Consider the following 243,793-nt stretch of genomic DNA (forward strand, 5'->3'; position numbering starts at 1 on the left):
CCCACTAATGGTATCTTTCACTAAATATATAGCATCTATTTTATTTTAAAATCTACTCAACAAAAATGGTTTCTGGTTTCTTACCAAAGAAGATGACCACATGATTTTTATTTTTTTTAATATAAACAAAATAGTCAATTCTTATTCTTGCATGAAATTTAACAGGACAATGTCATAACTTCCTAAAGGGAATGGTCTCTGTTACAACAGGCACCAAAAATACTTTTGCCTTTAAATTCTATTTTAAGTGCCACAAAAGAAAGCAGAAACTCACACACAGCAACATAGAATGAACATTTACTTACAGGAAAAATTTTTTCACAAAAATTCAGTTAGAGAAATATTGTTTATAAAAGAATATTCTTTTACCACAAGAACAAACTGTACAAAACTAGAATCTATCCTAAACTACAAAGAGAGAAACAACAATACTTATTAAGTACAGCAAACATCTGCCCACTAGAAAACAATTTATTACAAAAAGCTAAAGAAACAAAAATACTGTGATAAGAATTAAAGTCCCTTTATAGTAGATAAGATTAAGTGGAGGATAAGGTTTGTCCAGTAGAGGAGAGCATGACACCTTGGGTGTTTCTTTTCAAAAAGCAACACTTCCTTAAAGGGGGAAAAGGAGCCTTTCTTCACCAGTAAAGGTAGCTCCTGTTCCATTTGGGAGAGCATTCCAGGGGAAAAGCTAGTGGCATGGTCAGGCTTTCCAGCTCTAATCAGTTTGCCTGACATTTAAAAGTGTTTTACTTAAACACAGTGATGTAAGGAATCTTGTCCAAAAGACACTGCAGTGGAATATCAATTATAATGCTGCTAACACTGAAAATCCATGTTTAACTGCTCCAAAATTTTGAAAGAAGGCAACCCATAGTAAATAACTGACACAGAGAATGTGGGTTTTTTTCAAAGATGTCTTTAACCATGGTGTTAGAACAGGATTTAAGCTCATGCAGTGTAAACAGCATGAAGCAATAAGCAAACAAGGCTTTTACTTTCCTCTCCTGGCAACAGGATTATGAATGTATTTTATCTTCAGCCTTAGCTCAGAGAATTCTTTCCAAAAAGAGAAAAAAATCATAATTTAGTCTGTACAGAAAATATTCCAGTTCTTGAAAAAGAAGATGAGATGCTGAAATCACACCTGGAGTTCAAATGAAAATACTGATTAACAGTTCAGCATCACTGTATGGTATACTCCACAATATTTGTTAAGAAATGGTCATGAATAATTCAAGTCTCTGTTTTAGCCCTTTCATGTTCTCAAAGCTGGTATTAGACAGAATAAATAATAATACAAATAACTCCACAAAATAAAAGCTGGCTTGTCTAAAGAAAAGGCCTAATGGTGTTAGACTTATCACAAATTACTTGCCCTGTTCCTATGAAGAAAACACACATGTGTGTCCTGTACTGGACGACTTTGTCTGTCCTCCAGGTATGCCCAGAGGGCAGTGTAGGCTCTAATGACCCATCTGTTCACTACTGGCAAGTGGCAAACTTCTAATGAAGACAGATGTGGGTCACCCTGTACAAGAAGGCTGCAGGGTGCTAATGAATCCACCTAATGGTCACTACCTGCCTCTGCTGACTGATGGATCAGCAAAAGGGTTAAGCTTCAAAAGCACAGACAAGTATTTCAGGTAGTCATCACTCTTACTAGGAGATCTCAGTCACACTGCCTAATACACACACAGATTTACTTTAATGTTGTCTTCTCCCATTAAAAAAAAAAATATTTTATTATTTTACTTTAGACAATGTGAAGCAACCTGAAAAGCTCAGCAAAAGATCCCATGAAAGATTCACTGCTGTTATTACCCAGAGAAATAAAAGTTTCCAATATTCATAAGAATTTGTAAACATGACCTCTGACAGTAAGAGTAAAACCAAAAACCTTAAAGGAAATTGCTACTAGTTGCAAAACCCTACACCTATTCATCCTTTCTAAACACTACAATCCAACAGTAGCATATGGAAAAACTTCTTACAGTGAGCTCTGCTCACACAGACCTCAAGTTAATGGATTTTTATTTTTTTTAAATAACAGTTACTACAGAAGCAAGTGAGGATTTGACTCATTCTGTCAATTTCTACATGAAGGTTACGGCACCACAAAAGCCAGATAACTTGTGACAAAATATTGCTAGAGATCCAACCATTCATCAATTCAAGCAGTGAGCAAATGTCAGGAAGAGTTACAATGGGGAAACTCCTGAGAGTGAAGTTCTCTAGAGATAAAGGAAAGGGGGGTGGGAGAAGGAAAAAAACCCCACAACCAAAACAAACAAAAAATGCTCAACAAACTAAAATCAGCCTGGAGTGAAAAATGTTATGACTTTGAGCTAGTGTGGGGTGAAACCTGCAGAGCACATTGCCATCTGCCAGGATTCACCAGGATTTTGTTAATAACCAGCTGAAACAAAGCAAAGTCACAGCACTAACCAGAAGTCCAGAGAAGTAATAAAATGATTCCTGAAGCTAAAACCAGAAGGGAGTATTTTTATGTAAGAGCTTTTGGGAAGAAGTGGCTGCCTTGCCTTCAGAATCAATTAATTTCTATTCAAAACACCACACAAAACTCTACTCATTTAATTTTGCATGCAGCTCTTCTAACAGTAGATAGGAAATACAAATTTACCAGGGGCTGCAAATCATCCAGAAAGGTGGGATGACTGGGAAAGCTATACCAGGTAATTGTATATTAAAATACAATCCCATAGTAACAGTAAACCAAATTGCATCAAGAGCTGCTCTTATCAAAAGGCAGAAGTCATCCTTACTAGAAAACATTTTATGTCCTGCCAAGCTCATCTGCTGAACACTCTTTAATAGACCCAGTAACCTCATTAGACACCCACACTCTTAACTGTAAATTGAACATCAAGATCCCAGCACTTTTATTTCACATGGCTCAATACATTCTTAAGAGGAGGGGAGACTCTGGCATTTTAGGAAAAAAAAATTTCAGAAGCAAAGAGAATTGTTACATCCTTATCCTAGGCCAAAAATAAAAGTCAAGTTATGGCTTGACAGAAGTCATGTAAGATTTATCTAGGTCATAACCTAGTAGAAATTCTAAAAGTTTCAATAAACAAAACCTAGCACTGAACAACCTTTAACTCCCAGAATAAAAACAAAAAACAGCCATTTCAAATTTTTTAACAGAATTGGACATAGTTGTAAATCTGATCTGTGTGTTGAACTTGTTTTTACATCCATATAAAACTAATGAGCTGGTGACACTCAAAAACTTACCTTGCACATAAGCAATGATTTCTAGTAAATGTAAGGAAATTTATGCCTACTCTGTGATGGTATAAATTACAGTTTTGCCTAATATATGCCAAGAGTGACTTCAGTGTAAGTTACCTTTTCAAACAGATTTAAATTCACAGATGATTTACTGTTGTTCCCAGAAGATAAATGATTAAGCAGCCTCAGAATTTTGCCTGAGGCAACAGAAACTCTTCAAGATCCAGTAACTCCAATATACATGAACCTGAGAATTCTGCTTTGCAAGAAGCTACTAATGTTGCATACAAGATAAAACTAACTCTATATGATGAATTCATTTATGATGGGTCATTTCACTGGTTTATCCTATGAAAGAAAATTAAAAGTAGTCAGATAAAGGGGAAAAAAAAAATCAAAACAAGAGAAACCTCTGGGAGCAAGGGGCATCAAACATAGGTGAAGTATCACAAAAACAGCAATTATGTATTCATGGTCTTATTCACAATTTCACAGGCTGATAAAAGCTACCACAGTCTAGAAAAATGTCCTTTAACATTTAAAAAGAAACCCAAGCACTAATATCATCACAATAGCATGTGTGCAGAATATTCTGAAGAGAATGGCTATGCTTGTCACTTAGCTCACTTGCCATATGAAGACCTGTAATTTATTAATAAAAAAACCTTGCAATTCCAGTAAAACCTGGCTGTTAGGCACACATTAGGCTGTGGTCTATTTTTCTCCCTTATATCCACTTTGTCAATTGTAATTATACATCTAAAGGAAAGTTTACAATAGCTTTAAAAATGTACAGTCCACACGGAGAAGACATTCCTACATGAATGAACATGCTTGAAACACAGGAATCAAACTGCAACTAAACTGACAAATTTTTATTATATCCCACCTGCCTTTTCTCAAAGAATAAAATAATCTATTTCAAAACCTTTCATAAATTTGAGTCAAAAAAAAAAAAAAATCCAGCCAAAATCTGCCTTGAGAAAGGAAGTTGATTAAATATTCAAGTCTTCAATGAGAGCTCTTTCAAAAGGTACATGAATCTGTGCTAGGCCAAAGCTTTTTTTCTTCCAATCCTGATTATAGATGGATTTAGAAATCACATCATTATTTTCTGCCTCTTTTCAGAAAACTTTTGTATAGGTGAAGATGACTAGTAGTAAGATTACTACTAAGAAGTTCCCCTTTATTCTTTACAGTAATGAATGCAGCTCGTTCATCTTTTCTGTCAGGGAACCTTCTCTAAGTGTCTCATTACTCTCATAATTCTCCTCTAAACTGGCCCTGATTGGCCTCCACATTTTACACTTGAAATATACTATATAGGTGATATATATATAGGTGAATATATATATTCACCTATATACTATATAGGTGAATATAATATAATAGGTGACACCACACTACAGGTGAAGTTTGCTCTTTTTAGCCCAGCTCACAAGAATTATTCCACGTTCATGGCAGGCCAAACTTCTCTGTACACATCCTAGCACAGCATCTGGCCCCTTTTTCACAACACCACCACAATTTTTACTCACAGACAGAACATTGTGGTTCCTTGGCATTTTTCAAGGTATTTGGAGCAAAGCTGCCTATAAGGTCATCTGTATTAAGGAAGAAATGAGAAACTGGCAGCATTTGTCCAAGCTGCTTTGTCTTTTTACTGTACCAGTTTCACTATCAAATGAAATCTGGTAGTGAAAATCAGTCCTTTCTCTGAAATTATTCAAGAAAAGATTATTTTGCGTTTGCTCAGCAAATTTATTACATGAAGTGTTTTTAAAAGCCTAATTTCCTTAAGATAAAGCATCATGCTGATACTATTATAGATGAAAAAAGAACCCAGTTCTATGAACTTTTCACCGCAAATTGGTATGGAATCAATTTTAAGTATCCAGGTGAATGCTTCACATTTTTTAGTTCAACTCCTCATTTTCTGAGATGGTATAAGCCCCTTTCTTTTCTACTTCTTAGTAGGGAAACATCCTATACCTGTTTTTTAATTTATAAGCCATTTCATTAATTCCAAGGTGATAGTACTTTATATTAAGCACATATTTAACAACACAAAAATTGGCTATAAATACTTTAGGACCAACAAACTATTTACAGACTGATTTACAATAACAACTTTCTCATTGCATAATGATTAGTTTCTTGTAATGGAATGTAATTATACCTCAGAAAATGCCAGCATTAGTTATCTCTAGAAGTTTGATTTAGATTCTGGGGGTGTGTGTATATATGTACACAGATTTATATATATAAACATTTATTTTGCCAAACTCTACATGGAAATTCTCTGGCATGGCCAGGTTGGATGCCTCTGTTCTCTCAAGCCTTTGCAGTAGATATTTTTAAAACTGCAAAATACACTAATGCACATGCATAAACCATTCTCTAAAAATTCAAAATATTTTTACTTCTTAAAAAAGTGGGGTTTTGTATCGTAGATATGTTAGAGAAAGTATCTCTTGTCTGCTCTTTTTAAATAGATCTGCCTTTCAGGATGTTATTGTGAGCACAGAGGCAAAGTAAGAAAACGAATGGACAGAAGTCACTGTAAGGTGTTCTTTAGTTTTTGTTTGCCTGATTTTATTATCCTTTCACTTTAAATATAAGCAAAATGAAATTTGCAAGTCTGTCCATAGTTTGAGAAATTTTTTTTCCAGCACTTTTAGCAAGACCTCCCCAACTGTACTACTATATTTTTCATCTGCATTATCTAAAAGATACAGTTTCTTATAGAATTTTATCCTTTTTTTCTCTTCAGAAACCTTCTAGACCAGGAGAACAGGGGGGAGCAGCAGTTCACAATGAAACAGAGTTAGCATGTAAAGTTACAGCTGGCAGAAATCAGGGAAATCCTGTAAACTGCACTGCCTCCTTTTGGTTTTGTGTCATTAAGATACTTTTAGAAATCAACACATCAAAAAAATAAGGGGAAATTTTATATTGAGCATATGAAAAAAAAAATAGCACCTAAAACTCTTCATACAGACACTACAGCAAAACTAAACACTGCAACCTCTGGAAATCCTAATTCAAGCCCAGTTTAAAGAAAAAAAAAAAGCAAATCCAAATATTCTAAGACATCAAAACCTCAATAAGGTAATTTGGGAAATCCTTGTCTTCTCCAGATGGGACACTATGACAAATAGACAGTTACAGCTGCACATTTAAACATTTGTGAAGCCAAATTAGAATGAACTGATGATTAAAACACTGCAATTTGCAGCCTGGTCTTTAGAGAAAAAAATGAATACGCTTTCAGGTTCAGGAGTCAATTCATCCTTCCTTGATAATTTTTAACCCATTAGTCAGTCTTAACCAATTTTGACTGAGAACTTGCAGACTTGTTGACATTAAATTAAAGTTTTGAGAAAAGAGAGACTGTGAAAAGATACTGCTCTGATTAATGGGCTGCACTGTAAGCTCAAGTCTTAGCATAAATCTGTGGATCTGCAGCAAAGTGCTGTGGATGCCTCTAGAATACAAAAAGCCTACATTAGCATGCTGCCTTTCCTGGGCACCAGCAAACCCAATCCCAAAGCTCAGGGTGAAGTTTTGTTCCAAGAATGAGGTTTCCAGTTCCTGCCTTCAATCCCAGAGCACAAGGCTGATTTCAGCTAAGTGTTCCCATGACTATTTCCCACACACTCCTTTGAACTGTGGGTCTCATTCCAGCTGAGGACAAGAGCTGGTCTTTACCTGGGCAGTTGTGCTTCCCATTACATGAAGAACTGAGATCTCCAAGCTGATTACAGCACCTTGATCATCAGCTTCAATTACTGGGATGCACTCTTGGCTTGAATTCTCCCTTAACATGTCTTTTCCTCATAATTTTTTTATAATAAATGTGTATGCCTTGGCACATAGCAGAAACCTGGAAAGAATATTGCAATCAGACATTTTGTGTAATATGAAAACGTGAGGCAACACTAATTCATCAATTCTTTATTGAACTTTAAAGCAAGATAGGGGAAAAAACCCACATTCTCTTCCTCTCCTAACATGCAGCAACAGACACCCGGCTTTTTATAAATTCCTGCCTACAAAGACCAGTTTTCCCTTCCCTCCCATATTTATCTAGTTTCCTGCTTTGCTTCTTCCTTAGTAAGGGGAGTTCTGGGCTATCTCATCTCTCTGTGTGTTCCTTTACATCATTCCTTGTTTTCCTCTTATGTCACAGGCAGATTTACACACCCAAGAAAGATGGAGCTACTTTACCAGGAGCTAAAGAATGCAGCATGAAAGAGCCAAGAGGGTAAAATCTTACACTTAAATCCCTTAAAGCCCCTAGCATGGCACACATCTGATCACATGCCAAGGGAGCAGCTGCCTCCCACCAGAGCAGTTCCCCCCATTTACTTCAGTGTTCAGCCCTTCAGTCTCTTTTCAGTGAGACAAGGTAAATTCCTCATTAATTATCAGCTGAGAATAGGCCAAATAAGAAACTGTGGTTCACGTTGTATATTTGAAAGACATCCTTGTTGTTTCAAGAGATCTCTGACAGCTTTTGCAAGTTTATTCCATATTAATACAAGTACTTTCAGGGTTCTCTGTATAACAATATAATAATCTTAGTTGTATTGATGCCTTGTGCAGGCTGACCTAGAGCAGAGGCTAGATGGAGTTCAAGAATAAAGCAGGTGTTTATTAAAAGGCCTCAATGGACACACCTTGGGCAGCACAAGAGCCCAGCCAGGGCTGCACCCAAGATGGACCCAAAATGGTCACAAAATGGATGACTGATCACAAAGTCTCACACTTTTATAAGTTCTGGTCCATTTGCATATTGGAGTTAATTGTCCAGTTCTAGCTTTAGGTTATGGAGTCCCATCCTTCTTGTTTTTCGCTCTTCAGTCCACCGTTGTTCATGCTCTTGGACCTGAATTTTGGATCACTGGTCCTTAGTTCCCAGCTAGAGAAGGAATTGTTTTGTCAACCTACTCTGTGAAGAGAGCTTACCATCCCCTAATATGAAGCTCAGAACTACACACTAAAGCAGCACAGAACCTGAAAAATATAAAAGCTAAAACCTGAGGCATCAATATTGGCCTTCAGTTGCAAGGTTTGAGTGCCAGAAACAGTGATCTTTCCTGAGTTTTGTGTCCATATACACAGGTTTTCAAAACTCACAAGTCCCATAGATAAAGTTAATTGAATTTTGAGAAAACTTTATGCATGTGAAAAGTCATTTTCAGGCTTTTCTCAAAACTGTCAACATTTCTGTCCTTTGCACCAGTATTACCTGTTATTGTTCAATGAAACCCTGTTAGTTACTTTAGCACTCAACTTTCAAAACCACTGCTTGGTGTTCTATCACCTCTCACTGTAAGTTGGCAGTATCTGTCCAGTTTACCTTGCAATTCTCTACTGTCACACTAGGTGAAGGCAAAAAACTAAATGTACAACAAGTTTTACCCCCAAAACACATTCTGCTGGAGACATGGAAAACTCAGTCAAAAGAGAAAATACAGGTGGATGTAGTGAAGTATTGATTTTTTAAGTTTTTCTAACTGCAGTCTCCTAAACTATAACTACATAAAGAAAATTTTATAACTAAGTATTTTTACATAAGAAAAAGAGTAAAGAGAAGATAAAGCAGTTGTCTGTAGCTCAAGTCTTCTCCCTGCATGCATGCCTAAAGGCTCCAACATTCTGCCAAACAAGGTAAATCCACTCAAATATTTCATTTGTTCAGTAAAAACAAAGCAAAACAACAGCACAGGCCATTTATTCTGAATACATTTTTCATGTCCATTCAGCAAACCTTGATGGACTCTGATGGAAGTCAGGAGTCATTTGATTAGAATTTTGAGAAATTCCAGAAGAGTGTGAAAATACAGAATCACACACTGGGTGGGGTTAGAAGGGACCACAGTGAGTGGGTGATGTTGGGTCACCTGGTCCAACCTCCCTGCTCAAGCAGAGTCACCCCAGAGCACATTGCACAGGACTGCATCCAGACAGATCTTGGACATCCTGGAGGCTTCACTACCTCTCTGAACAGTCTGTTCCAGCCTCACCATTCCTAAATATGACAAGCTTATGCTCTTAAATTATTTCACAGGATTTATACCAAAGCAGGAAAGAAGAGGGGGAAAAAAGCTTATGGATTTTCATTCTTAACCAGTTTTTTCCATTTTCAATATAAATTGCAGGGTTTTTTCATCCTCTTATAAAAGCCTTACACCTGAAATCTGGGTATAAATTGGTTTTTAAATAGTAGGAAAAAGCTGAAGTGCCATTGCCTCCTTTTCTTCCTGTAATTCTATTACAGTGGGATGAAGAGGTCACATTTTCTCTTGCCTCATTTTTTCTTGCTGTTGACTTTCTCATAATGCAGTGTAGCTTCCCTTTAGAAAGTTAAAGGAAAGATTTATGGGTCTTCATTTTTAAATGCTTATCTAAATACATTTAGTGGGAGCCTATTCTATTACAAACAGCTGCTCTTTGCAATTACTAATGAAAGCCAAGATTACTCACTGGAGGGAGGGGCCCACAATATTGTTCTACAAATATGCAGTAAACCCAAAGAAGCGACACAAGCCTTGTTCCAAAAATGGCAAAATCATGTCGTTATTATCACAGGATGATTCTAACAACCACTCAATGGAGAAAAATAAAGCTTAAAGAAAAGAAAGCATGCAATTTTTCAGTTGTTACTCTAATACGTGTCAAACAAAGCTTTCAGTTATGATTCTCTAACTCTAAATATGAGATTTAGCTCTGTATTAGCTAAAACAGGTCCAACTACAGCACATTTTTAAAACTCTCCTGATAGAAGCAATTCTCTAGAGAGCCCTTCTATCACTAATTTTAGGGAAAAAATCTTCAAAGGAAATCACTTTAAATACTCAAGTAATTTTTATGACCACTTCAAATGACATTCAAATAAATCTGGCCAAGACACTGGAAAGGATTTAAACCATGACAGATGCTTGCACAGCAAATTAAGGCCAACCAGCCTACAGATAATGCAAACTGAAGTTTATTTTTAAAATTTCTCTTTCCAACTTCTAATGAATTCTGAGTTGCAGCCTGAAAATTTATGCCAAATCAGCTGCTTGGTGATTAAATACACAGATATAATTAATCCTTCTTTTTAATTTTATTTAAAAGTTCCACAGACCCAGGCCTCCGAAATATGTGTAGAAAGTACTTAGGCAAACATCATTATTTAATTAACATTACATTTTTAAACAGCATCAACACTGTGTAAGACCCTTCTAGAAGAATAGAAAATTTAGGCATTAAAGGTCAGAATCACACAAATGAAATCTGGCAAGCCTTGGAATTTATGCCAAAGTGCCATTTATAATAAACATGAGGGCATTGCTTACCTGCAAACACAACCAATACCAGGCAGCATATTGATCATCGTGCTGCTTAATCCAACCAGCCGAGTCACTGAATGAGATTCTGCAATCTTGTTTGTCCCAAACTTTTCACACTAACTTCCTTTTTTACTTCTAGTTTGGGAGTGGGATGAACAATCTGAAACTTTTTCTATCGTTGCTTTAAAAAGGAGTCTGAGCTGGTCGTTTATACTTGCAGGACACACAGAGGAGGAAGCAATGGTCATACACACATTTTTTAGTTTCTTAATGACCACTCATACAGCAGTAGAAATATCTATAGTCTGAGGTATCTTAACAAGCACCTCCACAGGAAGTTACAGACATAAATGAGGTGCCTTCCTCTTAACACAAGGCTATAAGCTCAAAAAGGAAAAATACTTCCTTACATCCTATTTAACAATGACCCATTTGGCAGCCAAGAGAAGGGCCTAAATTAAGGATTAGTAAAATGAGAATTAATTTTACTATTTGCCTTCCCCACTTCTCTCAGGATCTTAAATTCCACCATAATTTTGACCTTCACATCCCTTAAGAACTTGTTCCTTTTCCACCAGTAACAAGCCCAGCAGGGAGTCCCTCCCAGCTCTGGCTCACTCAGGGATCTGTTTGACTCTGTCCCACAGGGCTGAATGGAGAGCTGAGCTGATTGGTATTCAGGAACACTCTCCCCAGAGCACATTCCAACCTGCAAAAAGGCTATCAAGTGTGGCAGAAGACCAACCTAGATGAGTCCAAAGCTCAACTAAGTTACTGAAAGATGGTTTTTTTTACAAGCTGTCAAGTATAAAGTAAATGGGCTTTCAGTAAAGGAAACCTTTAAAAATGTGTTCACTGCTCTGAAACCACAGCAAAATTAATAACTAAGGATTAGATTTCCAGTGAAATAAGGAGAAATGTCTGCACATATGAAAAGAAGGTCTTCATGAAGTATAAGAGCTCAGAAGCAGCAAATGAGCCTAACTGCTGCAAACCCAAAGGCGAAAAAGCAGAAGACAATCAACATATATAAGTCCAACACAAATACAGCCAAAAAAATAACAAATTGATTCTAAAGAATAAATACCTGCTTTTTGAATAAAAATGTTTTTAAAAAATAACTACCCTGGCTTATTTTTATTTATTAAGTTACATTATATTGCCCAGACCTGGTCCACCTTGAGGTTTAAATACACACATTTTTCCAGTTAAATGATCGGAATACATCCCTTATATTGAAGAGCAGAATAAGTAACAGAGAGAAATAGGAATTAAAAACTTAATTCATCAAAGAATCTTGCAGTTTTTCAGCCTTGTTTGGGCCATCTCAGACATTTCTTGGCCATCTACAAAGAACAGCTAAAATACATAATAGCTGCCAGCCACAATTATTGTATAAATATCACTTTGATGCTTGTAGTGGATCTTATATAGAGAGCTGTTTGTTAGGGCATTTCTTTGCTAGTTATACCATAATTACAACATAAACCACCCTGTAGTTTAATTTTATTCCCTTCTGAAGGTCTTCTAGCAGGTTTTCTCCCAATTTTCTCACTCACATATCTCTACCCTTAATCCATCCTCAGTCTCCCTTCTCTCTGCAAACAAATAGCAACTGTTGAGCTAATAATTCTCTAATACTAACAAATTCATTTCACTAACAGCATTGTGATGGGTAATGCTGAAATCACAGAGAACAGTAACTTCAGTTATTAGCTAAGTGAGCTTTGAGGATTTACAGCTACAGTGGCTGTCCAGCAGGGAAGTGGCTTGTGATTCCAGACAGCACACTTCACTTTAGAAACAAAACTTTTTAAAAAAACGGTCTTCTTATTTAATCACGTTAGAGTTCTCATCTCAATTCTTATTCAGAGCTGCTTCTTAAGTCATACACAACGCATCAAGGGCAGCACAGATATCTCTCCCAGAGATGCAGTGGTGATTGTCATAGAAAAGTCAGTACTGATTAACAATTTAGCTTCAAATTAAATGGATCAGAATGCATAAAGATGGCAAGAGTAACAAAATTCAGGTTGTCACTGTTCACATCAAGCAGTCAAACCTCAGCACTGCAAACCTGCTCAATGAATGGACCGCTCATTAATCCAATTACACTTTCTGCACACATCTGCACTGCAGCATTTCCAGCTGTCAACCACACATCCAGCTGTGGTCCATTCAACAGATGTTATGGACGTTGGAGCAGCAGAAACAGTTCTTTGTAGTGTGAGGTATATGAAAAAATGCATAAATTCTATGTTCATGTAGCATCGTTTTGTTCTGGTGTGCTTGTGTCATAGTTTCCCCTCCCCAAGCGGGAGCCTAAATTTCTGATTTCCACATGAATACATTTAAAAGCAGTCATGGGTTGGAAGTAGCTGGATAGAACATATCTACCTTGAACCCATCACCAAGATCTATAAAAATATTTCCCTTCTCTTCATTAAAATCCATTTTCAACTCAACAGACACATTTGAAATTCAGTGGCCTGTAGACAGAGTGTGTCTTTAAACACCAGAAAAAACAGCTATTTCAGTAAATTCAATATGTATCTAAAATTTCACTCACTAATTCTAAATACATCAACATGATTCACAGCAAGTTTTACATGATTTCTAAAGAAATATGATATATTGACTACAGTGAGAACCTTCTCAGTTACACGCTGGGAATGACTGGCTATCAAAGAATATTATCTTCCTGGTGTTTTTCAGGGGGGATCCAAAAACACTTTGCTACCAGTAACAGAATTTGCACCCAGGATCAGCATGTACATTTCTATAATTCAATAATTTTAGCATTGAAGTCGCCCCACTTCAGAAGTGCAACTCAGTCCTATTTTTCCTTCATTATGCATAAATGACTACAGGATCCTGAAAAATCCAGCTAGCTTCTTCCTCAGTTTAGGTTCTTTTTTATTGATATGTAGCATCTGTATTTCCAGTGTATGCATTCTCACAACAACACAAAAAAAAAAAACCCCACAGGCTTAAATATTGCTTTCTTAATATGTCACCTTTTCCTAGTAAGAAAGAAAGAAGTGAAAAAGAAAGAAAACCAAAAATCATTTCCTTGCTTATACAATTCCTCCTCCTTCACCATTTAAAGAAATTTAAGATGATTGTTAATACAAAGGAAACATGAGAGGTAAACTGAATTTTCAGAGTAAAAGGGTGACAGCACCATCAAGTGGTTCTATAAGGCACTATTTATTACTGGTTTAAATGCATGGTAGAACAAAAAATATTATTGTTGTTCAGCTATGGAGAAAAGGCTCTTTTTTAAAGTAGCTTTAATTGTGACAGATTAGATCCTGTAGAAATATAATTTATTTTGAAGTCTATAATGAGGATAAGTGTATTGAATTTTTTATATGGTTAATTGTGTGGAATTACTTACATTTGATTACAATACTAATAAAGGAAGAGCACAATATTATTATTAATGGAACAGAACCTTTCCCATGGCAGGAAAAGCCTTGTACATTCTAACCACACTGGTGGGGGTCTCCAAGGGTTGAAGGACCCTGATCTCCAGCACCTCCTCTATGACCAGGGAAGATGCTGGGCAGAGCAGCCTCACATCAGTTTGACCTAATTGCGCTGGCAACTAAAAAAGTGAAAGGAAACCAACCTGACTCCCACCCAGAGGGGCATCAGCTCTGCAAAGAGAGAGGTCATTGGTGTGTCTAAGGGAATGAGATCAAATTACTAAAAATTAACTGTCAAAATACACAGCCCTGCTATGGGGATTAAAATGTGCAGATTGCCATTTTAGTATGAGATTTGTCTATACACCAGCCGTATCTGAACTTTCTGCTTCTCTCTTCTGGGGGCAGTGCCTGAAAAGTAAATGAACTTTACACAGAACAAAAGTAGTACATTTAGAAATATATACTAAATATATTAAACATTTCTAACACCACAGTATTTGCTTCCATAATAATGAAAAGTATGTATTCCCACAAGGTAAAAAGCCTTCTATGTTTTGCAAATCTAAATTTAAAAAATTAGGAAAAAAAAGCAGTCATTCTCTCATTTTATGACTATGCTGCTTTTTTTGTATATGTACCCTATTACAGAGCAGTAAGCCTTAGATGACTGAAAAAAGAATTGGAAATTATAAGCAATTTCAAATATCACAGCTGACTGCACTGAAGAATAAGGATTTTTCTTATTAAAAACTGAAATGCTGAACATCAGAAGTCATGTCTGCTTTTTAAACACTAGTCACACTATGAATTCTTAACAAAATTTATTTGAAACCCTTGCTAATTCAAATGAGCACGTTTCCAAATAGAAATATTTTGAAAGAAAACCTTACCATATAAATACATCGTCCAGTCAGGTGACAGACATGTTCTAACAACCACAGAAGAATGCTCAGCACTTTCTCACTCCACATTTACTCTACTGTATAGTTGAAAAAATTTTAAAAGGCATTTTTAACAGAAAGAGATAATCATCATAAACATACTTAAGTTTATGTGTATAATTGAGTGACTTAAACTGAAATCTGTGCTTGCTACTCCCTAGGAAGCCATATATAAATACATACATACACATGTACACTCCATTATTTAACATCTAAACACTCAAAAGCTCCTAGACACCTCACAATCTCTAGATTGAGCAGTCCAAAGCCTCTATGATATTTTATTAGGCCTGATGCAGAAACTGAGAGCAGTTTCAGAGTTCAGAAAGAAACAGGTTGCAATTAAATCATGTGATTTCTCAGTTACAGTTTTGCACACAATGATGACTCCATTAAAGTAAAATATTATGGGGTAGTAACTCAATTCTTGAAAGTAAACCAAAAAGCATATTCTTAAAATATCTGCTTGAAGTAAGACGGAAGTTTGATCACTTCTTTTTAAATGGCACACAGTAAATCATATTTTTGCATATGAAATAATGTTCTTAACAAGTAAAATGTCATCCAACTTAAATGCATCAAAGGAGAACACAAAATTTATGATAGAGTGTTTTTTAAAGTAATGACAACAAATTCTTCCTAAACTCAGCCAGGTTCTTTCCTCCCTCTGCCTGGAATACAGATATGATGTAACATGAAAATGTGATAGTTCCCTGCAAATAATGTTCATTAATGGATAGAGAGATTATGTATGCATCTGGGTTAAGAGAATATGAAACATCAGCTTCCAGAAGGACAAACACGACAAAACCCAGGAAAGTGGCAAGTTCAGTGATAAAACAGTGATAAAACAATTAAAGCACTCATTTGTACAAAATTCTATTTGTTCTAAAATGTTCAAGCTAGTCCACTGTAAATCCCTTCTAAAGGCACGCACATTACTAAATTGTAACTATGATGCTCTAAGCATTTCTCAACTATATAAATGTAATTTTACTAGTCACCTTCATTTTAAACTACCAAGAAGCAGTCACAAAAAATATCTGACTCTGTTCAATGACAGAGTGAAATCCTAGCAGTGAAATCCTAGGGGTGATACTGCAGTGATACAGTACTACTGATGGTACGACCACTACAAGGATACCACACTGAAATAAATTTGACCATGAGGAAGTATACCTTCTGAAACCATGAAATTCAGTAGCTAAGTATCTGTAAATTTATTTATATAAGTGAGTTATGGCCAACAGAAATGTGACAGAGATAAATTGTATTTCTAGTTATTAAAGCTACTCGGCTTTAAAGTACGCTTTTGCAAACTCTAAAACAATAGAAGTCTTGTTTTAAAATCTTCAGTAAAAACAATATAAATTGACTATTACTTAACTTACTAACCTGTACATTATTCAGGTAAAGTATCCTATCTGTAATGGAATTAAAAATCTTTCTAAAAATACCGACAAAGACTGAAGAATATATTGATGCACTTTTAATAACTGTAAATCATCCAGCTCTTTATGCCAAGAAGTGTTGACAATACCAACTTCAAGGTCATTGTCAACTTGGTAAGTCATTAGCAAATAAAATATGGTTTAATTGGAGCAAACTCAGCAAGGAGCTGCATTATTTTAAGTGAACCCTGCAATATAACTTGAAGAAGAATTACTAATCGCCACTCCCGTTGACAATGAAATGGATGAAGAAGGTGCTTTGTAACTTTTTTCTCTGACTTTCCCGTAATTAAATATGGAAATAGATTCTGTGAAGAATGAAAAGTCCCTGAGTGCATTAATTCAGGCACTAATGGACTGCCTTCCAGTGTTACAGCACACAGGTAGTTCCCAGCGTGTTGCCAGCATTCACCGATGTATCAGTGTCAGACTCCAGCAGCACCTTTAAGTTTCAATACCCAGCCTTGGAAAGTAGATTTAGGCTGTTTTAAAACATGCTGTTTTAAAAGGATGTATTTTTCAGAGTCTCAAATACTACCTGGAACTTTAGGTTTATTGATGAAACAGCTGGAATAAGATCCCATTGCCTGAAGATGTGTGCAGCAGTTTTACCAATACACAGTGATTGTGTAGCCTTTACAGCCACCTCAATAACCTCTAGCATAACAATTGTCACTGGTTTGGGTTTCAATACTTCTTTTAATAAAACACCAAGCAAAACAACCTCATTTGCATGTTGTTCATCTTTCCCAGCACAATATATCACAAACTCCATAAGACAATCATGCCATTGAAGGTTATAACACTCAAACTAAGGCAGTTCCTCTCAGCAAAGACCTCTTAATGCCACTGCTTTGCTCACACATTCTATTTTCTCACATTATGCCACAGAATTATTCACTCTCTCCAGCTCTCCTTCCAAACCATCTTTTATGGGCAAGTAGCCCTAGATCTGCAGAGCTCCCTGGTCCCAGCCTGATACATCAGTCCTTCCACATTTTCAAAGCGACTGCCAATCTTATCAAAGCACAGTAATATTCCCATAACAGCAAGTGAAAATGAACAGCTGTTTTGTTGACTTTTTTAAGCTAATTCTGTGATATTTATAGAGTGCATATGTTGTAAAGCAAATATTTTACCTATTTAAAAATAAGAGTTTAGTTGTTTTTTTTTTTTTTTTACATGAAGGCTTTGCAGATATTTCTCTGTACCAGAGTGCCTAGCTCAGTAACAAAACACAAATTTTTGCTCTTCCTTGGCATTGCATGTGGGCACCAATCCACTAAAGCACTTCTGTATGTCTAAAGCTTAAAATATGCAGGCAGTCCAAGGGCAGTCAAATGCACCAGCTAACTGTGTATTTAACTATTAACATCTGAGTGCTTTGCTGGACCTAGGCCTCCATTTGTTTGGCAGTAAAAACGTGCTTTGGGTATTCGTGACTTATCAAAAAGTCTTCACAGTAAGAAAAAAAGCAGCAACATTTTTAAGGGGACACTTAGGTTTGAAGGCACAAAGAAGGAGCTCTGGCCTAAAAGCAATAGTTATGTAAAATAAAAGTAAGGATTCAACCCAATAGTATGTGCTGTCACTTCTCCAGGGAGAAGATAAGGCCAAACCAGCTGTTGCAAGTGCTATAAAAACACTCATCATAGTTTATGAGCCACTTATGAGCTTATTTATTGCTTCTTCTTTTCATGTTGTTTCTTGTAGTCCTATTAGATTTTAACTGTGAAAATTCCTTAAGTTATTAAAGTTTACTTGCTGCTTTTATTTAAGCAAATTTATAGTAAACAAAAATATGAAATGGGGTATTTTGCTTACAAGAAAGCACTGTCAAAACCCCTAGAAAACAGAACTGATTGCAGACTGTTGGAAAGCTCTTTCTCTCCTTGGGGTCATAACACTTTTCTTCTGTGTGTCCTGATGCTCTTGATGGCTATTATTGCTCATAAACAGTTTCACAAGAAGTATTACCTGAGCCCATTGATTCTGTAATAATTTCTAAGAAAAACATGCATCTGCAGCATGCTTTCTGCTGATAAACATAACTTTGCAAATAGGTCCTTGAAAATAATGAAAAATTGTCTAATTCTAAGAGAAACAGGAAGATGACAAGACTCAGGCATGATTACCTCTACCCACAGTAGAATCAGAAACATATGAAGAAAAATAAAATATCTTATTAAGACCAACAGATACAGAAAAAAAGGTTTAATAGACTCCAATTAATCATTTAAATGCTTTCCCTTCTACCCTTAGTTATGCCTCTTTAAATTAAAATCTAGAACTAGACAAGCATTTCTATCTGAAAACTGACTAAAACAGGGCAATGAATCTGAAACACCAAAAAAAAAAAAATAAAACACACAAACAGGAAAAAAAAAAAAGGAACTGAACAAGAAACACAGGCGAATCAAAACTGTGCTGTAAAATTTCTATAACTTATTCATGAGAAAGAACAGTAGTTAGAGAAAGGCTGACATAATCTACAGTAAGGACTTAATTTAGAAAAGTAGTGACCCACTTAAACACTTTGGTCTGGTTATGAGTCAGTTCCATAAATAGAAACTAATAATTAGAGTCTTGAAAGATGACCATCTTTTCCCATAAAGGTGTTCATTATTTCCCTAGAGAGACAGAAAAAGAACTACTTTTTGTCCTCAAAAGGCTTATTTAAAAAAAAAATCAAGATATAAATATTGTAGAGAAACTAAGATCCAAATCCTTAAAAAATTTTCTTTTTCCTTTCATGGAGAATAACTACCTCAGAAGTACCACCATTCTAGAAAATAAATTACCTGAAAGCTGTCATGTTGAAAGATCAAGACTGAGATACCTTACAGTCTCCAGGACCACAGATAGAACCTTCCTGCTCCTACAGTTTTTTTAAGCTCCACGGTCCCAGTGTTGGGCAGTGTTTCTTCTCTAACAACAATAACATGTACAAAGTAATTTGCATTCATACAGGACTCTCCACCAAAGAGTTCTGAAATTATTGTGCACGCACATACGCCAGAATACAGAAGAAAATTTTCCAGTTCTTAGATTTTCAACAGTGATGGAATGATCAACATTGCTGTTTTAATTCTCGTGCCAAGCTGCCTTTCAACATCATCAGTTAAATCTAGATTTCAAAAAACTTTTTTGAATAAATTATGCAAAAGAAACACAATTTTGCAATAAAAAAAAATCGGTTGCATATTCTATGAGTTTACATTTCATTTCTCCCTTTACATTTCATATCTCCTTCCCTAAGAGATGAAGCATACAGGTAGCTAAAATACCACCTGAAAGCATCCTAATCTAGAAATGGAAACTTTACTGCAGATGGAAATTCGCACACTCTCATCCACATTTTCAGTATTCCATTGTTTTAATCCCCCTCGGCAAGCTGTCCCAGCTGTGTGACCCCTCCCAATCCCTTGTGCCCCCCCAGCCTTCTCTCTAACAGAGTGATAAAGAGTGATAAGTGAATCAAAAAAGGCCTTGACACTGTGCAAGCTCTGCTCAGCAATCATGAGAATTGCTCTGATTACACTATTCCTTTTGCTTATTTAGTATTGAGAAAAAACAATGCCTTGTATGCAGGCAACAACATCCACAAAAACCACAATTCGTAACAAAACTGTGGAATAGAGTTCTGACTTTGGTCTCCATATGGCTCTGCTGCCCCCTAATGCATTTCTTGGAAGAATAATAACAGGAGAAAAAAGTTACCAAAAAGAAGGATTTATTTATTCTCTACTATATTTTATGTTGTAAATGATCAGATGGGTAGCCAAATTTATAAAAAAAAATTTATAAAAATTTTTTAGATTGACAACAAAAATAGAATTGCGAAAAACCACCACAGCTAAGATGGTGTCAACCCCTGGAGTCGGCGCTGGGTGAGCCCTGGATTCATCTGACAGTGTCAGCGTCCCCGAGGCGGTTCACCCCGACTCCCTCTCGCAGCTGGCATATGTACCATTTATTCTGCCTGAGGCAGAGATGACAGCAGACTACTCTATGTCCCTTCATATGTATAACTGGGGCTATACAGATTCAAACATATACAAAAGTTAGTCCAGAAGTCCAAATGGCTCGTCTGAGCTTTCCGGGGTAGCCTTCTTTCACATGTAGCAGGGATGTCACAGGTTTTGATGCAATCTATCTAGGTGCAGGTTCTCATGGGTGTCTGACATTCCTGGGAAATTGGTACTCATTGCCCAGGAAGGTTTCATTCACACGTTAACGGACTCGATGCTATCTGAATGATGTCCGGGAAATACGTGCATGGACTTTGCTCCCAGCCAGAGCAGTAGAAAACCTGGTTTTATCTGGACGATGTCCAGGAACTCTGCCTTCGGCTTATGGTAGTCAGAAGCATATGTTGGATCTTTACAATATTTTATACACCTATATAGTATGAACGATCTATATTATATACTACAATCCCCCCCCATTTATTTTACCAATTTAATTTATGCTTAAAATTTCTATTTCTACCCTTCACCATTGAGGGTCCTTCACAAACGGAGTACTTTTATACTATTCGGTACTCCCCTTGTGGGATGCCCTGATATACTACATTACCCATTTCTTCAGTGTTTTGTTTCTCAAACCTTGTCAATGCCTCTGCAGCATTGCTGGCATACTTTCTTTCTCCCAACCTCATGATCTTGGATGTGTCACCTCCGGAAGCTCCCTCCGAGTCTATGGGAACTATTGCAATCTGCATTCCCCAGACCACGGAGTGGATCAGTCTGATAAAACATGGAATCAGACAGGGTAGGAATAGGATCCTGTCTACTGAACAGAGCACAAGAAATATCACTTTGTTCCACCATGCTCCATCAAATAGCTTGTCCCACCATGAGGACTGTAAAATAGAATTCCATTTTTGGACCAGGACATGGGCCACCATTTTTATTTCAGCTGCAAAACCTCTTATGGTTTCCACATATCCATCAATCTCAATAAAACATTCTGACTCATCAAATTTTTCACACACTTCCCCTCCCTCTTCAGCCAGCAAATAGTCTAATGCTATTCGATTCTGGTACACAAAGGCTCTCAGCTGAGTGTGCTGCCGACTTAGTAAATCCAGGGCTTCTGAGGTGTGGTTTGATACAATTTCCATAACTGCTTGCAGTCTAATCAGCCTGTTCAGTAGGTAGATCGGAGTCCTATACCCGTAGCTTCCATCTTGTGCCCACGTGGCCGGCCCGTAATAATCGATTATTCCTGCCACTGGCCACTCTTCCTCCCCCAAAGCTTGTTTACCGCTTATCACCGGTATCATCTTCTTCAGACTCCTCCTCTCCCTTTTCGAGGTCTCGTATAACGGAGCCCCTAACAGATTGCTTTTTGTTCTTGGGAGAGTAAAGAAACCTGGTCTGATCATCCCTAAAGTGCAAGACCCTTTCCACCCTGGGGGTAATTCACTGTATGCCTTCTCTTCACAGATCCAATAAACTCCATCCGGGGCTTTCCATTTAAAAGCCCCGGGTCTCCCCATTATTCCCTCACACTTTCCAAGGATTGTAAAGGGTTGGCTCCTGGACTTTGGACCCAGCATAACCCTATTCTTTCGTCCCACTCACAATTTGTATCATTTTTCAGGCTCCAATACCCCAGAGGAGGGGCAGGGAGCCATACCTTGCTTTTTGAATCAGAATTCCCTGTCAGAGTAGACACACACGGAGTATATCCCACCATTTTGGCATACTCGCTTCCCTCCCAACTGACACAGATTGTGCTAATGACCCTTTGATCCAAAACCCACCCCTCGGGTCTCTGTACCAATTTTGAGACCCTCAGACTGTCCCATTCAAGACTTGTTCTGGAGCCGAACCTTACCCTTTCCAAGGCCATTTTTCAGCAGATTTCAGCCCCCCACAAATCCAACAGTTCGACAAACCCAATTCCGTTGTGATTTCTTGTATTAAACGAATGAACAGGTTCCTGTCTGGGGAAGGTAACTCCCCATCAGCATATTGTTTTTCCAATACTTCGTACTGTTCGCCTAATGTTTTTAATTGTTCCTCTGTCTCCTCGATTCTGACCCCCTTCATTTCATTTCCTGAGTTATTTCTTTCATTTTTCCCTCAGGATCCTCGTTATCTTTGTCATTCACAAAACAAACCACCCTAGCATATTGTAGGCACACCCTGTCATCGTTTGCCAGTGCCAGGTCCAGTATGAGCGGGTCTTTGTTCCGGGTAATCTTACTGTCAAATTTCGTATTCTTGGTCACCCAGTACATTTTCCCATTCATCGTGCATTTTTCCAGCCTTGCGTTATCATAACACAGTGGGTTCACCTGGTGATATGCAATGAAAATAGATTCTGTCTTCCCCCCGACCCACATGGTTCAATTACACTGGTTACAAATGGGGATTGACATCTGTTCCATGTTTCATTTTCTCCTTTGAGATCTGTGACCATTTGACTGTCCGTTCCTTAACCCAGCCTTGGGATTGATACGCCAAGTCCCGATCTCCAATTCATATAATTTTGAGTGCCATTCCTCCAACAGCACCTGCCAGTTCCCATGAGACAGTCCTCTGGGGCTTGGTATGCCGAGTGTCCCCCGTCCCCTGCGACTGGGACCACTTGAGTGCACTTTCTGCACTCATCCACGGAGCTCTCGCTTCCGTTGTTCCTCAGGATCTCAGTGCTCAGACTCTGCATCCCACACATGACTAGGCTCAGGCCAATCAGGATTCCCACTAGGCGTACTCCTCTGCCTTTGCCTCCGCCCCCTGGGGTGCCACCAGCGGAGAGGAAGACCATCTTTGCAGCAGCAGGAGTACTCTTCAGGGAAGACGCCCTTGGACCTAGCCGCATACCGCCTCTTAAAGGCGCCCCACCGAGACACCCTGATTGCATCAGAACTGCAAGGCACCCTGATGGATTTCCGGCACTCCACATCCAAGATTTCTGCTTGAGATCTAAGCTTCCCACGCACCCCATTTTGAAAAATGCGAAACCACTCCTGAGAATCTAATTCAATGATACCCAGAGTGGTGGCTAAGGTCAGGATATGGTCAGTCAATTCAAGCTCTTCCTCGAAACACTGGGTGCACAGTCCTTTCGGCCTCTGCCCCCTTCTGCAATGGATCACAAAAACCCCTTGACAATATTCACACTTAAAGTGCACGAACAGATAGCATACACAATCTGACAGTATACAACTGATCCGCTCCTTGTTGGTCATTTATGAGGACGTTGGAGTCGGATCTTTAAGTTGCCGGTGGAAGAAGTGACCCTCCTGTCAGGGGTTTCCTCCTGCTGCTTGGCTTTCTTCACCCTAGACGCGTGCATCCAGCCCTTCTCCGCTGTCCGAATGGCCGTGTCTGTTGTCAGGAGGACAAGAAAAGGGCCTTCCCAGTGAGGAGAGAGCGGTGCCTCTTTCCACACTTTTACAAACACCTTGTCCCCTGGTTGGCTTTTGTGAATAGCGAACTCCAGAGGAGCACTCTGTGTCACTATTCCCTGCTTTCAGAGTTCCTGTAAGTTTCTGTTGATTGCAACCAAGTAGGGTTGAATCTGACCATCCTCAGATCTGGGGTGTCCCACCGGCATTCCATGTTTGTATGGCATTCCATATAGCATTTCGAACGGTGAGAGCCCTGTCTCTGAATGAGGCATGGTTCGGATATTAAGCAATGCCAAGGGTAGACACTTCAACCAGGACATCTTTGTTTCCAAAATCAATTTAGATAACTGTGCCTTCAAAGTCTGATTCATTCTTTCCACTTGTCCTAAACTCTGGGGGTGCCATGGAGTGTGGTATTCCCATCAAATGCCCAAAGCCTCAGCCATTTGTTTAATAACCTTCGATGTAAAATGTGTTCCCTGATCCGAATCAATGTAATTCACTACCCCATATCGGGGCACAATCTCCTCTAGCAATTTTCTGGCCACGGTCTGGGCCGTTGCTTGGGAGCTGGGGAAGGTTTCTACCCAATGAGTCAATTTGTCCACAATTACCAATACAAATTTGAACCTTCCCACTTTTGGCAATTCTGTAAAATCAACTTGAATTCTTTCAAATGGCCGGTACGCAATGGGGCGACTCCCCAGGGCAGCCTTCCTGGCTCTTGATTTGTTTACCTTTTGACAAATCAAACACCCTTGTACCTCCTGTCTCGCCAATTCATAAATTCACTTGCACCCAAAAAATTTCAGAAATTGCTCTGCCAGGGCCTGTGCCCCCCAGTGCATTTTCTGGTGCAATTTTCGTAAAATCCTTCTGGTAAATCCTCTGGAAACTAATTCCCTTCCATCAGGTAACCTCCACTTACCTTCTTTCAATTCACCTCTGATCTTTTCATAACATTCAATTTCTTTTTGGGAGAGCTGAGGGGAATCGTCAGGGGTTTCTTCCCTTTTGACCTCTGGGGTACTTACCACCATCAACACTGCAGTTTTGGCCTCCTGATCTGCCAAATTGTTCCCTCTGGTTCAGAACTGAATTCCTGTCTGATGCCCCTTCACATGGACAACTGCAATTTCCTCCAGCCCTCTCAAAGCTTCTAGAATTTGTCGTATCAACTCCCCATGCATCAGTTCCTTTCCCCTCATGTTGATCAGCCCCCTTTCCTCCCAAATTTTCCCAAATGTATGAACCACCCCAAAGGCATATCTTGAATCTGTGAAAATTGTTCCCTTTTTCTCTTCCAGTCTCTTCAATGCCCTCAAAACCGCATACAATTCGCATGCTTGTGCAGACCAGCTTGCATTCAGGGGACCTGCCTCTATCACCTTTCCTGTTATCCTGTCCACGACCACGTATCCTGATTTTCTTTTCCCTTCGATCACTCTGCTTGACCCATCTACAAACCACTTTTCCCCTTCATCTAATTCTTCTTCTTCTAAATCCTCCCTGGTCTTGGTTTGCAGCTTGACTGTTTCCACGCAGTCATGAAATAATTTCTCTGCCGCCTCTCCAAACAGAAACTGTGCAGGGTTCTGCCCAGTCGTCGTTCTTAATTCCAAGTCCTGTGAGGGGATCAAAATGGCCTCATACTTCAGCAACCTTGCATCCGTGAGCCATTTGTCCGCTTTCTGCTGTAGTATGCCCCACACATTGTGCGGTACAAAAACTACCAGAGGGGCTCCAAAAGTCACCTTTTTCACTTCCTCCACTAGCAAAGCCACAGCCACAATCGCCTGCAAACACATGGGCCAGCCTCTGCTGACCGGGTCCAAAAGCCGGGACAAGTACCCTACAGGCTTCCTGATCCCCGCCCAGTCCTGCATCAGCACCCCATGTGCTGTGTGGTTACTAGCATCCACAAACAACTGAAAAGGTTTCCTGACATCAGGGAGGCTCAACACTGGCGCTGCTGTGAGAGCCTCCTTGACCCCCTTAAACTCTTCTTCATCCTTTTGTGTCCACTTGATCCTGTCTGTGGTGAGTTTCTCATAGAGAAATTTCAGCTTTTCGCTGTAACTTTCAATCCACTGCCAACAATACCCCAACAACCCCAAAAGCTGCCGGACCTCCCGTTTCGTCTGCGGGGGTGGTAAGGCAATAATCCCTGCCACCCTCTCTGGGTCTAATTTCTTTTTGCCCTTTGTTAACCAATGTCCCAGATATCTGACCTCCGGCTCTGTGAACTGCAATTTCAATTTTGAAAATTTCAATCCCCTTTCTCCTAAAAAATTCAAAAGCCCAATTGTGCTCATCCTTACCTGCCCCTCCCCTTTGCCTGTAACCAACAATTCATCTACATACTGTAGAAGCTTTGTCCCTCCGGTTGGTACAAACTCACTCAAAACCTGTTCAAGTGCCTGTCCAAATAAGTTTGGAGAATCCACGAAGCCCTGAGGCAACGAAGTCCACCTGAGCTGTTGCTTTCTATTCATCTCCGGCTCTTCCCATTGAAATGTGAAATAATCGTGGCTGCCCGCATCAAGAGGGCACGTCCAGAAAGCATCCTTCAAATCAATCACACTGTACCATGTATCTTCAGGGGAGAGATTGTTTAACAAAGTGTAAGGATTCGACACAGTGGGAAACAGAGTCTTAGTTCTCTGATTCACAGCCTGTAAATCTTGCACTAGTCTAAAGCTGCCGCCCGGTTTTCTCACTGCCAGAATTGGGGTGTTATGCCTTGACCTGCACGGTTCCAGTGTGCCTTTCTTTATTAATTCATCAATCACTGGTTTCAAGCCCCTCCTGCCTTCCATGGAGAGGGGATACTGTTTGACCCCTATAGGATCTTCAGGTCTTTCAATTTCCACCCTGTCACGAGCCGTCCCTACGGACGGGTTTCGTGGTGGTTCGTAAGGGATCTCAGGGTGCATAAAAAACTGACACGGTACAAGAGGGTTTTGCAGCAATAATCAAAACAAATGCACCTTTACTGAATAACCACGCCAAAATGCAATAGAGGGATTAAGGGAGAGAAAGATAGAGAAAGAGAGAGAGAAAGAAAATGGGGAATATAGCTACCAAATGTAGAGACGAAGTCCTTAGGTCCAGTCCAGTCGAGGATCCGCCTGTTACGTTGGGGAGATCTCAGAGATGCAGTCCATCTGGACTCCAATTATACATTTTTCGATGGGGGGAAGGGATTATTTCGAAACTGAATTTATTGTAAAGAGAATGGTATTTGGAAAAAGGGTTCACTCAGTCCATATCTCAGTGGGCGAGAGCCATTGTTTTCATGGTCCAATGCCCGCACCTGAAACATCCATCTTGGTTTGGTCAGCTCACCTCCCACCCGCACTTCCCCGGGCTGGGGGCTTAAGTCCCAGTCCTTGGGGAGTGTGAGGGAGGCCTTTTCACATGGTGATTTCTCGGGTTTTTCTCTGGTGGAGAGGCTTCTGTCATCTCAGCTTGTCTGTCACGGTGGCTGTAGATGAACGAGAGGGGTCTTCTGTGGGGGACCACCCAAAACTCAGAAGTCCAGCCAGGCCAAGAGGTGGGACAGCTTCCAAGGCTATTGTTGCAAAAAGGGCACAGTGCCCCCTTCTTCTCATTGGGCTCAGTGTAGCAAGCAGCATGCACCTGTGAGAACAATAACTTAGCAATGCTCTCAGGTCTCAGGGCCTTTGTGTAACTTTCTCCTACAAAGCCAGAGATCTTAGACAGGGGAGTCTTTTCCTCAGGGGTCCCCCAATGTGAGACAGATGGGGGATATTTCGGACAGACTCTCACACACCCGAATTGGTTCTATGTCCAGCCTCCCAGCCTCTCCAGAGACATACCACACCCTCGGGTCTATCTTTTCCTCATCGGGAGCAGTGAGGCTATAAAGCTTTACTTTGAGCTGAGCTCTTTCCACTGATAGCCCCACCCCTAAAGCGACCATCATGTCTCACCCCAGCAAGTTAAAGGCTGCGTCCTTTGCTAATAAGATAGTACCAATGTGCCTTCTGTTCCCCATATTTATTTCCACATTTTTTATGATTGGGATCTCAAAAGGATCCCCCTTTGCCCCAGTTACCATCATGGAGTCATTGCTCAGAGAGCACCCCTTCGGTAGCTGTAACACTGTTGTCCATTCCGCCCCCGAATCCACTATAAACCATATTTCTTCCTTGCAGGGTCCTACTCTTAATTTTATCAAGGGCTCCCTAGATGTTCCGGACCCCAAACTGAAAAGCCCCTGACACCCCTGATCTTCCTGAATCATTGCCTGATCCTTGGCTCTGTTGGGACAATTCTGTTTAACGTGCCCTTTTTGTTTACAATAATAACACTCAAAATCCCGCTTTTGTTCACCCAAGCCCTTATCCTGAGACAGACTCGTTTTCTTTGCCGGCGCCTTTTTTGCTGTGTCCTTCCCCCATTCCTGCTTCTCTCACTGCTGCCACCAGGACTTTAGCTTGTATTTTCTATTTTTCCTCATCCTGGCACATTTACACTTTCTGGGCTTCCCACAACAATTCCTGCAGTCCCTGCTCCTGTCTACCGTCTATTTTTTCCAACTTCTTTCGAATATCTTCCCAAGATTTTGCCACAAACTGTGTCTTTAACAACACCATCCCCACGGGGGAATCAGGGTCCATTCCTGAGTACATCCTCAGACCCTTTCAGAGTCTTTCTAACCACTCCGTAGGGGTTTCGTCTTTTCCCTGACATTGCCTGAGCACTTTGCTCATGTTCTGCCCCTTCAGTACCCCCTCCCTGTTACCTTGAATAACCGTATTCCTTAGATTTATCATCTTCTGCCTCCCCTCCTCCATCTGGGTTTCCCAAGTCGGCTTCTGGTTTGGCCACTGCTCCTCCCCAGACCCCCTGTTCAGATTCCACCTTTCCCAATCTCCGATCGTGGCTGACCGGATCATGTCTCTCTCCTCGTTATTAAACAGCAATCTTAGGATTGCTTGGAGATCCTCATAAGTGTAAATGCTTGTTCCCAAAAATTCTTCCAACCTCTCCGCCACCCCTAAAGGGTCATCCATTAATTTTCCCATTTCCTTTTTTGAACGCCCTTACATCACTGGTGTCAATCGGGGTATGGACGTATCCAATCACCCCTGGAGCTGTCAGTACTTCCCGCAAGGGACAGATACAGGGTTTTTCCTCCTCGTCCCCACTTTCCCCCATGATCGACCTCCTCGTTCTCCGCCTTGTTCGGCGTGCTGGGGGAGAGTCATCCCTGGTGACATCCGCCCCCTTCTCCTCGATTTTCGGAGATGTTTGCAGCGGCAGCTGCTCTGCAGCCACATGGCCATGTGGGGAATCAGATGCAGCCACCTGCTCTGGTGGCGGCAGTGGTGCAGTCGCTTGAGCTTGTGGCACCCCCACTTCGGGAGGCATTCCTGGCGCCGCTTGTGCCAGAGGGGGACCTGGCTGCTGTGGAGCCACAAGGTAAGGGTGTGAAAGGTTTTCCAACAGTTCCCACTCCCTCCCCGCTTTCGCCACGTGCAGGTGAGTTCACACTGGGTATAGACCCGAGCAAGCATGCCTCCACATGTCCGCGTACTCGATTTCCTCAGGATCCCGTGGACTGCGGCTGGCCACGTGGTCAAACAAAGACTCACAAGTCCAAGTTTGAAACGTGCCGAATATTGGCCAGACCACGTACTGTCTGATCTCCCTCCTTCCCCATTTTACCATGCAAAAATGGATCATCTTTTCCTTGGACTTCCCCACTCTCCGCAGGTTCTTATCCCAATGTTCCAGCATCCACCCCAGAGGACTGTCTCGGGGTATTTCTGGTAACATTCTTTCGGGGATCTGGGAGGGTTTCTCCTGAGTTTTCTTTTGGTGTTTGCTCTTTTCCAACCCCATTTTTTTCAAGGAAAGTTACGATTTTTCTTACCTTCTCTCGTCTCACTGGGACGTTCTTCTCAAATCCCATTTTTCTCTCCAATGTCGGATTTTCTGGCTCGCAAGGAGCCGCCAACCTGACCCAGTCAGACAACAAACTGCTTTGTCAACTTCGAGCTGTTTTCCTTACCTGTTTCCTCCAGTTTCAGAAGGTGGACGGGTTCCTGGAATTTTCCAGGCTCATCTCTCCCTTTCTGATCCCAAATGTGACCGGTTTTCCCCCTAGACTCCCCTGGGCCCCGGGTCTCGTGCATTCCCTCGTGGTATTGACAACACTGCAAGCAGATTTCTTTGCAAGATGCTTTGGATTTGGAACTTGTATTTTTAATATTAAACTAATGCACAGAAACTTTAATGTCTGACATTTTTGAGAATAATAAGAATTACTACAATATATTAACATCCTGAAAACCCAACAGAACTATTAAAGCTCATTACTTTATAAGTCATTACTTTCTTGAATTATTTAAATAAATTTTTTCATAATTTGATTATTTTAGGAATGCCTATGATTTAACAGGTCTCACATATTGAAATCTTACATAAAATGCTAGAACTTCAAGAGTTTTCTGCAACAGTCCTTCTGTAGCTTAGAAAGCACCATCAAAATCAATGTACTGCACGACTTTATTACAGACATGAAACTCAAAATCTTTTACATACATATTTATCTGTTACTCCCTTTCTTGTGGAGGGATTAAAGGGAGGAAAAAATCTCACTAATTAATTGTTCTTTTTCCATTGTAATTTAAGGCTGAGGAGAATTCAGGAAAAAAAGATAAAATATCTTCATTGCTCATCATTGTTTATCATATGTTATGACTGATTCTATCATTCTAGCACAAAATTTAATGCAAACAGCTTTATCAACTTTTCCCTCTTGGGAATGTGGATAGCAGTCAGCTTGTCTTAAATTATTGTACAGTAAGAAAATACATGAGATACACAACATGGATTTTTCACTGTCACTTAGCTCCATGCTTTAGACAGTCTAATTCTTTCTGTAGTTGCATTGTTTTATGCATTTTACAGCTGTGGGCACTGCTTTTACTTCAGAGTCATGCTATGCTCTTGTTCTGTAATGTTTACCCTACATATTAAAGTTCCAAAAGCTGAATTTACAATTTTCTTCTTGTCAGAAGAACATAATTATACATCTAAAATAGGTTCCACTTCAAGTTATAAGCATCACTCTTCTTTGAGAAAAATAAGATGTACTGCCTGAGGCAAAGAGCATCCCTGCTCAGCTCCCGGTAGCAAGAGACACTGTTCCCATACATTTATCTTTGCTAGCAGCTAGGGGGAAAAAAAAAATTCCAAAAACCTCTACAAAATGCTTAGAAATACTCAAGAAAGCATGAGGAAGATCAGACTTCTGCACCATCCCTAAAGATTCTTAAAAGACATGTAGGTGTGGCACTTAGGAACATGGTTTAGTGGTGGACTTGGCAGTGTGGGGTTAGGGGTTGGACTCTGTGACCTTATAGCTCTATTCCAACATAAATGATTCTGGTTTTCCAGGAACAGGACTGCAATTGCAGCATTTTGTGATGCAAGGATGAAGGAGGGAAAAGAACTTAAAATGGATCTCTTCCCACAGATTGCACAAGAGTTACATCCTGTTCTGATTTTTTTTCACCTGATCCCACTTCACAATTCCCAGCCAAAATACCCACAGTCCATGTGGCACCAGCCTGGGACCTTCAGCCTTGAGACCTCCCAAAATGGCCTTGGGCAGGTCAGGCTCCAAGGCAGGAGAGAGGAAAACATCACGCAGCTGCCAGAATTTCTGCTTTAGCCACTCTCTCTGATCTTTGATCACATAACTGTGCACCCTTCTGGTCTGAAGATTCCATTGGATTTCCTGACAGCCCTTGCGTTTTGCATTGAGAAGAAAAAAAAATCAGTCATGAACAGTGACTTCCATTCATCTGTTCTATGAAATCCAACACTAGATAAACTTCCATCTTGGTTGTAACTTTTTCAAGATGAGTAAACCTAACCTATCTAATGAATCCTTAAAAAAAGTCCTTTCAGAACTGTGATCATCCTTGACGTCCTTCTTTGTACATATTTAAATTTTAAAATACACTTTCAGGATACAGGGTAACCAGAACTTCAGGAAACAATGAATCTGCAAGCAAATTATGGCATTTATGCAAAGGCATAAGTTTTTCTGGTTTGTTTTCCCTTCCTTTTTAATGCTTTTTAATAGTCTACTTGGCTTTTTTTTTTTCTTTTTTTTTTCGGATTGCTACTGTGCTTTGAGCTGGCATTTGTTCAGAACAGCGTTAAAATTTTAAATTCTTGAGCAAAATTAAATTCAGTGTCACTGGTTTTAATGCAGAAAATTAAGATTGGATCCCAAGTGCATTTATCTGCACTAAATCTCACATGCTATTTATCACTCCATGCATTATCATGAAGTCTTTCTACAGCTCTTTGCAACTACATCACATTTTTGCTACCTTGAATGAAGCAGTGCAGAGCTCAGACTTTACAATCTTGGTCACACCCTTTTTCCAGATCACTTATGGGAATATTAAATATCAGTAAACCAAGAGTAAATTCCTTGAGATTCCCTTAGACAGTAAAGTCAGGAAGGTTTTTTCATATAGTTTTCTATTTCTGTTGACAATTACTAAACCTCAATATATAGAACTTCCATTTCTTTAAACTCATTTGATGACACCAAAATCTTTCTCAAAATGTTTATAGAATAGATGAATTAAATGAAAATTTCTTCTTGTTTCTGTCAGAAAAATCTTCCAAAATGTGTGTTATGCATTTCCTCATCTCATCTCTTACTAACCAAATTGTAATAATTTGCATACCTTAGTTACTCAGTAGTTTTAATGAAACTTACTTATGAAACTATTAGGTTATAAGTTCTTTGTTATATTGTTAATATTATTTTTTAAGAGATATGTGTAAAATAAAGTGGTAAAAACCTGTGTACTTTGGAAAGGTGTCTCAGCATCACTTGAATTCACTTCTCTTTCGGGGACAAGGATTTACCAAAACTAATGCACAACTTCTCTTTCTTTAAAAACTGTTCTCTTGTTACTTTATTGGGCTACAAGAACATTTTTAGCTACAGCAAAATCCATAACTTCAGATAAGCAGCAAAAAATCATTTGGGAAATATGATAGCCATCAAAAACAACAAATGCAAAACTGATTTTTAAACATCAGATAACATTCACCTTCAGAGGGCTGCATTATAAGAATCTTATTAGAGAAAAATAAAAGAAGAAACTAAGGGAAACCAGATACATCAGATAAATAATTGTAACAAATTGTTCCTTCCTACATTCCATCCATTGTTGGCCAAATTACTTGAAAGTAGAGGATATTCTAATCAAATCTGTTATAAGAGTGCTGATGACTGTTGCCATCCTAAGTACAAGGATGTACTCTCCAACTCCCCACTGTTGTTTACCCCTGAAGTTACAAGAGAACTTCAACAGGTTAAACTGGAATCACTATGATCACATATAGTATCATAAGTAGAAAGTGTCAGATCAAGGAAAATTCTGTGATTGAACCTGTTTCCCTGTGAGTAAAGCAATGCCTAATTGAAAATTTGTTTTCAGCTGAGATTTGGTTGTGCTCATGTTACTGTCTGGGGTAACACTGAGAACTGCTGCTGCAGTTTCAATTTATTGTCACTTTATTTCTAAACAGCAGTAAAAGTGAAAGATCAAGAAAAGAAGATATCATTATAATAATTTTCACAATACAACAAGGCTCTAAAGAGGCTGAACTATCACCTGGAATAATTATTGCTAATGGTTATAATTTATTATTATTATTACATGTGCTGTTTCCCTCTTTGTTTCCCAACAAGTCTGAAGTGACAAATGCTGACCCCTGCTCCCCCACCACAGTGGCTGAGCTGCATGGACACTTCCAGGCCTGCCCAGCACTGATCCCCAGGCTGCTGACAACTGCCTCAGTGCTTGCTCTCAAAATGCAGTGCCCTATTCAGACATGCCCTCTTCCTGCTTGCACCCCAGGGACAGCTGGAGGAGTTGGTTCTTTGCACAAGGTCTGCCATTAAAGAGTACAGATTATTTCCTAAAGAACCCTGAAACCACATCCAGGGAGATCTTTTCAAGCCACAGGGAAATAAGGGAAGATAAAGGAACACATTTTCTCCTTTGACACTCAAACTCGGAGGGATTTCATTCTCCATAGAATTATTTTTCCTTACCATTAGTCTGGAGAGTTTTTGGAAAAAAAGAAGAAAAAAGCAAGATACAAAGGTCAAAAATATTCACTGCCTTTCATTGGTACTTAGAGGTAGAATTTCTTGCCAAAGTTTTCAACAACGGATTTGCAGAGAGGACTGAAAAAGCAGCACACAACGGCAGGAAAAGAAGTGCTACAGAGGTGGCTATAGATGGCGCATTTCCCCAATTTTTCTCAGGCTAGGTGGGTAAACTGAATTCTGCCCACTCCACCATTGCAAACATGATGCAGCAGAAAGCTTTGCCTTTTCCAGTGCCTCCAGGGGAAAAAAAAAAAAAAGGAAAAAAGGGTTTATAAATAGTATCTTCAGGCTACTGCAACGCCAAGAATAAACAAAAGCACTTAAAGAAATATACTGCACCCACATGAAGAAATCACACTGTCAACATCTGTTCCAGAATTACACTCAGTAAGGATGACTCTAGAAAGCTGCTGCAAGTGGAATCCAATAATGAAGCTCTTCCCTTATAAGTGATATTCTTCCCGTTTATGTGAAGCATTCATGATTTTTATTTGGGTTACATATGTGAAATGCTGATGGAGCTCTCACATGACAAATGTCTCAAAAGTGGATCAGAGTTCACCCAGCGTGGGCCCCTGATCCAGGGCAGCCAATAAGTGCATTCAGGGTATGGAAATCCCTGCTCTCTAATCATTTCTGGAGAAGGCTTTGTGCAACAGAAACTGCAGACTTCTGCTCCTCTCTTTTTCTGCTGTCACCCTTATTTGAGTTGGATGTACCCAGATATATCTACCTGAGGCTGGAAAGAAACTGCTGAGATATAAAAATCTCATGAGCACAGTAAGCCAGTAAAAATAGAAGCTTTTTTTTTTTCTCTGGTGAAAATTTTACACAATTCACACAGACATCCCCACAGAAAGCCAGTTTCACGGCATGAAACTAGCTGATATAAAGTCTGTCAATATATCAGAATAACAAAATAAAAAATACTTGTATTTTGTCTGGTTTACATGAGAAGTCCCAGGCTTCAAATTCAGTATCAGAGACAGAGCCATTAGACATGAAGTTTCTTAGTTGAGTGTTTTATGAAACTTGCAGAAATAAAATCATGTAAATAAATACTTAAAAAAAAAAAATTTAAAAAATAAAGCACTAAATATATTTTAAAGGGTACCCAAGCAGTGTGAAAAGGTGCATTACTATTTCTGATGACCTAAGATCATGTAGACTTTGAATTTAATCTACTCTAAATTGCACTACACAAAGATGCTGATTAAAGAATGCAGCAGTGAGACATGAGTGCATTTAAAGTTTAAAAAAAAAACAGGGAGGAGGGAGACAGGAACAACGGTTTATTACAAAAAGAACAGTGATCAGGGAAGTTGAAAATCATCAAATCACTGTGAGAATAAATTATAAATGTTTTAAGACACTGCAGATGAAATAGTCCAGATTTCTAATCCTGGGCCAGATGTTTTTTTATTGTTGGGAATATTCCCAAGGGATGATTCTCCTTACCCTAGCATTTCTTTCTACATCCTGCTGCAAATTCAGCATCTGTTTCATTTTTCAACCTTGTCATGTGAAAATATCTAGCCATAGCTTTCCATCAGAGTTCTTCCTGCAGCTCAGACCTCACACTGGTTACATTATCTTCTTCCAATCTGCTGTGAGATTTTTGGATTCATTTTCTTTTCCTATTGCAGCTGAAACCAATGTTATCACTTGGGTTAGTGAATGGATAAATTGCACACAAAGTGTTTGCCTGGAGAAAAGGAGATCCTGGTCTGTTTGAGGACAGGTCTGGTACAAAGACATACTTGTTCCAGTTTCTTCCCTAGTTCCCATACTGTCTTCTAATTTTTTTCATGCAGCTTTTCTATTTATCATTTTTTATATATTTTTTTTCAGTTGCATCCAAAACATCAAACTCAGGATTAAATTCTCCATTCAGTTAAGTACAGTTCATACACATGAAAAATACAAAGATTTCTGCGGGTGGAGAAATGCCAATGCCACCACCAGAACAATTTTTAAAATAAGCAAGTTGCTTTGATGAGTGCAGTCCCAGATTTACAGTTCATGCTGCCACAATATGTCAATGACAATTGCACATCTAAGACATGCTGTGGAGGGTGTGAAAGGTCCCATGTTGTGCTACTTGCTGAAGCTGAATATTAAATTCCTAGAGTGGGGGAAAAAAGCTAAAGAAGTGGGGTTTGAGTTTTCATTGTTTGCTTGATTTAAAGGTTGTTTTCCCAATCAATGATTCTGTGAAAGAAAAAATATTATAAACAAAAAGGAATATATTATATTACAGCTGTGGTTCAGGAGATGTTCTCAGCTTTCACACAATGCAATACAAACACATTACACGTTGTAATTCTCTCCAAAGGGGTGCTTATTACATATAAAATGCTTTGGAGGTTGCCTTTGACTTCTCAGTATTTTCCATTAAGACATGTAATGAGTGCATCTATGCCCTTTGCATTCAACCATGCATGTCAAAAACAATTGCAGGGGGTTGCTCTTATCACATGAGCATTCCTAGAAATAAAATCTATTACTATAAATCATGAAGTGTCCCATAAGGAATACTGAAAATGGACTCATATTAGGAAGAAAAAATATATGCTTGGCATCCAAGACTGTCACGTACCCACTCTTTTTAACTGAAGCTGCTTAGACAGTATCATCTACAGAGCTAGTTGAATTTAGTACATTCTTTTGTTTTCATTGGAACCAGACACTGACAATACTGACAATATAGATGAGTCACCAGAGTAATCTCATCTCACCTGTAAACTGTCCTTTGTTAATAAATTGGTGGCTTTTTCTAACTTGAAAGAGAAGTTTCTTAGCTATCAGGTGAAGTTCCATAGTCTTACAAAACAGATAAAATATATTTAAATGGTGGGGTTTAATAATCACTGTATCCAGGACGCTGGAATTTTTCTTTATTATGTTAGAACCATAGTAATTCCAAAAGAAAAATAAAACTATTCTGGAAAATACAACTACTAATGAGTTTTATTAGGTTGAGTAAGACCCAGGAAAGTATAGCATGGAGGCTACACAAATATGATGTTGAAGACTTTAGGAAAGTTGAATAGGACAGGGAGGAGGGGGAAGTCAGTCTTGTCTCATTCATAATGCCACAAGGTGAAAAGCAAGCATGATGGAACCAATGCACAATTTCAGACTCCTAACTATGAATGAGACCAGGAACCAGCACAAAGAGCAGGTCATGGGATCCAAAGCCACTCCTGACTCCGCTGCACTCCCAAATCTCAGTAGAAGCCAGCTGCCCTTGACAGCTGCTCAGCAGCTGCTGGGAACTGAGAGCACAGTGTTCTTACTCCAGTTGCCAGTGAACAGCTGCCTGGCTTGGAAAAAAGCAGCATCACACACTGTCAGCAAGACAAAGCAGCAGACTCAGCAGTTCTGGCCTTATTTTGCAGTGGCCAAAGCCATGTGGCTGCAGTAAGCCTCACAACAGCCCTGAACTAGCTAGCCCTCCTCAAGTCTCAGCGTCAGCCTCAGCTCAGGACCATAGAGGTACTGTCTCATCACTTCTTGTTGGCTTCAAGAGCAAGCTGTGCTGCCTGTAACACACCTCGTGGGTGTACATGGTGCAGGACACCCTTCATCACCTTCCATCAAGAAATCAGTCAAGTCAGTAGAGCATTTTATTCATTAAACCTTCTGCTAAACGGGCATCCACAAAATCCTGGACTAAATAAGGTAAATAACCAACTAAATCTGTCTCCTGCTAAATTCTGAAGTTACCAAACTGAGCCTTTAATAAATCCAAAGTAGGCCTTCTCCCAGTAACTTCCTACTACTGGAGAAACAGGAACCCAAGAGCAAGACAAGAGACAGAAGGAAAATGACTCAAGCTCCCAGCTCCTCAGAGTTCTGGGCACGCAGAACCATCGCTTCAGAGCCACCCAAGATCCCACCCACATTCAGAAGCAGCACGGATTGCTGAGCCTGAGCTTGGATGTCTGAGTTGCTGTTACATTACCCAGCTGCAGGTTTGCCAGGCTGCAGCTTTCCTCAGCCTGTGTCTTCCACTCACACATTATGTGATCACTCACACCACCTCTATAAATTGCCACCAGTGCAAAATACCTGTGCTCAACATTCACATCACCCAGCTGAAAAGAATCAGCCACACCCTAAAGCTGCAGGACACTGAGGATCACTCACCTTCACAGGAAAAATTGGATTTTGTCTCAGAACTGAAGCAAGCTGAATTCAATCTTGTTCACCGAGTCAAAAGAGACCCTTGCAGAAGCCTGCACAAATGCAAAAGAGACCAAGACTTTCCTCTATTAAAACACCATCAAACTCGACAGCACCACCAGAATTCATGCTTGGCTCTCCATGTGTCCTTAACAATTAGAATGATATTTGTTCTCAATCCTACACTTATTATTCTATTTTAGGAGCTAAAAGGCTTCTCCCTTCCTCCTTGTCTCATCAGCGGCTTTATGCAGCCTGTGGCCTGTTTCCATGGTAACCACAAAGCCAGGTGGAATGCACAGATGCCATGTGGAAGTGCACTTCCAGCAGCAGGCAGCAAGGGGTCAAGGTGAAAGGACTTCATGGATATATATTTCTCAAAGCCTTTAGAAGTTAGATCAACATGTCAGGGGTGAAGGGAAAAGGGAGAGTCCAAAGCTAAGCAAAAAGTGATTACAAGGTGAAAAAGAAGAAAAAAAAAATCAAAAATTAAAACTACAAAAGTGAAAAACTAATTGGAGTATAAGGTGGAGAGCTGTGACCCATCTCCAGAGGCAACATTTGCATCAGCAAAACCCAATATTTGTTCTTTGTTCTGCAAAGACAAGGACATTACTGAAATAGGACTCGCACAACTGGGGTTTTGTTAGGTTCTTCCCCTCTACTTAGTGTTGGACACATTTTTATTTTCAAAAGAGCACTAGTTATTTTACAGAGAGGCTTTTACTAAAATCCCACTGCTAATCCCCTTTGGGATATTTGATAGCATGCCAGCTGTATTGTGAGCTCAGAGGCATGCAATGTAGGCATTTTACACAGCAAGCACTGCAGGCTCTACAGCTGCACTCCATAACTCCCCCCTCTCTCCCCACTAATACCCAAACAGCACTTTAGGAGACTCCTTTTGCTGTGCATGAGCCCCCCTCCACCTGACGAGTTTCTCACTCCCATTTGTGAATGCATAGCACCATTTAGTAATTGAGCCCTTAAGTACAGGCAAAAGTTACATTAGAAATTACTTTTCTGGAAAGGTAACAGGAAAGAAACAGCAGGTCAGCACAATTTGCCTGGTCACTGTGGACCAGGGCTTGTGAGGCTCAAAAATCTTTGAGCGTGCTCCAGCTAGCAGCCACATGCACATCTAATGGCAAAAGAGTCTGTTGGAGCTGGCAGCAAAGGAGAAACAACATTAGGGTGAATGCAGTGGGATGGCAAAAGGCTGACTTCGTCCTTCTGAGCTCCTAGGTTTTGCCCTACCTGCACTTATTTACTTCCATCCTTTTCCTTCCCCTGGAAAATTAAGTGTACATCCTCCTTTTGTCTTTCAATTTAAGTCAGATCTCTCCCAAGCAAATATCAGTCCAATATTAATAAATATGGAAATAAAAGTAATGCACTGTAGATCTAACAGACCACTTGCCAAATAATATACACTGTTATTCCACTAAAGTGTGTACAAAAAATATGTGGAAAAGGAGGACACACCATATTAACCCCTCTAAAAATATAAATTCTTCAGGGAATGAAAGACCTTAGCTGAGGTCTATATGTGCTGCTAAAATACCTACTTTGTAAACAAAGATAAAGACACAGCAGTGGCACAGAATTTAAGATCCAGCCTACACACCTGAAGGTTACTGTTGAGATGGGAAATAAGTATTTCTTTTGTTTTAAACACACTTCTAAAGACAGTTCAAGTATAAAATCTGAGTAGTGACTGATAAGTCCAATCAGCACTTTACAGAAGCAAAGATCATTCCCAAAATACTAAGCAACATTATGCCCTTCTACTGTTACGCCTGGAAAAAGATATTATGGAAATGTTTCTTCTGACATGAGATCAAACTTGTACAACTATTTTTTGAATTATTGATGTTTTTTACAAAATACAAATGTTTTGCTAGGTGGCTGACTTCATATGATAAAAGCTTTTCTGGATACTTCCAATTTTGATCTCAAATCCTACCTTCAGCAGTTGGATTTGTTTCAGTTGTTTAGTTTTTTGCAAAATATATGGAATTCTCTTCAGAAACATATCCAACTTAGTTCCACTTTATTATATATATTTTAAAAACCCCAAAGTTATAAAAATTTTTCAAATTCAAGCATAAAATAAAGCAATTTTAAACCTGGGAAGTAGATGAGTGTCCCAGTGATTAAGTATGCACTGATGTTTAGTTGTTCTCTACTTCCCATTCACTTTTTCTGCTTTCTGGTTACCTTCTGTGCCTAACTTACCATGGACAAGTACAGCTGCAGCTAGCCTGTCCTGGAGTCTGTTTTCTTCTTCTCAAACTATGTTTCCATTCCTCTCACATAAGTATTCATGACAGAGGATCCCAGGCAAAGACTTTTGAGGTTTTAGCAATCTTATTCAATAATGTGGACTGTCTCTTCCATTTAGCTTTTAGGGAGGATGTCCATGCACTTGAATTCATCTTAAATGAAGTCCACAATTGCTTCCTAGTGCCTTTTCCCACATAATGCAGTTTCCTCCCCTGCTTTGTAATCCTAGCTCACAGCTAACTCAGTTAGCAAAGTACATTCTGCTTAGATTCACTGGGCCTTTGCAAGGCCCCTGGAAATGGAAAGGTTGGTGTATTAACCATGCATGTTGTGTCACAATTCATCAAATGTTACTTACTGTGTGCCCTAAAACCACAGAAGCACCTATCAGCAGTGTACAATGATATCAACCCAGAACTCGCATGGGCAGCTTTAGCTGCTGAATTGTCTCAAGCACCCAAAGGCTGTTTTGCCTTTGACATCACACACAATGAATCAGGGAGTCCTCACACTCTGCAACACCTTCCAGCTTCCTCCCCCACACCGTTCCTTCCTTCTCCAAATCACCAGAACAGACCAAGCTTCCAGCACTTCCTTGTGCAAGCTACCATCTCTGCAGAGAACAGAAAGCAGCCTTCAGCCCGCTCCCAAATGGAAACTGAACTCTAGAGAAGGTGTTTGCTGGCTTGGCAAGCATTCAGCAGGACAATTACAGAATGGAAGCTCTTTCCACACTAATATCTTCCCATATGTTTAACTGTCTCATTCCTTAGGGCTCCATCCTGTATCAAATGCTTCACACATCAGGTGCAGTACAAATGCCTGCAGTCACCTTAGATCCATTGCTGCAACCAAGCTAATCAGGTCTTTTTAAAAACCTGATTAATAGGAAAGTCATATTCATGCACCTCAGCTGCCTGGTGAGAAACCAGAGGAAACCTGGGCAAGGTTTCAAGCTTTGGCTCTTGGCCAACTCTGCAACATTCTTCAGTCTTTGTGTTTGAACTCCCAACACCTGAATTAGCCAAGGCTTTCTTTATTTGCAAAGTTACACTATTTCTTTGCTACTCTCAGAAGTTGAGAGCAGACTGTGCAAGAGATTATGGTCTGCCACACTGCTGACAGTTGAGCATGTCATCAATAGAAACAGTAGTTAACAGATTCACATCCTTTTATTTCTCTGCTGACTTGAGGAAAGAGCTAGGATGACTGATATTTCAATCCTTTTTTTATGTCTACTTGGAATTAAATATTTGTATATCAGAATCTCAAGTGCAGTGAAAAACACCTGAGGTAGTGTTACAATATTTTTGACTCCTTATGGCAGAATTTCCAACTGTTTTATAAAATACTCTTCTAGCCCAGATAATAGAGAACACTGACTTTCAGACTTTCTCAAGCAAGACCATATCACATCAGTATTCATACAGACAAAACACTCTTTAGTATTCTCACTAGCATTTACTTTGTCTTATGCTGGGGCTTTTCATCTTTAGCCTTAAATTCCAATGAACAAGAAATTGGCCTGCTACCAATTTACTCTAGAATGCCTCATGGGGTTTTGGCTAGGTAAGGAGCAAATACCATTTCATACCTTGAACAGTTCAAATGAAATTTCTTTTTTCTTTCTTTCTAGTTCTCAGCTGTCTCTTGGCCAACAGTGATGGATGAGTAGTTCTAAGGCACATATTACAGACTTGTTTGAGCTTTGGATAATGAGGTTTCTTTTCCTGCGGGTAAACTCTGCAGCATCCTCAGAGGTGAGCCACTTCAGCTGTCTACCAAAATTCCTCTTTTCGTCCATTACAGTAAAATAATCATCACAAAGAGTTCTCTCTTTAAAGATGAAGTCATTTAAACTGAAGCCATCCAATTTCTTGGCTCTGCCTTCTGCACATAGGATATTTTCCCAGCCTGCTCTTATTTTACACCCTTGCTTACCTAAGACCTTTGGATGTTCAGCACATCTTATGCAGAAGGCAGTCCAAAACCTTTTTCTTTGTTTGCAAGCTTATTATTTAGTTCCTGCACTACTTACAGCATCTTATCTCAGCATTTTCCAAGCTGACCAGCAGCTTCCATGTCTCCTTCATTTCCTGGAAAACTTTCTGGGCCATGACAGCCAGGTCACTGAGCACCTCATCAATCTGTCTTGCTCTTACAGACAGAGAACTCTGTGATTTGGCTTCCACATTCACTCAGACACTTAAAAATTCTGTTGACCCTGTAATTTAATCTCCCCTGACAAAGCATTGGAAGTACCCCAGAAGAGACTGGGAAAGAATATTTTAATTCATTTTTCAAAATTTCTAGTTTCCTAGCTGATTTCATGAACTCCTTTTAGTGTTTTCGGTTTTGGGGTTGGTTTTTTGGTTGTTGTTGGGTTTTTTGGTTTTGGGTTTTTTTTTTTGTTTGTTTGTTTGGTTTTTTGGGTGGTTTGCATTTGGGGTTTTTTTTGGTGCCTTTAGGAGCTTTAAGCATCTCTAACAGTTCTGTATGGGCTTACTGGCAATACCACCTCAGTAACTTTCTTCCTGGAAACTCTTACTTTGACAACAGCACACCAAAATTAAGCTTTCATCTAATGGAGAAAATTATAGGGTCTCTGTGTAGGTTGAACACCTTGGCTAAGATTTTCATTGTTTCATATGAAATGGCCCTTATAAGTTACTGAAGAACAGGGACAGGGTGAGCAAGGCCCACTACTGTCCAAGTGGACAAGTCCATCTGCCTGTCCAAATACCTTCCCTCTGTCTGTCACCACTGCAGCACCCGAGCAGCAGGCTGGCTGTGGAGGGCACCACCATGCAAAGCCAGCAGCCCAAAGTTTCTGGGATACATCCACACCTTCTCTACCTGCCAATTCCCTCTCTGCTGGTAGCTGCAGAATGTGGAGGTCATTCCATAAGCTCTGCATCCTGCCTGAGCTGTGATGCTGCTGCTAAGGCACCTGTAGGGCTGCCTCCTGTCTGGCACAGAGCAGAGACTTCTCATCTGCAGGGCAGCATTTCTGTTTGGGGTCAGATAAATCTTAAAACAAACAATAACAAAACCCCACACACCACAACCCCACAACATCAAACTAAGCATGCCCAGGCAGAAAGAAACACTGCACTAGTCTAAGAACTAGCTCTTGTCTGGATCAGTGCCACAAGGTATCAGACATTGGAAGGAACTAATTAAAGTCTAATTGCTTCTCATTCCTAAAATGCTACAAACTCCAAATCAGTCAAAAACTGAGTACCTCACCTTCCTGATGTTGTTAAATTAAGAGACGTGTTGGCCAATTGCCATCTACTTGCAACTGTGCAGGTTATATTCCACTTTTAATACAGAGACCCCCATCTTCCTGTAAAGCAAATTTGAATTTGCCTTTCCTGAACATGGGCAACCATAGTTATGTAGAGATCCTAAATAAGATCTAACCACTAAGAGACAACTTACAGCTTGAATTTTCATGCTGGAAACAGATCAAGACATGAGTGAGATGCTAAAGAGGAGGTATTATTAAGGATCTGTGTATTTGACAACCTAAGAGGAGATAAAGCCCTGGATTAATGCACATGTCCCTCTTAACTGAAGTCTCTTAAGCCCCAAGTTATCCATTGCAAAAGAAAAAAGCAGATCCTTGATTAGAGGCTAGACTGAAAGAAGTGCAAAACACAGCCCATATCTATTCCCTTGTTTCACTAAAGTAGAAAGAGTGAAAAGACTGAAATAATTGGTTTTGCCACTTTCTGCGTGTTTAACCCTTTGCTGCCCATGGATCAGGTTAATGTGAGTAGGCTCAGGAACAATACCAAGTTACATTTTGAGTTAATTTTTTTGTTGATGTTTATTTATTACCTTAATTTTCATTTCTGGCTTGTCCACACAGATTTTCGTGCTGCTTTAACTAAGGACCAGATGCAGCAAAAGAGATACAAAAACACACATACAGAAGGAGTCTATCTAGGCCAACATAGCATCCAGTTCTAATGCCTGTAATCAAAATTAAATGTTTGCAGAAAATTTACCCTGAACTAGTAAATATTCAACTGTACTTGGTAACTGACACAACTGAACTGTTACACAGCTCTTTAGCTTGCAACCATTGTTCCTACCAAAATACTCAATTTCAGCAATTTCTCTCCACGTGCTATGAAAATTGCCTGCATTACCATCAGTACCAGGGTGCTTCATATCTTTTAGATCCCTTTCCTTCTCAGCCCAAGGTGCAGTAGTCAAAGCATTTCCTCAGTGCTGTCTGAGAGCTGTAATTAGGCTCAGCCCCTACATAAAACCTCATGCCCAGTCCATTTAATTCCCCTGACAACCTCTCATGAGGCACAAGTCTCTTTCTCTCACCAAGCTCATTAGTATCTATTCCCACTCCACCAGGTAGATCTCAGACTTCCAGGGTCGTTTACTTGAAAAGCTATTTTATTGACAACTGTATCCAAAGAAAAAGATTATTATTAATAAAAGATTAAAGGAAATCAGTGGCTATTCACCATTCAACAAAGGTAACAAGAGCTATGCCAGCAAAACTTTGTAGTGCAAATCTGACCTAAATGACTGCTTGAACCAAGTTTAAGAAAGAAAAGTGGGTTTACATCCTAACATGAAACTGATATACCTGTTTCACTGACACATTGATGTCTGCATAAAGGTGACAGCTACTTCTAGTTATATATGTTTAAGGCATCTTTCTTATAAAATTGCTTCCACACTCTGGATTTTATAAGTGTGTTTTATATTTGAAGAGAAAAAAATCGTATCTTTATTTACTAAACTCATAGCACCACAAAATATTTGGATCTGCTCTTTAAAGTTTTGGATAAGATATAACTTAAATGAACTAATTAGAAAGACAAGGATAAACACCCTTTCCATCGGCTACAGAACACTTAACATTTTCCAAGGTTTAGTCATGCTTTGATAGTTACTCTCTCTCTGCCCAGAAAAATAACAGATTTTCTTCCACTAGATATACTTGCATCTCAATATATGTCCTTAGTAACACTTTAAGACTTGAGTGGGTTTTTCTAAATAAAAAAATTCTCTGTGTGTCTTAAAAGTATGGCATTTAAGTGTTTGTTAGGTAGTATAAAATATACAGCTCCATCTCTGAACTGTAAATAATTTTTAAAAAATCATCTCACAGAGGAATGGTAAACTCAGATTCTGGAAGAGGTACTAATTCATATAGGAAGAAGAATGACTCATCTTTTGTGAAAAATTGTCTCAATGTATTCAGCCAACACCAGCCTCATATCTGTCAGGCTTAGAGAATTTCTGGGAATCTAAAGAGCCTGACATTCCTGTCAGCTCCAACAACGTGTACCCTTAATCAAGATCCGCACACGTACATTGATGAGACATCATTCCTGTCAACTGATCTGAGGGTTTGCCTGCCAAGAGCAGCTACCCCAGAACTCACAAGGGTGTGAATGCAGCCTGTCCACACCAGGAGCTTGCATTGAACTGCTATCCCATGGTAGCTCTTTTATCCTTTTTCCTCTTTAACAAAGGACAAATATGAAAGCCATCAGTATTTTTCTGGTTTTTATCAACTTGAAGTCATATTTGATGTCTTATTTATGTCCAGCCCTAGATTTTAATAGGGTACTTCATGGGGTACATTGGGGAAAAACACAGCACTTGCATAAAAAGAAAAAAAAAATAATGTGTTCAGATTAAGACTCAATAGATTCAGAACACCAAAAGAAGTGAGAACACAGCTACATTTAATTGAAAGATATTACCTCTGGTGTTAAAGATGCTTGCAGCAGTACAGAAATCTCCTATTAAAATGAAAGACTGAAGTTTTACTGGGGATTACATGCAAAACATTTGCTGCATCTGTTTCTGGATATATAGGATAGCTCACAGGCAGTAAATATTTGCAAGGAGGCCACCCTTAGAGCAGCTAGAGGACTAACTTCCTGTATATCTTTTGCAACAATTTATTTTAGATTGTTTCAAATACAAATCATGTACAGAAAAAAACAACAGCAAAACCACAACAATTCTTTGTGCTTGCTTTCTGGAGTATTTCTTTTTCAAAAGCTCTGAGAAGTGGAACATGAAAGATGATAATTTGATAACCTAAATCTATAAGCCTGGATTTTTTCCTCCAAAGAAAATTAAAAGGAGACAGGGCATTGCATACATCCCTCCCAGTCTGGATACTTCTATCTGTGGTGCACGTTCACCCTAAAATAGAGACAGACAGCACAAAATGCCTGGAACGCAGTCTGTCTGCTCTTTTCCCTTCCTAATTATTTTCTTGCACTATCTGTGATGAGACGCAAGTGACAGTCTCAGTTTCAGTCTGGAATTTCACTTTAGAAAGCCCAAGCATGACAAGTTAATTCTGCTCTAGAGAGTGTCTGCTGAAAGATATGCAAAGCCCTCAAAAATAACATCTTTGATGCGTGCCTTGGCAGGGCAGCAGGCAGCACCCCCACCTTGCTGGCAGAACACAACCAAGAGCACCAAGAGCCCTACAACTGACCAAATACATACACAGGAATTACTTTGGAAAGTTTTAGAAGGCAAAAATTAGAATAATAAACATTGGACATCCTTCTTATCTTAATTTAGCTCTACACTACACATTGAGATAGCATAAGTTCCCTACATATTTCAGGAGTTAAGAATAAGTTTTTTCCTCAGACTTCTTCATCACCATTTGCTCATTTAATGTGCCTTATGGAAACTTAAGCCTACATGATGAAAGATTATCACAGCTCCTACCCAACTGAACAAAACTACTATAATTCAGCAACTGCACTGAAGAGTAGGAAGATTAACTATTATTTTTAATACCAAAACAACTCCAAAGGCATAGTACTCACAAAAAAACCAAGACAGCAGGTGTACCACAATGCACATAGCCACTTGTGTCATCATAACGTTCCTCTCACTTAGCAATTACAAGTTTCAGTCTGCAGTAACTCCATTTAAAGAACTGCTGCAAGATCCAACAGCAAATCTATGCATTCAGCCTTCCCTGAGTACATTGGTTAAACCCCTTAGGATCACATAGAGCAGCTATACCTGAAATTTATTCTTTAAAAAGTCATATATATATATATATATATATATATATATATATATATATATATATATATATATATTATATATATATATATATCCAAGCATATTTCTGGTACATGGTTTAAGTTCAGAGTGGAGAAAGTGTGGGAAGAAAAAGAAAAGCTGGAGCTAATAATGCTGAACAGCATGGCAGCCAAGTAAATTGCCATCTTTTCCTCAATCTCAAGATAACACCCCCACACCTACAAGGCAGAAATAAGTTCCTCTTAAATAGGACTCGAAGGACGTGTGCAACCTCTGGCTGCAGGGCTTGGCAAATGTGAAGAGAGTAAAATGTCACAGGCAAGGATTTTGCAGTGGGGCAAGACAAAAGAGAAGGTAGAGGAACCTACAAGTGTTGATAAAGCTGATAGAAGATACAGTCCGCAGTTCAATGTATTTCAGTAGCAAATGTCAAGTTGAATTTATACACTTCTAGTTTTCTCCTAAGATTCTAAAAAATCAACAAGCAATTTTAAGATGCCATGAATGCTAACAAAAATATCTTAATAAAGCCTCTTCTTCTTTAAGACCAGTCATGGAGGCTTTATACACTACAGGTTAGACTACTGCATTCAGGCTTTTCAAAGAATAAAAAGTGATTTTTTTTTTTCTTCTTGTCCAAAAGCACCATATAAAATATAGTCTCAGTGTAAATAAAAGGCAAACTCTTAAAAATTACAATATGAACCAGCATGAAAGAAAGCTTAAAAAGCAAACCCCATTTTCTTCTTAGGCACATCATATCTTTTCAGATTATCTCCTTTGATTTAATTAGAATTGTATTTTTTGCACTGAAATAAGAACACTGGAAAGCATGTTTAATTATTTTTTGATTTTTCTATATTTTTATGGTGGTGCCTTGTAAACCCAAAAATCATGGCTGCAAACACGAAAAAGATTAGAAGAGTTCATTCTCCTTCCAAACAAGAGAAATCTGAGTCAGCAAAAATGCATGGAAAGTTACAGTAGGTTATAAGGACTCCTTGAAGGGGTTATTTGAGCTCATTTTCAATACAGAAAACAATCATTTTTCACATCACTGGCCAATTAAAGGAGTTCAAACAAACCTCTCATATCCTGGGGCAATGCAGATTTGCAAGTAAAAAAATAGCACTCAATCTTAGAAATCCAAAGTAGGAGATCAAAGGAAAACACATAACAATACCATAATGCAAATGAGTTTTTGCCTGGGAAATAAAAAGCTCTGCTAAAAAGTCCACGACAGCAGAATTCCTAGAGCTCAGAGTTCTGTAAAGCCAGTTAGCAGGGTTTGACTCATCTTCTTTGAGAACAAAAGCCTGACCCTGTGGAAAAGAGCTGGGCTGTTGGAAAGGCAGTTTCAGCTCCCCAAGTCTGAAGCTTTGGAAATACTTAACTTCCACTAAAACATTAATCTTTGTTTTTATTTATTATTATTTTTTGTTCATATTGAAGTGCTTGTATCCTATCTGCGCTGCACAACAACAACAAAAAAATCCATCAAAATGAACAACCTCAGGAACAGCAGAATTTTTCAGTCAGGATAAAGACCTAGGGGTCCAAAAGCCTACAAGGAACCACAGTACATTATTCCTTTATTTTAGACTCTGACAACCATCTTAATAAATAATGCTTCTAATTTGGTAGAGTAAGATATCAGGGGAGAGCAGATGAAATATTCCATTGAAACTCCGAGGCAGAAGTTACAGTTATTGAAGGCTCCAGTTATTTACGTTTGTTCCCTCCTGTAAAATTACCCAAGGACTTTTTACTTGCAAGCCTTCCAATTTATCAGGGTAATAAGCTATCGCTACCCCATTCACTGGTTATTGTTTGCTCTCACTTCCAGGTCCTTTATGCAGATAAACCATTTGTGATGCTGAATTTTGATTGCCTTGGATCCCACAGGAGTCTGAGTATGAGCCCATGTGGGCTCTAGGAGGCTCAGCTCGGACTTGGGTGAGCATTGATGCTGTCAGAACCCACAGCTGCTTCCATTAAGGCTCAGGTCTCACTGTTACTCCTAGAGGAGACACAGAGGTCACCTGGAGGCAGGCAAGCACAAAGAAGAGAAGAGGCTTCTCTGCACAGCACACAGCCCCCTACAGTCTCTGCAGAGGAGGTGAACTAGCAAAACTGCAATGTCTACAAGACATTACAAGGCACCAGGTGGGCAGGAGAAAAAAGGGAACAAAAAGATGAGGTTGTCTCTCTACACAATGAGGAAGGCACAGCTCTCCAACTACACAATTTTAAGCATTTTGCAACAGAGGAGATTTCAGTGTTTGCAGACCTACATTGCCATTAATTTGCAGGTGAGATTTGAACATTTCCTCATACTTCACTTGAATGTACTTGTACATCCAAGTCCACTCTTTTCACAACAGTACCATAACACCCAGGTGTACCCAGCTCCAGCTAATCCCTGAACTATTCCTGGCACATCAGCAAGCAGCAGCGCCTATAATGAATGACAACAGCAAAGACATGATAGCCTTATCTGTCTGGCAAGAGCTCTGAAAGCTCCAGAAACTCATCATCACTAATGCAAACCCAAGAAAGGAGGGAAATATGCTTCCACTAAGCAGCAGTCTCACTGGGGCCTCCACTTACGATAACATTCACAAGAGCTTAGAAAACTTCCTCTAATAAAGCAGTCAGTAAAGACTCATACAGGACAAATGCCTCCAGAGAAGCAAATAACCATTTTAGCTACACTGGTTCATGGGAGTTTTTTCCTGCTATTTTTTCATTTATTATCTAGGTCTGTTGAAAAAAAATTGTTTTAAGGGCTGTTAATTAAGAGCCCCTAAGGCAAATTTAAAATTTAAAGCTTGGGTAGTTACCAGCTTCATATGCAAAGAAAAAGGACATAAGATCAAAAATTCCAAAATCCAGCAATACAAAGCAGATATACAGATACAAAACATTACTTGAAACCCCTTCTTTGACTTAGACATTCTTGTAGTTCTTGCCATCAAGAAGTGCAGGAAGTGCAGCTGTAGTCAGCCCTGCAGGAAGAAGTTTAAGACTTCAAAACTAATTTTTCAAAGGCCTCTGAGTTTGTTGTTGACAACAGTGTTTTTGTTTCAACTCCAGAGGTCCTTATAACTAAAAATACTAAGATATAGGTACATAGAGGGTTGTCTCTGAATGCAGACTAGGATCAAATAAGACTCTTTTATACCGTAACAAACAACAGGCAAACCACAGTACCATTTGAGGTGATTGGAAGCTCAGGGCTGTAACACAGAGCTAAGAAAGGCAATAGTAAATAACACTGGGAAACTGTCATTTAAATTAAAATTTTCTTTGTATGGCTAAAATAAAACACACCTCTTACAAAACTTTCATTTTTAAATCTCCTTCTTTATAGGCTCTCCCTGCCATCCCCTCCCCTGCAGCATCAGTGTGGCCCCCCCAGTTGCTGACAGGCTCTGTCCTCTCGCAGATGGCAGCTCGAGTGCTGCTGCAGCTCTCCTCACCATGCCAAAAACCACTGAGAGTGCACCGAGTCAGCACTGCTGACTCCTACCTCCCCCTTCTCCCCGAGGGAAACCCCTCCTAACCACAATCTCCACTGCCTGAAGATGAAGATATGTGGTAATTACCTTTGCTGCAACTTCCACCCCCACCTGCAGTGTTCAGGATAATGTTTTCAGGCATGACAAGTACCTGCACGGTCTTGCAGTGTGTCACAATGCCTGACAGGCTAAATTAACGCTGGTGGTGGGAAAAATATGCTATCAGAGATACATAGCACTAAAATAGGGCAGCTTCAAATCAGCTCCAAGCTTCAAAATTAGAAAGCCTGATGAGTAAAACCAGTACATTAATACCTGTTATTAGGAAAAGGATGTATCTGGCAGATTTCAGAAATAAAGCTGTGACTATGAAGACAAATGTACTTGTACAATACATAGCCTCCAACAACACTGTTAAAGGGTCATGCTCAGCATTGCCTAGGAGTGGTCCCAAGCACACTCACACAGTTCCTGGAAAACAAGGTCCAAGTTTCTTCACATGGAGTCAGAATACAAATCTGGCACAGTCCCACAATATTCTCCTCAGTAACAACAAGAACAATGAAACTTTCTATTCTTGCACCTTCTTATATTATGTCAATTTTAAGGCTTCCACATGAGTAACCCAGACTTTGGTCTACAACACTGATGAAAATAATATTTAAATGATTCAACAGTATGGATTTGACTAAATTGTAGTTTATTTCTTTTCTATTTTGTTTGAGTAGTTTGTCCAAGAGACAATGCAGCAATGAATGGAAATATTGAAGAGTCTCTGCACTTCTAATTGCACTGGCATCCACTTCTGCCTATAATCTGATCTTCTCTTGATGCTGCTATAGCCTGGGTGTCTTCTAGACTAGCAGCTTTCCTTACATGTCAGAACACTACTGCTGACCAAAAATCCTTTTCCATCTTGCTTTGTGTCAGGTTCTTTTAGTCTCTCTATTGCATTCTTTTCTCCTGATGCACCAGATCAGCTTTCTTGCACAAATTGAAGTATAATAGATAATAATCTTTTTTCTTGATCTCAGGTCTAAGTTTACACTACAATTGTGAACTCTTCACAGTATGTCTTACTCTCTAGTCCCTTCATAGTCCAGCTGCTGCATCAGCTGTCCAGCCACTGTCATATACTTGGAATCATCATCCATCAAGCCCAACCATCCTCACAGCCCTTTCAAGTATCATCTTAAAGATTCTAGACTAAGCAACACCTCTTTCACACTCATCAGCAATCCTGATGCCCTGTATTATTCTTCAGCGGTTGTATTGAAATCTCCATCTTTCCTAAGACAAAAACCTTATGTACAACCCAAGGAACTTAGAGGCAACTGAACCTGTTCCCATAGGCACGACTTTTAATAATACTGGTTTTGTATTTCCACTTCCACTGGGGAAAGTAAGAATATTTTTTGACACTGGAATATCCTTATGTTTAGCTTTTAACATGGATCAAACCTTAGAAAGGCAAACAAGAAGTGATAAACCTGGCTCAGCAAAGTTGGTTGAGCACATTTGAAAGCTTTTGAGAGGTCCTACTACTACATAGGTATATGTAGATTAATGTCCTTTTTGAGGAAAAGCAAAGGGCATTAAGGAAGGAGAAACTGATACCAACATTTTGAGATATAAAGCCCTTTGTGGAAGCAAATCCCAAGAAATCCACAGAATCAAATATCCAGATTTAACTTTTCAAGCAGCAACAAAGTGAAATGCTTTAACATCTTGAGAGTAGCTCTTGTGGCCATTTGAGTGTCTCAGAATTGCCCTTCCGAAATTCTCAGCCTCAGTGAACAGGCAAGCTTGCTAAGCACTTGCTAAAATATTCAGAGGAAATAATGGCCTCACTGCTGGTGCCTAGGTGCAGATTTTCCCTAATTCTAGTTTTGGAAAACACTGTCTTTCTTTAGAAACGCTAGTTTATTCTTAATGCTATAATGGTTGTGGGTTTATCAGTATTATTGTTGGTACCTAGATTTCAACACGAAAAAACAAATTCAAAATTTGCAATCTGAGGCACTTGCCCCACCCTTCATGAAGACCAGCATCTTCATTGCCTAATGCAGCACTTTACAGCTATAGCTCCATCATGCACATTTTACACAGACACGTCCCCTGCCTTTGCTGATACACATTAATCACTTGCACAGCATAATGTGCTTTCCCACCCCAAATTCTTCAGCTATATGGTCTAAGGAAATAAAAATATATTAAAAAAAAAAAAAAAAAACACCACTTGAAAGCAAGCAGCTCAGATCAGAACTCAACATCTATCTGAAAATTCAGTCTTCTCAGATTTGCCCAACTGCACAATTTCAGCTAGAGATATGACAGATGTTATTACAATCTTTGTTTCTTGCAGTATCTCAAATACATTATGAATTTTTTGAGAGCTTTCCCAGGAAAACTGACAACTCAAAAAGTTACTTCAATCACCAGGTTGTACCCAGTTGTCTGGTGGTAAAGGGGGCTCCACCTCCAAGACCCAGAACAAACAAGATGTAACTAATTACTTACATTCTGGAATTCAGTCAGAGAAATATGATTTGCAGCAGCTTAAGGCACAGAAAGACAAAAAAAAAAAGCCCACAAAACCCAGAAAGGACGAAGGCATGCAGCTGCAGCAAAATGCTGTCTTCAACAGGAATGTGAAGACTGTAACTACTTTGGGAAAATGACTAATTCTGTAGCATAGAAAAATGTAAGCCTAAGGATTTTGTCTGTGGTATTCAAAGTTTTTATTTCAGGCTCTCACAAGTGAAAAAAACCGCTTTTTTTCCCTTCATATGCAATTCATACTTTAAAGATATCCCAGAAATAACTATATATGAACACATATTTGTGTGTATGTAGATAGACATATACATTAAATATTTGTGAAGATTGGTAGATAAGATGTGTGGGAATCCATAAAATCAGAGGGTTTTGGGAAAGCTGCAAAAGGCAGGCCTCAGAGACAGCAGAACTGTGATTAGAGCTAAGCAGTAGCCATGAGACAGGTCAGCAGAAAAATTATTTTAAAAATAGAAAAGCAAGGACAAACAGAACAATGGTCTGTGTATTAACGCTTGTCTAGGATAACTTCCTAAGCTGCAGAAAAGTTTATCTAGCAAGATATTAGGAAGTTTGAAGTTTCATAATGGAGCTCTGTGCATTGTGTTTTAAGGCTTACAAGCAGGCATTGTATTAGAAATATGCAAGCATTGTTTTAACCACAGGTACATGTGCTTATAGCGGTTGGATGGAACCACTGTCAATATGCTTCTGCTTTGTGTGATTGGTCAAAAAAGTTATAAAGTAAGTTGTAACATTAAGTTCTTTGTCTGTTGCTTGGGATGTGAGCTGCTGGCATCTTCCCCTTGTCGTAACCATGTAGTGAGACTGATGCTGAAAAGTAAAACAGCTCAAGGCACGTTCCACAGCAGTCCCGTCCCGTTCGTGGTTTGTACATAGCCCCCGGCCGGCGATAAGATGCATATGTTGAAAGTTAGTTTTAAGAAATTCAATGAAATTTATTGCCATTTTTATAGTTTAGGAACCACTGAACATACAGGGTCCTTCACACATAAATATACGAAACAACTTTTGCTACCTTAAGATACAGGAACCAAAAATGAAATGAACTACAGAATTTATACTTCATCTGCCTCAACAGAAGACAGGCTTTAAAAGGACACAGTCCAGGCAGAAGAAGATTGGTAGTGTTAATCTGGAGAAAGGAAAAATCCAGATTAACACTACCAATAATGTTGTGGGCAATAACAAGGCAAGTCACTGCCTCAGAGTTGCAAATTCCTCTGAAGAGACTCCTCTGACAAATACACTATTCATTTCCAACTTCAATCAGAATTAAATCAGTTATCACATGGGGCAAAATTATTTCCTGACAGGGACAAAGCAGATGGAGCCAAAATAAAGAAAGAGCACCAAGGAAGCCCAAGCTCACTGAATTGCAGTGCTGAAAAATGGCAGAAAGATTTAAATAAAAAAGGCTATTAAAAAAAATCTGTGTTATTTAAATTCTGAAAGCTTTGTGATGTTTTTAAAGCACTGCAGTATTTTGTCTGGCACAGAGGAATAGTGGGATTTTTCTTGGACTTGTGGGGGTTTTGGCTTTTTGGTTCTAGCAAAATACAGGCAGTTGAAAACAGATCACTTGTAACCCATCAATTGTTGAATGGGCATGCTCATGACCACACAATCACAGATCAAAGTAACTTGCCTGTACCACCTAGGAAGTATAAAGGTGATGTTTCAAACCAGATTTTTGTAACTCCGCTTTAAAATGTGATTTTCCTTGTATTGCAATCTTATGGTTTAGGCCTTACTAAGGGTTGAACACAGTGGCATTACCTAACAACAGCTTTGCTATTATAATTATTATTGCTCAGGTAGATTTCAAATTATTTCCACTGGTATTATCATGTCTAAAGTAGCCTTCACAAATTAGAAGTTACTTACAGAGCTTACTTTTAATTGCCTTAAATTAGAGAAATTAATGGAAGCAGAGAAACAAATAGGCATAATTACCCTGACAGAGGAGCATTATTTGTGCTGTACTAAATAATATTTAAGTATAAAATGCTTCATACTACTAAAATAAAATCCAGCATAGCAAACTTTGTTGCAGATGTATTCCCTTGACTAGGTTAAGCCTAAAAACATTTATCTGCAAATGCAGAACTACTAAAGGTATACAATTAAAAATAAAGAGCAGTGTATAATTGCTTTGTACATCTCACAATCCCAAACAAGCCTTTACACAAGAGCACGATTGTGTATTAGCTCTTACTCATAAAGAGCACTGTGAATCAATAAAAGGGGTTTTTACAATGTATCTCACACACCTCTGATTAAATAAGGAGAAATATTAAAATTAGGAGATGATAGTCAGCCCATACAGGGAAGAATATACTTACAGAAAAGTTGGAGATATCTGCAGACAAACTTGATTTTTGGTGAATATTTTAACCCCTCTCATTTTATGGTATTTAAATTTGCTGAGGGAAGTTTAGCTCTCACCAACCTTGAGAGGGAATATAAACTCTCCAGAACTCTCCTTTATCCTTTTCAACTTTTTGTCTCACAGCTGTTGTGAATAACTTCCATAAGCACAATGCCAGCAGAGACCACTGGGCCAACAATTTAACCTGGATGTTTCATAATCAGACTTGACTCACCTGAACCCTACTGGGATTTAGTCAGATCCAGCTATGTGCCATCACTGAGGAACAGCAATCACCTACCCAAATTCTCCCACCCAAGACAGCTGCACACCTTGATGATAGTTAGGTAAGATCTACAGAGAGAAGTCCAGCTGGCAAGTCACTTCCATAGTGAAGGGAAAGGCAAATACTGGCAAGGCCCCTACCAATCTCACCTGGAAGCAAAGTCCTTCCCTAGCCCAGATCTTATGACTAGGTCATTGAAAGAGATTTCAAACAGACAAAATAATCTTAGAGCAATTTTCCCCTCCAGTTGCTCTCCTAACTCTTCTTGAGGTTTGTAGAAAAAGCCATAAGAAATACAAAACCCTAACAAAATAACTAAACACAACTACCCAGTTAAATTTAGTAACAAGAAGGAAGAAAGCCCTTTTTGACTATGCAGGAAATTTCTTTCAGCTCTAAAGTGTGACTCAAACCTACACCTACTGTAACTTCACAAATTATGAATGGCATCATGCCATTTTTACTGTCCCCAATACACATGGAAACAAAGTCATTGAAAAAAGCCCCAAATTTTTAGGCCAGAAAGGGTTGCTGCAGTCTTGCAGCATAACACACAGCGCATACAAACTCACATACAGATTTTTTTTTTTCAGACAGATTTAAGCATTGTTTTTTGAAAGTTTGTGATTAAAAAAACAATTAGTTTCTCAGATTGCATTTTCCAAGGTCAGCCACTCTTGCATTTAAATTGCTCTCAGAGATAGAAAAGGTACATGTCACAGCATCTGGTGCAGTGGAGACAGCCACGATACACAGAGCATCACCATACAACTTCAGAACGCTTCAACCCATAGAGAGCAACATCAGACCACTGCAGAAGGCTGCAAGCAGCTGCCCTTCTTGTTCCTTAGCCCAACCTTTTATATTCTTCATCTTCTATGCTTTACACTTGTGTGCCCTTTGGTGTTGGTCAGTGCCCTGGGCACTCCATGGCTCATTGCTGTCAGTGCTGCTCACCTGCTGCTCACAGCTGCAGCCCACTGGGGATGAGGCTGGACACAGCCCCACCCCAATTACACAAACTGTGTAGCTACAGCTACGTTTTTCAAAATTCAACTTACCAGAAAGGCTTTCTCATGAATACTCACACAGTAGATATGGGAACACAAACAAGTTATCATAGAAATAGTTAAGGTGTTCACTTCTCAATCAATAACTGCTCTTATACCATGCACCATGTGAGTCAGCTTACCTTCAGGGAGAAGGTTGCCAGCCACTTGCCAGTCATCCCTTGGGAGTACTCTTCCCTCTCCATACTTTTACTGTCTCCCCATTCACACACCACAGGAAGCTCTCATGAAGTAGTTTGTCCTGTTTTCCATATGCAAGCTCACAGATAGCCCTGCACCATTTTGACCCCGAGTTTTACAAAAATTGAGATTTCTCAGGGTGCCAGGATTCAAAAGGTTGCCTGTGTCTCTAACAGGGGTAAAGTGCTACCCACACTTGTGCCTTCATTACTGAACAAGCTGTGACAGCCCATTCCCATCAGGTGATGGTACTTCCACTAAACTACAGCAGCATAACATATTTTCTTATGTATTTGAGTATCCCAGCATGCTCCTGTTGCTAATGTAGCCTTCTGGCATCCATACAGAGGCAATTTAAAATATATTCCTTACATGCACCCTTGTGCCAAGTTAAATGGTATAACGTATGCAAGAAGATTTTCAAGGAGTTGTGCTGAGAATTTGAAATTAATGCAAGATCTGAGAAAGAACATTCATGAAGTGGTAAGCACTGGAAGGTCACTTGGTCAAAGAAAATTTTCCATTTCCTTGCAGGACATCAGACACAGTCAATGTTTGGGAGTGCAGAGAAAGCACTTACTAATAATTTCCTTATTTCTGTAGTCTACAACTCAATTTTCACAGCTGCGTTAGAAGCACAGAAAGAAAAGCAGTGATAAGCTGTTCTAAAGGATATTTTTATGAACAAATTTTTCAGTCTTTTCCCCCACTGCTGAAATTAAACAACTTCCGAAATCCACAGAATACATTTGTACAGGTTCCTTCTCAATTTCTACTGCAAACCTCACCAGTAACACAATACATTGTTCCTAGTTGCCTGTTTTTCTCAAAAATGTGGGTTTTAATTAATTTTTTTCCTTCATGAATACATCAGAAGAATCCTAATTTCACTGTTTTTAATGAGATATTCTCACAGGTATCACTGGACCATACTTTGCAGGTGCTGATCACTTTTAAAAAAAATCAGTACACTGATTTTGTGTATTATCTTCTATGCATTGGTTATCTAAGCCTAAGGGCCCAAAACTCTTCTATATAGTCTTTTGGGGATGGATATTCCTCTCGTGAGGATTCCTCTCCCTTTTGAACTATTCCATGTGTAACCATACATGCAGGATCTTGCATTCAACTGTAGGAATGGCAGGACTTGGAGTTTTTTTTTTTTTAACAACACCCCTTTTTTCCTGTTGTAATCTTGTACCTAATTAAGGGATTGACAAAAATCGAGTCATCAGCTTGTATGGAGCTTTCTCCTTCTGTTCTAGAATTAGTAAGTATTCAGTCAAAAGAACAAAAGGTCTCCCTAGTTTTGCATGGTTCTTTTCGAGCCACTGAAATTAATTAAAATCAAAGACATTCTATAGTTTCTTTCTGGCAGTTTTTGAAAGCAGAATTCTTTAGGAGTCACTGCCCTTAAAATCATCTCTTGAAGCAGGCAATGGTGCTACCTTTCTGGGTCTTGCAAAGGTATACATGTGCATTTCAGGTAGGACATATAAGTAAACTAGAGAAACCTGAGCATTTTAGTGTTTCTCCAATTTAGCCTACATGGGATTTATCCCACATGAAATAATATGTGGAATATGTCTTCCATGACCCCTCAAAGACAGATCATTAAGAAGAGAATTTCACTGCCTTTTTCCCCAGACAAGTAGAGGAGACACTTGGGACACAGTTATAAAGTCAAAGCAAAATCTATTGTTGAGTGAAAGAAATAAGGAGGTAAAAACATAGGACAAAGATGAATTTCAAACAGGGTTTGAAAATAGTGGAAAGCAGAGAAAAAAATACAGCTTTTCACCACTTGGACTCATTTAAGAAACCTGTGGTTTTTTAAAGTAGTGAATTAGATAAACCCAGCAGTTAAAAATCCAGCATGTTCTGGTTTGAATTTCCTTCAGTCTCAGTGCAATGAAAACAGTAACAAAACTGGTTGTGTTGTCTAGCATTATAAAACATACTAATTTTCAGCATCAGTTGATCATAAATTTGCAAATCTTCAGCATCAAGTTCTGCATACTGGGACAGTGGTTAACCCTGCTGAAGTCAACTACAAAATTCCGTCCTAAGGAAAGAGGCGGGGAATCATAGGGCTGCAGCAAAGTAAATGGATAAACCCCAACATGTTCAGTCTGGACTCTGCAGAAAGACTGATGAATTATTCTTTGCTTGTCACATCACACTGCCCTTTTACAGGCATGAAAGCTCCTGGGATGTGTTCCAGAGAGGAAATCCCTGGCAGCTGCTGACTGCTGGTGAGAGGGACTACTGGTGTCACTTGTGAAGCCACTGTGGGGGATGATTCAACTAAAACTTTTTTTTTGCATCACTCATCAGAATTGTCCCTGGCCTATCCATTTCGACACAGCAAGCAAACCCCTATTATCACACTCTGCGGTCCTACTCTATTTAACCATACTTTAGGATTTACTCAGGTAAAACCTGAGTCATGAATACATAACCGTGAGAAGATCTGGAAAATGCCACAAAAGCTACTCAATTCAACATCTCCTTCCCCCTCAAATGTTTCCCATGAAAATGCGATGAGAACTGTAACAGCAAACAGTTCCTTTTGTTCCTTATTTTACAGATACTGAACTCGAGGGCAGAAAGGAATTGGGACCACTGAACACAGACATTCGTTTTCTCGGTAAAAATGCCTTCCACACAGATCTACCTCGTGCCTTTCAGTTTCGGGGGTAAAACCTGTCATGTTGGTTCAGCAAAACGTGCAGCACTTGGACATCACCTGCAGCTTCCTCTATTGATCCTTTTCCTCATACAAACCACCTCAAAAAAATCCCCTTATCCATCCAGTGTGACCCCTCCTTCTTGGAAAACGCTCCTCCTTTGAGTCCATACCATTAAACCTGAACTTTAAAGCGGCGAGCGCCGTGTTTAAACCAGCCCACGTTGCTCGCGGACCGAGGAACTGCGCACAGCGGCGGTGCTGCGGGGTGCTGCGGAGATGTGCTGGGCGCACCACGCCGCGCCCGCTCTCCCTCCGTCCCCAGCAGCCGCCCCCGGGGCCCGGCGGGCGGCCCCACCCCAGCCCCGGTAACAAAGGAGGCCCGAGGGGCGGCAGCCGCCGCTGGGAGCGGACCCGCCCCGCCGCCGCCTCCTCCCCAGCCGGGGGCGCTGCCGCCGGCCCCGCGCCGCCTCCTCTCTCCCTGCGCGGCTCCCGCCCTTCCCCGGCGGCGGCGGCGGCGGCGGCTCGGTGCGGCCGGGCTGTCGGGCGGGGTGTCTGCCGGCCGTGCCCGGATGTGCTGCCCTGACTCATAGCCCGCCGCACGCAGGCTCCGCGCCGCGCCTCGCTCCGCGCACACGCCTCCCGCGCCTCCCTCCGCGCCGGCGGAGAGGCGGCGGCTGCAGGAGCGGCAGCAGCAGCAGCAGCAGGAGGCGGAGGAGGCCGCGGCGGCACCATGGGTAAGTCGCCCCAGCCCCGCGCTGCGCGCTGTGCAGCCCCTGCCACCGCCCCTCTGCCCCCGGAGGCCGCCGCCCTCTCGGCTCCGGCGGGCGGGAAGAGGTGGCCGGTGCAACTTTCCCATCGGCCGCCTCCCTCGCAGCGCCAGGAAGGAGGCTCGGGGCTCCGCCGAGCCCCCCCGGCTCCCCCGGCGCTGCCGCGGCCGCTGCCCGGCCCCTGCGGCGCAAAGTTTCCGTGGCTGCCGCTGCGCTGCCGCCGCCCGCCGGCTGCGCCCAGCCCGGGGAGCTCCCGCACGGCACTCGCGGAGCCGCGGCTGCGTTCGGGATTAGGGGAAAAGATAAACTCCTCTGCTGCCACGGGGGGCTCAGAGCAAGGAGTTATGTAAGGCACCCCCAGGACGCTTTCCCAGTTACTGTTTGCGTAATGGAGATAAGTTGGGGTAGTACGTTTAGATTGTTTTATAATCTCTGCTCATTGTTTGAGGAAGACAAGGGTCCTCGTATTTCTCCGTCTTTTAGAGCGTTAATCGTGCCTAGAAATGCAGCCATGTTACCTCTCCCTTTTTTATCTCAAGATTATAAATTAAGTAGTTTCATGTTGATTGACACTTGTATGGAGTGGCCAACAAATGCCACACGAGACCAGGAAGCATAGTATTTGGGTTTTCGTAACAGAGCTGCTGGTGAATTTCTCTTGCCTTCTCCACCTCATCCTCTTGCACAAAGCTACAGCTCTCCCGGTATGAAACAGCCTCCCTAAAACAGATTTTCCAGAAATCTGGCTGTAATGTAGATCCTAGGGGTGGGTAGGAGGTGCCCACGTTGAGCTGCCAAAGACCAAGCCAGTCTGCCAGACGTGATGGTGGGATCAAGGTTGCAGGTCCAGAGGGCAAGGAATTATGGTTCACAAACAGGCTAAGGAGGTGGCAGCTCCCAAACTCGACTCGGGGTTTTGACATCAGCACTTCCTGTGGCCTTAGGTATATCAGTAGTTTCTTTGCAGATCACATGCATCTTTCACTTTTAACTAGAAGTTTCCATGGAAGGAAGCTGTTGCTGTGTCTCAGTTTTTCTGGTTTCGAAATGAGGTTAAATACTTATTTAACTCCTGTAAAGCAGTAGAAAACCTTTGGAGAATTGCTCAAACTAAAGCTGCCAGGGTCAGACGTGAGGAATAACTGTCAGATTTCATCAGAGTTAGGTTAAACTCTAACAATGTAGTGAAGATCTCCTTTTCATCAGGGTTGAAAAGGCAAAACACCAAAATTTAGTTTGCCTATGCTTCCGGTCTCCATTCACAAAATAAGACTATTAGTCTCATCATTCTGGTCAAAGTCTAGCTATTTCAGCTTCCAAAAATAGTAACTTCAGGGCACCAGCTAAAACCTGTTCAGAAAAGCTGGTGCAGAATGAGCACATCACTCCTTTTTGGAGGAAACTACACTTCAGTTGCAGGCACATTTGTAAACAGCTTGAGAATCTGCTACTAAATCTTGCTGCAAAAGTAAGAGTAGTTATAATTATTTTCAGGAAGACTGAAATAACTTGCCTATAGACTCTGTCAGGACCTGTCCATAACTGCCCAGAGAGATTGCTTGTGAAAACACCAAGAAACGGTTTTTTGGGGCTTTTTCTATTCTTCAGATATCAGGGTCTGATTCCCCTGTCTCTAAAATCAAAGCAAACTGTGAGTAGCCTCGGCAGCAGCTCTTGTGAGCAGAAAAGATTGAAATCAGTTTCACCTTGGCTGACAACTGTAGTGACTTTAAATGTCTAGGATCTATGTTTAAGCTTACACAGTCAATGCAGAAGATTCCCTCCTTCAGGTTATAACTTTCTTTTTGGTAACAGGTAGCATAAAAGCTGAAAATCCTTAGAATTAAATCAAGGATGAATTTTTTCTTCCAATGGCTTTTATATCCTTCCAGAAATCATGCTGAAGAAACAAGTGTTTGTGGCAAAGAGCACAGTGATATCTTACATTTAAACATGTAGTCTTTTCAGTATGTATGCAGGTTGGCATAGTATTAACTGGTTTCTGTACTATAGATATAACATGGAAGCCCGAGCAGATATGTTCTAAGTCAAATCAGAAGATTTCTGTAATTAAAAATACTTGTTATGCATACATGGATCTGCCTTTTCTTTACTGCATAGAAATAAGTCTTCTGCTACACTGTTTCCATGTGTATGTTCCTCTGAAGACATTACCATGGCAGTTGTTTCGTTCTGGAGGTTGCCCTTTCCTCTCAGTAACCCGGGTTCTTTCCAAAATTGCAACTTCTGTTGCTTGCATTCATAGTTTATAAAGCTGTATCAGAGTAGAGTTTGAGCACTGTTCAACTTCTGACTTTGAGAGGTAGGTGGCCTTAATTAGAGCTTGCCGTAGAGAACTTATAATGCTTTTAAGTGACATGTGCACCCCTGCTACTTTATTTCTGTTGTTACAAAAACACAAGGCTTTTACTTTTCAGTTACTAATGTAATGCTGCAGTTCACCATGAACGGTCGCTTTCCTCAGTCAATTCTTATTTTTAACCTCGAAAAACACAACTGGTAAACTTGTACAATCACACTGTATCCAAGAAAATCTTTGCATTTTAGAGCAGGGACCTATGGTGGTTATTGTAAACAGGCTGCAATTATTCCTTGGATGTAAATTAATGAAATAAAAATTGGGAACTCTGTTACGATTTAACCACTCAGCAGTAATCCATTGAGCCCAGAAGATTGAAAAACACCACACATGAGAGTTTGTATGCAGAATACAAGTACAGGATACAATTATTTCATGTCCCTTATCACTTTGTGTCAGTTACAGTCTGTAATAGTGAAAGCTCATAAAAATATTCTTCCATTTTGAGAGCCCTGGTCTTGTTAGCAGGAAATGGAAGGCAGCCTGTGCTCAGACATAGGTGTGTGTTCACTTGGGCAACAAACCGCATAAGCAGCCTGCTGGGCTTTCTTTACAATAGCTAGCATTAAAGGCTCAGTGACAAAATATGTAAGATTCCCAGTCTATAGTGTAGATGGATTTGTTTTAGTACTGTCCACTTAGTTATCAGAACAAAGATTTATATTACTGCTCTCCTCCCAGATACACTCATTTTTCCCTCCCACTTTCCCTGAAGAATTAGCATGTGCAACCAGCCTCGTGGTTGTGAAACACTACATTGAAACTGAGCCACAGAGCAGGGTGTAGCAAACCATTGCCTATCTTCAGGATAATGGTTCATGAAATAGAGGAGGCAGGAGGATGTAAAGCTTCAGGTGTGGCTGTGTCCAGTATTGCGTTTGGGAAAATAGAGTAGACCAACCTGCTTTTGATCAAAAAAATGTAATCAGTAGCTTCAGATGAGACAAATGAAAATTAATGGGGAAAAGTCTTCCAACTAGGGCTCTTTTGTTAGTTTTCTTTCATGATATGCAAATCTGACAAGAGTTATGTCAATTGCACAAAAAGATAATTTGTAATTCTTCTGAAGTTTTTGCTAAAACAATGAGACTTCTAACACTACCACCAGCATATTAGTTCTAGCCAGCCAGAATACACCAGATAAAGCCAGTATAAAGGGTTGTTAGCATTTTTGAAAAAAATGAGGCTGCTTTTGGTAAAAGTCTTCTCTTTAAAACACAAACAGAGAAGAAGCTGCTTTTAGACTGCATCTCTTGCTTCAGTAATGTTCCTTGAAGTGTACTTTTAAAGCAGCCAGAAAGGTTAGGTTACTTCTGACTGACCTTCCTCAATGAATAACTGTTCTTGTGATCAGGCCAGTATTTGTGTTCTTCTGTTACTGTGTGAGATTGAAACCAACCGATTTTGTCTTTAGCTTTAGGTTAAAGGCTTCATTCACAAGTATGTTTCCTGAGAACAGAAGTTTCAGAAGCCTGTGAGGAACGTCTGGCTTTCTGTAGCATCAAACTGAAAGAGGAAAGGGCAGAAGAACAGCTGAAACCTGAAGGAAACAAAAGCTGTAATAATGGAAATGAGAAAGCTACCAAGACAAGAATAGAAGAGAACAGAAATCCCTTAAGGGAAATGCATGAAGGGAGAGAAATACTAGAACTAAAGATGGATGAATAGAGCAACAGAGGACAGAAATAGGAGGAAGAAAGAAGGAGGTCTACTCTATGTCCTTCCCCACAATATAAAGACAATAGCTAGGATAATGTAAATAAAATCAGATCATTATTACTTTCTTTAATTTTTTTAATAGTACCAACTGTATGCTGCTGACAGTGCTTGAGAAGAGCCATTATAGTTTTCCATCATTCTCAAGTAAAGCTGAATTATTTCTGCAAGTTCTCAGAATTTAATTATATATAAATATGTAAAACAAAAAGAAGAGATCAGCATAAACAAGTATTTGTTCAAAGGAAAGGGAAAATAACGTCATTACTGTTTGACAGGAGAGAAGGCTATGGAGATTGTTCTGTGGCATCTGTCAAGGAGGTTGGTTGTTATCCGTTCTTAACGCTGTCACAGGATGAAGTTCATCTTTTAGGATAACAAAGGGACATTAGATGGTGACCTAGTTCCTTATGTAAGAGAAAACCCACTTTTCACTGCTGGCTGGTCCACCTGGGTCTGTTTGCATGCTGTGCTCGAGAAAATGAGAGTTCCTGCTGTCTTCATACTGTTGAAGGCATTAAGTTTTAGATGCTAACTTGTTTCCAGATTAAAATAGATTAGGAACTACATCTAAGCTTCTGGAAATTAGGTGTCTTGAAATGTTAATATGTGTTCTTCAGCTAATGAAGAAGTTTTTCTAATGGCGGTGTGAATTTTAATTAGACAAGGAGCTTTTCCTACTAAAGGATTTTATAAGTAGCAGCTTTCACTGCAAGGACAATCTCCCAAGGCCACTTTTTGTTAAATATGGTATAGAAAATTTTTTCTATTTACGTATTTTATTATAATGGCAACCAAATGAAATTTGTTTTGCTAGAGTAAAATGGTAGTTAAAAGCTATGTATTTCTGAATAACTAAAAGTTCCTTTTAGTGCAAAAACATAGCTGATGTGTATTAGAATTTATGTGCTCCAGATATGCCTAATGGAATTTGTAAACCCTCTGGAACAAGTGGCTGTGGTTCAAGGAGCCTCAAAGCTGTGCACAGAACCTGGCGACGTTCGTTCAGCCTGAGAACTGCACAGCTCTGGCTTAGGGAGCTTTGAAGCTGTGCAGAAACCCTGGTGATCTCACATGGTGCTTAAGCTATAGTTCAAGTAGATTACAAAGTTGGCAGATACCCAGAAGAATTTGACAAATCTATAAACCAGATAACTGCTGTTCATTTTATCTCCAGGTAGAGGACAGAATTTAATGCATGAAGCTTTGGGACTTGCAAATAATTACAGCATGCCTTAACTGTACAAGTGTAAGTGTGCACAGGCAAGGCTTGTGTCTGAGAAATATCTCTGAGCTGAAGCACTTTCAGATACAGCTCCACAAATTATGATAAGAAATGTCAGGGAAAAAAATGTATCTATGTCTGAAGTAGTTGAAGTTAACAGTATGCATAAACTGACAGCATGGATAAATGTATAAAGTTGTGTTAAACTTTGCAGTTTAAAATAAATTAAATGCTTTCATGATTTCTATTTCTAGGTCAGACAAATGAATTATAAAAATTACACATTTAAAAATCAGGGGAAATAATTTTTTTTTAAAATCACACTCTTGCAAAGGAAATTTTTTAGTGATCCACTTCAACAGTAGGTTCCATTTCCTTCACATTTAACAGCTCGTACAAACTTACTGCCTCCTAGTTGTGTATTATGGGAACATCTGAGGCATTTGTCAGTTCTGAGCTTTTATCAAAACACTGTGTTAGCAGTCAAAACATTGTGTTAGCAATAACTCAGGGAGGTTCACAGAAGTTAATCAGTGTTTGAATTCATCAGTCGGTTCCATCCACTGATACTTACCAGTCTGATGGACTCAGTGGTTTTGAAGACAAATACAAAATTTATGTATAATTTAAATTTTTTGTTGACCCTTCCTACCAGTTGATTTAGGTTTGACAAGTCTTTTCAGGATTAAATCCAGTTAATCAAGTACTTAAATTCACATGGTTAACAACAGCCTTTCTTTCAGTTTTCCTGTCAATCTTCTGCAAATGTATTTGGGAGTAAGACTGGACAGAGAGATGGAGTCTGAGAAGACTGGAATTGAAGGAGGAAAGCAGCTAAGCATTATAGGATGGATGATGTGATGAAGATTGAACAAAATCCTTTAGAAGTTTGTCAGGGCTGCCAGTGAGCCTGTGGGAAACAGACCTGTGCTTGGGAGACCTGGGAAGGTGACAGCTCAGCATCTCGTGGTAGTCTTGAGTTCTTATTTCCATTGTCAGCTGCCTGTACATTTATGGTCTTCATGATGTACTAGCATGGAGCATCAAGGCACAAAACCTGCAGTTGAAAACCCTGTCCTTACTGCCTTCTTTATCTTTCAGTAATTGTCTTTACCTCTAGAATACATCTGTGCAGAAAGAACACCATGTACAACAGAGTACTCACCTTTCTCTCATCCTCTCTTCTGTACATTAGAGGATGACACTTGGAAGAGAGCTCTCATACTCAGCACTTGACAATCTCTGTTTTACCCCTTTTGCCCTTCATTATACCCCGGCTGGGAACTAAAATTGTACCATCTGGATTAATTCTGTGAATGCGAACTGCAGATGCTGCCAGCCTAGATCTTTTACATAAATATCAGAATCAGACAAACATGAACATCTGCAAGTCTTGGTAATCTCTAGGGTGAGTGAAATGTTTGGCTGGGGAGCTCTGCCTATTGCTGAGGGTGCCTTGTTCTCCAGCAGCTGGGACCTCCTCTTGGGAGCATATTTAGAAATGCTTCCTGTGTTTGATGTTGGATATGACAGTCCAGTGACTTTATTTAGACTATTTTAACTTTCCTAGCCTTAAATGCAACCTTACAAGTACATGCCACTATTTGCAGGACCAGTAGCTTGCCTTCTCCTTGCTTTAGCCTTGCTAAGTGTGTTCCCATATCCCTTTCCTGTGGAGAAATTCCATCATGTTCACTGTCAGTAGCACCCAGTACCCTGCAGGCAAAGCTTGAGTTCAGTACTGCCAAATAGCTGCTTTTGCTACATGAAGGCTTTGGAATGATTTCTTAAATCAAAATGCTCTTTTATCTTGACAGCAGGAACAAAGCATGGGAAGAGAAAAGGGTTTTAAAACCAAAGCAGGATTGTACACATCTTTCTTATCTAAATCTTCCCTGTCCACAGAATGTTTAACTTACCCCTCCTGGGCCTTTGGAGGAACTGACGGAAGTCAGTTTTCTGAGCCTGCTCTATTGGTGATAGCATCTTCTGTATCTGACCACTTCCTTCTGCAGTCCTTTGTGTGCACTCTGGGCATCACTGGATCTCTGGCCATGCTGGAACTCTGTTGTTTAAATACCTGAGACACCCTGCCTGAGCTGCCTGAGCAAGTTAAGAGGAAATGCAGTGTGTGACCCTCAAGAGGAGTGGCAGCAGCAGTGTAACAGTTATGAGGCACTTTCATACTTACTGTTCTCTCTTTTTTTCCTTCTCCCTCAAGTGACTGGGAGCCACAATTTTTCCTCCTTCCTCTTCCTTGCTTGTGTTGAATGATTTTAGGATCAGGGTGTTGTTCTGTGGGAGGAAAAAAAGGACAACCAGAACAGAAAACCGATCTGTGAACACATTTGTTGTAAAAATGTCTGGTACAATCAAATGAATTTAGAAATCCACTAATACCCATTATACAAATACAAGTTTGCCCTCATCCTGCAAAGCTTGTCAGGCTTTCTTACCCGTTTCTCTGCAAAGCTCAGGGAGAACATATAGACAGGCTGGCTCCTGCCATATGGAGTTACAGGAAAAGCAGGGAAGCATTGGTGATTGAGAGAAAGAGGAGGAATGTGTATGTAAGGAGATGCTGGCAGAAATCAAGAAGGTTTTGGGGGCAAGAGGGTTTTTTTTTTAGCTTTTGCAGTGAAAATCCCGTCACCCATTTACAGCAAGATAGTGCCTCAGGTGAATCAAAGATAGTAATCAATTTATGTGCAGTAGTGCCCAAAATACAGTGTACACTTTTCAGGCAAAGCCCACATATCTCTCTCTGATGTTACAATGTACTTATTCAGTTCTTTTCTAGTTTGCCTAATACTCTTTTGTTCCTCTTTGTACTCCATTTTCACAGCTTTCCTGTTCTTTCAGATTTCTTTATTTCATTGCCCAGTTTTCTATATCGTCTGCTTCCGGTTAGCTATTCTTTTCCATCTTCCATCTCACATTCTCTCCTCAACAGGTTCTTTCTTTATTAGTTAAAAACATGACAACTTCTTTTACCATATACCCTTTTCACCCTCTTTGTTAGGGAAAGAATTGAAAATTGGTGCTCAGCTTTGTAATTTCAAGAGTTTTGAAGTGGTTTGGGTTTGGTTTTTAAAATATTCTTTTCTTTGGTTAAATATCAAGTTATTTACAACCAGCTTAAAATCATGCTTCAGTTCTGCCTAATGTACAATAGGTACATTATATAAAAGAATGTATCTTGTAGGAAAGAAATTGTACAGAATTGAGCCCTATTTGTGTAAGTGCTATTTGTACAGCGTTCTTGTACCCCCACAAAGGCCACAATGAGCACCACTGAAGTCATTGGGCTCCTTCTTTTTTTACTTGGCCAGGCTACAGCTTCAACTGTCCTGTTTTGGTGAAAGTATGTAAAATGGCATGGGTCACTCCACCCTTTCATGGCATGGTAATATTGGATCCCCAATTGATGCAGCTGGGGGAGGAATGCAGACATTGGACTGATTTTGACCATCAGAAGCACTTTTTCTAGGAACTTTTAGTTCCTAGAAATGGTGCTATACTAATACATAGCCTCTGAAGGAACTTGCTAAATGAAGAAAGAGCTATATTTGGTGATAGAGAAAACAATTTGGGAAACTGATTTTTCTTTCAAATTGATGGAATTATGTAGTTTATATAATTTGTTATATCAAAGAAGAAACCAATTTAACATGGAGATCATCATGTTAGAACATCCTCCTGTAAAAGGAACAGTAAGCACAGTGCCCTAAGCTATTAATTTACATACAGTGACCTTTGTTCTATCTTGTAGCAGCATAGAGAAAATACTGCACTTTCAGAATGAAATTCACTTTGTAGCCATTAGGTGATGGCTTTTGATGTTTTCTGATATTCCCAGAAAATGTTAGGAGTTTCCCTTTGCAAGACTTTTACACGTTATGCTTCTAAACACACATACATTAGTCTGGACACTTACTTCTCCAAAAGCAAGAATGGTGGAAACAAGCAAAAAGCAATTCAGTAGATTTTTTGGAATGCAACTTCATCCCAGACATCATCTGAAGTGTCTGCTTACCTTTATGAAGGTCATACCTTCTCCCTGTACAAGGTATCACAGTTCTTTTTTCTGCTGTTGAGAACAAGGTAGAATTTGAGACTTCTCACACGGTCTCTGGAAGAAACTGGTAGAGTTCTCTTGTGAACATAAAATTTGAGTTCAGTGAATGCACCCAGCTCAAAACAGATGGCTGGAGAGAGAAATGCCCTAGATAATGCAGCACTTCAGTTAAGCAAGGGGTGGCCTGTTTTATGTTTTCTTTTTTTTCTTTAAATTGATATTAAATAGGCTTTAAAAAGCAACAGCTGTGGACTACTGGATTGTTTTTAGCCTACTTTTAGCTCTTCCACTTCTGAACAGTTTTCTGTACCTCAGCAATCACAACAGTGAGGTATCTCTTGGAAGTGAGCATACCTAGCAACTACTTAAACTACTTTATTTCTAAAATCAGAAGTTGTTATCAACAAAACAGCATCTTTGGCTGTACATAAAGAACTTGCTGGATTTTTGAAAGCTGGTCAATAGGCACATTTAAAAAATTACTTCGTTTTGGCAGGTTTTTTGAAACACAAGGCTTTTCTGTTTGACCCTTTCTATTTTTTTAAAAATATGTAGATGAGCCTATTGGTTTTTTCCCATCACCAGAAGTTTTGTTTTTACAATCCAAAATAAGCTGAGGAGCCTGCTTCCAGGGTAGGATTAGACTGTCTTTGGGCAGAGATGTAAATCTGAGATCAAGGAGTAGATATCAAAATTGAAAACTCAGAAATTTTTGCAAGCCCCTGATTTTTGAATTTCTTTTAGCTCTCTGACTTGTGGCAAAGGCAGCTTTATAACAAAAAGGCCTCTTCTGAGCTGGGTCACAATTTGGAATGAAAATATTTATGTTTTAACAATATTTGTTTTAACACTCAGTTGTCAGCGTCTCCAAGAACAACCAGAATGGGGCTTTAATGTCCACTGTGGTGTTGTGTTTATGTTACAGATTCTGTACCACTCAGGCTTTGGTCATGTAGCACATGTTGGTGTTGGACTTTGGTTAAGTTCTAACTTTCCAAGGGTCTGTTCGACTTTGAAGCCCAGTTCTGCTTGTTTAGGAGAGCATACTATTCTGTTCTGTGTCTAGGAACTAATTTGTTCCTAGAATTCAGCATATCATCTGAATCTTTTCATTCTGGATATTTCTGCTGCTTCATCTAATGTAATCTAAGGGTAATGCAAAACCATCAGGCAAGAAAAGTGAGGTTGCTTTGACATCAAAGATCTGCATGGTCACCACAGCTTATCAAGAGGCATTGAGGCATTAACTGAATGAAAGTAAAACTTATATTCAGTGCTGAGGCACGACATCTTTTAATTGAACACAGAAAACTATCAAATGACAGGTTTACATGTGTGTTGTAGGCTTAAGTGATGCTGTATTGCAGTGCCTTAAATGACCTGGTGGCAGAGCATTTAGGAAAGGTAATCTGTTGAAACCAGCTTTGCTGATGAAACCTCAGTGTAGTCAGATTATAGCCTCAGTTCCCCATTGCCCTGTATTATGCATAGAGACTGCAGATTAGATTTAAGATGGTATTTGGGCCCAAATTGTAGCTTTTATATTCTGCCTGAGCATATATGACCATAGGATAATGGGTAATTAAGTGATGCATAATAAAACTATGCCCATAGTGCCTTCATATTTGAGATGACTTGTCAAAGTTTCATGTTTAAATACTCATCATGGTTTAGTAGAATTAATGACTTTATGATCTACAGACGGAGGGTTTTGGTTTTTTGTTTTCTTTTTTTTTTGGCAGTTACTCACATCCGTGGAAGCCAGAAAAAGTTGCAGATGTTTAGTATCCTGGAGAATTTGTGGCACAGGGGAATTAGTTGTGTTCTCAAATGACAGGACAGTTCAGTGTATCGTGTTGTCAAATAAAGATGAGAAAATCTGACTTCTCGTGTATTAGAGAGAAAATGTAGACATGCCAGCAAAGGGTGACAAACAGTTGCTGAAAAGATAAGAGAACTCAGCTCTGTCTTAAAAAAAAACTCCTCTGAAGAGGTCTCTATAAACATTAATTCATCTAAATAACCTTTTAATTGCAAGAGTGTTTAATTGTGCAAAAAGTGAAGCAGGTAAATAAAACCAAGCTTAAATTTAGCCCACTCCCATCTGTTTCTTTAAAAAAGGGGAAACAACAAGACGAAGAGAGTGGACTGTAAAAAGTTGTCTTTCTTTCTACTCCCATTCTTGTGCAGGATTTAAAGTTAACATATTGCATAAGGTTATGATTGACCCAGATGGGGAAATAGAAATTAGGTGAAAACTAGATTTTTACCTTGAACTCTGAAATGTGAAAGTAAACAAGTAACATAACAAATGAAAGGCAAAGGAAATATTGGTTTGATACATGTAAAAACATTTGTTCCTAAAATGTGGTTTTCTAATGGGACATTGCATCATTAATAGAGATCTCAAGGTGCAACATGTGCCACAATGACAGCTAGAGGTTAACTCAGCATTTTCAAAGGCTTATGTTCCGACCAAAACCTTATTCACTTCAAAATATAAAGTTTCTAGATAATATTTCACTATATATGCATCACCTCCTCACAGTTAATAAGCTGTGATGTTTGTAACTGCTTGCTTTAATAGGAAAGTGGAGAGTTAATATACTAGTAAACAGTTCACAAAATAATCTCTGTGATACTTGTGTTCCATTTGTGTCATGTATAGTGTCATCTCACAAATTCTGTGGGAATTTTTTAAAACCCAAATTCACATTTTTGATGCATTCTTTTTCTCTTCAAAGATATAAATAATTAATATTCTTTCCTCAATATTGAAATATTGTAACAAAAATCAAGCCTCATTCAAACTCCTTTTATTTTGCCTTTATAACTGAAGACTGCAGTAAAAGGGAGTCTGTCTTCCCTGTTCTTCAAAGTTATGCTCACACCATGGACTAATATGAAGGACTTACCAAGTCAAGCTAATTTTATATCACAGTCACCAAGCTGCTTTTTCCTAGTAGTAAGACTTATATTGCAGGGTATTTCACAATCATAGTCTATCTTCATATAGATGGGAGTTCAAGCAGTACCAAAACTGCACACACTGTTGAGTAAATATCATAACAAATGAATCATAATAAAAATCTCATACTAAAATTAACATATTGTTTGCAAGTGAAATGAAGTAATTTTAGATGTAAAATGAGTACTTTTTACTTGTGTTTGAGACCTTTTCTTCATGAGCCCCAAACTGCTACCTGTTTTGTAGAGCAAAATAGTACTTAGCCTCTTTGGAAAGAAAAGGAAAAGATTTATTAAATGAAAGTTGGATAGCAGGAATAGTCAGATGAGGAATTTTCCAATCTGTGCTCTGCTAATTTTCAGAAGGACCAAGCAGTTACATTTGTGACACAACAAGATTTAGGCATACCTGCATGTCCTACTTGGAGACACTGCGGTAGAAACAGTGAGAGTGTTTCTAGATGAAATTTGAAACAGGTTTATGGAATCATAGAACAAATACAGAACCATAATTTAGGGGAATTTTGAGGTGGTTGAACCAGGTCAGCTATGACTTTGTGCAGATACTGCTTGAAACCTTTGTAGTTTCTGTAACATCCCTTCTGGTAGTTCCAGGCTTCCCCCTTAGCCTCCTCTTTGCCAGACTACAGAGGTCCCCAAGCTCTTACACATCAGGAGTTGTGGGAACATGACCATTTTGATAGTTCTGCCCAGTTTTGCAGTGTCCTTGATCTGGGACATACAGAACCAGACACAGAATTGTGGGAGACACAAATCCTTGCAGGCGTCAAGCAGAGCCTCGATGTGCTGGTCACTCTCCTGATGTAACCAATGTACAGTTTGCTTTGTTTACTCTGGGAACATGCTGCTGCCTCATGTTTTACTTGGCATCCTCTGTAACCCCTGGGTCTTTACAGCAGTGTTTCCCAGTCTGCCCTGTTGCTTGGAGTTATTCTGCTATAGCTGCAGAACGGGACACTTACTCCTGTTGAACTTCAGGAGACTTCTGTTGATCCAGTCCCCAGGTTTCTGGACAGTGCCTCTGGACTCCTCTTTGGTGTGCCAGTTGTTCTCCAAATTCAGTGTTGTTTGCAAAGATTACAAATGTGTGTCTGCCTTTAGGCTATAGTGGTTTCAAGCACAAAATCTGCATCCTCAAAATCTGCAGTTCAGCCAGTCTGAATAGGGCTGGCAGATTTATGTTTGACTTCTTGATAGTATGTAAAGCAATGATGAGCCCTTCAACTGTGACTCCAGGAAAATTAAAGTTTATTTATTATCTATAAAATACAAAACCTATTTATTTGTTAAGAATAGGCAAAGTCTGTACTTGAAAAATTGCCTAGGAGTGTTTGTCAGTTACTACAAGTAACTGTGCCTCGTACTGACCACAGTTACAAGTAAACACAAGTTAATGCAAGTGGATAGAGGATGGCAAATCTTTGTCTGTACACACCCACCAGGCTTAATTCTGCAAAATCACACTGGGGATGAAAGATGGAATATAAAGGTGTAGCCTAAATAGGATTTCAGCTCTTTCTGTGCTACATTACTTACTTAGCCAGTGAGAAATGCGTTCAGATTGACTTGCAGCAGCAGTTAATGGGAAACCAATGGGTTCAGATCTCGCAGTCATTCTCATGAAAGCCCTACTGAGCTCCCACCCTGTCTGCATGTTGTTGAGGTAATCTTTTTGGATTTTAGTACAGCTTTCAGTGCTTTTCTATGATTCTATGACATGACCATGTTCTTTTCCAGCTAAGCAGGGGAGAGTGCATACCTGGAGCCTTCTCTGACATGGAATATGATGATCTAGAACATGTACTACAAGCTCTCTTGAGTCCCACACTTCAGTCATATCCACACTCTGTCTGTTGTGGGCTGCATCTGTATTAATTAGAGAGGTAAAATCCTCTACACAAATTAGGTTCATTTATTCCAACACATTGTGGTTTTACTTGTGTAATATTACTAATTCACTTTTTTAACTTTGGTAATAAATATTTGGCAACCTGGAGGAAAAGGAAACTTTTCCAAAATAGATTAATTTATCCTTGCAGGCTTACTTGGTAGCATCTTCCAGTTTTTATCCTTCTAGAGCACCTATGGTGTTGATTGTAGGACAATCAAAAGTTCTGCTCAACTAGATCAGAGGATAGTTCCTTTTGACAGAAGCATTTAATACTTCTCTAGTGGGACATATCTGGACTGTTTTTCAAGAAGACAAACTTCAGTCTAAAAGGGTGGTGGTGACCAGATGTGTTTCCTGGGATATTTTTGATTTTTCAGTGCTAGTAGTTTTTAGTTCCCTCTTTCTGAGCTTTCCTGTACCCTTTTCTGTGGATGAGTCTGGCCCTGGTTACATGTGACAGTGCTGATGTAGAGTGGGGGAGTGCTTAGTCTGAGAAGGTCTGATACCTAGATAAGATGTAGAAGGAGCTAAGTGTGTCCTTGTGCTGGATTTATTGCAGATTTGAAATTATCAGCAGTAACCAAATTACTGTTCATTGTGCCCAGCTGCTTGGCTCAAAGAGACCTGAGGAAGGAGAAAGACTTCATATCTTGTTGTTATAGCTGAATGATCAACTTTCCTGATAAATGCTGCTTTAAGGATCAATTGCTTACTGTATTAATTAATAACATTCAATAACATTCCATATGATGCTTTTATGTGTTAATAAAATGGAAAGTAAGAATATTTCACCTGCTAATGTTCTTTAAAATTTTTATTCTTGTATGCAGCTTCTGGGAGTAAATAGGATATGGCCAGCAACAAAACTGCTTTGCTCTGTGCCTGCTGATACAGAAGCATCCTTTTCTTTTATTAATTTCATTAAAATATCAACATATCTGCAGTAGTTAAAATTGACAACAGCTTTTGGTTTGAGCATATTCCATGCATTTACTCCATGAAGTGTCTCTAAACTGTACCCCCTAAAGTGTGACAACTTCTGAACTATTGTTTTCTCTACTTCCCCTTTCTTCCACTTTCAAAGGAATTATAATAGCGAACAAAAAGATGCAGGAGAAAGAAAACAACCACAAAATTTACTAGGAGAGAGATTCTTTTCTCAACTGTGGTCCCTTTGTGGCTGGCATCTGTGGGAGTGATAGATGCTGAACGAGAGGAATTTCCTTGGTGTAAACACTCTAAACAGAGGGTATAGAAAGGACTGTGCTGTTTCTTTATGTTGGTGCAAGATGCAAGTGGAGGATGGCCTAGGGCACATTGGTGAAATTTTTCAGACTACTGACAGACCATTGCAAAGATTTTTAGTGCCTCTTGACTATTTACTGGTCCATAAATAAGTGCACTCAGTTGTGCCAAAGGCTGCCACATCCTTGTTACATGCTGGAGCTGGTCAGGAATTGCCTCAAAAATCATGCTGGGTTTTGACTTCTGTTGTTTGTCTTCCTTCTGAAGTATCGCTGCTTCTTTCCTTCCTATTGGCAAAAGGACTGGCAGCTGATCAGTAGCTCAGTCCTTCTAAGAGTCTGTATAAAATAAATGCCATGAATATCCTGGAATACTGTAGTGGCAGTTTCTCCATAGATGCCTCCTGGTTAGGGGCACACTGCATTTGGCATATGCTCTGAATTTTAGGTGCTGGTTTCCAATGTGGCATTCAGAAACCTGAGCCAAGAGTTCTGGCTGTGTAAATAAAAAGTGCTTGGAGAGTCCAGAAGAGGATGAACTTCCAAGCTCAGCAGGAACTCACCCTTAATTAATATGCATGCCATTTTCTGATCAGCATGATTTCTGCCTTAAGCCCAGGGCTTGAAATTATTTCTTAGAGCTGGATGCCTGCATGTTTTCTAAGGAAGTTTGAAGCCTTTTTCTTTTCAAATGCAAATGGAGGAAGAGGCACAAGTGGGTTACCAACTTTGCCTTCTTTAGGACAGGCACATCTTTTTGCAGGAAAGAGCTCCAAAAGTCAAAGCTTTTCCTCTGCCTGAAATTGAAGCTGTACCCTCAAACTGACCAGGATATAAGACCCAATAGAGATGTGTGTTCATAGTGTGTTAGATAAGGCATATTTTTTAAAGGTGAAGGGTTTTAGTTCCAGCACTTTTTCCTGTGATTACTCATTTGTTTTATGCAATGACTGTTTAATATACAATTATAGAATTGGTTGGGTTGGAAGGCACATCAGAGGTCATCTAGTTCCAAGCCCTCTGCAATGGGCAGGGACACTTTTCACTAGAACAGGTTGCTCAAGCCCCATCCAATATAAAATATGTCTCAACAGAAGAAATGAGAGGTATTTGAGTCCTCACATGAAAAATACAAAAATCTCACTTGAGTATGTTTTGGAGCAATTTTTATTAAATCCCTTCAGGCAGAGGATAGCATTTGGTTTATTTTCATGTTCACACTAATGTGCAAAAGGTACTTTCAAATTGTTGCCATGTGCTTTGTGTTGCATTGTTTCTCCCAAGAATTCCTCTGTTGCCTGTGTTTACAGGGCACATTGGAAGCAGGGCCTAGAAGACCCATACCCTCAGAGATACCAGTAAGAGTAATTTATGAATTTGGTTAATCAGCTGCCTAGAGAACTAAGAGAGTTCTGGATTTGGGCTTAAGCCATATGCATGTGGAACTTAAAAGTAATATTTCTCCAGAATCTGGTGTCTGGTAAAAGAGTCCATGCGAGGCAGGCTTCCTACAGTCATCTCTGCATATAAAATGGATTTTTTTTTCTTACCCTGTGATTTAAGGATCAGTCAAGATCTTCATGGTCATCAAAGGGATAAACATCTCTGAGAGTATGGTGGGCATTCTTCATTTGGGGACATAGCATGTGCAACTGTATCAAGTTGACACAGATCCTTGCACCCCTTGTGAAATGTATCCCAAGGACTTGTTGGTACTTCCCATCTGCCCTTCATCCTTGAGACCTGCAGATTGTATGCAGAACCTGACCCCTTTTAGTTTCTGTCAATGTGACTCTTTACCTAGTCTGAGAGCTGGTTATTAAGCAGAGAAAGCAAAGCACTCCTCCACTTTGCACACAGTCAGATCCTGCTTGTGGGGGAAGCAAATGACTTGCAATTTAATCTAGTGAGTGGCATTTTGCAGAAATTTTTCATCTTGAAAAGTTACATTTCTTTTTGAAAAGAAATCTTGCTTGCCTTTTTTATTAGGCTTCCTGTAAGTATGTATCTCTAGGGAGATTTTCACTTGTTTTTGGGATGTTGCCCAAACACAGTTGATTGAATGGGGGATTAATAGTTTAATTAAGAGTCCTGAGATTTAAGACATAGGAAGTAGCCCTCTCTTTCTGAGATTTTTTCCCCCTGATTTGTGCTGTCAGATTTTCTCTCTCCAAAACCATATTTTCAGTGCATACCTATTGCATCATCTCACTCGTTCAAATATTCATCACAGTTTTTTGAAGCAATACTTGAGGACCGTAACAATTGGGTTGTGATTTATCCAGCTGTGCTCATGTACTGTAATGTGCTGCATCAGAATATCAGTATCATGTTTACTGCATTGTCAGTCTTGTATGAATTTTACTAAATAAAGCTCTTAAAGGCTGGGCAGAGGTTAATGATCACTTGTAACTACAACAGTCGTGCAGAATACTAGTGGGTTTTGTGAAAATTTTTGTTTAAAACAGGGTTATATTGAGCAGTTTGTACACCATTTTAATTTTGCCAACTGATTCTGTAGTTTTGTGTCAGTCTTACATGAAGACTCAGTTGAGTCCTTTTCCTTTAGACAGGATCTGAGCTGATCCCATCAGTGCAGTGTTTTTATTGATGCTCTACATCCTATACATTCCTAGGTGAAAATAAATTACTGCATTAATAGGGAGCTATTTATCACTAGAGGGATTAACCACAGATGTCTGCTAATCTTAATAATACCAGGTTTAAAGCCATGCATGATATATATAAAAGCCAACTAAAAACTCTAGAGTATATTTTGGCCCTAAAAGCTTATAGATGAATGATGCTGACAATGTAGCCTTCAATTTGTGATATGTGGGCACCACAGTCTGCCTACAAAGTGCATATTGTTGATTTCAGGCCATTTTAGTAATTTTTACTAAACTGTTAAACTGGATGATTAGTGGCATTTTACCAGCCAAGAAGCAGGGATTTCCAAAACTGACTTCATTTCCTCTGTATCCTTCACTAACATTAGAGAATACTAAAAGCCTTTTTCTCCAAGGCATGAGAAGTCTGTCACACATGTATTGGCCCTTATGTGGTCAAAGGGACTTTTTTAATTACAGGTCTTAACAGTTCTGTGTTTAGGTGGAAAGGTGCATTTTTATTTGCTAGTCTTTCTCTCGGATTTTCTCTTTGGGACAAAAATGCTTTGATGAAAGTAACATTAGGTAGGATAATAAAGGCAAACAAGTACTTACAACCATAAGAGTGTTTGATTGTAAGACATTTGTAAATAAAGGGTTTAGAAGCACTTATTAGATTTGTAACTAATCTGTTTCTGAGAAACTTTCCCTGAAAACCTAACAATAACACAAATGGCAGGTCACTTCCATTAGGAACTTACTTATACACACTCATCAAATTCAAACAGTGTATTTTCAGGGTTAAAAGCTTTCATGCATGGTTTGTAATTATCATGCAGCTTGTAATTAAAAGTAAGGACTTTTGGGGTAATTTTGGGGAAAAATAAATAAAACCAAATTAAACACAAATGTTGAAGTCCTCTGAGTACACCATAAATCACCATTAAGGCTTTGTATCTAAGGAATATTTACCCTTTGGAACATCATTGTGAAGTCCCCCAGTCTGACAAGATGCAGAGGCTGCAATTCAGCCTTCTGCTGGGATAGAGAACTGGGGGAAAACTGTATGTTTCCATAAAAAGATAGCTGCGGGGATGAGTGTAGTAGATCAGCTGGTTTAGGATATGTATCTTGTCAAGAAGGAAAATGGAACTTGCATGAGTGTTGTTGCATAACAGAATGCCTTATGTCTTTTTAATTAGGAACTGCTAAGCTAATTTAATTGCTACCTTTTAAAATTTGTTTTATTTAATATTTATATTTCTATGTTAAATGTAAAAGAATATAATACAAAATGACCTTTATAATTGTATCAGGGTAAATACTTATTTTCCTTGCTGAGATTTCATTGAACTGTTGTGTGAGCCCCCAGGCTTTTCAATATCTGGTATCTGTTCTGTGTCGAATGACAGAGATGTTTCTCACAGAGCTGACTTGCAAAGGGGACTCTTCCAGCACCAGACACTGTGGTGGCAGCAGCCACAGAGAAACTCAAGTTGATAGCTGGACAGGAGAAAATGGGTTGCTAGAGTGTTCTGATCCACCTTGAATTTAAAATGAGCTGCTTGAAGACCCAACAAACAAGACACTTTCTTTGCCTGGAAACGGACTGGGAAATTAAGTTATTAATTTATAAAAATGTAATATCTCAGACCAAGAATATAAAAGCAGATTCCATAAATTATTTATTTCAATTGCATCTTCATCTAAGGTGCCAAGATACCTTTAAAAACATAGCACAAAACAAAAACATAGCAGACAGAATATGTGTAGAAAGATCATTATGTTCTGTTATTGGATCTATAATGGTCTTTCCTTAAATCTTCACAGCTTTTCCTAGGTTAGTGTCTATTTTCCACTGTTTAGATACATTTTATTTTCTGTAGTGGATTGCTCTTTGTTTCTAATCTATAGCTTTGAATATTGGAGTAGCTAGTTTTAATTAAATCCGAAGTAAAGAATTGAAAGAGAACATCAAAGCCAAGATCTTTCTACTCAGATCCTTTCCAAAACTTCATTTGGTTGAATTGCCCACAATTTAATCAAAACAACAGTGAAAATACTCTATGTTTTTACAGGTTTATTCCCTTTATTATCTCATTGTATGTCAGGACCTTAGAATGTAAGCAGAAGTGTAAGACTACCCAGCTATCCATCTATAAATAGTGACAGAATCAGACCCTTACCTGCATAGTGAGTGCTTATCCTACAGAAATTTAAGATACAAATTAATTCCCTTAATTAATTCCCTAACAGATTTTATACTTGATTCAGTTAAAAGAAGTTGAGGGATATGAATGAGAAGAAAGCATTACCATATCACTTCAAGTAACTGAAATAGCATTCTTGCCTGACTGGATTCCTTGAATCCCAGACAATTGATCCTCAAGCTGAGAGCCTGGTGGACCAGTGTTGTTTCACCTGTCCCTTTTGGCTGACTATTGTGCAGAAGTGGATGATCAACATTACCCCTGCAAGACTTGTAACATATTAAATCCTCCTGATAATTTGGCTATTATAATGATTGCTGAAGGCAATAGACCAGGCCAAGCAAATTCACTGTCACGTGTTAATGATTTACACACCCTCATCACATGGACTAACAGCTTCACACAAAAAATGAAGTCATTGATGGCATCACTTAATACAGCCTCCTGTGCCAAGCAGAGTTACTTTAAAGCTGGATCAGGTCACTCGGAATTTTTTTTTTTTAATGGGCGGTGGGGTTTTTTTGGCAAACTAAGTTTGATTTTCTGATACAAATTTGAATATAAATTACAGTGTGAAAATTATTTTTCTGTATTAAATACACATCTTTTATCACACTGTCAAGAGAATAAATTTAGAACTGATTTTGGCACTAAAAGATATACAGATAATATACACTGAGAATAGTCTCCATCTGCTGCTGAAGTCTCTCTCATTGCCCAGAGTGGTTCTTGGGATTTCTTTCCCTTTGAAGATTTTCATCAGTGAACATTTCTTTAACTTGCTGTCTACTGAGAATTCAGCTCCCTTTCCCCTACTCCCATTCTGTTGTCTTTGAGCAGGTTGAGCAGATTCTTACTATGTTTGCAGTTCTAGAAAAGCCAGGTACCAAGTTTTCACTTTCGCTTTGTATTTGCCTAATAAGGAACTTGGAGCAGCAGTAGACTGAACAATCCTAAATGTTAGAAAAAAACATATAACCCAAGCAACACCCCAAAGCAAAACCTCAGCAGTTTACTTTCAAGGTTAGTTTCAAGATTGCATACAAGTAAACTTGTTAGAACCTAGCCATCTGTATAGTATTAGGTGCATATTTGACAAAAAAAAAAAAAAAGGTAAATAAAAAAGCTGTCAAACGACTCTTGAACATTCAAACAGCTTAAAAGCTCTTTGTGTGGTAATGTTGGCACACTTCCTAAGTGACCAGATGGAATTTTATTAACAGCCAACAGGACAAGGGCTGAGATTTTGTTTCTTAACTTACTATTTTTGAAACGCTTGTAGAGGATGTGTCAGAAAGCCTGATGTACTTTCATACTACGCAAAATTACACATATACCTTCCCTTAATGCAAAGATGAAGACTGCTTCAGAGGTTGTCATTTCTGTTAGGTAGATAAGAAGATAGTTATGAGATGTATGGTAATTTAGGTATCACTACTTTTTAGTGAATTTCAGAAAGGTGTTTTTATACACACAGTTTGTGGTCATATTAAAAACAGAGCTTAGAAACAGACTTTCTAATAAATAAACTTAAATAATGTATTTTATAAAAAGATAAAAAAATACTTAAACATTAAAGAGACTTGATTTCTGATATCAGTAACCACTGGTAATAGTGATGTCAGATTTCCATTTAAGGATTTGGTAAACATTAAGACCATGCAAATTTATGTGACTCCTCCTTTTCGGGCATCATCATGGATTTATTTATTGTCAGTAAGACATACCTGAAAACTGAGACTCTCCATTGTCTCCAGTAAATGACAGGATGACCATTAGCCCAGGAAGCAGCTGAGGGACCTGAGGTTGTTCAGTCTGGAGAAAAGAATGCTAAGAGGTGACCATATCACTCTCTACAACAACCTGAAAGAAGGCTGGAGCAAGATGGGTGTTGGCCTCTTCTCCCAGGTAACTGGGACAAGAGGAACTTACCTCAAGTTGTGCTAAGGAGGCTCAGGTCAGATATAAGGAAAAATTTCTTCACTGAAAGCAGGAAAAGGCTCCCTAGAAAAGTGGTAAAGTCACCATCCCTGGACATGTTCAGAAAATGGGTGGATGTGGCACTTCTCAATATGTTTTAGTGTGCACAGTGGTGTTTAGTCAAAGGGTAGAGTCAATGATCTTGGACGTGTTTTCCAGCCTTAAAGAGCCCATGATTCTAGGACCTTTAAACCAGACAGCCTAAAAGAAAAGAAACAAAATCTGTAACACTCTGTGGACTCGTGGTTCGCCCTATTCCTTTCAGGTGCTTCCTTTCCATATTTAAGGTTTTCAGGGGACTTATGATAGCTAGAAAACAGCTGTCTAGTCAGAGATTAGTATTTCATAACATCTGACAGAAGAACACTGATGTGACACACAATTACAGCTAGCAGTACCAATTTTGAACCTAGGTATCTTATCCAGACAAAATTCTCACTGTTGCTGGTGAAAGATGTGCCTGAGGGCTTTATACAGAATCAAATCTTGTATTTGTTCAGTAACTCAAGCTGGTATAAGTATAGTTATGACAGATATTTGCACCGTGTGCTTGTACAGTTGATATGGACTTACTTGCAGAGGGTAGGCCAAAGACCAGAACTGGAGCTTGTTGAAGTCAAAGAGAATTTTTCTTAGTTCTGGAACTTTGTATCCTCAGCTTTGTATGACCTGGTTTTTATTTAGTTGGTTGGTTGGTTGGTTTGGTTTTAGGCCCAGTAAGAAAAAGTAATTTTAACTTGTTTATCTAAAAAGCTAACAGTAGAGTAAGCTGGTTAAATTGATTAGGAATGTATACTTGAAGTCTAAATTGTTGTCCTGCATTATAGCATCCTACAGAAGTCCACTCAGACTAACATGTAGCATTCCATGTGTGTTATTTTGTTGGTTAATAAGACTTGTTTTGTATAGAACATGGAAAAAGAACAGAAGATTGGCAGCCTCGTTAAATTATGCCACAAAGAAATCAGTGTTCTAATACAGTAAGGGAAATAATTTAACAAAAAATTAAAAAGCTCTTTAGGAAAGTGTTTTCCTCTTATTTGTTTGTGTAATGTCTAGGCTGGCATTTGTAATCAGCTAACTTGAGTCACATTAGGATCAAGACTTTTTGAGCAGGTACAGTCCGAAAAAGTTGGACACAGAAGTGTAGACAAAGATCATCTCAAAGAAAAGATAAAGCTGAAAAAGCTTGATACACTTAGTGTGCTGTTTCTAGACTGTACTGTTTCAGTAGTTTAATTTTCTTCTGTTTGTTTTCTAGCACCTGTTCTTGCTGTCGTGACTTGACAAAGTGACTCTTGCTTGCTAGATTAAAAGTGCTTCAGGCAGAAATCATCTGGAGGAGCAGAAAAGGAAAAGAAAGAAAACAAAAGAACAGAATAAACCACCTAAAATAAATTAAAAAAGAGCCAGTAGAGAGATGCAAACCCTGCTAGCTGCTTGTATGTGTGCGTGTGCATAGACACATGCAGACATGCAGCTTGTCTCTTCTATACTGCTCCACATGATTATTTGTAGTACAGCATTGTAGGGAATGATAGATTTGATTAGCATTAAGGTTACTCCTTGTTTTCCAAGATCCTGTTTCAGCAGGAAGAGCTATATTCTGTTCCAACTGTCTGCTTTAGGCTGTCCATTTTAATTTGCTTGATGAGTTCTTGTAGGAGCAAGAAACAGGTTTGGACTACTGTCTGAAGTAACAGTAGTCATTTAAGGTAGTATTTTGGTCTTGTTGTTTTTCCCCCACTAAATTTTTTTCATTCTGTGCATAGGGTGGGCAGTAATCTGGAATAATCTGATGGAGGAGACCTTCCCTTGCCTTTTATGTTGCAGTACTTTGAAGCCATGTCATAAACGAAGGAGGGGTGGGCATGTAGAGAGAAGCATTTCCAGTTGAATGTTCCCACAAAGAGCAGGATCCCCTTCTGCCCCATGTGATACCTGACGCTCTCTTGATACCTGCCCAGGATGTGTTGTGCTCTGCTTTACAGAAGTGCTGGGTGTCATCTGTACCTGCATCTGAAGACTCCTGCTGAATCCAGAGTGTGCAGGAATTCTGGAACCTGAAAATCTCATGTTGAAAACTCCACTTCCCTCATAGACATTTTTAACCCTAAATTTGCAGCTCTCCCATTCACTTACACAGTGCATTGCTTCCCTCATACTTTATAAATACCTTCTGAAAGCTAGCACATCTTTGAAGCATGATGACATAATGTAGTGATAGTAACTTTATAATTGCCAGTGAGAAAGGAAATGATCCTTCATCTTTTAGTAGTACCTGGTAAATAAAAGGAGAACTGCTTGCCAAGAAGGAGGATATGAAAAGACATTCAGCTGTTCTTTGACAGAACATTTGTCCTGAAAGAGAGAGGTGTCCCTTGGATAAAACAGTATTCTTCATGTGTACATCTTGGCATGCACTGTATGGTAAATATTTTACGTGGTGAAATAAATGTGGGTTGATTTAATTCTGGGAGTTTGTGTGTTTAAAACCATTTTGATAATATGACTCAGTGAAGATGAGGCACATGGAGAAAAAAAACTATATGAAAATAAAATATGCAAATACAAATGCAGTCTTCTCAATTAAATTGTAATTCTTTACAAATTGGTAGCCATCTTGATAGTTTTTTCAACTACTGCTAGTAATAGAATATCAGAAAGGATCTTTCCATAAACTGAGAACCAAATTATTTGGAATATTTACTTTTTCTGTCATTAGCTGATTTTTAAATAAAATTTAACCACTAAAGACTCCCTTTATCAAGCAGTTTTCTATTAAATGAAAAAAAATCTATTTCATTCTTCTTCTAGGACTGGTTTTAAGCAAAATCTTTTAAGGCTTTATGTAAAGCAGTAGAGTTATGTTGATTTCACTGAATTTTGATCTGTTTCTTTAAACCTTAAGATAATTCCAGATCTGCAGTGTTTAATTATGAAATATAAATTTACCTAAATCTGTACCACATTTTCCTAGGAAGGAGAAAAAAAAATTTCCAAGTTTCTGCAAAATCTTCTGAAATGTCATTCTTATAGCCTTTGCAAGTCATGATTTAAGTAATAGAGGGTAATTAATGTGCAGAAACCAATTACAGATCCATATACTTTGGCACAGTGTAAATGTTTTTTATAGGAGAATCTGTGGTTTATCTGTGGCTGCAGTAAAAACAATACATGAAATTATTTCCAAAGATACCAAATGCCCTCCGAGGGACGGGGGGTAGGGGGGAAGCAAACAGAAAATTTGCATTGGCAAGAGATTCCAAGTGTACTGACTGCTGGTTGATGCCACTTGTTTTAGGTTTCTGTCCTAATTTTGAATAGAGATTGACTAAGTAGCTGTTAGTGTATATAGGCTGACCTGATAATTACAAAAACTAATTAGGTAGCTTAGTGCTCAGGTGGCAGTGAGTCATGGTGTGTCAGTATTTTCAGGTAATAAAAATGAAACCCCATGTCAGAAGAACAGATGCAGAAGCAAGAGGATAAATGAAAGAGTAACAAGTTTCTAAGACCAGATGGCATATATCTAAGATTCAGAAAGTGTTTAAGAATGAAGCAGCTGAACTACTGTCAAAAATAGACAAACTCATTAAAATTAGTTACTATGCTAGAAAAGTAGAGCAAATGTACCTAAGTAAAAAACAGGTTGCAGAAGGAGCCCTGCAGTTAATGATCCATCATTATATCCCTGGAACTAGAAAATTTGTTGGGGAAAAAAGCTTTAACCCACCTCAATGAACATGGTAAGACAGAAACTAACAGGGCTTCTGTTTTCAAAAAAAAAGTTCTTTCCTGATTAAGATGTTGGTCTTGTATGTCTGTACAGGTCTTCTGGCATTACTAATAAAAAACTAATTCTTCACTGCTGCCCTCTGACAGAATATAGGTACCTCCTGATTAGATGCCAGATTTAAAAATTTTGTGGATGGGCTAGGAGCAAAGAGTTGTCTCTAATGATGGGTTTGGGTGGTTTGGCAGAAAATAATGTACACTTGGGAGTGCTTGAGGGCAGCTGCTACAAAGAAAGAAGGAGATAGAGTATTTTTTGGCAAGGGGCTGAATGTGAGAAAAAGATTCTTCTGTCCTCAATAAACTCTGTATTTGAAATATTTTGCATGTCGATGTGAACATTTGTATGGGACTAGGTATCTTCTGAAAAATTACTCCGAGGATGTGGCTCAGTTTATATCGGTTCAAAAAGGACCCATGCTACGTTTCTGCCAGCTTATTCAATGGCCTGGGAGCTAAAAGGTTCTCATGATTTTGCACCTGTCTTCCATTTTCTTTGGGGAAGTGGCATCTGGGATCATTAAAGACCAAAGTTGTGCTACAGATCTTACCAGCTGCTGGGATTTCTGCTGCAAGAAGTCATTCAGGCCAAATATATAAATCTCACCCAAGCGGATTATGTATCTGATCTTTGTGTCAGGTTCTCAAATAATATCACATCAGAATACACTTTTCATCAACAACTGTGGTGAGCCTGGGTTGGATTTCCCCTATGGGTTAGTTTGGACTGAAAGTCTAGTAAGTTCAAGTCTGTACAAGAAAATGAAGTTATTTCTGCAGTTTAGCCTATGTACATGTATGTACTTACATTTTTAAGAGATTTATGCCGTTATAACACAAGGAGACCGGAGACTCATAAAATGAGACCATTCCTTCTGCTCAATTTTGATGTCTCATTGTTTCCTGAGAGGCAGTGGAACAGACTCAAAAGGCTCTGATGTTAATACAGCCACCATCCCTGTAACAGCAGAACTGCTGGAACTTGTTTTTTTATCTGATCAGCATGTTTCAGTATGTCCCATTTCAATATCTATTAATTTTGAATTCCTTAACTGTTAAGTTGCATGTATAATGCAATAGTCTGTTTAATAACAACACATTCACATCTACGAAGTGTCAATCAAAAGATACAGTCAATATTAATGATATGTTCAAAGTCCTTATTTTGTAAAGAAAATATCTATACTGGATAAAATGTTATAAGATATATGAAAAACAAACAGTCCAGACAAAAGCTGACCATCTAAGTACTCAGCTAAGACATTCTACATATTTTATTAACATCAGTCTTGGAATAGGGTTTTCCTGTTATTTGAGTGAAGATGCCATGGACTCAGAGCAAAATTGGAAGTTGGTTCTTACCCTCAGAATCTGCGTTACTTGAAATACTATTGGGTACCTGTTCAAACTTTTTGCAATCTAATCAGCACTCCTGAGGCCCTGACCCTAAACAAAATTGATAAACTACCAAATTTTTACTAGATGAAAGAACAGTTCTTTTGTATAAAACAAGTCAGTGACTGCAAACAGGAGTGAGTCACAGAAAAGCTCTTAGAAAAAAGAGTACTGTGAAATGAAATGGAATATTAAAACATTCACTAATGTTACTTTCTGACTAATTTTCTCTGTAAAAATGCCTGCACAAGAGATAGCAAAAGGTTGCAAGAGATAGTAGTAATACTGTGCTACCAAAAAGCAATGTGGGCAATCAAAGAATTTAAACAGCCTCATTTTTTATGAGTGTTTGTGCAGGAGTAGTTATTGGGGAAAACAAAATGTAACCGTAGGTGGAATGGGCCAGACAGGTCTGACAGCTCTTGCCAGACTGCACTCGCTAACTTATCAGTTTGTAACATTAGGATATACAGGATTAAGGTGTGTGGGATTCAGAGCTTCTTGTCCAGATAAGATAACTTATTTTCTGAAAGCAATACAGTATGCCAGATATGAGAGACTTCCTGTGTTTAGGGTCATCAACAAAATAGTTGATACTTGTATTAAATGTCAGACTTCATGCCACACATATTCACAACATGATACCATATTCTTGCACCCTTAGATCTTCCTAATGTGAGCTTCACACCACTTGCATTTGACACAATGTACCAAGTCACATTTCTCTGATACTCAGCCAAAAAGATTCCTTATATTGCTTTTATTTGATGGGGTTTTATTGCTGGCAATGTGATCAGTCTGTGCAGCAACAAGGCTAATGGAAACAGCTTGTATGGAAGGAGAGGAGGACACAAAAGTAAGTAGGAGATGGTCACAAGAAAACAACAGGGGTTTTGTACTTGGAAAAGAAGCATTTGCAGCTTTTTCCCTAAACAATGGGTTTGGGGCAACAGTGAAACAGCAGGAGAGGGAAGCCTTATGTGATTATATGGTGAGAGCCCTCTGGAACACTACAGCACTTCTCTCTGAATATCCATGTCAGTGTAATTTCAGACTATAAGGGTTTGTTCTTTTCAGGACCACAAAAGAAAAAAAATTATAATAAAACCCCTGAATCTGTTGAAGATCTGTTTCCACATATCCAAGATTCTTGGGTTTCAAAAGTAACTGTCTCTTTCAAGGTATCAGCTCGGTTTAGAAAGGAGATGGACTAGGACTGAGAGAACCAAAGTAAACAAATAAGTTCTTTCTTGAAGGATGGTTTCTTCCCTCTGTGCTCTTGGCCTTGTGGCATTGGGTCAAGAGATCTGTTGTTTCTACAGTTCTCCTATTATATTTTCATCTTTAGTACAGTGATTAAGGATCAAGCTGCAAGAAGTTTAGAGTTGTAGGCTTATTAGAAAATTAAGGATTATTGTAATTTATTTTAGAAGCACACTTTATGCATATGGTTTCTAAATTAATCTCTCCTGTTATGTTACATTATTTTAAAAATACAGCATCCAAGCATACCTAGTGGAAGGGTAATTTGGCACACAGTGCAACATTGTTTCATAAGATATTTTAAAAGTAGTATGGTCACAGGTACCATTGTCACAAGTGCCCATTGATACTTGAAGTTTGTCTGAAGTTGCTGTTAAATGTCCATGTATGTCAGTGGAATGTGCACATACTTGGTACCAAGAAAAATTGATTTCTTTGTCCTAGGGAATGAAATATTTGGATAGTCACATTAGAACAATTTTGCCCAAAATGCATAATTTTACATATCATCTGTAATTGTGTAGTATTAAAATAGTGGATTTTCCCCAGAAAAACTTTACATGGCTCTGAGCAGAAAGGAGTGGTAGGAAAATAGACAGGGCAGACTTCTAACTCTATTGCAGGTTCTGATGTGGAATGAAGTGAAAGAAATAACAAGTGTTTTATATAAAGCACTCATCTCTACACAGAAAAAATTAAATAATAAGTGGGATCTTGTGATTTATTGAGCACAAATGAAGTAGAAGAGGCTGTACAAGAGAAATAAAATCTGGTGTGCTCTCTGACAGTAGTCTGCACAATCTGGTGCGACAGTGAATTTCTTATCTTTGCATTTTCTTCTTCCCTAGATTATAGGAACCCTTACTTTTCATATATATATAGTAGATTGAGTCTTCTTATTGTAAATGCTGCTATAGCTTCAAAGTCAAGTGTGTGAATATACAAGGAGATAAGATGCCTGTAAGGAAGGAAAAGAGTTAGTGCTATGTTAGCAGAAAACTGAGAAGAATATGAGAAGGAGGCAGGTGAAGAAGGTATGAGAGGAGGTGGAGTGCTCAATGTAAAATTGTTGTGCTGGAGCTGGTCATTGATTAGTTGTGTCTTTTGACTTGAGACTTTGCAGTGGGTGTTCAACTTTACTGTTGGCTAAAGGTGATTCAAGAAAAGTGCTGTGGTAAGCCTGCTAGAGAGTAATGTGAGTATGAGGGGAAATCAAATTTAGGGGTTTTTTTTCCCAGTTAGCTTGTTCCTGAAGGTGGCAGTTCAGCCTACTGAGGAGGTGGTAGGGAGGAAGATTTTTAAGATCTTGAGGAGCCACAGCCAAGTGTGGTTGCATTAAGGAGTACTGACACTCCTGGCTATAGTGTTGCTAAGAACGTGTTCATTATGAATAGACAAAATAACTGCCTGATCATAGAAACATATAAGCAATTTCATATATAAATACTGAGCACTTTAGAAAGTTAGGTATCTCACCTTTATCTGTATGGAAAATTGAACTACAAAAGCATATGCTAATAAAAATTGGATGTGGAACAAAAGCCACAGCTTTGGCTGAGAATCAAAGCAGCTCCATCAGTGTGATTCCACCCTTTTCATGGGATGCCTGCTGTGTCTTCACTCTTTTCCTTTGCACCATCCCATACATAGGCAAGTGAAGAGGAGGCAGAGCACAGCAGGTGCCAGCTCACCTGTCAAGGAGGCTTCCTACGCTGGTGGGAAGCTCTAAGCAGTGCTGGCTGCTAGTCAGGCTCAGAAGATACCAGTGATGCACTGAAAAGAAACTGCACCTATGGCTGTGTCCAGCTTGGGTCGAGGCTCTTGATCAGCCACTGGGACCAAGAGACAGTGAGACACTATTTAACATTATCTGTTTTGAGTAACACTTTCTGCTTGCTGTCAGAGTTGGCATGGAAACTGAATCAGCCCTCGTTTTGAAAAGAATAGTCCATTCAGAGAGAGGTTAGTCATCAGTAGGCTTACAGAGGCTCAGGCTGCAGCTGCAGCCTTAAACCTTGCTCATGAAAGGATAGAATCCTCAAAATGGTAACAGTCATACGAACCCAACCTTTACTGGGCAAATAGGTGTCTTTTGAGAATGATGTAATCTCATTTGCATTTGGGTGGTGGTGGGTTTTTTTTTAAAGGGAACAGTTAATTATCTGAAATCCACAATCGAACTTTCTTATTTCAAGAAGATGCCATCTGTTTTTATGGATCAGTTGAATTTAAAGAGTTAACATAATTCCTATAAACAATGATGCTTGTAACATTGTGGTGGAAAGTGACATAGTTCTTAAAAGGCTCTAAGCTTAGCACTAGGCATCTGTGAATAGTCAAGATGGAAGCCTACACAGCATGCAGAAGTTGGCATTTTCAATTACTTTGCCTCTATTGATGAAGAAGATCAAGATATGCTTATTTCTATTCTATTTTATTCCCACACACAAGGGGAGAAGCAAAGAAACAGCTGCTGGTTTTCTGTACCAGCAAGGCTGAGAAAATACTGATACATAAATTGCTGTTCAGTGGCATTTCATAAAGCCATGTCATCTGCTGTGAGATCCTGTTCTCCGATGCAAAATGATAAATGTATATATAAATTTGAAAAGTTTCATTTCATCTATAACCTTTGCCTCCTGGCTTTTTGTATCCTTAGAATACAGACCATGCATGTCTTCTTCATTGATGCAGGAACTGTTTACACTATTTACATTCAAGACTATAATGCTGTTACCAAATTGATGAGGACATTATTTTTTTTTTCCTTTTTTTTAATCAAGCAGATAATTTAAGTGAAGCCCTGAAAAAGCTGAAGATAACATCCACTGACAGCACAGCAGATAGCTTGGAGGGATGCTTGGACTGTCTGCTTCAGGCTCTGGCACAAAACAGTAAGTTGTACAGGCCTTTCAAATTTTAAATCATATGAGATCAGTGAATTAAAATGTGGCAGAAAGACTGACTCAAGCAGTAGGCTGCTAGATTGGCTCTGTGGAGCTTTGGGGGTTTTTAACCCATATGTCTGTAACATTCTGGTAGCAACGAAGACAGTGACAGGTAAATACCTGAATATTTGGAACAGCTGTAGTCCATTCCTTTCTCCACTATGAACTAGAACACTTACTTTTTTAAGTGATCGTTCTAGAAAAGAAAAGAATATACATGGAGAAATAAGCCTCATAAGATGGGGGAAAGGATAGGGGAGCTGCTTTCTAATTCTGGTTGAAAGAGCATAGTTTCCTACTTGTAATGTATTTCTCCTCAGACTTCTGATCACTTAATTCCAGGAGTTTCTTAATTCCAGGAGTTTCAATTAGCAGAACTAGGCTGGATATCGAAAGGCAGTCAAGTTTGATATGTAGTATGTAACAAAAATAACATCTGAATGGAACAAGAGGTCATTTTTACCAAAATCTTCAGAATGCTTGTCCCCACTCCCAGTAGACAGAAAGGTAAGGTAATGAAGATGACAGTTTATAAGACTTTTCTGAGTTTAACTTTCTTAGTGCTTCAGATTGTGGCAGAAGAAAAATATGTGTAGAATTTCAGGTCGAAAAACTTTTCAGGATAGGTACAAGCCACAATTAAAACTTTTTAATTTAAAAAAAAAAAGAGTTAGTCCTCTGGAAATATCAATACGCTCAAAAGTACAAACTATTGATAAGTCTTGGCTTTTTTCACATGATGGTATTCTACAAATTAAGGCCTCTTGGATTAGTTGGTGTAAAATACTTGATGAGGATTTTCACAACTGAATATAAGCACCATCCAGATGAAGTCAAAAATGGATTATAACAGCGTCTGCATTTAGTAGTAGTCCATTTTTAATTCTCACTATTTTAGAAGGAGATTATCAGCCAGAAAGTAATAAAATCTTTAAGGTTTAGATCAATCATTTTTTGAAGGTTCTGGATTTATTTATAAGGTATATCAAATACTTTAATCCAACTTCCAATTGGATTTGCTTCCACTTCTTTTAAGCCTAATACTTAAACAATAAGTACTAAAGAGAAGATCATATGAAAAGCAACAACTTACTCGTGTAAATAACAGATTTGCTATTTTGCCTATGAAGGTCACATAGCTGTGTCAGAGAACAAGTCTGGCAGATGCAAAATAATTTTGCTAATGTACAGCAATCTTACTGATGCTTCCTTGCAAACAGACTCTTCTGTCTCGGTCTAGGGTTTTGCTCTTCTTTCCAAAATATTTTCTCTTCTAGATTTGCTGCTGCCAGATCAGAAAAACAGATTATTAGGATTTTGACCTCTCTCTTTGGGGTAATTCTAGAAAATTTATTCTCTCCATAATTTCCCATGCTCTTAGTGTGTTAAGTCAGTGACATGGATATAGCCCTGCTGAGCTGCCCTATGATACACATCTCCATATATTTGCATTTGCCCAAGATTGAGGGCAACTGAAATAATGCACTGAAAATTAGATATGGGTCAGATAGGAGAGGTTTTTTAAATAGCTTGCTGGTAATTTAGGAACCAGTTTATCAATTCTGTTTCAAGGGAACTGGACACTTCCATACCTAAGTTTTGCCAAGTCTCGTTGGACAATGAGCTTTTGTTATCAAGGTTGTCTGATGATTTGGGGAACAGACTTCTGGCTTGAGATAATTTTATGAGAACAGCAGTACATTCAAATGACTTCAGAGATTGAGGTAAATTGCATATAATAGATTGATTCAACAAATAGATACAGAATCAGCTATCTAAATGCTTTCTCACAGCTCTCATCCATCCAGTTAACATCTTAATATGGATTTGGCTGATTGATTTTTAATGATAGTCTATATTATCATATACACATTACCTAGTTATGAGAGACATACTGTACCTCTGTGTCTGTGTATAAATTATTACACAATAATAATGAGAAGTCAAATTGTTTATATAAAAGTACATGTTAATTGTTATGCAGAAATAATTTAAATAATATTTTGCAAAGTTATTCTGCTCTTGTTTAGTATATTTCCATGTGTATGACTGAATTAATGAAGTATACATTTATATTATAGTTCAGTAAATCATTGTATTAATGTGAGATAAACAAGCCATTCAAGGAATAGTTTATTTTAAGATAATTTTATAGAACTGTGATTTTGTTGAGAGTTCGTGGTAGTATTGTTTATCACAGAAGTTAAAGTTTTATCCACTGCTTTAAAACTTGGAAATAGAAATATAATTTTAACTTATGTAAAATTTAGTACATTACTAATATGCTAATGCAACCCACTCCTACCTACTGCCAGCCAAAATCAGTAGTTAACCTCAATGATACTACAACAAATTAAGATTTTCAGTAAAGGGCAACTTCAGTTTTGCATAGTGCACGTACACATGAATGTTTTAGTGACCTTTACACCACTATCTATTGGTATCTGCATACAGCATAGGTTTGTGGCTGCTGCAGAATGTTAAATTCCCTAGTTTCTAAGAGTACAGTGAAAATTACAGTTCCATTTATTTTGCATACAATCTTTATGTTTTCATTATGCTAAAACATTACTTTCTTCTCATATTTTTTACTGTATAGAAAGAGAAGACAAAGTTATGATGAATATCATAACTTTTCATTTCTTTCTATGTAATCTGCTGTGTTTTCTTTTGTTTTTCACTCTCATTTCTAAACCTGATCTGTTGATAATCCTAGACAGATGTAATGCCCTGGAACATGATACCTCCTGCCTGACTTTAGGAGCTATTCTGCCATTTGTCACAGCAGTCAAATTAAGGTGCATGCACACACATATGCTATACTCCAGAAGGGTGATACTCAGCTGAATGCGATAAGTGCTGGTAAATATTTGCCAAGCCAAATTCAAATTGTTTTAATTACAGTTTGTCTTGGAGAAACTTGCATAGCTCTTCACATCTGAGACCTGGGTCTGAAAATCCTGCACAGATGGTTTCCTCAGGAGACATTGTTTTGAAATATATATATTCCTATTTATGCAGATATTTTAGTTCTTGTCTGTCACCAGCACTTCTTTCTGAGGCTAGTCATATATGGTCTAGCTTGTGGCATGAGAGAAAACTGAGGGGGGTTTTTGAAGGTGAAAGAGGCAACAATGACAGAAGAATGAGACATAAAATGCATTAGAAATGTTTTAGAATAATGATATACCTCATTTTTTGTGGAGTTGCTTCAGCATTCCCAGTGAAATTAACTAGCATTTCTGGGGTCTTGGCAGCCATAAAGTTGCAGTAACATAAGGTAAGGTGAGAGCTGCTTTCACCACCATGGATCTACCTCATTTGCACAAACTGAGATTCTGTCCACCTTGCTTCTGAAAGAAAAACAAGTATTTGATCTCTGTACCCCTGCAAGCACTCACCATCTGCTAAACTTCCCATAATTCAAATTTTTAAGGAAAGGCTGAGGTACATGATCCCTGAGCATTGTTAGCAGCAATAAAACAGAGCTGGCCATGCACTAAATGAATTACTGGTTTATATTCAATCTAGAAGTGAAAGTCATGTATTACATGTGTTTTCTTTTAACAACTATGCATTAAAACAAGTTACTCCATTGTCTACTCCATATAATCTGGACTAGTTCTATACAGACATGGATTGATGTGTTATTGTCTAGAAAGAATTTTGCTGATCTGGAAGCAGACTGTTTACAGTGACATGGAGTATAGAATGATCACAACAAGCAAAAAAGGCACAAACTTCCTCAAAAGTATGAGTAAGACATGTACTGAAGAAAATTAATTTGAAGATCATATGCTTACATTTCTGGAATGAAGTAAGTGAAGTGTAATTGCTTTGTTCTGTATCTTGCACCCAAGGAAAATATGGGTATGTACTACTATTGGATATTGGGAACAATTGGTTAATTGTCTTGTATAAGGAATTACAACAGAAAACAATGCTGGCCATTATATTCAGCCAGCAGATAAAAATAAATATTTGTTAAGAGCCATTTCATAAATACTATGCCTATCAAAAACGTGCATTTATCCTAAGATCTCTAAATAAATGTCCGCAAGAAAGGACTGCCTGAGGAAGGAAAGCAAAAAGGAAATAGAGGTTTTCTTTTAAACAGGAGGCTCTCTGGGACATAATTATTGCAGTAACAACAAAAAAAAAGTTACTGCTAGTCCAGACATGCTGTGTTTCAGATACAAGAAGTTACAGTAGCCATAAATAACCCAGTTTGGATAAATGAGAAGTCTGAAAAATCTGCTGAGAATGTTATTTTTGGATCAGCTGTACTCAGCATAAGAGGCTGAAAATGCCCACTAATCCCAGCTTTCAGCACCTGGCTCTGAAAATGTCTGACATGTAGCTGAAGTGGAAAGGCTGGCACATGCATTTGAAATATTTTTTTTACATACACTTTTTAGAAGATTAAGAAGATGAGTTTACATGTTTGTGTGAAAAAATGGTTAAGCAAAATCACAGCAATAAAGATAGGCTTATGTGAGAGAGCAAGGCCTCAGTTTTGAAAAGGATTTAGAAATATTGGAAATATTTGAAATAATGCACTTTACCTTCAAGATGTGGCTGACTAAGATGCCTTATTTTCTACTTGTTGAGCTTTGCTGATACCTGGTAACTCAAGGAACAATCACATGACACATGAAAATTTTTAATTCATGCTTGAAATTGAAAATCTCAGCATTATTCAAAGGCTACTTCTAAAGGCTTAGAAGCCTTTTTTCTTCCCATAATGCACACAGTTTCATAATAGCATTTTTCTTTGCCCCACAATGTATATGCTGGAGCCATGCATTGTTTAGAATATACTGGTTTTTTTGTATCAGGGAAAATAACATTGTTATAAATTACCTGAGCAATTTCTAGTAAGCTTTTGCCATCACTTCCTTCTGTTCCAGCCTGTAGGGACCAAGGGCTTATCTCTCCTACCTAAAGCTTCTTGTTCAGGGTTTCTCTTGGGAGTCACCAGTGGTTTTTCTGAAATGGGTTTGTTCCTATTTGATGGCATCCCAGAGGAGGATGTGTTGGCATCTGGAGTGCTTAAGAAAATCTTGAATATCTGGAGACACAGCAGATTTCTTACATTCCTTTGGCAGTGGTGAAACTTCTCATTGAATGCCCTAAAACTCTGGTAGGCACCTGCTCTAACAGGCATCTAGTTTTCTCTCTTTAATTATTTTGGTGGATTTCCAGTTCTCACAACCATATGTTTACACAGAGGTTATATTTCAGTTTGAAATTCATTTAATTCTGTTCTTCATAGCGGTGGCTTCCATATGTTGTTGAATTTAGTTAGTACTTGTGCTTCCTATACTTGATGTTCGTTTTTCTGATCTTCACTGGCCATAGAAAATGGAATAATTCCTCTACTGGAGCAGAAAAATCCTGAAGAATTGAGAATTTTGTAATTCTGTCACTCAGGGCTCAACTAAAAAAAAAAACCCTGAGATTTTAAAATGTATTATTCTTGCTATTAAATTGTTAATATTGTTATTAATTTATATGTATTAATATTAGTACATAATAAAATAGTATGTCATATATTAATGTTAATAATAAGTATTATTTATAATTAATAACCTTTATTTGTAAAATAAAAAAGTAAGATGTACCTATTTTTATCTATTTAGCTCTTTTTTTTGTACATTCTTGATAGTTCTGTGTACACACTCTTATTTATTCATTGCAGAGTGAGGTAGGCAGCTGCCTCCTTAACTTGTAACACTAAGTCCCATCTGATTTCAGTGAAGTTTTGTACCTCTTTAGTACACAGAGGATTAAGAAACAGTCATTTCATCTTCTGTTTCCACAGCCCTCTCACATTAGCCTGAAAATATCTATCCTCCTGCCCCAAACATAGTAAAAATCAAGCTGTAGAACCTCTTGTCATAGCAGAGTCATTCAAAGGCACAAACAAGTAAAAACACTTTCATTTTTTCCTGTTGGCTAAACATCTTTAGTTTTCTCTGTTCCCTTTGTAGAACAGAGCATGGAGAAAAAGCTCCACATTTCAGAGCATGCTCAAGCAAACATATTCTTAAACATCAGCACACTAATCTTTCTCTGTTTTGGAGAAATTGTATGGACAGAATAGGAGTAAAATGATGTGACTGTTGTTTCATGCAGATTATGGCCAACGAACAATGCTTTCCTGATTGTGAATGCTTGCACACCATTAAAGCTTAAAACAATAACTGTCTCTAGGCCCTATTCTGACCACAGTTGTTTTGTATAAATAAAAAAAGAGCTTTCAGCATCCCTGCAGATTCAGCACACTTTACATGTAAGCTGTGACAAGGCAATGCATAAGCACATTAAGAGAGCTTAGCACAACCAAGGGGGTAGGCAGTGGTACTAACTGGATTAGTGGCCTTAAAACAACTGATAACTAGTAGAATTAAGTTCACTGAGAAACAGCATTTCCCTGCTTTCTTATTCCTCTTTGATCTTTAGCATCTCCCTTTCTTCTCAGTAGCAGTCTCACTTGCAGGAGGATTTTTGATCCTCCTTGGGTGTGCCCTCCAGTGATCTCTGGTATATGTCTCCCAGCTGTGATCTTGGAAGGAGAAGGAGGCCATCTGTTGCCTTAAGTTTTAGCTTCCATATTTTTCAGATTCTGTGCTGTCTGGGTTTGTAACTCTGAGCTTCATGTTAAGTGTTGGTAAGTTGTCTTCACAGCATAGATAGATAAAAAAATCCTTTTCCAACCTGAGAACCAAGGACAACCATTGCAAGCCTCAAGCCCAAGAAGCATAAACAACAATGAATTGAAGAGAGCGAGCAGGGAGGATGGGACTTCATGACCTGAAGCTGTAATTGGACAATTAACACCAATATGCAAATGGACCAAAACTTAGAGAAGTGTGGGACCTTGTGATCGCTTGTCCATTTTGCTTGACCATTTTGGGTCCATCTTGGGTGTAGCCCTAACTGGGCTCTTGTATTTTCCAAGGTGTATCCTTTAAGGCCTTTTAGTCAACACCTACTTTATTCTTTAACTCTGTCCAGCCTCTGTTCTAGGTCAGCCTCTTTAGGCATCACACCCATGGATGTATACTCAGACCCAGCAGGCATGTTAGTCCCAACATGTAAATGTCTCAGCTTGAACATTCAAACAAGCAACAGACATTTATGGTATTATCCATGAAGAGGAAATATGCAGATGAAAGCTACAACATCCTCCTCCAATAAGATAAAAACTAAACAGTGCTAACTGTCTCCTGAAATTTATAGTTCTCCGCTGAGATTAAAGTGTTCTTTAGGTAGATGGTGTCCTTAGCCTATGACAAAGATTTTAGGACTTTATTATTATTCCTGCTTTGTCTTGGAAACTACAAAAATATTAGAAGCAGCACTAAGGCATCATAGTACCTTGGAGGACTTGGTTTTTTTACGTATTGAAGACATGAACTAGTGTCTGTTTAGCTACTACTAAACCTTGATTCAGCATCTTGGGAATTCAGTGGAGTGGGCATAATGCATTTAACATCTATTCAAACCAAGGGAGGGATAGGGAGTAGAAATGAAAAAGGAAGAAATGAAATTAAATGGATGAGTAACAGGGAATACAGTGGAACATAAGGTTTTTATTTTAGTGGAAGAAGAGAAATGGCAGAAGGTAGAAACAGATATAAAGATAAAATTTTGGAAAAAAAAAAACAAAAACAACAAGCTAAATGCATGTACCTGAGTGGCTGGTAGGAAGCAGTCAAACCAAAACCCCACATCTCAGACCAGGAAGAACTTCTAGCCTGCTTCTGACGCAGCTAATTTCTTCTAACAGAGGCAGGGGTTCAAATTTAATTGGGCCAGCTGAGCCAATCAAGCCATTAATCTTACCTGCAAAGATTTCTAGTCAAATGCCCTGTTAAAAGTTGGGGATCCTGATGAATATTTTTTAAGAGGGAGTTTTGGCTCAAATACTGTGTTATAAAGTGTTCCTTCTTTTTGCAGAAGAAGGATGTTTGTTGCATTTTAGTTCATGAACTGTTGCTTTGTCATGAAATTGTAGACACATAATCCAGAAATGTTTCCTCATTAAGAGCTGTATATAATATATTTTGACAGTATAACTATACTAAATCAAGGTGACTGCTTTTTATTGGACTGTCTCCCAGTAAACTGGCTTACCCTAATGATACTGAATGGTAATCACTCCTGCTTAGTGGGATTATATTTTACATAAATTCCCCTTAATAGTGATGTATTTAGTTAGTGCCAGATAGTTAAATGTTTATCCAAGTGTTAAATTCCAAGTGCTATTCATTGAATACACAATGTGCCAAATAAAGATTAACTATTCTATTTTTTTCTTTGCAGAAGGCATCAGTGAATAGCAGTTCCAGATAATAAAATTGACACACCTTTTTTTTTTAGACTGCCTCTGTATTGCATTTTCAAAAGGCAGGCCTTTTCTTTTGCTTCCCTATTGCATTTCAAAAATGCAAAGGAAAACGCCTACCTTTTACAAAAAAATTATATTTAGAGATCATGTAATTCACAATTTCAGGTCTGTAGTTTCATTCTTAGCTTTGCTCCAGTGCCTTATAACTTAAAAATGTGATCTTTTTAAGATTAGGTTTTCTTTAAGCTACTCTGAGCACAGCTCACTAAAAATACCAGCAAATTTAAAAATTCCTGTATGGGTAGATGTACTCTCAATAAGCAAAAGGTGGAATTTCACAGCAGGCATTTCAGCTCACTTAAGAGCACTCTTAAGAGATTGCTTAAAAAGAACATGAAACATTTCCTGCATATAAAATGATCAGCTTTCACATTTGATTTGATGTTAAGAAACTAAATCAAATTTGGAGAAAGGATTTTACTCCATAGAACCAGAATTTGTTATACATTTTGAAGAACTAAAGCATGAGAATATCCTTTACCCTGGAACCTCAACTAAATTCAGTCAGTACAAGCAAGAGAGGAGGCGGAAGAAAATGTCCACAGAAGCCAAATACAAAACACGAAGATGTGAGTGTATGACATTTGTACTAAGATGCCAGACAACAAACTTGGCAGCTGAGGCACTGACATCAAACTCTTTAAGCAACCTTGCTACTGAAGTGGTTACATCCTGGAGAGGGTGAGTCAGAAAGGGGGAACAGCTCGGATAAATCTACCAGCTACATGCCAGGGCTCGCTACTGGATGTAGTTCAGGAACTCAGGGGTGCCAAGCTGCCTAACTTTAATATTCTGCCTTGTGCTGTGACCTATTCATGGAAGTATATGTGCATTGCTCTTCATTGAAGGCAAAGATGTCACATATTTTTTACTTCACTGGTACCTGCAATAGGCTATTCAGTGGGTAGAATCTCATCCTGAAATTCACTTTTATCCTTTGGATGCAGCTTTTGAAGAATTTAATCATCGGGACTCATGCAGCTAGTTGATTGATAAATCTGTCTCTCCATCTGTCCTTCCTTCCTTGTTAGAGCTGAGATTTTAATTACAAACATCTGTGTACTGTCTCTTTCTTCGTTAAAAATAGGAAGTGAAGTTGCCCTGTAGCTGCTGACAGAGACAAAACAGAGCAAATACCATGATGGAAACATTTGTACAGCTAAGGGAGAATCCTCCCTCCTTGCCTAATAGGTGTCTAATTTCAAGGATAAGTGAACCGGCAGATTTTGGGGATTTCTCCTTGTGAGGAGGAGCATGCCAAAAAGAAATCAAATGTCTACAGTTGTTTTTTATTCATAAATTATTCTTATTATTATTAAAGGACTTCTTTTTCCCTATTTGAGTAACTCTTGATAATTGAAACAGACTCTTTGGTTAAGTTTTGTTAAACAAAACCTCCTTATCAGTGGTGTATTCTTTGTTTCATGAGAGCATTTAATTTGTTTTTCTGAGCTTCTTTACAACTCACTTTTTGTGCTCTTGTAGCTATACTAAAATCTTCATTTAGTGGTTTGAAAAATACAGTAGGAGGCTGTGGAGAGGGGGACAATGTTTCTTAAGGGAGGCTGTGTAGGGAGAGAGCATCAGTGCTTACACTTGGTCACATGAACCTTCTTACTGTGGTGGTTAGGAGCATGTGTCAGATCAAAAGATGTCCCTTGTTCCCTTCATTTTCTTCCCTTCTGCCTACTGAAGGAGCAGATGGAAGGTTCCTTTCATGATATATGTGGTTCATCATTATTTATTCATGTGTTCATCTTTCTCTTTCTGATGAGAGTACATGTAGGAGGAACATTATGAAGCCAAGGTAAGTTTCTGCAGTAGTTCCAGTAGGTTTATAAAACATCTTTGCAGCTAGAAAGACATGCATTTTACAAAAGAGCACATGGCAAACACAGTTTGCTTTAAGAGGACCCTCACTAAGCTGTTTATTCATAATTCTGTGGTGTGATGCTCCACATATTCTGAATTATTGCAGTGCTAGCCACCACGGCTGTAGGGTTACTAATAATAGTGTAACTTAGACTCATTGTTCATAGGGGATAAGGAATGGTGAGTCTACAGCTTTCTTCTGCTAGCAAGGCACTGCTGAGAGACATGCCTTGCCTTTCCCTTCCCCCTTTCTGCCTTTTATTTCATTTGAAGGTGTACAAAATAATACAGAGAGGAGAGAAGAGTGAATAGAGGAAAGTGAAATTTCAGAGGAAAGAGCTGAGAGGGAAAAGAGTGGAGAATTTTAATTTGAAACACATTAGATTTTTATCCTATGATTTCTGCTACTTAATTAACCAGTCTGATAGCCATGGTGCTCAGCTCTCCAGCTCTGATCTGTGGCATTAAAGATTTTCCTGCCCACATCCTTAACTATTCTGACTTCAGGCACTGCAAAAACCACAAAAAGCAAGCATATTGACATTTTAATCACTCAGCTGTGACATCAATAAGATTTTGACACTATGTGATCTAACATAGCCTTTGTCTGGATATCAAGTGATACAAGGAGGCATCTAAAGCAGCAGGCTTAACCTTAGAGGGCTTTCCCCTCCAATTATGCTTCCTTAGACTGTGTGCAAAAGGGCTGCTTTTAATGCAGCATTATTACAGTCCTACAGTTTCTTTGCTTTAAGAGGGGACAGCTCTAGCTGTGGGCTGGTGTAAGCAGACTGAAAATCAGTCTTTAAAAAAAGCATTTGAAATCACAGATACATCACAGATAGCAAAAGGATTATGAGGTGTGGCACCCTAATGTCAGGCTATCTGCATAGCTAGGTTTTTTCTAGACACAAATTTAATGGATTTTAAAGGGGTTGCAGTTCTGCTAAAGGAACGTTGGCTATGATTTCCTTTTTGGCTAGTACAGAAACACAAGAGGAGACTAAGTGGTAGAGATTTGCCTAGGTCTTTCTTGCTCTTGTAGAATTCTTACATGATCTAACTACAATTGAAATAGCAATTTAAAAGATGACAGCTGAAATAAGTTTTCAAAACAGTTTACCTTCTAATAATTTACTAGGAAGCCCAGAATGAAACTAGCATGCAGAAGATTGATATCCTTAATAAATAATACCTCTTTAGTGGTTATATACAGAGAGACAGGAAGCCAGGCAGGCTTTCTCCAGCCTCTGAAGAGAAGAAATAAAAGCAAGAGTTGAGGGTTGCCTATGCTAAAGCCACTAGCAGTTCCTAATTCTCAGCAAAACCTACCTTATTTCTCCTAGAGCCAGGCAGTGGTAGGGGTACCAGCCCTGTGGCAGCACTGATGTGTGGTCTCCCAGTGTCAGGTTCTGCAGAATCAAAAACAACTGATGGTTTTTACAATCATAGTGAAAATACTGCTACATAAACATGACAATCTATTGTCCACTCCAAAGAATAACACCACACACACTTCCCTTCATTTTTGTTCCTGTGTCCCTGTATGTTTTATGTATTTGTACGGGACAGGTGTTATGTGAAGCTGAGCACAGAGGAGAGTCACACACAGGACTGTTCGCTCATGTTTTGTAAGTGAAGCAAATGTCCCATTTGGGCACTATAAGAAATGCTTATATACCTACAGCTGTGCTGAAATCATCTTCAAGACCTCCAGCTTGGTATTCTCTTCTACAGACATGCATTTCAACACTTAGTACCTGAACTGAGTGTACAGTTGACTCTGCAGACAAGCAAAGGGTGGTTGAAGATCTTTGTTTAGACTTCACAGGGCAGCCCTGTGCATTATTTGCCTGTCAAGTCTTCCTCCTTTAAAAGAGTATAAAAAATACAGAGCAAAATTGCTATATTTAACAAGGCAATTTTAGGTTTATAAAGACATCTTGTTCCAATTAAAATACCCTTCCTTGTTTAAGCATTTCAAAACTCCAGAAAGATTGGTTTCCTGTAAGAAAAATATCTGCTAATAACATGTGACTTGCAAAATTAATTTGTATATTACAGCATATTCTTTTTTTTCCCAGCTTCTTTATTAGTACTTTAATATGATGAACACAGAATCCCTGGAAAAAATGGGGTTTTTTTTGCAGATACTAAACAGAGTAATATACATGAGGATGGAAGAGTAATTTTCCTGGCACATTCTCTTCAGATGCCTTATATGGAGGATCTACTATAAACTACTTGCAAAGATTTAGTGTCATACTGTCATCTCTCTATTTTGAAACTGAATTAATTTGTATATTACACCCAGTGTAAATTGCATGTGTTATGCTGAGGAAGAGCAGTGCTTACTTAGACTTGCTGAAGTAGAGAAGCTGAAGCACCCTGTGGCATTTTTACACCTAAGACAATTCCTGGCAAAAGTGCCTCAGGGAGCACTGTGGGCTGATAGTAGTAATTCTTCTGCCTGATGCCAGAGTAAAGTGCTTTTCCTCAAAATAATGATGTTTGAGCACTCACCCAAGGTAGAGTAGAGGTGGGGTGTTCTGCACTCACTGCTGGTCTAATTAATCCATCTTCCCTCTTTTATGACTAGCAAAAGTTTGACATTGATACCCAACTGACTAACAAGAAACATTAGGATTTTGGTTTGAAGGGATGAGTGAGTATATGCAGGTGTGCCTCCTCTACTGCTTCAGAGTAGGAATAAGTCACTGGTCAGTTTTCATCTGTGTGATCCCAGGTAACTGATTTCCCAGTTTCTGAGAGGGCTGTTAAGGCTGTGGTTTTATGGTGCTCACTTGCTTTTCTTAATAAAATAAATCAGGGTGTATCTGCTGCACACAACTTGCCTGGAGAAGCATTTAATTTTATTTTCCCACTTCTTGCAGGATATATTTAGTTCTACTTATGTAATTTATGCTTTGCACAGTAATGAGTCCATCAAACTACAGACCAAGAAAATAGGACTGGATACTGTATATCTCAGCAGCGTGACAGGAGAAAATGCATTAATGTCTCCTGCCTACTAATACACATTCACACATATCCATATTTTGCATCTTGAATTCTGTACTTTGAGTTTCGAACTTAAAGGAGAGAGAAGCTCTTCCTTAACAGACATCTGTCTGGACTAGTCTTTAATCCTGATATGATTTTCTCTAAATTCAGACTTTCATTTTGCATGCCCATATCCATTGGAAAATATTGCTACTAAGTATATGCTATATGTCAGGGTTTGTAAAAGCTTTCAAATAAGCCATAAGCTCCTTTACATTTTATCTTCTGAGAAGTTTTTTTCAGTGTATTTCAAAAATTGCAGTTAACTAGATTACAAGCAAGTTAATAATAACTAGCACTTACATTATGCATGAGATGCTGAGATTACTCTTTACTGATGCCTAATCTGTTTGTATCAGATGTCATCACTGACATACTGGAGCTGAGTGGTCGTAGCCAAACACCAACAGCCCAAATTAGAATTATGTACAGAAATGGGAAGCATAACTGCAGTCCAGACTTGAAGTTCTCTGTTTTCAGTCTGTTTTCTGTCATGTAGACATAACCAGCTCTCAGACACTGAAGCATGTGTGAACCACAAAACCCATGGGAGTCACCTCTGCCAGGCTTGTGCTGGCTTCTGTTCAGGGGCAGCTTGAGTGAATCTCTCCCACTCTTGGAGGCAGCAGAGTGGTCCTGGGGCTGCCACAAATCAAATTCAATTGCACCCCTGAGAGTGGGGAAAGGAAGGAAGACGAGAAGAGAGAGGATGGTATGTTATTATCGATTTACAGGTGAAGCACAGAAAAAGAGTGGTTGCAAACTGCATTCAGATGGATTTGTTTTGCTTTGTAAAAGTCATGAACTGGAGCATCTCACAGTAAACTCTGAAGAATGCAAATAACTTCCCTTATAAATGGCTTAAGAAGTCATGCTGCTTTCTAAAGTGATAGCTGCCATCTAGTTGTACTGTGTGTCACACTAATATTCATCTCAAATAGGCCATTTTTAAAAGCGTTAGCAAAATATGTTATAGCATCTAGTAGCTTTTCTATAACTGCAGTTGAATCAAAGTTGGTTTTCAGTTTGTTACAGAGCATTGCTGTTGGCCAGCAGTGTTAGGTGGGGCTCTGTTAGGGAGCAGCTGCACAATTCCTCTTACTACATACAGAAAGGGGAAAGCTTTTGTCACAAATCTTTGATATCTACTACAGGAAATCAGTGTTTTTCCCTTTCCCTTCTACTGAGTCTGTACTGGAGCCACTCAGTAACAGAGTAACATAGAAGATATTTTAGTGAGAGTAAGAGGAGTCTACAACCAGGATCATCTTAGCTCTCCCTCTTCTCCAGTTTCTGATTCCTACACTGCATTAAGCTGTACCCTAAACTGTAAGAACTTTCCCCATCATTCCTTGAACATTTCAAATAATTCATCTCTTCAAAGAGTCATTCCTTGACTTTTACATAATACCTTTACCTGCTGCATCTCTCTTTATGACCTTTGCTCTTACAGTCTCTCCAGTTTTTTCCCCAAGTAACCATGCATCTGTATATACTTACATAGCAGTCACGTTATAAAGGTCAGTTGATTAGAAATGGCAAAGTATTATGTTCTATGAGTAGATCAGATACAATAAGTATGGAAACTAAACTAACAGTTGGCTTCTTATATGGGAAATAATGACTATCATAATAACTTTTGAGAAGACTTCCCTTCTGCTTCTTTCTGTTCTTCCCCAAAGCAATTTGATGCATAAGTCATTTTTGTGTGATGTATGTGTTTTTCAGATATGGAGACAAGTGAAAAAATCCAGAAAAGTGGAGTTCTTCAGGTGTTCGCGAGTCTGTTGACGCCACAATCTTCCTGCACAGCAAAAGTAGCTAACATCATAGCAGAAGTAGCCAGAAATGGTGAGGTTTTCTACAAGAACTTTTCTGCTGGAACATCTTCAGTTTTTCACCTCACTTGTCAGTATGTTTTACTTCATTTATGTTTTCATTTTATAGATTAGACACCTTTCATCTCCCTCCCTTTCACTCTTTTTGTTTTGTCTAATTTTTTTTCTGTACTTTTTAATACAATCAGAACAGCAGTTGGCTGCTGGAATTTCTCTTACTTTCATTCTGTTTAGTTTTTGAGACAGTAATGTAATTTATTGGACAGAAATAGCTGACCACTGATGAAATGCATTTCTGTATGAAAAGCATGTAGAAGAAGAGACATGCACAATGTGTGCAGCCAGTTATGCATAGGGCCCATAGTTATAGCAGTAGCATCTATACAGGTGGTTAAGGGATAGTAGATAATTTCTTTGGTCTGAAATTTTTCATAACCATTATGAGTCTTTGATACCACATTGAAACCATTTAGTCCTACCTAAAGAGCATTATATGTGTTGGAGCCCAAAGTCCCAAATAAGAATCAGTTCCATTTTGATATGTATTATATACATACACTATATAATAAAACATCAGAGGGAATAAAAAAACTATTTAAATTTTTCTTTAGAAAGAATTATCTTAAAGCTTACCCAATACCTGTGTATCATGGCCTCATACCTGCAAGCAGATACTATGGGCAGACCCTGTGATGAGGGTAGAGGACATTTGTGGCTGACTTTTCTCACTCCTGGACTTGCTGCTGTCACAGCTGAAGAGGCACAGATTCCATTTTGGACTTTCCTTCCCCACAGGCCAGAGAGAGCAAAGTAGAAGGTTCTTAACTCCTGTCCTGGAAGCCTTATCCCTCTCCCTTTGTAAACTCTCATGCCAATGCCTCTTCAGGGAAAGGGCTACATTTTTGTTGACTACTTTCACATTCCATTTCCACCTTTTCTGAGCAATCACAGACTACAGCTTCTTACGGATACCCCATGGTGACCTCCACCCAATTTACTGGTTTTAAGACAGAGTTATATATTGTAATTCAGAAACAGCATGAGTGAGAAAAGAGATATGTTTAGTTTTTAAGTGTTAAAATTATTTAGATAAAGAAACAATAAAATATGTACACATAGAAATTTAAATTTAGAAATGTTTCAGAATGATATTTAGGCAAATATATCATGGGGGTTTTTTTGTACTTAGTGAATTCATAATTAGTCTTTTTAGAACAACACTGTCAACCATGTGTCCTCACAGTTGCTCCTTTTAGCTCCTACCCAAGAAGGGAAAAGTTATGAAGAAAATCAATGTTCACAATAGCTAAACTGATTACTATATATTGTTTCTGCAGAGATTCCCTTGCAGAGCATTTTAGCCAGTAACTGAAATCACACATGAAATGTCTGAATAGTTTCTAATGTGTCCTTTTCCCTGACAGCTTTTAAACTGATGCATTATGTACACTCTCCAAAAAGCTGGCATTTTATCTGGTTCATCATACAAAATAGCTTTTGTCTTTTCCTGAGAGTCATCAGCAGGTGTAAATGGGACCTCAGCCCAAATTAAAGTGAAGGTATTCAGAAATTATTTAAGGTCCCAGTGCTTTCAAGACTGAGATCATCTGGGTATCTCTCATTGGTTTCTAAGTCTGATGAAATAGTTGCTTAAGGAGGATAGGGAATACCTCATTTAAATTCTGTTGTTTTCTTTGTTTTATTGCATAAAACAGAGTTTAATGCTTATATTGTACCTGTTTTCAACAAACTTTAGGGCACTTTGAGAAATTTGTGTTATCAACATTCAATGGATAGTAAGCATTAAACCCATTTCTTGAGTGGTCATGCCATGCAGTACTGCCAGAACGGGGAGCAGAGACTGTGCTTTTGAGTGTTACTGATACAGCCGCATCTTTTCCTTCCCCACTTCTTGTTTTCCTCTTACATTCCCCTCATCTGATCATATGCACACCCATCTGATCACATCAAATCTCTTTACTTGCCATGGTGGCTTTGTCGTGTTTCATCTCTTCACCTCTTCATGCTCTTGCTGTTTCACCTCCTCTGCTCACATGACTCTTCCTCCTCCCAGCTTGAGCTCATATTTGTTTCTTCTATTTTAAACACCCAAACATACAAAACTCCTTTAGTCACTCATATCTCTCCAGCTACAGCTATTTGCCTTTCAACTGTGAGCATCCTGAAGGCTCAGATGAACTTGTTACATGGAGTTTCTCTCTCCACTGTAGACCTTTAAAACCCTCTTCCAAGGTTTTTAGTCTTGTCTTCTTTGCCAAGTGCAGCAATGAGAGAGCATCATCTTCACAGTCTGTAATACTACAATGCAATTACATTTCACTTTCAAAATCTTGTCCTTCTTTTGGTTTATGTTACTCTGTCCTCAGTGGTTCTTCTCTTAACTTCTTAAGTGATTCTTTGCTGTTTTCTTCAAAGGATCTGCTTCACTTCTCTCCCAGTTTAGTGGAAAGCTTTTAAAGACTGTTCTCAATTACTTTCTCATTCTCCTATTACTTCTGTGTAGTATCAGCTGCAAAAGTAGTTGCAGTTACCACATCTTTGTTCTTGTTTCACAGATATATTTTGATACATATGGCACCGGTTCTTTTACTTCTTGCTCTTACATGACCTTGATAAACACAAGTTTGCTCAGTGATTGACCAATGATTTTGTTGCTGTAAAACCTACCACTCACTCCAGATGGAGGGAGGGTGGAGGAAGGGCTTCTTATTCCTTTTCAACACGTGAGGAAGAACCTAAACAAACAGCAGGATAGACTGAGACCTCTCAGGTCTTTTAGGAGAGAGCAAGTTTCATTTCCTGATACAGACTAGGAGAAAAAAAAGCACCTGACTTTGATGATGTAGAGACTATGGTAAGTTAGTGGGTGTAAAAGAAAGTGATTCAGGGATAGCTGAGGAACAGGGAAGAGTTTTTACAGGCAATTGAGAGGAAGAGGCTGAGGGGACAGAGCAGATAGAGGAAGAAACTAAATACATCTAATAAATAAACATTGCAATGAAGTTGAAAGTGAGTGATAAAGAAATTTACTGAATGTTACAAGGACATGGCAAGACCAGTTTTAAAGACCAGATGTATCTGATATTTGTTTTGTTCATTACAATGGATACTATCACCATCTATCACACTACAGCATCTAGCCACAGTTCTAAAATGTTACAGTACCTTGGGAAGGTGGGTTAATTGTGCTCACATCTATCTTTTCTTGGACCTGTGCAAGTGTACAGATATTGCTGATTCTTCCTAATCTGTGTGTTGATGTATCAGATTTATATCATCCCATGATCATTACTTACTTCTGACAATTCTTTAGTTAAAATAACATTGCAGGATTAAATACAAAAGGGACTAGATTTTGTAGCTACCAAAACATCAGAGAACATTGTAATAGGTGAAACAAATGGAGTATTTGAGAAGATGTATTTGTACTTCAAGCATTGTATGAAATCGTTGAGTTATTGGCATGAGGAATTCTGTTGATCCAGAATCAAAAAGGTTTTCTCATCTGTTTTTAGGGGGATTGTATACCCTGGTTCATTCTGTCTCATAAATGATTCAGTAACAAAAAGGTTAATTGATTCTGAAAGATCCAATATTGTTTAGGATCAGGAAGAGACATAACTTGCCCCTCTGCTCAGCCCTGGTGAGGCTGCATCCTGATTAGTTTCCAGTTTTGGGCTCCTCTGTACAAGAGACATGGAGCTCCTGGAGCAGGTCCAGCAGAGGCTACAAGGGTGAGAGGGAACTGGAGCATTTCTTACAAGGAAAGGCTGAGGGAGCTGCATCTGTTCAGCCTTGAGAAGAGATGACAGAGAGAGGACCTTACCAATGTATGAGGAAGAACTTCTTTATTGTATGGGTGACCAAGCACTGCAACAGATTGCCCAGAGGGGTTGTGGAGTCTCTTTCACTGCAGTTATCCAAGAACCATCTGGATGCAATCCTATGCCCTGTGCTCTGGGATGACCCTGCTTAAGCAGGAAGGTTGGACCAGATGAGGCATTGAAGTCCCTTCCAATCTTACCCACTCTGTGATTCTGTGATAATTTGCAGTTCAGAACAAATCAAAAATATATTGACCATTTGCCTTACAATACTACATCTTTAAAGAGTGCTCTTTAGTAAACTGTGAAATAACACTGGTGTTATCAGGTGGTTCCTTCTATAAACCACCTTTTTAAAATGTTCAGCACAGTGCCTGCCTAGCTGTATCTCCTTCTGTAGAACTGCCCTTTATGTCTCTGACACCAGGATAGTTCTCTATGACTTGCACAGATGTAAAATAATTCTTTGGTTCTCTGTGGCATAGCAGGAAGGAAGTGCAGAGAGCTTCCCAGTGGATGGGTCCTCTACCTTTCCTCCCATGGTGGGCATCAGTTAGATTGTAGAAAGCTACAGGCCTTTGGGCTCACATAAACTCTTGTATTTCTCATCCTCTTTTTCTGTTCTTTTCTTCACCTTCTAAATAAAAGCCTGTTACTGAGCTTTTTTTATTTTCTTTTTTTTATTGTCTTAAAGCAAAAGCTTTTCTGGAATTCTAATTAAGGCAATAGAGAGTAAAAAATGCTGCTCTTGAATACTAGTTTAAAGTCATCTTTTATGTTATTTAGAAATTCTAGTTTATGTTGAATTTGTTGTGAATTCACTGTTCTTTGCAGCACTTCTTTGTGATGCTAAAAATATGCGTCATCTGATCTGTGTTAAATTAGTTTCCATGGAAGTCAATTAATGCCCTTAATTCCTTCTAAATTAGTAAATATTGGAAAGAATTAAGCCCAAATCCTGACTTGGGCTTATTCTCTAGAAACTTGCATGAGAATTAACACTGTTTGTCTGTGCATATGTTTAGGGCACACAAAAGGTCCAGTTGCCGGGCCAGTGTAAGTGGGATTGATGGGATTTGGAATAGCTGGCCTGGCGTTAATTCTGCTTTATTTGCAGAATTCATGCGGAACCCCTGTGTGGATGCTGGGCTGATCCCTCCCTTGGTGCAGCTTTTAAACTGCAAAGACCAGGAAGTTTTGCTTCAAACAGGACGTGCCCTGGGCAATATATGCTACGATAGCCGTGAGTGTTGAAATCTGCTGTATTTTGTACTTGCTCTTGTGGAAGGGAGGGGAGTATTTTGGTGTTCTGTATACTGTGTGCTGCGGGGTCATTCTCCTCTTTTCCTGGTTTTTATTTACCCCACGATTCTTCTGATTGGATGAGAAAATTGAACATCTCACTTGCATAATGCTTTTGTGACAGAAAGATTAAAACGTTTTCAATATTGTAATACAACTGGATATAAAATAGAAAGGTTTTCTGATCCTGGGTTTGGTTTTTTGGTTTTTTTTTTCAAACATAATGAACTAGGTTTTTAAGAAGCAGATGCTACATATGCAGAGGCACTGAACAGTTAATTTTTCCTCAGACAGAATGTGTTGGAATGGAACAGAGTCAGAATGGAACACTCATATTCTAACCAGTCTCAAATCTGTGCAGAGCTGCATATGTGGCTGAAATGATGCCTGAGTTATGTTGCTGATTCTCAAAATTCTTATGTAGTCAATCAGTTGCTCCAGGATTACATATTTGTACTTTTGGTAGTCAAGGGGGGTTGGGGTGGTGGGGGGAAACATTGGTTAGGCTTTTTAGCTTTTTATGGGCACAATAAATTTTTACGATGAGAAGCAATTGAGATTTGAAATGCAAGTATGACTGCATGTGCTGATTACATGCATGGGTGTGTCATCTGCAAAACCAAACCAGCAGTTGCATCGTTTTGAAAATGCAGCCTCATTATCCCTTACTTCAAAATTTTGAAAAAAGCCTTTGCACAATAAATATGGTGCAGAAGCAGAGACACCAGGAACATGTTGCACATGAAGGAATTATGGATGTCTGCAGATGGGAAGTGAGATGAAATTGTAAAATCATTTTGTTATCCTGAGAGTTAGTGACTTATTTTATATGGTGAGAATTTTTCTGCATACGATGTTTACCGAAAGTTCTGCTATATGAATACTGGCTGTAACCTTTCTCCTTGCTATGTTTTTCATCTGAGTTTGAAAATTTACATTTTATGATGTTTTAAATTACCTTGCCTTTGACCTCAGGGAGGTTAATCACATATTGGCATTTCCAGTTACAGACAACTACTGCTTGAGGATGTTAATGTATAATTCTTTCATTTAGGATTTTCTTTAAGGTGACCAATCAAGTGAACAGCTGCTTCCCAATGGAAACTTCACAAAGAAGCTGTTAAGCTTCCTATAACATAATTTATTTATTCTATTCTGTTTCAGGATTATGTATGAAATCAAGGTCACTCTCAGGTGCACTGGTTTATTTCATATAAGTAAAATCTATGTAACTGTTCATGTCATTATTGTTCGTCCCACATTTTTTCATGAAATACAATAAGGGCACCTAGAAATGGTTTTGTAGTGTGAGGTTTTGTGGACTGCTACTGGCTTTTGCATTGCAGAATTTATCCTGTACAGAAAACTGTATTACTCACCTTGTGTTGTCCTTCTGTGGAGCAAAGCTAGCACTGATAAAATCTACAGTAGGCAGTGATGTGTTCTGTGTGCCATGTGTTGTCGTGCTCCTGTGGGAGGACAGTCACTACCTTCCCTGTGTATGTGAATAAAATTAATGAGTAAAGTGTAATAAAATGTGACAAAAATCAAGGTTAGCATATTGGATTTGAGTGGAGGAGACTATTTACAGTGCTTAGTTATCACATCAATCCTATCAGACATTTGCTGTTAACTTAATGTGTAATTATTAAATATTTATGCACTCTATCCTAAATTCTTCTTTAGGACAAATACTTTCAGTATGCCAATTACTAGAAAATGTAATATATTTCAGTTTCTTACTTTTGGTTTTCCCTAACAAGGAGATATAAAGTATAAAAAAGACAAGATGTGGAAGCCGGTAGTTCTAATTAAAAATGCAACATATTGATAGTAATTTTTTTTCAATTGAGACAAAAGCATCTGTTACCCTTCTGGTAATTGTAATTTGTATAAGAACTTGAAATACATCAGTAACTAGATTTTTCCAATTACATGAACTTTTTTTTTTCAGTGCTGCTGGCCATGTTACTATAGCATGCAGCAATGAGGAATGTCTCTAAGTCCTAAATCAATGTTAAGCTGAGCCTATGCAATAAAGTCCATATTGGATTGCTTATAGCAGTATTTCTTAATATTGAAAGCCCAGTTGTCCTGTATTTCATCCCAGCAAGCATGCATCACCTTGTTTAGTGACAGCTTGTGCCATAGTGAGTTAATCTGGTCTCTATTTCTGAGAGAAGTTGGCACGGTGCAGGATTAAAGTTGTGGGACAAACAGCTCCTTCTGCAGGGAAAGCCACTTAAAACTGGCCTTGAAGAGGAGAAGGATTGCCTGAATTGTTTTTCCAAAGGAAAATGGCAGTGGTTCCTCAGTGTTCACAACTACCAGAGTTGCTGCATGAAGGCAAGACTATTTCCTAAGTTCAGGAGTGGCTACTCCTGGAACACAGCTACTGTGGAAAGGTAATTCATGACTAAGTCCCAATGCTGAGAGAGATTTAGTACCATCCATGAGTTAAAGGGGAATTACACCTGGCCAAAGACCTCACTGAAAAGATTCATTTCCTCACAGAAAACATGATATGAAAATTTGTTGACTTACTGATAGATTTTCTTGTCTATTATGTTTGGGGTAGACCTATTATTGTCTTGGTCCTCACATGTGTTAGCCCTCAAAACCCTACTAAATTACCTACTTGAACATGGAAGAAAATATAGAGAATTAAATGCATTACATAAACAGTTAAAGAGGGAAAAAATAGGACTTTTACCAAGCAGCCTTGAGAGCATCCCTTTTAAAGTATTTGTTTTGAAGAAATCTGTGTTATGTGAATCTCTGAACATCAAGAATACAAGCAAATATAATTGCAAAGCAGGATAGAAGGAAACTTTGTTAGTACTGATGAGGTTCTGGTCTTCCAGCCTTCCTCTTGTATGCAGAGATACAAGAAACAATTGAGGCAGATAAAAAGATTTTTAAGTCAGAAGTAATGAATTGCAGACTGTCAGAAGCAAATGTATGCAGATTGTCCAGTGCAGCCCTACAGTTTAAGAACAGATTACTTCATGTTCCTGTACAGCCTGTAATTGTTCTACACACTTTCTCTAGTAAATGCCACAGACACCTCAGCCCTCACATTTTCATCAAAGCAGAAAGAACGAAGTAAAGAAATGGAGACATGATCTCTCCTCCCTCCTGCTTTCTCCTGCATTGTATCTACAGCCTGTACCAAGTACAGCTGCTTGTATTTCCAAATTCCCAGAAAACAGAATCCTTGGCCTCATTCGTTGGCAGAATTTTATCAGACCTATATTATTAGGTGCAAAGCTCCTAGCCCATTCTTTCCTTTTAACTATCAGTTATGTGGTTTTGCTTATAAGCAAAGCTCAATTCTTAGGAATTGTCCAGTCAGAGCATAACACCTATCGTAGCTGCCTCACCACTCTTTATCCATGAGTCAAACTATAGGTACCTTTCTAGTGTCTGTCTCTCCATCCCCTCCTGTTGTTCCTCCCATTGCTGTTTCTTTAGGAAGTTTGCCCTTTAAGGGCTGTTACAGAGGTACAGATGTTACAAATGAGGGATACCTCCCAAACTCTTCTAAGTTCTCCCTGCACCTTGGCTCCACATGCAATGTAAAGATCTCATCTACATTTTTTGAAAAGGTTATGTTCAGTATGGTTCTTGCTGCAAAAAGCAATGTGTTAGGTCAGTGCAGAATGGCTAATTCTGCTGTAGATAAAGCCTAAGAATTATTTGCTACCATCAGCTCTGGCCATTGGGGTATTAAGTTAAAGCAAAGCATTATCCAAATTGCACTTTGTGATCACGTAATGAACACCCTGGTGATTAGTACACCCTTCAGCTCTCTCTGGTGGCTTTTTTCACAGTAGGCTGGGAAGAGTCAGGTGACTGGTCTCATGTGGCTGATCAAGTGCAAGGGGTACGGGGAAACTGAGACTACAGTTTTCAACTTAGGCCTACTTTCTTGCAAGACCAACAACAAGACAATGTGGGAGATTGAATTAGTAGTATTTTCTTAGCAAATAATAGCCTCACAATATTTTTTATCATGAAATTTGTAATGCACATACTATCCTAATCTCAGTTATGTTTGCACAGGTAACTTGTTAAATACTTCAGTTCTGAAGTGATTGACAAACTATTTTTCTGTGTTTTATATAGCCCTGTGCACATGATAGAGACTGCCATACTTATGCTATAAAATGATAATCTAAGAGGAAGTGAAAGGCTGGGATATTTAGAGCCTGATTCAGAAGCCATACAAACTAGAGGGAGGCATTCTGATTGACTTCAGTTGCGATTAGATCAGGCTCTTACCCATTAGAAAATATTTCCTTCTTGCTGTTTAGAGCATTCACATATTCTGAAAGCTAGCAAAGGGAATTAAGCTCTCCATATATCTTGTAGTGGAAATAAAAAATTTTCAATTCTGCCCTTCCATAATATACATATTAATGGTAGTGTTTAGAGACCTTGTGTAATCCAGAAGTTACTTTTTGTACCACAGCCTTGTTTCTTCATGAAACCGCCAGCTTGGGTACAAGCTCTTAGCAGCCATACTTGGTATGTAAGCATCTTGCAGAGTTGGAAAGAAGCTAAAAATGCCAGCTCATTCTATATCTCCTCTGACAGCTGCTTATCTACCTTTCTCAGCAGGAGATTTATTGGGTCCTTTTCTCATTTCCCAAGCTGTATATTTCTTTGTTATCTATGGAGTCTTACTTGTATTAATGGCAAGCCTCCTAGCTGAATTTCAGCTACGTGGCCTTTCACATAAAACCAGATCCCTCTTCATCTCAGCCTCAACTCCAGAACATGAACATTTTATCACATCTTGTTAAAATGATCTTATACATGCTATAAATTCCTCAGCTGCCTATTTTATAAGAATATACAGATCTCTTGCGGGGATCTAGTATAAAAGGCTAAGTACAAAAATAAGAAATAGCTCAATTGTGCAGTTGTGTTCTCTCAGGAGATACGATTCATTTCAGATCTACAGGAGAAAATCAGACACTTTAAAATAAAACATACTGGAAAGAAGTCAAATTGAGTTTTCTTCAAAAAATGGCATAACCTTTTTCATTACCATATGGAAAACCAGCAGAATTCTAGAACACAACTGATGTAGATAATGGTAGACTACTGGCTAATCATTTTTATGAAGGTCACCCTGATTCATGCAGCTAGGCAGCATCTTAGCACGATTTTTCACTTGTCATTGTACAAGATCCTACCAAATGCATATACCACCTACTAAGACGTTTCTCAAGAAATACCAAGATATCAAGACCAGAGTCCTTAAATTGTTGCTTGAAAACTGAGTGTTTTGCTTGCAGAGAATTCAAATTCAAGGTTTTGTCTGTACAGTAATAGCACTTTACATTTAGATGCCACAGTCTTAAAAACCCATGGCATTTTTACTTTAGAGGTCCTTGATAGTGCAGGTTTTTGTCCAAGGCTCTGCACACAAGTGTTGCATCAGCTAAAAACTAGAGTGTATGTATGCCTACATATACTTCCTCAGTAATACTGAGTTCTTACTAGCAGTTAATCATGAATGTTCTTAGGAAGCCGTTAAACAGTATTATTCTAACTTCTTATTTTACAGCCGGCCTAAATTGTAAAATAAAATGAAGCCACCGGGGCTAGCTTCTTAGCCGGATAGCTGGTCCCTCGTAGGGTAAGCGCCCCAGACAAGCAGTCTCAAGGCCGGACACCTCAGCCCTCTGGAGGCTGGGGTGCCCTAGGCCGGACCTGCGGCACAGCCGTGACCCCTAGCAAGCTTAGTGATTGACAGCTCTTAGTGAAAATCAGCTCTTTTATGATTTCAGCTCTTAGCTTGCTCGTAGGGGCTGTGGCTGGCTGTGGCTTCTGGAAGGCAGACGAAAAGAGAGAGGAGAAGACGGCCAAGAGTTCCACGATGGTTTATTCTGAGGGTCTCGCGAAGGGTCTTGAAGCTGCTCTTCTAAAGAAATGGGCCAAGACAGCCTCTTTTATAGGGTTAGAGAGGATTGAAAACTGACCAATTGTAAGGGTTAGGGAAACTAGCCTATGGGGTCACAGAGAGATAAGCAGGCCTGGAGGACCAGAGTGAGGACTCCTGGTTCAATTCCTATGACTCAGCAAATACCTATCTCTAAACATCCCTCCACGGAGCCGTAGCCGGCCCTGCGCCTGCTACACTAAATGGAATCAGAATGATGAGGAAATCTTTCTAGACCATCAGAAAAAAAGACATTTGAGAGGTGATGAGTTATCAGACTAGGCTCCTCCTAGACTTCATGACTTTGAACAAATAGCATTGACCCCAAACCTAGGACTTGCCTCAGCTGTTTGTAGATCCCAGATCCACTTACTACTTTTTTCAATTCTTGGAATAATTGCCTTTCTTTTTCTAGCAGGGAAAGAAAAGTACCCTGGTAGAATCCACACATATGCTTTATGGTGGATTATTTTGATTTTGTTTTACTTTTTCCTTCTTGGAAAAGAAGGAAAGCCCTTCTTGGGCTTTCCCCAACTTATTCCAAATTCCCATGGGTTTCACACTTTCTGGGACTGCTCCTCTGGCTGCTTTGGTGGAGACCCACAGCTCATTTGGGCTCCTTTCAGTAGCAGCCAGCAGCACACTCCTGTTCTGCACCAGACTGTGACCATGCTGTGCTCACTTCACACCCTTCCTCTTGGAGAGTCTGAAGCTGAGAGACAACATTGCACTGCAGGCCTGGGAGTGGGAATTCTAAATTAATTGTGGTGTGTGGGTCTATTCTGTTAATAGCAAGAGATTCTCCAGTGTAGAAAAACTGCTTGCTGTTTTACTGTGTAATTGGGTTCCATGATTTATTTTGTGCTGTATGAAATACTAAGCTGGCTTCAGCTCTGACTTACAGTCCCATAAACCTAGAATAATTTGTTTGACTGCAATAGAATTACTAAGGAGTTTCATAGAGTTATAAAATCAACTGAAGAGTCTGCTGTAAGCATATTGTATATGAAAAGGAAGGCAAAGCTACATTCAACTTTGAGGACCTTTACCTGACTTTCGTATATCTACATAGAACATTCTCTTCTTCTCTAAGTTGGCTTTAATTTCAAACAGAATTCAGTAGCAGTAATTACTATATTTTAATTACACACTGAAGTATCTTCAGAATCCTGAACAAATTACTTGCCAATACTGAGTCTAGTAGTGTTGTATGTCTTGTTGCTGATAAAAACATTTCTGCTGCTATATTAGAATATCAGATCCACTAGTTGCATTTGACTGGAAGTAAAGTATTGAAGTCTTGAGCACTAAATTCAACACTCTTCTTTTGTCTGAAATCAGAAACACACTATTTTTCTTGTATTAATATGACATAAGAGGAATATGACTAATAAGCAAATATTATTGAAATTAAATCTGGTCTTGAATCCAGCTTGCATTTGACTGCTACCTCAGCACAGTGTTAGGGGAGATTTCAATACCTGCACACTTTCCTTTCCCTTCAAATGTTCTGCCAAGCTCCTGACTCTGTAGACAAAAGAACTCATGAAAGAGATTAGGGCTTGATAGCATTGATATCCTGTGGTCCACACATTGAACATATCAAAGACGCTACCAAAAATATCCCTAGATCTCTGTTTGGATACATTTAAAATTTGTATTTGTTTGTTAGTACAAACTAGTTGCATAAGAGGGCCAATACACTGCTGCATCAGTTTTCATCAGCCAAAAAAATTGCTGGCAACAGTTCTATCCAAAAAGATCAACTCTGCCTATTTTCAGTCCTTGAAGGGGCGGTATTAAAAGATAATGTTCTCCTAGTTTACTGTTTACATATTTACTATTTTAGCAATTATTCTAAAATAATAACTTATCAAACAGTACCTTCAATGCTTACCTTTAGGGCTAAGGATAGCTGCCAGCATTTTAAGATGAACTGACTACAGGACAATTCTGTTATCTGAAGCAAGCATAACTAATTCAAGATTGTTTTTTTCTTTATAAAGCAAAACACTTAAGACTACATTGATTAATTTTAACTAGTAAGCAAATAAAACAAAACTGTACTTCTGGTAATCAGCATTATAATTCCTAAAGGAATTAATAAAGGAAAGAGAAGTTTCAGTGCAAGACAGAGCAATCCCAAAAATTATCTTTCAAATTATTAAAACATGAATCTCAAAATACAGTATTGCTGTATAATGTCCTTGGAGACATTGCACAGAAGACATGGAAAAAGCAGCAAACAACAGTAGTACTGTATAATCACATGAAGCTTACTTTCCTTGAAAAATAAAATAAATGAAATGCTACTGTGTGCTGTGTAACAGGGTTATGGCCTGTAGTCATGCAGTCAGAGACCTGACAGGGGCAGTGACCAAAAAGCATACACAAACCAGACTAAGGATAAAAAGTACAGTCAAGTGTTAAAACTGAATGGCAGCATTGTGTGGAAAGTTTTAATCTTACAGTGTTCAGGCAGGGAAAGAAAAGGTAAAGTCCCAGTTTATATAAGTGGCATTATTTTTCTAGTGTCCACATAGATAATGTCATTTACACTAGCTCAGGGTTTGCCATTACTTTTTGAATATTTTCTTTATTTTCCTCATGTGACCAGGATTTTTTTCCTTTGGAGTTCTATTCCTGCAGTTTTTTCCTTATATATGTTCGTAATACTCTGTCACATCATAATTTCCTTGCAGCAGCCAGTTTGCTATCACGGACCATTATGGTTTCAGGTGAAAAAATAAGCAGCAGGAGCAAATGAGTGCCTCACCACTAAAGTCTTGCACAGAGGACCTAATTAAAAAACAGGGGAAAGTAGAAATAGAACACATAGAAAGAGCAGTCCCTCCCACCCCCCAACTTGGGCTAATGTAGATTAGTTTGTCTTTTTTTAATTAAGAAAAGCAAGGAAAAGTTATCTGTAAAGCACTGTCCAATCTAAGCAATATTTTGGTTAAAAAATGCAGGATTTTAGCCAAAAGCAATAACGATGAAGTAATAATTAAAGTAAAATGGCAGTATGTCACTTAAATGATTTGATCATTACAAAAGTAAAAAGAATTTTTAAAAAAATTTATAAATACTATATTGTTCCCATGTCACCCAAATTTGCTGTCTTGGCAATTTGGTTTATGCAAATCAGGGACCTTGATCATGCAGATGATCCTTTCCCTCCCTGATTTGCACCATTAATACCAATGCTACTATTTAAACCAATGAACTTGTGCAGAACATGAATTGGGGAAAGGATAATTCAGGTATTCAGTTGCAAGACAAAGCTAGAACATTTCAAAGTATAAATCTTCAAGCCCAAAAGCTTATTTTTAAGAAATGCCATCAAATTATTTTTCTAGCTGATCATCTGAGAAATGGGTGTAGTTTTTAAGCCTAAATATTTTCTGATATCTCTTTCTATTTTTTCCTGACTTAGATTTTTTTTTTCCTGTTAACATTTTGTGACTTAATGATTTGGTTTAGGGCTTGGTGAATTAGGGAAAAAAACTCAAGGGAAAGTGATGCAAACGGCTTGGGAAAAGCAAATTGAAACCTCTCTAAGTGCTACATTGTAAAGATTTAACAATCCTGTACATTTAAAAAAGTTTGGTTGTTGACTTTGGGCACAGTTGAGCAACAGAAAGATTTGACAAAACTATTCATAAGAGGGAATGTCAACAGTTACAGTAATTTGATAATCTACTTAAAACCCTTTTTTTGCATAAAACTCCTTTGAGCAACTCAGGATAGAAAAGGAGCCTGTACTAATTCTTAGGGACAGTTGTGTTGAATTGGGCTAGGGAACATTGTGAAGTAATAACTCACTCTGTAATAAATCTTAATATACATTTTACAGGGAAAAGAATCTGTGTGGTTTTCTTAGGCATCTTTAGACTGTTTTACATGTATTTAAAAAAAGCAATGGAGCAGCATTGCCCTTTGTGAGCTGCAGAGAAGCATTTTAAGCAGAAATGTGAATGCTGTCATTAAACTGTTCAATCACTGTTCTCTTAGGAATAGCAAATGTTTATTTAAAAAGGTCACAGGAAAAAAATTCAACACAGCTTCTGGGAGGCTTGGAAGCACATTAAATGTGGGAGTTCATGGAGCTGCTGAACTGCAAGGTAATAGTTGGATTGAGAACAAGACACAGCAACATGCTGTGGGCTTGTTTTGACTGTAAATGATCTGGAGTTTGATGAGTATTCTTGTGTGCAAAATCTGTTCCTTAGCGACAGAGAACTAGTGAGAAGTGAGTTGGTGAAATGCACACGAAGCATTCTGAGTCAGGACTACACTTTCTGCTTGGGGGTGCAGTGGAGTGTCACGGCAGTGCTGGCAGTGGGTAGGCAGGACCTTCAGGGTTTTCCTCTGACATCTGGCACAAGATTCTTTGTGGCCCTGCACTAATGAGCTGAGTTAATCCTCTTGGGCAAAGAAGGCAGCACCAGGAGATCCTAATAATAGCACTCACCCAGGTCTGTTCTTCACTCAGCTGCCTGGGGCAGAGAAGCAGCCATGCAGGGTGAGCTCCAGCATGGGAAAGAGGGAGAGCAACAAACTCAGTTTGGCATCTCCTTTACAAGTCTGCCAGCATATGCAGTCCTGTCAAAGGCTGGCTCTTACAGCCTGCCACCTTCTGAGGTTCATTTCTACCTAACTTTTTGTGTATACCATAAGGCCAGACATTTCTTGGAGTGAGATTTCTTTCTGAATCTTCCTGCTTTAATTTTGCTGTCTGTACAGCAGAAGCTGGTGATCTGCTTACTTAACAAAAACATTGTGTGGATAGAGTTTTGTCATGTATTTGAAATGAGAGACTGTGCAGCGGTTTTTAAGAAACCAGAGATATTTGAATTTAAATGATACATGACTTAGATTTTTTGTAAAATATTATCACACAGTAATTTTCAGTAGTGCTCTGCCAGATTCTGTCCAGGTAAGGAACTTGGCTTGTAACTATTTTTTTGGTGTTTTAACACTTGTTTCCAAACACTCACCAAACTCTACCTGTCTATTATACTTTTGCTTACATATTTTACATGTAGTTCATCAAGACACAGAGTTGAGCTTGACATGTGATTCTTACCTGAATTTATCATCTTTGTTTGTTGATTTAAGTTGCATGATAGTAATTTGAGGACCGCGTTCAGTCCATCTGATCCAGAATCAGTGATTTGGTTTCATTTTGCATACCTGTTTTGATTCACAGAACAGATGAGTTAAATACACAATTATGTATTTACATAAATTTTCTAGTAAAAAATACCAGAAGAGGATAAATTAAAAAGAGTGCTTGAATATTCCAACCCAAATTACTTTTTCTTCTCTGCTGATTCGGTACATGTAAGCACTGAGTCTAAACACCTGGCTATATTGTTTCACTGTATTTTGATGTAGGACTTCCTTTTGTTTCAGCATTAGAGCTATGTTTGTTGGCATCAAGGATCTGAGAAATTTCTTTTCTGTTTGTCTTTTTTTAAATAGTTGTTCCTTGACACAGAGTCCTACCTTGAATTTTGTTCTTTCCTAGTGTTTAATAGATTATAATTTCTCCTTTTTCAAAATGAAATAGACATGCCAGCAGCAAAACACAGTTTTTTGACATCCTGATCCTGTCCAAGGTGGAAACAGTCATGGCAGTGAATTTATTCTGCAAAATTCTTACTTCTTTGCTAGTAATTTAAGACCTGCCAAGAATTACCCTTCCTTCAGCTCCATTCAGCAAAATTTCTGAAGTCCTTATATGCAATACTTAGAATCCTGGTTTTTATATTTAGTATAAGGGGTATATAAAGTTCAGGAATGGTATTAACAAGAACTGGAAGATTTAGAAGTTTCTTTTTGCAGAGCTTTGGAACACTTTACAGTGGAAGATCATATTATAAATGTGTACAACCTTGGGTTTCATGCTGAATATGTTGCAGAATGATGAAAACTTGGTGGCTTGACCTGCACATATGATGGGGAGAGAGAGGAGGGATAGTAGAGTGGTGAATAACAAGGAGAAGAGGAGATTTGCTTTGGAGCCATGAAGAAATTGAGGAAAGGGCATTTTGTTTTTCTTATATTGCAAAACTTTAGAGAGTCCCTCCTCCTTTCCCCCCAAGGTTTTGTTTTCATCCAGATTTTCCATCTGATTCCAGTGGTAGCTCACATGCAAATCTCTCCTTTTGGAAGCCCTGGAATTTAGATTATTGACTGTTGTCTATTGCTTATTGCTTACTGCTGGGGAAGGAAGCAGTATTGATGATTACTGTAATAGAAGGCCTATTTTTCCTTTATTCCTACACTGTTGTGTCAAATCTGATTTGTTATACAGGAAGAGTTCCATACAAAGATTATGATGTGTTATTTACAACCCTTCAGAACATTGTAGTCTTTTATAGATGCAGAGTAAATTTTTCTTTTAGCCATACGAAAAGTATCTGATAGTGGTATTAAATTTCAGCTACAGAAGTGCAGAGAATATGCTATGTGGCAGACAGTGCAGAAAGTTGCCACTGGGAACTAGCACCTCTGTCTGCTTTGTCCATTTTATTCCCCTTTTTGTTTTTAAGTAATGCAAGCAATTTATTTTCTGTATTTCAATTTCTTGATCTGCGTAACAGCGAGTAATTTACCTGTATATAGACTAAGCTGTGTCAAGTGCTCAGAACCTCCCTCTGGCAAAACTCAGTGCATCTTTAGACTATTATTTATCAGCTTCACCAGCTCTGCCTCAAACACTGGACTTCTGTACAAAGGTATTAGTGCCAGGTGGTTAATCCTTTTTGTTGTAGGTGTTTTAACTTTCCTAGCTCTTTTGCACTAAAAATTGGCCCTCAGGCATCTCTCTAGATGAATTTCAGAACACTGGAGGAATGACTTCACTCTGTTTAAAAGCTTCATTTTGTATGATTACTGTTACGTTCGGGATTCGATGGTGGGGATTGGTTTCATTTTTTTTTTTTTAATGTAACTCTTTGTTTTACAGATGAGGGCAGGAACGCAGTTGACCATGCAGGTGGTGCACATATTGTAGTGGACCATTTAAGGTCACTGTGCAGTAAAACAGATCCAGCCAGTGAGAAGCTCTTGACTGTCTTTTGTGGCATGCTGATGAACTATAGCAATGAGAATGGTAAACAACACCGAAAGTTTGCTTTATGTCTACCAGGAGAACAACCCCAACAAAAAAAGATAAAAAGTTAAAATCATCTGTAGGTTTATATTGTGGATGCCTAACACTAAGTTATTCGGAAGAGATCAGGGACCTAATTCACATATGCAATTTTCCGTTTCAGTAAAATTATGTTCTCAAAAATACTAGATATATTCCTGACACAATTCCATATAACATAAATTGTGTGAAGTTTTAAGATCAGGGTCTGGAATTTACTTCTTTGACTGAAAGCAAAGCATAAAGATGCTTCACACAGATTTACAGGAGCTAATTAGAAGGCTACATTAAGTCCTCTCTCAAATAATATCAACATATAAGACTAATTTGTTGTAGATGTTCAGTGTTGTTAATTATTTAAGGGTATGTATACCAAACAGTTCTCCTTGTGAAATGTAAGTAAAACCATATGTTACACTGTTCTAAGATAAATGGGAAATCATTTATAGGTATGTTCAACACTGTTCCATGTCTACAATTACAAGTTTATGTTCATTATCCCATTAAGTGGAGATGTTTAAGTGGGGACTGGGACAAAAACATGAGAGTATATTAAATGAGAAACCCTTGACCACTGAGAGTAACACAATAGCATTCTACATTAGTTGTACAAACTAGTACCTAGCTTGCTTCTGCAGACAAGTGTTTTCATGTGCCAAAATATATTTACAACATTCATACATTTTCAAGTTTTCAAAATGTGAAGAAAATTGGAATACATTAGGAAGGCTACAGAGAGGCTGTTCTCCTGACTTGCAATGGCACAGCTTACAAATACAGTTAATAATTATATTGTTTTACATTTCCTGAATTGCAGTGTTTCATCTTAGGAAGAAATATCTTCTTTATTAGTAACTCACCATTTCCTGAAAGATAGCACTTGCTGTATTGTAACTCACTTTCCAATCCTATGTCCCCAAAACTTTTCTACTTTTCCGGATGGTCCATAGGCTTTATTGTATACATTTTTAATCTGCTTTATCATCTCTTCTAGCATATTTTCCATGTGTGTTTTCTGTGCCATCTCTCTGGAGATCTCAGCTCTTTGTGTTACTCATCCAGCTCCAAATATAACTGTTGTATGTGTCTCATCTTTTTTGCTTGTTCTTACATTGGGTTTTTTCCTCCTCTTTTTTTTTGTATTATCTAAGAATTCTTGTTTACAGTACTTCTTCCATCTTCTCTAAATAGCAACTTTCTAGTTCCTTCATTTCATATAGTTTCCAGGAACTGTTGTGCTTGACTACTTTGCATGAGTATCACATTTATTATATTTCATCGTGTTAAGTCAGTACTTTTCTTTGTTACAATATTTGGAGCAAATATATATTCTCACCTCTAAGCTACCAGAATGCTTTGTATTAATTAAGACTAATGAGCATACAGTAGACTTGGTAGCTCAAGACAGATGAATCCAAAAGCAGTGTGTAGAGATACTGTTATCAGTTTTGCTTCAGTGACCAAGCTCCCAGCAGATCTTCTCTAGGAAAACTAATTATGAGATAAATCTCCCAAACAAGCAGCTTCTGAACAGCTTAACTGTTAGGAACATTGAATAAATGACTCATTCCATCTAGTAAGAGAGCTTATTCTGATGCAATCAATAAAGCAGTTGTGTGGTTCAGTGACAGCCAGGAGGATTCACTAGCTGCTCTCCTCTCTGCTAAAGGACATCTTTCATCTCACACTATTCACAGGAGCCACTGAAGCAGTGTCAGAAGTGAGAAATGCAGGAGTATTCCAAGCTCTTCAATCAGGGTGCTCACCAGCCCTATGTTCTACCATCAGGGAGGAGTGCTGGGACTTTACCAAACCTCCACCTTACCCCACACACACGGTTGTCTCCATGAGGAAGGGTCCCTTTTGTAGGAACCCAGCTCATGTTTGGCCCGGCATTCATGGATAGACTGCATAAGATTTGTGTCCTCTAGATTTGTGTCCTTCAGCACCTTCATAAAATGTGACATTCTGATGTTAAATCATACAACTGCTGAGCCTTTCTTATTCTCACAAATTGTGAATTTGCTCACTGACTAGGGCAACCATTAAATTACACCCCAAATAATATGACAAATCAATATTAAAAAAAAAAAGGAAAGTGATTTAGAGGACTAAATTTTTAGAAGAAAATTTCGTGACCATACCTGTAGCATGTGAATGGAGAAATGGGTAGTTGACCTGTCTTGCCAGTTTGAAGAGTCACGAGTACAATTGGACCATAATTGTGAGCTGGTCTAAAAATATCACCTGTGGGCCACTGTGAATTTTCAGGACAGCAGTCAGTGTCAACTGTGGAGCCTGAGTCAACCACACTTCCATGCATTGCAGCAGCAGGCGAATAATATTCTGACTAAATGCAGTTCTTTGCTGACCTGTTAAAAATCAAAACTGAGATTGCCCTGACAGTTAATTATACTCACAACTTAGTGAATACCCTTTTTTGGATTTACTTGCAAAGGTTTGATCCTAGCTACTTACAAAGAAGATAAAACACTGCATTGGTTTTGCTGAAAGGTTAGCAGTAAGGGATTGCAGCCTAGAGTCACAGATTTCTTTGTCCATAGTTATGGAAACCAATTGGACAAAAATAAAAGAAAAAATATTAAGTAAGGAGGAAGTGTTTCAGTCTTTGAAATAGCACTTCTATATTCTCTTTTCATGTTTCTATAATCTTTTCCAGCTTGGCATGCTGTGTTAAAAAGTTACAGGTGGGGACTTGGAAGATTTCTTTAACTGCTCTTAATGACTCGCACTCATTTAATTTGTACTAGCTAGCCAGATAAGGACCTTTACAGCACAGTTGGTTCTGAGTTGCATCTAATTATCTGTGAACACCCTAATATTTTCTAATCATCAGCATTTTATGAGCAAAAGAGTATATAAATTGTCTTAGTTGATTCCAAACAGTTCGTCATTCCCAGTCAGCTAATTGCCCTCTTTTTCCAATAGCTACTACTTCATTAGTAGTAACTATCGACTGCCTTAATTTTTTAAACATGAGAGACTCAGTCTGGAGTACTTTAAGGGATTTATCATACATGAGTTTTACAAAAAAGGCAAGTAAGGAGCAGCTACAAGTAAGACTTCCTTTTCCTAAGCAGAGCAAATTAATGGAGCATTCTTGTATCTCATCCTGATTCTGGACACTCAGCTTGCAATTGTAACTCCAGTCATAGCAGTGTTGTCTAAGCTTTAAAAATAGCATTCCTTTTACAAGGTTCTTGTATCATCTGCTTGTGTTCAGGAATTATTTTTGCTTACTGTCTCTCAATTCTTTCTTTGCTTCCTTGGTATCTTATAATTTCAATAGTGACTACGATTGTTAAGACAACAAACTCAAACTTTGGCATTTCTTGCAGTTCTTTTAAGCTTAAAAAAAAAAAAAGTGTTGATATTTAATTGCACTGCTAGAAATTAGAGGGGATTTTTTCTGATGGAAAACATCCCTTTGCCTTCAGCCCAGGTTATCTCAACCCTCTTGTCATAATTTTATTTTACTACCCAAATTCAATCAGACACAAATAGCTCATCCCTGCTCTCAGTTATTAGCTTCTGTGTAGCCATTAATTTGCTTGAGAGCAAGAAGCAAAGCAGGCTTGGATAAAGAGGGGAAAACTAATAACTAATCTAATAAAACTAACAATCATATGCAAACACTCATGTAAAAAGAGTTAGAAATATGAATGGTTTTTCTGCAGATCCCATAATCCTGTGAGGCAAGACTATTTGCAAGTAAATGGGATCAGTCCATAAGATAACAAGTTGTCTCTCGAGATCTCTAAAACAAACCAGGAAGACTTTTTAAAGAAATGCAGAAATTATGGAAGAACTAGGCCAATTGGCTTATTAGATAGTCAAATTGGAGATCAGGAGTTAACTGGATACAGTATGCATGCGTGAAAGTATACGTACATTTATATATGTGAGTGTATGTATGTAGATAAAAATAATTACCTTTATAGATTGCTGCCTCATTTCATTTCATAGCAAACTTCAGTCTGTCGAGATTGTCTTTCCTTCAGCACCTTCGTAAAATGTGACATCCTGATGTTAAATCATACAACTGCTGAGCCTTTCTTATTCTCACAAAACTCTTAGCAACTGGAATGAATGTTGGTGTCTGATGTGCACTGTTGACCATCTTATGTAAATATACAAGAAATGAAAGGGAGATTTATGGCACCATTATTATGGTCTGACAGCAATATTTCAGTAATGCTTCCTCCTAAGACTTACCTTTGCTAATTTTCATGCTTGTCATTTTGTTTCATTTACATCACAGCTAGAGATGCCTAGCATGTTCAAGACCTAAATATACTGAATTGCAAAGTAACTAAAGTATGCAAAAGCAGCTAAAAAGTATATTCCCTACCACAGTGAGATAGTCAATACAATCACTTTTATGTTCTGTCATGATTCAACATAGCTGTGGGGATTGCAAGCACGTTTCTCTAGGGTATGAAATTATTGCCATCAATTTGTACAAAACTAGTTTTCCTTCAGTATTATAATCACAGTTGTTGTTGGGACACAAATGACGAGTTGTTTTCTGAAATTCTTTTCAAAATCATGAATTAGCCTAAATCAGCATTTTTAACTAAAATGCCCCCAGTAAAATTCTCAATTTGGGATATTCTCCTCAGATCTTACTCTTTGGAGTTTCCATGTGTGTCACCGAAGGACATGGAGCCATTGAAATTCAAGTTTTAGGTAGGTAATTCTTTGTGCTGGCGCATGTATTGATTGCCTTTTATCTACCTGTATATGCATCTGTACAGCATCACTGTCAGTGCTTTTCACCCCAGAAGAACACACAGACATAGTGCAGCACATGATAGCAGTATAAACTGTGGTTTTAAGTCATATATTCAGGAGAGGCATTCAGTTTTTCATGCCTCCTGCTCTCTGTGCATAAAGTTCTGCTTAGGAGAGGACAGAAGTGCTGTTTCATCCTGAAACACAACGTTGCCTGGCATCACGGCTCGCTTTAGTCCTGTGTCAGGCAACTGATTGTAGGATGGATGCATGTTTCCACAGAATGGTTTCCTGCTCTAGTAGGGCATTTACACTTCCTTCAGTGAAAGGCCAAGATTCACAGTTAGTCCAAGTTACCCGGTCTGAGGTTTTCCTAGGGCAGAGAGAGAACTGCTGGCAGTTCCTCCAGCTGAGACTGAATCACTTAGATATTTTTAATTTATCTGAACTAAAAAGTGCTGTAGGTCTCCATACCAGTGAGATGCCTGATACTTTTATCTTAAAATGCTAAATAGACTTTGTTAGAGAAAGAGCCTCCTCTTGGTGATAATGACAGATGTAAATGTCAGGTCCAGAATTTGTATGGCAAGCCCAGGCTTAAGTATAAACATAGCAAATAGCTGCTGGCAGCCTTTTATTTTCAAAGGTCTTGCTTCCTGTGCAGCTTTGTGACTCACAGGGTTGCCCTGTCTTTGTCAAAGGAGAAAATTTATAAGTTTTAAATTAACACTTACTGCTGTTTAAGGCAATGTTTACCTTATTGTCAGTTCTTGTAATGCCATTCTTATCACTGTAGATATTTCCTGTACTCAGGTGCCATCCTTCTACTCTGGGGAAATCAGACTGGTATGGAGTCTGGTATAATAATTGACTTTTGACCCAATAGAATTGTTCTTTCTTAGTATATGGGTTTTTTCTTTTTTTTTTTAGTTTGGAAATTCTAGAGGTCCTTTAGTCAGTGCTCTCTTGAACAATGATAAATCTTTCTATCTGACTCTTAAGATTCCTATTTCCTTTCAAAGATTATGTGGTTTCCCTCCATGCTTTTTATATATTTTGTATTAAGAAAGAGACAGCAGAACTAAAAGTCTGCTCAAAATGGAGAGTTTATGCTTCTGATGTTGGAATTAAGTCCATAGAGATTGTCTCTTTATCCATTACAGTTGGATAAAGAGATTTTTAGAGTGACTAAAGATATAGTCAAGTAACAAAACAATTTCTTTCCAAATAATTTTCCATGGCATTTGTGGTTTGTGTCTTTGTTCTCCCACTCTCCATGACGACCAGTTTTCCTTCAGAATTTTTAAGTGTTTACAGGGGACAATCACAAACCAAGGACAAAAACAGATTATTTACCAGTAACTTGAGTTCTCCTACACAACAATTTTCTCTGTAGAACCATTCCATCTCCCTCTCTCCCCAGGTTTCCTATTGAAAGACAGATTTTTCCAGTCAGTTTGGAATGAAGTAGGAGGGTGTAGTAGTGACTCACACATCTGCCAGAGGTAAAATGGCATTCAATGCATGCGCTGGTACAATTTGTACTTACCTGAAATTTGACAACTTCAACAGCTCTTTGGTGTCTGACATGGCATTCTCATAAATTTCACTAAAGACCACGAATCTGTGGAAGAGGTTATCCCATCCCCCAAAAAAGGAAATTCAGTTACTGGTAAGTAATACAGTTTTATTAAAGATGTCAAGCCATAAGGATTCCTGCTCATCCCCAATAACCTATAATAACCATGCCATTTACTTACTTGGTATACCAAATTCATAATTATTATCAAAGTATTTTATACTGAATACAAATGAGGTAAACATTCTGGAATCTTTTATAATTTTCATTATATGAAAATTTCAAGGAGTTTTTCAAGAACATGAGATGATTCCAAATTTGCTAAGCTTCAGATGTCATGTTTTTATCTCCCTATAAAAATCTGCAATTTTTAATGGCTCTGATGCCACAGATGTAAGAACTCCAACTGATTTCAGTTGCCTAGAATGAATTCCTTAACAAGAAAACAACACTAAAAAAACCCAACAACCAAACAAATTAAAAAACAAACAAACACCAAAAAATAAAAAAAAACCCAGCCCAGAACTCACCAGTAGGGCTTGACCAAAAGCTAAATTAAGTAATACAATTCTCTTGATGTCACTGGGCTTTGGATCCATGTCTTTTGAGTCTGTAACATTTAAACATAGTTGAAGTGCTTTAGAAACAAAGGAAAAAAATATGCTTAGGAAAATTACTAAACAACATCTAGTGTGTTTATGTCTGCTTCATTCTATTCAACTGTGAAACAATGTTTTTCTTCTTTGCTATGTTATAGGTAAAATGTGTAAGAGGAAATACTGTTATAAATAATCTTTTAAACCAGTCATGTTTCTGCCTAACCATCAGAGCATCTTTCTATTTGCAGACACCTAGGAGCAATACTTTTCTTACTTGTAAATACTATAAACTTTCATCCTATGCAAGAAATTATCAGAATGGCTTCTAAGGACTTTTCTTAAACCTTCCATTTTTTGTCTTTATTAAACTTTCTTTTTTCTCAAGCTCTTCATAATCTACATTGTGACTTCCTGTGTTTATGAAACTTTTCATGTTTATTTCAGTGCCAGTTTATATTCATTCTAATTTTAATTTTCCAGTTTTGATCTTTAATTTTAAAAAGAGTATATAGAAAAAGCTCTCAGATAAATCACTGTTTCATTGACCTAGTTCAGGTCAATTTCAGTCAGCGAGTCTCAGTGAGCCCAGAATCAAACCTGACATTTATTAGGAACCTGATAACCACAAAATTGTCAGTAGCTGCATAATTCACTATACCCTATGAACAGATCAGGAAGGAGTATTTCTGGAAGCACACTCCATTGCCAGGGACAAGAATTATGAGTCCATATCTCAAATCTGAACCAAATCCTACTCTGAAGAGTACAGGAGACAGACATTTTAATGCTGCTTAGCCTAGAAGTTGCTTTGTGTGAAAAATGCTTTTTTGGTTAAAAGAACAGTACTATGAAGAGAAATGCTAATTCACTGTTGTACTCTCTTTTTATGTAGATACCTTGCAGTCACAGCTTATCAATATGGGTGTTATTCCTACGTTAGTGAAATTGTTGGGCATTCATTGCCAAAATGCAGCTCTGACAGAAATGTGCCTTGTTGCATTTGGCAATTTAGCAGAACTCGGTAAGTCCACGATACAAATCTCAAATTTACATACAGTTTTCATAATGTTAAGTCTTAGTTAAAGACTAACAAAAGCTCATTCAAGTCCTTTTGGTACATTCAACAATAACAGACAAGTAATTTTTGCTTATTTTCTCTAGAATATATAGTTGTCTCTTTTTTTCCCCCTTTCAGTAACTGAAATTCATTTGGGTACTTAATTCAACCTTATGTTTTATGTTACTGTGCTTCAGTTCAACTAAGCACATTTTAAATCATCTAAACAGTATTTCCATAGCACTGCTACTAAATGTGAATTATTTATTATTAATATAAATATTGTATCCTGGTGTAGCTCCACAAAGTTTTATCAAGATTAAATTTGGCTCATGAAAATCTCTGAATGAAATTGAGGCAGGCACAGTCATTAATCTGCATATACAGTATTATTTTAGGTGCAGAATTTTAATATACTCTAGTCTAAATACCTCCATGTATAAATCATGAATAGATGTTAATTTTAGTTAGAACTTCATTTAAATTGAAGTTTGTGGCCCTGCTTTGATCTGATGTCTTTTCAAGCAGATCACTTTTCATTGGAATTCAACCATGTGTAAATCAATGGGTTGTTAAGGCCTGTGTTTTATTAACATTGGTGGTTTATATTGTTCTTTTGATAACATATTTGGGGAAATTCTAGTTTGATGAATTGGGATTTTTTTACACTGGAGTAAATAATACATAGCACTTACGATATCATCTAAGAACATTCAGAAGTTCAAAATTCAAAAAATATATCTCGGAGTGTGTAGTACTTGGTGGCCTGAGCTCATAGATTTCAAGGCCAGAGAATGTATCGTGTTACCTAGTTAACTTTGATCATACACATAATAAATTTATTTACAGGAGACAATTCTTCTTAACAAATCAACAGCAGAAAAAGCCATCAAGGTAGCACTAAAGAAATTAACGAATCAGAGGTCTGCAGGTTGGCCACTGTGTACTGTGTCTGCACAGCAGAAAGTGTACTGGAAGTTCTAGTGCTTAAGTGCAACCAAAACCATATTAAATATAATAAATGGTAGACTCACTGAGAATTTCTTTTCCCTCTTTGGAAAGATCCAGCTCACTCTTGTTGATTAATAAGAACCACGGGAAAGAAGCTTTAGAGCAGCTGCTTCCCTTCCAGTTCATACACATCGAAAAGGTGCTCGTTCTTTAAGACTGGCACAGAATTAATTTGCTTTGTAATACTTTATTCTCCCTTAAGCAATAGTCAATCACCTTGTAACTGTATTATTTTATTTTTGCCTTGTAACTTCAGGGAATTTTTTTGGTGAGGATACCATTTTTCATCACTTACAAGACAACAGCATGGCACGAATCCCTTGAAAAGCATTATATGTCTCTAATTCTGTGTCAAAGCAGGGCACAAACCAGTGATGGATCTGCTAAAATACTGGAACGAACAAAAATCCACATAGAATATACTATGCAACCATGCACAGTGAGAGAAAATGATGAGTTGTGCACAAAAGTGTCCAGGACTGCAGTTCATGCTTTTCCCAAGTCCTTGGGGTCAGTTCTACAGTAAAGTAATCCCTAAGCATCTGTCAGAGCAATAGCAAAGGTGCTGGAAGGTTTTCTGGCTGCAGATGGCCCTCAGGAGGTGGCAACTGGAGAATGCAAAGCACCAGCCCTACCACCTGCATCCCTTGTAATACTGCCAGTGAGGAGGAATATGATACAGGCAATGGGATAAGAGATGATTTTGCTGAATGTACATTTGAAGACCTGCTGGCTAATCTGGTAGGAACCTCGCCCATCTGTAAAATGCTTTATGCTGTATCTGTGCAGTATGAGATGGCCCAGCAACAGCCACACATGGATTTCAAAAGAAATGTCACCATCATGAGACCATGTAAATATTAAAGCATTTGGTGCAAATCTTCATCTCTTCCATAGAAAATGAAGTATATAACTCTTTAGTGCTCTTCTTTCTGTTAAGATGAGGGAAATCAAAGACTTCTTTTTGTTCTATTACTGTTTCTATAGCTAGCTTATATTTTGGTGGGCAAAACCAGACCAAACAGCCTTGAATCATATATTTATGTATTTTTAACAGCCTTAACCATAAGTAATTCAGGTCAGCACATTTAAAGTGTCAGACATTTATCTTTTCGTGACAAGCATGAGTCTATTGCTCTTGTCTGTGAAGAGCAGTTAGTCATCTTGCTGAATAAACCTGATAACAAAGAGAAAAAGTAGCTCTACCTTCTTAGGTGGTTTGTTTACTTTATACTGATTTTCTCCTTTTGCTTCACAGAGTCAAGTAAGGAGCAGTTTGCCTACACAAACATTGCTGAAGAGCTTGTGAAACTGTTCAAGAAGCAAATAGAGCATGATAAAAAAGAAATGATTTTTGAAGTTTTGGCCCCCCTGGCAGAAAATGGTGAGAATTTTTTTTCTTACTCTATCTTTTACTCATTCTCTTATGTGTATTTTTTATTTCAGTATATTGGTGTGTTTTTCAGGCACTAAATGCAGAGTAGTGGGCTGTCTCCTTCCAAAGCCACTGCAGCTGATCCTTGTGATTGTAGTGTCATGAAAAGTGAATGGGTCTCAATTGTTGAGCATATGACAGGAGACAGCACATTGCTAATGCTAATTCCATCACTGATTCACTCTGTATACAAGTATGTTATATTTTATTGCTCTTTGCCCACAGTGGGAACATCAAAAGCTGCTTTTTAGAGAGCTTGACAACATCTGTCTGCAAACATTGGCTCAAGTGTTCATAGACCATTGGAGCACCAGAACATCATTTCCTGGAATCACAGAGCCACTGGCAGTTCCATTTCCTATAACATTATTTTTGCTAGGGGCATGTCAATTGCAGAGCTAAGGGCTGGACACTCTGCCCTTACTGTTCATTGAGAAATCATATGAATTTAATTTGGGAGTTTGGTGGTGTATCTTATATAGCCCCAGGCAGCCCCTGGGAGTTTGATTCACTGCTCAAGCCAGAGCAGGGATTGATGTGCACCCCGATCACCCCTCCGGGATGTTCCTCCAGAGGAACAAAGGATCAGACCAAGGTTGCTTATACAATGTATCATCTGCCCTTAATGGAAATAAAGAAATGAGTTAACAGGTGGAGCTGGACTGATGTGGGGAAGGTCTGTGTAGGGAAGACATCACAGTATCTGATAGCTCTCTAACTCTGTTTTAACCACTTCAGCATTAAAGCTTTTTTTAATTTAATAGATTGTTAGATAGAACTGCAAACTCAGATTTATGTTTCATCCTATTCTGCTGTGCATGCACACTCTGTGTGTGTCTGTTTTACAAAATATAAATCAGAATAAACTTTCACTTCAATTTAAAAAGTTATTTTGACTTTTAGTTTAAGTGGCATGGAAAATCAATTCCTTTTTTCAGCTCTAAAAACGCACGTCTTTTCCAAAATCTATAATTTATTATATAATAATTTAAAATCTGCTCTAAGATAGTTCCATCCTCAGAATGACACAAAATAGGGTTGAACTTTTTGTGTGTTTGATATATGTCAGGTCAAATGCTTAATTTTTCTTAGGGTATGTTTTTTAGTTGCAATATGATTTGAGAAATTCACTGCTGCTGACCCTAACTCAGATGCTCAGATATTGAGAGATAGTCAGAAAAACATTTCCACTGTGGATTCAAGGCATACATAAATGAGTTCACTTTGCTGGTATTGTTTAGGTGCTTTTCATTGTAGATAATTAGCAATAGATCAGAAGGGAAAAACATCTCAATTAAGTAGTTGCAGAGTCTGGATTTTGATGGTTGGTGTGTTTAAAGGTTTTTTCTAATTTACTTCTTGATTAATCATGTTGGTGTAGCAATTTCAATTTCAAATCACAGGACATCTGCAACCCTGTATTCTATAGCTAAGGCTATTCTCTATTTTTTAAAGCACCTCAGTGCAGAAGAGCCCATTTTAAAAAAAAATCCCATCTGGAGATTTTGCATTTCCTTACAAAGTTCACGAGAAGGTCGGCCGCTCTTAAAGGAACAATGAATTTCACTGAGGCAAAAAGCCTAGTGACACCAGGGAACTGACAGTCAGACACATCCTTCACCAGAGGTAGAACACACTTCCTCTCCCAAGTGTGGCTTGTAAACTGTATGAAAAAAATGTTTCCAAAGCTGCGGCGTAGAAATATTTTAACTTGGGTTAAACACCTTTTTGTAAAAATACCATTTCATGTAGAAAACGGAGAGAAATCCACTTCTTTTGCACACCTCTGCAGAGCTTTGTGATTTTTTTTTTTCAAAATCAGCCTGCAAAAACTACCAGATTCACTTCCATGTATGAACAGACCTGACATAGCATAAGACAGCCTGCCATTCCCTCTTAACAGAAAGGGAGTTTAGGCATGTAAAGAAGATTCCAAGGGAACTATCTGATAAATATTTTGTTATTTTGGAAACAAGAGAAAAAATATTGTTCCCAGATTCTATGTCACTTGAAAAAAAAATTATTACCTTCTCAAGCCTTGTTTTGAGTAACAACCAAGAAATTAGTTTGCCGCAACAGTTTTCAGAACAAACTTCTCTGCCAGCCCAACCTTTTGGATTTGACCTCCTGCAGCCCTTTCAACAAATGGCAGATATACTGTTTGTCTTTGGAAAGCATGAACATAGCACAGTCCCTATGAGTCTGCTGTGCCATGACAGAGGTGCCAGAAGTTTACTGTAGAGAAATAGCCTCATTTTTAGAAGTGAGGAGCTCCATACACCTTCAGCTTATGACTGTGCTCTAAAGACAGGCCAGAGCCAGGGAGAGCCTGTTAGATGAATAATAACAGAAGTTGGCCATAAGAATTTCAAATAAAGAACTTGTGGCTTTATGTCCACAAGTTGTCAGTGAAAGCGCTGACATCACTGTTTCTTACACTCCGTCCTGCATATGTGTGTAGGACAGATGCATTTAAAATCCTCATTCTGACTCCTATTATCCATGCTATTTTCCAGATGTCATTAAACTGCAGCTGGTTGAAGCTGGTTTGGTGGAGTGCTTACTTGAGATTGTCCAGAAAACTGTGGACAGTGACAAAGAGGATGATATTGCAGAGCTTAAAACAGCTTCTGATCTTATGGTTCTATTATTGCTTGGAGGTAAGGATGGGCTGTCACTATGTTCTGCAAAGCAACAGCAGATCCTTGTAACGCTGTTTGGCTGCTGAATTTCACTATTTATTAATTTTCTAAATAACCTAGATGACCTGCTGCACACCGGGCAAATATTTAACAGGTCAGATATTGTCCCTCATTGCAGGATTGGATTTTTGTAGTGGAACCAGCAGAGCCTCACAAACATAAAGAGAAGTTTCTCTAACAAACACTTTGGCTGGCTGACTCTCTGTGCTTTTTACCCCAGATGAATCCATGCAAAAGTTATTTGAAGGAGGAAAAGGCAGTGTGTTCCAAAGAGTACTTTCATGGATTCCTTCCAATAGTCATCAGCTACAGCTTGCAGGAGCACTGGCTATTGCAAATTTTGCCAGAAATGGTAAGAACATGCCATAATAGCTTATGTAAATTTATGCGTGCCCCTCTATCATGCTCTGTCTGTAGAGCTGCAAACAAGAACTATGTTGCAGTAAAGCTGCTGTTGAGTTACACAGCAACATCACTAGTTTTAAACTTTACAATCCTCAAAAGCATTAAACCTACTTTAAAAATATTATTTTGCATGTGTAGTGGGGTAAAGGGGATTTCTGCCTTCTGATTTCTTCTATCACTCTTGTAAGTTTGTCATGAGCACTGCAATTCTCAACAATGAAATCTAAAAAGGAGCAAGGAAACAACACTTCTATTCATAAGAAGCTATTGTAAAAATCTCAGTAATAATCTTCCCTTCATAAATGACTTGTTACATCTCGCACAGACGGAAACTGCATCCATATGGTGGATAACGGCATAGTTCAAAAGCTGATGGATCTGCTAGACAGACATGTGGAGGATGGAAATGTAACTGTGCAGCACGCTGCACTGAGTGCTCTCAGAAACCTGGCTATTCCTGGTAAGCCTCTCTTTGCATTGCTAACCACGCAAAGGTGAAATTCTGTTCTCCCACTGTACCCCCCGGGGAATGTGGGTGGGAGCACTGACTGACAGTCCTAGAGGCAGGTCAGAGTGCTGCTTTTCATTCTGGCCCATCACTGCTTTTGTGTCCATTGCACAGCAGTTCAGAAAAGCAGTTCTGAATACATCACAGGCATAGTGACTGTCCCTTGCCACTTTGATCCCACAGTATCCCCCACGAAAGAAAGGGCAGCCTTGTAATTGGCGAGGAGCTGAGGAGGCCTTGAATATGATTTCTCAACCCTTTTTGTCCAGAGCACTGCATATTTATTTTTCTTTCTGCTTGCTTCATTTGCAATCTGTCTCACAGCTGAGGGTCCCCACCAGAGAACAGTGCCCACTTTCTTAAAACACTGCATCTTACTTAAGACACTGAAAGTTGCCAAATTAGAGCTGGAGGTAGACCGACACAATAGCCAGCCTGTTGCAGTTAGTTACTGTTTGTTGGCAGTAAGCTGATTGCTAATTTTGTCATTTTTAGTAACTTAATTTGTGTGAGTTTTAATTACCCAAGCATAAGGTAGAGCACATGCACAAAACAACAAAGCAAATCCGTAACACTTGAGTATGGTTTCTTGTGCCGAGCCAAAAATAAGTCTTTCATCCACATAACCTTATTTTACTATTTTTGGTTTTGACAAATCCTAACTTTTAGAAATGATCATGCATACATAACTAAACCCACTGAGGTTTAGCAGTATTGCATTTGCTTAACTTTCTCAGGTGAGTCATTCTTTTCACTTCCATCAGTCAGCTTCCCAGTAGCCTATGCTGAAGGGTGTCTGCCAGAGACCTACATAACCAACCCTGTACATTGTTAGAAAGAAACGAGCAAGTAATAACTGAGCTCAGTGATGAGCTCTGTGTCAAAACACTATTTCAAATACCCAATAACTATTTTTTTGCAAGTAGGCTACTGGGCAAGGTTTGCACCTTGAATGCATTTCAGAGAGCTCTGTGAAAGTGGAGAACGTGGACTAGTAGAAAGGATGAAAGAAAGGTTGGAGAGGGGAAGAAGACAACAAAAGACTACAGACTCCAGGCATGTCAGGCTAGAGTGTTATTTGTATGAAGTATTTGTATGAACTGGGTAAGAGGGTATTCTGCTAATTGGATGCTTTAGTTCCTTTTCCTGTGAGAAACAGAAGAGTGTGGTTGGGACTTAGAGAAGTTTCCTCCTATTTAGGGGTGCAAGTATTAGCCTGGGCTCCTGCCTGATGCAGTTTGTGGAAGATACCTTTCCTACACCAGAGGGAGGAGTCTACCCCTTTGGTGGTGCTCAAGCTGAATACAGAAATTTAGATGTGCATGCTAGGAAAAAGCACTTAATTTCACAGGAACCATGACATTTTTCCACAACACAGTATCACCAGCGCACACTGTTCCTGAAGTCTGTGCTCACAACCTCTTTTTCAAGCCACGTCTGAAAATTTGCTTCCAGTCCAGCTCTGAAATTAACTGCATCTTCCAGAAATGTTTTTGAGATCAATCCCTGTTCTTTATTCATGCAGTTGTAAATAAGGCTAAGATGCTATCAGCTGGCGTTGCAGAAGCTGTATTGAAATTTCTCAGATCGGAGATGCCCCCCGTTCAGTTCAAGCTGCTGGGAACATTAAGAATGTTAATAGATGCACAAGGTAAAAATAAACTGTTCTCTATGTTAAGTGATTCTCTTTGGTTCAGTCTGTGATACGCTGCCAAGATTCTTAAAAGAGAGAAGCAGAGTTTTTCTAATTTTCATTCCTGAAGTCATGGAATCAATATAGTACATATGCAAAAGGAGAGGAATATGGGTTGATTTTTTTTTTCAGAACTCCTAAACTGACTACCAGGGACCCTCCAAATAAGTGTCAAATGCTTATTTATTTTTGAAATTCTTTACACTGTCACATTACAAGTGTGTATTGAGGTGTGAGTGTTTTGAGCTACCACTCCTGTTTTGCTGTTCACTTACTGTATTCCCTGGCTGTACCTCAGTCCTTGGAACAGGATAATACTCTATTAATTGATAGACTGCAATTCCAAAAAGAAAAAGCACCTTTTAGTTACCAACTTGTTCCAGGATGAGGATTTATAAAGTCAGAAATCTGCTAAAAAGCAGAAATAGTTCATGAGGTAAATTAGCTGTGTATTTATTTTTGCCTCAGCCCTACAGATTTTTTTCAAAAGATCCATTCTAGTTCTAGCAAAGCCATTGGATGTGAAATAGACTTTTTTTGAAGAAACTTACGTGACTTACAGTCTATCAAACCTGATCTAACTGACCACAGTGCTCCCTTCTGGCAGCAGTCCCTCCTAGTTTTTAATTCTTGAGCTGGCTCACAGCTCAGCTGGGGGTGTGATATCACCTGTATTTTCCCTGCTCTTCATCAGTGCACAAGCTTCATTAACTGGGCTGCTAAGTTGTTTCAAAAACTGGATTATGAATGTTTTTCTGGATTTTCTATTTTGTTTCTTTTTGACTGGCTTTACTTGCTTCAGTGCAACCTAGACTTTTCCCACTGGCAGTGCAGGTTAGTGAAGTTCTTCTAACTCCTTCAAGTTAGTAACTTTCAGCTTGTTTTTCTAGCACTTGCTTAAAAAAAGTGACCACCTTTTTGTTGTGTTGTTGGCTCTGGCATCATGTAGCAGAAGCAGCTGAACAGCTGGGCAAAAACGTAAAACTGGTGGAACGCTTGGTGGAGTGGTGTGAAGCCAAGGATCACGCAGGTGTGATGGGAGAGTCCAACAGACTACTTTCTGCACTTATACGACACAGCAAATCAAAAGTAAGTTAGTGGAGAAAAAGGTCAGCTTGTCAGAACCAAGAGTTACCTGTGCATTCCTGTTGGTAACCAGCCCTTCACCTTGCAATCCTTCTAGTGAGCCAGTTTGGGTATTCATGTGTTACATCTCCTCTGCCCAAGGCTTGACTGATTTTTATTTTAAATGTATCCTGCAGAAGTTCAGCATGCTGTATTCTCTGTGTTTTAATGATGCTATATATGAAGAATCAGTGAACTCAGTTGTTAGGATCTTGCTATATATTTATATAAAACTGAGATCCAGAAATAGTCTGTCTCCCTACTCTTCATACAGTATATTTTAGAATTTCAAGATTCTGATGGATCATTAGAAATGAAAATTTATTCTAACAAAAGCTTGCTTGTATATGCAAAAGGTATAACATTAGGAAAAATTCATCTGCCCCTTCCATCACCTTCACATCAATCAAGTATCTTTGCCTAAGCAGTCCAAGTCCATCATTCTTGTTCAGCTGAGTATTAGACAAAGAGCCTTATAAAGGACAAACACATCTCCTCTGAACACAGGCTATTTCAGGCTCAGACTTCCTCTAGCATGTTCTCTGATATGAACACAGGCTGCATTACTGAACTTAAATAGCAAGTGTGATTTGGAGAGCTCGGACTGTTCATTCATCCATGATATTTATTAAGTGAAAAATACAGTAGGGGCCCGATGTGTACTGAGTATCTCCAAGAACAAATCAACAGGTCTCACAGGGATTTAAATCTTTGCTGATTGCTAATATCACTGTCTCTAATACCCTTTCTCCATTTTATGTTTAGCCTCTAAAACTGATCAGGGTTCATTTTTCTGGTTCTTACTTCTTCTGCCTCCCTCCCCAAAGTCCCCAACACATGCATGGACGGCAAACACCACCACAGATGTGAGACTTAATAAATATTCTCCATAGGACAACAGAATTCAATTCTAAATACGGAGACACTACTGATTACATCAAATAGATATTAAGGCAGAAATTAACAGCATTATCACAAGTGAATAAATTTTTGTTGGTTGCATGTACTCACAGAGGAAATTTGACATGAAGAGGATAACAGAGCTGAGAGGGCAGGGTTTTTTAAGCTTTTGCTGCCCTCTAGGTTTGAATATTAGTACAGCTGTATGGCTCTTAACAGCATCAGGTTTGAATTTGGCTTTTAATTTTAAATGCTTTGGGGTAATATTTACAAAGGCAACAGTCAGTTTTAGTCATTCTACAAAACTGGAGTAGGTACCTGTGATTTCAGCCACACTAGCACCAAACCTGATGGCTGTCATCTATTCAGTACTGCCTTTTAAAGGGTGAGGTTCACCTACAATATAAAAAATTTTGATGTCAAAGATGCTGATTGGTTCTTAAGCCTTATATACCCAAAATTCAACACCAATTCAAATAGAACTTAGCAGTTCCCAAATTATCTCAGTCTGAAAACTACTTTGGAGTGTTGGTTTTTGGTTTTGTGGAGGCTGGGATTGAAGGTATTAGAGATGGTATTTTGTGTTTAGGTTTAGATGTTAGACTATACATCTCACTATTTTGGCTTGTGGATGGTATAAGAAAGGGAGATGTGTTTTAAATGGAAATTTAAGATATAGATGAAAAATTTAAATCATATTCTAGTTTCAAGAAATTAATGCTACTTCAAACCTTTGTGCACTCACATGACAAATAAAAAAATAATAAAAAACCAATCCACATTTTCTTGATCAGTCTCCTTTCAGCGTACCAAGTAACCTGATTTTTCAGGCAAACAATTTGCAAGTATTTTTGAGATATAAGATGGTGAAATCATGAGGTACACAACCACTTGTGAAATCATAACTAATACCTGTATAGTATTAGTCTGCTATAATCTTTATCTCTTATCACATAAGTTGGAACAAATTTTGGACTTGAAAACAGAATCCCAGCTGTGTATTTTTTATCTACTTTAGACAGTTAAATGAATTTTAAGTTCCTAGATACTGGGTAGCAGTTCTGCACAACAGTTCATTTTAACAGCTGGCTTTAGAACAGAAACGAACACATTGGTGTCCCATACATACCTTTTCCTTACCTCCTTTGTATTTGAAGAAAACTTCCATGATAAGATACCACTGCTTTTTTTCCTGTCTTATGTCTAAACAGCTTTTCAAGTACACCATTTCTGTTACATAGTAAGGTGTCATATTTGTGACTTCTCTGAACATTTTGAAGAAACTCTGAAAATTCGTGGAGAGAGATGAAGCATTTAATAACTTTATTATAACTATGTTTGTGTGTTTCCTAACCCCAAGTATATATATTGTTGGATACTTTGAACCCCTAATTATTTGATGATCGATGGCACAGTGTGAGAACTTGAGTTACACCATATAACCTGGAAAAGAGTTCATTATGTGTGTCTTAACTTAGTTATGGGGTTACTTGCCTTGGTTTAACACACTGTACCTTACAATTGCAGAGCAGTAACAGGTAATACGTAGGCCTGCATGTCTGTACATTGATGTATAAAGTGATTGTAAGTGCACAAAGCCAACAAGTACCCTTACCCAAAGACAACACAGCATCCCTGACAGTTCCCTTATTTAATACAGTTTGTATGCAATGCAGAATTTTGTCATCTTTGCATTATTTATTTTAGGATGTAATTAGGACCATTGTACAGAGCGGTGGCATCAAGCATTTAGTAACCATGGCGACCAGCGAACACGTAATAATGCAAAACGAAGCTCTCGTTGCACTGGCATTGATAGCAGCTCTAGAGTTAGGTGAGTATCCCAGGAGTTCACTCCACCTGTTTCCTTTCCAGTCTGTGCCCAAGAGAAGCCATGGAGGGAGAATGCAGTGTAGAAATAGCCTCCTCCTTCCACCTGCCTTTCAGTTTTTCCATCTTGGTTCATGCAGACACGGGCAAGCCATCATGTTATGCAGGAAACTGGAGAGCGCTGGTTATACAGGATCTACTCCATCATGCTGGTAGGTGGTGGAGTGATCTAGAAAAGCCTTCCAGCTTAACTTTCCAATTTTGGGTAAAACTCAGAAAGCAAACACACCTTAGACTAGAGACTATATGACCTGACCACATTCCTACACTGGAACGTTAATCTGCTTTTGAGAGAGCTTTTCAAAGTGAAGAGTCCACTTACCTAATAAATAAGAAATAGAGAATACATGAAGGTGGTTAATGCCCCCAGTGTATCTTTATTAAATTACCCAGGATTAAGTGCAGGAATTGCCATATGTAGGCAGACATGATTACATGTCTTGACCTGTGTTTGTAGTACCTCAGCTTTTGAAACAGGAAAGTAAATGCTCAACAAAGGTTTTGTTTATCCTGTTTACTTGCTTATTAACTAAGGAACTAAACAAAAAACCTTACATATTTTTGTTCTTGATTTCATCTCTTGCCATTGTGTACTACAGGAATGCTCTGTTCAACTTTTGAATCACTGCCAATACATCAAGAAATTGTTTTAAATAAAAGGAAAGACCTTCCTATTCACATGAATCATCTCTTTGTCTTGTCTTCAGGCATTTAAAGGTTGAGGCTGAATTCAATACATGTATCTTAGAAAGCTACAGAGGCAGTAACTCAAATGGAGATCTTGAAAAGTTTTCCACAGGCTTTTATAATGGACCCTGAGCTCCCTCTACCATGGAATCGAGAACTACGCAATCTTTATTTACTCAGAATTTCCAAAAGCAAATTCAGGCAATGGAAGTGTTGAAAGCTGAAATGTTCCAGGTGTTGGCCTAAATAGCTAGAAAGCCTCATGGCTTTTTCATCACCTTACTGAACATTAAGACTGAATTTCATCATTAAACTCTGTGACTGTCCTTTCAAGCAGTTAGACAATTTCACATTTTTATAGCAAGAGCTGTGATTCTTGTCATCATACCATCAAATATGTGCTTGAGTTTTATACCAATGAGTTATGCACCACAGCCTTTAACTCTGGTGAGAGATTATCCCGTTTCAATAAGGCGATGACACATGGAAGCGTCAAAGCAAGTGGCACTTCCAGACTTACAAATTTTCACTTGTATTTCAGTCACTGCTGAAAAGGATCTTGAAAATGCTCAGCTTGTTCAGATTCTACACAGACTGCTCTCAGACGACAGGAGTGCTCCAGAAATAAAATATAACTCCATGGTGCTGATCTGTGCTCTTATAGGATCTGGTGAGTATTCAGGAGAGGCTGCTTCCCAAGATTTATGTATGCCATATAGTTCTCTCCTACAGCTGAACACAGATCATGTGTTCAAACATGCTGTGACTGCTTCTCTGTTCACAATGGATATAAACACAAAGGTTCAGTTTACTATGACTCTGTAGTGTCTATCTATAGTGTCAAGGATGAAGCTGTTAACTCAGTTTTGGATATTAACTGCAGAAACTTGACCCTGGCTTCTGTAAGATGCAGCTAGCTCAAACTTTGACAGGAAAGAAATTAAAGCATTTAAAACTGTACAAATATGCAGATCACAAGAATTTCATTTTCATTTCTAGCTGCAAGTTCCCTATAATTGATGTGTGATAGTGCTTTAGGAAGGATCCTTACATTTATGTCACTAGAAGACTCCTTCCCTCAACAGCCCTCGCATGCTCAGCCCACCAGGCACAATGTGCACTAACACACATCAGTGCTGGACACTGTAAACTCTCATCTCTCTGAGCTCACCCTCTGCTAAAGGTCAGGCTGTTTACAGGCTCTTCGAGCAGGCTGTGGTTTGATATTGCAACTTCCCATCTGTGTGTGGGCAAATAAACAAAAAACACAAAACAATAAAGAGCACGGTGTCATGGGGAAATTTCATTCAAGGTTTCAAGAAGTTGCTACATTTCTTTCATTCAGTTCTTTAAGAAAGATTGTGGGGAGAGAACAAATTTCATTCCATAAAGGTCTAGGCATTTACAGTCAACTAAGATGACAAAGAACTGAATAATTACAGAAAGGGGTAAAGTCAAGAGCCTGTCTGCACAACTTGCCAAGTGTGAAACATATGAAGGTTCTCTAGAGATTAGTTTACAGCAATTCAATTTATAGATTAAAAGGAATCACGGTTAAACGTGTGCTGTCTCTGTAAACAAAGGTGCTTTTTTATTTAAACAGAGTTCACCATGCCTACTGCAAGTGTAATTTTGGAGACCTGTACATCCATGCAAGTAAATATTGTATTCCTGCCATTTTATAGGAACAAATGCTAGGTTTTAGAGAGCATACACATCTCAGTGTGCAAAGATTGTGCTCAAAATTTGCTAACAAGCCTCAGCTCTCAGTAGGCACTCAGTTAAATGCTAAGACATGTAAAGTTAGTTGTTACTCACAACCTTCTTGAGCCATTTCATGCTTGGGACAATCCATGCATTTTAGTGCAGAAGCCTTTTGCCAAAGGTTCACAGTCAGCCTCACTGTCTTGATCTTTATTTCCACTGCTTCCAACTAAAGTAACATCTTCAGAAAATCTGCCTGACAGTTGCATTTTCCCTTCCTGAATCTTGTCACCTGCAAGACTGACAGAGTTATTTAAAGTCTAATACCTGTCTCTCTTATCCACCAGAGTACAGAGCAGTCTTAGGGGGGGTATTTTAGGGTTATCTGAGTGGCAGAGCTCAGTCTGCCACTGCACTGTAAGCTCTGCCCAGACATAAGGCTCCTTACCCTGCTCCCAGACAACAGACAGCAGTATGTCACTGCATTATGCAGCTGTGAAGCTAAGGCCTGGTGTTTGACTGACCCAGTGTTCTGCCCTGCGTCCTGATGAAGAGACCTGTGTGAAAACAGTGAGGACACAAGAATAACAACTGAGCAACCCTAGTATTAGCTTCTAAGTTTGGGGGGGGGGGGGGGGGGGGTTGGGGCTCGGGGGTTGACTATTTTAACCAAGGAGAGGAGAATCAAGGAGCTGGTTGCTCTTTACAAGGGAAAATACTAAGGTGCATCTCTTACAGCTGTTGCCTCTAAACTGTTTTAATTACCATCTCCACATCATGAGCCATGTTTCCTTATTCTGTGAACAGACCTGTGTAGTTATTTTTAAATTAACTGACCCCAGTATAGTTCAATAAAGGCTAGAAGCAGTTCCACTGGTTTAATTATTGGTTTCATTTAATTCTCCAGTGACTGCTGTTGTTACTATGCTTTGTTACGGGGTACCTGGCATCACATTTAACCTGATGTCGCCAACATCTGTGTGTTCACAGAATAGGTGAAGTTGGAATGGACCACATTGGTCCAGCCTCCCTGCTCAAGCAGAGCCATCCTAGAGCACATGGCATAGGATTGCATACAGAAAGTTCCAGTGAGGGAGACTCCAGAACCTCTCTGGGCAGTCTGTTCTGGTGTTCAGTCACCTGCACAGTGAAGCAGTTCTTCCTCATGTTCAAGTGAAACTTCCTCTGCATCAGTTTCTGCCTGTTGCCTCTTGTTCTATTGCTTGGCATCACTGAGCAGAGCCCAGTTTTGTCCTCTTCAAACCTTCCCTTCAGATACTCATAAACACTGACGAGTTTCCTTCTTTGTCATCTCTTCTCAAGGCTGAACAGAACCAGCTCCCTCAGCCTTTTCCTTCTGAGAGGTGCTCCAGTCCCTTAATCATCTTTGTCGCCCTCCACTCCAGGAGCTCCATGTCTCTTTTTTACTCAGGAGCCCAGAACTGGAAAGAAGCACTGCAGATGGTGCTTTATCAGGATTGAGCAGAGGGTCCCTTGACCTGCTGTTCATGCTCTTCCCAATGCACCCCAGGATACCATTGGCCTTCTTGGCCACAAGGACACTGCTGGCTCATGGACAGCTCTTCTTTTACCAGGACACCCACGTCCTTCTCCACAAAGATGCTTTCCCTAGACCAGCCCCCAGCCTGTGCTAGTGCCTGGGGTTATTCTTCCCCAGGTGAACAACTCTGCATTTGCCTTTGTTGAACTTCAGATGGTGTTAAGCACTTAACAGATACCTATTTTTATATGATTCTTTCCATCTGGAAGTTCCTCTTGCAACTGAGTGAATGGATAGGGGAAGAAAAATGAGAACAATGGAAAATGGATCATGCCAAGCAGAGCATTCTTAGCTAGCACAGTCTTCTGTAGACAAGAGTCTCCATGAAGCTGGATGTTACCAGCCATGGTAAAGCACAGTGCTTGAAATACCTGCTTAAATGTGTTGATATTTCAGCAGAAAGCAGGAAGTGCATACATAGCATGAACACCCCAACAGCTTCACTGACATCAGTCCATACATACACGTTCCCAGGGGCACAGCAGCATGAGAGGTGCCAGCTCTTACATGGTAGGGGTTAAACTGCATGAGAACTAAAAACATGTGAACAAGAAAGTAGGTAGGGGTGGGAATAAATGCCAAAGCTTGCTTTAAAAAAAAAAAAATAGCACAACATAAAGCATAGCTATCTCAAACAGATGGTTGGGTTTTCTCCTGGGAAATTCAGAGATTAGGCCTCCAGCAACATGTGGAAAGCAAAATAATATGTATTTGTTGCTGAGTGGGATTTCACTAGAGAGGCATGTACCAAAACCAACCATTTTAGATCAAAACTGTGAGATATTCAGAGTACAGGGCTTTGAGAAAACTTGTCAAATTTCTTAAAATTTCTGCTCATTTTTATGAGTTGCTGCCAACCTTTCTTAAATAATACAAAAAGTTAGTAACATGCAACCCAGGATCAGAATTATCAGACAGTGTCTCCTAGTTTTGAGTAGAACATAAACACTGCATCCATATGCACAGCACTGAGCCATGCTCTCCATGTTGTTGTTTGCATTAACTTCAGAGCTGAGCTGTAAAGGGGCAGCAAACAGTGACCAGGTGGTGACACATCCATTAAGGACTGATCTCACACCCCCGCACAACCAGTTAGAGTTGACACACATAAATGATGTAGTGAGCCTGTCACAGCCAGCTCACTTGGTCAGGCTAGTTTAAAGAATAAACCAAAGAAGTGTTTTCACTAAAATACTTCCTAAGCATCTGCTTTGGAAGGCAATCCAGGTGGATACTCCTAACTGCTATGCAGCAGCTTCATCATTTATCATGACCTGAAATCCATGGAGTTTGTGTGTGCTGGAGGTCCTGAAAAGCTGTCTCTCTGTCATCAAAAGCAATTTAAAAAAGTAAACAATAACCATATGCGTACTCACAGCTGCATGCTTGTGTGTACAGGATTTAGTAGAAAGTTTCTCACCGTTTTCTTCTGCCTAGCTCATACAAAGCACTGTTTCTTTTAATATTTCCTTTTCCAGAACCTCTTCAAAAGGAAGTGCAGAGCATGGCGTTTCTAGAAGTCATATCAAAACTCCGCAGCCATGAGAACAAAACTGTTGCCCAGCAGGCCTCGCTAACAGAGCAGAGACTTGCTGTAGAAAGCTGAGGAAGGTCTTGTTTCCAGTGCATCCCATCACAGATTTCACCTTTGTCCTCCGTCCTGCTGCTGCTCCTGCTATGTTTTCCACTGTATCACTTGTGCATGCGTGTAACGTTCCCACACAAATTGATGAACTGCTGTAGGTACCTGTCCAAAAAGGTTTCTACAAATTCATAGGTGGTGTTAACATGAACCTGTCTCCACCCGTAACTGTTCTACTTGTATTCTTGTTGCTTGGGCCACATAGTAGAATGTGCATGTTGTAGTCCTATGATGATGTAGAAGTGGTACTACACAACTGACTCTTTCCTCATGCCCCCTAACTGCATAAAAATGTACTACTAAATTAGGGACAACACGAGATGCAGCAGCTCCAGACTAGTGTGCTGACTATAGGATTAAGAAGTAAATCTAGCTCAATTTTTGGTGCTTTGGAGATTCAGGTTTGAATGCAATGTACTGCTGCTCATTCACTGGTCTTGCCTATTAATGTCAAACTCGTGGTACCTAGAGGTAACAAATAAAAATTTCAGTGCTCTCACTTTACCCTGTGGTTTGTCCTTTTTTCTAATCCCACACAGAAGCTGCGACTGCACCACCATGCACTGGTGAGTTCTTTTTGTTCCTGGCTCTGGCCCAATGCGATCACTGCCTTTCAGCTGAGCAGATAGAAAGGAAGCTATTCCAGCCACTTTCACTGTGTGTACTCACACAGAGGCACTGTGTGGCATAACAATCATGCATTTTAGCAGCAATGCATGATACAATCCTTATCTTATAAAGCCATGTGCATATGAGTGCTCCTGGGCTTGCTTGGGATTGCTGCTTTGTTTACTGGGGGGTTTTATAGATGGATTTTTAAAAGAATATCTTTCAGCAGCTGTTCAACAGAAGCCCATCGAGTGAGAAATGGAAGATGCAAGAGACTTCCTTTTTCTCCTTTCCTAGGTAAGGGAGATGGAAAACTGCCAGTCTGAGCATCTTATCTCACAGCTGCTCTTTTGTAGGTCTGTAACATGCCAGCGAGCAAACCAGCAGACAGCACTTGGGCAAAACAAGGAGCCAGTTGGGATAGCAGTTTCCAACAAGCCAGCAGATGTTATTTTGGATTGTGTGATACCATTGCCTAGCTTGAACAAGCCCACCATGCATGAAGGTCACAAGATCTATAACATTTTAAAGTGAATTCAGCACTCCCAGTGCTGAAGTGCCAGCCTCAGAAGTTTCAAGTTCCTTTTCTTACCAGCAGAGGCAGCAAACCCTAAGTACAAGCATCTATGAGTTCCCGTGCCAGGTAATTGCAAACCACTGCTTTTGACCTTCACAAACTCACTCCCCAGCTCCATGAAACCACTGCTTATCCCTCAGACACTGTGATGGGAAGATGCCAGCCATGAGGGTAAAGAGATTTTTTTACACAAGCTGGGTATGAAAAACTTGCTTTCAAGAGCCAGCTTAAGGTCTCAGATTGTACCAAAACACCGCAGATGCTACAGGAGTTTTCAAACTGCAGAGATTCCACATCCATTTATCCAGGACCAGAAACACGTAGAAAAATCCTTCAATACCAAACTGCACAACAGCAAAAAAACCAACGAAACACATTGAAAAAGGCATTTGCTAGTACTAGTGCAATAAAGCCACTGACAGAGTGCAAAATTGTCAACGCAGACCAGGAGTTCATGACATCAGGCTCCAAATAACACAGAACCTCTGCACTGCTGCTGAACATAATCAGCATGTTTACAATCACAGCTCACAGGCCCTCACAAGTCCAAGTTCTCTCAGACACAGAAACTCTAGTGACTTAAACAGAATCCAAAATAACATTTGAAAGGCCAGTTATCAACAACCTGCCTGGTTCTTGAAAGAGACTACTCCTTTTGACATTGGTATAAACTGTAAGTTCTCACACAAACTGGTTGTGACATTGACAGAATTCCCATTTGGTTGTCTAACTGGAGCTGTAATTAAGCATTAGCTCTATTCTCATGATCAGATGTTTATCAGGAATACCACTGTCACAGCAATCATAAACACAGGTCAATGGTGATACCCTTCTTTCAGTTTCCCTGGATAGGATATCAAATGACTTACATTCCTAGATAAAATCTGTGCTGGGCCTACGAAGGAAAGGCCACATAAGGGCAAAGATGGGTGTATGTCGCAGTAGGAGGAGGTAATTGAAGAGACTATCTAGCCACACAAATGCTGCGCTGTCCTGAGGCATGCTGCAGTCTGCAGGTTACTTCTATGTAGTTGGTAAATCATTTATCCTCCAAGCACCTTTAAAAAACAAATGGGATCTAAGTAACTAGCACATGCATTTCACTGCTAACTGGACTGAAGTCAAGTGAAGTGAAAATGCTGCCAGTAATTCCAACTGGATGCTTACTAGCTAGATGGCATCTAAGCAAACCTTGACATCTGCTGCCCAGACTGTTTCTATGACAGCAATGCTAGACATGGGGCCTTGTCTTTGTCTTAGTGCCACCACAGCCAAGCCAGAACAATCAGAACAATCCCTATGGCCATACCACAGGGCAGGCAGCACCTCCCTCGAGTGTCATGCTCGTTGGCATCTGTACAAACTTTTGGCCAGCATCTCACTGTTGGGAAGGTGAACACATCCACGTGTTTTTACATTTCAGTGTCCTTATTAGGAGAAGCTTCACTCTGGGTAGGGCAGAAATCCCAACAATACTGGCCTTGCATCCAGAGCACCCACTGGAAAAGGTAATTTGTTTTAAAATGGTAACCAGCCTCAACTTCAAGAATCAGTGTACAAGTCTGCTAAGAGTTTGACAGAAGGCAGGTAGGACTAGGCCACTCCTAGTCTCCCTCTCCATCATGAAAACACTTATCCAAGTTTGTCACATCTATTAGGCAATGCCCTTGGCTTTTCTTCTTTTTTGTTAACTTTTGGTCATTTCTGTGTTTGTGTGTCAATCTGTCCCCAATTTAGATGCTTATTTTGCCAAATCATTTCCATACATTCAGATAAATGTCATATGCCTGAAATATTGCAAAAGGCATTAGACTTCAATCTGGACATGCTTTTAAATTGATCACAGTGCCATTTGTGTACAAAACCTAGAGGTTTTGAAATACTTTTTAAAAAGTCTGCTTCCTCCTCTATCCAAAGTAGCATAAGACATCATTACCCATTTTTACCTGCACAGTCATGTAAGCCAGTTCTCACTACTTCTGTTTAAGGACACGTTGCACTTATTTAAACTTTTGAGAAGGGAGGTGGGAATTTCATTTGTCTAAGTCTTGCAAAGCATCAACTTCTGAAAACACCAGTGTGACCAGAATAATTCTGGGGAGAGCACAGCCATTGCAGCCTGAGGAACATCAGCAACCTGTTGGAAAGAAGCAAAGCATGCTCATTAGGCACAGACTTCAAAAAACAGCTGACAGCAAATAATGGATCTCTTCATGTGGGGATGTTTTTCATGTTTTAGCTTATTATTCACCTAAGGGCAGCCACTGGAGGCATGAGCATGTTTTGTGATTTAACCAGAACACAGTATTCTACAACACATATGAGAGATGGGGATTTATTTCCCCTGTTAGTTTGGAGGAACGAAGGCAGGGATCTTTTCCTGGAGGAATTTCCATGAATGTATCCTTCTATTGCTTATATTTAGTGCTACATCAAGAGTGCATACACATTCACAACATCATATTTCACACAATTTTATTTATAAAATTGTAATTATCTAACAAATTGCATATAAAATGATTTACTTCAAGTAAATACAGAATACTGCACGACTATTAAAACTATTGTATTGTCCATCATAAGTGTATTAAAACATTCCTAAAAAATGCCTCTATTAAAAAACAAAAAACCCAAGAACACAAGTAGCATGACCAAGACCATTTTCAATAGCTTAAAATGAATTACCAGGAAGTTGCATTAACCTCCTAAGTAGACTCCAGTTACATCCATTGAGATCAGCATGTGATACAATACCACAGTCTAATGCTAAAGATGACAAGTAATACATTATGCACCTGATCTATGCTTTTCTCCTAGACTGAAGGGAACCAGTCTGAAATCAGAAAACTAAAGCTCAAGTCAAACTCTACTGGGCATGCAGTTCTGTTATAGCAATACTTTCAATTGGTAAGTGTAGTTGGCTTTTACAATCAATTTTACAACTGATAAAAAAGGAACACAAGAGAATACATTCGTATAAAAAGGAATGATACACAAAGGGTAAATATTGACACCTTGCTGTACACCTGTAGATGAACAAGAGAAAGATTCAGCTGGAACTAATCTGGAATATATGTATCAGAAACGGATCTGACTTACAAACCCACATCCCAATCTTCCCAGAGCTCAAGGTCCATCTCTACTATGTACACAGTGTGAACATGAACGCACATACAGATGGAGCTTTTTATTAACACACTTATATTGCCAAAACACAAAAGACAGCTAGCAGTGCTGCCTCGTGCACACTAGTAGTACTTCTTCATATACTGCATGTTAAGGGAGACAGGTTTTTTATTTCTTTTTATAAAGGGGCAAAATTTGGTAGCTAATGGATCAAGGTAGTATTATTTCATTTGTTTTAGACAGTTTCATCACTTGTTACATGTATCTGGAAAAGATTCTGAGAAAAAAGAAAAATGGGAGGAACTGGAACATTCAGCAGTGCTTGACGCCTTTTGAGGTCTAATCTCCTGCCTAAAAAACTAATAAAAAACTAAGTAAGCCAAACTACAACCCAAAAAAAAAACTTTTCTAAATTTTATCACCTCTTTTAAAGCAACAAAAACTTTTGTTGTTTAATATTATTTTAATTTTATTGTTTAATAAGCAGAATCTTTTTCCACTTTTCTCCAAAAAAATATTTTCTCCCAAACCAATTAAAAAAGCCAATTAAATCTGCTTTTCTAAAAAAAAAAAAAAAAATTCCTTTAAAAGTTCTCTCCCAAATTTACCCTAAACCAAAACAAATACATAGGTATTTGCAGAACTGCTATTTCAATACACCCAAAAGACATACACAGCAAGAAGGGAAACAGAATCAAAAATTCAGACAATAGTTTCTCTCATCACCAACCATATTAACCAAGACCAATTTTAACAAGGGCATCTCTAAAGTAGTAAAAACACAGATTGACGTCCAGGACAGTTCTTATAGCACCATATTTAGTCCTGCCACAAGTGATGGCAACCTCCCACAACTGGTAGGAGGTGCTGCCACCAACTCTCCACTTCACAGCCAAATGCTGTTTAATGCCAAGCAGCAAAGGGAAAAGGCAAGGGAGGCCCTGCCACTAACCAGGGCCCGAAGGGCTGGCCAGGGCTTCACCTTCTTCACAGGCAACCACCCACGCACAGTGCAGACACAGAGCATGGGCAGCTCAGACGATCCTGCTGCTCCATCGGCACGAGGGACAGCCCAGACAACCACTCGGGACTCTCCTGGTGGACATCTTTCCTCTCCATAATAAACACTTTCAAGGTGAAAAGCAGTCATGTGCAAGAATCATTTAATCTGCATGCTACTATTTACATTCCAAACACTATTTACACACCAGAACTACAATGAGCATCTCTCTCAAAGGGGAGAGAAGAAGGCTTTCAGGACAGAGTACACTTGAGCAAGAACCCCCACAGCTTCAAACTCTAAGGGGCACAATCAAAATTATGGATTTTAAGCAAAGAGACTCTACTGCTACCAAAATAGACAGAAAGAGATGAATCAAACATTTGTCCATTAGGCTATTAATCAAAAAAAAAAACCAAATCCAAACAACAGAAAGGCCTGTGAATACAGAGGGTATTTAGAAAGCAGAGGATCAAGAACTGTGATGCCACTGGCAGGGCTCAATGGGATAAATGGAAATAGCTTTAAAGCCAGCGCTGCTGCTGAGCTACCAGAGTCCTCGTTAGCAATGCCACTACTCCACAGGAATCACTCAGCAAACAGAGCTGTTTCCCACTCCATAAGCCTGACAACAAATTTCTGAAAAACTACTGCACATTAAAGATAATTAGGCTGATCTCTGAACTCACATGCACCCCACCACCACAGGAGGCAGGAAATTGCCATTGGAGTCCTAGTGCCCACCACATCTTATTGCTTTAGACACCGAGCTCACATAGCCAGCAGTTGTGCTTTAGTTGCAGTTCATGTGACCTTTTCAAAGTTTCCTGGGAAAAAGTTTGTTTGTATTTGGCAGGCTCTGACAATAATACATTGATTTCCAAGGCCTCCCACAAGCTTTCACAACTGGACACCTAAGCTGCTGCGTAGCTGGTGATGGGACATTTCTAGGACATCTTACCTGATCTGTAGACAAAAAAATGTGGGATTTAAATGTGTAACAGACAGCTAAACATTCAGTGCACATCCATCAAACAATGCAAAAATGAGTAAATAAGTATCTCTTGGGAAAAAGGGAGCAAGAAGGATCAACATCCACAGCAATAAAGACAGGCTCTAGAAAAGTAAGTTACCTAGTGGTTTTTGTATGAACAGTCAGTCATTCTGGGATTCAGCAGAAATGCTGCACATTTGTGTGTGAACGTGCAAGTCGTGAGAACAAGAATTGCTCAGCTTGGAGCATTTACCTTCCTATCAGTCTGACACTGCCAACTGCACAGCCAGCAGACTAGAACTTGGAGAACAGCGTGACAAGACAGAAGGCCAATACAGTACAACTGCAGAGATTCAAGTAGAAGAATGAAGCTATCTTCAGAAACACAGAGCAGCAACAGTAGTATTCAAGATCAGTGGCAACAAGGAATGTTTCTGTAATTAGGCTTTTTGTTTTCCCTCCTAACCAAAGCCCAGGATCACAATCAAGGCTCTTTGGTGGAGGGGTTATTTCCTCAACCCCACTTCCCTGATTCCTCCCTGCACCATTTTGTCTCAGTGCAGCAACACTGGTGCTAATGCTCTGTCCTGCCATTATCAGGCAAAACTGTATGTTCCTCTGGGGTAAAACAACCAGTAACTCCACAAATCAAGGAGTGGCTAAGAAAAACATAACGCTGTGCTGAGGTGGAACCAACTTTATTAAGGACAATGAATTATAATTGTTTTGAAAGGCTTTAAAAAATACTCTGAGTCATGGCTGGCCTTTAAAAGCAGATACCAAGGGATATGGAGGCTGCCTGATTCAGAGCCAGTCAGTGGGAGTTAACCAGAAGAGGATGAGGTAATGCTCAAAGATGGGAGGACCAGGTCTGTCTGAGGCATCTGTGAAGCACCAGCATGCCCATCACCAGCCTTCAGAGGGGAGAAAAACCACGGCCAACTAAAGCACAGAAAGGCAAAATGTGCAAGGGTACGTATATTCATTTGTTTAAGCGTCACAGGACCAAAAAGGGCCTTAACAAGTTACCAGATCAGCCTTCTATCTATCCCCCAGAACAGGGAAGCTTTGAAAGCAATGTGTTCCTCTCTCCTACTCCATATACGTCCTGGTTTAGGAAACTCAACTCAGAAAGAGGTTATGTCCTTACAAGGAGGTGCTACACATCCTTTGCCACTGTCTGACCAAAGCAGGACCACAGATTTCAGGACTGGTATGGAGATACTGAGAAGGGTCATAAAACACACTAAATTTATACAAAGTGCAATAAACTATCCAAGCCATGGTCAGGTCTTTAAGTTCACTATTATTAGTGAAGAAGAACAAATCAAAAACGCTAAGCTGGATGGAACCTGATTTAAGTCTTCTCCACTATTTGTGCTTTTTCCCACATTCTGCTTTCTTGTGTCCAATTCAAAAGGGTCTGCCTTAGCTGATCCTAATAAATGCTTCTATTTTAAGATTTTTATTCTGTTGCTTCAAGAAAGCTCTTTGTTGCCTTTAGAGCAAGAAGAGGAGACATCTCCACAGCATGGATTTGTTCACTGGAGGTAAGCACTTACTCTGACAAAAACTGTTCTCTCCAACTTCCAAGAGAATGGGAAATGATCTTTCCATAATCACATGCATTTATCAATAAATAAGTTTGGATTAGACGGTATTAAAACATATGCACATATTTAAAGCACTGGAGTGTCACAGATTCTTATTCCACAGCTCATGCAAGTAAAAAGAATTAAAGAAAAGAAAAAGAAAAAAAGAAAGACCAAAGCCCCAACTAGGAACAGACCAAAGAAACAAGCTTCGCATGAGTATGTCAAAGCATTAATATCAGTGAGATCCCTAAATACATTAGGTTACACAAAATTTCAGAGAAACAAAAGATTTTGCCATATCAGATACATAAGTTTTGATTGTTTTTTAAGTTAATATATAATCCATTATTTGAATATTATTCTTCACTTGGACCCAACATCCACACTGCTTTCATACATTTATACAGTTATATCCCATCCTTGCCTTAAGAGACTGATATCCAAAGGTATGGCAGCAACCCTTGTTCGTCAAATATAAAACTCCTTTCCCTTCATACAAGAGTGGAGAACGAAGAAAGATCTTGACAAAATTAAGCAATTCTCCCTTCTGCTGATTCCAACCTCAAAGTACTAGAGGGAGATAGTTGGAAGCTTGCATAAAAATAATTTCCCTTGTTTTAAAAACAAATTTTTTTACTGTACAATAGATGCATAGAAAGTTGCTTCCTGCTTCATGGGTTTAGGCCTGTAGCTATGTTTAGCTGTGAAAACAAGAAGATTGTTCCTTTACAGAGTGGTGAGGAGATAGACCATCTCAGGAATATTTGGCAGCTATCAAAGAGCTCATGACATGAAGAATAAACAGCATATCCACAGACTACAACAATGCAACTCTGTCTCACTGAATACACCAATTTAAAAAAGTGTCCACTTGTTACTCAAAATCAAGAATACAGTAGAGATTCATGGCTCAACAGCTTTCAAAGTGGTGGTTTAAAAGAAAAAAAAAATTGTCAGTGAGCAGCAGATTTTCAATAGCCCACTCTTCTCTCCCCCACCCCAAAGAAACACAAGTTCACTGCAATTTCAGGAACTTAAACTTGAGACTGCTTGGGAGAGAAGGCTTCCCTGTCACCCATGTCCATACAGCTTGGTGTCGGAGTGACACACTGGAGGTTTCAGAGGGTTTCAGTTGTCCAGTGTCTTGTTGTGGTTACTTCAGCAGTTTTACCAGCTGGCTCTGACAGCCTCAATGTCACTAACCAAATTCTGGGCTAAGCATATCCCAAATATCTGGAAGAGACAACAGTTTATTCATTTGGAGCATTAGACAACTTTTCACACAGGCAAACTCCTTAGGTTATACAGAACTTAGATAAGAAAGAAACAACACAGAAATTAAATTAGAAATTAAATTAACAGTAAGTGTTGGAAGAAGAAAGAATATTGCAGAACTCCTGTAACCCCAGTATTTTGATGGTGGCACCAGTTTCTAGTTAATTAACAGTTCTAGTCTTGTTTCAAAGCAACCCTAAAGGCTCTTTGCTGCTCATTTAAGCAGCACTGGAAACAGTAGGTCTGTACAGGCCTGAAAGTCTTTACATAAGGTTTAGCTAACAGAGTGTTAGTTTCAACCTGCTGAGAGTTGAAAAGAAAAAAAATGCATCCCTGTAGATAAAAATTAAATATTCCTTAACACAAAGAAAGCCTCATACATTTAGTTCCCACTGCTAAAACCCACAAACAGGCAACTGGCACTGCATTTTCCATTCTCATACACAGCTTCTCCCTTCATTTATTCACTTTATCTATTATTCCTCTGAGCAACTCATTCCAGGGAACATGATGTTTACCTGCAGCAATGCTATCCCAATGAATATACCAGCAACTATGGTAAGGTTGTCCTGCAACCATTTCTCAAACTGAGGGACACAACCTTTAGTGTAGATAACAATCTGCTGATCAACTTCCTGCCAAGGAGAAGAGGGAAGAAAACAGAGATAATTACATTCAACTACACCATCAGCAGAACAATCTCCTCTTGCAATAGGGATTCAGTTCCTTAACATACCACATTAAGAAGAAAAAAAAAAAGCTTACTGGTTTTTGCCTTGCATCGTAGCCACATTGAGTATTAATAACGTCTTCCTAGAGGGGAGAGAGAAAGAGAGAGAGAAGAGAGGCAATCAGTAAGATGTCTCCCAAACACCTTCTCCCAACTCCCTGAAGTTGGTGCTGTACGTAATAAGACAATTACCCAAACTTTGGTTAGCATATTGCTTTAATAAAAAAACCTTCCTCCTTCACTCTGCACTATTAATCATTTGCAGCAAACAAGAGCATACAGTCTAAAAAAAAATTATCTCTCAAGTCAGCAAGCTGGGAAAACCAGCCCTCACCTGGATGAACTCCATGTTCCAGATACAAGCATTTAGTAAGGTAAAAGGACTACGGAACATATATGGTAAGTGAAAGAACCTTCTCCTGAAAAAGTTTTGCCTGTACTAAAAAATAAGCCAAGAGTACTGCTGTAATTTTCAGGGTTCAGTCTGTGCAGAACTGAAGAGGTGACAAGGGGCAGTTCTGTTGCAGAAGCTGCAAGTTCTTTCTGAGAATGTCTCTAGAAATATGTACAGTTCCTTACCAAAAACCTGAAAGAAAAAAATAACAGATGGAGTAATGAGCTCTTACTGCTTGTTCTTTCTTATAGAAGCTTGATACCAATGGGAAAGGAGGGGTTTTTCCTACTCCCTTTCCTTTCAATACTCCCAAAGCTCAGGTAATAAAATAGGCTATGGCAGACTTTCCCTAGTGAACAAATGCTTCCCATTGGCAGCTGAAGCTGTATTTTTACTTTGTATACAGTTATTTCATGGTAATAAAATGAAGCATGAAACTTTTGGCATCAAAATATTAAGTCATTGACTTATCATATACTGACAGTGAGTAGAAGGAGGAGTACTCAAGAAAGTGAGAAAATCAGCCAATCTTAGCTAGGTGTACCAAACACCACAATTTAATCAAATTGTGGGAAGTGAGAAAGACAAGCAGTGTCTTTGGATGGATTTTAAAAAGCAGCCATATGGAAAAAAGTATCTCCTATCAGCATGGAAAGCTCCTCTGTTTCCTCACTTTGCAGGATGTCCAACAGGTTGCATTCTGTCAGCTGCCAAAATTGGATTCCCTTAATGGATCTTCGAAATTCAAGCATCTCCTAACAAGATGAAAGCTTCTGTTTCAGGACTAAAGTGCCACAGATTACAAGGATGTAAAAGCACCTAAGATTCTGACAGAGGGATTTTAAGTTTTCTTCCTTGTACTAAATGCCTACTTGCTTCATAACTAATGTCTTCTGCCTTTAACCTTGGAATTTGTTAACCAAAAGAAGGTATGAAAAATGCAATGGAAGTAAGTTTTCTAGACTTGCCTGTACAAGAATTTGGAACACTTCAGCCTCCTTAACTACATCAAAATAAACTATGGTAATCAAAATTTGTTTCAAGAAACTTATTTTAGCCTGCCTTAAACTTACCACTTCCTGATTCAAGCTGAACTATAAGGCACCAGTCAAACCAAAAATATAAGGCATCCACATAACTGTTTTCATCAGTCTAACACTGAAACCTAATTCTAAAAGGGACAAATTTGCTTTCCCACAGAATAAACCTGTGTTTATCACTGCAATTGAACCAATCACAGCTTGGTTACAATTATTTTACTTGCATGCATGACTTCTAACATTTTCAGTTTTTAAAGGCCATTAAGGTTGTTTCCTTACATTGAATGAGATTTATCTTTAAATTTCTGGTTGCTGCATCACACCCTAACAAACTGCATAGCCATTTACACAACTGAGAGAAAGAGAGAACTTTAGGATGGATTATGTATTTATAGGATTACCTTGTACTGCTGTCACTGGTTTGGTTTTATAACAACTATATTTTTAAAACTGGGTTGTGATGACCTCTGTGTGGGTGGGTGGGCAGATAGGCAAACAGCAGAGGGAATCCTAAGCATAAGGTAATGTCTGAGCCTAACCCACATTTTGTTTTAATATCCTATTAAAACATTTTTAGCTATGTTTGTGAGAAAAATTCAAGCTACTGTGAAGTCACATTGATTGCAGAGGAACAGGAACAAGAACCAGCTTGTGCAAATGGCAGTGCCTTATCAGGAGAGGGGGAAAGCAGCAGCAACTGTATGCCAGGAGCAGCAACTGCATTGCATTATTAGCAAGGCAGGAAGCACCTGAGGTGCCTTTTGGCAACTCGTCTAACTTCAGTCTGTGCTAGACTAATACATTCAAGGAACTATAAGTCATTCCAGGTGAAGACAAAGCCACAGCTGAATTGCTAGATAATACATGCACTCAAAGCCAGCTTCTTTGAAGTTATATAAAGTCAAATGTATACAGTGCTAGGCATGTAACAGTTTCCATGCACACACCCATCCCTGTTCCAAGCCTTTTGCTGTTAGTGAACTGATTCCCTTCACTTTACTCTTCTTTATCATATCCATATTAGCAACGCATGGCTCCAACATTTTCCACCTGATGATCCAGAACTATAAATATTTTAAAAGACATGAAAATTTACCTAAAAGCTGCTCCCACAAACAATTTCTGACCTTTGAAGTCTGATTTCAGGTGACTGTAGGACAGGCAGTAATTTTAAAGTTAAAAAAAGAGTATGTAAAGATACCCATACCCAACTGAAGATTCCAATGCAAACATGTCAGTTCCTCAGGGCACAGACTGTCATTCATTACCATACCTGGCACAAACTGGGTCAAAATGGCTGCAGCCTCGGGACACTGCATGAAATAATGAATAATACCGCCTTTAAAGTGTCTGATCTTAAGGGTTACTGTTCTGATGAATTTCAATTGAAAGCTCACATCCTTCAACTCATTAAGTGCTTCTCCTTTTTATACTTGCTAAAACTAATATGTATGTTCAGCCAAGCCCATGGTTCTCTCCTTCTAAACAATGAAGACCTAAGTTATCTTATGAGTTTTGCTGACCGCAGAAAAGTTAAGTGATTAAGCTGAGCTACAAGAACAAAAAAGACAAGTTGGTGAGAAGTTAATAATTAGGCTAAAATTCCAGAAATAAAAAAGGAAAATCTTGAAGCGTTATTTACGACAGGAACAGCACACCCATCCTACCCCCTAGACCGTCACTTACAGCAGGGTCTTTAGTACAGCAAGAGAATGGCACACCACAGCGCTCTCGGCTCGCGTTGGAATCTGTACAATTGAAGTAAATATTAAGGTTCCAGTCATCGGCTCCAAAAGCCCCACAGCACTGCCACTAGAACAAAAAAAGAAGAGCTTCTTAAATTTCAGAATGAAAATCTCAGCATTAGTAACATGCATGGCTGCTGCCAGTTTCCCCTCTAGCTTTCAAAACAAAATCTGAGACTCCCACTGCTTTCATTGAAACTCTTTTTTTTGTTTGGTTGGGGATTTTTGTAATTTTTTTAAAATACCACTCCAAATGGGTAAGTTGTTCCAAAGTTATCATGTAATTAAATTTACGTTCACACCCTGCCATGCTGCTCTCTGGAGAGAAACCCGTGGGTGAGCTGATAAGCCCACACAATACCACAGAGTTGTACAGGTCTACAAGCTCGGGCCCAAGAGACATCAGAGTCAAGAGTACAATATTCTGTCCAGTCTATTGAGTCCTGGATTTCAAAAAAAACAAGCTCAAGGGCTACATTGGTACAGCTACTCCTTCTGCTAGTTTGGGGAAACTTTGCCTGGCTGTACATCAGACAGTGCAAACACACTGTTCCCTGAGCATCACACATTGCACAATGAACACCTTTAGTGAATCCTTCAGAGAGTAAGTCTGCCAAAGGCAGGCTTAGTCTGGCAAAACATGTTGAATACATGAGGAACTGATGTTTTGCTGAACATACAAAGAATGGACCAGTGAAACACTGATGGTGTACAGCAAATAAGGAGCTAGACCAATGAACCCATCTATGTCAATTAAAAGGAAAAAAACAAAACAAAACACAACCACATTTTTATAAGCATTGGAATAGCCATTCTCTCATTCTAGATGTAGCAGTTCTCTTTGCAATACCTGACATGTTGTCTTTATGCACTATCTCTACTAGCTGAAGAAGTAACTCGCTCTCACATCTCGTGCTGCCCCTGGCTTACTCGCTGAGTGCTAATGCAGTTAAGAGAGAAAGCCTTAGGAAGTCACTGCAAATTTGGACTGCAGCCTTTGGCTACATACAAGTGGACCACTACTTTCAGTTTGTGCTGACCTCTGACCTTCTTGCAAAAGATCCAAAACAGTGCAAGAATCCACATCCTCTTACTATTTTTCCCCCAGGCATAGAGAAGCAAATAAAGCACTGAAACTCTTAATTGCAGAATGTACAAAAATTAGTAAATATTAATTCAACCAACACTCAGCCATGTTAGCCACACAGTGCCAAATTCGAAGAGGACTTCATCAACACTGGCCAGAACTGGGTACTGGAGAGGGAAGCTACTGGCAGACCTTGTGTGCAAAAGTCAGCGCAAGAATTCTTTACACACACTGACAAATTACACAGCTTAACCTGCACAAACAGGTTCATCACTGGTTTCACCCTTTTCTCCCAAGTGTAGATGTGGCATCACTTAGAGGTGTCCTACAAGAACTCTACAAGTGGTCCACTTCATTAGGCTAATTCCATTAAGTCTAACTCAGAAGAAATAAAATTGTAGTTTTATTTGGACCAACTAAATACCCTGCCACTCTGTAGTGTTGCTAAAACTACACCAACATTCACCTTAGGACCAAATGGAGCTCAGAAAATGAGTAATTGCTTAAATAGATGTGAGAACTTCTATAATAAAATATTTTAACTTTGACACACTATGTCTAAGTCTTCAAGAAAAATCACCCCAACTCTCCATCTTGTTTTATGCAGTCACACATTAATAAAGCCACTTTACATAGGTGCTGTATGTTTGCAGTTCTGTAAAAACAAATATAAATATATTCAAAGACATTATGTGCTAGACTATTTCTGTTGCTCCTTGAAGAAACAGAACAGACGAAAAGCAAAAAAATAAGAGCAGGTATTTCTTAAAAGTAAGCTTTACAAAAAAATTAACAGTCCAACTTACATATTCCTGTGTGAAGTCTATGAGGTTTTGTAAATCAATGTCATCTCGGTACGCTCTGATGTTGTTGTTTATAAAGAAATACAGCTGGTCCTTTATCCAGTCTTTGAAAACAAATGCTAGAACACCAGCAGTGAGCTCCAAGAAGAAAATTATTCCAAGAAATACAGAGAACTATGAAGAAAATAAAAAAGGCTAAAATTATTTTCCTTTATAACCAAAACTTTCTCAAAGCCCACAATTGTATCTAGGGATAAGGCTTTATCTGTTTCAGTGCAAGTTCAAGCCATTTTGGCAGGCAGGAGATTTTAAATTAAAAACACACCATTTTTATTGGAGCTGAAGCACAGAAATCTTAATTCTATTCCAACAAATAATAAAAATGCTAACAAATGGCCAAACCTTGGACATTTCACTGAGATTTTCAAAGACATCCAAGAGAATTCACTGTAAATTTCAAGACACAGCTAGTCATCACCACACGTAGGGCCCTTGAAAACCAGTCTTAAATTTCAACATAGGCATTTACATTTTAGAAGGCATAAACAACCAATGTAAAATATTCCAGTAAAATGCTTTCTACGTGACTTTTGCTTCAGATCCTTTCATTGGCAAAGCTTCACCTAAGCAGACAAAGCAGAAATTGGTAACAGCAGAAATTAATTAATGACCAAGTCGGAGCGGAATATCTATGAAATTACTCACATCCACATTAAAACTAAATGAGGCTGCTATGATTAATGCAAATGCAATGGATGCCAACGGCATTACTAATGATCTGCCACTTTCCCTAAGCATTTCCACTGAGTCTACTGTTTTAAACCACACAGGCGTCCTGGTATACTGGAAGTCCATCCCCTTCACAACTGTGCCTTAGAGTTTCACTTTAATATGCTCTGTGTGTGTGTTCAGATACATTTTTAATTTCGCCTGCAGCTGCTGTATGGGAAGCTATTTCTGGTACAGCAGATGGGTTCATTTTAGGCAAACTAAGAGAAGCAAAAAGAAGGAAAAAAAGTGTTACAAGCTCCTTTATAAATGCCTTGAGAACTGTGATTCTCAATTGCCTCCTCCCCTTATACAACATGTCTGTGGGAGCCAAATGTGTCACTTGGAGGTAGTTATTTCACTGGAAGTTTTTTCATGTATATATTAACAGTTAATGGTTATGAAGACACAACTGTATCCACAGGCAGTGCCCACCTCTGGAAAGGGGAGTGACGGAGAAAAGAATCTTCTTTATTATGAATTTTTAATTTATCTAAAAGTGAACATGATACTGCTACCCTCATTTTCAAAAGTCACAGGAGGAAATCTTTCAAAATAGAGAACCCGGCTACTTAGTTGAAGAAGTTCTGCATACTGAGGTTCATTTGTATACCAGCAGCTCCTTCCCTACAATAATCCAGCCCAGAATTCAAGAAAGAAAATGGAAGTTTTCTGCATCCTGGACACATTCTCCTCCCCTTCTCCTTCTCAGGCCCCAGCACTGAAAGCAATGAAACCTCTTCCAGTTAGCTGAAGGGCAGGGACTGAGGGTATCAGCCAGACTGAGGATATTGTAACAGTCCTATCTCCTCTGTACCATGAGGGGCCCTTGCACAGCACAAGCCACACGGGTCACATTCACTGCTGCACCTACATTCCTCATATTTCATAGGCAGCTTGTTAAGGACTCCAAGTTCAACACACAGATTCTCACAAGAAATTTCTCTTTTTTGTGAAAGGGGAGCAAAATGTTAGGCTACATCCATATGAAAAAGAGTACTTCCATGTTATGATTCTTACCACCAATAGTTTTGAGCTTAAAAAAACCACAGCCAGTAAGCACCAGAGACTGAAGAGCTGTAACGTGTTAAAAGCTAAGTGCTTTCCTGGTATTCTGACACTGGATAACACCTTCCTCTCCAAAATATATTTTAAAAGCTTAACACAGTTAAACATAACAGACAACATGGCATGCTACATAAATGAGGAATGTCAACGTAAGTTGCAAAAGCTACTTACAAATTTGAGAAGAAAAGTGTTTTCTCGTAAAGCTCCAATGCATCCTGCGAATCCCAAAATGAACATAACTCCTCCTACCACTAGGAAGAGCCAAACAGGATCAAAGCCTCCCAGGTCAGTGATGGAGGAGATGTTGGACAGCACTCCCTGAGAAAGAGACAATGCCAAGGGATAAAAAGTATGTTCAGCTTTCTGTTGTACAAATTCTGCCTGCATTTTTCTTCTTAAAAAGGAAAAAGACTGCAGGAAAATAAATGTTCTGCAGTACAGCAAGAAAACACAATTAAGAAAATCTTTGTATCCCAAAAGAGATAAAAAGTGCAGTTATGTGGAATATTTCTGAATCAATATGTGAGTGAGAACCAAAATGTTCTTGAAGAATTCTCTGTGAGAAACCCACAGGGTGTTTTCTGCTTATGTAGCTATAAGAAGTAGTCTGCCAGAAACTCAGAACAAACATTTGAACAAAACTTAACTCACTCTTATTACCCATGCTGAAACACATTTTATGTTTCATATACATCATCTATGTAAACACACAGTTACATGTTATATAGAAAAAATGTTAAAAGCAATAAAACTACCTTGAATTTAGCATTTATTCTCAGTATTTACAGCAATTGCCAGAAATTACAAGTGAGCTCCTAGGTTGCAGTATCTTGCAACAAAGTTTTTCAACAAATTTTGACAAACTACATAATCTGGCCAATTCAGCTTCAGTCATCTACAGTGCCAAAACCTCATTCTAGAAATAAAATATGGCTACTGACTAATTAGCTAGCAGGAAGAATTTGAAAATATCGAAGTCACTTAGTTGGATGAAAGACAATTTAAGAACTTGTCTTGGGACATGGTTTACATTAACTTAGAATAGACCTATCATATGTAAGACCACATATGCTGTGTTTTAGATATGACAGTCAGCACAGTCTGCTTGTAATGCCATTTCTGCCTTGGAAGCAAAGCTTGGGTTGCAACACCAGTAATCTTGAGGAACTATTTACATTTTTTGAACACATTTTAGGCAGAGTTTGGCTGATGTTGAACAGATGGGTCGTATCAAGAAACAAGTACAAAGTTTACCCCATTCCAGTGAGTTTGCACAGGAACAATTACACTTTCCTAAGGCTTTTCAACATTAAAAAAAAAAAAATGCTGAAGTTTCACTACATCTTCATTCCCCTCCCCAGTGCTGTAGGTCAATGAAAAGCACACTGCTATGTTTCCTCACAGAAGCCTGAACTCAGGCTGAGTGCTTTGGACTATTGCTTCCTCTAACTCCTGCACAATGCTGTGGTTTGAGAAGCAGCAACAGAGATCTCTACATCTTCAGCTCCTTATTTGCAAAACTCCACAATTCATCCTTTTGCTTATTCCTGTTCATACCCCTTTGTTTCTTTGAAATAGTCCCAAAACAGCAAGAGGATGCTATCATAACCTCACTTCCTGAAGTTTAAAGTAATAGATAATGACGACTTTTCACAGCTGTGGCTTTAGACCTGTGATTTTATATATATACACACATACTCATTTTGGACCACACAAAACATATCAACTGTCATGTAACCAATATCTCTAACACATTATTTCATGTAGTCTGCAATCACTTTCATAGAGTTTCCCAGGCAAAACCTGAGCAAGCAGTAAATAGAGACAGCACTCAAAGCTTTTAATTCTGCAGAAAAGGACAGAGTAAATAAAATACACATGTGAATTTCACCAATGCACACATCAAGGAGCCTTAGAAAAGGCCAAAACCCGAAGAAAAATCTGACTACAACCCAATTCTAAAATACAAACAATAATCCAAGAGCATGAATAACATTTGCTAAGTATATTCTTTTCCCTCCTACTAGAGAAGGCTATTGCCTGATAGGGATGAAAAAAAAAATCACATTCATCACTTTCCTCCTACATTATATAGTACTAGCCTTACTGACATTCATTAAAAAGGCAAAAAAGAGATGTAAGGAAGAAGGCAACACAACTCAGAGCCAGCACTGCTATCAAAGAGGAGCAGCTGGCCTGTCCCTTTTTCTGGTACCATCTCAGTGAAGAGACTATACACACCAAGATGAAATGAACACTTACCTAACATTAACACTTACATCAACTTGTGCAAAAGTTTTTCCGTTACTTTTGTTTCATTACATCTGTTATAGAAAAGAAATCCAAGCCACCTTTCTGGCTAAGAATAACAAGCAATATAAACAGAATAATCCAACAACACAAAACCTTTGAAAAAAATCAAGGCCTTGTCCCTATACAAGTCAAGAAGCATGAGCATGAGCCTCAAGGGGAAAATCAAGTGCTAAAATTATTTCTTCACAAAGTTTTCAATTCCTTTCCTCTGTGCTTACATAGTTACCATAAGATGATAATAAATTCTGCCCTAAAGGAAGCACTACTACTCTTTTCTTTTAACATTAGTCAATTTTTGAATTAACGGACTGTGGTGTAGTAGAGCGAAAAAAACTAGTCACTGCAGAAAGGATGTTGCCTTTGTTATTACTTGTATTTACTTTTTCAAAAATCAAAAAAAGATGAAGATTTAAGTCTTTCTTCATAAAACACTGTGTCTTTCCTTAAAAACAAAGCAAACAGAATCAAATAACTTGCCAAAAAATTCAAAGCAAATTACTAGGCTAAATCAACTTCTTTCCATATGAAAGTAGTCAAATTCAAACGAAAAGAAATCCAAGTAAAATTCAGCTCAAAATTGTGGACAATACTGTTAGAAAAGACAGTCATAATACAAAAGTGGTAGTGAGAAACATACCACTTTGCATTTTGTTACAGTCACATTAAATTCAATGGCAATAAAATTTATTGAGCCAGTTTTATGCTGTTTTTCCACTCCTACCCTTTTTTCCCTTTACTTTTCTTGAACTGCCAGGCTCTTAGCCGCCTGTAATGCCACATGTTGGCTGGCCACTCCTCAGTGTAGCTGTGATCCAACACAAACTGCATAGGTCAACACAGGCTTTATCTGCCATTGTTTGCTGTCCTTGGAAAGCACCTTTATGTGCATCTGTTGCTAGTCCACATACGGCAATCATAAGCCTAACTTGGATAAATCCCAAATAACACATCCTGACAATGCAAAGCACATACTGCTTAATTCTCATTTTAGTCCATATGCTCTCTGCATATGAACCTCAAGTTATCAGTATTCTGTAGAAACATCTCAGGATACACAATCTTCAGAGAGATTTTGTCAATAAAACAATAGCTAGCAGTGGGAATGAGAAACACAGACAATGCTCTGTGATTACAGTTCAAGATATGCAGAAGTGGTCTGATAGAAGATTACTGCTTCCTGCTAAGAATACAATTTTCCAGTCTTGTACTCTGGACTCTTATAAATAAGCTCTCTGAAGATGCAGTAGTGCAATACCCTGAAGAAAAGCACATTTTGCTTCAAGCAGCAGGGCAACAACCGGGGAATAATATTTCACTTTACATTGCTAAGAAGATCTAAATGTACAGTCCTCTAGGCACACACTCTTCCTACTCACTACAAGTTTCTATAATGCCTACTACACCTACTACCACAGTATCTTTTTTTTTTTTTTTTGGCTGCAACAGCTACTCCTGGGAAAAGTTTGACACAGATGTACAAACATCTGGTAGTGACCAATTCTGTCTTCAACCCATCTTTAGCAGAAGGAAACATTTCCAGAGGTGCTTGAGCAGAGGATCAGTAATCTCATATTCTAACACTAGCCCCTCCACAACATGTTCTGAATCCTCAGGCTGAGCAGTCATGGAATATATGGTGCTTGTCTACTTCACTCATGCATCAATGCAAGACCTAAACAAACCACCTGTAAATATTTTAAAGTAAGTCTTTCTACAAATGCGAGGTATTTTTCCTCAGCAACATTGCTGCAGTCGCCCACTACAACCAGGACTGTTAAATCGTTGCGAGTACTCTGATACTTTAACATCTAAAAGGAGGAGCAGTTTTTTCCTCTAGGCGTGTTCCCGTTTCGAAGTACAGTTATTTCTGAGGTATACACACATCACTTCCTCGGTAGTTTAGCATGTGTGTAATCTGTATTGGCGAGAAATGCTTTGTTTGTACAAAGCTACATACTCAAGTAATTTACTTCTCACTATGGTGTCAACCCAGGGCTCTGCTGTAGTCCCACAAGGAGACCCAGCAGGACATGTTCCCTGGCTGATCTCCAGTTCATCTGTTTGCTCTGTTCCTCCACCCTCCATAGCCTGTTGTACATTACAGTCCATGAGTGGCTATTTAATATTTTAATCCAATGCAAGCCAAAATTTATTTGGTGTACTGAAACAACAAAAGCATCATCCATAAGTGAACTAAAATAAGCAACAGTAAAGTTGTGGAAAAGTTCCTTTATTTGTGAAATGTACTTCAATCATTAGGATACAATGATGCATGGATGGAACAGGAAAGACTGATCCCACATTTCCACCCCACTCCAAATTCAGGAGAAGTCAAATGAAATGGTTAGGACCTGGCTCTTTTCTTCAATACAAGGGTTCATTCCACCTACAAGGAAATGTGAGACAACCAAGCCAGGCAGAACAAACTCCTGCAAAACTGGAGTCTTCTCCTGGTATGTGAGCACAGGTAGGAAAAAAGCCTGAGAGATGCCTGACAAGTCCTCATGTCATGTTTTCCTCATGGCCAGAACCCTCCACACTACAAGCAGGATCTCATGTATAGCTCAAGGGAGAACAAGGCAAAGGGAAAATGCTGGTCTTGAACACAGGAGCTTGTGAATGCCCCTCCTGATGTTATAGCTGCACAATAGTTTGCCTTAATCCCATCAGTAAAGAATAAGGAAGCAATAGTTCAATACAAAAGCAATAAGGGTGCATACCTCACCCTTTCTCCATCTTGTACTCTTTAAGATCATCACACCAGCTTGTACTACTTTTCAGAGACAGACCCCTGACTCGAGCTCCTGCCTTTGGGGCACATCTACATTAATATATCAGATCACATCCAGCAGTCCTTTTGAAGTGATCACACACAAGCTGTGCTTCCGCTTACATCTGGAACAATCTCAGAGCATACAGACTGGATTAATGAGGATGTGGCCCTGGAACACAGCTCATGCTCCAAGGACTAGCAAGAATTCAGTCCACAAGATCACACTAGAACTAGGTAGAATGAACTCAAACCTTTCAAAACCTGCAGTGTGCAAGCTGGATCTTCAGCACCACTTCCTCTCCTGCTGGTCCCCACTGCCTCCATTTAGCAGTAACAGTCCTCATAAGCTGAGCCCAAAGCCAGACACACATCTTGGCGGCAGCAGTGCTGTCACACCTACACAATCTGATGCATTCCTGGGTTCCTAAGGGCGCTAACAAGCCAGTGACATTTCCAGAACAGCTACTGCTGTAACAGGCACAATCGCAAACTGCAGGACAAGGGAGAATGGCTCCAACTGAAAGCACTCCAGGCAGCAGCAATTTTGAAAAGCTGACCCAATAATGAAAATTCAAGGCATAATGAGTCACAGACAACTTTGTTTCTTAGGCTGACAATTCTCCAAAGAGGTGATATAATGAGTGTATATGGAATTTGGCCCACAGGATGCATGTAAAAGAAGGAAACTCAACACTACAGGAGAATGGGAGCAATCCACTACTTCTTATTTTCCATTTCCTTCAAGATGGGGAAAAAAAACCCTTCTCTGCTGCAATATCTCATTACTGGGAGGACAAAACAAAAACAAAACAAAACAAACAACAAACAAACAAAAAAGCGCCCCACACCATACATCCAAGATATGCAGATCAGAAAAAGACACATCAGTACAAGATCTTCTGAAACATCCATTTTTGCAAACAGAGGTTTAGCTTTTCACAGGATTGTCTGCAGGACTTACTGTCACTGGCAAACAGTAACATCTGGGAGGTGATGGTAAATAAAAGTATTTTCAAATGCACGATTTTAAAACAGAAAAATGTGTCTCTGGTTTGTTAGTCATAAACTCCATGCAGTTCCTCCATGCTGTGCATCTGAATGAACATAGGGAACAGAACAATACTCATTGAAACATGCCAAATTAATTCTACTGCAGAATTTTCTCTCTGCAAGCAAGAAAATAGATGAGGAATGTTTACAAATCTTATTTCTTTGATTTTTGTTGGTTTTGCATTTCCCACAGCAAACAGTAGTAGCAGCAGCACTTTATTTTTCAAGTGTCTAAGGCAGGAGATGAACTAGTCTAACTTTCTTGTGCTGACACAGCAGAGTTCAAAAGGTGAATAACTGGCATAAATACATACAAGATACAGATTTTTAGACTTTCAGGATTAATGACTATAAAGTGTTGGAACACTAGTAACTCATTTAAGAGCCTGCCTGCTTAGATTATTCATCTTTACGTACTGAAATTTAAATGAAGTGTAATACGGGATCCCCTCCTCTTCTCCAGTCCTATAAAACCCACACAAAGCCCTGTCTCAGAGGCAAGGCTTTGGGTATCTTTCATCCTATAAGAAATATAGGATATGTGCAGCTTCCTTGTTGCCAATAATTTCTGGAAGAACTGTGTGATAAACATGTATGCACAACAATTATGGAGTGACTAGTGCATCGCTCCTTCCTGCTGTCAGCCATACACTGGGATAATAAGAGAAGTGAGAATCTTTTTCTTGAAAACAACTTTAGTTTTCACTTCAGGGCAAGGAGAGACAGGTTTGATCTAACAAATTGTGACTGTTTCCATGTACAGAGTTTAGCTTGTCCAAGACCACCAAAGCAGACCTAAATCACCTTAGACAAGTAAAAGTCTATCTTAAAACTTCAGACCCAGATTTAGAGCTCCTGCTCACTAAGAATACTATGCTGGCACCCAGAGATACCATAACAGTACTCCAAACTGAACACAACTTGACTTCTGAGCTGAAGCAACTTAATGTTAAGTTGATTTAACTGGAAAACCTGAGAAGATAAACTCATGTTGTCAGCTTCTTCACTTCTCCCTCTTCATTTCAGTCAGCTTCATACACAAATAAAATTTAATCAACAAAATTTCAAAGATTTTTTCCCTACTTTAGTTTATCTTTTGTTACCTCCTACTTAAGAGTTTGCCCCAAAACCACAGTGCTTTCCTTCTAAAAAGTCCCTCTCCATGGACAATCTCATAAGGTCTCAGAAGACATAACAGGAATTCATCACTTAGGCTCACTACTCTTGAACACACATCTCCTGCAGGTAGCCAGGAAACTTACTTTCCCAAGCACCTACTGGTATCACACCACAAACAGCCTTAAGACCGCCATATCTAATACATACAACCAAGGAGGGAAATCAACATTTTGTACAAGTCTAGTTTATTTTAACAGAAGACATGACTTGAAGTGGTTCAGAAAAACAATTAAATATAAACATTTTCCCCCACTGCTGAGCAAAAGTGCTGTAAGTTGCTGAGGTTTCACACAGACTCTTTGTATGCTAACAATGTTCATGTCACTGCTGTGGGGAGGAGGGTGGAAATCGGCTGCCATGGGTGAACTATTTTATGGTACAAGCCCAAGCCTGGCATGCCCGAAAACACTGCGAGACTGTGACCTATACAGGGCCACCATGTACAGATAGCTTCATTCATCCCCAGAGCTTATTGCCCCCACCCCACCCCCAGCTCTCTTTCAGGTTCATGGCTCTGAATGCTAATTGCCCAGCTTTTGTCTAGGGCTGGCTCACTGGCTGTCAAGCCAATTCTATTGCCTACTTGACAAATGAGCTCTTTTGCCTCCCTGCAAAGGCCTTAAAGAAGGCCACAAGACTGGGTATTGTGCTTTTCTTCTTCACAAGAAAGTTTAAAGAGAAGAATTCAAGCCAACTTTGCAAAAAAAGAGAAACTAGGCACCAAGTCCACAAATCAGTCCCAAATTTGTTTTAACCAGCAGCCAATAGGACTCCTGTGAAGTCTGGATTATTTTTTTACACCCTGCAGTTTTAACGTGACCTGGAACACTATCTTTTTACCTTTAAAAGAATCTGTGAAGCAACAAAAGTATATACAAGTTGATGGCCAGGCTATAAAACCACACAACTGAATATAAAGCCACACAATTTAAAACAGAAGTTAATCAAAATCCTCCCCAACACCAAATGGAGTTTACAGTAGGAGTCCTACTGAAGAAGAAGACCTACTCCTACAAAAACTCCTTACAATTTTACACATTACACAACAGCAATGTCAAGTTCAAGTTTGATAAAGTCAAGTTCATTGGGACAGCAGCAAGTCTTCACAGAATGTCTGAAGTCATCTGACCACCTAGCTCTGGCTGCATAGAACCATGTCCTGACTGCTTTGGAAAAATCTCCAAAGACAGAGACTTCATTCAAATCCTCTCTGGGCAAACTGTGCCAGTACTTGGTCATCCTCACATTATAAAAAAGAGGAGCTCCCTGAGGTTCAAGGGAAACACCACTTGTGTTTTATTTTGTGCTCATTGCCTTTGTCACTGGGCACCACTGAAAACAGTCTCTTTGTATTCTTCCTTCAGGTACTTCCATACATTAAGATTCCCCGAGCCCACTCTTCGCTGGACTAAACAGTCTTAGCTCTCTCAGCCTTTCCCTGTAGGAGAGAAGCTCCCATACTTTAATCACTTATTCAGCCTTTTGCTGAATTCTCCAGTGTTTCAGCATCCCTCTTGGACTGGGGAGCCCAGAAATGGCCTAGGTGTGGCCTCACCAATGCTGAACAGAGGGGAAGAATTCCCTTCCTCAACTTGTTGGCAACATTCCTAGTACAGACTAGGACACATTCACCTTCTTTGTCACCAGGACACAGTGCTGGCTCACGGTTTGACTTTGTGTACACCAGGTCCTTCTCTGACAAGCTGCTTTGTTGTCATACAGTATACCATTACAACAGCCCATAATGCCTAAGGGATATCCATCCTAGCCTCAGGCAAGCAGCCTAGCTAGAGAAGTGCTTTTCAGTTATGTTACAGATCTCTCAAGCCCTGGGCTTCACCTCCTTGGCTTTCATCTTCAACTCCTCATCAGCAGTAAGAAAATTCTGGGATCTAACTGATCTGCCCCCCACTAAATAACACAGGGCCTATGAATACCTGGAACTTGATCCTGCTGACAGCAGCTTTTGGCCACTGCCTGTCCTCTAAAGAGCTGAGTGAAATAAAAGACTCAAATTGGTTTGAAACAAGTCAATTTTTTCATAGTTCTACCAAACTCAAATTTGTGCTCAAGAGCTCTGCAGTTCAGCTATACCTACACAGCATTTTGATCGTTACAACTATGAACTGAAACACTCCATACTAAGCACTTCAGAATAAAACAGTTAAAGAAGCTAGGGAAACATGATCATTTTTCAAGGAAAAACCCATGCTTTAAACCAATAAACAGTATTTTATTTTACTTGTTACTTTAGAAAGAAACCTGAAAAACCTACTACATATGGAATCTGAGTTAAAACCATCACAGTTTAATATGCATTATTTGCTTGTCTTAAAACAACATGGCATTTTCTCCCTCTTTCAGAATCTGATTAAAAATGGTTTAAAATTACTTGATAACAGATATCCAAATCTCACATAAAAACAAGAACTTCTGCTTCTGGCTATTAGCAATTAAGAAATGAATGCATTTTCCCTAGGAAAGGGTACATACTTTCCCACACAGAAAATATGTAAACCCTAACAAACCAGAACACCTTCTAGCTGTTAAGACTGGCATTCTTTAGACTTCAAACACTACAGTTGTTTTCCCTTTACCTGCTCATTCACTTTAAAGAGGAATCATTTGTGTTACCTGATGTAATGATACAAAAATGTTCAAACCTCCTCTGTAAAGCCACTCTCTGGAACTTAGACATAGGTACAAACTCTGAGAGTGTGTTCAGAGTATTAAATAAAACATGTTTTTACATCTTTGCTGAATAAAAAAAGTCACATTAAGTCTTTCTAAGCCTATCTGAGCTATCCAACATCAGTATCATATGGCATACATACAAATATACATATATATGTGTATGTATGTATATGTGTATGTAAATATATATATGCATCTATATAGGTGTACATAGTGTGCAGTAAGTAATATCCCATTACCGTTTGTGATGATCTCCTTCCAAGGCACACGCACAGAGCAATTAGAACATAAGTTAACAACTCAAAATTTGTCCTGAATTTTTTAGAGGCCGAACTCTGGAGCTTCCAAATCTGTTATTTGTCCTACTGCAATTACCAGTTATTATGCCTTAAGTGAAGATCAATTTATAACTTACTCAGTGTTTTCCGTTAAAAGAAGAAAAACGTATTATGCAACTGAATAACACAGCATTGTTAACAGCCAGGTTTTATTATTTTTAATCTCTTAAAGAAAAAAGGAAATATAAGCTTTAATTTCAGCTTTGTCTTTTAGCAAGCCAAACTCTACATCCAGTAACCCAAGACATACTGACTACTTTTGTAAATTATGCCTTGACATTTTATCTTCTCCCAATTTCTGCAGCAAGCAAACTAAAAATTAGGCTCCAGTTCAGAAATGTTTTCTCTTTCCCTGCCCGTTCACTACATACACACACTTCCCATTTCAAAGCTGATTTCAGAGTCTTACAACAAAGGTTGTTCTAGTGGCCAGTTTAATTTGCACAAGAAAAAACAACAGTTATTCTGCCTCAGGTTTGCATTGGTTTTCAGGGCCATCTTGATTTCCATTTTTTTGGGTTTGTTTTTTTAAGAGGAACAGCAATTAAGATGCTATGTTAAGGCAAAGCCTAGTTGGGTATTTTGAGGAAGCTGCCTTCTAAGACATGTAGGCTCCCCCTCCCTTCCTGGGAACACACTGCCCATGCTGCCCCAGTAGGGTGTTCTGGTACCTGAGCTGCAGTCAGTGTGCAAGGATTGAAATGATTAGTTTATGGGCAAGTGTCAGCCACCATTTCTTGCCAAGGTATTCTTGGGAAAGACTGCAATGATGTTCCTTTAAGTGACCCAAGCTAAGGTTTTTATTTGACAGAGAGGGTTGATTTTGTTCCCATAGAAACTCTGTGTGAACACAAAATATGCAGCATATTACTGTTTCAATATTTCATCAGAATTAGAGAGATAAAGAGGAAAAACAAACTTTGGTGCTATATTCAACTTACCTTTTCATTCCATGCCCACAATCCAATCCCAAGAAATGCTATGCCAAGGAACTAAAGGAAAATGGAAAAAAAAAGAGCAGGAATTAGAAATCAGTGGTGGGTTTTGTCTGCTGGTTTTTTTTTAAAGATACACATTGACTCATGCACTCTGTTGGATAATAATTTTATCAGGACTGAGGGGGGCTCAGTGAGAGTTTTACAATACGTATCTGGTTTATTTTACAATTCAGCTACTTTCAGTTGAAGAATTTAAAACTTGCAGAACTCGGGGATGTCCCACACAGGAATAGTAGGTGCAATAGCTTTATCAGTACAGAGCACACAAGGTTCTTTTTGAGCTTGTAGGACTCAAAGCAAACTCCACAGTCAAACAATACTTTTGTTTGCTGTTTTACTATTGCATCACCACTGCCTACACAAAGTAATTGCCCTCTCAGCACTCTCCCAGTGAGAAAGTGATGTTAAAAAATCCTAAATTTATTATCAGTTTTAGCAATGCTGTCCATATAAAATAACCCATCATTCGTGAGGGGGGAAAAAATAATAATACTGGTCTAAAAGACGAAGAATTTTTAAAAGCCCTGCAGCTGATATTTGAAACTTTTCTGATACTGACTGTTTCATAAGTGAAGATCCATTTCTCTCCCTCAAGGGATTCAACAGCACCAAACTCAAGAGATGGTCTTTCCCCCATGATGAAAAAGGGAACAATCATCTTTGATTTTGTTAAATCCGTGTTCTCCAATCCACTGAATAATTTAAAATGCATCATTTCCCTCCAAATCTACAGGGATTCCATACAAAAACTACACTAATGATCAGTAAAACAAGCAAAACAGGCAGAATAAGCACTCCATCTCCCAACATCATTAGTGCATATTTGGCACAATACAGTATCAATCACGTAGCATGTTTAAAAAATATGTAGTAGACATATAAGCACATCTCTAAATGTCCATCTGTCCAACTTGCATATCAGGTTTTTTAAGTGCCAACTAAAAAGGAAACTATTTTCACTGTAGTTTCAGGGCATGCAATAGAATGTTGCTCAAACATAAAACTGATTTTGTCATTTCTCCACACTGCAGTGTACAGACTTATTTTGGCACATAAATACCCTTTCTCTTAAGATCTGTTTACACAGTGAAGAATCCTAGTGATTTCTGTTTTGCAAACAGAACAAAAGTGCTTTTCTGTTGAAAAGTGGGAGGAGGCAGGAATATAAACTTTAAAACCTTTTCCAGAAGTGATTTCAACAGTTTCAAACAAAGACTCCTTCCTTACAAGCACTTTTTTGAGGGGGCAATTTTAGCTTTGTATTACAAAGATATCTGTAACTCATTAGCAAGTGAAATACATTCACTACAATATCCTGAAGTTCCCAAACACCCCCTGCATTTCTGTAGCTTTCTCCTCCAAGGGTACTGTGCCAGCTACCCAAAGTACCATGCAAACTGGGAACAAAACTTTTCCTTTTCAACTTGAAGAGTCACAACTGTAAATTTGAACAATACTAAAAGTCAGCATTCTTCAAAGGAAACTGTTGCAGGCTTGGCTGCATTTTAACAAAAGATAAATGTAATTTTTTCCTAGATAGAAAGCAGGACTGCTGGTCAAGAAAGTCTTAATTCAATAGCCTTAATTATTTATAAAGTACAAGACGTGGATTTGAGAAAGTCAGTACAGCCTCTTCTAATACACCACATAAAAGCTAAAAAAAGGTCATCTTACCTGTATCAAAACTGGGGTTTTTTTATGGTTATAAAGCTTGCCAAAAGATTGTGTGTAATCTTCCTGACTGCAGTGATTATTTGAAACTTGAGATAAAGCTGTTCAAGTTTCCAAATCCCTCTCAGACAAATGCAGCTTTTTTTTGCAGTAACAGGCTCCTTTCCTTCTTTCTTACACAGCCAAAGGCACCACAGCTGAAGGAACAGGGCTGGGGAAGTTATATTTTCTAAAAATCCATTAATTACATTTGGGAGTGCTAAATTGCTATTTGTAAAGGGGCACAAAACATTACATTTGTGAAGAGGATAATATGGTTTTGAACAGAACAAGAATGGAAAACTAGAATGGAAGTATTTGATCAGTGCATACGAGCGTAACTTTCACATTCCTACATATCAGCTGTAGGTCTGGCCCAGCTTCACTGACTTTATATAAATTTAATCCAGTCACGTGTCCTGATCCTTCAGCAGAACTTGAGACCTAAGGGTAAGATTACCTCACGGGTTGCAAAAGGTGACCTAGAGTAAACTACACAGGTCTCAAGCCAGGCCGAGCTCATCCCCAGTTACAGACTGGGCGATCAGACCGTACTGTGCTAAACTGAAGCACCTAAAAACCAAAGTTGTCGAGCTTCTGTCAAGAGAACACAGGAAACTCAGTTCTCAGAGTTTTCAAAATGATAAGAGAATTACATGCTCCTCTGTCCTCTCCATATCCTAACCCAGAAATGCTTTTTTGAGCAGATGAAGAACGAGCAAGATCCATTAGGAGAAAAAAGATTCAGAATGGAATCATGAACTCTAATCAGAGGATGCTGTGGAAATTAAAAGCTTAATGGCATGCAGAAAAAAAAAAATAGGTAATTAACAGATGGCCCATTGCTACTGAAATGTGATTCTGATGCACCTTCTGGCTCAGAAAGTTTTTACACTGACACTCATTGGGAGATTGAAATCAGGGGAAGATTGCTGCATGCATGTTTTGTTGGTTAAATGGAGAAACTTTACTTGCTCTACTTGAGACAAAATACAGAGGGAGGCAGAGGCAGATCACTCAACTAAGCCCCTAGTCATGCCCTAGGAAGGGCCCACCTTGGCACAAACACAGCCTGCTATGGGGATGAAGCACACAGGAATGCTCTCTGTAACCCCCACTGGCAGAAAACAGATGTTCATGAGAAGACTTACACCTCTCACCAGGATTAACTTTGGATTCTCTTGACAATTATGAAAGAAACTCCTGCATAGCCTAGAATTATTAGGAAGAAATTCCAATGAGCAATAAAAAGGTGGAAGTTTACCTCATTATCAACAATTCATTTTACAGAGAAAAAGCCTCAATTCTCCACAGACATCTAATAAGACCATCTGGTCTAACTATAAATGGTCACTGCTGCAGAGCATGTAAAATTTTGATTTCTTTTTTTTCTTTCCTTTTTTATACAATAATTTTCAGATGAGAATATTAAAACATTTCTCTGGAGTATTAGCCTCACAAAAAACACTTGCATAGCACTATTTTCCCAGTCATAAGTTTTCTATTCACAAACAAAACCCAAATGTTTTTATATTTCTTTTCTATAAAGATTAAATGTATTTAAAAGTAGAAGGTGTAGCAGTACTTGCACTGTTAGTGTGCTTGTGAAATTCACATGCTGTTTTCGGAACTGAACTGACCACCATTTCAAGCTATACATATTTTATTCTCAGTCTTGCCTGCATGGAGGAAAAATATTCTTTTTTTGGTAAGGATCCATCACCACACAGCACAGCACTGTATTTAAAGGCTATTGGGGCAAACGCTAACAAAAAGGCCAGAAAACCTTTGAGAGGCACTTAGGTAGACTGACCAGCTATTACTAAACATAGGGAATTTTTCACCTCAGCTGACATTCTTAAATAACTTGGCACCAGTTTTCAACTAAAAGGACAACAGCAGCAGGCCAAGCAGTAAGAGGTTGGTTGATGTGCCACATGCATAAACCAGAGTACATTTAAGCGTGGTTACCTTAAACAGTTGTGAGAGGTGGAAGCCTTGTGCAGGCACTTCATTTCACCTTTCTTGTGACAACACAAACACAAGAGCCGAAGCCTGCCAAAGCTATCAGAGTTCAGAATCAGAGCTTTCCTGGTTTACTGCAGTGGGGAGGGTGTTTAAGTCCTGTATTTTGACAGTGTTAAAAACTGCCACTTGTCCTTCCCTTTGAGGTGCCACAAGAACTTAGTGGATGGTGTTAGCATGGAGACTACCAGGATTCCTACGGCACTTCAGTGTTCCAGTATGCTGTAAGTTATTCACTGAGCAAGGCTTCCTGCTGTGATTCAAGCAGCACAGAGCACAAGGTACAGCATTTTACCAACAGCACAGTGGTGATCACGACAACATGAAGTATAGCAGTTCACATCCTGAAACACAGTCCGGAAAACACACGGCTCCTGCGCTTTGCACATACATAAAGCAGCGCTGACAAGTTCCTAACTGAACTCTAAAACCCCAAATGGACAATTTTTCCCAAAGAACTTCCTCTGCAGCAGTCTGTGCTCAGACTCAATCACAGTTATTTTAGCTGCAATACTCACTGCTTCTCCAAAGTATTTTAGGCCAAATAAGTCCTTTTGCTTTAAGCCAGGGTAAAAATGAACTTAATGTATGTGGCAGTTTTTGTCTGTGTCAAAAAAGGATTTAGTTGGTTTTGTCCCTTGTTTGCTTTTAAGTAGCTCTGACAGAGAAAGAGCACCAAAGTAGAAACCAAAGTTGCACATAGTTTTCTTCTCTCCTTCGTGTCACTGATGTGTACTCTGCTTAAAATATGACACTAAGCGTTCTCTCAAGCAGAACTTGGAGAAGACATCCTTTCAACTCTACAGCTTTCACCTGGACCAGTATCACATGGAAGGGAAGTACCAGAAGTCTGCTCTTATTTCTGTTTCCATGTGCCCCAGTTTCAATGACTTCTCTATTCTCAACATAAATTGTTAAAGCATTTCATTTTCATGTGGCTAAAAGCGTGCTGATGAAAGGAGAGGCAAACTGCTCAAAGCACCCCTATACATTTACACATCTATGCTAATGCTTTCTCTTCTAAAGCCCATTTCTTCTTTGCCTTGAGATTAGCATCAAGAAAACTCCATGAACTACAGTCAGTGAATGAAGGTGCTGATGAAGATGCTGCGTAGGTGACCATTCTAGTTCATGGCAACATTCAGACATAGAATACAACATGTCAAACCTATTTCCATTTTATCTGCAGTCTCCAAAAAACATTATAGTATATTTCACTGGTAACTGTCTCGGTAAAAGCTTTTCCCTCCCGACACAAAACCCACACATGTGGAATTAAAAAAAAAAAAAAAAAAAAAAAAAAAAAAAAAAAAAAAATTTCCCAGTTTCCACACATTTTTCTCAGCTAAATCAGAGACTTGACTGATTTTTATAGAATTATCCAAAGGAGAAAAACAGACCTGAGAACACAATGAGAAAAGCTGTCTGCTCCATTTTGCAAAGATCCTTTCTAATGAAAAATTAAACACACATGACCCCAATTTTCAGAGCAAGACACTATGGCTGTTAATGTATGTTTTGTTTTCACCAGTATGGGGCTTTCCATTTTGTCTGACAAGAAAGCAATATATATATACTCCCCCCACTGCAGAGCCAATTGCCATCAGTTTGTTACTGTCTTTTCCAGCTCCTGAATTGTAAAAGCAAGACATCTGCTTTCTGTTACTGTTGCTCTACGTATTTATTTTATTGCTTTCTGGTGGTGCAATTGTATGCACTGCCAATCAGCTTGGAGCAAGACTCCCTTAAGACTAGAGTCCCTCTCCTCTTGTCCACAGAACTTGATATTCTGGAAAACACAAAAAGGAGAATGAATTATGCCCTATTTCCCCTGCTCCAACTTTTGAACAACTCCTCTCAACCCTAGACAAAATAAATTTAACTCTTTTCAAATGCACACTGAGACTTTTCAAACTCAGGTCCTGATGCCTAAAGAAAACACTTCATTTGAGCAGATTTATTTCAAAGAATAAAAAATTTTAACATACCGGTCACTTATTAAAATTCTTCAACAAAAGCTTTTGGGAGTTAAACATTTTCATTTCTGTGAGATCTAGCTCATTTCCTAAAACTAGTACCTTTTTTTCCCATACAAAAATCAAAGACCATTAAAGTAACTACCCCACCACTACCTCACAGAAACATTCAAAAAGCCTAGTGTTGAATTAACAAGACATCTCCATTCACCGTCACTTTGGTACACTCATCTCACATAGATTCCATCCTCTCTCTTCTTTCTACTCTCTACTGGAATTTGTTTCACCACACTCTCTCTCTTTGGGCTCTCTTTGAGCCCAAAAGACTTTGCAGAAAGACTGGGAAGTTCTGCTGTACACACCTTTCCAAAGATCTCTTCCCTGCCTTCGCTTCTGAACTACAGTAAGTGCTACATGTCCTTCTGCTTTTCCTATCCAGCCTTGTTTTCATCAACACCATCCCATCTCTAGCTCGGTCCTTGCCACTGCAACATCCATGACTGAAGTTTTTCTATTTGCAAAACCTTCCAAAAATTATGTAAATGTTGCTGTAGCAGCATAAATAAACAGTATAGGCTTAAAATACAAACACACACAGTAGAAAAGTGTAAAATAAAATAATTGGGAAAAAATCCCAAACCTGAATTTGCAATCCTTTATCATTACATCCATCGTTTATTTTAGGCAGGTTGACAATGCAAAGTTTTCTCATTCTGGCATACAAGTCAGGTATAGGAAGAGGTATAAGGGCAAAGAAAGAATGTTTTGCTTCAAGCCAGGGTGAAGGAAAAAGGTCTGGAAGCAGAACTGCAAACGGGTCATTTTCCAGGTCTGTTTTGCCGCCCAGGGTTAGCAGCTTCCAGCACCCAAGGGCAGCTAGGCCTCTTCTGTCTGTCTTCTTCCTGCTCCTGTGCCAATTTTATTCACCCCAAACCCCTCGACCTGAGCTTCAGATTATTTAGGTGCATCTCCACCATAAGTCTTCAAATTCTTTTCCTGAAGCTGCTGTTCCACTAAAATTTTGAAAAGTAACACCACACTCACAAAAATCCAGAGAATACATTCAGCATCATTAGGAAACTGATACACAAGTGCTCACTTACTCCCCTTGTAAGCAGTAAAGTTGTAACATCTACTTCAGGCATTTGATACAGCAAACAGAAACAATCTGAGCTAGTCTTTTTCCCTAGTAACAAATGGGCAATTACATTGCCTGCACAATTGATTGAACAGCTGAGAACATCGAGAGTGCAGAGCCAGGAAACACAAAGAGGTTGGCTTGTCAACACAGCAGGATACTCTGAATGCTCAGCATTTCCTTTTGGGAAAGCAGTCTCAGCTCCTAGCTGTGCTCGTAGGCTGCAGAGAGGGAGTCCCAAAATCTTCTATCCCAGCTACACAAGCTGTCACATCCCAGGTTGTTTCATAGGAGATTCTGTCTCAGAGACTTCATAGGAGATTCAAATGTCAGAGATTCATTCTCTTCACTTTGCAGAGAAGCAAACACATGTGGAGGATGAGGGAGGAATAAGAAGACTGAAGCAGTCTGGACAGAGAGGCAAGTGAATACCACCAACTTTACAGAAAAACTTCAGTTAAATTGCTCTCTTAATTGCTTAAGAGAGCAATTTAACTTTGCTCTCTTTCTATTTAAAAAAAAGAAAAAAACAACCAGCACAGAAAGAATGAGCATCAAGCAAACACTGAACACACCCCCAAAATGCAAATACATACACAACTTTTCCTAGGAATTCTCTCAACAGCTTTATTGCCTCTTCCCTCCACCAAACGCTCATTCCTGGTTCTCTGTCTAGAGTCCCCCACAATAAAATCTTCAAAACGATTTGAAAGTTACTGGTACCACGTATATGAAGAAATAATAGCTTGAAAAGGTAGGAAGTGAGTCAATGCAATTTAATAACATGCCAAAAGCCGAGTTCAGGGGTCCAAAATCCTGGCCCTGATATGATGTGCTTGTAGAGCTTATCACACTTCTCATCTGACTCAGTCACAAATTCTCTAATGGCAAATGCACAAATGTATGCCATATGTTAATACATGAAACAAATCAACTTACACCGGGTGTGGGGTGATGCAGGAGAGAAGCAGTCACCAGAAGGGCTGTGGTAGGTTTATCAAGAGTTGAGAGCCTGCTAACACTTCACTTTACAAAGGTGCCACAAGATGTACAGAGGCCAGCAGTACTTTGTCAACATAAACAAAAGCAGAACCTCAAAAGCCAAACCCGCGCACAACGTCATTTTCAGAGAGATGCAGGGGGAAAAAAAATAAAGCCAAATGCAAAGTAGGCAGGTATCTAAATTTTTTTCTAATACCCACGCACAATTGCTATCAGCAATCCAGACACTCAAAGTCAAATTACAAGACACATATTGCATAAATACTGACCCAAATTCTTCATCACTTTGCCCTTGGTAGCCATTGCAAGAGAGGGAAATGTCTCGAACGGAATAGTATTTTTAGCCAAAATCACCATTTCCCGTGTGTTACACTAACCGCCCAGAAGTAAAAAATTCAGATTATGTATTAGAAATGGTTCTATGAACGTCTGAGTGCAGCTTCCAGAGACACTCATTGTCTGCTGACCAGAGCTTTGAGAAATTCTTTTCCAGAAGGTAATTCAGCCCTGCATTTTGTCTTGCAGTGTGTTGCTTCTTACTAATACTAAAGGTTACGGAATACAGATTAAACAAGACTATTCACCAAATTAAGCTATATTTTTAATCATGCTGACATTAACCCATGCTTTAGAATCTATATTTATACTGTATCTTTCCAATTTCCAATAAAAGTAAACTATGCAGGGATTGACACCAATTTGTCCTTTCTGCAATAGCGAACTTCACAAGGGCAAAGTAAACAAAACTGTGACTTGAATTTCTTTTCAAACACAAATGACATGGAACAAACAGGAGGCAACAAATGGTCACAGTGCTGTTTACCTGAGGGGTTTGTTCCCAGGCAAAAGTTCCGAAGTTTGGCAGTAAAAAAAAAAAAAAAGAAAAAAAAAAGGCAGCTATAAAACAGCTGCTTGTATAAATGAAACAGACTACTGACCCTTTGTCTGGTTTGCAGACAACACCAAAAGCATCTCTACTATTTGTCATTCTCAAACAAGGTATTGGGGGCTTGACTAAACAAGCAGACAAAATCATCTTCACTTCTGTTAAGATGCCCCTTCAGATCACAACTATTTAACAGCCTGAGGTAGCCTTGCTGCTGACACCTTTGCTGGACTAATGCTGAAGACTAGCACTCAAATTTAATTTGAGGATTAAACTTGCTTTAAGAATAAAGGCATTGAAAAAAAACAGAACTACACTGGAAGATTTCCAGTTCCTTCTGACAGTTTCAGCTTAGCCAACAGTATGAGCAGTATTACCTCCATCATATAAAATGCTCATCTGCTTGCAAGTGCAAACTTTTATTCCCAATTTTATTGCCACTTTGAACGACATTATTTCCATAAACTATAGCTCCTGATGAATCCACCAGTTTACTTACTGTTTGCACAAACCTTCTCTGCTTTGCACAAACACTAACAGCTGATTGTTCCACCGATACCTAGCAGTAAAACAAGGGCTAGAAAACATCTTTAAGGGATCTGGAAATGTAATTGTAGCACATGCAGATGGCTCCCTAAGAGAAAAGCTATAAAAAGCAAGTGACTAAGACCCTTGTGCTGCAAAAGCTGTGCTCTTGCAGTCAGTCTTTGCATACCACTTTTTCAAAACAACACCCCAACAAAAAAATCCCCAACAACTGTGCACAGAGGACTGGATTTGGTTTGACTTCATGCACTCACCCATCACTTCAACTTAGTCCAGGAACTGCTACTCCTCATAGGAAAAGTTTCTTTCTTTCTGCTCAGCCCCAGAAGAGTTTCAAGGCACCAAGTCCATAAGCAACACAAAGCAGTAATTTAACTATAAAAATATGAATACTAAGTAAGTTTCTGTGCCCAGCTGAACATTATTATAAAAGTGAATAAAAGAAAGCATTTATTTTTTACTATTGAGTGCCAGCAGTAAAACTCATTTTAAAACTTCAGTTGTTTCCCATGGAACAGTCACCCTGCACAGGATCTCAGAAGGGACATCCACAATCCACACTCTCAACTCCAGCCTTCCAAGCAAAACCCACTACACTTGGCTTGATCAGTTGGAAATTAAGATTTTCTAGAGCACTGCCTTTAAGAATTCCACAGAATCTTGTTGGAGTAATTATGTGTTAGGCAAGAAGACCTCTGTCAGCCTGAGGGGCTCAGAAAGCCTCCTGACCACCGTGATAGGAGATTTCTCAGCACCAATAAAACAGTCAGGGATACAAAGAGATCAAGAAATGTATGTTTTAACAAAGCTGACATAGAAACTAGGGCAAAAGCACCAGCCAGGACATTTCCTCAACTTTGCTTAAAAGGCTTCATGTTCTAAAGAAGTACAACTCCACACTACAGATAATCCTATATATTAGCTAACAGATAATTCTAATGATGCATTTATACAGCAAAGAAGGTGTATCTCAGCTGCTAACTGGAGAAAATTAATTCCTCCTAAAAACACCAATGTCAAGAGGGTACCCTCGTAGAGGAAAGGTAAAAACTTGAGCATAAAGAAGAACATGCACTGCATCAAACTCCCAAACCAATCTTGGCATTTCTCTGCCTATACTGTAACTTCAATCCACGCTAGAAGAGAAAAGAAAATTTTGCAACACAAAAGTGCAAGCACAACACTACACAGGAAAAAAATTTGGCTTTTTCCCTTATCTGAAAAATAATGCCTAAGTTTCACCCAAAGTTAACAGTGTCAGAATTTCACTTTTCAGCCACTAACTGACAAATACAAGCAACAGGAAAGGATCCAACTTGAAAGGCATGTTTTCCCAGAGAAGCATTTGGAAAGGAAACCACTCTTAAGAAAGCTTCTCCTGGTTTTCAGCCTTGCTTTTGTTTAAGAGCAAGTATATTTGGAAGCTGATTCTAAATTTGAGAAATAAATGCAAACAAAACAAAAAGTTTAACTGAGCATGAAAAAGCAGTATCAAACACATTTTTCCTTTTTTTCAATAATTCCATTTACTAATCCTCTTTGAAGCAACTGAAACTATTTGTGTATTAACAAATACGCCCAGGAAAGTACAGAATGCTCTGCCTGCTTCTCTTCCATTTCAAAACACTTCAGCCTAGGAAATTTCCCCATTAACCTGTGCTGTTGTTCATCCACTACAAGGACATTAGGAACCTTTCAAAGCATGAATTCTTTTCTTTTAACTGTATTTGCATACATTTAGATATTTCTTTATTTGAGCTGAAACATCAGGAAGCACAAAAACACCTTTAAATCTGGTCCTTCCCTGCTGCACAAACACTGCAATTAACCCTGCACTGGGCTACCCAGAGACAGGGTAAGAGAAGACATCTTCAACAACACACAGCTGTACCAGCTGTAACCATGACTGTGGAGCTATCAGCAAGAATCCTTTCCAGCTACTCATGTCCTTTCCCTCACATAGTGAAGAAAGGTGACCACAAACAAATTGGAACAGCAGGAGGGCTGAACATATGGGACATACAGATGGAATGAAATGTAACAATCTAAACATGTGTCATATACTTAAAGACTAAGAAAATAACTGCTATAAACTGCAAATTTATTCACTGGAAACACAACAGAAGACAGCCTTGAAATTGCATGCATCAATCTGTGAGCTAGCAAGTTGATGGAATACAGAAAGAGAAAATACTTGACATTTAATACAACATTCTCAGAAAGAATGTAGCTGCTTTCTAAAGGTTTCCCTCACTTCCACTATCTCTGCAAAAACATAAAATGGCCAAACACCACCAGTACAGCTGCAGCCTAAATGTTTGTGGGCTCTACCTTCAAGTGACACATGGCCACTGGCAGTGTCCAGCTGTAGAAGTTAAAGCACATGGGTTACAACTCCCATAGGAGACCCCACCAACACCCACCAATTAAATTGGGTTCTCAGGATTCTTGTAAGTGGACCTGTAACACTTCCTATGTGGCTGGGCATGTCAGCATAAAAGTGCACCTTCATTAACTACACTTCAACCTAAACAATGCTAGGAAGATAAGGCAGCCTGGAGAGTGTAGACTTAAATGCAAACACACAAACAAAAGCATACAAGATCACAGCCCCTAACTCCTTAGAGTGACAGCGTTTTTTTATTAAGGAGCATGTTTTCAACATCTCCATCTGCGACTGCTGAACTCCTGGTTCTCCCTAGTAAATCACTAGGCTTCTGTCACACAAACATCAAGTGAGAGGGTTTTCTAGGATCAGGCCTGTAATTGCTTTGCTCCAAAGTCACCCTCATTCATTCAACCACTCATGATGAGCCCCTTCCCCTGAAAGCACAACACACTGTTTCCAGCGTGGGGTGGGGTTCCTCAGTCCGTCCCATTTAGATGTGTCTGCATAAAATCACTACCTAATTCCATGACATTTGGTACAGCGCTGACCCCTATTCACACGGAAGGCAAGAAAGGAGCCCAGTGTAGTGGAACTGTGTTCCCGGCACGGCCGCGCTCTTCTGGCTGCCCTCACATGACCTCCGCTTGGTTTCTGTCACTGCCAAATGGGCAGAGCACAAACAAGTGCAGGGTGGCGTGTCACATCCTCTCTCTCGATGCACCAAATCGAGCAATTAGACTTTACAGCAGGCACCCTCAGGGCATTGAAAAGAGCGAGCAAGGGGAACAGAGTGTGTGAAGACAGAGAGACACCACGGATTACTTTTTGTCTCTCCTTCACTCAATCCGGTAATTAGCACTACCAGCTCTTGCCTCAGGCAGAGCAGAAGGAAAAACCCTGTATGAGTTGAAATTATATATCCCAAATTAAGCAATGGGGTTGCCGCCCTGCCTGCTATTACAGTCAATATATATGATTTTTTTTTATGTAACAACGCAGGACAACAAATCCATCCATAGTTTTCTACGTTGTCAGTCTGGTCTATCACCGACTTGCTTGGAGCTCCTACTCCTGCCTCTCCTACACAATTCCTACAAGATACGGATGTTTGAGGCTGTGCTACAGGAACTTACCAGCCCTAATTTGTAACATGTACAAGCCCCTGCACTCTCAACCAACATAATCACATTTCTGCACAAACAAAGAGCTTCTAATCAGCCACGAGACCGTGTGGAGGCTGGAGCTGCGAAAGAAGCAGCAGAAGGAGAAAGCCCACACTCCACAGCGTTCCAGTGACTAAAATAGATTAGACTTGGCTGCTGGCTGAACTGTCTGTCCCCATAAGACACTGCATCTATTATCTATCTAAAGGCATGAAATACAACTAATTTTTTTTTAATGTTTGAAAAAATTACACTGTTTTAGTTCTCCAGGCAAAAGATGCACAACAATCAAGATATACAAACATACCAAATTGTGGCACAATTCCCTCTATTTCCCTTTTGACTTTAACAGAACTACTAGAAGCTTTTGAAAATTCTCTCCATAATAATTGCTAATTCCACAGTGCCTGACTTAAGAGAAACAATTTATTACAATTACCTTGTTAAAACTGAGAAGTGGACCAAAAAAGCATAATGGGAAACCGGTAAACTCTCCTTAATTCTGTTGACATTAATTCACATCACAGAATTTGAAGGCTAAAAATAGTACCACTGTCTTTGAAGCCACCTGCTCCATCTCGTCTTAAAATGTTTTTTTTATTTTAGAAAAAATTTAATGAGTGTCCACCTGCTTTACCAGACTTTCTGTTCCTAAAATTGCATGCAATCAGTGTTACTAAGGAAATTGATTTACCTCTTCATTTGAGAACAGCTACCTGTATTTTTCTATTCTCCCACAGTTTGTTTTTTTAAATGGTTATCCCCCATGCAAAATTAGGGCATCTTACGGACCACAGATTTCCTGGAGAAGAAAAAATAAAGAAGTCCCACAAATACAGACTCCCTTCTTTTCATCAATTGAAGGGTTCCCTCAATTCTTGGCTCCCAGTAAATATGAAATAACTTAATCCAGTTTGAGTCCCGATATTCATACATGGTTATAAAATACATCAATTTCTTTCTCAACAGATCTCAGTAATCAATGTAACACAAACAGATCCTTTCTGTTTCTGCCACATAAATCCGCAATAAATGGGAGCAAAACCAAAGACCCTAAGCTGCCTGATACTGCGTCCTACGCACAAGAGACTTCTTTGGCTACTTCCCATATATTTCTATGCAGCCTTCCCATAAGACAGGAGTGAAAAGCCTGGAGGTTTGCACCAAAGCAAGGAGACAGCTACTCTGTGGGTCAATCTCCACTGACAGAAGCAGTGCAATTAAGAGCTCAGCTTAAGCCTGACTTATACTTTCTACTTAATTCACTCTTCCAAATCCCGTCACCGAGGGCTTTCTGACAAATCCAGCCACCCCAGGACTGCAGGTGCACACAAGGAACGCAGCAACACAGCTGATAAAACCACCCCAAACACACGTACATGTATACTGGCCCCATGCAAGCATTTAGAGCTATGGACAAAAGATCTCTGTCACCATGCACGGTCTTCCAGGGCAATGAGAGATACTAGTAAATGCAAAATCAGAACTTTGATACATTCTTATAATAATAAAATTTTCCATATGGATCAGAACATTTTTTCTGGCTTTAAAAGACAAAATATGATCAGACACTAACAAAAGTACTACCTGGATCTCAGACTCTTCTACCCTTCCCATTTTTTCCTTTCTTTTCTTCAGAGTGTGTGGCTCTGACTCCTTCCTAATAATTGTTCTGCAGTTAATCTTATAAACTGAGATTTTTATTCCTGTGTTCAATGATGCTGAAAATTGCCCATGTGAAGAAATCTCCTTGGAATGACACCAAAACTCCTGCTATTCTCAGCATGTACAATGCACAGTATGCTGAGCTGCATGGTAAGCATCCAGATAAGTCTTCATTTGCAAAAAAACTCACTTCACAATGAAAATTAGCATACCACCTTGCCATAGCTTACAAAACAAAACTGAAAATTTAATAAAGGAACCATGAAAAATATAATATCTGTTTGCAAAAGCTGAGGAGGTGAGCTGTGCTCAGTGATCTGCCCAGAGTCCTGCATGACATCTGCCAGTCCCAAAACAGCATCTTGGCTTTGCTTCATTTTCAGAGATGGTGCACTTCAGTAGTCCGAGTGATCAATGCAGCACAGTCCATCTCATGATTTAGAAATTTTTTTAAAATGTATCCTCACATAAAAACTTTCACTTTAAATTTTTTGATGTGCACCTTAGAAACTTCTTTGACTCACTGTAAAAAGATAACATGAGATTGACATCTTATCAAAGGTGATATAATCTAACCAGTAGTCCTTCATCTATCCCTATTATGCCTTCACAAAAAGGCACTGAGGAACACCTATCTAAAATGTATCCTTTTTATCAGTCAGCTTGTAGGCAGACAGCTATTTTTAACACTTTTGCTTAAGGCCATTGCTACTGATTTTGCATAGGGAAAAAACTCCCTATGGAAGTAAAATTTCTTTCACCCTAAGAGCTGTCATCACCTATATTTTTCTACTGCAAAAGAGTTGCCAAAAAAATGTTTACACAGAAACAACCTCATGTCCCCATCACCTCTCCATCTAGCCAAGAGCAAGAGCTTTGCTAGAAGCATGTGTATGAACAGCAGTTTTTACACAAGACATCTGATCTACTTTTCAGTGAGTCCTCTTTGAACAAGCCATGTGTCCTGCAGCACAGATAACTGCATTTCCATTGACTTTTCCTATCAATTGTTCAATTCTATTCCACAAAAGCAAAGGTGCAGCTTGGACAATGAAAGGATCAAGAAGTGTTTATTCAATTACCAAGGTGAATTCTCCACTGAATTATCACTGAGTGAATATTATATGTTCTTACATCAAATTACAAAAGATAGGGCACACTTCAGTGAAATTGTATAGTATGTTTTTTAAAAATCAAAGAATGATTGGGAGCAATAGATTGAGACTGATACCATTGCAGCAGAGATAAAGAAAAAAGAAACCAGCCCTGAGTTAGGGCAATGATCTCTTTTACCATATTTTAAAAGTCATAGAAAAGCACCTAACAAGTTATTTCTTCTGAGAAATCTAACACCTAAATTTTAATATATATTTCATTCTATACCATAGGTTTTATTCTATCACTGAACTTGGCAACTCTGACAAGCCTTTTTACAAACTTTCAATAAAAATTCTGATAAAACTTATTTGAAAGACAAAACCACTAAGACAAAGAGTACAGCATCTAATTGATATGTTTGGCTGAATGACGAACTAAAAGCAAGCCCTTTTTTTGTAGTCCCATGTTCAATTTAATATTTAGAATGCTTTATGCAATATCCAATAGCTTTATCTATTTGTTTTAATTGATAATGCTTTTCATTATTAAAATTTGATCTGTCTACCAAATTCAGCTACCTGAGCATTAGGCCAATTAACTGTAAACTTATTTCCCTCCAAAATAAGAGTAATACAGGCAGTGAAATTGCAGCAAGTCTAAACAATATGAGAAGAATGAACTTCCAGCTATTATCAATTTCTTGTGTAAATCCTCAGTAAGAGATTATTTAGCACAAAGGAGCATGGTCAGTTCTGCTGGGTTTATTCACTTTACATGGTCAGTTACAGACACCCAGGACTAAGGCTGCAGCTTGATTTTGAGAACTGTTTTTCTCTAACACTAGTTTTAATTTGCACTGTGGTATGAAACACAGAAAAGGGCAACTGTATAAGGACAAGAGATTGCAGTGGAAATTCCAGGGTAGCTAAAGTAACTGTGGCCATCTGTACTGGCATTCTGCACCAAAGCTACTGCACTTCACACAGAACCCAGAAGCTCCTTCCAGCTCTGGTGTGCTTATCACAGCCTACCTTGGGCTTAGAGCACTGAGCTTGGGGCAGGGGTGACCACACAGCTGTTTTTAAAGAAGGGCTCTGAAATGTCTCTGGTTTAGCTCCCACACCTTTAATTGGGAGAGGGCTGACAAGCAAAATTCATTTTGTCTTGGTCTACAGAAGAAGATTCTCTGTTTTCTGTTGAAGACCATCTAGCACATTACAAACTGAGAGCTAATCAATTTTACACCTGCAAAGACACATGGAGTTAAACAGGAACTTCTGTACAGTGTTTATACTGTACATAAAAAAAAGCATGAGCGTTTACTATCACAAACAAATAAATGCCTAAAACTACACCCATGCTGCTTAACTCCTCATTATGCCAAAGGAACTTGAAATAACTTCGAAGACAAAATCACCAAAAAGAGGATTACAAAACAACATATGGAAACTGTTGCATGCTTAGCAAAATTGAGCATTAGCAGCAGTGCAACATTACAGTTGCTGATAAAAAGCCTTGGGCCTGAACTATAAGGCGCTACGCTCTTTACCTTTCACTAACCTTACAACCAAAACGACTTCAAAAACATATATAGACCTTTCTTCTTTTTTAGCAGCAGCAACCAGAATGGGGACCTTTTATTAGCAATTCCTAAGGTCATGAACTTGTATTTACATACCAGACTGTTTGCCATGTAGTGTCAATAATCTGCTGATTAAAGGTCTCCCAAGTCCCACAGACACGATAGACCGTGACAGCTTAATGACCTGCTTATTATAATCTGGTATAAGATACTTCTAGAAATTAACATTTTCTCATTCCAAACTAGACTTGGAAGACATTTAGAATGAAGAAGTTTAGAAACCAGAGTGAGAGACCTGAAGCTATAAATCAGACAATGAACTGAAAGAAGAGATGACAGCACCACCACCAGAGTTAATGAGCAGCTTGACCTGCAGTACATGTTACAAGTTGATTATCAGGAGTGCCTGAGAAGTGGCTGCCCACAGTGAACAGGGGCTGACCCAGCAATGAGACAGAAGCTACAGCACCCGAGTTCTCACCATGGTTTTGCCACTGACCTGCAGCACGACCTTACACAGGTCACGTCCCTTCCATGCCTCAGTTTTCTCTATCATCTTTTGTCTTGTCCAAATAGACTGAATTCTTCAGGACAAGGCCTGTCTCAAAGTTGGCGATTGAGTACAATGCTATCCCTGTTGTAGAAGCAAAAAACCCCAGCAGTTTCTCAGGCTCAGAAGGGTGAAGTGTTGATGAAACATTGGTTTCTCATTGTTCAATTAAATGAGACTGAATCTGGGGGATTGTGACAGATTATTGCTGGTTCACTTCCACTTTAACATACTGAACACACAAAGAAGACAGCACGTGAAAAAGCATTTAGCAAAGGTTTCATTTCAGCAATACTGCAAACACTCACTGGTTTTGGCCATACACTATTACAGTGGGTAACAAATCCACTATTTGATAGATTTAAAGACTAAAGAAAGGGAAGGGAGGGAAAAGGGAGATAAATGGAGGTGTAAAGGAATGGCTCTATGGACATTTGATAAAAATATCTAGGAAAATCCCTGAGGAGACAAAACAAAAATGCAGAGACCCATTTTTTTCTACTGGCCTGTCCTAAATGCTGGTAGAAAAGAAATGTAAGAGCAGCTTTATCAATCATTCAGAAAGTTCTGACAAACTTTCATCAGCACCAGGATATTAAAGGCTGTTTTGGTACCTTTTAGTCACAGCAGGCAGCTATACTTTAAAAGATGCAATTACCTTGTGCAACAAAGCCAAACACTTTTTTTTTTTTTCCATTAAAAGCCTGAGTGTCAAAGAAGGGAGAAAAGAAAAATAAAGCAAAAGACATAAAAAGCAGGATAGAGGGAGTTCATGCAACTTGTGCTGTCTACTTCATTTTCTCCTTGCCTGTCCTAATTAAAGTGCATTTGGGATCAACATAATTAAGTCTAATAATGCCACAGAGGATACTAAGAGGCAAGGGCACTAAGCTTGTTTGCTACAAGCTGCATGTCCTTGCCCTTGCCAGAATAATATGAAGTGCTAACCAGATTGAAACCTGTCCCTTGTGATATTTTTTGCCACTCCAGGACATCACAAATACAATTCAGGAAAAACCAAGCTGGTAGTGGCCAAAATCACAGATGGATCCCAGGCAAGTCAATGAAAAGATACTAACAAAAACATGAAAACAAAAGAAAAGGAAACCAAAATTGCAGTAACATTTCTCTCCATGGCAGTACTAGCTACCTGCTATTTTCTCAGTTCCACAATTCCTCATTTGTTCTGCATATCCACCCAGTTCTTAGAAGAGGAGAAATTTCCCTGTGAAACGAGGCAAATTTCTTCCATTTCATTTGCACTGCAGATTGTTTTTAAAATAATCTAATGCAATGAATGCAAACAGAAACCCTAAGAAACAAGAACAGAAACTTGTTCCAACATGCCTGTAGGCAACAACCAGCTTTAATCAGCTCCTCCAGAGAAACAAAAAAAAACAAACCACACAATACCCATCCCATGCGCTGACACATGACATAAGTTTACTGTTCAGTGTCAAAATGTTCATTCTTAATTGTTCCCTGACCATGTTATTTATTATCAATGAAGACTGCAAAACAGATCTATCTAGTTTTCCATATGAATTACCAACTTTAAGTGACTACTACTAATTTAATGCAACTTCAACTTAATACTAGCTGTGCAGTCCCAAAGGTGTTTAAAGGATAATTTCAAATTAGAATGTTGAAGGCTGAACTGCTTTTGCTTATTTTTTTGTTTTTGTTGGGATAGGGTTTTTTGTTTGATTTAGTAAGAAAAATGTAAATTACACTTACAAATAGAAGGATTTCTATGAGATTCGTGTTTTCATCCAAAATGTTGACTCTGTTCATTCAAACACTTTGATTTCTTCCCACAGACTGTCAGCAATGACAAGACAAACTAAACTCCACATCAAAACTGGCAGAGTAGTGAAAGCCAGTGAGCAGCGCTCAGTTGGCAGCTGAGGTTAAACCACAACAGCGTATCAGAGACATGAACTAACACGGAATTCTTAACAGCTTGGAAGCTTCACAGGGTAGCATCTCCTTAAATCATAGAACCAGTTCAAGTGTTTTACCACACTCTTGCAAAACTTCTTCCTTACAAAAGTTCTTCTGTGTTCTTCCTTACATCTAATTCAAATTGACCCTCTTCAGTTTGAAAATTTACCCTTTGTTCTATCACAACAGAACTTCCTAAAATGTTTGCTCCTCTAGGCCCTGTTTAGGTACCAGAAGGTGCTGGAAGTTCTCCCCAGAGTCCACCCCTTCCCCAGGCTGAGCAGTCCATTCTCAGACTGTCTGCACAGCAGCTCCATTCCTCTGATCCACATTCATGGCCTCCTCTGGAGTCACTCCAACAGCTCTATGTCCTTCCTGTGCTGACGACCCCACACCTGGATGCAGTACTGCAGGCAGAGTCTCATGAGAGCATCCTTTAAAATATTTTTAGGAATCTATGGGAAAATGATTTTAAGCTGCTGTTGCTGCTTTACGGTTTACAGAATGAAAACACAGGCTCCTGATGACCAGCTTTGTCATGTTTGCCATGTACCAAGACAAACTTCTGTCAGGCCTAGCTCCACTTGGAAAAACAACAGAGTAACCATTAACTCAGATATTTACTAATTTCCAAAATTAATAATGACTCTGAAGCAAATCAAATAATGAATGGAAGTTTCTTTTCCTCCATTCAGAGGAGGACAAACAGCTACGAAAGAAAAGAAAATAGGCTGGCAATTGTCTCTGTATTCTTTAGAAAATAAAACCTGACAAATAGTGTCCCTGCCGATGGCAGGGGTGTGGAACTAGATGATCTTTAAAGTCCCTTCCAACACAAACCATTCTGTGATTCTGTGTTTGGAAGGCTATTATTATTTCATGCCACAAGACTGCACTTCCCCCTGTGCACTTCAAGTGCTCTTAATGACATCCACTGCATTTAGAGCAAAAATGTTTCCCAGGGGACACTGACACTGCAGCTATGCATTGTGCTGTTGAATTTATTTTGATTATTGTCAACATACAAAGTAAAAACCTTATTTTAACAGCAATATCCACCCACAAGTTCTCTGGTGCCTGTTTTGGGCCCCATTACCTTCAACAGGATGAACTAGTCTTGAGCATTTTGAAGGAATTTTAATTAAAAGGTCCTTATTATCAAGTTTGGGTAAATAGTCCTAGTGAGTCTACAAGGACAAGACAGTAAGAATGGAGAGAATAGGCTGAGTAAGCAAATCATTACCAATATCTCCCCATCAAAATGGAAAGACATAACAAGTAATTTCCAGGTACCTATTCTCTATCATTCAATATTTTTCTTACCAACAGGATAAAAGAAAACACCACATTTAATAGGTCTTCCTATAGCAGTCAGAATGAGACCTCATGTTTTATTTCAACCAAGTAAAGAGATCTAGGCAGAATGAAACCATCAGAGGCAACACACAATGAGCCACCCAAAAGATGACACAACCAAGTGCAGAAGTGCAGTGCAGAGAGCAGCGCGTGGCAGCTCCTCACAGAAAAGGATCTAATACAGGATTATTCAAATGGCTGATGCTTGTTAAGACTCTCAGTGCAAGTAAATTCTGCCCAGACTTCAAGATCCCAGCTATATATACATATAAACATATAGCATGTAGACTTCTCAGGATGATCCCCCACTTGCCATCCTTTTCCTCTCTCCAACAGCAATACCAAAGCACTGCTGTAATTTCAGCCACAATAACTATGTGCTTCTCTGGCAAATCCAGTCACACATTGCTTCCTTATTTAGTAGGCATCATTAAAAAAAATTAAATATTAAAAATAGTAAGTGTTTTAAAGAGCTAAGGTAAATTCTAAATTGAGTCAACAAGAAAAAGCCAAAAGCCATTACACAAAAACTCTACTCTATATAGGAGCTTAAAATTGAAGCCATATATCCTGCAAAATACAGACAGTAATCCTTATGTTCTATTTAGTCCCTGTAAAGCTTAGCTGGATACTATATCTAGTTTTAGGAGCTCAACTTTTACAAAGACAAAGATTGCTTATAGTACCTAAAAAAGCAAAGAAGTAACTGTTAGCCTAAAAAACCTCAACTGGCTTAGAATCTTTATTTACAACACAAAGGACAAGCTGGTAATAGACTCTTACCATTGCATAAGGAAAAAGGAATAACCTTTACTCTGTTCACAACAGAAACAGCAATAGACTAGTATTTAATCAAAGATGAGTCAGATGAGATATCAAGTAAAGCTCTAATAGGAGGACAGTACAAGACATCAGCTTCTCTCCTAAGTCCCCATTCTGCTTCATTCTTGAGCCAAAAACACTGAATACTTGAGCCTTCCCTGGATAACCCATTATTAAGCTGTCTCGCTATTCAACAACACCTGTCTTTTCAAAGAACTTTCTTTTGCTACTGGTGTACTTGTAGAGGCCCTTCTTTGCAATTTGTAATGTCCCAAAACAGTCTGAACTGCAAAAAGGCTTTGGCCTGCTGGGTGGCACCCCTATTGCCCAAGGATGTCTGCACACACCCCCTGCCTGTCTTGTTCATGTTTCTTCTATGCTTTTTTTTTACATTTGAATTCATTAAAACTCCTTGCTTAACTCAACATCCCTTCTTCTGACATTCTTGGCACTCTGCATATTGGGATGATTTGTTCTCAACCTCTCAATAAGCTTTCCTTAAAGACCTCAATCAAAACAAACTATTAGCAGTTTTCTGTCGTCAAGTATCAATAAGAGATGCTGATTTGGCTTCAAATCTTTTTCTTTATTTGAGATTCAAGAAACAGGTTACAAGGTTGTGTTAAAATTTCCAGAAAGTCAAATGCTGAAAAAACAATAAAAACTTGTAAAAGCAAGATGTAACTAAAGCTAGTACAGACTAATCTACAAGCTCTCATTGTAATTACGTTGCCATGTCCCATGCCTTCAATGAATACATTCTTTGCTTCCGAGCTGAAAGCTTTTACTTCTAGGACAAGAACATGCTGAACGTACTGAAAGGTTTTGTGAGTGAAACAAAAATTGCAAACTGAAGAGACTAATGTAGACTCCCGATCTGGCAGTACACACTAAGGAAAATAATCCTCTATACCGCAACACTCAGTGTTATTGTTTAAAGTCGTATATTACTGGTCACTATAAAAGGTTTCATATATGCTGCAAATGATCACTTGGAGCAATCTAACAATCCTACCTTTCTTTATCCCCAGGTTGGAAAGGGAGCTAATTCACTTCTCCAAACTAGCATCTTGCTGAGCATGTAAGTGCCTCTGTCCTCCGACTGTGACGGACAATACATCCACTTTAGAATCATGGGCACAAAAGGCCTAAAATAGTTAAATGGAGTTTCATGGTGCATAAATCACACACAAACCAACTGCCGCTTAGATGCTTTTTCTCATGAACCTTGTACCTTCCACACAATACCATGGTCTAGAACAGATAAAATGTTGGTGCAGTTTGCCTTACAGCAGCACAGATTTTATTTTTTTTTAAAAAATATGACTTCTACTGCTAAAATGAGGCAAAGAAGCTGCATCAATTGGAGAAATCTGAGAGAATGTTCTATGGCAAAATGCTGGCAACTGTCACATTCATCACCATAATATGAACATCAAATTCTAACTCTCTTTAGCCATTCCCTCCAAAAGAATAAACTGAATATAGTCATTTTTAAGGACCACATAAGAAACACTATTAGCAATGAACTTTATTTGCAACATTTCACTGCTTTATCCCCTAACCCCCTTCCTTTTCATGCTGTCCCCACTTCCATCAGCATGCTGGCTTTGGCTGGGACAGAGTTAATTGTCTTCACAGCAGTTAGTATGGACTATATTTTGGATTTGTGCTGGAAACAGTGTTGATAACACAGCAATGTCTTCATTCCCACTGAGCAGCACTTACACAGTCAAGGCCTTTTTTACTCCTCATCCGACCCCACCAGCATGGGATGTGCACATGGAGCTGCGAGAGGAAATAGCTGGGACAGCTGACCCCAACTCACCCAAGGGATATGCCACACCAAATGACATGTTCAGTATAACGCAAATACAAAATGTGAAAGAACGTTTTAAAAGTTTTAAAGCAAAAACCATATTAGACCTGGAAAATAAGACATTTAACTGTCCTGCAAGAGTGCTAACAACATCCAGACCAAGAAATCACCAGATTTCTTGGATGGATAATCATGAAAGTTATCACCAAAGAGTAATCAAGAGTCTAGTTGCTTGGAAATTTATTTAAGACAAATATAAGACAATGTCTGCTAAAGACATTGTTCTGTTTAATTTCTTGATTTGTCTGAGCCATGGGCTGAATCCGATCTGAATGTCTTCTGAGGGATTAAGACAGAGGGATGAAATAACCACATTACCAGCCAAACAAACAAGTCCATATTGAAACAAAAAACTCAGGAAAATTCTTCCCCCTAAAAATAAATGAAAGCAAAATATTAAGACACTCTCTTGGTTACTTTTTAACCAATTTGTATTTCTTTATTTATAGACTCTCAGGAAGTTGGTTGACCTCAGAAAGGGAGATTTTCCTTAATTTATTATTATTGGAAAAGGTTTAATTTGGTAACGTACAAAGGTTAGCAAAGAGCCTCTTCCCCACACCCCAAAACTCCCAAATATTACCCTCATCTGTGCTTTCACAGATGAATGCCCAGTTTCCAGAATCCTTGCCTGGATACAGTCTCAGCAAGCAGAAGCCTTTGCTCAGCTTCCAGGGCACTGCTGGAGGATATTTGTTTAGGGCTGACACTGCTGTAAAACAGCATGACAGTAAATAGTGCTGCGCTTAGGATCACATAAGGCACACTCATTTCCACAGTATTGACCTGGCTAACACAAGCAGCCTCTACTGCTTTGCAGTCCAGCATTGCTCTTGCTATGAGGAACTTCTTGTAACTTGCTCAAGGAGAATTGCCAAGGGCCAGACTGGCATCTACCACTGAGAATAAAGTGTGATGTCCCAAAGGAAATCACTGCTAGTACTTCCCCAGCTGAGAAACTATAGTGGCATTTACTGAAGTACTTCTGCTGCTGTATTTCCTATCATTACTTCCTCAAACCCTCATCTGTTTTGATTGCTAAAAGTCCATGGCTAGCAAGGAAGCTAGCGAGGCTTTCTTTGGGGAAAGCAGGGATATAGCTTCACACAAAGAGGCCTTTAAATAAGAAACACATTTCACACACAAACTGGCCAGTGCTCAATATATGCTTCTACTTTTGGTGGGCATTATTTAAAATGTTGTGTCAGCAGAATTCTGTCCCTTATAAGTTTAACATCTCCCTAGCCTTGGCCAGCCCATTTAGCATGACCTGTATCTGAATCCCTGCCCTGCATACTAGCTTCACTAGAAAAAGTAGAAATCAACACAAACATGATACAGGCAATGAGCTAGAAAAGAGCTTTTCTCTGTCCCTTCCCCAAAGACAATGCCAGTCAAGGAGTGACCTGTGGCTTACAAGGAGTTGGCAAATTGCCTTTTGGATGCAGAAAGCAGATGGGTTACGAGCTGGATACTGAAAGGCTTAGACTTAGAGAGGTAAGAAAGGACATTGTTTTTTAAATCCCTTCCTTAAAATCCTCATCAAAAGGCAACTGTCCTTTGCTAGCAGGCAGTTCATCTTGATGTCAGATCAATCAAGGCCCCTGGTGCTCCAAAGGCTGTTATGCTGATGCCTCAGAAGTTGCCTAGCTCATACCCATTTCTAACAACTCTTTTCCAGCAATCTACACAACTTCCCAGTCTACTCAAGAGTCATGCAAGAAACATGCAAGATAACAGCTGAAGAAAAGGGTATAAAATCTTGGATGAAAGCCAGCAGCTCCCAGAAAACAGATCTTAATTCTATACTCCATTCCTTCAAGGCTGACTTCAGGGGAACACGCAGTAACTAATTTCTTATGGGAACTTTAATCTCCTTGGACAGAGACTGGGAGGAGTAAAACACAGGGAGTCCATGAAGGCAAAGAAAAAAGCCTAAAAGAGACAGATGTAAGGGAGAGGTGACATTTTCAGATTTATTTCACTTGATTGGACAGAAGCGCACATCACTTGGGCCTTTTGTCAAAAACAAGGGAAGACTAGAAATGACAAGTGAAAAACAGTAACCTGGACTGAAGAACAAATTCACCCAAGAGTTTAAGAGGGGCTAAACCAGATCCCGGTACTATTTATGTAACAGAAAAATACTGAAATGACTGGCTATTTATGAGTAATTATCACAGCTATTATAAAAAGATTTGTTAAGGGAATTTTGGCTGTTATATAATTATTCTATGGGACACCATCTGTCTTTAAGTCTTCATAAAATTAAACATATGTTGTTTTCACCAACTGCTGTAGTAGACTCACATTCTGATCCTGCTTACGTGCTGCAACATAAGAAATCTATTCATATCACTGGGAATATGTCAGAGCCAAATATCAAGTAGTGCTATGCAGTTCCTTTGGAAAGCCAGGCCTCTTCCTCCCAACTAATAACTTGAGGGTAACTCAAGGGTTGCATTAACTCATTGTATATAGCTTAGCCTCTTGCTTTGCTGCACCTCTCCTTTGGTAACAGAGCTAGGACATGAATATTAAGGGATATTTCAGTTATTCTTAGCATTTTTTATTTTTCCCTCCTCTTCCAAGTTCAGGAAGAGGACAGCTCAGAACTTTAACTGCTTAAAGAGTTCCTGTCAATAAAACAGAGTCCTCTGCAGCAGGTTCCTGCCCCATCTCTTTGGATAAGATTTTTAGATAAGATCAAAGCTATATATTCATTTCCCTTCCAATAAATATTGCAGATGTGGGCCAAAGGGCTTTAGAATTATTATAGAGGAAGGAGGAGGGGATAACACATTTAGCACCTTATTTTCCCTGTGTTCTTGACAAGAGGTCAGCAAAAGTTTGAAGAGTGGTGGTACAAGAATTGTCACATAGCAATACCATCTTTCAGTCCACTGTAAGCCATCCTACAGGAGCAAGACTTTGCAAAAGTCAACACATTCCTCCTCCCCCTCAAAAATTAGTTCTAAGTAGTCACAAATTATGCTGGCTAGTCACAAATAAGCCTTGCTATTTTTAGATATCAGTATAACAAAAAATACCAAAAACCCCCAAACAAATAAAACCCAACAAACTCAAAATAAGATGAAACAAAATTAGCTGCTGAGTCAAGAAACTACATGGAAGAGCCAGGTGAGCTCTCCAGAAGCAAGATTACATACAATATAAAACATGAAACAGAACCCTTTACCCATACCTAAAAAGGCTCTCAACTCAAGAGCCCTCATAAACAATTATGCATCAAAACCTCAAGCTAACAGTGCTGCTGAAAACAAGTGAAATTTTAAACCAAAACACATTCTACCAAATAAAGTCAGTCCTTTGCATCAAGTCTATGCTTCCATTTCATTTTTTCCCTTTAGTACAGAAGGGTTAATATAATTTGTCATAGCCACTAGGATAGTTTCAACACAATTAGCTGAAGTGGGCTGCCTCTCTTTCCAAGTGCTCACAGAAGGAGCAATAACCTCAGGAACTGGACAACCAAAGTAATCTGATTTTATTTTTTTTAAAAACTGTAGAATGACTGGCAATTACAAAAAACTGTCACAAACAAAATACATAATTAAAAATTGAACAAACTGTTGATTTGGCACTATACTCAAACCATTTACATGTTAGAACGGATAACAAGTCCTGCAAATTTAAGCCTCTTACAGAAAATTGGCTACAAGGCTTTAAACAAAAGATGTGCAATGCACCAAAATTATCAAAATTAGAAGAAACAACATTCAAAGGCTGGACCTTTTAGGTAAAATTTACAAAAGGTATTCTGTATAGATCCACACATGCTAGCCACCACTGGGGAGAATTACTTTCACAAGTCACCAGCTTCAGGTCTGAGAGCTACACAGCACTTGGTGCAGCCACACAGGTGGTGCTGATAAGCTTGTGGGTTCCATCCCCACACAGGCCCTCCACTTGAGAGCAGGGCTCTATGAATCTTGTGGGTCCCTACCAACTCACTAATTCTGTGGTATTTTTAAAAGCAGCACTCCACCGGGCTAAGAGAAAGAAGGACAGTGTGTGGCAACAGCCCTTAGGCCATTTTTGTCCAGCAGAAACAAAAGGAAATTAGCAGGGCATAGCCCAAGGCCAGAGCAGGAGCTGCCTGGGCCCTGAGCCTGTAATAGGTGGGTGAGCAAGGCCCCCCCATCAAGTCACCTGCAGTGCTTTCCATCCAAGCCTGATCAACTCAACACACTACAGATTCTGGGACTGGGGCACAGGCCACACAGTGCCCACCCCACACTTACTGTTCACTCCAGCAAGTCCTGCCAAATATAGAGGGTAGCAAACAGACCCACAGAGAGGCTCTTTTACCCTTCTCTGACTCCAGGCTGTGCAGGTTGACAATCCCCCACAATCAGCCCAATTTAACCAGCCTGGCTGCAGCACTGGGACACTTGGCTCCAAGAGACCATTTATTCCTAGCATTAGGCAGCATGGACTGGACCAGCTTTCTGACCAGCTTCCTATCAGAAAAATCTACTCTGTTAAAAGATGCTTCTGGCAAATCTCCAATTCTTTCTGTCCCTCCAGATCCAAATAAGCTTGTAAGTGTTTGGCTTCATCACACAAATATCAAGAAAAGTGAAAGGCAAAGGTTGTGGAAGAAGTTTTTAAAGTCCTCCTCAACCTTCTGCATTCTCTGGTTAGAGCTCTTTAAAATACCTAATGGCAAATTAACCAGGCAGGTTTCATCAACCAAACTGATTACATGTGTTTATGATTCCATCAATAGTATTGAAGCTGGGGTAGGACAGCAGGAATAACTGCACATCCAGCACTGCTCCACGTTGTTACATCTTAAGAACTTTACTAAGCAGATATTTCAAATATTTTACAGTTCTGTAACCTAAGGGCTAAAATAATTCCACCTGTCATGATCTGCTCAGTTTCAAGGCAAAAAACCTCCGCACACAAGAACCCACAGACAAGATCATCTGCAAACTGGCACACCTTTTTTCAAACACCTTTGCTAAGCTTCCCCATGTTAATCCCTTTCTGGAAATGTGTAATTTCTGTAGTATTTTAAATTCCTTGGGAAAGCCTATTTCCCTGCCTGCTGCCTCTCCCAGCCAATGCTGGCACAATACAGCAAAGCAGCTGCAAGTCTGAGGACTGCCAGCTTGGGGCAGCTCCACTCAAGACAATAAGGAAATGGATGCTGCATGACTTCTCAGGCTGATACAGACACTCCAACTTGATCAATAAGCACAGGACTGGGGCACAGCAATATTTCGAGTAGATGAACAAAATCAGCTCACGTAATTGAATACCAGGGAACAACACTTACATCCAGCAACAAATCCATTGTTAAAAAGATTATTTATCACTAGCTCTTATAGATGTATTTTGATGAGCTTCTGTTTGTTGTTCTTTAAACTGCTTTGTTTCCCCACAGATTATATAAAGAAGGTAGAAAATAATTACTTTGAAACACAACCCAAGAAAAAATTATAGCGTTAAATCTCAGCTCTTGTGAAAGGTTTTAAAAGCATTCACCTAAATTTACTATTATACTGTCATGTAAAATAGGCTTTCAATAGCATCGGTGCCAATACATCTCACAAAATAAAGCAACTTCTAGCAAACTCAGAAGTAGAGTTTCTGGGAGAAAATGTTAAGATAAAGTCTCACTCCAGCTGATGAGAAAAACCCATTCACTGTAAAACCCTTTTCATATGCAGGTAACTCTGCTGCTCTTGAATATTAAAAACAAGTTCCATCACTTCACTCTTCCCAGCAGTGCTGACTCCTTCCTTGAGCTCTGCTGAAAGCATGATCAGCTAGGAGTGGCTTATGAGGGCAACAGGAGTACACCTAACTCTATCTGAAGAGAAACTCAAATTCATGGATCAGCTAATAGCAAAAGAACCTCTGCAACAAAAAGTTTTCCACCTGTTGCTTCAGGAGCATAGGGTTGCACTTCATTTAACTTCCTTGCAGGAAAAGCATATCCCCAGAAAAAGGGCAGGAATGCAGTGTTCTCAGCTAATTAAGGAAGCACTAGAAGAGAATGAGTGAACACAGATGAACACCAACCACTCCAGGTTAAAAGAGCAGGTAGAACACAAAGATCACCTGTCTCCAGCAGTAGGTTGGGGTGCCACCAAGAGCCAACAAAAGTGAAAGGGCAGAATAATAGCCACACAACCTCTCTCTTGAAAATGTTCATGCACTTAATTCATGATCATGGCTACATGTCAGCAAAGTCATCCACACTGCAGCAAATTCAAAGCACCAATTCCCTCTTGCCTGCAATTCTGCTGAGGAGAATCTGATCTAAAAGTAATAGAACCTTCCTGTCCTAGCCCATGAAGTATGCATGCACTAGCCACTGTGCAGGCAAAAAAAGAAAAATCACACACTAGTGAAATCCTAAAAAGGATACCCCAAAAATTTCGGGTCAAAATGACCCAAACCACACTTGCTATTCTGCAGGTTAATCACTCAACTATTCTTCTATGGTACAAGGTAAAAATGCCAATTGCATTCAAAAAAAAGGTCAAACCAGATTGCAAAACAATGCTGAAATGCAGGGGTTTACATGGCATAAGAACTGATGATACACTGGAATGAAGTAAGGACTAAAATAAATCTCACTATATAACTATTAATATACAGCAATTTACTTGAGAGTAAAAAATTATTATTTAGTCCTGCACTGAGCAACTTGCATTAAATTGAGAGGAAAAAAAAGTGAAGACAAGCCTGAAATACAGGTAACTAAAAAGCAACCAACGCATAACAGATTTAATACTCCCATTAAAAACAATCTTCAATAAACTTGTGATAACTGCTTGATGTTTGACATCTGCACACAAAAGCAATCTTTTAAAGTTCTCCCATTTCAAATTCACTGCACCACTGCATTTAGCCTGCAATCAAAAAACCAACAACATCACAGAGAACCTCCACTACAACCTCTTACAGTTGATCCTGATTTCCTTTCCAGGAATATGTGGGCACATACTGATGTGCTTTCTGGCAGGGTTTGGTCTGTGCCTATGCAAGTAGCCTTTTATTGGCAACAGATCTTAACCATCAGACCTTCCCTCCAATGCTCATTCCTCCTCCACCCTGGCACAGAGGTTGCTTCCTTCTCAAGACACTACCTTCTTTAGCTGTTCTCTAAACTGGAACCATGAATTATGTCATTTTCAAAGGAAACAAAATAAGACATAACAATACCTTTTCAACCTATATTATTTCACCATTTCAGCTGAGAGAGCTGTCAAACCAACAGTGACACTGGTACAATTATCAGTGTCCCGTGCCAGCAGATGGAGAATCTGCCACCAAGACAGTCACTTCATATAACACAGAGCTACAACTCACTGAATTTTTTCTGAAAGGATGCTCCTCAAAACAAACTAAGCATGATTAACGCAGACAGGATTTTCTATTTTGTTCTGCAAGTTACTGAATGCAACTGGAAGCTTCACAAAAAAGCAGTATTATTATTATACAAAGATTTGGAACTTAAGAGTCCTAATGATTGAGTACTTTGAATTAAAACAGCAGATGTGTCATTTGCACCTCGCTACTCTCTTGCTGATCTGTTCTGCAGCCACTAGAACATACTTGACAATGATCTAGATGTAAAACTTAAGCATTAATTTTGCACGCACAGCACTTAACAGAACTAAAGTTTTGATCAACATATGAGTCACCATTGCTGAAGAAAACAAAAAGAACCAGCACACGAGAGCAGAGTTCTTATCTTCTGCTTCTTCTATCATCACTATGTCCTCCAACACCATAGAAGGAATCCCAGTAAGGAAAGCTATCTCTCCCAGCAGGCACTGCCACACGCAGTTCACTCCACACCAAGGGACCCCAGTAACACTACAGCTGTTGTGAGAATACATTCCCACTTCACCAGCGCCAACTGATATCAGCCTGGGACAGCCTGTAGCCACTGTTTGACACAGCTCTTTTAATGGTCACCACTTCCATTTCCTCAGAACACCTGGTTTCCAAAACCTTAGGCAAAAGCTAATTTTAGCAGTGGTGAGTAATCTTAGCAGATTTAAGAAACTCTGTGTGATTATGTTCCAGTATCCTTTCCTACATTTCTAAGTGTCCAGCTGGCTTCTTCATGGTCCTTGTGGTTGCAGGGTACAAAGAGAGCTCACAGAAGGAGCCCACAGAAGTCCATTTTGGTTCTCCTTATCAAGCTACAGTAGGCAACAAACAGAAGGGGAAGCCCAGGGAAATCATCCTGCAATATAACCAACAAGGTAGAATATTTGGAGTGACTGCTTCCTTATTTACACATCTACCCCAGATTTTCAAATCTGAATTTCTTTACTAAGAGAAAAAAAAAAAAAAAGGAAAATTTCCTATGCTCATATTATTAAATAAAATGAAAAGCATAGTGAAACTAAATTAAATAATAACTTAAGAGTGAAGCACCCTAATGCTGCATCAGTGTTGCTTTGAATTTACACTGCACTGTGGAACAGTGGGAGGATGCTAACATACAAAGACAACTCCTCTACAAGTTTTTGGCTTTTATTGTGAGAAGATATTTGAATAACAATAATCAGATGCCCTAGTTATGTAATGAACTCTTAAAACATTTCCACATGTATTTTCTACAACACTTGAGATCTTGCCTAAGTGGCACATTTAATTGTTCCACAGCAGAGTGCGCCTTGACTTTGCATTTGTGTTCACTCAAATACTGCTTTACACAACTACCTCAAATACACCACAGTTCAGAGTTTTTATATATGCATGTAAGTGCTCTAAGAGCAGCAATAAATGTGCATGACACGTATTATCCAGAAAAACTACACTAAGTGAAACAAGAGAAGTATTAAAGATCCAACAGATGGGAACACTTAATGCAGAGACAGAAGTTTCAGTCCTATTTGCAACTGCCACTTTGTTCACCAGAACCTTCTTCCACCTTCTCTCAAAAAGTGACCATGAAAAAGGCAACAGAGGTAAGCACTGGGTTTGGGGAGGGGAGGGCATCCAGTATTTTCAAAGAAAACAGCTTGTAACAGCGTTCACTAATGCACTCATAGAACAGGGACTCTTAAGGTTAAATTAACATGGCATGCTGCAAAATTTGCCACGGTCACTGCTCACAGGCTTTAATCCCAGCTGAAATTACAAGATCTTCCCTCCTAGAAGCTTGGCCTCTTCATTTTGTGCAGTTTTAGTTGCGGCATCCATGAGTGTTAATAGCTGAATAGTCAGGCACAGAGTTTTCCCTAAGACTCTCACACCATAACAGGGGGAACAGAGCAAGCTAACCAGCAACCTCTCATGAAATCGTTTATTCATTCACATGCTGAGTATTTATCACACAAAGGGACAGTTCAGTTCCTACTTCAAGAGGTCTGCAACACCTAGATCTGGTTTTGTCGTCTCCCTCTATCTAGACCTTGGAGGTGAAAATTTACTTTAGATGCCTTAACTGTGTGAGAACTAGGGTTCTTTTATGTTTTGTGTTGAAATCTGAAATTATTTGCCTATTACTGAGTCCATCTGTTCAGAAAGTCCTATTTTACACACACAAAGATAAGAAAATCAGCAGTTCCACTGGCACACAGCTTTTGCAGGAGGTCCAGAACACATCACATTCAGCTGCTTTCACAAGAACATGAATCATGTACTTGGAGAGACTAATAAACAATACTTGTGTCTTCAGATTTGGGTGTACTATGATCAAATTTACTGGTAATTAGTGAAGAGGTGCAGTGATATAATGTACTCTCACCTCAGAAAAACTGGCACTTGTAGAGTTCAAAGACTTGAACTTTCATTCAAAAGTAAAAAAAAAATCTGAAAAATCTCAGTAAAATCTTTTATTACTAGCAGTCAGTTATCTTTTTGATCAAGCACAAGTAGGAACAGGTACTCATGAAGCAGTTGATGTTGGTATTGAACATCCAGAGTGATGTCAGTCATCTATCTACCTTCTTTCCGCTAGGCAAAACCACTGGATAAACTCATGAGGACCACCTGTGGAGATGACCATCTGATGAATTTGCAGAACTTCCCACACAATCTGAACCTCCCCCTAACCCCAAAAAGAGCTTTCTCGTAAGAAAAAACATTTCTTTCCCTCTTCAAAACATGCTCCATTGTAGGAATCAACCACAAAATACAGGGTAGGACATGGTTTCACTCTGCTTCACTCTCCTTTCACCCCAGTTCGTGCATCAAAGTCTTACTTTGAAAACTTCAAATTTTTAATTATAAAACAAACAAAACCATCACACTTAAGCAGGGACCTTCACTGCTGCTCATTATTAAAGGATGTTTAGCTTTTTGGAAGCTCTAACCCTTAGAGAAGGGTTAGAACTACATCTGCTACTATAATGCAAGAAGTGTGCATTATATCCCTACTACTCGCAAACATAGACAAAATTACCTGCTGAATCTCAAACCCGCAAGCACTTGCAAACAAACAAGCTCCACTCCCCAGCACATCTCCTTATTTTGCTCCCCTTCCCAGACAGCTCATGATCATCCTCTGCTACTGTCAGCTACCTGTCCTTCCCTCAGCAAGGGGCTGAATAAAGACAGCCCAAAATAAAGCCCTGGCAAGGAATTGCAGAGCTACATGGATTTCTCTCGTCCTGCCACTATTCCCTTCTCAACATCAGAGTAACAAGCACCAAGCCCTTGCAGCACACAACTCAGGCACCAGTGCTGAGTGTATTGAGACTGGCACCACATGCTACACACTCAGTTCAAGCAGTCTGGAAGCAGCAGAATAAGTCACGGAGTCCCCGAGATGCAGCTGTAAGTTACCTGCACCACTGAGCATTGGTCCTTACCTGAGTTTTTGAAGTCAGCATAGAAAGATCAAAGGGGAACTGTGCAGTACTTTCAAAGCTAAGAACTCAGCTTTATTTGTCACGCACTACCAAAAGCTCACAGATGCCCCCTTATTCTTTCTCCTCCAATGTGCTCAGCATTCTCAAAACTCAGCAACACTCTCCTAACCACTTGTTAGTTCATCAAACAATTCAAGCAGTGAGCCAATTTTTGTTCACCACTTAGTAACATTCAGTATTACCAATCCTAATACCATTCCACCATCAAAGCTACAAATTTAACATTGCAACAACCACACCTATTTTTTTAACATTGCAACAATGAACATTGGGCTAAAAATAGTCAGCAGAAGAACAAACTTGAGACAATTTTTACATTTAAAAGGTCTCCTACCCCTCTTCTTACCTACTCCAGTAAAAAAATACTACTTCCTGAAGTCTACTGTGTGCCAAATACTGCATTATTGTTTCAATTCCAGATAATTCAAAATACAACACTTTTAGAAATACGCATCTACAGCAAGGATGACAAGAACAACCATTTATTAGCTACTCATTCAGTTTCTTTTGCTATGCCTTCAATGGGAACATATACAGCACTTGCACTTTTACTAGATAAACCATTACAACACAGATACTCCTACAGAGAAAAATACAAATATATTGAAGAGTTGCACAGCAGTCTGAAACACATCCTTGTGCTATTTTCGTTAATAAAGATGTTTTTGAAAACTCCAGCTTTTTCCTCTGTAAGCCTTCCACCTACAAGAGAACAATGCTCAGACAGGCAGCAGTATCCATACAATAGCTGCTCTCTAGTACACCAGGGCATTTGTTTCCTAGGAAACAAGCTAAAAAAACCCCCCAACCTCACTAACAAAAAGTACCCAGTATGTTAAATATGCAAATAAAGTAGGTCACACCAGTCATATTTCACTCAATGGAGCAAGGAATCCACAACTCATTATACTCTGGAGTACAGAATTAGTTTTTCAGTAACTGCTCCAAACTAAATGATCTCTTTTTCCACAGGCACCGCTGAAGTACAGTGACTTTTAGGAACAAATGCAAGATTAGCAAGAAAGGACTTTACCTATAACATGAACATACATATTGTTTTAATGCCAAAATAAATATTCTTAATGCAAGTGTATTGTAACTAGCCAGCTATCTGCACAGCCTAGTCAATTCTGACCAAAGCACTGACAGCAGCAAGCCACACCAAACCAAAGCCTATTGCTTCAGTCCTAAACCTTACCAAATCCTGGGCGAGTTTTCACTGTGTTTGTCTATAGCCTATAAGAGAGACCCACTCAGAGTAATTGGCTTCTTAACACAGGAACCAGACCAAGCCTCACTGCTCTAGGAAGTAGAGGAAACAGAACAGAACAAACTACCCTTTTGAACAATACTTTTCAAGGTCCTCAAGGTAAACAATCTATCAGCAGTTGTTTCCCAAGCTGCCATGAAAAAATTGAAGGTCCTGGGAAGATTAAGAAGGTCAGTGTCAAAAAAGAAAACAACCCAACAGCTGCATGCCTCATTCTTACTAATGTGTTCTTCACTGTTACACTTAAAATGACGTTTCAATAATATACTTGATCAGAACAAGAACACAGTTATTTATACTATTACAATACCAACAGGAGTACATAGGCCAGGACAGTCAACCCCAACCAAGTGTCAAAAAACTCAAAATCTCATGATCAGCCTGTCTGAAAGCACTGCAAACAACCAGCGCAATACTAACAAATGAACAAAGTATCTTATGCTGTGAAAGGGCCATGCCAGCAAGCATAAAAGCTGTCAGCTGAATCACACCAGGGCCAGGCCAATGAATTCCACACAGTAGCTCCACCCTCCCTCTCTGACACTGACCTTCTTCAGCTCATATTAGACGGGGAGCTGTAATTAAAGGGCACTGGTTATAACTGAGGGTGGAAAGAACAATGCCTGAAAAAAGAAATCACCACTGATGCTACCTATATTGCTTCTACAATCTTTCCAAATCACAGTATAATAGTAGACAATTACAATCTACCAAGTACTTCAGCTACTGCTCCCATTTGCTTATTTTCCTGTCTGCAGAAGAGAGCAGCACTAACATCAAAAGTGCCCTCGTGAACTCTTCATGTCCATTTTTTAGCTATGGGATTAAATAAGAAGAGGATGTAGATATGTTTCTCAGCTCTCTTCCTCCCCTTTAAAGGATAACACAACCACAAAGATATGCCAGAAGTTCAGAAAAAATGTTATTTATTTAATCAGCTAGGAAAGGACAGGAGGAGCTTTACACAAAGATTGATCTGAACCCACAAGCAAGTCAAGTGACAGTGATTCACAAAAACGTATTCAAGGATGACACCATTTCAGAACCAAAAAAAAAGTGAGCACCATCAGCTGACAGCAACAGTAAAATTCCTGCAATCAATTTCACATGTCCTCAGCAAACTCTTGAACTGATCAGAATTAAGCAGACAAACAACAAATCAATGCACAGAGTACTTCTCATTCTCCCCCTGTAAAAAGCTCACTGCATAAGATAAAAAGGAGGAAAAAAAAAAAAAAGAAAAGAAGAGTCAACCTGCAGTTACAGCAGCTCTCCAGGAGAGCAGCTTACAGAGCCCAATTTACTCAATGCAAGCCCTGGCTGGCAAGTTCACATCCCAGACCCACTATTGCTTGTACCAGTTGGGGTGGAGCTACAGGGCAGAGTTACCAACAGCTACAGAAGTGCTCTGCCACGGCGTGGATGCTGCACAGCCACTTGCTGTCCCTGTCCCACACATCCTGCTCTGTGTGACATGGAAATACAGGATGCCAGCTCTTCATCTGCACCTGCTACTAGCATGGAACTTACTGAAGAAAAAGGACATACATCTTTCATCACCTGTGCATTTTGCTTTCATTTAACAGTTCCCTTGCACAATGCTGTCCCCTTGCCCCATCACCATGGTAGCTTTCACTTGCCTAATCATCATGATAAAAGAAACAGCATGAGAAAGTCCTGATACTTCCCTCCCTCCAAACCATAAAGTCAACTACAGAAATAAAGACATTTTATATGTAACACAGCTATGGAACAAAAGGTTCTAAGCTTAGGCATGTTTTGTTTTTAGGCCTTCACAATGTGGAATATTATTAAGTGTGACAAAACGGTATTCATGCTGTAACATTCACTGCTGCAGAGCCTTGCATTTAAAGCCAAAATTTATGTACATTAAAAACAAACAACTGAGTCATTGCACAAATCATGGAGAACCTCCACATCCACAATCCAAAGAGCAGTGGATAAAATGAGCAGAGGACCCTAACAAACTTGCATTGAGAACTAGCTGACAATTATACAAATGGAAATAAAAAAAAGCAGGTTTTCATTTCCTACATGATTATCAGGGACTGAAAATGAACCACTTACTGAAACGCTTCTCCTTAGGGCTGCCTTCCAATCCTGACAATGCCCTGAAGACAAATCCAACATGACAGAAGCTATGACACAAGAGGATGCAAGTTTACCATGGCATTCCATGGTAGGGATGAAAAAAAAAAGGAGAAAAAAGATATTTTAAGAAGTGTTAAAAAAATAAACAAACACTCAAAATATTACTCAATTTAATTTTTTTCCCATAAAGGTGCTGGAATTCAGACTCTGACTTAAACAAATAAGAGAGATAAGAGGACTAGCAAAAATGTGAGCACTATAAAAAGAGTATTCAATGTCATTAGCATAAGTCAAATGCCCAATAAACCTAACCAGCCTGCAGGGTCTAAGGTAAGAAAAAGCAGGGGAAGCAGACAAAGTTACTTTAATAAAACAATTAAAAATAATCATCATCCTCACCACTTACCACCTACAAGGAACGGCCCTCATATTAAAGCACACTGAGACAAAAAACATCTGCTATGTCAGACAAGCACAGGGCAAAAACAAAATAACCCAAAAGAACTCCCTGACAAAAAAAAACAAAAAACCCACAGTTGGGTCAGGAATTCCACATAGCCAGTTTTGTGGCATGGCATTTCAACCCATCACTAAGTAGCCCCCTCTCCACCCTCTGAGGTTGAGACCCTCAATACGAGCACTGTATGACACCAGGTTGCAAAACAATAAAAGCCCACTGGAGAAAACACTCATGCTCACTGCTGTGCCCTCAGTCACACACACACAATGGTTCTGCTGTTCCTAACACTCCCACTGAGTTCATGGGGCGATGAGAACAGGAATTAGCCCTGGATCTTCAGCAGCCATGAAAAGCGCACAAACAGTCCATCTCTTCCAGGCAGTATGAAAAGCAGAAAGACTTGAGCTTTTGGTGAAACCCACATGGCTGATTCTTTTCTCTGTGAACAGCTCCAGTGACACAAGTACATAAAACATTTAGAGTTACTGGATTGCTGCTTCCATTCAGCTCAGTGGCAAAAGACTGTGACTGAGACAAATGCAGTGGAAATTCTTGAGAAAAAGAAGAAAGTCAAGTGAAGATGATGTAGGAAGGTCTGATCTGCCATTGCACTGCCAGCCAAGAGTGGCCACAGGAGACCTTTGTATTTTAATTTATGCTCTCTCAGTCAGGCTGAGGAGCAGCAGCTGCTGCAGTCAGAGCAGAGAAGGCGCGGCTGTCAGCAGAGCAGACGGGAGGGCAGTCCTTATGCCTGCTACCCTGTGGAGAGAAGAAAGAGCAGGAAAAGAAAGGCTTCCCCAGCAGGGACCCCTCACCGCAAAAACAGATTCTGGCTGGCAAGAGCAAAAGCTGTCCTCTTACACGAGATTCAGCAGTATTGGTATGGAGCAGAAGTGAAAAAACAGAACAAGGGAAAAGAGTTAAAATATATACATATACACACACGTAAGCATACCTCTGTGTGTGTGTATATACATATATATATATATATATATATATAAAATACACTGCCCACACTCTATTTTATTAATGCTAGAAAAATCCACAGTTTTTTAGCAATTATATTTTTGGAAGTAGAGCTACCCTATTGCATTAAAGTCAATTTGCAAAATGGGTTTATTTCTCATTCAGTGGAATATATGACATGCAAGATCAAGGCACGATGCAGAACACCATTATACAGTGACCAGCAAGGACGGGGCAGAGAGAGAACAACTCTGTTGTTGCCAAAAGAACAGGAATTAATCCAAGTACTTCACATATATATAACCAAACAAAACCCCAAAACCACCCAGCCCCCCAAAAAACCACACAAAACCACATACCTAAAAACTTAAGAAAACCAAAACAACCAACCAAAGTAGTACGTGTTTAAATGCTAAGCCTTGAAGTGTTTTGTTCCATTGTCCAACTTTCAATTGAAGTACTTCCAAAATAGATCCCCATGCAGCAAATAAAACAGATCTCATGATGAACAGCTACTAAATTGTTTACTCAGGGCTTTTCCTTTCTTTTTTTTTTTTTTTTTTTAAGCTTTCCTACAGCAACTAGACTAAGTTCTTTACTTGGAAATACAGTTCCCAACGGGATCAGATCATGGACCTAAGCCCTGGGAATAAGAACTTAAAAAGGCATTCAGAAACACTTATTTATTATTTTTAAGTAAAACAAAAAGTCTTAGAACTCTGTAAGCTTTTTTTTTTCCTTATTCTCAAGCCTAGTAAACTAGCTTTAAATCTGAAGTCAGTCTCTGTATGGTCACCTAGCTTTAAAGGATTTGATCATGCCATCGGGTTTATGTTGCCTCTCTCTTCATCAGCCAGTCAATACTAGCTGTCATCCACAACACATTCCTCCTTCCTTCCCAAGACTACTATGCAAATAAATAAGAAAAGATATTGGATTTATCAGATGTCCAATGCTGTCATATAAGGTAAGAAGACTCTTATAAACTTGCCTTGATCAACAAATTTTCTTGGGCTACAACACAACCTTCCAGATGTCACACATACACAGCACCAATGACTCCACTCTCCTGCCTGGCCACTGATTTACCTTTTGCAACCCCTCAGGCTCTACTCTCTGCACAACACCGATCTCTGCTTCACAGACAGCCTAGGCAGCACAGCCCATAACCCACACATTTGCTTAGCTTTCTCGGGGCCCAGACAAGAAAGGAACCTTACACCTTTCCTTCCAAAATAACAGCTAAGTGCTACATTTGACCTTTTATGTTACAATTACTGGAATCTTCCAAAACAGTAATCACAGGAAGGCATCATCTGGTGTCTGCCAGAGAACACCCTTCAGATTCACCTGCTCACAACAGAATTCTCATTTTTTCACACTATTTTGTTACTTAATAAGAATGCATTGTAATCAATGCCAAAATTAAATAAGGATTCTGGGAGTTCAGGCTTGCATGCTTCTTCCTTTTGTGAAGCACAGGAAAGAGAGGGTGAAAAAGGACAGAACTGCAAAGAATTGCAATCCTACATAAAAAACTGCCAACTGTATGTCTTACTGTTACACATGGCCTGGGCTGAAAATGGTTATTTCATTGTAACTGGAGGAACTGTGTGGAGATCCAACTAGGTCACCATCTGGAAACTTAAAGCTCCTCTTCCCAGCAGCAAGCTTTTTCATCTGTGACATCCAGCTGTAGTTGCCTTGGACTGGCACACTCACTTGACTTTACACGCCTCCTACATTTGTAATTCAACCATCTGAACCACTGAAAAGGAAGGTGTCCAAAATTTGTTTCTTAATGGCATTATGTGGAAAAGCCAGGGGCATGGTACAGCAGGGAGCAGATAAAAGGTGTTTTAAGCTACATTCTTCAGATGCAGAATTTTCATTGTGGTTTCCCAGAAGCTAAGCAGATGAACATGAAAGTTAATTGACTCCAAGCTGCAGAATGCTTTATTAGATGCCTGTTGGAACTCCACCTCTCCCAAAGTAAGCCAATACTAACAGAAAAAAGGTACTGGATGTCACTCACTTCAAAAAATTAGAGATTCAACGATCAACCAGATAAATTCACAAATTAAAAAATCATATAGTGATACCAAACACAAAGATACTAATTCTGGATTTGAAAGGTTGGGGATTCATAGCATATTCCCTTAGATTTATCACTATGCACCTGCCTTGTTTCTTACACTTCTCACCAGCTCTCTACCACTGGCCACTTTCTAAGGATATTTACCTGCAACAGACCTATTGCCTAGTCCAGCATGATCACAGGTATGGCCTCTTAGTTGCATATCTAAAAAGGTTTAGGTCCTCCTTGGCAGTTTTTAGTATTTTAGTTATTTTCAATGTGAGGCAATGCTTCAACCAAGTATAATATTAGATGCCAGAGAGAAAAGACTGGAACACCTCCCAGCACATCACCCATAAAAGCTTCAAAACAACTTTCTCTCTGTGCAAGTTTTCATTCTTAAGTCCTATCCAAATCCAAGAACATTCCCTTTTATTTTAAGTGCAAAATACCTATATTAAGGGAACTGATTAATAGTGAATGTGTCTGAATTTAAAACAATGTTTTAATGTTATATATTTTCATTAAAGTAAAAATTTCTTGAAAACTTCAGAGCTACCTTTAATAAGCTCACAAAATTACTTCCAATACTAACCTTTGAAACTTGGGAGGATTTACTCCTTTTGCTTCCAGTTACTTTACTGATGATTATAATTTGTTAGGAACACTGCACAAACAACAAACACATAGACCTCATCCTACTCTCACCGTGAACACTGAGAATCCCTTTTGAAATTTTGTAACAGTTTACAGACCATGAAGTACAAACTGCTGGCATTATCTCAGGTTAAGCCAGAAAGAAAATTTTCACTAGACAGATTCATCCCAAAAGTTCAAGAAAAAAACCTCACCTTTATTACCCTTCAGAAAAGTACAGTAGAAATACCATTCCAGACAAACTCTTACTGGGTCATACCAGGCCAGTATTAATGGTTTCGTTTCCATAACTTCTGTAGTAACTGTAGCTCTGCACATTTCAACATTCCTTTCATACCTTAGGCTTTCCTAACTCAGCCTGGCATTGATCAAAGGTATCAGACTTTGAAAACAATATGGAAATGACAATGTGTCCATAGACTTGAGCTAATTAAGATGAAATGTTCCCAAGGGACATTGCTCAGTGTATACAGTAGGTGGTTTTTTTCAGATTGGGTCTGTCCATAGAAATTACTAATTATGCTAAATACTAATTGCATGATTGGTGTTTGACAGGGGCACCATTCACAAAAAAAAAAAAAAAACCTAAACAGCTTTAAGTCAAGGCAGGTAAACCAGTCTGGTGTTCCAGTAGCAAAATGGTTGTCCCAGTCACATCCTCCCCAAGGGAATTTGTTCTCTTCCCATATCACTGTTCACCAGCCTCCTGGTCAGTCCATGAAGCCATACCTTATACAGGCTTTAAGCTGAGGTAGCTGGCAAGGACACCATCCTCAAATGCCCTCTGGGACAAAATCATCCAAACTCCAAGCTACCTCTGAATTGTATGGCACCCAGGGAGAAATTAAAGATTATTCAAAAATGTTCTTTTATCACATCTTCCACACCATACAAAACACAGCCAAACAATTTAAAACAAACAAACAAACAAACCTGTTCTAGGTAAATTGTTAATCCACACAAAGGTAACAGAAATCCAGATTACAGGATCTTTAAAGAAATTTTTTTTTTCACTTCTTTATCATTAACTCTTCAACTAGTTTAATAAAAACTGTAGATGCATTGATATATCGTTTCTTCACACAGCACAGGGAAAAATAACAGCAAGATTCTTTCCCCTAGGGAACTTGCACTCCCTTGCACTGAATCTGGTCAGAAGGCAACGCTCAGCACTCTCCTCCAAAACCTTGGAGCAATTTTTGAATTTGGAGGTTAATGTTTCACATAAAGGTATGTGACAATGTAGCAGACTAAAGGTTCGGTGCAATAGCTCAAAGTTCTTCATCTCACTCAGTGGTATGATGAATCTAAAATTAGGGATTGTTAACCTTGACCATTTTTTATCCCTAAACCACCAGTAAGAATCAGTTTCACATTACTTTAAAGACTTCCTCCTCAAGGGCAAAAAGAAAGGTGGCTCTTGTTTACTTTTAACAATACGGAAATCATTGGCGCTAGCACAAACTGTAACTACCTACTCATATTGCTTTACCACAAAGTGCTGAAACAATCCAATAGTAGGAAATAAAGGCAATATTCATCAAGTTCTGCACTTACACTGTTTTTACTTTTTCTCTATCAATCACCAAAGCATAAACAAAATAGACCTAGATGTTCAACCCCATTCAGCTGTAAATTGATTTTTCAGGCATGATTTATATATACACACCTTTAATGCTTTGTTTACAGAAATTCTTCTATCCAACACAATAGCTTACTTGATAAAACAGCATTATCAGGAATAGAATATATTTCATACAGAAGTCCTTATCTTTAGCCTAAGCTGTTGTTAAAGTTCAGATGCCACTAATAAAATGTGGAGATTTCTTATGTGGCTGCTGGTAGAGCACATCAGTAGTGGTGCTTTAGAGCTGGGCATTAGCAAATCTACATGATAAATCTGGGACACAGATGTATCATTAAGTTGCTGTTATTATGTACCCGCCTGGCAAAAGCAGGACTCAATACTCAATGAAGTGCTGGGAATCACTGCTTATAAAAAATGACTGTAGTGACCAACTTGCTGCCCAGATTGGTAGCAAGGCCTGCAGAAGCAGCCTGCAGAAACCAGTTTTCTGCAATATTTCAGCACATGTAAAGCTATTTCATACAAGCACACCACTACTCTGCAATTAGAGCACCGTCACAACTGCATGCTGAGGATGAACTCTGCATCCTTCATCAGCTAAATTCTCTCACTGCTCCAAGGATTAGAGTTTCATAGAGCTCCTGTTGCTGCAGGGAAGTTATCAGGTAATGGATGGCCAGGAAGACACTCTGAAACACAAATGAGCAGGAACACTCCCTGGTATGCTCGACTGTTCTCTGCCAGAGTTTTTGGTCAGATCACTCTGTCACCCTTTTTGCCAGGTCTTAACTACTTAGGCAACTGAAGTAATTGCTCCAACTCCTTTGAATGACTTTTCAGTGTTTTGTTTGGGGAACCTCTTTGGACTTTCTCACACATCCTCCCTTTTTTTGTTTGCCTTTTTTTTTTTTAAACCTACATTGTTTGAAAAACAATTATGCAGTTGCCAACAAGTGATTCCCACTGAAGTCAACAGGATCCGCTCTTATGCAAAGGGTCGTAGTAAGTGCCCAGTCATTTACAGCGCTGAAAGCCTTTGCGCTCTATACTCTAAGTGCATGAAGGGCTAAGCAGGGGGCTCATGCAAAATTAATAACACATCAGGAAGTGGAGGAGGTAGAGGGAAGGCACTGAATAATTGATCCACAGTTTGTTTTCTGTGAATTCTGAAACAACTTTATGGATGTTTTGTTTTGGTTTGCTTTCGTGTTTATTTTTTTCCAAGGTAGAAAGTTTTTGAACTAAAGTTCTACTAACAAAACCAAGTGAAACAATGGCAAGAGTGGCCCTTTGATAACAGTAACTTAAGAAAAGTACCTTCTCAGAAAGAAAGATGGAGGTGGAAAAAAAAAACCAAGGCAGTATTTTTTCAGACAAAAAATTACTACTCTCTCACTTTTGTAAGCTTACATTCTTAAACACCTTCTGCTTTATGAACAAATGTGTGTATTCCATTCCTCCTTGTTCTGGAAAAAATTACAGGTTTCTCTTCTCATCATCAGTTATATGGAAGCCCAATCACATCCCACAAAAGTCCATTCTTCCATGTTATAAAGTCCTTCAAACTCCTCAAGCTAGGAGTCTAATACTGCTCACTTGAACAATTTTGACAACACAGCTACACCAAAAGTATTCCATCCTGCTCCATAAATATCATCCACAGTCATTTTAGGGACATGTTACAGTGGCAGATAGCAACAAGGTAGCCTTTTAGCATAAATGAAAATCTGACCCTAGTACACTATGAAGATTTAAATAGCAATACTCACTGGAGTTCTGATACATCACCAAAGATACAAAAAAGAACTCCCATCAACTCTCAGCATAAAGTACTTAGGACTTTACAGTATGTTCCTAACTCATTCAGCAGTAACCATGACCGGCCCATTTAAATTTCAGTCCTGTACTCAAGTCTCAAAACATCAAGATCCTGTGCTTCAACAGCAAAAGGCCTTCCATGTGGTGCAAACAGGAGACACAGCACATCCCTCAAATCTCTAATCATCATGCCAGTCTCTAAAATAGCCTCATCAATTCTACCTCACTTGATTCTACATGACTCAGTCCTGCAGCACTTTTTAATGAATTGTTACAAAATGTGAAATACTTCACATCAGAGGCAGAGCTGTGGCTCAGCTTTGATATTCACCAGACTTAGAGTTTGACACTAACTAAAGAAGGATTACTTCCCACAAGCGTTATTTGGGAGGTCTTGCACCAACACAAGGCTTGCTGTTTCACAAGGAGATGCTTGAACATCACCCTGAAAGGGTGACACGTGTTTATGGAACAAAGGTCAAATAGGAACAAGTACTTTATAAAATGGCACAAAAACCAGCCAGTGTTGGGGTTTTACTTCTTCCCCCTTTCCTGCAGTCATGTGGCTGGACTCCAGTAACAGAGTCCACAAACTGCCTCTCTCGTAGCATGACACAGTGACTATAAAGAGGCTCCTGTAAGCTTTCTACTCCAGGGGTAAGAACAGACACAGATACACGGAGAGCCACAGAAAGGGCTTCCTCGGAGAATGGAACAGAGAGAACAGCCTCTGCAAGCTGGAGTAGAGCACAAACTGAAAGAAGGGCAAAACCAACAAGAATAGGATATTTACAAGAGGCATGGTGATTTCTCTAGGCAGTAGTGAGCTGCTATTGACATGAAAACCACAAGTAAGTGGAATACTTCACCACGGTCATTTAAAAGGCATGACATCTAAAACAATATATGAAATACCAGATGATGGAGAGTTCACTAGGAATCCTACACACACCCCTATTTCTGGCATGGGGAAGTTGAAGATAAAAGCTACTGCAGCCCACAGCTGTCCTTTTCCCTCTGTCAGAGGTCAGCCCCCACTGCAGGACACCTGATAGGATCATGAATCTATGGGGCAGAGAAGAGTATTCAAAGCAACTAAAATGGCCAAATGGGTGTCACACCTCATTTACCTGCTACATGGCACAAACCCTTGAGTGTCAATCTCATCAGGATTTGGACTGATTTTCTTTAATATTAAAAGTTATTAGCTGCAGCCACTCAGGAGCTGCTTCTTCTCCCACAGGTATGAGAGTGGTTTAGGAAAAATGTAGGAAAGCAGAAGCCAACAAGGATATAAACCATGTAAAAATGTAATTGCCTCACATTCCTGAGTCAAACACACACTTATCTGCATGAAAAAAGTTTCTGCAGAATAAAACATTGATTCAAATACCACCACAAACCTTTAGACTACCTAGGCAGTGGTTTTGCCTATCTTCAAAACAAATACAAAAAGAAAGCAATGTTTTCAAACCACACCCAGCCCCACAGAGCTGAAGTGAGAACACTACTTGTGACCATGCCAGAGCTCCCAGCAGGAGAAGAGCAGTAGAATACAGTCAGAGGAAGCAAAAGTTCTTCTCTGCATGCAACAGCAGTTAGATGGATTTCCAGTCCCTTCAAGTCCTGCTTTTCGGTACATAAATTAATAAACTTCTGCTCTAGCAAATCAGAATTAACTTTTTAAGTACTGTGTTATTTTGTGTACGAACTGTGTATTTATATGAGTGTGTGTATATATACATATATGTATGCATAGTGTTATATATATATATAAAAAATAAATGCACTAAATGCATACAAACCTTTTGTATATAACAAGCCACCAGAAAGGACACTTCTTGGGAATGGATAATCATGACAAACTATCCCATTTCCCATCTAGCAGGCCACTCCAACGAAGGTTTAGCACTATTAGAGGAGCGGCACAGTGCTTGGAACAACATTTATGGGAAGGAAAAGAAACCAAAGGTAAATGATGCAGCCATCCACTTAAGTTCAAATTCAGTTCACATTACAATAACCTTGGAAGACAACCTGTGCTTTTTTTTTCTGACATCACTGAGCAAGCAGGCATAAACAGATAACCACCATAACTTTTCCAAAAACAGTGAAGATCAAAGAGCACCAGAGGGGTAGCACCTACATAACAGTGCTCACTGGAGTGAGGTAACTCTTGCCCCAGCACCATGTCTTACATCTCTGTGCACACCATACTCCAAAACCACTTTACTTAGAGCTGAAACAGGCCATGCTTGTACAATCACTTTAAGTTGATCTATGCAGAGAAAGGAGGAGCTGGCCCTACCATCTTCCCACAATTCATTCTTGGAGGCAAACAGTAAATCAAGAGAAATTGACCCAGATGAGAAGGTTCTCATTCAGATCTGATAACTGACTGCTGTCAGTCCACTGAAGCTGCATTAATACATTTGGCTCTGCAGCCTTGTGCCAAACTCAGCCATCTGCTGTTTCCTGCTCTCATTTTGATACCACAATTTGCAAGGCCCCACATGAAAACCAATTCTGAAAGGTTCCTACAACCAAAGTGGGAAGTGGTCCTGCAACAGAAACAGGTCCTCCTAGGCAGAGATGAAAAAAAAATTGAGTTAGGCAGCAGTTCACATCCCTCCTTAATGGCCACAGAATGAAAAAGAAACAAGAGATTGGTTGTGATATCAAGCAATACTGATTAAAAACTGGACCTTAGTTATTTTTTAACTGCAATCCTATATATTTTATATTTTTTATAGTCTTCACAAGCCAGATGGATGAATTTTCATCTAGAAATTATTTGGATAACTTTTTGGAAAATAGGAATTTTAATTTTACAAGTCTTACCTCTTCTTTTTAATTATTTTAATTATAGATTTAATTATTGTAAGACTGACTGAGTTCACACATATTCCTTTAGACATATACCCATGTGAACTGTCAGTCACCAAGACAATTTCTACAAAATGCTATCTTTTACCCACATGGAACAGGGAATCTTTCTGGTTTTATATTTAAATGTCAAAAATTAAAACTAAAAAGTCTGAAACTCTTGCTCTGTGCACAGTACAACACCTCTCCAAGCTGAGAGGTGCCTGGGGTTACTTGGCAACCCTTCTTATGACCTGGGAGGACCCACTGCTTTGAAATGTCACCATTTCCAAATTCTGCACTAAAGTCTGAAACACTCCAATCTCATGGCATTGCAGAGACATCTTCCACAAGGTGACACAGTTAATTGAAGCCCAGCACAAAGCAACAAAACCCTTGCCATTATCTGGGAACCTTTTTCCTCAGTGCCTCTGCTCCTACATAAAAACCATTTACAGCACATAGAGAGAACTCCCTTCAAGCTTTTTAAATCACAAGATTTTTAAATCACAGTACACTGCAAAACAGAATGTAGCAGAAGAAATGCAGTTCAATGAGAGGGAAGCATACAGAACCCAGCCTCACAAGGGTAAGTATATGCCCTACATAGGTAAGCAAAGCAAAGGTATCCAACAGGGAGAACCTGTGGTGCAGGCCTGGACAAAATGACAGGCACCAGGTGGATCTGCTAGGGGTGACATCCCACGCACAGTGCTGCTGCACCTTTGCTTGGGGCGCCTGAGCTCAACTGAGAGAACCTGCCCTCCTGACACAGAGAAAATCCTGACACAAACTAATGTTCCATGTCATGTAACATTAGCCCCTAAATCGACAAAAATTAGGCTGGACTCTCATCAAGTGTAATCCACTAACACTAGGAAACACCCCACAGGCCGAGTTCCTGCAAGCATCCTTGCAGTAGCACTTATTTCATATTCAGTACCCTCCAAGAATAGCCTACTAGAGCAATGACAGCAGACACACTCAGGTTATAACTCATCAATATCATGTTGATGAAGTGAGCAAAACAGAAGTCTCCATGAATCAAAAATATTGTACATATCTAAAGATGACTAGTCTTCTTTTAATGCCTTTTTTTTTTTTAATTCAATACCACAAAGAAGAACTAAACACGTTTAGAAAAAATGTTACTTGCTTATTGAGGAGAAAGAGAACCCCTTTAAGCAAAAGTTCCTATAATTCTTTGGTTGTTTTTCCCTGTAAGAAGTTTTGCTGTGGGGAAAACCAGGAGGCAACAGGTACAGAATAGGTACATAAAGTGTTTTCATAATATTTTCTTGCTTTGCTGCAAAAGGAAAAAAGCTCTTCTGTCACCACACATCAGGAACGTTGCTTGAAATGGTTTTCAATATGATTTGATGCAACAGAGTCTTCACTAGGAGCAGAGGGATTTTCAAGGCCTTGAAGAGGCATATTGATTTTTCCCAGTTCTGTGGAAAATTGACAGTTCATTCATAAGATCCTGTGTGTGTGATGAAATACTTATTCTAAATGCTGTCCAGAGGAAAGTGACTGGAAAGCTGAAACATTAGCTGAAGAATCCAATGTAGAGACTGATGTGTATTAAGATAAATACCACTACAGTCTCATTTAGTTTATAAAGCTATAGAAGTAGGATCTGACTGGTTTTAGCATCTCTGCAAGTCAGGCCATCTGGAGGTTATATGAGATCACACTGAGTCAGAGTTTGATACCAAATCAAGCACCCCTGACTGCAAGCCTCGGTGTGCTAGTGACATTTTTAAATGCCAGCATACGGAGAAGGCTGAACTGCTCTAGATCTCTGTGTATGTTACAGAAGCAGCTACGCTGAGCACTGTGCCAACAGCGACATCCACCCACACCAACCCTTATACCTGCAATAAATACTGCTGAAATCAGGGAAAATCTGTATTCACTGAGAACCACATGTGAGAGACTGGAAGGACTCTGACTCAAAGTATTTTGGGTGCACATGTGGGAGAGTAGGTAGGTCAGGCTTTGCTCTGGAGAGGTGATGCCCTGCTCTGCACACACACATCCCCCTCTGGGCCTGTATCCCAGCCACACAGTGGTCACCACTGCCTGCCACAACACAGGCAATGCTCCACACCCCAGCCCTGGAGCCCAGCCTAGCCCCAGAGGGGACAGATGACCTGAAGTTCAACCTGGGAGAAGGGCCCAGGAAGCCAAAGGGTACTAAACTGAAGCATGAGGCAAGCACAGGTCTTGACCCTATCTCCTCTTAGAATTTCTCTCATCTGAACACTGCTGGAACTAGGAAAGGTAGCCATACTTGTTCTTTTCCATATCTTTTCAGTCTTTCTCTCTTCCTCTTTCTTTTTCTAACTCTCTCTTCTCAGAGCTTTGAGTAACCTAAAATCAGACGGGCTTGGAGTTGCTAAGTTGAATGGGCTAAGTCAATGCTTTGTGTAGTGTTTTATGTTGAGTGAATGCTGCTCTAAACTTTTGCCAAAGTTCTCTGATTTCTCTGAAGTTGCCAATGAAGATTTTTGTTGTTTCGACCTCTTGACAACATTTTGTCAGTATTTCTCCTGTGCATCTAACTCAAAGTATGTGAAAAACTGTAAACCCTTTCAGGAGTCTCACCCAACAAGTGTTCTTTGGAGCCTTGCATCACAAGATAGGATATCTTAAGGCAGGAGCAGCAGAACAATAAAAAAAAAAATAGGATGTTTTCCAAATTCATTTGACAGTACAATGAAATAGTAACAAATTATTCTTTACCCATTTAAGGCCTAATGTATTACTGGATTTTGCACTGCAAAACTGTCATAAAGTACATTCAGTACATTCATTAAAAATTGGATAAGCTTTTTTGTTTTAATTCTTTACTTCATTGTAACAATATTTTCTAATTTTTAATGAGAAACAGACAAATTGTACATGAGTACAAAGTCACTATAAAATTCAAGCTCATGGAAAAGTCAAATAAGAAAAAGTTTAAAATAGCACCATACTGGAAGATACTTTTATGGCTAATGTTGACAGTGACTTCTGGATCATCTCTAACAGAGCTGGATTACTTCATGATCTGTTCAGCTCCTTGCTCTCCTGTCTACATCAATAAAACAATTACAGTCCTGTTGACAGACTACCAGCCATGCATTTGGGAAGCATACTGCATATTTTGGGCAAAACAAGGCTCCCTACAGAACTATAGTTAAAGACCAGAATTTCCTAACTGGTAGAATTAGGTCAAGTGATTTTTTTTTTTGGGGGGGGGTCAAAAATATTTTCTCTCACCTCTGGTTTTAACTGAAAGAAAAACATTATATTCTAAATGCCCATAGCAAATCTTCACAGGTTACTGCTTTTGGTTAATGGAATATGAACTGCTGAAGTATTCAGCCTGAGCACTTAACAACACATCAGCTTCTTGCTCCAAATTTATAACTTATAGCAGCCCTGGTGCCAAAACCAGTTTATATTTCTTTTTCATCATAGACTTCAAAATGTCTATTTCTGGAACAGGACTCAAGAAAAAACAAATTTCACTAACTGTAAGCTCAAGTTTCTCATCCTCTACTAATCATTAACTTGCATCTTAAAGAGTTTGAGGAATAAAGAACAAATTAAAGTTCACTAAGAAGTACATCAGGATTATTGCAATCTATAGAATTAGGTTTAAAAAAGCATTCTTAAGTAACAGATTACATACATACTTTCAAACTCCTGTCCACTGCAGAGGATAGAGAGGTTCCTCACATTTTTCTTCTTACTACTCTCCATACAAAAACAACAACAACCAAAAAAACCAAACAAGTAAAAAAAAAAAACCTGAACTCCACCACACCCCTCCAAATAAAACTTTCTCTCCCACATTTTCCATCTAAAAATTATCCTACATTAACTGCACCTAGTATGAAATTTTTTTGTTTGTTTGTTTACAAGAACATGTCTTCTGGGTTCCCATCTGGAAAAAGAAAGCCTTTCTCCCCTGGAACAGCTCATGCCTTCCCTACATACCTATTACATCTTACACTGCAGCTGAATATGTCTATACCTAATACATACACCAAAAAGTTCACAGTGCAAAGGCTGCCTTACTAGAATTAAGGTAGCACATCCACCTTCAAATTCAGTGTTTAAGAACACTAATTTGTTGCTTTTATTATGGAAATTTCATCCACATGCAACAAGGGCAGTGGGATTAGGAGCAGTGCTAACATCTTTTCACACACACAAATATCCATAAGATGTTTCACTGGCACAAGTATTCTGTTGGGGCTGCCTGTGCTCTGGGTGCCATTCACATGGATCGGCTCTTCTCTGACTGACACACTGAAAATTCAAAATTGACTCTTCATACGTTGAGATAGATGCGCCACCAGAAAAAATGTACTGTGACAATTCAATCAAGGTGGAAGACTGGCAAATATATTTACCAAATTCATCTTTAACACAGAAGGAAAGTATATAAGCTGCACATGATAGTTCCAATAATATTCGCTTGAAGCACACTGACATCAAACAAGAGAATCCACACAATTAATCACAATGGGTTTTCTCTAGTTCTAGTTCCCTTACGCTTCTTCAATCTTTTAGAAACTAGAAACATCAAGTAACTTAAAACAGTAACACATTTATAAACATCCAATTTTGGCAAAACAAATATTTAATATTACTCCTCAGCTATTTCTTTTTAAATTACCAATGATACAGCTTACCACCGAGTTGTGAGGGAACACATAGCAAGGAAAATTTTTATTCTAAGAATGACCTCTACAGATCTGAAGCAAGTCCCCAAAGCCAGCAGTTACTAAATTTTTATATGCATTTGAAAGACTGAGGCTACATCTGCTGAAGGAGACACTGAGGAATTCAAGAATGCCAACCTCACAATAATGCATCTATTTCATCAATATATACACCCCCGCCTTTCACTGTTACAAACCAGTGGCATACTTACTTGCCCAAAACAAGAATTGTTCTGTTTCTGCAAGACCACTGGTGGAATGCTTAGCTATGCTTCATCTGTGCTATGAAGAAATGCAAAATAAAAAAGTCATTTGATCATAAAAGGGGGAGGGGAGGGAAATGAACAGAATGCTTCCACTTCCACTGCAAGGACATCCTCCCAATGCAAATTTTTAAAGATCAAATGCTACAGAATGCATTTCAAAATTGCACAGAACAAGCTTCACATTGATTTGTTTGGGTTTTTTTTAAACACTGTGGCAAGGGAAAAAATTATAAAATCAAAACTTCCTTGAGCATATCTGAAAACCAGCTGACATCAGAGAATTATCCTCTCCCCCTTTGAAAAACAAACTAGCAACAATGTACAGAATTTAATAAACGATCTATTGGTTGTCCTTTAAAGGTCAGTGCACTTGTCCAACATTTTTCCTGTAACAAACTTACATAACCTTATTTTCTTTCTGCTACCTTTCTGTAATTCAGAAGACTATCTAGATTCCCATATGGTTACCATCAAATACAGCAGATGCCAAGCAAATTAAAACACAAGTTATGATTCGTAATATGCTGATGTATCATAATTGCAGCATAGCTCATAACTTAGAGTGAATCACCAGCTAAAGTAAAAGTTTCTGAGGTGTCAGTGCTTTTTATATCTTTCCAATTAGACCAGGATCAGTGGAATCAAGTGTGGATTGAAAGTTAGAACTTAACAATAGTATACATCCACGGTTTCCATCAAGTATAAAAAAAGCAGAGAGAACAATTAAAAACATCTACTGGAACTAAAAGTAAGCCTAAAACTGTCTTCCCAAAGTAAGGGGGAAAGAGAGGGAACTAGTTCTTGCCTTTTGTGAAGCGGGTGGCCTACTTTGACCTTTTGCACCATACCTTTGTTATTCTGCGTGGAAGCCGAAGGGGGAAGGAGGCATTGTTTGTTTGCTTGCTTTGAGTACAGGAAAGTGTTCTGTAACCTCACACTACACTTTATGCTTTACCGAGGCAAGAGCAGAAAGGCTCATGAAGAAGCAGTGTCTATGGCAGCAGCTGCCAGCTGAGAAAGGTGGCACACAGAGCACGTGGTGCTTTAGCACGGGCAGAACGGCAGTGGAGCCAAAGCACAGGTGTGTGCTCAACCGGCAGCACGGCAAAGGGAAACACTACACCGGCTTCCAGCTTCAGACTGAGATGCATCTGTGCCTATTAGCTCTTTGTCCCTAAACATTACTTCGGTGACTGCACAATGAGCTTTCCTTTTCCTCACCAGCATAGCAGTCTCATAAAATAAGCTCTTCTGAACACTTCCAGAGTATTTACCAACTTTAACACCGAACTGCCACAAGAAACTAAGCCTGCAAATATATCTAGAATACCAATTATGCATAGACTCAGCAGACAATATTGCCTTCTACAACAGTATGAAACACATATTTAGGCAAGAATACATTACCTGGGCTGGTGCAAGCCTGAGAACTACCTCCTGTCACCTTTAGTCACAACTACACACATGGCACTGGAGTGCAATTTTTCCACGTTCATTATCCTCATAATTCTGATGTGGTTTTTAAGGCCTGAAATACGTGACCAGCAGAAAATAAAACAGAAAAAAGGGTCTGGCCATTTATTTTGCCCCTATTCTGTGGTATTTAAAGCCTCAGATTTTTGTAATAACTTCAGTTTAAGTAGCAAGTACAATCATTCCCTGCATAATTTCAACAGATCTGTAATATTCTGCTATTCAAAGCGCTGACAATTTTCTTGTCAAAATCATTACTCTTCCAACTCAGTTATCTTTATTTTTAGTCCATTGTTTTTATGATGCAGAATAGAGGTATTTTCTTTGTTTACATTAACGTTTTAAAAGGTTGTGTTAAAACCACTATATAATAATGCTCAGATAGAAAGCCTAACAAGGTGTGCTCCCTGTTTGCAAGATCCTGGAAAGTGTCATGGGGCTAGGATGATGACCTCTTCATCATTTCAGTCTATCTACAATGACTTAGTGGCTCTCTTGGACTATCACTTTCTGTAAACAACCAACTGAATTTGCAACTTTCATTTACAGCTTTTCTGGCCCAGCCATTGAAGAGCTTTGTATTACTTCAGTAAAAATAATATTAACACGTATTCAACAACAATATCTGCCTATGTTTTCACTTTAAATCATGAGAGACGTGGTAATAAATTCAGGCTTTCTCATAAAGAGATTACAATATTCTAAAGAAATTACTAAACTCTCAAAGTGCTTGGTCTTCATGAATTTCAAGAAGTTTAGCCAAGAACACAAATGAGATAATTAGCTTTTTGCAAAAGAGGAAATCTGAAAGCAAGGGTCTCACATCAAGCAACTGGCAGAGTGGTGATACACAGTTATATTTTTCAGGCTTTCAGATCAGCATTCCAGCAGTATAAAGCCTTTGGCCCATTCAGTATACAACACAGGCACACTTGCCATCATGCAGCAGCTAAGCCGCATCAGAGTAAGAAAAAGACTAGTTACAGAAAAACCTCAAACACAACCACTTCCCCACTTGTACCATCCACACATTCACCTTCAGAGAATAAAATGAAGGAAATTACAGGATATAGACTTTCTGAGACACTGACAGTGTCTGAAAGAGCAAGTAAACATGGTTCTATATATTCCACCATAATCTCCCTCTCTCAATCCAAGGACACAGCACACAAATGTTCCTCACACTACTTGCTCCCTGCTGAAAAATATCTATGTTCACTGCAACATATGCCCAGCAAAATCAAAACAAAGAAACAGACAAGGGCAAAGAACCATGGCAAACTCAACCAACAAACCTGAGCCAAGAGTACAACCACATCAGCTCTGTAGGGTAAAAATACTACAAAGCTCGCTACCGTTCATCTCCAGGGGTCGGTCTGGGGCCAAGTAAACACTGACATAAAGCCACAGTCAGCTTCACTCTAGCACCATACCTCCTTGTTAAAGAGAAGTAATACAGTATGAAAGTGGACTTAATCATAATTCCCATCCTTTCAAAGCATCTCCTTCAGACATGTTTATTTTCCGGGAACACAGACCTGAGGCTAGCTATGGATACCAGCTATCCGTGTAACCACTGACCTCTGCTCTCCCCAAGGGGACAAACAGAAGCCCAGCACTGCCCAAAAGGTTTCTCTCCTCTGTTCTTCTCCACCTTCATCCGTAACCTTCAAGCTGATGTAGGGGCTTTTTTACCCAATTCTCCTTTCTAGTCCAAACAAGCACTATACCAAATATGCACTCAACTTGCTTCCAAAGGCCCTCAAAAACACATCCACACTATCTGGGTTTGATCCAGAGCTGGATTCAATGATCCTGGTAGGTCCTTCCAATGTGGAATATTCTTTGAATCTGTCAAGCTGGGTTTGTGCATGTTTCTCATTGCTTGCGGAATACCTCATGTAAAAAGGGGAATTGTAAACGCAAGAGCCTTCACCTGTCTTTAACATTCTGTGCAGTGAGAAGATCTCACCACTCACGTGTATGTGAGAATGCTCACCCCACCCCACATTCCCCCTGTAGTTATGAAATTTGGCATGAACATCCATAAACAGTTGCTTCTCTTTCAAATCCAACACATTGAGAAGATGCTAGAAGTACTGTTACAGGCAGGTTACATTTCACTGTGCAGTTCTGCCTACTCCACAGCCGGTGGGCAATGGTGCAACAAGATACTGTGCAGGCAGATCAAGCAGCGAAGCCAGGAATCCCAACAAATGCCCAAACAGGCCTCCTACGGGCTTCCACTTTAGGTATGGGTGGAAATACCCTTTCCCCCCTCCTCCATCCTATTATTGCCGCTACTACTATGTGTTAATGGCTAATCATAATAAACCTGAGCCATACACAACTTCATCATTGTGAAATCATTAAACAGAACTACGCAGAAAACCTGAGCTGAGATTCTCTCTATTATTTGCATCGAACAGGGATGGCAGCGTGAAAACATGCAGATCAATTCGTTCTCCAGGCCTGGGTGCCTGGTTGCTCTCTTCCTCTCCCACCACAAAGCAGAGATGGGGGAAGGAAGGAGGGAACACGAAAAAAGGAAAAGACGGGAAGGTGGGAAGAAGGCACGAAATCCGCTTCGTAATAACAACAAAAGCAATTAGGAGGGCCGGAAGCAAAGAGAACCGGCACCCTCGGGAGGTGGAGGAATGCAGCACCACAACTTGCCCGGGGAAGGGCTGACCGGGGCGGTCGGGTCGGAGGCGGCGGCACCCCTGGCCTCGCACCCGCGCCCCATCTAAAATGTCCCCGCGGCCTCACGCCGGGCTGTCACACGTCCCTGCCGCTCCTGGCCGTGCCCAGTGCCCAGCCCGGGAGCGGCGGCGGCTGGGGAGGAGGAGGAAGAAGCAGAGGAAGACACGAAACCGGCCCCACTTACCCAGAAAATGACATTGAAGCCGAAGATGAAATATTTGATGCAACAACTGACTTCAGGCCCCTTGTAGTGCTTTCCGGACATCCTCTGCGCTCATGAAGACGCTTTGCTCGCAGCCAGGGTGAGAACCAGAGGGGGAGGGGGAGAATTGAAAAAAAAAAAAAAAAAAAAACAACAACAAACAAAAAGGAGAAAGACTAGGAGGAGGGGTCTGGGAAGACTAGAAGGAGGGTGGGGGCAAGACTATGAGGAGGTGTCCGGGGCCGGCGCGGCGAGCAGAGCTCAGGGCCGGCTCCGCGCCGCGGGGAGATGCGGCAGGAGCGGCGCGGCGGCGGGTCGGCTCCGACTTGCCGGGCGCCGGGGATGGCCGGCGAGCAGCTCCCACCTCCTCCTCCTCCTCCTCTTCTCCCGCATGGAGGAGGCCCCGACTGCTCGCGGCGGGAGGCAGGAGAGAGCGACAAGGAGCGGGGCGGCCGCCGAGAAAGGCACCGCCGGGGCAGGATCGGCCCGGGCAGAGGCCGGAGCCGCGCGCCCCCTCAGCGCCAAGGGGCCGCCGCGCGCGCCCCGCCCCGCCCCGCGGCGTGATTGGCACCGCTCCCCGCCAATCCGGCCGCGCGAGGGCCGCCGGCGCTGGGGGCGGGGCGGGAGCGGCCCTGAGGCTCCGCCCGGGCCGGGCGTGCCAGGCTGAGGGGCTCCAGCCCCCTGCCCCTCTGGCCTCCCATCCCTCCGGCCGCCCGTCCCTCCAGTCCGGCCGCCCGCGGTGACAGGCCGGGGAATGCCGAGAGAGCGAAGACTGGCCCCGCCTGGCACGGAGAACAGCGCTCCGCAGGGGGAGAGCCGCCAGGAGGGCAGTGCCGGTTCGAGGCTGGCTGCGGTAATGAGGAGGAGCAAGACCGTAATAGCACCGTGCAGGTTGTTCTCAATGGGCGCCGTCAGATCGCCTCCCACATGATCTCGTATGCGCCACACGAGCAGGAATGCATGAAGAACCATTTTACAATGATTGCTAGGGTTTATATTTTAACATCCCCTGAGTTTATACTGAACCTGACAGCCACAAAGTTATGGGGCTTAGTTGTATTCATAAGCTTTGGGATTCAGAGTGCACATAGTCTGGCATTTACAGCATAATTAATAGGTTTTCTTTGCTGAAGGATGTCATATTTTCAATGGATCAAGCCTTCAAAGTTTCCTGGTCCAGCTCTTAAGAGAGAGGCTGGAGAGGAGGAGGCTCAGGGGTGACCTCAGCACTCTCTACAGCTCCCAGAAAGCAGGTTGTGCCAGGTGTGACAGGATGAGAGGAAATGGCCTCAAGCTGTGCCAGGGGAGGTTTAGGTTGGACATCAGAAGGAATTCCTTCACAAAAAGGGTTGTTTAATATTGGAATGGCCTGCCCAGGGAGGTGGCAGACTCACTGCCCCGGAGGTGTTTAAGGAAAGACTGGATGTGGCACTCAGTGCCACGATCTGGTTGACAAGGTTGGGATTGGTGAAAGTTGGTCTCAGTCTTGGAGGTCTTTTCCAACCTAATTGATTTTGTGTTTGTGTGATTCTGCAAGTATACCTTTTGATTCAATAGATGGAAGATTTCTTTATAATAATTTCCCATCTCTAAAGGATTGCAAGGTAACACACTTCAGAAATATGATACTGATAGAACTACGGAAGACAGTCTTAATTTAAGATCACATCATATCAGTTATGGGGCCTTGTGAGTCTTTTTTTGAGAGCGAAAAGAAATATTTGTCTATTGCATCTGGTAGATGATGAGAAGAAAAAACATGCGGAAATGGATCCATGAAAATAAGTGATATTTATGGTGAATGGGAAATTAACACATCTGTACACTTCAACCACAACTGTATAGTTTATCACATGAGTGTTATCCCTGTGTCTATTTTTAACACTGTCTTTGCAGGACCATCCATGGGAAGAGGGTTGAAAAGGGTGAATAATTAGTAAATGTACATCTTCTGTACCAGTGGATAAAGGCACATCACCACTTACAGTAGGGTATGGTAATAATGTATTATATTAAGGTGCTGTTTTTACAAGTGGCTTCAAATATTGGTGACAAACTGTACAAACATTTATAATATCACTGTCATAACATGCTCCTAACATCACGTGTTTGCACCCTTTAGCATTTTAATTCTTTACAGGCAGGAGCAAAATATTGCAGAGTAATATTTATTATGATAAATTTAGTAACAATATCAGATGTTTTACCTATAAATCCATTAATTCCCAACAACTCAAAAAGAAATGCAACCTACATCATTCATAGCAGTTTATTTACATGAGTTCACTTGCTTTCTCAATTGAGCATAGTATTATGATTGCCAGGTGTCCTTTTAGAGCCAAAAGCATTTCATGTTCTCCCATCATCTGATCAGCTTAAGGATCTCTGGTTTTAAGGGTTAGATTGCTCACTTGAAGAGGGTATTGAACACAGAACCCTGCTCTTTTTAATTCACTTTGTGTCTAATAAGCAAGCAGATAGCAAAGGCAGCAGAACAGCTTTGGTGGAGGTAATTGATCTTTCAGAATGCCAGCTGTAGCAGAGCCTTCTGCACCTGCAGCAGCCTCTCTGCAAACACATTTTGCCTCCTGTCCTAAACAAACAGGGATTAAAAAAATTTCCCGTCCTTCAGCTTTGTGCCATCTCTTGTGGATTGCTTCTTACATGCTTTGGCCACCTAGGCCTGGAAGCTGAGCAGGATGGCTGTGACAGCACTTTAAATTCAGTGTTAGTTACCAGTCAACACTGAATTCTGCTGTGATGTTTTGGCACAAAAGCCTGAGGCGATACTAAGCAGGAGCAATATTACCTTTTCTTGCAGAAGGGCAAGACAGTTATTCAAATTCCATCAGTTCATAATTCATCTGCCGAGGCACAGGAGTACTAATGGGCGGTATTTCAATGACAAAGCTGGTTCTAGCAGCACAGTGCTTCATAACACCAGGAATGCTTTGATTTGCTACTGACATTGAGATAAAGTCCCATCTGAATGACTAAATCTATTTTCCATCTCTAAGATGCAGATGACTAAAGACTGGCCAACTCTAATATTAAGAAGTGCGTAGAGTTTGAGAAGTTCATATCTTAAAAGAGGTATAGTTGCAGACTCTGAAATTCTTACTTCCCACCAAGTAAAGAGTCCTCAACCCAATTCCTGAAATCAATCATTCCTTAGATCCAGTATCTCTGTCTTTGTGCCAGCTCCTGCTTTTTTTGATCTATGAATTCTTTGACGTTTTCCAGGAAAAAAAAAAAATGCAAGCAGGAGCAACTCGAGAAGAAAAATAGCAGAGCAGCACAGTGAAGGCTGTAGTTCCATGAGTTATCCCATTGCCAATCTCATCTCATGCCACTTGCACTGAGATAAAGAGCTGTGGTCGAAGAAAAGTTCAGTGTCTGTGTCCGTAAGTCTAGTTACTTCCTAGACACTCCATTTTAGCGGGAATTCATAGGATAGCAGTCTTTTTCCATGGGGAAACCACAGAGCTTTCTGACAGACAAGATTTATAGAGTCAGAGGTGTTATCTACCTCAGAATATTTTTAAATAACATCCTAGCTCATCATGCCATTTGTGTTCATTTTATAGTTTTGCAACCATAAAACCCCTTTGTTTTCTGCTTAGCAAAAGTGCAAGCACTGATGAGGGGACATTGTTTAGGTTTAGAAGGAATTCTGAGATAAGAGTTTCATAGAACTAAACTCAAGTAGTGATACAAGTTGTATTGGCCTTGGTGGAAGTACATGCTCTGCCCCAGATGTGAACATGATTTCAGCTTCCCTCAAGACTAATAAGTGCAAGTACTGACTAATTACTGTTATGGGTAACACTGGTGAGTATTGAGCTGCTTTTTCATCTGAAACTTAGCTCTCAGAACTGGATAATAATATCATCTCACAGGACCAACCCAACATCATTATAATGTGATAACAGCAATGTTGTTAGGATGACTCACAAAGCATGAAGCGTGTCTATACATCTACAGGGTTAGAGGCCAGAAACTGAAGCTAAGGCATACCAAATAATAACCAATAACCAGTTGCATCATGTCTGATTTTATTTTCTCAAGATAGTGTGTATTTGAGCCCTTTTTTCTTTTTGTGTCAACCTCGAGCTGCTGCCTCTGCTCCTTGTGGGAGGAAGGGGTGGGAGCGGTGGCACACTTCCTGCCCACGGCTGGGGGGCAGGGGCAAAGGAGCGCCCAGGGCTGCGGCAGCACCGCGGTGCTGCTTGGGGCAGACATCCTGGCACACAGCTCCGTTTCTGTAGTGGTGCTGTGCCTCAGCAAGCCCCTCCTCTGGAGTTTTTTACACAGCTCTTTCTTATAAGGGATTAAGCCCTGACAAGTCCATACAACAGTGAAGCAGGAATAGTTTGACATACCTGGTCCATAGCTCACTGCCACGCAGTGGATGCAGGTGTGGTTCCAAGCATTCATAGAATCAAAATGGCTCAAAGGGCATTAATTATGAGGTAGTTATTACAACCATTTTATGAGCATGGCAGTGACAGGGTTTAATGAGGTAAAACATATGCATTCTTTTACAAAAAGAGACACAGATTTGCAGCCCTAAATTAGGGGTAACTGCAATCAGTGTGGGTAGTCATCTCCCCTTCCATTACTGGTGCTACTGGACCATGGTTGTTAAAATGGATATAAACTTAAATTCCAGTAAGTGCCAAATTTATCTTTTTCACTTTGTACTGCTTAAAGTACTGGACAAACTCTGCAAATTTGGAAGCTTCTCACTTCCCAAGTATGGGCTATTGCTTGTGTATACCTGAAGGTTCAGATGTAATTCTTGATGATGCTCTGTCCGAATGGACAACCTGTTTATCCAGTAACAGAACACCATATGATGATGACCTTCTTTAGGTTCATTAGGTTTTTCAAGGCCCTCTGTCATGCTTTCAGTTATTCTTCGTCATATAATACAGGACACACTCAACTCAGAGGTTTAACTTACTGTGTTTGCTCTGTAATACCAGTCATGAGAGTGACTATTTTCTGAGCGTGTTTTTAATGGTGATAAGATTTTCTGCAAATCCCCCATTTTAAGTAATCTTTGAGAATGTTTCCCTTCAAGGGTTTCCTTTGCTCAGGCCTAAAGCACCTGAGCTTCTCCCATCCTCACATGAAGATACTTGTTTCTCCTGGGAGCCTGGATCAGAGTTTACTGCAAGAACAATCCCTCAGGAATCATTCTGGCACCTCTTTCCAGGAACATCTGCAAACCTGTCAGAAGGTCAGGGAGTGCAAGCAGGTGGTGGGATGAGAGAGTGCACGACTGCAAATCTGGCTGTTGTAGGCTTTAAGTTGCTGCCAGAATGGTAAGAAGGGAGGCTAGAAGAGCAATTAATCTCAAAGCCCAGCTTCTAGAAGAGTTTGCCACCATGGCCTAGCCAATAATTGAAGCAAAAGGCATGGAATACCTGTTTGGCCAGCTTGGTCAGGAGTTCAGCCCCCAGAACTCTGTGCAGGCAGGAGCCTAAATTGTCTTGCTGAGAACAGAGTGGAAAAAGCCAACTGTGCAAAAAAAAATCTCATTTCAAATACAAGTAACATTTTTTTCATTGCTTTTTGATTCAAATTGCTATAGAGATGCTGTGATCTGAAGGGACTCTATGTCCTTGCCTTCACAGCAGAGAGCTGATCCAAAACCCTCTGGGGGAGAGCAATGAGGTGCACAAGGGGGTCAGCACCTGCTGGAGGAGGGCCCAGACATGCAGTGCAGCCTGGCTGCAGGGAGCCACCTCCCACCCTCTGTCGGGAGCAGGCTTGCTCATCTGAGCTATGGAAAGAGCAGTAACAAAATGCTGTCATCGTTGCTGTGACATTGGTGTCTCCTGTCTGTCAGACTGTACAACAGGGCTTCTAACAGTTTAGTAGGACTGTGCCAGTGTGCTGATAATCCCAAAGGAAGGTTGGTGATATGTTTGAGCTGATTTCTTCACAATTTTGTGTCTGGTTCTTCAAACCCATAATCTCTATTCACATCCAGTGACAGGTACCACATAGCTGGATCAAAGATACCAGTTTCCTTTACCTTTGGTATTGACACTTCTGATTTCTCAGATGTTATGCAGAGCTGCCACAGCAAACATAGCACTTGTATCAACACTGGTGAACAGGTATTTTACAGTAGTATTCTGTATAACTTGTATCAGTGGACCTGCTTAGGAACAAGGTAAATAAAATAAGTTTATTTAAACATTCCCAAAAGGAATAAAATAGCACTACTAGAGTGATTACAAACCATGGCTTTTTGCTTTCCCACAGTGTCATAGGAGGAGTACACAATACCTGTGATTATGCTACATCTGACATTCTGGGCTCAGTAACAACATTCTGCTTGTGACAGGATCAAGTAGGACTTTGCTTCTGGACTACTTCCAAATGTGAGGTTGCTCTTCATAAATAATCTGCACACGTTA

At 39.2% G+C, this 243,793-nt stretch overlaps 2 protein-coding genes across 9 annotated transcripts; one reads left to right on the plus strand and one right to left on the minus strand.

Annotated features, from left to right (window-relative positions):
* Nucleotides 1–60,740: 60,740 nt before the first annotated feature.
* RAP1GDS1 (Rap1 GTPase-GDP dissociation stimulator 1) lies at nucleotides 60,741–151,921 on the plus strand. Of its 7 annotated transcripts, none has more exons than XM_059844142.1 (15): nucleotides 60,741–60,958; nucleotides 92,549–92,659; nucleotides 107,793–107,915; nucleotides 112,865–112,990; nucleotides 125,979–126,125; nucleotides 133,990–134,118; nucleotides 136,424–136,549; nucleotides 139,117–139,260; nucleotides 139,523–139,654; nucleotides 140,033–140,167; nucleotides 141,741–141,866; nucleotides 142,858–142,997; nucleotides 145,641–145,767; nucleotides 147,052–147,180; nucleotides 151,254–151,921. In XM_059844142.1, the coding sequence occupies exons 1-15, from the start codon at nucleotides 60,955–60,957 to the stop codon at nucleotides 151,379–151,381; spliced, it is 1,827 nt and encodes a 608-aa protein (XP_059700125.1). In that variant the 5' UTR covers nucleotides 60,741–60,954; the 3' UTR covers nucleotides 151,382–151,921. The 7 variants fall into 7 exon arrangements, with proteins under 7 accessions (XP_059700125.1, XP_059700126.1, XP_059700128.1 ...); XM_059844143.1 differs by having other exon boundaries at nucleotides 92,552–92,659; XM_059844145.1 differs by lacking the exon at nucleotides 125,979–126,125.
* A 3,143-nt stretch (nucleotides 151,922–155,064) lies between these two features.
* On the minus strand, nucleotides 155,065–237,902 carry TSPAN5 (tetraspanin 5). Of its 2 annotated transcripts, none has more exons than XM_059844150.1 (8): nucleotides 237,342–237,902; nucleotides 179,517–179,567; nucleotides 168,400–168,546; nucleotides 166,396–166,566; nucleotides 164,444–164,569; nucleotides 161,359–161,406; nucleotides 161,112–161,228; nucleotides 155,065–160,551 (listed from the first exon to the last, which is right to left on the minus strand). In XM_059844150.1, exons 1-8 carry the CDS (start codon nucleotides 237,420–237,422, stop codon nucleotides 160,486–160,488), a joined length of 807 nt encoding a protein of 268 aa, XP_059700133.1. In that variant the 5' UTR covers nucleotides 237,423–237,902; the 3' UTR covers nucleotides 155,065–160,485. The 2 variants fall into 2 exon arrangements, with proteins under 2 accessions (XP_059700133.1, XP_059700134.1); XM_059844151.1 differs by lacking the exon at nucleotides 237,342–237,902 and adding an exon at nucleotides 217,540–217,629.
* Between the last annotated feature and the right edge of the window lie 5,891 nt (nucleotides 237,903–243,793).

This window comes from Haemorhous mexicanus, chromosome 4 (genome assembly GCF_027477595.1).
Source record: "Haemorhous mexicanus isolate bHaeMex1 chromosome 4, bHaeMex1.pri, whole genome shotgun sequence".
Lineage (NCBI taxonomy): Eukaryota > Metazoa > Chordata > Aves > Passeriformes > Fringillidae > Haemorhous > Haemorhous mexicanus.

Excerpts from the sequence above, each read along its gene's own strand:
- RAP1GDS1 (XM_059844142.1), top strand. Across the intron at positions 134,119-136,423 it reads TGGCAATTTAGCAGAACTCG|AGTCAAGTAAGGAGCAGTTT; the intron begins GTAAGTCCACGA and ends TTTGCTTCACAG. Across the intron at positions 139,655-140,032 it reads TGCAAATTTTGCCAGAAATG|ACGGAAACTGCATCCATATG; the intron begins GTAAGAACATGC and ends CATCTCGCACAG.
- TSPAN5 (XM_059844150.1), bottom strand. The coding sequence starts at position 237,422 with ATGTCCGGAAAGCACTACAAGGGGCCTGAAGTCAGTTGTTGCATCAAA. Across the intron at positions 166,567-168,399 it reads ACACTTTTCTTCTCAAATTT|TTCTCTGTATTTCTTGGAAT; the intron begins GTAAGTAGCTTT and ends TTTTCTTCATAG. Across the intron at positions 160,552-161,111 it reads TTGGGATAGCATTGCTGCAG|ATATTTGGGATATGCTTAGC; the intron begins GTAAACATCATG and ends TGTCTCTTCCAG.